Source organism: Marmota monax, unplaced genomic scaffold, assembly GCF_021218885.2.
Source record: "Marmota monax isolate L192 unplaced genomic scaffold, Marmota_monax_Labrador192_F-V1.1 WCK01_AAM20220418_F8-fsc00051, whole genome shotgun sequence".
Lineage (NCBI taxonomy): Eukaryota > Metazoa > Chordata > Mammalia > Rodentia > Sciuridae > Marmota > Marmota monax.
Window position 1 is genome coordinate 14,888,010 of NW_026695202.1, and position 244,356 is coordinate 15,132,365.

At 59.0% G+C, this 244,356-nt stretch overlaps 6 protein-coding genes, 3 long non-coding RNA genes and 1 pseudogene across 14 annotated transcripts; 5 read left to right on the top strand and 5 right to left on the bottom strand.

Moving 5' to 3' along the window:
- Positions 1 to 4,226: 4,226 nt before the first annotated feature.
- Positions 4,227 to 6,007, top strand: LOC124083163 (uncharacterized). The gene is made up of 3 exons (XR_006848664.2): positions 4,227 to 4,370; positions 5,179 to 5,318; positions 5,650 to 6,007. It is a non-coding gene; the product is annotated as an uncharacterized LOC124083163 (long non-coding RNA).
- Positions 5,072 to 14,230, bottom strand: Pnpla5 (patatin like phospholipase domain containing 5). The gene is made up of 8 exons (XM_046429754.2): positions 14,041 to 14,230; positions 13,432 to 13,664; positions 11,724 to 11,789; positions 11,324 to 11,533; positions 9,813 to 9,873; positions 8,960 to 9,121; positions 7,259 to 7,391; positions 5,072 to 5,212 (listed from the first exon to the last, which is right to left on the bottom strand). The coding sequence occupies exons 1-8, from the start codon at positions 14,228 to 14,230 to the stop codon at positions 5,092 to 5,094; spliced, it is 1,176 nt and encodes a 391-aa protein (XP_046285710.2). The 3' UTR covers positions 5,072 to 5,091.
- Positions 14,231 to 25,349: 11,119 nt separating this feature from the next.
- LOC124083045 (voltage-dependent anion-selective channel protein 1-like) lies at positions 25,350 to 47,216 on the bottom strand (annotated as a pseudogene).
- Pnpla3 (patatin like phospholipase domain containing 3) lies at positions 47,103 to 62,784 on the top strand. The gene is given in 9 exon segments (XM_046429154.2): positions 47,103 to 47,335; positions 47,338 to 47,400; positions 50,219 to 50,451; positions 51,344 to 51,409; positions 53,959 to 54,168; positions 56,174 to 56,234; positions 58,246 to 58,449; positions 59,589 to 59,721; positions 62,676 to 62,784. Coding segments are annotated over 9 exon segments (1,200 nt in total). The 5' UTR covers positions 47,103 to 47,214.
- Positions 62,785 to 70,218: 7,434 nt separating this feature from the next.
- Samm50 (SAMM50 sorting and assembly machinery component) lies at positions 70,219 to 96,180 on the top strand. The gene is made up of 15 exons (XM_046429155.2): positions 70,219 to 70,383; positions 72,190 to 72,300; positions 72,947 to 73,048; positions 75,548 to 75,635; positions 77,857 to 77,963; positions 78,445 to 78,575; positions 78,782 to 78,869; positions 81,082 to 81,210; positions 82,524 to 82,595; positions 83,306 to 83,392; positions 85,199 to 85,269; positions 87,686 to 87,753; positions 90,842 to 90,988; positions 91,594 to 91,735; positions 95,997 to 96,180. The coding sequence occupies exons 1-15, from the start codon at positions 70,363 to 70,365 to the stop codon at positions 96,040 to 96,042; spliced, it is 1,410 nt and encodes a 469-aa protein (XP_046285111.1). The 5' UTR covers positions 70,219 to 70,362; the 3' UTR covers positions 96,043 to 96,180.
- Positions 96,181 to 97,178: 998 nt separating this feature from the next.
- Positions 97,179 to 102,747, bottom strand: LOC131423624 (uncharacterized). Its single transcript, XR_009225416.1, has 2 exons — positions 102,618 to 102,747; positions 97,179 to 102,101 (listed from the first exon to the last, which is right to left on the bottom strand). It is a non-coding gene; the product is annotated as an uncharacterized LOC131423624 (long non-coding RNA).
- Positions 102,748 to 110,169: 7,422 nt separating this feature from the next.
- On the top strand, positions 110,170 to 189,369 carry Parvb (parvin beta). Of its 3 annotated transcripts, none has more exons than XM_046429160.1 (13): positions 110,170 to 110,327; positions 150,414 to 150,503; positions 154,063 to 154,133; positions 158,657 to 158,759; positions 164,412 to 164,552; positions 165,846 to 165,961; positions 168,465 to 168,523; positions 171,792 to 171,811; positions 176,106 to 176,167; positions 177,556 to 177,624; positions 180,286 to 180,387; positions 184,662 to 184,734; positions 186,671 to 189,369. In XM_046429160.1, the coding sequence occupies exons 1-13, from the start codon at positions 110,213 to 110,215 to the stop codon at positions 186,745 to 186,747; spliced, it is 1,098 nt and encodes a 365-aa protein (XP_046285116.1). In that variant the 5' UTR covers positions 110,170 to 110,212; the 3' UTR covers positions 186,748 to 189,369. The 3 variants fall into 3 exon arrangements, with proteins under 3 accessions (XP_046285116.1, XP_046285117.1, XP_058430254.1); XM_046429161.1 differs by lacking the exon at positions 110,170 to 110,327 and adding an exon at positions 134,781 to 134,803; XM_058574271.1 differs by lacking the exon at positions 110,170 to 110,327 and adding an exon at positions 139,217 to 139,238.
- Positions 166,142 to 169,922, bottom strand: LOC124082746 (uncharacterized). The gene is made up of 2 exons (XR_009225417.1): positions 169,333 to 169,922; positions 166,142 to 168,968 (listed from the first exon to the last, which is right to left on the bottom strand). It is a non-coding gene; the product is annotated as an uncharacterized LOC124082746 (long non-coding RNA).
- On the bottom strand, positions 186,349 to 198,943 carry LOC124083046 (uncharacterized). Its single transcript, XM_046429608.2, has 6 exons — positions 198,932 to 198,943; positions 198,254 to 198,328; positions 196,863 to 197,618; positions 194,203 to 194,312; positions 187,268 to 193,825; positions 186,349 to 187,140 (listed from the first exon to the last, which is right to left on the bottom strand). Exons 1-5 carry the CDS (start codon positions 198,941 to 198,943, stop codon positions 193,675 to 193,677), a joined length of 1,104 nt encoding a protein of 367 aa, XP_046285564.1. The 3' UTR covers positions 186,349 to 187,140; positions 187,268 to 193,674.
- Positions 197,423 to 220,892, top strand: Parvg (parvin gamma). Of its 4 annotated transcripts, XR_006848456.2 has the most exons (14): positions 197,423 to 197,554; positions 199,073 to 199,168; positions 201,465 to 201,529; positions 202,942 to 203,044; positions 203,805 to 203,945; positions 204,926 to 205,041; positions 205,911 to 205,969; positions 208,120 to 208,142; positions 209,018 to 209,076; positions 209,255 to 209,323; positions 210,957 to 211,073; positions 216,081 to 216,153; positions 216,565 to 216,821; positions 219,946 to 220,892. XR_006848456.2 is itself a non-coding variant. In XM_046429156.2 (13 exons), the coding sequence occupies exons 2-13, from the start codon at positions 199,090 to 199,092 to the stop codon at positions 216,672 to 216,674; spliced, it is 1,014 nt and encodes a 337-aa protein (XP_046285112.1). In that variant the 5' UTR covers positions 197,423 to 197,554; positions 199,073 to 199,089; the 3' UTR covers positions 216,675 to 218,382. The 4 variants fall into 4 exon arrangements, 3 of the variants coding, with proteins under 3 accessions (XP_046285112.1, XP_046285114.1, XP_046285115.1); XM_046429156.2 differs by lacking the exon at positions 219,946 to 220,892 and having other exon boundaries at positions 216,565 to 218,382; XM_046429158.2 differs by lacking the exon at positions 219,946 to 220,892 and having other exon boundaries at positions 210,957 to 211,058; positions 216,565 to 218,382.
- Positions 220,893 to 244,356: the final 23,464 nt, after the last annotated feature.

The following is a 244,356-nucleotide window of genomic DNA, read 5'->3' on the forward strand; positions in this document are numbered from 1 at the left end:
TGAATGCTCGCGGCCGCGGCTGATCTCCTGCCCTCCCATAGGCCCTGGGTAAACTCACTCTGGGGACCCTGGGTTTGCTTTGTCTACGTTCTGTCTTGAGGCACATTCTCCTGTTTGTGTGCACTGTTAGGTTTTTTAAGGTTAATTACTTGTTGGTTATGAAAATGTCAAACATACACAAAACCAGAATGGTGTCGTGACTCACCTGTCCCTATCACCCTATGTCCACAATCATCCAGCCCTGTTACATCCCCGACCACCACTAAACACACGCACAGTATCCTGAAACTAACCAGATGTGTCTTATCATGTAACTCATAAATGCCTGGTTGATGGGTCGCTAAGAGACAAGAACTCAAACCACATTCCCAGGGGTCAGCCACTGAAAGGCAGCGGAGCCCTTTAACCTGGCTGAACACCAGCTGCTGTCGCGATCCCATCTGCAGTTGGGATGCGAGTCCTGGGGGCTGAGACACTGCTGGGGGGCCTAATCCAGCCATGGTAGTGCGAGGACAGAGGTCACCCCAACTGCAGCTCTGTTGCTACAGAGGACATTGTGCAAGTCTGGAACCCAAGATGCTGACTCAGGTGGCCACACCCACGTGGTGGCCCCTGAAAACACTAGTGTCCAGGGACTACAGGATTCAGGCACACTCCCGCCAGGGCAGGTCTAGGTGAAGACTAATTGCTTCAGAATCTCTGTAGAAGAACCCGAGCGTGTTCCTGCCCAGCATTCTACTGTCCTGTCAGGGCACAGCCACAGCTGGCCTGGCTGGCTGTGTGGCCCACAGTTCTCTAACCCCAGGGGGTTACCCCAATCTACCGTGCACCTACAGTCCCCCCAGGAATGGTTTTCCTGCCAGCCCAGCCCTAGCGTCCATGAAGACCGAGGCCAGAGGCCAGCTCCTGAAGTCCTCTCTCCCCCTCTTGGCACAGGGACATGGATCAACTGTGTTGGGGCTCGGGTGTAGCTGGAGGTGCCTCAGAAAGCAGCTCATCTTAAAGACAAGAGGCTGATCAAGGAGGGACTTGCTCAGTGTCTCGGTCGGAGCAGGTCGCCGTGCAGCTGTGGTGGCCTGGGAGCTTCCTGCTGCCCGAGCACAGTCTTGGTGCTGCCAGCCTGCCGCCTTCCCTCCTGAGCGTGGTCTCCCTCCCCGGGAGAAGCAGTGCTGACGTCCCAGGCTTGCTCTGAGAATCAAGAGGCTGCTGGGCTCCACAGGCTTGAGGGGTGTCCCCTTGGGGTGAGGTTCCCTGTTGCCTCCACGGAGGTGGCAAAGGAGCAGGGGGTCCCTGGGGCAGGCGTCTGCCTTGGGTGTCAGGAGACATCCACCAGATGGCCCTCATCTTCAGCACTCAGCCTGGCGGGGAGGCTGGACGCCAGCCCGGGAGGTGGCCCAGGACTGGAAGCCACAGCTGCCTGCAGGCTGCAGAGGCCCCTGGTGGGCTAGTGGGGGAAGAGGGAGGCCATGACCTCTGCACACCTGCAGGAGGCCACGGCTCGGGGCCAGAGGGGGCTCCAGCACCCACAGACGGGTCCCTCACAGCTCCCTGCTCCTCATCCAGCACCCCCCCCAGGCTGCCGTGAGGCTGAGGGGAAGCCGGGGGCGGTGCCTCCATGTCCCCCAGGGCCTTTCTGGGCACTGACTCTATGTTTGACAGGGACTGTGAGGAGCATTCAATTGTTTCAAGTAAATACCCTGAGGAGCGTGGACACCGGTCCATTTACACAGGGCAATGGCTCTGAGAGGTGAGGGCTTCCCTGGTCACATCCATGCCAGTCGCAGAGATGGGACTCAAAGCCCAGTAGGACTGAATGCAGAGCCCAGGATGTGTCCTCTGCTCTGGAGCATCTCAGGGTCCCGTGTCGGGTGAGCACAGGTAACTCCGGGAGCACAGGGCAGGGGATGCTGACTCAGATCAGCTCTGGGGCTGTGAGTGCCGCCACCCCAGGCCAAGGAAGGCACAGCCATCTGATGCACCCGCTGCAGGGAGGCTTGGTCAAACTCATTCATCCTGAGGCTACATTAATAGAGACAGTGAGGGGAGGTGGGAGGTGAGAGTCAATTTAGATCCAGTGCTGGTCCTACCATCCTGGGTGCTGCTGGACCCCTTGTTCTCAGAGGGACGTGGACAAACCAGGACTGAGGGGCTGCAGGGGTGAGGGGCTGCAGGGGTGAGGGGCTGGGGCTGACTGAGCAGCATCCCAGGTCAGGGATGTCCCTGAAGAGTGGTCACAAGGCACAGCTGCTTGCCATGCAAAGCAGCCTGGGAGTGACCAAGGGACCTGCCAGAGAGTCCCCAGATGAGGGGAGCAGGCAGGGCGTGTGACAGAATACAGAGCAGGGATCCGTGTCCCAATACAGGACAGGAACCAGAAAAGCACTACAAGCTGTGGAGTGTGGCCCTGGGGGGCTTGGAAATGGCCTGTGCAGTTGTCAAGCTGCGGGCGCACGACCTCGGCCGAGCCTTGGGGGTAACAGAATCCCAGGGAGTCTGAGAGCAGAGGGTCACAGCAAGGGCAGCATTCCCACCTGAGAGCATGCTGCTCCGCACGTGGGGTGGACAGGGAGGAGGGTGGACAGGGGGGAGGGTGGTGCACCATCCATGGTGCAGAACAGCAATGGGGACAAAGAGGGCACTGAGTAAAGAGATGGTGGGGTGGGGTAACGAGGGAGGCCGGGTGCCGGTGGCCATGGCACTCCTGTCTATCTGTGACCAGGACAAAGGACCAGGAGCAAGAATGTCCTCCAAGGCCTCCTGGGATCTAGACCCTCAGCCTGGAGTCCCAGGTGGCCAAGCCCCCCCCCTGCTCTGGAGGACCCCACACCCAGCATCTGTGCAGGTCGAGGGCCATAGAGCTGGGGACCACATGCCCCAAGTGGGACAGCCCCCTCCTGCTGCAGGGGGTGGTGTCTGTGCCCCACCCAGGAGACCGCAATGGGGCAGAGGCCAGCTCAGCCTGGTGGTGCTGGAATGGGGTGTGCAGAGCCTCCCGCGGCCCGTCCCCTCGCCCTTTCTCACCCCGGCGCATCCCAGGCTCCCATGCCCAAGGCCCAGTCCTCCCTGACCTCATGGCTGGCAGTGCCACCTGCCCTCACCGCTCCAGGCCCGAGGAGCACCCCGGCCCTCTGTTCCTCTGCTTCCAACTCTTGGCCTTTCTGAGTGGCCTGGCTGCCCCCTGCCCTCCCCGCCCTTGGGGTACCCGCAGCTGCCACCCCACCGTCCCCCTTGCCCTCGCCCTCGCCCTCGCCAGGGAGTGGAAGTTCTGTTCGCAGCTGGTCCCAGAGCCCAGCACTCACTGGGCAGAAGCTGAACAGTGAGTGACTCCTTCTCTCTTTTGTTCTTGTTTATTCCTTGGTCCCTTCCCCCAGGCCTCATCTCCCGCCCTCCCCATACCCAGGGGGAGCTGCGCACCCCCTGCAGCCCCTGGCCGGGCGGGGTCTGCTGGGGCAAGAAGTGCAGGGACTCCCAGAAGAGCGCGGGCGCCTGAGGTCCAGCCTGTCTGCCCGCAGTGGATGGGAGGATGGAGGCCCTGGAGCCTTCCCAAGGAATAGGCTGTGGCGTGGCAGGGCCTTGGGGCCCAGCAGAAGCCCTGCAGCTGGGGTCCCGAAGACTCGGCCCGTGCTCCCTCCTTCATCTCCCCGGGGGGCCCCCCCACGGGCTGGACCAAGGGCCAGCAGAGAGGGAGGCTCCCTGGGTGAGGCAGGTCCCTGGGTCCCCCCCACACGCACAGCGCCCCAGCCAGCTCGGGTCAGAGAAGGGCAGACAGGATGTGAAGGGAGCCCCCCCGTCTTTCACTGTGCTCCCTGAGCTGGGCATTCGGTGGCCCCGACTTCTGGACAGCGTGCTGCCAACAGCTCCTGGCCGGGCACCCCACGTTCTGCTCGGCACAGGAGCCCTCCACGGCCCGGTGGACACTCCAGAGCTGGGCCGTGTGCTGGCCCCTGCCATCCTCTCACCCCTGATGGAGCGGGTGGCAAGGAGGACAGGGTGACCAAGAGGCAGGGCCTCTTCCAAACAGGAAGTTCCAGCGACAGGCTCCGAGGAGCAGGGCTGCTGAGGGGCAGGGGCCTTGGCCACCAGGAGACAACTGCCCACAGGTCGGCAGCAAGGCTCCAGGGTGGTGTACCTCCAGAGCACAAAGGAAAAGCAGGGGCGGCCTCATGAAAATGGGGGACCGGGGGGGGGGGAAGGGAGCACACGGGCCCCGGGGGCCAGATGATATTGCCACCTAGGTGCAGGACGGGTGTGTGACGTCGCGTCCCGCCACTGTGTACAGCCATAGAGCACCCACAAAAGTATATGGAAAAACCAAAGGCCCAGCAGTCCAGCGTCCTCCCTGGGCCAGCGGCGGGCTCCAGCTCCTGGAGGTGAGCCAAACCCAGGTCCACCCGCATGGCAGATCCTGGGGCGGACGAGGCAGGACACGTTGGGGGCGTCACAGGCTGACCCTGCCCTGCACTACAGACCTGAGGGTGGACCACAACTCTGTGGACAGGGCCATGGAAGGAGCTTCCCTGGGCTGGAGGGGGCCGTGTCCTTGACCACGGTGACAGGCAGACTGCGGAGGGAACCGGTGATGACTCTAAGTTTCAGGGCTTGTAGGTTGACGAAGGGCAGGGCCACTCGAACAGTGTGAAACCCCTGGGGCACCCTGTGGCACTGCGCCCAGGCTGACTTCTGGGTCCTGCCCAAGGCCCTCAGTGAACCAGGCTGGCCACTCCCGCTGGTCTCCAGGACAAGGAAATGACTGTGGAGAAGGACGGGGGAGGGCAGGGGTCTCTGCGGCAGGAGACAGGCTCAGGGAGGAGCCAGGCAGCTCCCTGGGGCACACGGGCCAACCTGGCACAAGGCCTCACGGGGACATTTGGAGCAACACAGGACTGGCAGAGATCGCAAAGCAGGGGATCCTCCTGTCCTCCATATAGGGCATAGTGGCTGCCCCTGCAGGTCACATGGACCCACCAGGGAATGGCCCCAGAGAAGTCAACACAGGTCCTCCTCACAGCACAGCAGGGCACAGGACAGCGGTGTGGACTGCCTGCCCAGGGTCCTAGGAAGCAGCTGGTGCCCCCCAGGCCCTCTGCCCACTCACCTGACCAGCCTGAGGAGCTGGGCCTTGGTCCTGGAGTGGATCTCCAGAGCCGTGCTCTTCACCAGGCCCCACATCCACCACAGGTCTGCGGGCGCGTCCGGCAGCCAGATCACCAGCCTGGACGGGGGACAGCATCAGCCTCGCCCAGCAGCCAGCCCAGAGGCCACCTACCCCTCAGACCCTGAGGGAGCTACCAGCCCACAGGAAGGGGCTACCCAGATGGGTACGAAGAGTCCAGAGGTGTGGGCCACCATTGCAGAGCAGAGCAGGGCCCCAGGGCACCCGCAGGGCACAACGATCCACCATGGGCTCTGAATGCGGCAGAGGTGGCGGGCCTTAGGTCACCAGCGAGGGCACAGGGCACAGCCCAAGGGTGGAAAGGGCGGGGCTTTAAGGCCAGGCAGGGCCCGCCCCCCTCTCCTGCTCATTAGCTACGTGACCTGAGAAGCTGGGGAACCTCTCTGGCCGCTTTACTCCCCTGTCACACGAGGACAGTCAGCCTGCCTGCAGCTCCTGACCTCCTCCTATCTCCCCTCGTCCACTCTCCTCTCGAGGTTCCTGAAATGTCACCTGACCAAGGCCCCCGGGCTCCTTGCTGCTGACGTGGCTCAGCCAGCACCAGATGCAGGGTGCGCAGAGCGCTGGACCCCACAGGACCAGCCAGCCCAGTCCTCTACCTGTCTCTGAAAAACACTGGCTGGACACCTCCGCCCACTCACCGGCTGCTGCAGGTCCTCACCTATTACCTCACCCCCTGGGAGGGCCTGAACAGGGGCTGGAGCGGGGCAGACGGTCAGAGGAGGCGAGGTAGCAAGCCAAACGGAAGCCGGACCGTCCCCTCCCTCATTCTGGGCCCTCTGCCCCTGTTAACGCAGACTAACTACGCGTGGAGCATGGGGTGATGGGAAAAACTACGGGTACAGGGCTGGGGATGTGGCTCAAGCGGTAGCGCGCTCTCCTGGCACCACATACAAACAAAGATGTTGTGTCCGCCAAAAACTGAAAAATAAATATTAAAATTCTCTCTCTTTAAAAAAAAGAAACGAAAAGGAAAAACTACGGGTGCATTTCCTGTGTTCTGGGAAGACCCCGTAGCGTCACATAATGGATCTTTTTTTTTTTAACTGAAAAGGTTAGATTTTACTTTTTTTTTTTTTAATTTCAACTTGTAGTTTCAGTAAACAGCTCAGCAGGAAGAGAATCTGAAGGTAGAAAGCGCTCTCCTGGCGTTGGGCTGACCCAGTCATCAGCTTAACGTGGAACAGGACAGAGGCTGTGACTCACTGTCATGGACCTTGCATGGGACACAGACCTCCCTATGTCACCTCCCTGCTTGAACCCCCGTCTAACACCAGGATGAAGAGCACTCGATCCGCTGCACAGCCCTGGGTGTGGCCCCTTGTCAGCTTCTCGCTCCAGCTGGCCTCCCTCTCTGCTCCTTGAATGTGCCCTACTCTCTTCTGCCCCAGGACCTTTGCAGATGCTGTCCCATATGCCTGGCATGCTTTTCCCTTCCCCTGTGCCTAGCAAACCCTTATCCATCCTTCAGATTAGCTCCAAAGTCATCTCCTCTGGGCAGCCTTCCAGGCCAAATAGCCACTAGTATGAGCTGTGCCAGCTCAGAGCCAGCGTAGACCTCTCCCAGGACTCTCCAGGAAGAGCTGAAGTTGCACAGCAATGATTAGTGGGTGGTGAGCTCCACAGGAGCTGCTGCCCCCTCGCCCCAGACCCTTAAGGGCTAGTGGCAGAGTGAATGGAGGAGTCACTCAGCACATCACCAGGACTGACGAGGGCCGAATCACAGCCAGACTGCCCTGGAAGGGTCTTGCTTTAGAGAAGAGTTAACGTGGCCCAGAGTAGTCAAGAGAGCTGGCCCAGGCCACACAGCTAATCTGAGCTGGACCAGCTCTGAGAGTCACCCAGGAACATCGTCTCTGAGACTCTAATGAGCAGAGCAGGGGCCAGAGGTCCCAGGCGCAGGGCAGGGCCAGGAGCTGACCTGGGCTCCCAATCCAGCCGCTACCCGCCTCCCACCTGTCCCCCCCTGTGGAGGAGCCCACCAAGGCCCTGGGCCACTTGCCAGCACCCAGCCCACCATGGACCCTGGTCTCCCCACAACCCTGCCTGAGAGACAGTCCCTCCCCGCACCCTGCTGCGCCTCACCTTCTGCCGCGGAAGTACACGTACTCAAAGGGCAGCGTGCAGGGCAGGAGCAGGTACGTGAGCACCTTCCCGGGCCCCGACCGGCGGAAACGGGCCCAGGCACTGGGGTCCCTCCTGACAGCCTTCCTCAGTGCTGCAAGAGAGTCACCTCGTGGCTGTGGCCGTTTGGAACCCATGGGCTGGCAAGCCCACCTCCAGCCAGCCCTCCCAGGCACCCTGAGAGCTGGCAGCCCAAGCCCCTCTCTATCTCGTGAGGGTCACCCCACCCCTTTCTGCACAGATGGACACAACACCATTGGAGCCCAGCCATGTGCCAGCAGGGTGCCAAGCCCTTCACACATGCCCTCTCACTGATGTCCTGGAGATGGACATGGTGTGCCTCTTTCATAGACGAGGAGAATGAGGTTCAGAGTAGAAAAGTGACTTAACGAAGGATCATCACCAGATGGTGCTTGTAAGCACCCCACACCTCTCCCGGCCCTCTGGGTAGTCTGTCGTGGCCCCTTGGGTCCCCACCACACCTCCCTCCAGAGCAGTAGCACATGGCATATTAACCTCGGCAACAGCTGTGAACACAGCAACCATTTCCTAAGTCCCGTATTCACTGACCAGAGCCTAGATCCCAGCCTCCAGACTGCAGCGTGGGCCTGGGGGCACCAGCAGCCTCCACGCCAGCTAGGGCCAGCCCGTGTCAACACAGCCCCAAGACCTGCTCCACCCAGGACGAGTCCTTTTCCTTCCCTGAGCCCAGATAAAACCAGGACATGGGCACGACCTTCCTCCCGGGGCAGGTGGGTGAGGATCGAGGGATGTGGACAGGGGCCTGTGCTGTCATTTCCCTCTCGACTGGCTGCCCTGTGTGGCTGCAGGGACACTGCGAGGCCTGCAGATCCCAGGCTTGGACCTCAGGAGCTCAGCACAGAACCAGCACCATCCGGAACCAGGAAGAGGCACCTCCTCCCCGGCATCCTGTCCCTGCCCAGCCCTGGACCACCACCTCTCCTCCCAGCTCCCAGCCCTCTCCTCCACAGCTGGGCAGCCGCCCACCTGGCCACCCGGCCCCTTATCTCAGCTGCCCCCCCAACCACTGTGCTGGTGCCCCGTGGGCCTCCCAGGCCTCCCTGACCCTCGGGATCTCCTGGGTATCTGCTGCTCGCACCTTTGGAATCCTGGACTCACCCTTACCATCTGTGCCTACTTTGGGCTTTGTCCCTTCCTGTTGCTGAGATCGAGACGCTTAGTTAAACCAAAGGTGGGACTAAAAGGCTCAGAGCAGAGCCTCCCTCTGCCAGGAGCTGGCTGTGTCACCCGACAGGTCCCCCCCCTCGCTGCCCACCGCCCCCAGGGTGGCCAGGAGAGGCTCGAAAGCCGACTTCCTCACGGGAGCCCAGTGTCTCTCATACCCGCTGCCCTGCCCTTTCTCAAGCACAGACCTGAATTCGAATTCCCCTGCAGGCTCTGTGACCTCGCCCGGTCCCTGTCCCTGAGCTTCAGTTTCCCCATCCGAGAAAGGGGGTAAGAATGACGTGGAAGCCGGGGCGGGGCGGGGGTTTGTGGAGGAATGAGTGACGCAGCCCGTAAAAGGCCCTCCGCACACTTGGCACTTAGTAGGTGCTCATTAAATAAGTGCTGGCCCCTGTAGATCGCGCTACTTCATGGCAGGGTCCCTGGCCCCAACCCCAGGGCAGGAAGGGGCAGTACCAGCCTCCAGTTCTGGCGAGAGCTGCTCCAAGCTGGGCACGTCCTTGACCAACACGGTGGGCACATGGCAGTTGAAAGACACCCCGTCATCTGGGGTCCTAGCAGGGGGTGCTGGGGGATCCCTAGAGACCAACGTCCACAGCACGGGCTCCTTGGTGAGTCCTGGCCAGGGGAGGAAAGAGGACAGACAAGTCGCCCCCGCCCACACCCAGCTTGGGGAGCAGTCCCCTCCGCTCCCCGCTGCTCCGCTGTTTGCCCTCTCCAGTGGCTCTCCAGAGCCCGGACCCTGAAGACATGACTCAGGGTCAAACTCTGGCTCCACCGCCTGCAAGCTGCGTGACCCAGCCCCTCCGTGCCTCAGTTTCCCTCTCTGTGACAGTGAAACGAAGATCGGTCGGATGATAGAGTGGTTCTGAGAACTAGGTGCCATCAGGACACGACGCAGGCTGTGCTCGGCCGACGTCCACCTCCCCTTCCCCTCCGTGTGGGGCGCAGCATGGGGCTCGAGGACCTGTGCTGGGGTGACACCCAAGCTCTCTAGCCCAGGAGACCTTTCCCCGCCTGCGGTCAGTCCGAGCGCACCACTCTCTCCATCCCAGGCTGAGTCCACGTCTCCCCTGGGTTCCCACAGTCTGGAGCTTCCCTCCCTCTGCCACCGCACCCCCTCCCTGGGGTGTCTCTGCACCCGTTACTGTCACCCTGCACCAGGGACCTGCGTGATTCCTCTCTGGTCCCCAGGTGTCTCTGAGAGAGGATGAGAGCGCCCAGGTCCCTAGTGGCTCACAGGCCTGGAAGGCAGGGTCTGCCTGGCACCTGTGGGACACGAGGCCCACCACCATCCCCTGCCGCTCACCACGTGCCTCCAGGAACCTCAGGGCGTCCAGGTACCCTTGTCTGCAGCTGTCGGCCACCACCTGGACACACAGGGCAGGGCAAGTGGGCCAGGCCTGGGCTCACACGGGACAGCCCATCCCAGACTGGAGCCTGGAGTTCAGTGGGTGGTCTCCGTCCTGCCTACCCTCCCCAAGCAAACCCTGGGCAGGGCACAGGGACCCTGGGGACCCTGAGGGACTGAGAGACGCTGAGGGACTGAGGGACCCTGGGGGACCCTGGTACCAGGTAGGGAGGCAGATAGGGCTGAAGGCAGAACAGGTCTGCTCAGTCCCCCTGCCCCTGGCCCCACATCCTGCTCTCCTTGGGGACTCTTAGCTGCCAGTCCTTGCCCCAGCCTGCCCCTGGGCCTCAGGGCCCTCCCCAGGAAGATGGGGGAGCGAGGCCTGACTCTCGTAGGTCAGCAGATAGCCCTTCCCTTCGGCCCTTTGATGTTCATTTCCAGACTAGTCTGAGTGGGCAGAGGAACCAGGGCCCACACTGGCCTGGTCAGAGTGCCACGGGCAGGGAGACCGACCTGCAGGCTGGGATGGAGGCCTGCCCCCTCCCCTGCTTGCTGTGTGACCTTGGACCATCGTGCCGTCTCTGTGAGAGCCTCTATTTCCTTGTCTATACTCGGGAGCCGAGAGTTTCTGCCCACTCAGTGGTGTGGAAAGGACCTCGTGAGTGAGTTTTGTTTACCTTTGCTTTTTGTTTTATTTGTTTGCTTAGTTCTGGGGATGGGACAGCTACCTCCCCAGATGTTTTTATTTTTTTGAGACAGGGTTTCACTAAGTTGTCTAGGCTGACCTTGAACTTGAACCTGTGGTCCTCCTGCCTCAGCCTCCCCAGTTGCTGGGAGTACAAATGTGCACCACGGCACCCAGCCAGAGGACACAGCAAATGGACATGACCTTGTTGCACAAATCATGGAGCATGTGCCGGGCGTGGTTCGGGGGAGGAGCTTGTTGCAACAATCAACTGTTTGTTGTCAAATTATTCATTTCCCAGAAAATGCAAGGGTAAAAAGCAGGAAATGTAGGTTGGTTGTCCACTTTGTTGTGCTTCCCTATAGGACAGATGGCCAATACGGGCACAGTCCAGGGCAGCCGTGGAGACATGAGTCCAGACTGGCTGAGAGTCTAAATCTTAGCTGTGTGACTTTGAGCAAGTGGCTTACGGTATCTGAGCATTTGTGTCCTCTGAGAAATGGAAACGATAGCAGCACCTGCTCACAGCACCTGGCCCCGGGGAACACAGGCCAAGGCCCCTCTGCAAACCAGCTCAGCAGCACTGTGTACTCACCCAACCTGGGCCCCGTCCTAACTCAACAGCCCCTTAGGGCGGGAAGGAAGGGTGCGAACCCTGGCTTTGGACGGGAGGCTTGGTGTGAGATGGGGCATGTGCTGCAACTGCCCTGAGTGGTGTGGAGGAGACGTGGCGCAGAATCTGAGGCACGGGGCCTTGGCCACCACCTTGGAGACCCAGACCTACCTCAGGTTTGGGGGGTATGAGTGATATGAACCCCAGGAAGAAGTTCTTGGTGGAGATTTGGAAGCTGGCATTGAAAGCATTCAGCTCGTGCAGGCTGGCCGAAGTGCTCCGGGGACAGATGTCCACTGTCCCATGGAAGGGGGACACGGTGATGGTGGAAGGGCAGTCCGCGAAGGGCAGATTGTTGCTCAGGGCCCCATCGATGTAGCGCTGCAGTTCGGGTGGGCAGGTGGCTGTGCTGCCCTCTCAGGACACCCACCCTCCTCCCACACCCAAGAACCTGCAGCAAGTGACCCTCCTGCTCCCGCGGGCCCAGCACACAGCAGGGGCTCAAGGAGAAAGAGCGGGGCGTGTACCCAGCTGCCCAGAGCTGTGGACACTAACCCTCAAGGGCACTCACCTGCCCTCTGAACTCGGGGGGGATTGTCCCACAGTAGAAGGGGAAGTACAAGGTGCAGACCAGGGCCTGGGGACAAGAGCCACGGGAATGTGACTTCTCGCTCCTGGGCAGGAACCTCCGGCACAGAGGAGGCGACTCCTGTCCTGTGTGCAGGTGCGGAGGGGCCACCAAGCCCTCAAGGGAAGAAGGGGTTTGAGTCCCCCTCCTTTCTGCTGGGGGACCTCTGCCCACCATGGTTGCTGCTGGGACCCCACCCCCAGCCTCAAAGACAAGCAGCGGCACCAAGGCCACGTCCTCACCGGCCCTGAAGGAATGCCCCCCTGGACAGTCCCACAGACTGTCCCCTGGGCATTGATCAACAGGTGCACCTGCACTCACCCACCCGGAAAACACCATCTACTCTCTCCTGGAAAGGAGGTGCCTACGGAAGACCAAACCCCTCTCGGCACAGACTGATACATTGTCACGGGGAGATGAAATGTCTGTGCACTGCAGGATGTGTGGAGACGGCGATAAGCTGGGCAAACCCACTCCTGGTTGGGCACTGCTGACTGGTGCTTCCACTCACGAGGAGCATAGACCCTGCCTGAGAGGGAACCCCCGACCCTCTCTGGGAGACGCAGAGCCTGTCCTGGCCTGACCAGCTGGAATGCAGGCGAGAGCCCCCTTTCTGTAGATTAACTATGGTGACAACAGTGACGTCTGCTGAGCACCTATGATGTGCCAAGTCTGTACTCTGCACCATCCAGGAGAGGAGGCTGGAACACACTATGGGGTCCCCAGCTGGCTTCCCCAGGAACCGAGGGACCTGAGCCTGCAGCAAGTGACTGGTCCCCCCCTCGGCTTGCTAATATCAGACACCTATGACTTGGCCATCTCAGAACTGAGATGGTCCCAGTGCTGGGGATGGGGAGCACCAAGATGAAGCACCCTGTATGGGGACCCAGGGTGGGTGGCAGACAAAGCCCATGATGGGAAAGATGGGCACAACTGCAGCAGGGGGGGGGACAGGACTCCCCACCTCAGCCGCTGCCTCACAGGAGACCTGTCCCCCTACCTGTCTGCACTCCCCCAGGGTCCAGCCGCACTCAGCCCTCCCTACCACCCCACAGCCATGCCTGAGGGCCTCTCCCTGCTGGTCTTCCCTGTGTCTTCCTCCTGCTCTGTCCCAATACTGGCTCCTTTCCTAACTTGTCCAATCCACATTAGCCTCAGGGGGACAAGGATTTTTTTCCCTAGTAATCACAATGCCAAGGGCTGGACCTGGTGCAGAACATATGCCCAATAAAGCCTTGCTCACTGACTCCAAAAGTGCCTGGGGCTCTAGCTCAGTGGCACAACACCTGTCTAGTGTGTGGGAAGCCCTGGTTCCATCCCCAGCACTGCGGCAGGGGAATGCACCTGGAGGACGGGTGGGTGGGGCTGGGCAGAAAGAGCAGCCCCTGTAGGTCCTGACTGAAGAAGCCTGACTCTGCCCCCTCCCCAGCCTGGTCCTCTGAGGGCAGCCCAGGGAGCCTCCCCAGCAAGCACACACCCCTGTCATCCACTCTGCCCCGACTCTGCATTTAGAAACAGACTTTGCAGCCTCCTTTTCCTCTCCCGGATACCCGCCAGGCTCCCACACCTGCCTCTGCCCCTGGGAAGCACCTCAGAGTCACTCTTGTTCTACCGGCCTGCCTCCAAGCCCTGGGTCCCTGGACCTGCCCACCTGAATGAGCTCATCTCTGGTGGCAAAGTCAGTGACTATGGAGTTGTGGCCATTGGGCCAGCGGGTCAGCGAGATGCCCAGCCGCTGGGAGGCCAGGATGTGGCTGTTCTCCGGCAGTTTGTCCTGCAGCTGCTGCTTGATGTGTTCGATGGGTGCGTAGGCAGGGTGGAAGATGCCCAGGCTCAGCCCCTCCACGTGCTTGACCAAGTCCAGGAGGTGGGAGCAGCAGAAGTCTTCAGGGAGGAGGGGAGAGGAGTCCTGAGCCCTGGGGAGGGGACAGCCACACTCTCCCTCGGCCAATCCCCCTGCTGGGGCTTGACCAGAGAGGAGGGCCTGCCCCTCTGCAGAATTCCTATGCCAAGCTCTGGATCCAAACGCTCCGTCTGCCTATTGCCCCCAAGTGACCTGGGGAAGTCTTCCTGTCTCTGAGCCCAGGATCCCCCCTCTGCAAATAGGGGCAAATGTAATCCCCAGATGGACATAGACCCAAGAAGGATCTCTCTGGACTCCCCCGCCCCCATCAAGAGTCCTCCCGCCTTGGGATGGATGGGGCTGGGGTTGCCGCCTTCCTCCCCACTCCCGGCCCTGGGCAGCCTGGGCCGCACGCACCGGTCGACTTGCCGCAGACAATGGCGAGGGCATTGAGCGCCCCGGACGAGGAGCCATAGAAGCGGCGGGCGCCCTGGAGGAGGCGCGGGGCGCGCTGGCTCAGGCACTGGGTCACGCCCACGTGGTAGAGACCCAGGAAGCCTGCGCCGGCGAAGGACAGGCTCCAGCTGCCCTCCTCCAAGAAGTCCATAGCCGGCGGGGCCCGGGACGCGACCGAAGTTGCGCCAGGAAGGGGCATCGGTTGCGAATCGGGACTGGATGCGGCGCGCGGCGGGGGAGGAGGGCTCGCTGGTCCGGGACGCGCGGGGTCCAAGCAGGGATGGGCGCTAGTCAGGGATGGAGCCCACAAGTGGCGCTCTGGCGGGAGCCCGCCCTCGGTGTGGACGTCCCCTGCCCTGCCCCTCCCCAGACTGAGTCAGCCGCAGTCCGGGCCAATGAGGTTCCCGGGCCGCGATCACTCCGCTAGGTGCCCCAGGTGCGCCCCAGGTGCGCCCCAGGTGCGCCCTAGAAGCGCCGGCAGGCTCTGCGCGCGGAGGTTCCGCCCCCGCTCGCCCACTCTGGGCCCAGATCTCAGTCACGGATATCTGAATGACACAGCAGGGAAGTGGTACCCAGTCCTCACCTGATGTGTCCGACCTCGTTTTCAAATGGGAGGAATCTGGGTGCGATCTGAGAGAGGGGCAGCCAGGAAGTGGCAGAGGAGGACCCACAAGCCCTGGTTCTGGGGGTCCAATGGGACTTAATTCTACAGCTGTGCTGCCTCAAGGACCGGGGAGAGGTGGGAGGCAGGAGGTCTGGGGTCCAGGCTCAGGCCCCACCAGCTCTAGGCTCCCCCGGACTCCTGGCTGCCTCAAGGTCGTTTTTTCACATAAGGTGTGGGCTTGGGTGTGAGATCCTACAGAGCCCTTTATGCTGATCCCTACACCCCAAACTCAGACCCACCTGAACTGCCCAGCACTCGGGGGAGGGGCTGACAGCAGGGGACACCAAGCTCTGGGTGGCCAAAAAGCAGATCCCCCATCAGCCTGCTAGGTGCTTCCTTTGCAGTCACCCTTACAAGCTGCGGGTGTGGGGACAATGGTGCCATGGTTAGAGAAGGCTGAGTCCTGGAGAGGCAAGGGGCTCACACAGCCAGTCACCCTTCCCTGGCGACCAGGGCAGAGACCCTCTGATAAGGCCACAGGCTGTGCAGAGGAGGAGGAGGCAGCCTCCTGGGGTTGCCTGGGCCCTGCACCCCCACAAGGGGATGGGCGAGTCAGTCACCAGGGGGCTTGAAAGTGGCAGCTGATGGCAGCTGTTCGTGCACAGGGTTTAAAACCCTCTCTAAACACGACTGTGGTTTTAAAGTACTCTAGGAAACTGGGAGGTCACTGGGGGCCAAGGAAGCCGAGAAGGGAAGCGAGGGGCAGGGAATAAAGTCATAAAATGAAACAGATGAAGTGCATGAGCTGGGCTAGACAGGAGGGGCGGGGACACGGCAGAGCTGGACATGGACCAGCCAGCTGATGGGAATGGGTGGACCCTCATGGACCACATGAGGTCAAGATCACAAAAGACAAAGAAAAGCAAAGGAGAGGAGAGCAGACTACTAAGCAGGGTACAGGTGTTCCTGTGACCTCCCCGAGACCCCTCAACATGGAAAACATCCTGAGTCAAAATGCCGTTAATGCACCTGACCTGCTGAACGCCACGGCCCAGCAACACAGCACGCCGCGGGGTGTCAGATCCTGCGGGGAGTGGGGGGCTGGCAAAGAGCTAAAGGACATTACCGGGACAGTTGGCAAAATTAAATATGAACCTGAGTTAAGTAACAGTGCCCTGTCAATGTGCCTTTTACCAAGTACATGTAAGAAAACGTCCTTGCTCTCAGGAACCCACAGTAGAATCCAGGAACAGATGCATGATTATCTTCGGACTAATCTCAAACGGCTCAGGAAAGAAATTCTGTGTCTGTGAGAGAGATGGGACAGGTGCAGGCCACAAGGAAAGGAAAACCAAGGCATGTCAGAGGGAACCCGCAAAGGGGTGGGGGCAGGAAGAGGACTGGACCTTCGTGAACCCAACAGGCCAGGCAGCCTGGCCATCAGCAGGTGGGGCGGTAATCTGGGAATCTCGGGGTCTAAGGAAAGTGTGTGGTTCCAACATATGAGGTCAGAGGTCAGTAAGCCACATGGCCCAGGCCATTGACAGAGAAGGAGGAGGAGGAGGCCAGCGCTTGCTTGGTCAGCCAGACCTCGGAGGACGTGGGACCCACTTTCTGATGACTCACACTTCCTGTCTGTCCTAACTGCTGCACCTGGCTGCTGATTGGCAGGGTTTCCCAAAGCATTTCTGCCCAGGACCCAAGATCCAGGGATTTGAGAACTAGATCCCAGGGGTTGTGGGTCTTCAACTTTATCACTGAGTCTTGGGCAAAGCTGCTGCCTCTCTGGGCCCCAGACCCTGCCCCCCAGCATCAAAAGATCCCAACCTTTCCAAAAATGGGGGTTCTGCTTAAAACACACAAAACTCCCCCCAGGGTGCCAAGGGACAGCAGTTGCTGTTTCAGCAGCCATTGGTTGAGAAAATACTGGATGACCAACAGCAGCTGTGACTTTGGGACACAGCTGTGACTTTGGAAAAAGTGGGCAGTTTGCACTCACAACAAGCATTGCCAAAATATTTGTGCACAAAGCATTCTCTCCACCAGCAGTAGGGACTCTCACCGTGTGGACACAGACCCCAGGGCACACTGGCCCCTCTGCAAGTCTGGTGCCCAGCACAGAACCTGGGTACCACAGGTGTGTGCCAAGGGACCACATTGTCCAGATGAACAGCAGGAGAAGCAGACAGGCCCTGGGCCCAGGTGGCATGTCCATCCACTGGCCCAATCCATGGGATGTGGGTGGGGGAAGCAGAGGGCAGGTCCAGGTTCCAGAGCAAGAAGCCCAGGAGTTGGTGGGGAATGCCGATGAGCACCGCCATGTTGGGAAACCGTATGGAGGGCCCTCAAAAAACTGAAAAGAGAACCACCCAGGACCCAGGGAGCGCACTCTGGGGCTTCTACCCAAGACTGAGATCAGAGTCTTGAGGAGACGTCTGCAGTCCTATGTCAACACCACATGACCACGACGGCCAGTGTAGGAACCAACCTCAGTGTCCCCTGCAGATGACTAGAGAGAGAAGTTGGGACACGGAGAAGACACAGTGGAACACCACTCAGCCTCGGAAGAAAGGTGTCACTCGTGACAACATAAACGGGACTGGAGAACACGGTGCTGCAGGAGAAAGGCCAGGCTCGGGGACAGCTGTTCTCGCTTCATTTTATTTTATTTGATGGAGCTGGGCATGGAACCCAGGGGCGCTCTCCCACTGAGCCGCATCTCCAGCCCTTTGTATTTTTTATTTTAAGATACGTTCTCAAAGTTGCCGAGCCTGGCCTTGAACTTGAGATCCTTCTGCCTCAGCCTTCACAGTCACTGGGAGCAAGTTCTCACTCAAACATGTGGAGGCTAAAACCATGGGATTCAACCAGCAGAGAGTGGAAGAGTGTTACCAGAGGCTACAGGAGGGAGAGCGATGGCCCAAGGCCATGAAGCCCAGTTAGAGGTGGGAAGGCGGGGACACAAGGCGGCTGGCTTTCTTTTTGGTACTGGGGATTGAACCTGGGGCTCTTATCCACTTACCCACATCCCCAGCCCTTTTTATATTTTATTTTGAGACAGGATCTCATTAAGCCTAGGAGTTGGCCTCAAACATGCCATCCTCCTGCCTCAGCCTCCCAAGCTGCTGGGATTACAGGGGTGCGCCACCGCACCCAGCTGGGTTTTTCTTTGAGATAATATTCCATGGTGTGGTGGGGTGAAGATAGTAAATAATCATGTACAGTGTTACACATTTCAAAATCGCTAAGAAAGCAAATTTAACATGCTTTCATGTAAAAAAGTAAGTATCTGAGGTGATGGATATTAACTAAATGTGTTAGCTAGCTTGATTCAATCATTCCTCATCATAACCATGGATCACATCACCTTGTACCCCTAAACCAAACAACTAGAATATGTCAATTTACAGTTAAGAATGTAAACTCAGTCAAGGAGAACGATTTCCCACGAGCCCTTACAGAAAGCTTTGGGGCGCCAGCTCAGAGCCTTTGCCCCGGGCAGCTGGCCGGGCTGAACTGGGCTGCAGCCTCCTCCGGGAATGGGGTAATAGTCCTGCTCACAGGTCAGGAGGGCAGGGCGAGGGGGAGCACCCTTGGTTCAGTCCCCCAGGGCAGGGAGGGTTCCTCACAGAGTCACCAAGACTCAGTGGCAGGAGGGAAGGTTCCTCCCAGGTGTCCCTGTTCACACGGCACTGAGTCCTCAGGCCTTGGCTTAGCCAGCTCCCTGGGGACACCGGGCAGTGCAGGTGATGGGGCTGAACACCAGCGTGACTGACCGTGGGGACTCAGGGGCACTGTCCTCACTCCTGTGCCCAGCCACCCTGCCCCTGGAACGTGCCGCAGCAGAGCCGGGGCACTGGGAGGACAGAAACCTTCCTGCCTTCTCTGTCTATGAGACCCACCTTGACCCAGGAGACACTGGAGGGGACCACAGAATCCGCCCTTCAGGCATTCTGTTTGGTATTTTTTTTTTCAAAAGAATAGAAGTGGGGGACAAGGGGAAGTACCCGCAGGAAAATAAGATCAGGCTGGGCGTGGCGGCCACCCCTGTAATCCCAGCCACTTGGGAGGCTGAGTCAGGACTGTTAGACATGGAAAATGACAAACCCCTAATGATGTAGCCTGGGAAGAGGGGACGGGAGCAGAGCAGCACATGGGTGGCCTCGATTCTCCCCCAGGGACAGGACAGTCTCTAGAGGGGAAGCCAACGCACTGATCCTTCCTCAAATAAACCTTTTCCCAGTGACCGTGCAATGGGACCCTGAAGGGATCCCTGCACGCTGACCCCAGACCCTCCATTCTTACCCAAGTAAAAACATTGCCCAGTAGAAACAAGCTTTCAGATTCTCGGCAACCTGTTTCCTGAGTGCCCCAAACTGACCACTGACCCTAGACCCCTCCCCATCTCACCCAGTAAGACCGACACCAAATTCCCAAGTCACCTCTCAGGATAACCTAGGTAAGCCCCGTCCCTTCCTTTGTCCAGGGGCTCATTTTCCACCAGGAAAATGGGTCCACCAGCATCTCCCTGTGCCTGCATGAAACTCGTCCCTGAATGAAAGCTGGCCTGTGAAGTTGGCCTCCATCGCAGTCGTTTTGTGCTAACAAGGAGTGTCACAAGTCTGAGGCCAATTTTTCTTTTTGTTGGTACTAGGGCTCGAGCCCAGAGGGTCTTTACCACTGACCAATGTCCCCAGCCCTTTTTATTTTTAATTTGAAGACAGGGTCCCACTAAGTTGCTTAGGGCTTTGCTAAATTGCTGAAAATGGCCTCAAACTTATGATCCTCCTGCCTCAGCCTCCTGATTACAGGCCACCATGCTCAGCCAGCCTCAGCAAGTTAGCCGAGCCAGTCCCAAAATTTTAAAAAATTAAAGACCTGGGGCTGTAGGTCTGTGTAGAGTGCCCCAGGCTGGATTCCCAGAGCAAAGGAAAGGAGGAAGAAGAGGAGATGAGGAAAGAAAAGAAAAAATGAAGTGGATGCACAGAAACTGTGGCACTGGACACGTGGCCAGGGGCTTCGGGAGGGAGCCTGGCCCGTGGTCTTGGCAGTCCTGGGAGAATCTGCCGCTGTGAACACTGAGCTTCGATTTAGGGAACTGCTGGTCTCTTGGGGGAGCCCAGGCTGACCCCAGAGCCAGCAAACTTTCCCCACATCACAGTGTCCCCAGAGGGGCTGAGCCCCTTTCCTTGAGGTGCTCAGTCCCCAGAGACACAGGATGTGGAGCTATGAGGTGAGGCCTCCAGAGAAGGTGGCCCGGAGGTGGAGCTGGGCAGGGCCCCAAAGAAAGGGAGGAACAGGAGGCGGAGCTGAGTCTCAGGGCAGCCCTGGGGTTAGAGGGAGGACGCTGGCCAGAGGAGAGGAAGTCCAGAGCCAGCTCGTTGGGTTGGCCAGGACCAGCAAGTCTGAGCAGGGTGCACAGGGTGGGCAGCTGGCCTGGGGCCACATGGGGCCCGGGTGCCCAGTCTATCAGCCCTGCCAGGTCTGCCCTCTGGGATGCAGGGCCAAACCTCAAGAAGGACGATAGGAGTCCCGCCCCCGCAGGGCAGAGCCCGGCCTCCTGGGTGTCCCCACCCTCGTCCCCACCAGGATGGCCTCGTGCGCCCCACAGTCAGCCATTTCTGTGGCTTCGAGGAGGAGCAGTAGTAGTGCTGCCTCCAAGGGCACGGGCTGGGGGGCTGGGCGACTGAGCTGCTGTCAATCACCACAGCCCTCCCCAGGTGTGAGCCCGGTGGTGAGCCGTCTTAAGAGGGCCCTGGATAAAGAGGTCTGAACTCGTGTCATGGGGTGTGGGTGAAGCGGCCTCCTCTGTGGGCCGAAGCTGCAGCTGGAGGGCAGGGGCACCCTTTCCTGGAAGGCCCACTGCGGAGTGTGGGACCCTCCATCGTACCCTGACTGGTCCCAGGCGGTGCCCACCAGGTTCCCTTGAAGGAACTCCAGGGGTGAGTGGCAGGTCTGGACACTGGGGCCACCATGGGGCCCAGGGGGTGAGGCTCCAGAGAGGCATGTCCTCCCCTGGCCCGGCTCTCTCAGCTGTCCCTCCCGCAGCCCCCCCGCCCTGACCCGCCTGCCCTGGCCCTCTCAGCCCTGAGGCCCAGCTGGAGGCCGCCAGCCCTACAGCAATATGGGCCTCTCACCTCCCAGCGCCTGCCCCCCAAGACCCGCCTGGAGCTCCGCCGCCACCTCAGCCCCGCTCACCCCATCTGCCACCCCGCTGCCTCCTGCCGTCCCATCCCACATGCAGCACGGTGGCTGTCATCCTGTCCACCCCAGCCCCCCCTCGTCATTGCGCTCTGCCACCTCATGGACACACCAACAAAACAGAATGCGGCCAGCCCTGGTCTCAGTAGTCCATCAGAGACGGCCTGGCTGGGGACAGAGGGCATCTGCACACGCTCACAAGGCCATTGTAGAGGGGGAAGCCCCAAGCAGCGCCTGCGTGAGCTCCAGCCCTGGGGGGTTGCGCTCTGTCTTGAGGATTATGCAGAGTCAAACACCTGGGCCTTCAGGACAGACCACCTCCAGGAGGTCCCCAGACGCCCGTGCCACTGGGACAAGGGGCGGCTGGAGCAAGACGCCCGTCCCCTCCGAGCCCCTTCATTCAGTCTCAGGTCGGGAGCTGCCTCTCCTTAAGGAATTCAAACGGACCCCGGAGCAGCACCCTTGACCCAGGGCCCCAGGGAGACAGGGAGACTGGGAGAAGACAGACCCGACCCCCACCCACCCACCCATAGCCCACACACCCTGAGGTGCCTCCCGAACTGTGAAGCCGCTGTGCCCTGGGGTTCCTGTCTGGGTTCTGAGCTGGTTCCAGCATGTCCTGAAGGTGACCTTGGGGACTCTAATTGACCCTGCCTCCGCGCTCACCTGAGCAGTGGGAGTGACAGCGTTCCCTCCACCCTCCCTGCCAGGGGTGGCAAGGGAGAAGAGCGTCACATGGGTGGGGTGTTGGGCAGCACTGGGCATGTGACAAGCACAGAATCGATGGTCACTACCATGTTACTGCTCTAGTGACGGGCACATGCCTTCCCACCTGAGCCCAGGGGTGGGGTGCACTCCTCCTCCTCCTGGGTGGACTGAATGCCCCACCCGCAGCCTGGGTGGGCTCTTTGCAGAGGAGGAGTGGGAGGTTCTACTCTTTTGGGTGACGCTCACCCTTCACCTGGCCCAGAAGCCAGGTCAGGTGCGTGCGCGTGGGCAGGGGAAGCTGAAGGCCCCAGGGGACAGGCTACCTGGCCTCCCTCCCACAGAGTGGGCGGCGCCGTCTTTCCTGGTCCTGCAGGAGACTGTGGACTGGAGCCCAGTGACTCACCAGGTGGCGGGAACCCTGGCCGCTGGGCTGGCTCCTCTGTGTCTCTCCAGTCCTCCCTCCAGGGGCAGGTGGCTGGCGGCTCTGGGGGCTTTCTGGCCACAGGACACACTCCCCAGCTAGACCTGACTGCACCTGACCGCCAGGGTCCACCCAGCTGAGCGTTCAGGGTCAGTGCTCTTCAGCAGTGTGTGTTGGAACAATTTTTAACAACTTAAAAAGTTGGCCTCTTAAGTTGGGACAGTGGCACACACCTGTAGTCCCAGCACTCAGGAGGCTGAGGCAGGAGGGTCACTTGAGCCCAGGGGATCAACACCAGCCTGGGCAACATAGCAGGACCCACCTCAAACAAGCATAAAAATCCTCTCAAAAGAAAGCCTATTTATAAATATAATTTTTAATTCTATAATTATAAATTATATATAATTTTGAGAGGATTTTTATTTGTAAAGATTTTAATACATAAACCCACAAAAAAATAAAGAAAAGGAATCCTCTCCCTGCAGTCACATGACCCTAGTTTATCCTCTAAGCCCCTGGGACCCCACCTCTCTCCCTTGTCACCTCTGTGCCCCTCTTATTTGCCTCATTACCGCCGCAGCAGGACCCTGGTCGGCTCCAGGGAGCCATCTGCACACAGCTACTCTGGGACCCGGCTTCACATTCCGACTCCACAGGCTGCTTGCTGGCCGCCCTGGCTGGACCCTGCACATCAAATTCCTCGGTTTCTTCCACCTATAAACGGGGACATGACAGGACATCCCTCCTAGGCTATGGCTGGGATTGGGGAGCACGACATTCGTAAAGCACTTCCTAGCAGATTTAGCCTTTAATCTCTCGGGGGTTCCTGCTGCAATGTGGAGGGGTTCTATGCCCTGCCCTGGCCGGAGGTGGGAACTGCAGGTGAACAGGATTCAGTCCCAGCCCTGGAAAGCCCCCTCACCCAATCTGGGAGACAGGTGATTGCAGGTAACTGGCTTGATCCCTGCTCCGAATCAGCCAGGCACCAGCACCTGACCTGACCTCTGGCCGAGCACCAGGGCGCTGGAGCCTCAGCCCCCACTCCAGTCCCCTGGCCCCTGAGAGCAGGTCTGGGCAGGTGGGAGCTGGGGCAGGGGGAGTAGGGCATCGTGATTCGGGGAAGGCTGAGGGGCAGGTGTGCCACCCTGCAGGAGGCCTGAGGACCGTGTGCGGCAAGGCCCGGCCAGCTTACAGGGCAGCAGAGGTCGAGGTTGGGGTGGGAGAGGGTGGCACTCAGGGTTCTGCGGCTGGGTGAGGGCGATGAAGGGCTGAGCGAGATGAGTCTCAAGGGACAGTGGTGGTTTTGGAGGGGCAGCAGGGGTGTGGCCATGAACCTTGGTGAGCCCTGAAGAAGCTTGGTGCTGGCACCTGTTAACCAAGACAGGTAAGGAGAAGGGTGGGGCCAGAGGTCCCCAAAGGCCCCCATCGGCCACCAGCTAACAGGTGGGGACACCGAGGCACAGAGGGGCACTGCCAGCCAAGGCCACGCCTCGACTTCCAGCTTCCCTCCTCCCCTCGTGGCTCCCACCTCACCAGAGCAAAGACCACCTCCTCGGTGCCCGGATTTGCCCTGACGCGCGAGGCCCAGGGCCGGGGGGCTGGGCCGGTGCTGGAGCAAACTCGCTGCTGTAAGCGGGACGGTGATGGTGGAGGCAGGGCAGCTGGAGTCCCAGGGCCCAGTCAGCTCCCTGTGACCGGTGGGGTGGGTCTCTCAGTCTACCAAACTGGCGTGGTCCCCACAGTCCCGTCCGTACTCACGCTGGGACCTGGGCACCTGATCCCTGCCCCCACGTCTAAGTCCATAGTGTCTCCTGACCCCTTTGATCCTGGGGCAGTCTCCTCCTCTGACCAGCCTGGATCTGCAGGTGGCCAGCTAGCTCCAGGATGGATGCCACCCAATCTGATGACAGCGCTTCAGGCCATGGTGCCATGCCAGGACGTGGGCCAGGAAGCCCAGAGCAGGGCATGCCCGGCCACGCTTGCCCCGAGAGGCTCGGAACTGACCTTGGGACTTCCTGGGACTTGCAGGCCCAGAGGGTTGGGGTGGAGCTGGTGTCTGTGCTGCTCACTCCCCCGTCTTCCCACCGGCTTGTACTCTTTGTGCTCTGGATCCACCTTTTTCAGATAAGACCTGGGCCCGGAGGTGGGCTGTGGACTCTAAACAGTGTTTTTCTCCTAGGGTCACAATGGTCCACTTTATGCTTTGAGTATCTCCCTTGTTTCTCTGTCACTGAAATTTATTTTTAAATGGGACTTGTTTCTTTCTGTTCCTTTCTCTCTCCCCTTTGCTAATCTCCCCCCTCCCTAAACTTTGGGGAAATAGGATTCCCTTCCTCCCCATCCTAGGCAGAGTTATCTGTCTTTGAGCACACACCCACCACAGGAGCAAAGCAATTCAGACTTTGGGGATGGCACCAGAGATCTAAGAAATGACCATCTCCCAAATTAACAACTGAATGCACAATTCCTTTGAATTGCCCCATTACCCACCCCCCGGCCCGTTTCCCTGGGTGGGGAAATCACAGCCTTTGGGACAGAAGCCTCCTGTGCTTCTCCTGTAACAGTGTCCACTTTATGCCTTGAATATAGCCCTCGCTGCTCGGCCACTGCAACTGATTTTTAAAATGGACACGTTTCTTTCTCTCCTCTCCCTGCTCCTCCCTAATCTCTCCCTCCCTCTCCTAATCTCAGGGGAAACAGGATTGCCCTTCTTCCTATCCCCCCACAACAGAAGTGAAGTCATTCAGACTTTGGGGACGGCACCAGAAGACCTCAGGAAAAACTGGGTCCCAAATGAACAAGTGAATGACAACTCCAGACAGAAGGTGTGGGATGGAGCCTTCGAGTGGCTTCTTTAATCGCTCCCCTTGATGGGCAGAATCACACCCTCTGGGACAGGAGTTCCCGGTGCTTCTCCTTTGTTATCAAAGCAATACAATTTATTTTTCTTTTTTCTCAAAAACCATGTCCTCCATATTGTATTGGCATCGGGGACAAGGACCGAGATTCCAGGAGCAAATTTGGCAACCCAGATGGGACATGGGAGAGCCCTGCTCCCGCTTTTCTGGGGAGCCCGGCTTTCCACAGAGCCCCACTTCCATGCTGAGGATGCAAGGTGCTGGTGAACTTGTTGAGAGCCAGCTTCCGGAGAGTCAGGGGACGGCGAGTGGGCCTCGGTCAGACCAGAGGAGCTCTTCCTGGAGTAAAGGAGGGGCGGAGGGACTGTCCCGGCACCTGCCAAATTCCTTTTGCCTCAGGAGACTCCTGCCTTCTCTCCCTGAATGGTCCGGGTTGCTCTCTCAGGCTCTGCTTTGAGAAAACGGAAACTGAGCTCAGTTATGCCGGGCCACCCTTGGCCTCGTGGTAAGTCCCCGTGTGCCCGCCGAGACCTTGCTCCACACATTCTGGTCCTCTGTGTCGGGAAACCTGTGGTGACACTGGCAGGATCATGGTTAGGTGGGACTAGAGAACGCAGAGATACCTGCTCTCTCTGGTCTGTTCTAGGTTCCCATCTGTTTGCTGGCTTGGGCTCGGGAATTCCCGCTGGCTGGCTGGCTGGGTTTTCATTGTATCTACGCTGCCGCTTTTTAGGACCTGGGCAATCCAGTCGTCTCCTGGGAAAGATCTTGGTGTTCTGTCTATTTTAAAGGTTCCCATGTGTTGGCCATGGTTCTGGGGATCCTTTCTGGTGGGGGATCTTCTCCTGTCCATCCCTGTCGTTGGTATCTGTTGCTGGCCCTTTAAGACATGGGCCACGCTGCCTTGATCTGACAGGTCGGTGGCCTTGGCTGAAGGGCCATCTTCAGGTGCCAGGCTGTCGGAGAGAAAGAGTGATTGGTTTTCTGAATTATGATACGATCTTGTCATTGAAATGGTCTGTCAGGGACAAAGTATAAGGAGGAGATCCTAGAGATACAGGCATTTATGCAGCTGCATGAGAAGGGGTCTGAGTGGTCAGGAACTGAGTTGGAGGTACCCAAAGGCACGGCCTCTGGTGTGAGGGACAGCAGGACACCAGACGAAAGGTTAAAAAGATCCCGATTCTTTAAACCCAGGGCTGGCCCTCCCAGCGCTGTTTCTCAGCCTGGCCCCGGGCAGCCACAGACCATCTTGTGTGGCCCTGGGCTAGGAAAAAGGATCCCAGGGAAGCTCTGGCTGTAGCCAAAGGGAACCTGCCTCTGCCCTGACTTCCAGCCCCTTTGCCCCTGGAGGGTGGAGGCTGCTGGCCACAAAGGAGCGGGCAGTAGGTTCCAGCACTGTTAGTCTAAGGCCTGGGGGCAGGAATAGTCTCCCCCTTTAAGATCTGACAGGACACCCCATTTGGCCAGGGGATACCCATCACTGGGGCAAGGTAATTCTGGCTATGACAGTATCCCATCCAACTAAGTGCTAAGGAATGAGGGTGGGCCTGTGTTTTAAAGGCTTTTAAGTAATTACTTTGTAACTAGCTAAATAAACAATCTTTTTTGTTTAAGGTTTCAATATTTTTTCAAGTTTTATTTTAAGCACTTGAAGGGAGGATCTGATTCCACCCAAAAAGTGTCCCCATTAAACTGTTAAAAAAAAAAAAATAAAGGGGCAAGAATAGAAGTGCCATTGAGATTCCTGGAAGCTGTTTCGTCTTCTGTACCTCTGAAAGGGTAACATTTTAAAGCGGAATCCTCTTAACCTGGAGGTCTAACGATTCTTGCATTCCAGACAACAACATTAAAAGGTACAGTAAATTCTGAAGGTAGCTATGCTGCAAAACAGTTTAAAATTAACAACTGTACAGTACTCAGATATGCTGGGACTTCCAGTCCTAGACCAAGCGTGGGGCCACCAGCACTGACACTCTTGCCATCCAGAAGAGCTGGCGGTGTCAGGTTGATTCCTAGGTCAGGTCTGAGTGCATCCTGAACCCATCAGGCTGCAGTTTTCCCTTTGGTGGAGAAGCAGGCATCAGGTTCCAAAGCCAGTGTCACTGTTTCCTGCTGTCCAGACAGATTGACAGCAGCCTGCAGTTTCTTGTCCACCTTCTGATGAGCCGCCCTCCTCTGTCCCGTCACTCACGTCAGTGTGAGGCTGGAATTCGTCCGTCTTATAGCCACTGCAAAGTTGCTCTGAGTCACTCATGACTTTGTGGTCTCGAAATTCATCAGCCAGCCAGCCAGCCCTCAAAACCCAGCACCAGAGCACCGGATGGAAGACCCAGCCATGTCAAAGTCCATGTCCCAGCCCTGGTTGATGAGCTCCCGCTTGTACCCCGTCTTGATTTCATCATTTCCCCCCAGTGTTAGGTGAGAAGGATGAATCCCATGTCAGCTTCAGTCCATGTGCAAGCTGATCCTCCACGGTGACCTCGCTGCCTGGTGTGCTGTCAGTAGGACTCAGTCTACCTGTACTTGGTTTCCAGGCCGCCTGTCACTTTGGTGGTCTCTGTGGTGGCTGTGCCTGAGCTCATAAATTCCAGTCCGTTCTCAGATTTTGTTTTCAAATCAAGTTTTATCAAGCCAAAGCCATAGCCCTTGGTGAAGATGTTGCGGGCAGATTTGCCAAGATGGGCCTTCGCGGGAAGCTCGGCCTTTTCTGCCCCTAGGCGGAGGCCGTGGGGGCTGTGGGACTCTGGGAGCTGTGGCGGCTGCGGCTCAGAGGAACCGAGCAGAGCCAGCACTGGGGCCAAGCAAATAACAAGTCTTACTTTAGGTTATAACAACAGAGTTGACACCCTAAATATATGTGACTAGTTCATGTGTGCATCCGAGAACTGTATCTGTCTAAGCCTTGTCAAAATGTTATGTGAACGTTTATAAAATGAAAGTTTATGTAAGTTTACCAGCAAGATAACCAAGTGTCCTCTTTGATACTGTATCTGACAGTGAAGGGCCACACTGTCCTTTGAAGACCTGTCCTATATCTGCTTGCTTTGACTAAGTCTATTTCTGATCCTTAATACTGTTTTTACTAAATGAATAGGAGATTTTAGACTATCCCTTGACTTTTCCCTAGTACTCCTAACCCTTGCAGACCCATGATCATTGTTACTATACACAATGGATTCTAAATTGCACTTTTTTAAAAAAGAAATTTTGTAATTGTAGATGGACAGAATGCCTTTATTTATTTATTTTTTTTTTTGTTTATTTATAAGTGGTGCTAAGGATTGAACCCAGTGCCTCACCCGTGCTAGGCAAGCGCTCTGCCACTGAGCTGCAGCCCCAGCCCTCTAAACTGTAGTTAAAAGTTAAACGTAGTTAAATGTAAAGCTTAGGGGAAACACTTTACCAAGTTGGTATTCTCCAAACTAATATTATCTGTAATAGTCTCCTTCAGATTTTTATAGAATAATATATTTTGTTGGTATTTATTTGTGTCATTTAATGTTTTATAACTGGATAAAGGTAACCTGTTGTCAATAAATTATATATACAATTTGTGTTCCTCTTTATACTGGAATAGGAATTTAAATGCATTTCCGGAATGTAACAAGGAAAGCTTGATTTGTTCAAAGGTTAACAATTGGAAAGAGGAAAATATTCTTCCATCTTTTTCATAAAAGGGAAGTTAAGCTCTCTTGGCCTCTCTGTATGATTATGTAATGTTGCATTATGTTACCTGATACTCAGAGGCTCAGTAAATAATACATGAACACTTTGTAGAATGATATTTTTTAAAGGAGCAAAGATCAGATTCAGAAATAAAATGCTTTTTAAGATTTATCAAGAGGCCAGCCTCACTGACTTAAGACTCTGCCTCTCAGGCTTCTCCATGTCAGGATGGCTCTGAAGTAGGCTAGACTTCCACTCATCCAAGTTGTGTTCAAAACAGATTTTTTGTTGTTATTGTTATAAGGATTATTGTGATCTCAAAGTAAACACAAGACATAATACAAAACTTAAATAAAGGTTTGGGTAAATTATAAAAGGTATTTAGATTTGTAAAAGAGTTCTTAAAAAGTAAAACTTGTATGTGATTGAGTTGATACATATATGGGTCTTTGTAGAGGCTAAATAGACATCAAGGATACGTTAGTGTTTATTTTATAAAACTTTATAACTATTGCCTATTGGTGTTTTGGAGAAGTATTACTTCTAACAGAATAACCTGAATTAATTTGCAATAAGCCATCACCTATAGGACAGATAGTATATAATGCTGACTTCTTATACTAATACTAACCCCAATTAAATGAAAAGGGGTATCTATAAAATTATAGATACTGAAGTTATAACCTGTTACTCCCTCTTTAAGACTAGTGAAACTGGCTTGATGGATGTTTAAAACCAAAAACCTGAAGACCAAAGTTAAGAAAGTAAAAGGGCCAAGAAAAAAGCAGCCAACATTTTGACCCTTGCTCTCTAAGGTCAGCCAGCATCCAGAGACCAACAAGACCCCTCTCTGAGTCCTGCCAACTCTGGTGAGTCACCCGGTCTGCTAATCAGGGAGATCAAGAGGACCCTAGAGAACAGGAAGCGAACCAGTGCACATTCTGCAAAGAGGAGGGTCATTGGAGATGGAAATGTCCCTGATGCTTCCAAGAGAAACCACATATGGTCAGCCAGACCTGGCCTATCCTGGAGAGTGGCACTAGTGGTAGAGGAAAGCTAAAGGAGCCAGAAGGCTTCACACATGTCCCCAAGAGTGATCTCTGAGAAATCTCAGCTGACTCTTAAGAATACACAGGAACAAGGTCAGTTTTGACCAGCTTGGTCTTAAACACCTGGCAGGAGAGTATAGCCTAAAAAAGCACAGTCATATGTGAGCATTAAAAGGAAAACCAATGTTTTTCAATGTAACTTAAGATGTACACTTGGGTCAGCCCTACCAATAGTAAGTAAAGCTGGAGGCTATAAAGGCAGGGTTCTTGTGTGAGAATGCCTACTAATAGTGATCACAAGAGTTGCAAATTTATCCTGAGTGAATTTGAGTCTGATTTCATAGACCTACAAATCTTCCTAACCTCTTATATTGAACTTGATCTGCTTTCATTGCTGTGATTAAGAGTTACTGTCTTCATGGTTTTCAGAGGCTGGCTGAAATACTAATTGCTTTTATGCTAATTGTTCACAAAAAAAGTAATGTTTTTCTGTCTTTATTGTTGTCTTAGCATGATTCCTGCCCTATATATACCTTGTATGGTCACCTGCCACCTGCCACTATGGACCTCTGGACTGCTCTGATGTTGAATGCCCTTAACTGTCCATGCCCCACCTGATAGAGAACAAGGACTTTGGTTACTTCCCCTAACTTTGCTCCCTTTCAGCAGGAAGTAGTTCGGAGATGTTGTCACCTACTTTCCTTAGAAATGGAAGCTAAAAATTGACAGTGGGGGACTGGAGCTGTGGCTCAGTGGCAGAGCCCTAGCCTGGCATGTGTGAGGCACTGGGTTTGATTCTCAGCACCACATATAAATAAATGAAATAAAGGTCCATTGACAAATAAAATATTTCAAAAAATTGACAATGGGGAAATGTAGCAGGGGTTCACCTGATGCTTTGACTGTGTCCCTTGTGGCTTTAACACTTACATGTTTCTTTTTTTCCCCCAAACTTCTTCTCCCTGCTCTTCTTTCCCTTGACCTTCTCTTTCCTGCTATCTCCTCCCTAATCTCATTTTCCCTGAATCTCCTCTATAAAAGCCCCGTTACTGCTGATGGGCAAACTCACAGCCTTTGGGACAGGGACAGGAGTCCCCTGTGTTTCTCCTTTGCTAGCAAAGCAATAAACTTACTTTTTCCTTTTTCTTAAAACTGTGTCCTTGTTACTGGATTGGCATCGGGGACAAGGACTGAGCTTTTGGTAACTCTAGTACCAGGGATTGAGCCCAGAGATACTCTACCACTAAGCTACATTCTCAGTCCTTTTTTTCTCATTAAGTCTCCCAGGCTTGTCTTGAACTTGATCTTTTGATCCTCCTGTCTCAGCCTCCCAGGATCTTGGATTAGAGGTGTGCACTGGAGTGTCACCAGCAGGAGTGGGGATTGGGTTTTTGTTCAGTGGTCTAAGAATGGACAGTGTGAATGCCAAGGAGGTGAGCGAGTGAGCAGGGATTTATTACAAAGGAAAGTGAGAGGAGGAATCAGCCCTCCCTGAGCAGGGCGCCTGGGAGGGACAAGAGTGCCCCCGTCCTTGCAGGCTTCACCTTTTAAAGGCACAGAAGAGGAAGTGGAGAAGCTCCCCTTGCTCGGTTCTGGTACTTCAGTTGTACTGTGGCGGGATCATGGAGGATGCAGTCGCTGTTGGCAAGATGGAGGCTGATGGCAGGAACTGTCTCTTAACGTGCCGGGTCTGTGGGATGGCTGTCCTTGAGCCTGCCCTCTTGTCGGCCTTGCTGTCCCTTCCCTTCTCTCCCCCTCAGTAGCGCCTGGCTGTGGGAGCTCTCCTCCCTGTGCCAAGCGGCCATCTATACACCAAGGAGTTGAGCAGGGGTCCCAAGAGAACAAGACTGGCCAGGGTCCCGGGCTCCTCTGAGTCCTGCCAGAACGTGGGCCTTAGGTGATTCCGTGGACAGTGAGAAGGCCCAGGGCTGACGTCTCTCTGCCTCCACATACGTAACCTGGGCAGTGTGCTTTCAACCTTTGGGGTCACCAACCCCTTTAAGACTTTGAAGGAAGACCTGGACCTTCTGCAGGAAAGAGCTCTAGTGCAGAGACTCAGCACTGGGACTGGGCCCCCGGGAAACCCTCAGGGCCCAGTCAGCCCTGAATCCTGGGTCTGGGGAAAGCTCTGGATCCCGGCATGGGAAACACCATCAGGGGCAGAGCACAAATGGCCATGTGACTCTGAATGTGCCCAAAGAATGTGGGTGAGTCCCCCACTGTTCCTCCCTGAGTCCTCTCTCCCTGCTGGTATCATGCCAATGCCCTTTAGTAGACACATGTCCAGAACGGCTGAATTGGGGGTGTCCCCTTCCCAAGGTGACCAGGCCTGCACTGGGTCCTGAGAGGAACACTTACCTACCAGATGCCAAGTCAGTCTCGGATCCCTAGCAAAACCCAGGCTGTCCTGACCCACCAACCCCTTCCTGCTGAATTCCACTCCAGGTGAGGCTCAGCTCCCCGCCCACCCAACTAGATAAACACCGAGTGCTGGATGCTGGGTGCTGGGTGCTGAGTGCTAAGCCCAGCCTTATTTTGCAGATGCAGAAACTGAGACCCAGTGAAGAGCACAGGGCTCACCAAGGCCACAGCTAGAATGTGCAGTTGGTCCCCACTGGGCTCTCTCTGGGTCCCTAGCTTGGCCAGGGGACTGATGGGGGCTGGGGACGTGCCTGGGAGAAATCTGGGGCCCGGAGGACTCTGGTTACCACTTGACCACAGTCCTGGGCAGCAGGCTGAGCCGTCTGCATTCTCTCCACATGTTCAGGATGGGGGTTAGCAGACCTTCTGGGCGGGATCGCCAGGCTCCATCTCCTCCTGATGGGGAGGGTATCAGGAAGGGAGGGGTGCCCTGTGGCTTTGTAAGCCCCTTCTCCTGCATCCTCTCCCCAGGGTGACACGGATATGCCGTGATACACCTATGTCCCCACCCAGCCCCTGACCTCAGCCCCTCCTTAGGAACAAGATGAAGAGGCTGCCAGTGGGACTCAGGTCCCTTGATCTGCTGGCACCTCTCACAAAGACAGAGTCTACCCCAGCCGTGGGCTGAGCTGCACCTAGAGACCTTCCAAGATCAGCCTATTTCAAAATAGTGCTGGCGTGAGCTTGGTAGGTGCCTCTAAGGAACCCCTTGAAAGACAGTGACCAGTGACCTCACCCGGACAGTCCCTTGTGCCCAGTGTGGACCCTCCACCCATGGCCATTCTATACCACCCCCCAATTCTCTGGCTGGAAAAGATGGGGTGCCCACTCTCACCAAAACCAGAATGCTCCCCAATACTGGACTGTGACCAGTGTGGCATCCTGTGGTGGTCCCCGGGCTCAGCCTCCCAAACTCAGCTTCGCTGCTCTGTTAAAAGAAGCTGAATCAGGTCCCCAGAACTTGCCACTCGTCCTGCAAACACTGGGGCACCCGCCTCAGGCCCACCCCTGAGCAGCTGCTCTCGGCCTCTTGGAGGGGAATGGACCCTGAGTCGGGGACCCCTCGGCTCTGCTCCCGTTGGCCTCAAGAAAACCTCGAGTCAGGTTAGCTGGTCCTGCCAGGGGAGCAGCGGTGCCCCCCGAGCCCCCATCCGCTGCAGGGCTCCCTGCAGCCGCCTCCCTCATGCTCATCAGCAGTGCCCTGCCCCAGCCTTGGCCCCCATCTCCCTGTGCCTAGGGAGGCTTCCCCACCAGGAGGCTGGCTGACCCCTAGTGTGTGCCCCTCCTCCGTGACTCACCCACCACTCACCACCTGCACCTGTCCCTGCCGTTGCCAGCTTGGGTGACCTCACCCCTGCTCCTTGCCCTCAGCTCTACCCGCTTCTTGTCCTCATTCATGGAGACTTCAGCATCCAAATGCCGGCCTCTCCCCTGTGACCTCCTGAAGATGACCTTGTCCTTCACCACACCCCCGCCCCGTGCCCCTTCGTCTTCATCTGGCCACCACCAAGAGCTGCTCCCAGGGTCCCAGATACAATCCTCCCATCCCAGAACCCCTACCTGTTTCTCTGCAAGTTAGAAAGAGCTTCCCCCTACCCTCTTAGGTCCAATGTTCAGGGGCCTGAAAATTAACTGCTCTCGGCAGGAGAAAAGATTCTACCCCAGGAGAAAAGACAAGGCCTGTTTATATCTGCACAGGGGAGTTAGTCCATAATTAACACCCAGAGGGAAGGGTTTATGTATACCAACTTAACAAAAAAGAGTTGGGGCAATAGGAAAATAAAATGAAAAGGAGGCGGAGGGAGGAAGTTTTGGGCCTCAATGGGTAAGGCTGTATGAACTCTGGAAGTTCAGATAAAATTTCAAAGTTTTCACTTTAAAATAATCTCTATTCTAAAATTATAATCCCTCCACTGGAGAGGCCCCAGCCCCTCTGGCACCCCAAACCACTGATTCCACTGCGACTGGAATCAACCCCTCAGATCTTCTATGCTCAGGAGCCAGTACTGGGGCGGTGAGTGCTGGGAGGAAGGAACCAGGTGCCTTTGAGCTTGGCCTTGAAGAGGAGGGACGGCTTAGGGAGGGGAGGAGGCAAGGAGGCCTTGGTGTTGGTGCCTGCATAGCCTCTGGGGCATTCCCACCCCCGCCGCAAGGGTGCTGCAAGAGCCTCTGGTTCTGTGGGTCTGAGGAAAGCTTCAGCAGCTAACAGGGGGGGCGGTTCCCTTCAGCCAGAGGATTGGTGGACTGGCGGGGTGGGGGAGGAGTGCAGGACTATTTCAGGGGAGCCTGCTATAGTTCCCCTCTTTTCTTTGTTTATTCCTCTGTCTTGAGGGACTTGGAAGATGACCAGCTGAGCTCTGGGTTAGAGGAACGACACTGTTGAGCGCCACTTGGTTCCTGGCTTGGTGGCAAGCCAGCGGCCAGATGCTTAGACCTAAAAGTAGAAGAACTATGTACACAGAGGGCAGCTGTCTCTGCTGGGAGCTCTGCCTTCCGCGGGGAGGTAGCGGTGGAGGCTTCTGCCCCAGATGGTCATGCATGAGAAGACGTCCCTCACAACCACCCGGCCTTATTTTCCTTTTGGTAGAGATGACGTAAATGAGTCCATTTTCATTTGGACGACCCCCCTTCTGTGTCTGCCTCCTTTTTTCTAAGGACATTGCTAATCAACCACACTGTGGTTTGGTTTCTGATTGTCCCTTGCTGCCGGGAAGGACCTGTCCCAGCTGTTGGTCTGATTGGGTCCCCTGTGGAAGGGGAAGTGACAGAAGACTAGGAGCCAGTGTCAGGCCCTTTTAGCCACACTGAGTGACATGGAAGTTAGGAGGAGTGGGCTTGGGCAGGGCTGACCTGGAGGCCACTGTGGGTTACCCTCTCTGACCTGTGAGTGACATCTAGCGTCTCACAAACACTGGGCCAGGTTAGTTTGTTAGAAGTTGTGCTTCTGCAGAATGTTACCAGACATGAGTTATAAAATCTTACAAGGAAAAAGAAAGCAAAACCCACAGGAGCAAAACAAATTTGCTTTGTGCAGCAAATGGAGAAATGCTATTTCAAATGGAGAAATACTATTTTCTTATAATAACACAATGTACCTTTGACATCTGTACAGCCTCTACCAATACCCATAATTTTTATCAACTTGATTATGCATAAAATCTTTTACATCTTCCATTTCCTTCCACCTCCCCTTTAAAACTTCTAAAATATATTTTGTATGACTTGCACAAAACCTTTCTTAATGATGAACCCAGCCTAATTCCATCTTAAGATTGGGAGCCATCTGGTCAAAAAGTTATAAAAAGTTCATTTCTGTTTTCTGTAAGATACTGGGATTTTATTTGGCCTGGCCATATTTTGATGTTTTAAACTTGCTTGGGATTCCTGCCCGTGCCTTGGACTCACCCAGGCTGGCTCTCCCTGACCAGATAACGACCCTCTCTAAAACCTTAGTGGCGCCTCATAAATCCTGGCTCCCCCCGACCAGATAATGACTCTCTCTGAAACCTCAGCGGTGCCTCATAAATTCTGATGTTGGGATCTGAATTTATTCCCTACCTTGAAATGTTAAGCCATGTGGTTCATTAACCTGCTCTCTGCCTTTGTATTATGCTTGTCAGAACCCTGTTGGCTGTAAGTTCCCAGACACTCTAACTTTGTAACTTTTTGTGTTATAAAACCTTTTTCCTGGAGAGCCGGGCTGCTGATCTCTGGCCTGGGTTTGGGACAGATAGCCGCTGCCCAGCTCTCTTTGTGTACACAATGCAAGCTTGCTTTAATTTGATTTAAAATGGGTGTCGGTGGCCTTTTCTCTGCCTCGTGGTTCAACCCTTAGTTCTGTGCTGTATTCTTTCCTATTTGGAATCACAGTTGCCTTTAGGAAAAAATTTTCCTTTGTGGACAGATTTCGAATGGGCTTAATTTTTGTCCGCTTTGGGGAGCCACTTTGTTACTGGAGATGGCGTTGCGTTCTTAGCACTTGTGTTCTTGCAAGAGAAATTTTCAAGCAATACATGAGGCACAGTAAAGCAGAGCAAAGTTTATAAGAGGAGAAAGAAGCGGGGCAGCACCCTCGAGGGAGAGAGTGGGTCATATCAGAAAGGAGATCGACAAATCCCTTTTTTGTGTCCCAGATTTTACGGGGCTTAATGGGCAGTTTTTGGAGAATCCCGCCCAAGCACCACTCTTAGCTTTTGATTGACAGTTGGACTGTCAGGTTTTGAAATCTTTACTGTGTATGTTTCTACCCATAAGTATCTAAATGAGACCCAGGGGAGGGGGGCATATAATAACAATAAGATCAAAATAACCATAAGATCAAAAAAGCGAAATTCAGTCATCTTGGCCTGCGCCTGGCTGATTTGATTTGGAACTCGTCAACAGACCAGTCTGGGTAATCTATCTTCCTCTTCTTTAAGGAGGAGCCTTGGGCAAACATTCCTTGGCCCTGAGAATACTACTTGGCTTGTTCCAGTTTATTATCTTCAGTCCCAGTGGGGCCAGGAGGACTGGTGTGAGCTGTTTCTTTTAAAAACATGCTGAGAGTCAGCAGTCAGTAGAACTAACCCCTTGTTTTCCACCTTCCCAGGCTCATACCTACTGAAAGAATTCCCCACGCAAAGACACTTCGCCGGGAGAATTCCAATTTTATTGCAAAAAGCTGTGTGCTTATATAGAACTAAGGGGGAGATGGTAGGGCTTAGATAAATGGCAGGCAACCCGTTTATTGGCAAGTTCTTTCAGATATCAGCTCCTGAGCCCAGGAATTAGTTCTCATTGGGGCTAAGGTTCCCCGCCAGCGAGATTTGAAATTGGCTCCCGTGGGAGAGTTCACACGGGCGGGGACTTTTCGCGCCACTGCAGAAAAGAAGAAGGTAGGAAGAAGAGGTGCTTAGGCGCCATGTTGGGGTTTTTTCTCTGGGGTGTGGCTGCTGTTTATACTTTTCCCAACACCTACTATTACCTCTGAGCCCTAACAGGAGTAGGGTAAAAGGCGGCTTCTAGACAAACCCTAGCTACAGTCTCTGCATTTGAAACTGCTCCCGCCTTCCTGAGCACGACTGTGGAGAGCAGGCTGTGCCCTGGTTTCTAGGCTGTGCCAAGCCCTGATTCACTCTGCTTTGCAAAGCTGCCGTCTGCCATCAGTGACTCCAGTTTGAAAGGTGCTGAGGTTAAACGGCTCTCCCCTGTTTGTACAAGTCAACAGCCACCATCTGCCTGGCACAGTGTCAGGCACAAGCTGGTGACTATACCAATGGCGTCATCAACCGTGGGCATCTGTGAAGCTACTGAATTACTCAGAAGCACAGGGATGAACTGGTATAGCAAACGCATGCCCAAAAAGCCAGGCCACCAAAGGAAGCAACCCCCTCTCTCGAGGCCCTTAAAAGGAGGAGCACCCCAGGGCTGGACACAGGAGCACACTGACTCTGTCACCTGGTCACTCATCACGAGCCTTGCCCAGGAAAATCACCACGGTGACAAACCTGAATCTCTGTCCTCTGGCTTCTCCTGCCGGTGACAACCACTCCAGCCTGGCACTGAAACTGCCATCCATCGGACTCTGGCCTAGCACAAGTGCTGCTCTTGGACAGCTCCAAGCAAGTGTCCGGGACAACTTCTTTGCTTGCAGGGACTTTGGATTCCTGTGTGTTCTCTCAGTTCAGCCTTCTGAGCTCCTGGGGCCATGACGTGGGACAGATGAGGCTGGATAGCCGAGGAATCTTCAGGAAGCAGTTTATTTAAGCTGCAGTGGTCCAGAGGGTCTAATGCCTAGAACTCTCTGGACTCGGGCCTGGAGATCGTTTGAGATTCATACCCAGTGTGTGTGTGTGGGGGGGGTGCCTAACAGTGGGTGGTTACAGGACAGGTACACTTTGTCCCATATTCTTAGGCTAGACTGAGGTTTCACAAGGTTTTAACAGGAAAGCAGGGACAGTAACTTTTGTACAGCAAACTCTTGAGACAGAGCCTTTTGTCGGCAAACCTGGCCTTTACAAGACAGAGGAAGCTTCAGACCACATTGAGCGTCTGCAGAACTCCTGGGAAGTCCTGCTGACATTATTTTTGAAGTCTTGCTAACAGGAAGCTTAATTATGGTGGGGGTCCCTGGAGAAGCTTATATGTTACGATCATGGTGGGGGTCTCTTTGGTGACTGTAGACTAATCCTTTCTTAGTTGTTCTGTAACACGCACACACACACGCACACACACACACACAAACTTGTGTGAAGTTCGACTTGACTGTTGCAGGTATCAGTAGGTAAGACTGGGATAAAGAACCTGTGATCACCCTGCTTGTGACTACTGAGTGGCCCTCAGGGGTTCACGAACTGCCACTGCTGAAAGGGTGTGGCCTTGAACTCATTGTATCCAGCATAGTCCAACGTGTGGAAGGGCACCAACGTGCAGGCGAAGGGTTTCCTGGTTCCACTTGACAGTGACCTCACATGGGAACACCAATCCAGCAGAAAGGCTGAGAGCTCTTGGCTTCCTTCCTTTGAAGAAAAAGAAACAAAATGCTTCCAGGTTTTTAAGTTCTCAATGTTTGGGTCAATCGGATTCTCCTCATTGCCTCTCCAAAAATACATTTAAATTCTCCTCTGAGAGCAAAGAATAACACAATCCTCTGTCTATAACATACAAAATATAAAATGACATAAATAAAGCTCTGTGTGTACACCTGCAATCCCAGCGACTCTGGAGGCTGAGGCAGGAGGATCAAAAGTTGGAGGCCAACCTATTGGCTATTCAACTCCCCAATGATGGAGATAGAAAATTTGCACTCTGCACCCCAATTTGATGCAGCCAGTAGGTCACCCAAATACCTCCCACCACCAAAGGCCTGTTAGGCTGATGCCATGAGTGGAGAAGAAGAGAGAACCCCTAACCAAGGTGGAGACTCACTGGTCGCTGCTCGGACTTCACTGCAGTCCTGGCTGGAGGTGGGCGCACTCTGAGCAGCTCCGTCACCACAGCACAGTGATCCGGGTTCTTCCCGGAGTTGGTCGTGGAGTGACCTGACCAGGACAATGACCCCGGCACAGAAGCAGAAGCACAGCCAGGTCATTAGCGGAAGGCGACGGCAAGGTGAGATATTCCCCAGAGAGGGCGGCGCCTGGGACAGGGGCTGAAGGGCGCCAAAATGCCTCTGTGCTTTCCTTAGGATGGGCGGTGGGAATTTGGGGTGGCAAGTAGCCACGCCCCTTTGGGCCTGGGGCACCTGAGGCCGCTGTCCCTGGGGAGGGGAGCTCGGGCGCCGGCGCTGTGGTAAGGCTGAGGACATGAACCAGTACAGTATTGGGCCACCTTGTCCTCTGTGGCCTAGTGCCGCTGGTGGGAGGTCTTACAACGGCACCTGACCCTTGCAGTAGCTTGTGGGTGCAGGTGTGACCTTGGGAACAGGACCGGGACCATGTATCTATGGAGCAGAGACGAGCCCCTTTGGTGGGTGCCGGGGAGCCTCGTGTTGCCCCCAGTGGCTCTGAGTCGCCGCCCACCCTCTGACGATGGATTTCTCCTGAAGCCCACTCACACACGGGGGAGCGGGCTATGTCCTTCTGGTGGGATGACAGGTATTAAGGCCTCTGAGCCGATTGCCGGCCGGGGGTCTTTCCCTGCTTCTCCCACCGCTGCGCATCTGTAGCTAACAGCGAGCGGGGACCCAGAGGGTCCCTGGGGCTCCTTTCTCCTGGAGGGGTTTGCTGGATTCCTCGACTCAGATGTCCGGGCTGCTGGCACCAGGAGGGCCAGTGCTGGGCAGTGTGTTGGAGGGAACATCAGGGTCGCTGAAGAAGGAGGAGGGCTCCTGGGAGGGGGAAGGCCGTGGGGCTGCAGGTGCCCTGTCTCCCGGAGCCTCTGGGGCATTCCCACCTCCTAGTTTCTAAGGGGGTGTTGCAAAGCCCGCTGGGTTCTGCGGGTCTCAAGAAGCCTCAGGCGCTAACATCTGAGGGGCTTCCCTTAAGCCGAAGGATTTGGGGGGCTGGCAGGTGGGGGAGGGAGTGAAGGCCAATCTCTGGGGGCCCATGCAGGCCCCCGTCTCCCCTTCCTCTGACTCTCCAGTTAGTCCGTCCTTTCTGACAACAGGTGGAATTTGCGGGAGAAGATAACACCATCCCGGGGGCTCACCTTCGTGTGACCCTGATCTGATGGGACTGGCAGTGCTGGAGGATGGCACTGTGACCCTTGGAGGATGAAGTGCCCCTCCCTCCTTTCACCCTCTGTACCTTCCTTAATCCCCAGCACCTGCTTTACGGAGAAAACAGATGGGATCCCCTCCTGTCTACAGCCACCTGGTCACACCACGTCTCTGCCTGTCTCCATCACAGTGGGTGTCACTTCCTGGCCTCCTCGTGGCAGGTCGGGTGAGCCCTGAGCAGCTTGCTCCTGCCGCCTTGTCCCCATCCCTGTCTACACTCTGGCTCTGGTGACACCCCTTCTCCTTTGTGCGGTCCATTTCTCCATCCTCCATGGTCAGTGTCCACCTGTCAGACCTCGCTCCTTTGGCCCCGCCTCTCCTCTTCATAACAGAGAGGGTGGATGGTAAATGGTTCCCTGTGGGATGGAAATAGAGGACAGAGGTGGTGACAAAGTCTGCCCTGGTGTGTGACAGACTCAGGTCTTCCTGCCCTCAACCTGAGTGTGCGTCTCTCCTCGCCGCGGGAAGACTGCTGCAGGTCGTGCCCCTCCTGGCGGGTCAGGTCAGGGGGGCGAGGGGACCTTGAAGAGAACCTGTGCCTTCATGGACAGAGGTCAGAGGGGCCTGGACCCTGCAGCAGGTCGAAGCACCAGTTCTGGGGTATCATGTTCTGAGCCCCAAGAGACCCGCCAAAAGCCCAAACGGAGTCGCTCCCGCTGAAGTCCACCTGCTGGAGCTAGGGGCTGCTTCCCTGCAGACTGTTCCTCTGACCTGGAAAGTCAGGAAAAGAGAGAGAGCCACCAAGTGTCCCCAACAGGCCAGTTCCAGTTGACATGAGCAGGAACTTCCTCCTGCCTTAAGCTTTTCACAAGGAAGTGACCTGAAACCACCTGATATTAAGCTTCAGTTGTTTTTCTGTTGCTCTGCCCCCTCCACCCCTGAGCAGGTAACTTGATCTGAGGGATCGCCTCCCTTCTCTGTGGGTGGGGGGATGGAGGCCAGGCAAGGCTGAACCGCGAACAACACCAGCCCGCTTTGGTTTTGTCAGCTCTCTTCCACCCTCTTTCTGTCTACAAACCCAACCTCTTCTGCTGGATTCGTAGCACACTGATTGCTCTGCTCTAGAACTGAAAATAAAGCCAACGAAAATTGCCAAACTGGGTAGCTGTAACGCGGTCCTTTGACGGTGGCAGAGAGACATCAGTGATTCCTGTTAGTGACGAAGCCATGGGCTCCGTTGGTGCTGCTGAAGGGTGCTCCCTATACTTTCATTTGGGTACTGGGATCGAACCCAGGGATTCCTCTGCAGCTTTTTATCTTGAGACAAGATCTGCCTAAGTTGCTGAGGCTGGCTTTGAACTTGCAATCCCCCTGCCTCGGCCTCCCGAGTCCCTGGGGTTGCAGGTGTGAGCCCCTGGGTCTGGCTTGTTCCCTACACTCGAGTTTGAAGGAGATGTTAAATTTCAATCAGAGGCAGTGAAAAATGAAGGTGTGATGCTTTCCCGCCCAAGGTTATGGGCTTGCTGAGTTCCACCCCTGGCTTTTGGATCCAGGTCTTCCTAAGTGTGAACAAGACGTGTTCCTCCCCTGTGGAAATCTCCCGCCCCTCCCCTGCAACCAGCAAGAGATCTGGGCCCTTGCCCGTCTGTCCCAAGCCCCGGGTCCCTCTTCCAGTCCTTTCCTGCAGGCTCCCTCCATCTTACAGCCCCAGGAGCTTTGTCCATACTTATCCTGCCCCTGTGCTGACCCCCTAGCCTCTAGGGGCGGTCACCTAGACTGCTGCCCCTTTAAATGACTGTTAATACTCCTCAAAGGTGTTTTGCTTCCCAAAAGGATTGCCAGAGAAAATTGCAAGGAACCAGCCAAGGAATCTCTGAGTCACTCTGACTGATCTTTCTGACGACCTCAGTAAACCTGCTCATTACGGTACAATATCCCCACAGAGGACAACCTGCCCACCGTTTTCCTGAACTTGTGATGCATGCCCTCAAACTGAGCATGCTCAGGAACATGCCGGCCCTGCAGGGATGAGGAACGTGGACAGGTTCCCACTGGAAGCCCTGGCGGTCTCTGCTGGGAGACTCTGCTTTCAGAATGGTTTCCAGGGCTTGCTCACGTCCTGTAAGAAACCTCGTCACTCTTATCTCCTGCTTGTCCTCAGCAAAGGACAAACCCTACAGCCCTACTGTGTGGTCACTGGCTGTAAGCATCTACCTCCTATCTCCTCCCCTAGGCTGTGGGCATCTTGAGGGAGGGCCCTCTCTGGCGGCCACGCCCAGCACCCAGAGACCACCACTGGCAGACACCATGGGAGGCCCACCCCTATCCCCGCAGCCCTCTCTGTCCCCTGCCCAAGGAAGGTTCCCTGCACAGGTTCCTGCCACTCCCAGCTCAGCCCACTCCCAGCAGGTCCTGAGAGCAGGAGGGGTGCTTCTGGCCGGTGGGACTTGGTGGGCCGTAGCAGGTTGCGTTGGCCAGAGGGCCGCAGTGAGCCAGAGTCCCATGTCCCCTGTCATAGCCTACACATACAACTTTCCTCTTTTCCACATCTCATTTTTCTTATTGCCTCCTGGGCTCATCTTGTACCACATCCATATTTCAGGGTCACCTTCTGAAGGTGCCCGGGCTCAGACCACGGTTGGAGACACTAAAGAACTATTGAAATGAAGTCTTAGGTCAAATATGGGTGCATGAGTTCAACCAAGGCTCTGGGAGACTGGGGATCTCTGAATCAGAAGAATCTCTGATGCAGGCCAGAAGGAGGACCAGGTCAGGGGACAAGCGTCCCCAAACTATGAGCAGCAAAGCTAGGTAGTGTGAGAAATAGAACGTCTGGTGGGCCGTTTCAGAATTCAGCACTTAGCCTTAAATGTAAAATCAGGATGTCAGAAGGGCGGAGGGAGGGGAGGACAAAATGAAAGTCAAAAGAAGTTAACACAGAGGGTGATGGAGTCACAGCCCTTGTCAAGCAAGAGGCGAGGGAGAAGGACCAATGGCAAGAAGGATCAATATGGGGAAGCGTTCAACCCAAGAGGCCTTTCCACCACCAGAGAGTAGAGGAGGCTCAACAACCCTGTAGGAAGGAGAAAGTGCAACCTAGGAAGACCCTGCCCCCATGGCGCTCAGCCCACGAGCAGCCAGGGAGGGACCTTGCGCTCTAGGGAGTAAAATGCCCATGCCCGTGGTGTTGGCTCTGGGTGAGCCTGCTCCCCGGACACCCACTCAGTGAAAGCCTTACTTTCTCTGTACCTTTGGTCTTTTAGTCCGTTCTTTGGATTTGGTCACAGGAGCATGTTTCTCGCAGTAGCATTTTTAAAATGCCACGTCAGGGGCTGAGATTGTGACTGAGGCTGGGGCTCAGTGGTCCCACGCCTGCCTAGCATGTATGAGGCCCTGGGTTCCATCCTCAGCACCACATTAAAGAAAGAAAGAAAGAAAGAAAGACCTTGGCGGTTGGAACTCAGTTCGAGGGCCTTGGACTCTACATGGAGAGGAAGGAGGAATGGGGCCGGAAGAGAGCAGGCGTGCGGGAGTGGCGGGCGCTCCTTCAGTCCTGTTGCCCAAACCTCTGTCCTGGACACCAGCCCAGTAATGAGGACATGGTTTTTGAAAGAGAAGTTGTATTGCTTTGCTAGCAAACAGGTAACACAGGGACTTCTGTCTCAGAGGCCGTGATTCTGCCCGTCCAGGGGAACAGGGAGCTTTTAAAGAGGTGATTGATTCAAAGGTGGCCCAGACAGGGCTCATGATTCACATGCTAATCCTTAGATTTCTTGGATCTTCTGGTGCCATCTCCTAAATCTGAATTACTTGGTTCCCGTGGTGGTACGTGCTCAAGACAGATAACTCTGCCTAGAGTGTGGAAGAAGTGTGATCCTGTTTTCCCTGAGATCAGGGAGGAAGAGGAGAAAAAACATGTCCCCTTTAAAAATAGGGCTATATTTGGTGCTGGGGTGGTGGCCCAGCGGCAGAGCGCTCACCTCACATGTGTGAAGCCCTGGGTTTGATCCTCAGCACCACATAAAAAAATAAATAAATAAAATGAAGGTATTGTGTCCAACTAAAAAGTAAATAGTTTTTAAAAATAGGGCTATATTCAAAGCCCATCTACCTCCTATCTCCTCCCCTAGGCTGTGGACATCTTGAGGGAGGGCCCTCTCTGGGGGCCACGCCCAGCACCCAGTGACCACCACTGGCAGACACCATGGGAGGCCCACCCATATCCCCGCAGCCCTCTCTGTCCCCTGCCCAAGGAAGGTTCCCTGCACAGGTTCCTGCCGCTGCATTTGAACTTACTGAATCGGGAGTCACCTGGGTGAAAGGTGCAGGGTTCTTGCACAGAGTCAGGGCACCTGGGCAGCAGGAAGCAGCGTTTCATTAGCGCTGGCCGAGAGCGCGCGGGTGATGTCTTCCTGTGCCCGCCCTTCCCTGCGAGCTTCTTGGTCTTCTGTCCGTGGATTTGGGTCAAGTGTCCTGTACTTCACAGTCGTAACAGGGTTGTGGAGTCGTGCAGGTTGACAGCAGAGTTGGGCCTGTGCCCTGAGTGTGCCACCCCACCTTTTCCTTGTGCTCCTGTAATTGACGGCGCGTGTCCCTTTCTCTGTTCCAGGAGAGCCCTTATCACGACATAGACACATGGGCTTGTTGGACCGCATCAGGGACACTAGGCACATGAACTTACCAAATTCACCAAACCAGGGAATGACTCGACCATCCCAGTCAGGATGTGTGAGAGGAGTTACCACTAAACTGCAGGATGGGACACTGACCTGTCACCTGGTCACAGGCTGCCTGGCATACTCGCTATAGCCTCTGCCCATGAGGTCGCCAGGCTCCCAGCTGCCCACTCTGCTGCTCATCTCAGTCCCTGACCACAGCACGTCAAGGCTGTCCTCAGGGCCTCTCACGTTGACACCCACACCAGGGTCCTCAGCTCTGCGCTGACCTGACCCCCACAGTGACCCTACATCTGAACTGACTCCTTGAATGACCTCCTTCAATCCTTGGCTTCTTCACCATTTGCTGTGTGACATGTGATCATTACGATTGGATGGGACAGAGGCCTGGCCATCACCGTGGTCAGGACTCTAGGTGAAACCAGGAGTCCTCAGTGAAGTCAGGCGGATGGGACACAGCTGTGAGGCCACCAGAGTCCACAGTGTGGAAAGACAAACTGCCAGTCCCTGTTACTGGCACAGCTGCTTGTGACACAGGGGAACGAGGGGGTGGTGTGACCACTCACGTGCAAAACAAAAGGACAATGGAGATGCCCGGCTTAGTGGACCCTGCTGACTGGACGACAATCCCCCTGCAGCCCAAGGGGCTCTTCCTCCCACAGAACTGAGTACCATAGTTGAGTACCACGTGCTTTTACAGCTGATAAAACAAGAAAAGCAAATCACTGTTCTTGACTGATTCCTATGGGATTTTTTGTGTGATTGAGTGACCCTACAATGACAGACTCCCTCCAACCCCCTTATTTGAGTTTTTTTCTCAGAAATTTTACCTTATAAAAATTAAAATATGAGGGCTGAGGTGGTGGCTCAGTGGTAGAGCGTTTGCCTGGCATGTGTGAGGCACTGGGTTCGAACCTCAGCACTGCATGTGAATAAATGAATAAAAGTCCACCAACAACTAAAAAAAAAATTAAATATGAAAGGAATTGATGTTTAACCCTGCCTTATTCTAGTAATGAGGGATGTTCGTATATGGAGAATATTTATGATGATAACTCAATCCAGAGGAAAAAATAGTTAAGCACATAGGGCCTTATGATCATGGAAAAAACTTAAATTTCCTATTTATTTCTGTGGCAAATAAAGATGGAATGGATAAAAGGCTTTGGAGAAGAATAAGATATATATTTACATGGGTATAAATTTTATAATAGAAGTGCTTATTTAACACACTGATTTCCTCTGTGATCCAGGCACATCACAGCCTTCCTGCACTTGGAAACCTTAGACAGCACTTCAGTACTATGCTTGGGGGCTACTTTGAACCGCAAATTCATCTCTCCCCCCACCAAAAAAAAAGCCCCATGTGAAAAACATAACACTACATTAAACATGAAAAGGACATGTGTTTGTAGTAGAGAGCCCAAAAGGCCCCACGTTCGGCAACATCCGGCCATTTGAATGTTTATGCTGCTCTGTGCATGTCCACTAATGTCTACAAGTGAGCCAAGCCTGAGGCAAATTTGCAAATACAGAATCCACAGATCATAAGGGCCAACAGAGTGCTTGCTTCCATCCCCCACAGGTCTCTTGTTCTGTGTTTTCTTGTTTCTGGGCCAGTGGCATGACCATCTCCTGCCCAATAGAGGGACAATAGCAAGGATTTACAGGGCACAGGGTCAGTCAGGTAGATCTTCCCCTGACATTTGCAGAGCTGAGAACAAGAGACGTAGGCTTAACCAACTGTCCCAGCTTGTCTAGGACTGAAAATTTTTCCTGATGCAGGACTTTCCAGGAAAGCCCCAGACAAATCAGGGTGAGTTGATCACCCTCCAAATAATGTGAAAAATACTGCAAAGTTTTATATATATATATATATATATATATATATATATATATATATATATATATATATATATATATATACATAACAAGCACACTAAATTCTATTCAAAGGTGGTGCCTACTTTAGGCTGGCTCTCCCTGTGATAAAGGCAAATGAGAAAGAGTCACAGGGATGTTAAGAACCCCAGTGGGCACCATCTGCGACTTTCTTCCGGACTCGAAAGAAAAGGAACTGGAAAGGTGGTCCCCTCTGTGCAGAGCGCTGGACGTGTTGGAGTTTTGGACCACTCCGGAGTTGGGCGCGCCCCGGCTCCGCCCCCGGCCGGGCTGGAGGGAGGGGCGGGCGTCCTGCCCGCCCACTGGGTCTGCGGCGGGCTCATTTGCATGGTCCGAGGGGGCAGGACTGGAGGGTGACGTCACGCAGGGAATGCCTAGGGGGTTGCACTCGCTCCGGGCTGGGAGCGCCGGCAGGTGCAGAGTGGAGTGGCCGCGGCCTCCTCCCGACCCGCACCCAGATCCTGCCCCGCACTGTGCCCCGCCGCCGCCATGTACGACCCCGAGCGCGGCTGGAGCCTGTCCTTCGGGGGCAGCGGCTTCCTGGGCTTGTACTACGTTGGGGTGACCTGCTGCCTGAGCGAGCGCGCCCCGTATCTCCTCCACAACGCGCGCAAATCTTCGGCTCCTCGGCCGGGGCGCTGCACGCCGCCACCTTCCTGTCCGGGATCCCGCTGGGTGCGTCCGGGGCGCCGCCAGCACTCCGCGCTGTGAGGGAGCGTCTGCTAGGCTCGGATGCCGGCATCCCCAGGGGCCCTCGGAGGAGCAGGGAAGGGTCACTGGACACTGCAAGTGCATCTTGTAGGTCCCTTACCCAGACCGATTGCCTCCTTCGCAGCGTCCTTTGGAGTATTGCAGTGTCGCTGGAGGTTGAGGGAGCTGTCACTGGACCCGGGAAGGGGGAGCACCCCCAGAGAGGCTTTTCGGGCCAGCGCGGAGGTTCCAAGAAACGTCCGCACCTTCGCACATGAGGCCCTGTGTGGCGCCCGGCCTTGAAGGGAGCTCCCCGCCCCGGGACTGAGAGTGAAGTATTTCGGAGGAGAGGGAGGGTGTGGGTGAGGCTGGTCCCTGAGGTCTGAGTGGCCTAGGGGCTGATTGGCCCTGGATGTGACCGAGTACAGATTTTGACTCCCAAGGTGGGCGTGGATTGGAGGGACTGGAGACATCCGGACCTCTGCCCAGCTCTCAGGGGCAACCTTTGGGTGGACTCCGAGGCAGACGAGCTGGTTTGGAGTCCTGATCACCCCAGGGGCAGAGGGTGGAATAGGAAAGTTGTGAACTCTCCCTCCTTCTCCAGTGTTTGGGACCCTTCCTGGAGGAGTTGGAATGGATTCTTGGATATTCCCCGTCCCATCCTCTTTCCAACCCCCCACCCCACCCCAGCTCACTGTCACTGTCAATGAAATCCCAGACATTTGGATTTTGGCTGAAACATTTATCCACGTGGTTGCTGTGGGAAGGGAGGAGCTGGGTTTGTTTCTCCCCAGCCCAAACTGCTGGGACTTGGCATCCTTCCCAGGACCCACATGCCATCGCTCAGGGATTTTGAGCCAATAGGCAGGGTGTGGGGCAAGTGGAAGCATGGAACTGATGATACCCAAAAGTGCCCAGGACAATAATGCCCCTTATCAGTTTATCTGGGCTCTTTAACAATTTACTCTTTGGGGAGTGACTTGGCTCATTGGGGAAGCCCATGCTGGTAAGCAAAGCTGTGCCATTGGGCAGGATTAGTGAGCAGACCCTGTGCTGACTGGGATTTGGGGATTAGAGAGAGGCTGCCCTGGCTGTCCACCTGCTGGCTGTCTCCCTTGTGAGGGAGAGGGGAGCAAAAGGCAGACAGTTTGGCCTCTAGGAGGATTAGACTGGCCATGTGACCATCTGCACACCTTGGGCTTTAGCAGTGATAAGAGCCAGCTCTTGTATTCTGGGGTGATCTCTGTGCCTCTGCTTGGACAGATGTTTGATTGGGACAGGTTTGTTTGATTAATTGTTCATTGGCACTGGGGATTGAACCCAGGGATACTCTACCACTGAGCTTCATCCCTAGCCCTATTTATTTATTTATTTATTTATTTTTATTTTGGGACAGGGTCTCCCTAAACTGTCCAGCCAGGCCTCCAACTTGTGATCATCCTGCCGTAACCTCCTGTGTAGCTAGAATTACATGCATGTGCCACCATACCCGGCTTTGGACGAAGTTTAAATGCACTGACCCAGGGGGCCTGAATGATACTAACTCCTTTACAGAGGGGGTTCCTAACTAGGCAGAGGATAGCGCAGCCTGGGGCTATGGCTGCCAGGGCACATGGAGGCGCAGGGGCCATCAAGTTCTGCAAAGTGGATCTCAGGTTTTGTCAGGAGCTACTCCCTGGGGACTCTGTTTCCTGTTCTAATCCCTTGTCCTACAGGAGGAAGCTGCTGAGAAGCTTTTCCCAGACCTGTCGCTTGGCACAGGTCCTCAGAGCATCTGAGTGGAGGCTGGGTTTGGCAGGAGAGAGAGACAGACTGCCAGCAGTGTGCGAATTCACGGCGCTGGTCAGGCTCAGAGCTCGTGGTCGGGAGAGGGGGTGGGTTGTGAGTCTGTGAGTTGAGGTCAGGGTTGGATCAGAACAGGCTGCCTGTCCTTGGGCAGCCCTGAATTTATGGCTGGCCAGGTCTGAGGCTGGATGAGATGGTCCTTGTACAGAACTGGGGGGGCCAGACCAGATAGAGCATGACCGTGCTCTACATCCGCATACGGTTTCTGGCTTTAGAAACTTAAGGTTGAGACTAATTATTCATTAGTGGTCTCTTCTGAGTGGAACATCTTGCCGATCATATTTTACCTAATCTCTGTCTCTAAAAGTTGGATAGATTTTGTCCTACATGGGGAAGGTGGTGTGACATTTGGGCAGGTGGTAAAGCACCTTGCTGAGGTCACTCCACTAGCAAGACCTGGAAGCGGGATTCCAACTTGTGTGTAAGGCTACATTCTTTCTCCTGCGTCCTCCAAAGTGGAGATCATCTGCGCGGAGGCTGAGATGCTGCTGTGTTCTGGCTCGGGCTTTGTGAGCATTGCGTTGGGGTGCTGTCAGACCCACAGGCTGCTGCCAGGGGGAGGCTTTTCCTGTGGCTGAAGCAGCACTGTCCAGTAGAAATGCACCATAAACCCCGTGAACCGTTTCATGTTTCCTGGTGGCCATGTTGACCAAAGTCAAAGACTCAGAGAAATGTCACTGAGTCCACTAAGCTCAACATATTATCATTTTCACATCTAGTCAGTATAAATCAATAAATCAATTCCTACTAAGCCTTTGAAATCCAGAGTATATTTTATGGGTCTTGATTCGGACTAGCCACGTTCAAGGGCTGAGTGGCCACATGGGGCTACCGTATGTGTAGGGTTGCAGCTTCTTTGTGAATGGTTTCTGAGTGGCAGACAGTCCTCTGGTCTTGACAAAAAGTCCCTATCTCCAGGGTGGTAATCTTTTTCTATGCATTTGTCTCCTGTCCCCAGACCGGGTCCTGCAGATCATCTTGGACCTCACCTGGAAGGCCAGGAGACGGAATCTTGGTGTCCTACACCCGTCCTTCAACATAGGCAAGTGCCTCCGAGATGGCCTGCAGGAGCACCTCCCAGACAACGTCCACCAGCTCATCTCGGGCAAGATCAGCATATCGCTCACCAGGGTGTCTGACGGGAAGAACGTGCTGGTGTCTGACTTCCAGTCCAAAGCTGAAGTGGTGGACGTGAGTGCTTTGCTTATCTGGGTGTCCTCACGTGAGAAAGCAACACCCAGGGCTGTCGTGGGCCCTGCACAGGGAGACATACATTCTGTGCACACTGGGTGATTTGGTCTGCCCTGGCCGCATGGCCACACCGTCTAGGAACCTCTCCTGGCTGTGTTCCAGAGCTCCGCTGGCTCTCTGCAGATTTTATAATGAGGAGGGCTTCTCAGGCCAAGCCCCCCAAGGTGGGAGTGGCTTCTTTGTCTCCACTCTCAGGGTCTAGCATAGACTAGATAATTTGCAATGAGACATTTGCTGATGTCTTTCCTAAGAGTTCCTTGAGGGAATGGCAGGGCGGTACAAGGGCACCCCCTGGCACGTACAGTCAGCACCCTGGCAGGCAAGTTCCTCCCGTTTCACTTTGCTTCTGGAAGCTTTATCTAAACAACCAGCACCTGCCAGTTCCTTCACGTATCCATCCTTGTCCCCCACTCTCCCCTGACCAGTGTGGCCTCCATCTCACACTGCAGCCCCAGGGTCTCCTGGAAGCTTGTCAGAACTACAGAATCTCGGGCCCTACCTGTGACCTGCTGCGGAACTACCTGGGGGCACAGAGCTGTGGTCCCACCAGCTTCCTGGGGACTCTCATGTGCATCAGCATTTGGGAAGCACTGTTCTAGCCACCCAGTCCACTACTGTGTCCCACCAGTGATGACCCAGTGTGGCTGTCCTGGAGGTCAAGCCCGGGAGGGTAAAGTGGGCAGCGTGGTTGAGAAGTGAGCCTTGGAGCATGTGATGGCCAATTGTTCATCCCCCATGTAGTAAGGCACCCACTCTGTGCAGAGAGCATTCAAGCTTGGCGCCATGTTTGGAGAAGGCTGGAGAGGCCGGGCTCTCACTCTTGTCTCTGCAGGCCCTGCTGTGTTCCTGCTTCATCCCCTTCTACTGTGGCCTGATCCCTCCTGCCTTCCGAGGAGTGGTAAGTGTGTGTGGGCGGCAGAGAGGGCTGCAACCTGGAGACCTCCTTTGAAATGCTCACTGCTCCCACCTTCAAGGTGCGAGGCCCAGGTGCCCCCGGACCGCGTCACCATGCGGGTCCCCGTGCCTCTCAGTCTTGCAGACAGAATCCTTAGCAGCACCAGCTTCCAGGCTGCTGGGCAGCAAAACCTCCTCCATGTGTAATTAATGACCTTGCTGTGGGTAAGGTACACTGCAGGCTCACCTAACCCGCTCGTGAGCAGCGCAGGTAGGTTCCCACTGGCCTAGTTAAGGCGTCAGAGGCTTAAGAATCGACTACTCCTAGGGTAGAGCTTTGTTCTCCCGAGAAGGCAGAACTGTCGCGTTTTCTAGCAGCAGCAACAAAAATCTGTACGTCTAGTCTGACACCCGTCTCTGCTCTGTTGTGTTTGCTCTTTTGTGAAGCACAGGAGAAAGTTGGGGCTGTGGAATGCTCCCTTTTAGGGTCATTTTTAAACTCATGAGGAAGTTGCAGAATGATAAGACCCTGCCAGCCCCTCAGGCAGAGTGAGCTGGAGGTGGTGGTGGATCAACCCTCCTGAGGCGGGAGGTGCATGGCCACTGTGTCAGGGCTCTGCTGTCCCCCACCACAGGCTTGTCTCCATTCACTGCAAGGCAACTCTTGTCCCCACAGGTCAGTACCCAGGACAGGTGTCCACAGGGTCACTTGGGGACCTGGCCATTGAGTGACCAAAGCACATTTTGGATTCTGATGTTGGCCCCTTGTCCTGTTAGTGGCTTCAATATGTATCTCATCTTCTCAGAACTAAGCAGGGGGCCCCTGGGGCGCTGTGGTGGTGACCCCAGATTCCCCAGTGCCCATCTCTGGCTTTTCCCCCTGGCAGGAAAAGCAGCCCAGAGCCCCCTTGGTGCATGCTTCCAGGTGGTGCCCCAGAGCCCTGCTCATCCCCCCACCTCAGGAGTTCCGTGCCAGACACATGTCCATCCTGATCTACAGATGAGATAACTGAAGCCCCGGCTACAGTGTGGTCACTCCAGGCTCTGTGTGGCAGACACCTGGAATCAAGTTCTCACTCTCCCTCAGCACAGCTGTGACACTTTGGACGTATTTCCGAACTGCTCTGAGACTGACACTGCAAAACGGGGTTCTTCACGCGGCATCAGGGTAGATGGAGAAGAGCTTGAGGTCAATAGTGCAGGTCCAGCTTAGACCAGAGCCTGCCAGGGGTGTGGCCAAGGTGGGCTATTTTATCATCATTGTCATCGTTCTCCTGCCCCGGGCCAGAGGCCGCACCTAGAGATTGTCCCGTCACTAGATCAGCTGGACACAGTGACCACCCAGTCAGCATGCTCAGGGGAGTCCTGCCAGAAACAGGGACAGACCTTCCTGAGAGTCAGCCAGAGCATTGCCCTGGCAGAGCGCTAAGCACCTGGAGAGGTTCCACATAGCAGAGGAATGTCCTTGAAGGAAAGATGGTCGCCCCTCGCAGCCTTCACCAAAGGTTCACATGCTAGGTCCATGCCCCTTCATGCCCACGAGGCTCCCGATGCCCGGTTCCATCTGCCACTAAAGCTGTGCAGCTGCACTGGGTGTGGGGCTGCTCAGTAGTACTGTACTCAAGGATGGAAGGAAGGAGGGACAGAAGGAAGGAAGGAGGGAAGGAAAGAGGGAAGGAAGGAGGGAAGGAAGGAAGGAGGGAAGGAAGGGGGAGGGAAGAAGGAGGGAAGGAAGGAAGGAGGGAAGGAGGGAGGGAAGGAAGGAAGGAAGGAGGGATGGAGGGAAGGAGGGAGGGAAGGAAGGAGGGAGGGAAGGAGGGAGGAAGGAGGGAGGGAAGGAGGGAGGAAGGAGGGAGGGAAAGAAGGCCGGGCAAACATATCTACAGTTGTGAACAAGTTGCAGGCTCACATCGGGTCAGTTTTGGACTCGAGGTGACAGTGTCCTGCTGGCCAATGTGTGACCAGCACTTCGATGCTTCGCTGGACCTGTTTTGGGCTGAGCTCTGCTCCCAGGGCTGGCTGGGAAGTCTTCTCTCTGTGGGCCCCGGTGGCTCTGCTGTGGTGGCTGTGACTGGGGATCATCCCAGACACTGATGCAGCTGTTCAAATGGTTGGAAAACCTCCCTATCTGTCTTAGCTATGGGCAATAAGGGTTTATGTCACACTGTGTCCCCAGTGCACAGAGCATCTCTAGTTTATGTGGCCCCTTTGTGTGTGTTCTTTGGAAACACCTGTGGGGATCCCTCCAGCCTTGGCCAGCACAACAGGGTCTGGACCCCACCCTCCGCCCGCCTCGTTGCCAGGTGCCATCAAGCAGTACACACACCCTGTACGACAGTATATAGCCACCCCGAGAGCCAGTGTAGAGCCTGGCCTTCCTACAAGGACCACAGAGGCGCCCAGTGAGCATGGTCAAGAGTGGCTCTCGAAGCCCGTCTCCTGCTCTGTCCACCTGCAGTGGCTCCCAGAACCCCCCCCCCCCAGTATCCTGAAGACACAGTAAAGGTAGCCGGAGCTGCAGACGGCTTCAGTCCCTTTCTCCTTCCTTAAAAGCGTTACATAGATGGCGGATTCAGTGACAACCTACCCCTTGCGGATGTCAAGACCACCATCACTGTGTGCCCCTTCTACGGGGAGTTTGACATCTGCCCTAAAATCAAGTCCACAAACTTCCTTCACGTGAACATCACCAACTTCAGCTTCCGCCTCTGCCTGAGGAACTTCTACCTCCTGTCCAGATTGCTTTTCCCTCCAGACTTCAAGGTGAGTGGTGCTCGGGTGCCGGTCTTCTCTACGATGGGGCGGCCGGCACCCTGGCAGAGCGAGAAGTGTGAAATAGACAGTAAGAAATAAGACAAAGCCAAGACTGGATTTGAAAGTGGGCTCCTGACGGGTCTTTCAGCCCTGATGGGAACCGGAACTGAGCAATTTTGAAAGGCCCAATTCTTTATTTAGGGGAAGTACATCAAAGTCAGGGGTAAGGTTTCAGTGTGGGAGGGGTCCTGCTCAGGTGCCTGTTTCTCAGTGTGGCAGGGGCTCTTTGACCCTCCGGTTGGGAGGTAAGACGGCACCAGCGGGATCTGGGCTTTCTTGAACTCGGGAGCTTCACCAGGCGTTCCCAGAGAAGCAGCTTCTCTGTCTTAACGGCTTGAACAAACCCATAATTCCTGTGGCCTACGACATCTTTCCCCTTCTTTTTAAATTCAAACGATGGTTAGTTACTTGGGGTTCTTGGATCTTGGACCTGAGGATACGGCAACCTATTAGCACGACACAAAAAAGAATTAGTAGCACACATATCATCCCAAGGATGAACCAGGTAGAGTGTTTCACATGTTTCCAGGGTTAAAGCCGTTTAATTTATGAAGTATTGTTCAGCTGGAAACGCGGGGTCTGTGAGCCCGATCTTGTTTTTCTGCATACCCTGGTGTGACCATGTGTCTCCACAGGTTCAAGCTATTATCATGGCTATGCCAAATGCCCCTCAGATGATTTTTAACCTTTCCCCCATCCCATTGGGAAGTGTGATATTTGGCTGTAGAAACACAGACACACTTAGAGTCAGCCTGGCATTTAAGCTTTTGTTCAAATTTGAGGGTAGAAAGCTGCTTACTGATATTTATGACAGTAGCTTTCAAAACACTGAATTTAGTCTCAATCTTTTCATCAATATTCACCTCATTGTATGGGCTTCGGAATTGTGTGGAGCCAAATTATTAAGAAAACGAGCTTTAGTTGGATTACATTTCTTAAAGTTACATGACATTTATCACCTTTTCTCCCTATTCTTACATCTCAGTAATTAAAGCATAAGGAGATTGAGCACAGGCGTGCTGGCCGGAGCAGGGATCCTCCCTGTGCTTCCTGTCCATAAGGTTAGGGGAGCTGCTCCTCTGCTTCAGTGGCTCAAACAAACCCATAGTTTATACACAGCCTCCAACACTTCTCTGCCTCCCTGATGGGATCATCCATCTCTCAAGCAAACAAGAACAGCTCCAGGAAAAGCTGCTTGTCTCAGGAGTCTGGTGATGGCCACCCTGACCATGGGCATCCCCAGGTCACATGGACATCCACATGGACAGAGCCGAGTGCTCCAAGTAGTGGGGGCTGTGGCTCAGGCATCAGGATTTCTTTTCCTTCTTTTTGCTCCGCTGGGTGGAACCCAGGGCCTTGCACGCACTGGGCGGTGGCCCTCTGCCAACACGCAGCCCGGGATTTTTAAAATATTTTTTTTACCACCTGCAGTGGCTTAGCCTGTGCCCAGATACCACCCTGGTTCTGACCTAGTCCCCCCAGGTGAGCAAGTGTGCCCTCTCCTGGTGGAGGTCTTAGAATCCTTGCACATTCACACAGTAAGGAAGGGTGTAGGGTGTGTGCACCAACAGTGGTGTCCCCAGAAGGAGCCACCTGGTACCGCCTGTGCTCACCCGCACCCGGGCTCCACGGGCAGGAGACTGTGCAGCTCGATGGACTCTCATGTCCTGTTGTCCCAGCGACAGCTAGGACGGACCCTGAAATTTGTTGGTGGAGGCTTGTCCTACAGCCAGCAGAGCCCAGAGACACAGCACCTGACAGCAAGGTCTCTGTGGAGAGGTGACATTCAAGCCAAGCCAGCAGGAAGTGGTCTCTTGGGAACACCAAGCCCTGTATCTGGGCACAGGCTAAGCAGCTCAGCCTGGAGGGTTCTGAGGGGATGTTGGTTTGGCTTTGAGATGATGTTTGAATAAGTGGTGCTCAGCACCCCCCACACTTGCTGGCTTCCTTGCAGGTGATGGGAGAGATATGCCTCCGGGGGTATTTGGATGCCTGCAGATTCTTGGAAGAGAATGGTACGTGTGGGCGGGGCTGAGGTGTGTCCTGTATACTGCTTCCTGGGAGCAGCCCGGGTCCTCAAGGTGCTTGACACCGGCCTTTGTTGCTCAACCCACTCATCAGCCCTGAGAGACAGGTGGTCCTTGCCCCATCTCTCAGATGGGGACACTGAGGCTCAGAGAGGGGTGGCATGAGCACACAGCCCTCAAAGGCAGGTGGAGCTGGGCTTTGCCTGGAGGTCCTGACCCAGGTTTCTCCTTCTCCAGGTCTGACCCTAAGGCACTCATACCCAGGGACCAGGAGATCTGACCCCAGGGCGCTCCCCTCCAGGTCCAGGAGATCTGACCCCAGGGCGCTCCCCTCCAGGTCCAGGAGATCTGACCCCAGGGCGCTCCCCTCCAGGTCCAGGAGGTCCTGCTCCAGGCGCCCCCCCCCCACTCCGGTCCTGTGCTGTCAGGGTGCCTCACTCCTCTTGGCTTGGTGCTCGTGACCCCCAGCTGACCAGTGGCTGAGGTGAAACAGGGTTTCTGGGACAGGCCCCAGATGAAGCATTCAGAACTGGCCCCAAGCCAGGTGTGGGTCACGTCCACTGCACTAGTGGGCTCTCCTTCCCAGGCAAGTGCCCTCTTCTAAGTTGTCCCAGTTCACCTGGGCAGAGGGTGACAGTCCCCACTGCCGTGTTGTAGTCTGCCACTGCAGAAATGGTGGTCCTGTAAGGTAGATTGCCTGGTGGCTTTGTGGCCATCTCAGCCTGTGGGTAGCAGGATGTTCACATGGTGATGCCCAGAATGTGTCCTTGTTGTTAAGCCACACGTGTCTGTATTAGGGTGGAACCCATATTACACGGTTCAGAACCCTTTGTCTTTAATGCTAAGAGTCAGTTGAGGGTTGGGGGTTTGGATTATCCTTCAGCTGAGGCCAAGGAGACAATATGAGGACCTCGGTGTATTTATCTACGCAGAAGGTCAGTGCTGGGCTATGTGCTTGGGACAGTGCTGTGAGCAAATGTGGCCTCTGCTGGGCTCAGGGAGAAGTGAGCAGATGGCCATGTGCTGTTGGGAGCCCTGGCTCCAGGGTCACGCAGGAGGGATCTGCAAGTAGGGCTGCCAGAGGCTGTGGCCCCCCGAGACCTCCTCTGAACAGGAGAGCTGGGTCTCAGAGGCTGCAGTGGGCCTGAGGCCTGCAGGCTGGGCTGCCAGGGGCAGGCGAGGGAGAAGGACCTGGAAATGACCGACGAGAGAGTCGGGAAGGGGATAAAGTCCTGGCTCAGCTTCCACTCTGGGGCAGGGGAGAAGGGTCTGCTTGCTGCTCGGGGCCCTTGGCAGGGCCCGGTTTGGCTGGAAGCTGGGAGCGTGTTCTAGGGCCCCAATTCCTTGGTGCAGACTTCAGAGCGGGGCATGCGCGCGAGAGAGGTGTCCCTGTGCGCGCACCTTGACAAGTGGCACCTTGGGCCTTCTGACCTGACCGGGAGCCCAAGGACACTGCCACTGCCTGTGACCTGCCCAGCCCAGCACATGAGTCCTCTAAGAGCAGAGGCCACTTGTTGGGGTCAGTGGCCAAGTCCAGGCCCAGGGAAGGGCATGCACAGGGGCATGATACTACCTTGCCTGCTGCTGTCTTTCAGAGCCAACCCTGGCTCTGCCATGCATTAGCTGTGTGACTTTGGACAAATCCCTTGACCTCTCTGCTTCTGATTCCTTGGCAGGAAGATGGAGTCAGGAAAGCGGTGGGCTGCCCTGGAGCCTGACGGGCAGGGTCCAGCTCAAAGCCTGACCGTGCAGGCTCCACCCATGGGATTGTGATTAGAAATGAGCTATAATCCTTGTCTTTCAACCTTAAGAATCCAGGTGTAAAGCGGGGGTTGGCAGGCCACCAAGGCAGGAGCCAGTCACATCTGTCCACTCGAAAGCTTCTTCCTCCCTGGCACCTAGCTGATCCTGGGCCTGTGGTCCACGCTGGCCCCCTGGTAGCGCTGTGCTGGGTGGTCCCTGCTGCCCACCTCCTCTCGGGCCTTCTCTGCCCTCCTAGGCATCTGTGACTGGCCCCAGCTGTGCCCGAGTTTGTCCTCAGAAGAGGAAGAGCCAGAGGCCATCTTGCCCTGCTGGGAGGACCAGAGGCAGCAGCTGTCCCTGACCCTGGGGCTGGCCGAGGGGGAGGAGCTGCTGGAGCGCCTCAGCACCCTGCCCTGGGACGAGCACATCCTGGACACCTTGTCACCCAGGCTGGCCGCAGGTGCGGGTTCGTTTGGGGCGGTCGGAAGGTGAACACGAGAGAGCAAAAGAGCTTCTCTCCCGTGTTGTGGGGGCTACAGGGCAGAGTGACGGGGACAGGCCGGTGAGCGACACCAGCGCTCAGCTGCACGCAGAGCCTCCTTTCCTCCCACGGGGTCACGACCAGGAGGAAGATGGACCCCAGCTGAGCCCGGTCCTGGTTGCCGGGCCCTGGGCTCAGCTTCCCGAGTGTCCCCCGGCCCAGCTAGGCTGGTGTTTGTGGAGCCGGGGCCAGGTCCCTGGGACTGGGCACAGTCCTTCAGAATGCAGTTCAGGTCCCTGCTCCCTGCCTGTCCCCCGTCCCTGGTCCCTTTCTCCAGATCCCCTCCTGGTTTCCCTCAAGTTAGACCTCTGTGGCATGGGTGCTGAATGGACAGTGCTGGGGTCTGAGGGGTTTTGTCCCTCGAATCACAGGTTGAAGCCCTCTCCCCTCCCCAGGTTGTGGCATGAGGGGTGGGGGCTTGGGGGTGAACAGGTCAGTGGGCAGGGTCCTCGCAAGCGGATGAGTGCTCCTATGAAGGAGGTCTGAGTGGGCCTCCACCCCTCCCCACGGGAGGACACGGAGGTGCCTCCTGGGCAGGAGGGCCCTGGCCACACACCCAGACACCAGGACTCTGCAGGAGCCCTGGACGTGGGCCTCCCGGCCTCCGAACTGTGAGGACTAAAGGTGGACGTATGAGCCGTCTGTCCCACAGCAGTTGTGGCGGCAGCCTGAGCAGGCCGGTCAGGTGGAGGAGGCCACAGGCCAGCTTCTGAGGCTGCATTTGGGGCCACCCAGAGCAGATGCAGTTCCTGGGCTTCACGTCACTGGTGTCCTCGGAGCCGGAGACCCAGCTGCCTTGGCGACTCCAGATCCCCCTGTTGATTCAATCTTTTGTCACCTGCCACGGGGATGCCTGCCCCCTACCACCTCCACAAGGGCTGCTCTCCCCATTGATCTTCTGTGGCTCCCGCTCTGAAGGAGCCACCTGGCAGAGCCCGCCCCACGGCCAGCCTGACGCTCCTGGGCTCCAGGCTGAGGGTACTGCCGACCCGAGCTCCGCCTGGGTGAGTGGCCGCCTCTTCTCTTGGTGAAGACAGATCTCTCCTTGTCTCCCCCAGGGCTGGCAGAAGCCATGAGGGACAGGCGTGGCTACCTGAGCAGGCTGTCCAGCCTCCTGCCTGTGCGGGTCATGTCCTACGTCATGCTGCCCTGCACGCTGCCCGTGGAGTCGGCCATCGCCCTCCTGCACAGGTGAGCTTTCCGGCTGCCTCGCGTCTCCTGCGAGGGCTCCGTGTGAGGGTTAAATGAGGTGACAGGTGAAGGCCCCGGCCCAGCCCGGCTCACAGTCTGCATGCGGTGCCCAGAGTTGCCCAGCTGGCCCGGGGGCCCGGGCAAGTCACCGCCAACTGTGCAGCTGGCTGCGGCCTCTCGTGGCATCAGGCTCAGCAGCTTGTGACCTCATGGGGAAACTGAGGCCTGGAGACGCTGGGTCACAGCTGAGGTCTCAGAGCTGGCTGGTGGACCTGGTGGGGCCTAGCGTTGTATCTTGCCCTTAGGTCTATTCATTTATTTAGTGGTGCTCAAGAAATGAACCCTCACACATGCTAGGCAAGTGCTGGATCACTGAGCTGTACCCCTGCACCCCTGTCCCTTTAAATCACGTGAAGATACTAGAAAGCAGGGAATCTCATCTTCTGTTTGTTAAAGTGGTTCAGAGTCAGCAATTAGATCAGAGCGAGATGTTCCTGGAACTTATTGATTGGTGCCCTCTGAAACGGGTTAGAGCTGGCAGCAGCTTGGCTGTGTAATCACACTGAGTTCAAATCCCAGCTGACCCTCTTACCACAGCTGTGTGACCCTGGAAAACTGAATTTGCCTCTCTGTGCTTCCCATCTAGAAAATGGGGATGGTAAGAGATCACCTTGTCCAGAAGGTGGTCAGAAGACTCAATGAGGGACTAAGTGTGAGGTGCTGATCACACAGGAGCATCCAGTTAGTGATGCTCTTGATTCTATTTTTAGATCCAGGTTGAGTATCTCTTACTCAAAATGCTTGGGACTAAATGAATATTTCAGGTTTGGGAATTTTTTTATTTTGGAATATTTGCATAGACTTTCCCAGTTGAGCATCCCTAATTCAAAAATCAAAAATCCAAATTGCTATTCAGCTGAGCTCAGTGGTATACACCTATATACCCAGCTCCCAACTTAGGGAGACTCAGTGGGTTCAGGTTGGGTGTGTTTCACCTGTGATAATAACGAGAGCAACCATTAGATGGGGCGGAGGATGTAGCTCAATGGTAGAGAGCTTACCTAGCATGCATGAGGCCCTGTAAGGAAATAAAATCAGACAAAAGACATCCCAGCCCTTTTATTTATTCATTTTAAATTTTGACACAGGGTCTTGCTAAGTTGCCTAGGTTGGCCTTGAACTTGTGACCTCTGGCCTCCACCTTCTGAGTGGCTAGTATTACAGAGGTGGGCTGCCTTGCTGGGCTTGGATTGTCCTCCTACCCCTCCTGGTCTGCAACGTCCCGAAGCCATGTCTGGGACACTCACTGTCCCATGCTCAGTCAAAGCCGCCTGTCTCTCCCTCCAGCTCTGGGAAATGACCTCTTGCTCCCCAGCAAGCCTTTCTCCTCCATTCCTTTTCCCCTCTTCATTTGGCTTCCTGTCTACTGACTCCTTCTCTTTCCCATGTTTTTCATCTTTGTCTGTTAGTCTCTGACCTGGAATTTCCTCAGATCTTCTCTTCCAGTCCTGTTCTGTAGTTTTGAGCTCAACAAGCATAAATTCTTTCTTTTGAACACAACTCTAAATGAGCTGAGTCTAGACTATTTTGGAGCCACTCCAACAGGGAGTAAGGTGGGAGGCAGGGCCTTATCTCAGGCAGATAACACGATAGGACATTACATATGACACATGGATCAAAGGCTAAGAGAGCTGTTAACTTTTTGGTAGAAAAGGTTTCAGAATGCTTCCGTGTTTTACGTCACCTTTAAACAGATCAGGCTCTCCTTTTTACCTTCCAAAAAAACATTTGAATTCCAATTTCAGTGTGAAGAGTAACACAAAATTGCATATAACTTATTGACAGTAGGTTACTTTATCCAGCTACAAAACATCAAAGGAGGGCTGGGGTTGTGGCTCAGCAGTAGAGCGCTGGCCTAGCACGTGTGGGGTGCTGGTTCGATCCTCAGCACCACCTAAATAGAAAATAAAGGTATTGTGTCCAACTACAACTAAAAAAAAAAAAAAGGACATGAATAAACACCAACCAAATTTGTTATTTCCATACAAATCCAAGACTACTGCCTCAGAAGACTTGCGTTTGGAGAACACCCTGTTCTTGTTTTATGGGTGTAATATTCTCTTGGAATATTTGCTGTCCTCTGAATTGTCCCTCTCTCTCTCTTCCTGGACCAGTTCTTCTGTTTGTCTCCTCTTTCTCTCTCATACCTTTGTCCTGGGCATTGTCTGGGAATCCGCTGCTCCAGTGTAGGCACCACGTCTGCGCGGCTGGGTTCAGGCACTGTGCTGAGACTGTGTGGCTCCCCTCGGGGTCTCCTCCTGGGAGGGGTGTGCTTGTCGCCCGGCAGAGCTCCCGGGCAGTGACTGACGCCCGGGCTCCCTGTCTTCCTACTGCATCCTGTTTTCTTGGGCCGAGGCTCAGCTCAGTGCTCACCTTCTTCCTGGCCAGCTAGCCCGCAGGTCCTGCAGCCATCTTCTGAAGTCCAGTCCCTCCCTCCCTGCCACTGCCCTCCAGAATCGACCACCCCGACCCTCATGGCCCTTGTCCTGGGTTGTGGTCTGTGTTTGGGTGTCTATCACAGCCCTGGGGGGTCCTCTTTGTGTCTGTGGGGCCCCCCATGGGCACCCCTGGTGCTGCCTCCCGTGGAGCCCTGGGGACCCTGGACAGCCGAGGCTTTTCCTTTTCATCTCCACAAAGTCCCCCGACTCTCCAGGACCCAAAGTGGCCTGGCTTTGCTTTAGATTTTAGGTAGGCCTGTCTTTGCCACCTAATCCCGAATCCACCTCTGGGACGCGTCAGCAGCCTGCCTGGCCCGAGGGGGCCATTGAGGAGAAACTGCTTTGGGTTGCTTTCATTCTGGCTTCGCACCTTAAGGCTGAGCAGTTCTGTGTGTCACGCGTGTGCACACCTGTGTGTGTGTGTGTGTGTGTGTGGTCTTGGCTTCGTTCCTACAGGCTGCTGATCTGGCTTCCCAATATCCCAGATGACATCCAGTGGCTGCAGTGGGCCACCTCCCAGGTGTGTGCCCGCATGATGACGTGCCTGCTCCCCTCTTCCAGGTAAGTGGCTTGGCTGGGGCTTGGGGGCCAGATGGCCTTCCAGAAATGCCGATTAGATGCCAGATTGGTAGCAAGGAGCTCACCCTGGGTGTGGGGCCGTGTCCCGTGGGATGCCCTGAGTCCAGCAGCAGTCCCCGTGCCCAGGCCCGCCTGCTCGGCCTTCTCACCGGGTGAGTGCATTGGAGCCCAGTGTTGATGGTGAGCAGAGAGCCCGATAAAGCAGACGAGGGCACCTGGGTGGAGGGGACAGGGAGAAGGTCGGGGCAGCGGGCGGCACTGGGTGGTGTAGGGAAGGCGCTCTGGGGGCCTCAGGGCAGAGAGGGGTGCAGCAGGGAGAGGAGGGCGGAGGGCTGAGGAGGGGCAGGGCAGCAGGGCCTCTTGAGGGCAGAGCCTATTGAGGCAGAGACCCTGTCCTCCCCTTCCCCAGCCAGTCTCGGGGGGTGGAGCCCAGAAGACTGGGGAGGTCTCGCTTCCAGGATCCTGCAAACTGACCCGGAGCCAGAGGACCTTGTGCCAGGGGCCGGGCCTCATCCCGAGATCAGGGGCCTTGGTTCCCCCCGCTCAGGGGGCGCTTCCTGGGCCCTCTCTGCTCTCCATGAGACTGAGCACTTGGCATAGGGCTTGGCCGCAGGGGACACTCTGCAGCCATCATGGTTGTCAGCAGCAGACATGGCAGAACTGAGAAGCAGGACCCTCAGTTCTTGGAAGGTGACCCTGGGCTGTGAGGATAGCCCATGGGCCGGGCTGGCAGCAGACTTCCCAAAGAGAGGGCTGTGGCCACGGCCAGGGGAGGCCTGGGGAGGCCCGGGCACAACAGTCGGTGTGAGTGGCAGGATTCCCACTGCTCCTGGGGACAAGGGAGTGTCATTTTGGGCAGGGCCCTGCTCTGTGGTGCTAGGTGGTGGCGGTAGAGCACCCTGGCAGGTGAGCAGGTGTGTAGGAACCAGTGGCCCATCTGGGACTGGGGAGGGAGGGTGGCGGGTGTCAGCGGGAGGTGTCCAGGTAGCTCAGGGACCATGGACTTGGAGGAGCCGGCTGGTGACCGCAGCCCTGCACTGAGGCAGGAGGAAGTTTTCTCTGGGCCGGGCTACCGCAGTGTGCAGGTGTGTGGGCAGCGTCGAGCATCCTGCTGGAGCCCGGGAAGGATGGCCAAGTCAGCCCTCCTCACTCTTTTCAGATTCCAAAGACCAGCGAGTGGCCAGCCTGTGCCCTCACACCCTGCAGGATGCAGCTCTGCTGACCTGTAGGCGACCCAGCCGCCCACCTCGTGGACAGGCCAGGAGGGGCCGCCTGCAGCGCCTGGTGCTCGATCCTCACCGCCAGCCTGGCCTCCGGCCTGACATCATGGCGTGGGCGGGTGGGGGTCGCTCTGCCTTCCTTACTTTCCTGGGAAAGGAGTTTCTGAGACTCCTGAGGGGGCATCTAGGAACCTTCCCCAGGTGCCAGGACTTCTCTCCTTTGGACAGTCGCCCCGAGCTGCTGATTAGTGACCTGTGCCTGTGACCTCAGCATCCTGGCCTCTGCTCAGTGGTAGTTCATGGGATCAGAGGCAGTGGCTTTGGTGTAATGGAAGCCAGCAAGCTACTTAGGTACAGGGGCCATCCAGCCCCTGAGGAGACCTACCTTAAGTGTCAAGTGGCTCCATTGATTGGGGGATGGTCCCAGGAAGTCCGGCGCAGGAGCCATGGCAGGATGGCTCACATCTGCTGGTGGCTGGACAGTGCCCAGAGTGGCCAAGGTTCCTAAGGTGGCCAGAGTTTAGACACGGGCTGGGCTGGGCCATCTTGTGCGATCTTGGAAGGAAGAGAGCCACAGAATCCCACAGACACATGCAGGAAGCAGTCAGTGCCGCCTGGGCTGGGCAACTGTCCCCCGAGGCCCCGCAGGGGCGCCTGCCTTCCATGTCTCCCTACAGAAGGACTGGCCAGGTCCTCAGCAGACACAGCCAAGCCCCAGCAGTGCCCGACAGTGGCCAACACACTTGCACACGATGGGTGTCTACACTGGGTCTGTGATCCTTATGAGGAGCTGTGTCAAGGCTGAGGGGATCACGTGGGACTTGTTTCCTTTCTGCTTTTGAAAAGTTCCCAATTTCCTTTCAGTTATATCAATTATTTTACTTAAATTTCAAGAAAATACGGCTAAATATTAAGATTGGTGCCGTCTAGGTGGTGGCTGGTGGGTGTTAGCTGTAGTTTGCTGAATGTTTTACGTACTTGAAATTCTGTCTTTTCTACTTGGCAAAAAGTTTTTTCCAACTTCCTTACAATGAGCACATATTGTATCATTTTAAAAAAGTGTATTAGGCCGAGGAAGCGACGAGGTCAGTCAAACTTGAGAGACGGCGAGGCTTCCCCTCCCTGTGCCTTTCGTGCTGCCTGTCCTGCCCGGAAGTTCCTCAGCAGCTCAGGGGCAGGTCCCTCGTTCTTCCCACCCTCTCAGGTCCACCCTGGGGAACAATCACAGTAGCACACTTAATGTCAGGGAGCGAGTCTTGATTTGGTAAAGAGATGGCAAAACTGGGTGCAGAGTATGAGCCCAATTTTGCTCAAAAAGAGATGCGTGTGGGCGTGGACGTGTGCTTCGTGAGGACGGCGGGCAGACACCGTGTCTCCGCCCCGTCGTGCTGTTACTCAGGAGGGCATTTGACTCGTTGGCTATTATGCGTTTTCCACATTTCCACGGTGAACATGTATTTCCTTCAGCGTCACAAAATGATTCCTATTAAATGTGATTTTTAAATGTGCTCCCTGTCCCTGTCTATCTGCAGGCCTCCTTTCCCCTCCCACGGCCAGGTCCCTTTACAGCCACTGTCCCCGCAGGCTCACACGCTGACACCCCAGGCTGCCCTGCCCTGCCTGGCCGTGTGGCCAGCCCTGCCAGGCTGCTCGCCCCCCCGGAGCTCCCAGGGGGTCCTAGCACTGGGCCCCTCCTGAGCAGAGAAGCTTTGCTGGGTGTGATGGCCACTCCTCTAAGGCCCCGCTTACCCCCAGGAACCCCCGTCTCTGGCTCTGATGGGGGTCAGGCCCACCCAAGTCCCCTGAGCCAGGAACTGGGGACCATGGCAGGGCCCCCTTGCCCCACTCCAGCTGGTTCCACCCTCAGAGCCCTGCTGCCCCGGTCAGGCTGGGCCCTTTCCACCTGGCCTGCCGTAGCAGCTTCCCCCTGGGGTCCTGTGGCACCGTGAGCCTCGACCCATCTCCCCTGCATGTTGCTGTCCATAGGCCTGGACCTGCGGCCAGCACCCTGCAGCTGCCTTCCTGTGCAGCCTCCAGCCTCTTGCCTCCTCGTGCAGTCCTGCCAGCAGCTCAGAGCCTCCCTGCCTCCTACTTCCTACTGCGGGCCTCTGCCTTGAGGGCTGCTCTCCCCATGCTCTTCCGTCTTCCTGACTCACTTTCAGTCCTCAGGTGTCATGTGGGAAGGGGACAACAAGGGCGCAGGGGCCGTGTCCTAATAGGCAGGTGACTCCAGTAGCAAGAGCCAGCCTGCCTCCAGTCCCCAGGTCAGTGAGACCTGGGGTCAGATTTCATGAGGAGAACCACCTGGTCACTAAGCTGCATCTCTACAGTGGACAGGCCAGCATTTGCCTAATAAATCATCCGGAAGGGGGTCCCCTGGCTTGTAGCTGCCACTGGAGAGTCAGTCAGGATGGGCTGGTTATACTGCATTAACAAAAAGCCCCAGAGGTCTCCTTACAAGACATGGCTTACTGACTTGGCTGTGTTTCAAGTTGTCCTCACTCCCAGACCTGCCTGAGCCTACCCACCATCTGATGACCGCTGATTGACACGCAGGGTGAAAGGCAGTGGTCTCGAAGGTTTCCGCCGGGGGGAGGTTTCCTATTCCCTCTGTTCCCCATTTATTGACCAGATGAGTCAAGTGGATGGGGACGGGGAAACGCCATTCTATCCTTGCACAAGGTGACCTCAACAACCTCAAGTACAACAACAAAACAACAAACCCAGGAAACACAGGCTGCAGCGGCCACTGGCACTGCAGGGCTTCCACAGCCTGGGTGTTGCTACATGTTCTGACCGCGAGGGCCCAGCAGCTTGGGGTAAGGCGGGGACTTCGGGCTCCTCACCTGCCCTCTGCTATCCTGCCACCGCCCTTCTCACAGTCTCTCCGATATCCGGCTCATGGCTCCCGTTGTACTGCAGAGTGACCTTGTGGGTGGCCCCAAGAATAGCTATGAGAGGCACATGCAAGAAAAGGCAGGAGAAAGAGAATCCCACTCCTCCAGTGCCTGCAGGGGCCCGCCCAGCTTGCGCTCTCCAAACCCTCCACCTTGCACCTTAGAATTCACTTTCATCCCACTTGAAAGATGAGAAACGGGCAGAATGAACTTCAAATGCGTGTCCAGCTCGTGTGGCTTGTGCGTAAGATGCGTCCCGTCTCCCAGATTGTCTTCACTCCCAACATGGGCTTTTGAGTGGACTGGGATCAGCAGGACACCAAAGCCTCCCTCTGATGGCAGGAGCAGGTCTCCCGTGCCCTGGAACCTGGCCCACTGGCACTGAGCCCACAGCACTGGGTGGCCTCCAGAGCTTGGGCTTATGAACCTGGTTATGAACCGACCTGGAGCCCTGGGGATGTGGCCTAGCGGAGGAGGGCTTGCCAGGCACGCCTGAGGTGTTGGGTTCAATCCCCAGCAGAAAGGAGAGAGGGAGAGGCAGAAAAGAGGGCGGGAGGGAGGAAGAGGGAAGGGAGGCAGCCCTGCGGGGAGAGGTGCGCCAGGGGCCCAGAGAGCGCGGGTGGAGATCTGGTGTTCACACAGATGCCTGGGGGGTGCAGCCTGTCATGTGTACTGCTCCCCACTCTACTCCTATAAAAATCGCTTGAAGAGGGTAATCCAGGGAGGGGGGTCATCTGTGCCATCATCTACTTTAGCCCTCTGCCCAGTCCCTGCAGCATGTGGGCATCACTCAAAGGTGGTTAACAGCTTGGGGGCTGTTTTAGGGTCAGATGGGTCATATCAGACTTGCAAGCTGTGGGGCTGAAGGCAAGTTACGTGCTGTCCTGAGCTTCAGTTGCATCCTTTCCTAAAACTGCCCACCTTACTGTGATGGTTAAGTGACGCCATTCTTGCTGAGCCTGGTGGTTACAGGGATGGCTCATTTTCCCCTCAAAGCAATCCTAGGAAGTAAATGTTGTGACCAGCCTCATTGTACAAAAGAGGAGATTCACCCAGAGAGGTACAGATCTTGCCCAAGGACACACAGCTTGGCAATGGTAGAATTATAACCTGATGGCAGTGGGACTGTCCATGAAGCCTGCTCTCAGAACTGCTAAACAGGAGCTGTGTGGTGTCCATTGAGACCCTGGCACGTGGAGATCCAACATAAGTTTTTCTTCTTTTTTTTTCTTGGTACCGGGAATTGAACTCAGGGGCATTTAACCACTGAGCCACATCCCCAGCCCTATTTTTTATTTTATTTAGAGACAGGGTCTCACTGAGTTGCCTAGCACCTCTCCTTTGCTGAGGCTGGCTCTGAACTCCTGATCCTCCTGTCTCAGCCTCCCAAGCCACTGGGATTACAAGCCAATATAGGTTTAAAAGCCTGCAAATGCCCAGGATCTATGATTTTCTAAATCTAAATTTAAATCAGTTTAGAATTAATCTGAAATCTAAACAGGTTTTTTAGATATTTTGTAGAACTGGCAGAGGCCTTAGCAATCTCACTGCCTTTGGCAACTACTGGTGGACAGAGAGGGAACCGATTTTTTTTTTTTTTTTTAAATGAGAGGTTTTCCAACCTAGAGGGCCAAAGAACAAACTGGCCCACTTCTTCAAAATCCACACATCCAGTTTCTACTTTCTGGAGATTCTGTGTCAGTAAGTCCTGAGGTCCAGAAATGTCATGTTTCTTTTCTTTTGTTCCTTTCTTCCTTCCTTCCTTCCACCCCCAGCCCTGGTCTGCCATGGTCTCCAGGACACAATGAGAGAAACCTTGCTGGGGACACTGGTGATGGAGGAGGGCTGGGGCAGGGTGTGACTCTGGGGCAGTGTGCGTGGGTGTGGACCAGGCTTGGAAGGCGGTGGGCACTCCTGGCTGTATGGCTAAGGGGCATCTGGGGCAGAAGGAACAGTGTGAGCAAAAGCACGGGCTTGGACAGGGGTGCAGAGGGATGTGCCCCCTCCACTTCCCTCCAATATAATGAGGATGGTGCAGATTGTTTACTGAGCCAAGCTCTGCTTTCAGCACCAAGACTGAAAAGGGGGACTGGTATGCGGGTGATGGGATCACAAGACACTCCTGTCCTCCCTCCTGGGTCCCCTCTCAGCTTTGGAGAGGGGTAACTTATGCTTGGAGCTGAGGCTGAGCGCTGCCTCTGTCTGCCCTGCTCTGGGGTAGAAGGGCAGTACCCAGTCAATATCTACGAGTCTCTGCATGGTACGTGGCCCTGTGCTAGGAGCCGGGTTCAGCGAAAATCAGACAGAACTTCATGGAGCTGATGGTGTAGCTGGGAGGATAAATAAATGGACAGGTGAACCTGCAAGGAGTGCAGTGAGGGAAGGGCCGGGGTCTGGCTGGCACTGGGATGTGTCTCCTTCCAGGCAAGAAGGGAAATGTGGATGCGAACATCCAGGCATGCCGAGGCCTGCAGAGCTGCTATTTAAATGGAAAGGGTGTCAGGGCCTTTGGAAAGGAGAAAGGAAAAGAAGAAAAGGAAGGGATTCTGCTGTTACTGAGGGAGTGTGGCCCGTCCTTACCGACGATTCCTCTTTTCTCGTTCTCTACCTGTCTTGGTCCTTTCATTGCTTTTATCAGAACGTATGGTTTTTGTCAAACACACATACTTTTTTTTCTTTTTTTTTTCAAGCGGGGTCGCTGTTTCCATAACAGAAGTCCCAGTCTTCTTGTCACCGCTGTGACGGTCTCTGTCCAAACACCTGGGCGGTCCGGCTCGATCCCTCTTACCGACTGCGGGGCGGAGCTGAAGGGCCAGGGCCAGTTACGCTGGGCTCCCCAGGAGCCACGCCTTGGCCCAGGAGTGCATATTTCCTCCCTCATCCCAAGCCCTTCGGATCCAACCCTGCGAAGCAGATAATGGCCACCTGCGCGCTGACCAGGGCGACACTGGCCCTGGGATTCCAGGGGCTGGAAGAGTGCCTCGTAACCAGGAGCGGACCTGGGCCCTGGGTGGTCCAGCTCCAGATGTCGGTGAGGCCTCGGGCCTTCCCTGGTGCGAGCCCCCGGGGGAAACCCAGCCAGCACTCGGAGCAGCCCCACGCGGGCTCCATCTCCCGCGGACGCCCACGCCCCACGCCCGGCTCCCGCGGAGCCACGCGCAGCCCCGCCCCCCACACCCCTGCGGCCTGCAGCTTCGACCGCTGGGCCTCCCGGCGTCCGTGTGGGCATCCGGGTCACGGCTCACATGGACCAATGAGCGAAGGCATATGAGCCGGGGGCGGGGCGTAGCCGGGGCATCATGGCCGCCCCCAGCGCGCCGCTTCCGGGGGCTTGAGGGAACTGCGCTGACGGGCAGCTCGGCCACCGCGGACGCGTCCCGTGCACTCACCAGCCGAGAGTTGGTCTGGCCCGGGCAGGTCCGCAAGGCGGCGGCTGGAGAGGGAGCCATGGGGACGGTGCACGCCCGGGTAAGTGGCCCGCGCCCGAGGGGACCGGGCGGGCACCGCGAGGGGACGCTGCCGGGGCTGCCCGGGGTCCCCGGAGAGCGCGCGCCCAGGGCGGGGGCCGGGCGCGGGCAGGTCACCTCGGACAGCGGGTCCCGCGGACGTCGCAGCGGGAGGCCGACGCTGGGGGAGGGTCGTGATTTGCTCAAGGTCACTCAGCGGGACTCTGGCACTTGCCGCGGTGACCTCAGCGCCCCGCGCTCCGGGCCGTCGTGGCCACGGGGACAGCGCGTGAAGTCCGCGGGAAGGCGGCCCGCCCGCTCCGTCGCTGCCGTCAGCGGTTCTTGGTCCGCCGAGCAGAGGAGGTTGGCCTCAGAGACGGAAGGGCGGAGGGGGCGCAAATGGACGGAGGAGAGAACGTGGCCGGCGACTCCGAGTGACTCTGCTCACGAAGGCCAAAGCAGGGGAGGCTTCCCTCCCGAGCCAGTCACGGCCTTCCGTCCGTCCGGGGACCCCGTGGTGGTGTCCTCTGTTCGGCTGGTGCAGGAGCTCAGCCCAAGCCACTGGCCTCCCCGGTTTTAGTGGACAGTTACTTATCGGGTGCTTGGAGCATGATAACTGCTGGCCAAACTACTCTCCTTTTAAAATCTTAACCGAGGACCGAGGGCCCGATAATGAGTAATTTGTCCAAGGTCACGCGGAGCTGCAAAATGTCCCAAAACTCAAGACTTCTGGAGTCTGGGCCCGACACTAGTTTTCTGCTACAATATGGATTGTTTCATGCACCTAACTCAGAAGTTTTCAATGGTTCCCAGTTAACATCCAAAAGAATTTAGTATGGACGCTCAGCCTGGCTTCCAGAATTGGAGTTAACTCCCTTCACATGTTTTTCTCTCAAACCAAATAGCATTGCCTCTGTCATGTTCTTTGGACTGTGGTCCTCCATTTATTCCCCCTTCTGCCAATCACTTCCGAACCCAGCTTTACCTAGCAAACTATCTCCATCTTTAGACCTCAGTTCAAGCTGACTCTTTTCTCCCCCTCATTTGGCTGTACTACCACCTCCTTGCCTTTCCTTCTCGAGGGCCATTTGCTTTTGCCTTAGTTTAGCCCCATTTGCCTTTTGTCTTATTAGATTCTAGGAATAGGAACGGCAGCATATTTGGCTTGGGTCATAGCATCTTGAGCCGTGTAAGCCTTCATTCATTTATTCAACTAGTATTTACCAATGGCCTATTATGTCCTTGGCCAAAAACAAACTCGGCTTTTAAGGAGCTGTTTTGATGTGAAAATTGCTGCTCGGTTGATTAATTTATTGACAAAAAGTGTCTTCAGTTCTTTTAATTCAGTATTTTTCTTATATTTGAACAGGACTCAGAAAACATTTGGCATAGTATTTGCATGCTTATTGAAGCAAAAGCTTTGCAAAACAACAATTATCACTAATATCTGCTATGGTACAGGCTTTTCCATTTGATACTAGTCTGTGCCACTTTCAAGATGCTTCCTAAGTCATTGCATTTATTTTATATCCTTTCACCACTGCCTTGCCTAGTGTCTGGCATTTGGGGCTCATGAAAAAATGGGTTGGCTGATAGCTCGCTTGACTTAAAGGCTGGAGACCAGATCCCAACGTTTATTTAAATTCATTTTAGCAAACATTTATACTCCATGCCTTTTCTTCCAGACCCTGCAATGGAAATACTGTGAGGGTGAGGGTCTTAGAAGTGCCTGTCACATAGCAGGATCGTGAGAATCCTATTGATGAATGTATGGATCTCCATTAGTGAAACAGGTCATTGATTATTTGTGGTTCCTCCCCACCTTCAGAGTTTAGAGCCTCTTCCGTCAAATGGGCCTGATTTTGGAGCATTAGGTGAAGAAGCCGAATTTGTTGAAGTTGAACCTGAAGCTAAACAGGAAATATTGGAAAACAAAGACGTGAGTTTATAGTTAGATCTCAATGTGATTATTACTGGAGTGTTCACTTCCGTACACTGCTGGGGGGAGGTGGGCAGAGTTAACCTGCAACCTACTACAACAAGAAAGACTGCTGACTCCAGGAAAATAGTTGCCAGTTGTAGAAGAGTCGTTTTCTTTTGCTGTTGTTTATGTGGGCGGTCTAGGCAAACACGTTTTTGTGTTCTATTAAAGAAACCAAAAGTATTTAGAAGCTTGAGCCTGCCTTTCTGGCTCCTCCTAGAGAGGGTGGGAAGGGCCTTCTGGTCATGCCGTGTGAGGTCTGAACATGACCCACACAGTTTTTAAGTCGGGGTCCCAGTGCTCAGGAGTGTGCTGGGGAGGGCTGGGGCCTCGGGCCTGCCTGGGCCTGCCTGTGCCTACCTGTGCATAGGCTGAGGGGGTCCTGGGTCCTTGGGCTGAAGACACCAGATCTCTGCAGGAAGTCCAGACCTGGCAGAGGTTAAGCCTGAGTAGGAGGATCTTTGACAAGGTGTCAGAAATAAGATTAAAATCCAGGAGTAAGAAATGGGGGTTGCTGACCTTGAGGAACACCTTGAATTGGTTTCTGATGCTTGTCTTTAGCCTTGATGAGTAGTCACTTGTCTTCTGTCCTTGTCATGTTTAGGTGGTAGTTCAGCATGTTCACTTTGATGGCCTTGGAAGGACTAGGGATGACATCATCATGTGTGAAATTGGAGATGTTTTTAAGGCTAGAAACCTTATTGAGGTGAGTGGCATCTTTCCTTGGCATTCTTTTGGGTCCTGTCTGAGGAACTTGTGATTCCCTGGCACCTCACAGCTTGGAGCACCCCACCACAGCCCCCTCCTGAAAGCTGCCACCCACCCAGAGGGGCCTGGGTTCGGGTGCCCCCCACAACTCCCCATGTCTGCACATGTCCTACCTCCTCTCATTCTGGAGAAGGTATCTGTCTGTCTGTGGCCATCTGTCTGTGTTTCGTGACTTTCCCACCTGAGGAGCCTGTGGAATTGGAGCCACCCCTCCCAGCTCTGGGCTGAGTGCTCTGGTGCCAGCTGCGCATCCTGGCCAGCCATTCCCTGGGTCCTGGGAAGTTCTCTGTGGAGCCGTCTCTCTCCTGCACTGCATCCTCTTTCTGCTCACCTGTGGCTTCCTCCTGTGAGTCTGTGCGTGGGACCGCACTGAACAGGCCTGAGCAGAGGTCACCTGTCCTCGTGGTCTGATCCAGCTGGCTCCTTCCTGTCCCCTTCTTGTCAACTTTTGAGTGGCATTTGACACTGTGGAACATTTCCACTCCCAAAAATTGAAGTTTACATTTTTAACAGACTAAGGTAACACGATGTATAAACCCAGTTAAATTTAAAAGGTGTGAAGAATGGACAGCGCAGAGGCACTGGAGTGAACATGCCCTTCCCTGCCGCTCCCAGCTGGTTCTCAAAGGTGATGTGGCTGAGGCTCCCGTGTCCTCCCAGCCTGTGTGTGGATTAGACTAGCTCCATTCTCTAGTTTCCTGCACTGTCCTTGTCATCAGCAACTATGACCAGCTTGTGCCAGGCTGTGGGTGCCGTGGTGCCTCATTGAAGGGACTTGTATCCCCACTGATGGCCGTTTAGATGAGTGGTTCTGCTCTCGCGGCACCTGTGTTGAGCATCTCGTTCCTGTCTTGCAAGCGAGGATGCATCTGCAGGTTAGAGTTCTCAAAACCCGGTGCTGCCAGGTCCAAGGGCGCGTGCGCTGCCACTTAGCACCGCCACGAATGCCTGGCCATCCGCACTCCCGCAGCACAGGAGGGTGGGCGTCCGCCACTGAGTGTTGTCTCACCTAAGTTCTCGTCAGTCTGTTAGGTGAAAAATGCCTTGTCATCGTTCTGATTTGCTTTTTTTTTAATGAGGCGTGAGGTCACTTTGCCCTGCTGTTGGCCCGGTTTCTGCTGGGAGCTGCCTGCAGGTCTTCCTTCTCCGCGGGCTCTGGGGCTGTGTTGGTTTAGGAGGGCCTTCCTGTATTACATGTCCCTGTCGCTTTGTGGCATGCACTTCCTGCTTCCCTCCTGAACACATCTCCCCCTTATCTCTGCTCTCTTCCCTGGGCGTCCCTTCCTGGGTGCCTGCCATCTTGTCATGGTCACTGTGAGGTCTCTGTCAGCCTCTTTCCCTGCCACTACCCTTCAGCCTGGTGTCACCTCTGAGCGCATCCACAGCCCTGTTTCCAGCCTGGTGTCACCTCTGAGTGCATCCACGGCCCTGGTTCCAGCAACATCCACAGCCCTGCACCGAGGTGGTCAGCTGAGCTCAGTCTGGCTGTGTACCAGCCTCCTGGACCCTGCCTGTGGCTGGCCACAGACATCCCGCTGCAGGGCACATCCGGAGTCATAGTCTTGCCAGCCCCACCCTGCTGCTCCTCGTCTCTGTGACTTCTCCTAGGGCGCTGATCTCTAGCCAGGTGCTAAGCCTGAGCTGGAAATCTCAGTTTCCTCCATTCAGTCAGTGCCCGTGGCCTCAGCCTCACCTGTGAGATGACTGCCCCCTGCCGACCTGCCCGCTGCCTGGGCTGGGTCAGTCCCGCCCAGCTCCCGGTCTGCTGCAGGGGCCTCCTGCTGCCCCGTTGCCGCCATCCTCCTGCTCGCAGGACTCCAGGCGCCCCGGCCCAGCTCCTCTTGCAGGACCCTGATCCCCCTGCAGGGGAGAGCCACATCTGCCTGTCACACAATCCTGTCCTGGCTGCCCCTTGCTTGTCCTCCAGTCAGCATGGCCCCTGACATGGGGGGGACTGCTGTTGACAGCGAGGAGAAGAGGCATTGGGCAGTGGCTAGAGACGGTTTCCACCTGAAACCCCCAGACAGGCCTGCACACACATGGGCAACAGATGTTCCTGTCACCAGGCGTCCCCACAGTGCACACTCGCATGCCGTCCCCTCTGGGAAGACTCGTGAGGCCTGTGCTGCCTGTGGGCCTCCATTCTCCCACCCGAGGCTTTCTCCTGTGTGAGCCATGCCCCCGTCGTGGCCTGCGCTTTTTAACTTATTTTTCATTTATTTTCGGCACAGTTAGGGATTGCACTTAGGGCCTGTGTGTGTGTCCCCTGGAGCCATGTCCCCCACTTGGCTGGCACTGTGAACAGGGTTTGTCCCCATAGCGCTGCTTCCCTTCTTCGTGTCTGGCCTTGGTGATTCTCTGCTCTCGCTGCCCAGGGGTAGTGCAGCCTGCTCTGGGGCCACATGTGTTCCTGTACCTGCTGTTTTCCCTCTCACAGGTGATGAGGAAGTCTCACGAAGCCCGCGAGAAGTTGCTTCGTCTGGGGATCTTTAGACAAGTGGACGTCTTGATCGACACCTGTCAAGGTGCGCACTGTGGGTGTGTCTTTGTGAGTCCCTTCCATCCATCCTCCAGGGTCAAGGGGCAGCTGTGTGGCTGTGTACAGGGCGGTCTGAAGGCTTCTGAGCTAGGTCTTGGGCATCTGCAGCCTAGGGAAGAAGCTGTTTTTTGTGTCTAGGCTGGGAGGAGTAGTGAGCTCAGAGGACATTGTTGTCTTAGCCCTGGCTGCTCAGGCTCTGGGGAGGGTGCTGGAGGCGGGAGCCAGGCCCCTCTCGACACGGGCAGCTCAGAGCTGCTGAAGGAGCTCTCGGTGGAGCCCCGCTGAGAGGGTGCTCTGAACAGGGGGAGTCTGGTCTGTGCTTTGGCTTTGCTCATCTCTGGCGTGCTCTGAGGCCGTGGACAGATCTCAGCTGAGTCAGTATTAACTCTTGTACCAGGAGCTCTGCTGTGAACCAGGCCCGTGAAGGTGTGGGGGTGGCGGGCTGGGGTTCCTTACGCCTGTAATTCCAGCAGCCTGAGGCAGGAGGATCCCTAGTTCAAGCCCAGCCTGGGCAACCTCGAGGGAACCTGTCTCAGAGTAAAAATAGAGGGATAGAGCACTTAGCATAAGTGAGGCCTTGGGCCTGATCCCTGGTACCACAACACACACACACACACACACACACAGAGCGTGCACGTGTAGATGCATACCCGTCCCAGGTGCTGGGCTCTGCACTCTCCTCACATGTCACTGGCCAGGGCTGAGTCCCACGTGCCCATATGTGAGGGGGCAGGGAGGTGAAAGGTGAGGCTTCGCTGTGATTGCAACAGTGGCTCTCTGCGTGGCCCAGACCAGCAGTGGCGCTGTCACCTGGGAGCTCCGTGGAAATGCAGGTGGATGGCGGCAGAAGCTGCGCGGGGGCCGGGGGCTGCTTTCTGTGACGTGTTGCACTGAGGCCTGGTAAAGTTGGGGAGCCCTGGACCAGTCAGGGCAAAGAGAGCTCCACGCACCTGGGTGTTGCCAGAGGGTGGTGCCCAGAAGACCCTGCGGCAGGTGTTCTCATGCTCCATCCAGTTCAGGGGTCAAGAGCCTGTGAGGTGTCGTGCTGCTGCTGTTGTAAGCACTTGAGCTGGTGAAGCCAGGGCTCTGAGCAGCTCAGGTGGCTTGCCCAGGTCCACCAGGCAAGTCATGGAACTCCGGCACCCAAGGCCTGGGCCCACCTGGAGGTGCTCTTCTCGGTGGCAGGGACTTTGGCCTTTGGTTGTGGCTCTCACCCCTCCCTGGTCTGGGCCTGGCCTTGTGCCTGGCTGTGGCCCTCCTGTTGTCGGTTCTGGCCCTGGCTGCATACTGGGGTCACTTGGTAATTGAGAATGGCTTAGGGCAGCAGAACCACTATGTGTGATACTGTGCAGACATGTCCTTGTCCCTTTGTCCAGACCCATGGTGTCCAACACCAGGGGTGACCCTAGACTGGCTTGATAATGACAATGACTGGTTGTCGGTGGTGGCAGATGCACCATGTGAACGTGATGGAGAAGTGTAAGGGACAGGGCAGGGCGCGTGGGAAGCTGTGCTTTCTAACACCCAACAGTGCTCTAAAAATAAAGTCTGTTAACAAAAACCAAAATGACCACAAGGCTCCACCCTGGACCTGCTGACCTCTGGGCATCTGGATGTCTCCATGGCAGCCAGGTGTCCAGGAGAGTGAACACGTGCTCTGTGCAGAGCAGGAGAGGACACGCCCCCCCTCTGCACATGCCACCGGTTCTTGGTGGGCCAGGAGGTGTTTGCCCAGAGGTTACGGGCAGCTCATACCCTGTTGGATGGAGGACAGAACTACCCCTGTCGTTTAATAATCTGATAAACAATATCTTGTTTCTTTTTGTGTATACTAAAAGTCCTTATTGTTACGTGAATTGTTGTTGTCACATGTTTTAATGTCATTTGAATTGGGACTCCATATTTGATTTTCAAGGACCTCCCTGATAGGGGAACATATTTTGTTACAAATATGGTTGGTTGAGCAGGTAGAACTACTTACAGTGATGCCTCCTCGCAGCAGACGTTGCTATTTGGGGTGCCCTGCCACGGATGGCTTTTTGGCGTGGGGTGTCCTGGCTCTGGGTGGGCTTACTGCAGGTGGGCGGCATGTTTTCCGGAGGAGATTATTTATAAATGAGCCACGGATCCCGGTTTGTTCAGCAGTAAGACCCAAAATGAAAGCACAGCTTCCAACTGTCTCTTGCTTAATGTCTTGGCTTCCTTAGGTGATGATGCGCTGCCCAATGGGTTAGACGTCACCTTTGAAGTGACTGAGCTGAGGAGGTTGACGGGCAGCTACAACACCATGGTGGGGAACAACGAGGGCAGCATGGTACGTGGGCCACGCGCCCCTTTCCCTTCTCGCCCTGGGATTTTGAGGTAGGAGCTTTTTACCTGTGGCCGCCTCTGGCAGCTGATGGCAGCTTCCCACCCACTTCTCGTGTCTTGTACCTCAGTCTGTTTATCCCTAGCTTGGCTTCAACCTCCTGGTCCATGAGATGGTGTTCTGAGTGGCTGGGTGACAGTGTTACCGCCAGTGATTAGGAATGCTGTGGAGAGGGTTCAGATTCCGAGTTCCTAGTTCAGCATCAAGGCTCTAGATCTGTAGCGTTTGTGTCCTTGAGTTGCGCAGTGGGCGGGTCCGCTTGTGCCTCACAAGGCGTGCCCAGCAGGGCTGTGTCGTGAAGCGTGCGGTGACCACCAGTGCAGGCCCTGTGCGGCAGACTCTGGTTGTGTTCTCGGGACCGTCCTGCAGCCGTCTTGGTCTTTGGGAACAGTGACATTCTTGCTGCTTTTTTTTCTTTTCCTTCTAGGTGCTCGGCCTCAAACTCCCTAATCTCCTAGGACGAGCAGAAAAAGTGACTTTTCAGTTTTCTTATGGAACAAAGGAAACTTCCTACGGCCTGTCCTTCTTCAAACCACAGCCTGGAAACTTTGAGAGAAAGTAGGAAGCCAACCTGTTCCCTGACTGCGGTGGCCTGGTGTGAGATTAGAGTAGAGGGCTGTGTATGCGGAGCAGCTGACAAGTTCAGCTCCTGCTTCTGCAGTGGAGTTGCTGGGGACAGCCGCAGGGTAGCCAAGCCTGTTGAGTGAGATGTGCGCCGCAGGCCGCTGGCTCGGCAGCTAAAGCTCTATCCCATTGCCTCCTAGTTTCTCTGTAAACTTATATAAAGTTACCGGGCAGTTCCCGTGGAGCTCACTTCGGGAGACAGACAGAGGAGTGTCCACAGAGTACAGTGTAAGTACCCCCAGGTGTCACGTGTATGTGTGCATTTGAAATGCGGTGCCAGCCATTTCCACTGATTGCCAAGGATAGCCAGAGCTGGGCAGGAGGGCATAGACTCCGCCCACCCAGCTGCTTCTTGGCTGGGCGCCTCTGCCCCAGCTGGTGCAGGCGGCCAGGGAACACAGGGTGGCCCTTGTCCACCTGATCAATTGCCTTCTGTGTGCCCTGCTGCCTGTGGCCCTGGTTGTCCTTTCCTGTGCTTGTTGGGAGCAGCGGTGTCTGATAGCAGAGTCACTGTGCTTCACTGCAAGGTTCTGTTACTGTTTCACACTTACAATGTGTCTAAAACGATGCTACTAGGCGACAGATGGAACTGGTGTCACGGCCCGTGTGTTGGCTTTAAGAGGAACTGCTCTTTCCCCTGCATCCTCCACTTCTCCTTGCGCGTCTCCTCCTTTCCAGGCCCTAGTTAGGGAGAAAAGCCTTGAGCACTAGCAGTTTTCCTAGAGTAGGTCTCTGCTCTGCACCCTCGTCCTCACCTGGGGGCTCCTTGGAAACGCACACTCCCAGGCCCCCGGGAACTGCCCTACCGGAATCTCTGGGAATGGGCCAGGAAGTTTTTGGCTTGGACTCTCCAAAACTGCTGAAACTGGGGAGGCAGACATCATGGGCTTGACTTCCTCTGTCCCTGATGGTGGTTTGTCCTTGAACAGAGTTTCTGTCTATGACGAGTATCAGGGTAGTGCAGTCCCTCAGTGCTGCTGTGAGGGTCACAGGGCCAGCAGGTGCAGCTCCTAATAGCGTGACAGTAGCGGGCCCTGAGGTGCTGGGCGCCGCGCCTCTAAGTGTAGCAGGCGGAGGTCATGCAAGCCCAGAGTCGCAGCTTGCAGCAGGTGCGCGCAGGTGCAGGGTGTAGACGGCGCCCGAGAGCATCGTGCTGCTGCTCCCTCTTCTGGTGTGGAAAGGAGCAGCGCTCAGGATCCTGCTCTGATGCAGTCCCGGCGTGCCCTAATGTGGGCTCTCATGGGGACGCCCTGGGGCATATGCTCTTCTCTGCAGCCCTGGTCCCCCATCAGGTCACCTGAGGGAGCCAGCAGCGGTTAGGTACCTGGAGCTTCCTCATCTTCTCCTGGCCTCCCTCCTTCAACTCTTTCCTGAGCCTTGTTGGAGAACCGATGCTAGGAAAGCCAGGGCGCTGTTCTGAGTAGGAGGAGGCCTGAGGCTGGAGCTGGTGGCTCTGAAGTCAGAGTAGCTGAGCTCCTGGAGGGAAGGACTGGGTCATGCCCACTGTGGTGTCCTTGGGCCACATGGAGTGGGGCTTGCTGCTGGCCCCGTGAGCTCTGACAGTGCATGAGGGGCATCAAGTGGGTCTCTGAGTGACAGTGTCTTTCTTCTCAAGAGCTCTCTTACGAGGAACAAGGGGGCGATTTAGGTAGCTCCCACAGGCATCTGGGAAGGCACCCGTCCCAGGGCCCCAGGGGCTGCTCCTCCCGTCAGCCCCTGACTCCCTAGTCTGCACGGTGCCTCGTGGGTGCCCCACCCCTGCAAGCTGGAGGGGTGTTCTGGGCTTGCGCTGTTGTGCCCCACCCTGGGTGCCCTTGGGTTCTCCTGCAGGGAAGGGCTTCAGGGAATGCCCTCTGGGAAGCTTGGGTTACATGGCTTCCTTGCAAGAGTTATGTCACCATCAAACTTCCCAAAGCCACCGGGCAACATTGGTCACTGTTCAGAGAGCTGGGCATTTCTGACACAGATATCTGGGACGGCATTCTTCCATGGCTTTGGGGACGGTGTCGGGCTGAGAGGCAGGTGTCCTTTGCCTGGAGCCCAGGGTTCACGGGCTTCAGGCCTCTGGCTGCAGGAAGGATGCTCTCAGCTCGTTCTGACTTGGTCTCCTGTTCCTCTGTGGGTTGATACTGGATGCGTGGTCACCAGGGTTGGGTGGGTCAAGTGGGGTACATGTCACGTACCTGTGTTGTTCCCTCTGCAAAGAGTTGGGGAAACTGCTGCACCTGCCGATTCAAAGACTAGACCGCGGCCCTGTCCCGCACCTGGTCCTTCCGTTCAGATCCGAGCTCCGCGCCCGCCTCCTCTTTTCCCTTTCTCCCTCCTTCCCTTTGAAGTTGATTTTTAGTGACTTGTAGATGCCCCATTGCAGAAGTTGGTTTGCACCACTTTCCTGTGTGCGAGCCGCGTAGAAGGACGAGTCCTCTCCCCTGTGTTGCAGTTTCCCATATGGAAGACCAGCCACACTGTCAAGTGGGAGGGCGTGTGGCGGGAGCTCGGCTGCCTCTCCAGGACGGCGTCTTTCGCGGTGCGGAAAGAAAGTGGGCATTCGCTGAAGTCGTCCCTTTCAGTAAGGACTTTTCTCTTGGAGTGTGTGATGTGTTGACAGCTGTACCTTGAGAATCAGTGTTGGGGCCCACAGAGAAGTGCTGCGGAGGTCTGGAGGCTGAGAGGTGGGTCTTGGCTTCCTTTGAGCTGGAGATCCCCTCCTCCTGTTGTTTCTCCATAAGTGGAGAAGGTGTGACTAAGAGCTAGGTGTGGCCACGGCCACGCCTGTAACCCTAGCAACTTGAGGGGCTGAGGCAGGAGGATGGGAGTTCAAAGCCAGCCTGGGATACTTAGCAAGGCCCTGAACAACTTGGTGAGACCCTATCTCAGATTAAAAATACAAAGGACTGGGGATGTGGCTCATTACTAAAGCACCCCTAGGTTCAAACACCAATACAAAAAAATTAAAATAAGCTGGTTCCAGTGGTGCATGCCTGCAATCCCAGCGACTTAGGAGGTTGAGGCAGGAGGACCACAAGTTCAAAGCCAGCCTCAGCAACTTAGTGAGGTCCTAAGCAACTTAGTGTGACCCTGTCTCAAAAATTTTTTTAAAAGGTGAGGAGGCTCTGGGGATGTGGCTCAGTAATTGTAATACTGGTACCCAATCCCTGGTACCAATAATTAAATGAATAAAAACAGCTTACTATGGATTATTTATTTATTTATTTATTTATTTATTTATTTTGGTACTAGGGATTGATTCCAGGGTGCTCTACCACTTAGCTACCAGCCCTTTTTAGTTTTTTTTTTTTTAAAAATTAGTTGTTAATGGACCTTTACTTTATTTATTTGTATGTGTATGTGGTGCTGAGAATCGAACCCAGTGCTTCACTCATGCTAGGCAAGTTCTCTACCACCGAGCCACAACCCCAGCCCCAGCCCTTTTTAGTTTTTATGTTGAGAAAGCCTCTTACTGAGGTGGTAAGGTTGATCTTGAACTTGCGGTCCTCCTGTCTCAGTTTCCCGCTTCACTGGGATTACAGGTGTGTGCCACACGCCTGGCTGGAATGTTAGCTTTTAGAAAGAATGAGAAAGCTGGCTGAGTTCACTTGGCCAGGGCTCTGGACTCCTTGAGAGAGTGGGGCGACCACGTGGGTTGGAGACTCCACAGGAAGCAGAGGAGCTTCCGTGTTACTGTGACTCAGTTGAGCTCAGTGTGCTGCTGGGCTCCCTGGTGTGGAGGCCGGTGGCCCTGCTGCCCCGTCCTGGGGCCCTGGGAGGGTGGGCGGGTCAGCAGTGCAGGGCTCGGCTCCGCCAGTGCAGGTCAGCGCTCTGGGCTCCTTGCTCCTGGAGAACAGATCGAGGCGAAAGTGCCCTGGTGCAAATTTCTTCCAGCACGCCATGGTCATCGACTCTCGGAATTCCTCCATCTTGCCCAGAAGAGGCGCCCTGCTGAAGGTGAACCAGGTAGTGTCCTTTCGTTGTGGCCTCTCAGGGCTGGCACCCGTGGGAAGTGGGTCACAGTGGTCATTCTGATATCCAGCTTCTGCTTTTATGGTGCACTTGAGTCTAACGGCTGAAGTGTGGGGCTGTGGTGGGGCTCGGTGCCACCAGCACTGCAGAAACAAAATGGCCTGCAGGGTGACAGCCCTGCCCACAGGGCCCTGGCCCCGGTGCTGCTCTCTCCACAGTCCATTCCTCTGTCTTCACAGCAGCCAGGGTGGGGACAGGGCCACGGGGACTTTGATGTGCTACATGATAGGCCAGAGGGGAAGAAAAGCCGGGGCAGGGCTCCGTCCTGCGTTAGAGGCCTCCAGGCTGGGCCGGCAGCGGCTGCAGGCCTGGGGGTTGTGCAGGGCGGGAGGCTGGAGGACGCGGAGGACAGCTGCAGACAGAGTCTCAGGTACAGTGGTCCCACTGCAAAGGTGCAGGCGTTCCCCAGTGCGTTCCCTGGCGCTGGGCCACCTCAGGCCCTGTTCTCTGCCAGCTCTGCAGCGTGTGCTGGACAGTGCGTCTGCCTCCCACGTGTTCAGTGTCGTGTCACCCTGTGCAGCCATGAGGACACAGCTTCCAGGAGACAGTCTTCTTTTGCCTTCTAAAAAGTACAAACAGCAGTTAGGTTCTCGCAGAGTCCTGTCCTGGGGGCCTCTGCGTGAGCCTGCGGGTTCTCCCCACAGGAACTGGCTGGCTATACTGGCGGGGACGTGAGCTTCCTCAAAGAAGACTTCGAGCTTCAGTTGAATAAGCAGCTCGTGTTGGATTCGGTGAGTGTCCAGCTAGGACGCGGCCACCTGGGTTGTTCCTGCGGTTTGGAATCCTGGCAGATCTCAGTCCCTGCGTCACTAAGCACGTGGGAGGAGACCTGGAGCCTGGTCTTTTGCACTTAGCCAGCATCACGGGCACCTGAGGAGCAATGACAGCCACTTCCTTAGAAAACAGTCTACTCATTTTGATCTAGAGGACTTTGAGAGAGCCTGTCCTTGTCATCTCAGGCCGCAGAGGCAGTGGGACCTGACATGGAAGTGTCTCCTTTCCCTTACAAGGTCACTTCCATGAAAATGCTCTACTGTGTTTTCCGGGTCACAGGGTTCTGGGTGCTTCCAGAATCTTTTTTTCTTTTCTCTTTATTCCAGTTTGGTAGTTTACCCTGATTGCTCAGGAAGTGAGGAGTCTGAATGTTTTTTTTTTTTTTTTGGGGGGGGGGTGCTGGGATTGAACCCAGGGCCTTGGGCATGCGGGGCAGGCACTACCCACTGAGCTACATCCCCAGCCCGAGGAGTCTGTATTCTGATGCAGCCAGTGGAGCCCCAGGTCTGCAGCGCGGGCTGATCTGTGGCGTCCACCCCCTGCCCTAAGCCTCTCCTGCCCTAAGCCTCCATGGCCAGGGTGAGCTCACGAAATGGCCAAGCCGCTGCCTCCAGGTGGTCTGTGACCTCCTGCTACTGCTACTGTTCAGGTCCAGTGCGTTTCCCCTGCTGTGGCCATCCTGGCTAAGTGCCACAGAGGCCGCTGCTCATCTCTGTGGCCCAGTTCACCGAGCTCTTTGCTGCTGTCCTTGACTTCATTATTGTGGTTTTCTTTTCTACCCTTCATCTTCTTTTGGGTGGCTCTGCCTCATGGGTGTGCTGTCCCCTGGGTTCCATGGCTCTTCCCCCTCTGCCCAGTCTCCTAGGGCCTCCTGGGCTACCTCACGTGTGCCCAGAACATTTGACACTAGCTGCCACCGGGCAGAGTCATGGAACACAAAGCCTGATTTGCGCTGAGGTGTGGCGTAGGTCAGGTGATTTGCTGATAGCAGGTGGAAGGGGTTGTACACACACCCCCGCCTTCGCACCACTGCATTCCCTGCGGCCTGCTCTGCCCACACTGCCCAGTCCTCATCTCTAGGTCTTTCCACTGAAGCTTCTGAAAAAGAAATACCTGTACAACTTTGAAGGACTTAAGAATTGGCAGGGCAGAGAGGACAGGAGATGAGCGGGTGTGTGGGGCCCGAGGGTGTGGCATGGAGGAGCAGAGCCCAGTGGGTCTGATGGGGGATTGTGTGCTGTGAGGACTGGGTCTCTGAGCGAAGGCAGGTGACTGCCTCCTGACCTGTGAGCTCTGGGGCTCTGTCCTTGAGGGCGGCTTGGAGGGGTGCATCTCTCTGCCTTGTGACTATGGGAATATCATAGCCTGGACTTGCTGCTACGTTCTGGGTGCTCACAGGGTTCTGGGTGATCCTCCTGCATTTCCAGGCCAGGACAAAGGCCTGCCAGGTGCCAGGTTGCTTGTCCAGGGTGCTGGTCTCCCTCACCTGTGAGGCCAGGGCTTGTCCTGCCAGGCCTTGCTTCTCATCCTAGAGTAGGGGGTGGTCAGTGGAAGGAGCCGCTGGGCTTCAGTGTGGCTTTATTTGCCATTCGAGATTGTCTTAAATGAGTTCTGCAACCCCGCAGCTTGGCAGTCTCCCTCTGCCACCCTGGAACCTGAGGGCAGAGCCCTTGTGCCACAATTGGGGTGGGGCCCGCCTGCCGTCTGCTGATGCCTGCGGGATGAAGGAGACACTGGGGATGTAACTGTCTGTGTTGCCACAGGTGTTCTCAGCCTCTCTCTGGGGTGGAATGTTGGTGCCTGTTGGTGAGAAGCCATCGAGCATTGCCGACAGGTAAGTATCGGGGAGGGGAGTTTGCGGGAGTTTCCCTTGGGTCTTTTGCTTGGTTTCTTGGGGGTTTTTATTTGCCTGCTTGTTTTGTTGAGATGGGGTCTATCTAAGGTGGGAGGCAACTCCTGATCCTCCTGCTGAGCCTCCCAAGTTGCTGGAGTTATAGTCTGTGCCATGGTGCCCAACTGGTTGATTTCTGACAAGATATTTTAGAAGAGTTTTATCATTAGAAGAGCAAAATTCCAAATTCTACTTTGCTTTTCTTACTTAAGCTAATTTTGAAATACACACTATACCTGGTACTTTTTTTTTTTTTTTTTCCCGCTTTGTGTTATTCATTGTATCAAAATTTTTGCAATGTTCCTTTTAATTGTGAAAGAATATGGTTCAGGCTTGTTGCAGAAATATAACATTCAAGGGAGTAAGAATCTCAGGCCTACTCAGAGGGAGTGGAATCGACCTTGGGGACTGATTCCTTTTGTCTGCTTTGTTGTGTGTGTGCATGCATGACGTATATCAAGTTGCTAATATACTGTATTTTACATAAATTTTGTGTCAGTGCTTTTCAAAAAATTTTGAGGAAATTATAGGGTCGTTCTTCACTAGGTCACGAAGAGTGTCTTCATTAGCTGCATTTTAATGGCAAACAGTGTTTTGTTATTCAGATATACTGTAACATTGTAGTCTGCGTTATATCATTGGCTATTTCAGTTGTTTCTAATTTTGTGATTTTTCTGGAAAACACTGTGACAAGTAACTTTGTAAACAAGTTGTTCATCTTACTTTCTGAGAAGAGCTTCCTGGAGGTGGGCCTGAAGGCGGACCTGCAGGCGTGTTAAGAATATTGCCAGGTTCTGCCATTTAGAGAGCAGTGGGCAGTTTCCACCTCTGCCGGCAGGGCCTGAGATTGTTCTTAATGCTTAGAAATTGTCATTGGGGGCATGGAACGGTCTTCCACCTGTATTAGTTAATATGTGCTTTAATGTACGGTGGCTCAGCCTTTTTGGATGGTAATTTGGGAGCATAGAAATCCTAAATTTATAAACTCTGGGACCTAACAGTCTCCACATCATGGATCTAGTTTTAAAAAACATAAGAAGGGCTGGGGACGTGGCTCAGTGGCAGGACACCGAGCCCTGAGGCCCTGGGTCTCATCCCCACCACTGCCAAAAACCAAAAAAACTTTGGTAAGTGTGCAGAGGTTTATGTGCAAAGATGGTCACCCCAGCATTGCTGTAGCCAGACGGTCACAGCCGCCTCAGGGAGGCCGCAGCAGGGCAGTGGCGGGAGGCCAGCACGGCCACCTAAGGGAAGGCGGCTGGTTACTAAAATCGGGAGGTAGACGTCCCCGATTTTAAATTGGGGTATGTTGAGCTGGTCCCCTTCTGAGTAGGGTGGAACTCCAGGGTGCACAGGTGGTGACGGGTGTAGTGCCCAGGGCCTGGGAGTCGGCCCCAACCTGGACAGTGGCCACCTGGAGATGGGGATGCCATGGGCAGGGGCACGGGGCTTTCACGTGTGCTCTGCGCTCCCTGGATCGCCTGAGTGCTTTCAGAAGAGGGGGTGTGGGGCGCCCGTGGGCCCGCCGCTTGTTTCTGGGATTGATGTTTGTGGGTCTCAGAGGAGGTTTGCTTGGGGCAGTAGCTGCAGTGGCCCTGTCAGGAGGAATACCTGCCGCTGCTCTTATCTGGAGTCGCTTTTAGTTGTTACCATGATCTAAAGTTAGGTTTTGAAAGGTTTGGTCTTAGAGAATGGATAGGATTTCTGAGAAACTTTTTATTTTCAGTTGTAGTTGGACACAATACCTTTATTTTATTTATTTATTTTTATGTGGTGCTGAGAATCGAACCCAGTGTCCCCTGCCTTGGAACTTCCTGGGCTCCCACATGCTAGGCAAGCACTTTGCCACTGAGCCACAACCCCAGCCCCTGGGTAATTTTTAATTCATCATTTACTTTTATTCAGATTTTATAAGAAAGAAGATTATCCAGTCAATTTGAAACACAGACGGAATTAACTTAAAAATTATAAGCCCTTTTTTCTAATTAAAAGTCATTGTAGAAAATGTGAAGAGCACAGTCTGTTTCCTTTCAGTGCTGTTTCTGAGATACGGGGCTGGACTCTCCTGCTTTTTACCTTCCTGCTCCACTGCGAGGGCATCACTTGGGTGGAGAGGACCTGGGGCCAGCGCCCTGTGGCTCTCCCCCAAGGCCCTGGGTGTCTCCTGCGCATCTCCAGCAGCTGTTGAGGCTTCAGCCTGGGGCGGGAGGTTAGAGTTGTTGGAGTTCCTGGGTCTTGTGAGTGCCTTCTCCAGCTCTGGGTGTGGTGCTGGCTTGGAGCATCCCCAACCAGACGCCTGCTCCGCGCTTTCAGCCCATCTTGGTTTCGCCTCTGACACGTGCTGTCTCGCTCGCCCTAGGTTCTACCTCGGAGGACCCACCAGTGTCCGTGGATTCAGCATGCACAGCATCGGGCCCCAGAGCGAAGGTCTGTCTTGCCCCAGAGCAGTGCACCGTTGAGGAAGCAGTCACCGCTTGTCCTTGAAGGCACCCGGTGTGCGTGTGCGTGTGCTCACGTGTGAGAGTCAGACAGTGATGGGTGTCCTGCTCCTCAACGGTACAGTTAGTGCCTGACCCAGAGTTCGCCAGGCAGCAGGCGTGGAGAGTGGAGTGGATTACAGACGGATGGGAAAATGTGTCGAGCAAAAAGCATCGGGAAGTGGCCCGCGTTTCACACCTGGCGAGAACCTGAGCGCTTGTTGGTGTATCTTTTTAGGTTCAGATCTGTGTGTCTTTGTATTGTGCTTTTTGTTTTGTTCACACACTGATTTTTAACTTGTCTTGCTCACACCCCACATAATAAATAACACAACAGTATTTTTTATGGGAATAAATACAATTTTTAAAAATTTTGAGACAGGCCTCGCTAAGTTGTTGAGGCTGGCCTTGAACTTGTGAACCTTCTGCCTCAAATTTCACAGTAGCTGGGTTTACAGGTGTGGCCACTGCGCTGAGTTACTTTATCATTTTTAGTGAATGTCTATTTCAACTTTTTTTAATATTTATTTTTTATTTTTAGATGGGCACAATATCTTTATATTTTTATGTGGTGCTGAGAATCAAACCCAGTGCTTCATGCATGCTAGGCAAGCGCTCTGCAGCTCAGCCCCAGCCCCGATTTCATTTTATTAACGTACTATAATTGTTTTTAACTAGGAGAATTTATTCTTTGTTTCCTGGGCTGTTGGGTTTGGAACCCAGGCTTTATTTTTCAGTCTTAAGACAGAAAAATGGAGCTGAAAGAGCAGAGGGCCCCTCCGTGACAGCACTTTGTATCTGGTCATTTGTTACAGTCCAGGAACAGTGTTGGCGTGACCAGCACAGTGCCCGGTCAGGGTCACTGTTGGCAAGGCACATTCTTTGGTTTTGATAAATGCAAACTGTCCAGTGCCCAGCTCTCTGGTGTCAGAGTGTCCCTGCCCTGGAACTCCCTGGGCTCCCTGCACCCCGTCTCCCCACGAGCCCAGGCCTCTGCAGTGCTGGGCTGCAGTCGGGCATCACCATGAGTCGTTAGGACTTGGCATCCCCCCAATGAACTTTCTGCCCCATTGTGAAATGTTCTGCTGACCTTAGTTTTACAACGCCTGCTCCACCTTCACCCATCACAAGCACTGACTGCGCAAGAGAGATTTTTTTAAAGGGTAGAGTGTCTCTTTTTGCTTGTTTTTAGAGGGCTTTATTAGAGTGTCATTTTTAGAACAGTTGGAAGATTCATTTTATTCTTTTTCTAAGCAAGTGTGACCTGCTGATTCTGGGGAAGTTTAGTGGGCTCCACTTGGCATTGAAAGTAACGCACAAGCTCTTCCACTGCCGCGTGAGGGATTGCAGGATTCTGGGGCGAGGGTGTCAGCACCTTGGTGTTTCTCTAAAGCACTTTGATGTATCATGAGCCTTAAAGTTTTTATTTTTGGAGACTATCAGTGATATCCCCAAACTGGAAACTAGATAGCCAGATGCCCATCAGCACTGGGATAGGCAGTCGGTGATGCCTTCACAGCAAGATGCGGGGAACGGATTGCAGCCACCAGCCAAGGGATGGTGTGCGGACCCCAGGAACCTGCAGAAAGCAGGCAGACTACACCTATGGGTGCTCCACGTAGGCCAAGCCTGCTGGTAGAGGAGCTGCGTTGGTGTGGGTGGTGGGTGCCATCAGAAGGGAGAAGGTCTTTAATGAAAGCCCGAAGTGTCCACTGTGAAGGAATTAGAACCCCATCTGACGCTAGGAGAGAAATGAAAGTTTTGGTCCATTTATGTTGTAATTCAGGCATAAAAGCCGTATCTTCAAAGAACATCAAGCATTAGGAGAAAGAACATTAAACTGGGGAACAAACTACACTAAGAACTGTGTGTGTGTGTGTGTGTGTGTGTGTGTGTGTGTGTGTATGGGTTATGTAAAGCTACATTTAATCACACGCTATTATTTGCTGGAGGAAAGAACAATAGGCTACTAGCTGGTTGTATGTATGGGATGAGAAGATCTCCATTTTTCCTACTCTTCTATGGTCATGAGATTTTCTACAGAGTGTATTTCTTTTCTCTTTTCCTTTCCCTTTTCCTGTGATGCTGCGGGAGCCGGGCCTGTGCACAAGGCCAATGCTCTGCTGCAGCTGCACCCAGCCCCGGGGTTGCTTCTCATCAGGAAAAGCTTCCTGAGAACAGCGGGAGGCAGCTCGTGGGAGGGAGGGGTGGCTGCTGCCGCCTGAGTCCTGTTTCCCTTCTGGTTTCAGTGCTGAAAGGGCCAGAGTGATGCAGGGCTCTTCAGCGAGTAAGCAGTGCTGTCCTTGGGTTGACCTTTTCATGGTCCCTCATTTGAGGGACTAAGATACTTTAAGTGGTGTTTTGTAACAAGTATACAGGGCTGGGGTTGTGGCTCAGCGGTAAAGTGCTCACCTAGCACGTGTGAGGCCCTGGGTTCGATCCTTAGCACCACATGAAAAAAATAAAATAAAAGGTATTGTGTCCAACTACAACTAAAAAATAATTTTTTAAAAAAAGAGCATAGACAACAAGGTCGGAGGGATTTTGATGGCTTTAATGTTAAATGTAATGGGTAGGAGCATTTTTTAGAAATAAGGAAAAAGTTGAGTAGTCAGGTTTAGGGAAAAGTAACCTTCGTCCAAAAAAAAATGAAAGTGCAGGCAATCTGAACCGCTGATTAGCAGCCTGTCCTCTGGGGCGGGCTCCGTGCCTTTGGACAGACTCTGCAGCTGTTTCCAGAAACGGCAGGAAGGTTGGCGAGCAGTGTTTGGATTGCCGGGAGGAGGTGTGTGTGCAGTGAGGTCCCCAGGCCCTCTCTGGTCCCTTACATTCACAGATGGTGAACATGACTCAGTGCTTTCCTTCTTGAACTCTACTGCTCCCCCTCCCCCCAGTTAAATCAAATTGTAAAACCAGGAGAAAAGAGGCCTCAGCAGGAGTGGGGGCCAGTGGCCAGGAACCCGAGTGTGAACGGCACCGGCCCGTGACGTGGCAGGGCAGTGTTGGGTTGTCAGCTGCTCCTGTTCTGCCCTTCGCAGGGGACTACCTGGGAGGAGAGGCCTACTGGGCTGGTGGCCTGCACCTGTACACCCCGTTGCCCTTCCGGCCAGGCCAGGGCGGCTTCGGAGAACTTTTCAGAACCCACTTCTTCCTGAACGCGGGAAACCTCTGCAACCTCAACTATGGTAAGGGACCGCAGTTTCGGTGTTCAAGACCCCAGCACACAAATAGGTGGCTGTCTTTTTAGATTATATGGTATTTAAGTTTAGGAACCCAGCTTTTCTTAGTAAAAATCCAACTACACCTAATACAGTGCCCAGAAAAAAGTTGTTGATCAAATGAACAAATCATTCGAGAAATACAGTCATCCTGTCTAACAAAGGAATAAGCTCTGTTCTCGATTATTCAACACACACGTCCGGAGCATGGGTGAGCACAGACGTCAGGGCCCCAGAGCTGCACAGGGACCGTCCTGTTCCTGGGGAGTACAGTCCAGGACAGGCTCACAGCAGACACATATGTCCAGGGGACCTACCTGGAAAGCCCTGTGGAGACGTGGCTCTCAGCCGGGGCCTGGAGTAGGGCTTCCTGGGTGGCCAGGGGCTGGGGCTGGGAAGCTGAGTGAGAAGCCTGGCTTCTGGGTCTGAGGGCAGCTGTGGCCCAGGCTCTCACGGCTGGCTTTGAAATGACCACAGGGCAGAGGAGGAGGATAGCGAGCAGCAAGACTTGTCTGTGGACAGTTCTGACATGACCCCTTACAGGCTGTTGTCACACATCCTCTCTCTTTCAGGGGACGGTCCCAGAGCCCACATTCGCCAGCTGGCGGAGCGCATCCGCTGGTCGTACGGAGCGGGCCTCGTCCTCAGGCTCGGCAACATCGCTCGCCTAGAGCTCAACTACTGCATCCCCATGGGAGTGCAGCGGGGTGACAGGTGCGTGCAGGGCGCCCACGGCCGTGTGCCTCTCTGGGGTCCGTATTTTTGGGTGTGGTTAATCATATCAGTATCTTTTGAGAGCAAAGATTTTTGGAGAAATCAAATACTTAGCCAAAGAATAAAAGAAGTCACGGATTTTCCTCCCGTTGGTCTCCTCCAGTCTGGAGGTGCTCAGCCCCACTTAGGTGCTCAGTGCCTGTTGGCCCAGGGCCGTGGGAGCCCCTCCTCTGGCCGGGCATTGCTGGTTGTGCTGCTGAACACAAGGTGGCCTTGCTGGTCTGGCTTCGCAGGCGGGGCTTGAGGCCTCTGGAGGAGGACAGTCCTGGGGCCTTCTTCTGGTCCAGGGACCTGCCATCTGGCCTTTCTCTGGTGCTTCTTTTCTGTAGGAAAGATTGCCAAGTAGTTATCCCTTGGTTTCTGCCGTAAATTGGTTCCAGGGCCCCGTGGAGACAAACCCCACATGTGCCAGGCCTGTGTGCACTGTGCGGTGTTAGGGCAGCGTGTGCACATGCCCTCGGGGCCCCAGCCCTCCCGGGTGATGTAGCACCCAGTCCAGTGCTCGTAGGGAGTTCAGCATAGGACTCGGCCGTGGGAAATTCATGTTCTGCTTTCTAAGAACTTTTTTTCATGTCATTCGGCTGAGGATGGCAGGGTCTGTGGATGCAGCGTCCACTGACGTAGAGGCGGTTACGTGGACGGATGTGCTCGAAGGTCATGCGCAGTTGTGGAGGTCAGGTCCACGTCTGGCATTACTGGAGTTTCAGGAAATGCAGAGTTATTGGCACAGTGGTGTGCATTGGGCGGCTCAGGCTGCCACTGCCACACCGTAGGCAGGGTGGCTTCGACAGCAGACATGTCACGGCTGCAGAGCCGAGGTCCAAGATCGGGTGCTGGCAGAGTGGGTTCCTGGCGAGGGCTCTCTTCTTGGCTTGCAGAGGGCTGCCTTCCCATCACGTCCTCATCAGGAGGGAGCGAGCCAGAGCGCTGGTGTCATGAATGGGCTTGAGGCCCACCAGGGGACCCTCCTCCAATCACGGTCACACTGTGGGCCAGGACCTCAGTATAGGACCTGGGGACACGTGCTCTGTCAGCGTCTGGGCGTGTTCCTGTTATTTTGGGTGTGGCCGTGCAGTGCTCTGGCTTCATTTTTTTTTTTCTCTTCATTTTGGTCTTGCTTATGCTGCCCTTGAGCGGCGGTGTCATCTCAGTGCCACCGCCTGACGCAGGGACATGCGGCACTGTTTACTCCTGTGCTGTTCCTGCAGGGTCGTGGGGATGGTGCTGTGGGGACCTCCCACTAGCAGCTCTTCCCCAGCCTTGATGCTCGGGCGCAGTTGAGCACCTGCCACCCACATTCCTGATAGTTCCTACTGCGTGGGAGAGGGCGAGCACCTCCCCTCGCTGGAGGGCTGGCTCGGCCTCTGCGCTGTGTCCGGGGTGCTGCCAGCACCTGCAGACTGCCTTGGCTGCTCCATGGACCCCCAGTCTCTCTGCTCCCCACCTCCCTGTTCCAGCACAAGCTAAAGCTGCAAAGGGTTTAATCGCATAGGCTGTGCCCGTGTGTGCTCTGCAACTGGGCCGGGCTCCTTGGTATGGCTGTGTGACCTGAGGTGAGTGACTTAACCTCTCTGTCTCTCCTGGAGAGTGGACAGTAACGATTGTAGACCCTTGTAGAGTGCGTGCGTGCAGAGGACCCTGGACTGAGGCTGTGGCTGGAGAAGGTGGTGGTTCTTCCTGTGGCTGCTGCTGCTGCTGCTGCTGCTGCTGGTGTGCTCACCACGCCAGGTCTTCCCTGTGTCCTTAAGGAGGTGCTTCCCCTTCCTCCCATGTCACCCCGGGTTCCGCTGCCTGCTGTTTGTGACGTGCCACTCGGTGCAGAGTGAGGGAAGGGCTGGAGCCTGGCGGAGCCCCGGCAGCGGTGAGCAGGTTCCCCATGCCTGTCCACGCTGCTTTCCAGAGACTGTTCCCACTGCAGATGGGGACCTCAGCCCCCCTGCACTAGCAGCCCCTGTGTGTGACACTCTGCAGGTGGTGCTGGAAGTGCTGTGACAGGGCACTGGAGTCAAGAGGCTGGAGTGTGGCCAGCACACACGGCCCGGTTCCTTCCCTGGTGCTGCAAAGGCCATCAGAATAGGGTTATGGGGGAGCGCATTTCAGGTGATGTGCCCTGGCACCGCCTGGAGGTCCCCCAGGAGCCTGGGGACAGCAGGGTCTGGGAGCTCCGGCAGCCACCACCCTGCAGTACCGACGGAGGCCACTGGGTGTCAGCGTGCCCCAGCCGCCGTGGCTCTGGGAGCACACCATCCGCCCTGCTGGGCTTGGCCTCCGGCCCTGCAGCCCTCAGTCCCCTTGCCCTGGAGTGACCTGAGAAAGACGTTTCAGAGACTGATTCCAAATGTGGGCTCCCAGGAGACGGCAGCGCCGGTATCCATAGGCCAGTGCAGGGGAGCCTTGACCCGGGTGGGTGGTGGCTGTTGCCACACGGTGGTGGCGGCTGTGTCTGTCATGGGCCGCGAGTGCCGTCCAGCATTCTTGAATGTGCAGTCACCTTCCCCACTGTCCCCTCTGTGGCTCAGGGTGAAGTTGTCCATCCGAATTGGAATGCTGTGAGGTTGGGCAGGTGCTGCCCGCGGGAGGTCATTCTAAACCTGGGCAGCTGGCAGATGGGAACAGTGTGCGTGGTGGCCTGCGGGTACCCGTAGTTTCCAGAGCTGCCTGGGGCACTGCAGACTCTGGGTGACTTCGGAGCACAGTCTCTGGAGCTGAGTGACACACAGGTGCCCACTTGGGAGAGCGATCATGGCTAGCCGTGGGGAGACCATCTCAGGGTGTGTGGAGGGGCAGGCAGTAAGAGGCCCTGTGCAGTGGGAGCTTATCCGGACCTTCCTGAGGGACAGTGGGCCAGGGAGGGCTCTGGCTGGAGAGCAGGGCCAAGATGTGCCAGTGTGTGGCGTGGCTGGACATGGGCACTTGTGCAGTAAGGGCCGGGGCCACACCAAGGAGCCTGAGCTTGATGTCCCTCTGCCTCCTAGCCACGTGGCGTGTCCCTGGGGGACACAAGGTCTCCAAGTCTGGACCTCAACTTCGTTTCCATTGCTGAATTTCTGGAGCCTAGAGCAGCGCCTGGGGTTTGAGTGGCAGCCATTGAAGATGCCCTGGCACATGGCGGGACTTGGACACAAGCCACCAGTGGTTGGAGCAGGCGGGCACCTTCAGTGTGACTTTGCCGAGGCCGGAGTGCTGGTGCTGTGTGCGGGGCGGAGGCAGGAGAGGCCGTGGGGGCTGCACAGGACAGTGGTGGTGGCAGTGGGGAGAGGTAGAGGCGGCCACACCTGGCCCTGGAGCAGGAGGAGCAGGCTCAGGAGGCCATCCTGAGGGTGCCGCAGCTGGGCATGGCCTGGTGTGACCTTCAGGTGTTTTTTTGGTGACTGGGTGGTCTGTGCACTGCCCCTGCGCAGTGGTCTGTGGCTGGAGTGAGCCCGTGCTGGACGCCGCTCTCTCCCGGGTTAGGAGGCCAGGCTTGGCTCGTGCCCGCTAGTTGTGTGCGACTCTCTTTGCAGTGGCCTTGGCGACGGCTGCATCTACACTGGTGGCGTGGAGCCCGGTGCAGCTCTGGGGCCCGCACGCGGCCAGGCGGTCCAGGGCCGCTCAGGTTTCGGCTGTGCTCTTTGCCTTTCCGGCCCGTGGGTGGGGTTGGCTGTTGCTCACTCAAGGACTTCTGGGTAGTGGCTGCTGCTGGTGGTGGGCAGCACCCTCGCCCTGTCAGGAGGGTGGTGCTCCTAATGCCAGCAGCGCAAGCATCACCTGCAGAGTGCCAGCTTGTGGCCGGCGTGACAGACATGGCACATGATGTGACCCTTTGCATCCGTCCCATCCTGGGTTGGAGCAGGTCCAGGAGGAGGCCCAGCTCCACCTGTGAGGCTGTGACCCTAGGACCTGGTCTTGTGGTCTGGGCCTTTCCTGGGTCCTGTGCCCTGTCTCCCCTCCCACCCCACCTCACCCTGTTCTTACCCCTGGGGAAGGTCGGAAGGCAAGGAGGGAACGGTGGAGGGTTCCTGTCCTCTTCCCCTTCGTCCTCCAGAGGCTGATTCTGGATCTGGCCAGGGAGGAAGCAGGGCCTGGCGGGGTTGGGGGAGGGGGGCCTGGCTGGCGGGCAGGGAGGAGGCCTGTGGAAAGCAGGGTGCCCGGGTGCTGCTGAGAGCCACGCCTAGGGTCAGGCCTAGCAGGGCTGCTGCGATGACCGCTTCCTCTTTTGCAGGATATGTGACGGTGTGCAGTTTGGAGCTGGGATACGGTTCCTGTAGCTGGCGCACCCTCCAGAGTACCTTGGGGACACAGGCCACTGGAGTCACCCGTGCCACACGCCTTCTCAGGGGGACAGTCAAGGGTCTTGGGCCACGGCTCTGCTGGAAAACCATGCCAATAAATTTTAAAGACAAACAGCTGCATGGTGACTCTGGTTTGTTTTCACCACCTCGTGACCTGCGCCGCCCCTTCCTAAGGATGCCCTGTGTCCTTCCACCTGGGTCCCCTAGACCTGGGCTCCCCCACCTCTGTCCTCCTCCGCCCAGGGCCACTATTGGACCCTGCGTATAGATGCATCAGCAGAGCTAGAGAGCGGGGAGGACCCTTGGCCCCGGGGGACGTCCAGCACTCCATGAGAGAGAGCGTGCAGCTAGGTGAGGCCAGAGGCGGCCACGTTAGTGGGTATGTGGTGCATAGTGCTGGCGGGTGACATGGGAGACAGTCATACTGCCTGACGTTGGGGCCGTGAGGTGGAGGGAGGATGTGCTGTCTGTAGACAGAGGGCAGCAGCCTGGGTATCGAGTTGTTTCCTGTGGCTGCTCCCGTGGGTCTTCACACACCTATGGTCAACAACACAGCGCCTCGTCCTGCAGGGAGGTCAGGGCCCGAGGGCTCCCCTGGGCTCAGGTCAAGGCCGCAGCAGCCTCCCACCTCCCACACACTCGGGACCCATTGTCTGGCCTCCTCCCGTTTCCAGGGCCTGCCCCTTCCTCGGCTGGTGGCCCTGCCTGCGCCCCCAGCCGGCAGCTCCCTGTCTCTGCCCCTCCTGCCTCTCTGCCCCCTTCCCTGGGCCCTTGTGATGCCTCTGGCCACTGGACAACTGGGTGATCTTGCTGAAGGTCAGCTGGTTAATGCCTTTGACTCTGCCACCGGGCTTCTCCCTGGCCACATCACACAACATGCTGTCTTTGTTCCTCATGTCCACTGGGGATTGGCTCCTGGGCTCCTCATGGACATCAGAGTCCCTTGTAACCCAGTGTAGTGTTTGCAAGGACCCGTGCATGTCCTTCATCCTTCATGTGCCCTGCCTCATCTCTGGGTGACCCAGAATGCCTAACCAGGCACACGCTCTGTCAACAGTTGTCACACAGAATTATTTAAGGAATGACGACGAGAAAAGAAAAGTCTCTACGTATTCAGGACAGATGCAACTTTTGCCCTGTTTCCCATCACAGTCGGTTGAACCGGTGCCCAGCCAGGAGGGCTGGCTGTCACGTGTTCCAAGGACCAGGACGCGGCAGCTTCTGGGGCGCTGTTCTGCTTAGCACAATTGGTGTCTCTCGAGGTAATGTTTGGGGGAAATCCCTGGTGATGTGGAGAAAGATGTGTGGTTTTGTGTTATAAGTCAGACCTCCTTCAAAGTCTCCAGTAAAGGGTGCAGGTGATGCCCTGCATAGTCCCCGTCACTTCTCTCCTCCCTGTGACCTCTTATTTATGCTTCTGCCAGGTGACCTAGGGATTTTAGAAGCAGCCTGAGCCTAGGGACCTGCATCATCTGTGGGCCAAGCTTGTGGACCCCTGATGGCCCGGGACTGCCCATCCTCACCTTGTGTATGACTGACAAGGGTCTTGACCAGAATAAAAACGTCACCTTTCTTTTGACAGTTGGGGGCGTGGGGCAGGCGGCCTTCTTCCACAAACAGCTTATTGTTTCATTTCACATTCACGCCTTTAGCGAAACGGGAAAGCCACGTGTCAAGAGCAGCAAGAGCTGCGCAGCACATACTGTGGACACTGACCTTTGAGGGTCCACCTCCCGTGTCAGTGGAGGACCAAGCAGCAGCCAGCCGTGAAGGCCTGGGTGTAGACAGGCAGGGACGGCGCCCTGGGGCTGAAACCGGCTTCTTAATTAAGCGCCTGGGCCCCTGCTGTCACCAGCAGGGCCACAGCATTCAACTTGCAGGCTGACTCCACAGGCCACGCCTTTAGGAGGTGAGGTGACAGCTAGGACCCTGGGTAGAGAGGTGTGTCCTCGTCATTCTCAGGTGGGATCAGGCGGCAGAGCGGAGCATCCAGCCAGGGGCAGCTCAGGAAGCGCATCCACCAAGAGACCAAAACCAGGCGAGTTCCTGGGGAAAGAGATGCTCTGCCGTTGCTTTAGGAGCTGGCAGAGAAGACAAATGACGGGTAGGAGAGTGTCCTCCTCTGCGTCTCCTCTAAAGACCTGAAAGTTCTGCACCGGATCAGAGTTTGACGTTGGTTCAGTTAACCTTTTGCCTACTCTGCTCAGGGCAGACCACGAGGCCAGCTGCAGGTTCTGATGGAGAAGGCTGCGTTTCTTGTTGGGGACCAGCTGGGTCAGCCCTTTTCCCCCGTCACCAGGAGACTGATTTTCACCCCCATCTTCATGACGCCTGGGAGCCAGGTGGTGTCCTCGACATCACCAGCTGGGGGTGTCCTGCAGTGGTGCCAGGCACCTCCCGTGTCCCACCTGCTGTCTGCAGCCCGCCATCCCACCTGGGGGCACACTGTTGTGCCCAGTGCTGTGGTTACCAGGACACAGGACAACTCCCTCGGCCACCACAAAGCTGGTAAGGTGCGGCCAACCCCCAGCGCTTCCCTCAGGACCCTCCCTCCGCGCCACTCTCCTCAGGCCAGCAGCTCCCCAGCCGAAGAACCCCAATTTCCAGTTTCTGTTTTTAAACACCAGATAAGCTTCCTTTGAGACAGGTGCCTGCCTCCAGATGCCACAGAGCACAGGGGAAGAGGCCCCCAGGGACGAGCGCCGCTGACTGTGTTAATGAGAGACGGTGGGGCCGCCTCACACTCGGACACCCAGCGAAACACGGCTCCGACAGACAAGGGCCCGGTTCCTACCGGGGTGGGCTGGACTGGGCGCGGGCGTTCCTGCTGCTGTGGCCGAGCTCCCAGGAGCTCCTGGCCTCACGGCCGCCGGTCAGCTTCCTGTTGCTCTAACAGATGGCTGAGGTGTCCGACCTGGGGAGAGCAGGCTTGCCTGGCTCACGGTTGGACAGGTTTCCACCCATGCTCCGTTGGCTGCATTGCTTTGGGCCCGTGGCAGCACCTCGGGGCTGGTGTGTGTGGCAGGCAGACCGCTCTCTCCCCTCGTGGCCAGGAAGCGGAGAGGAGGGGGAGGCTGGGGCTGCCGTGCCCTTGAGGGCACACTCCAGTGGCCTAAAGACCTCCTACTAGGCCTACCTTACAGCTCCCACCACCCCTCAGCAGTGCCATGGTAGGGCCCAAGCCTAAGGCCCCGTCTTCGGGGGACATACAAACCACAGTGTGGCCTTTGGCTCGTCCACCCAGACGGAGGGGAGGCCTCTGAGCACGTTCCTGGGGCCAGGTCGGATCCTGGCTCTTCCCCCAGAGGCAGTTGACCAGGTCCAGTCTCTTCAGCTCTGTGAGTCCACCCTCCAGGGGATACTACCCAGGGCCTTCTGGGGCTTGCTGGGGACATCCACCCAGGGAGGCAGCTGCAGGCACTCGTCTGTGGTCTGGACTGGACTCGGAGCCCAGCCTGTCACTCAGCAGCTGTGACTCGAGCGGGCGCTCTGTGCTCCATGGCCAGGCGGCAGAGAGGGCGCCGCTCTGCTCCTCGTTGTTCCCTGGCGTCCACAGCGTTCTGTGGTTCTGTTGGAGCCTCTGAGCACAGGTCAGTGGCAGGTGCTCCAGGGCGGGTCTGGGGTGCGGCGAGGCCTGGGCCCAGGTTGGCTCTCCCACGCCGTCAGCCCCACTCACAAAACATAAAGGTGGCCAGTGGCCCCCAGCGCTACCGCGCACGGGTGGCTCCTTAAAGCGCAGTTACAGCACCCAGATCTGGACCCCAGGGACAATGACAATGCGGACGTTTCTTTGTGTCCCTTTTTTTCCGCTGATTTCATCAGATGATGGTGAGTACCAGCGTTTCTCAAGCTCACAGCGCAGGACCCCATTAGCACTGTCCAGCATTATTGAAGTCCCCAAAGAGCTTCTGTCTATGGGTTGATGTTAGAAATTAAAACTGAGACATCTCAAAAATATTAAAATACTAATTCATTTAAAAATAACAGACTCTCACATACATAGTAATTGAAAGAGGAGGGTTTTTGTTGTTGTTGTTGGAACCAGGGATTGAACCCAGGGCCCTAAGCACTGAGCCACATTCCCAGCCCTTTTATTTTTTTAGTTGTAGTTGGACACAATACCTTTATTTTATTTATTTTCACATGGTGCTGAGGCTCAAACCCAGGGCTCGAACCCAGCGAGTGCTCTACCACTGAGCCACGGCCACGGCCCCGGCCCCGGCCCCGGCCCCACCCAGCCCTTTTTATATCTTGTTTAGAGACAGGGTCTCGCTAAGTTGCTGAGGGTGGCTTTGAACTCATGATCCTCTTGCCTCGTCCTCCCGAGCCACTGGGATCACAGGCGTGTGCCCCTGCACCTGGCAAGGAGGATGTCTTAATAGCCTTTGTAGAAAACTGAATATTCTTGGAGTTCATGAAACTCAGGCAGGGATACTATTCCCCCTCCTCTCTTCTTTAATCCCGTTTCCCCGAAGTGCCGGGTGGATCCCAGGGTCTCCACACGCCAGGCAAGTGCTTTCCACAGGGCCACCCCCGGCCTCCACAGTGACACTTTTTTAAAGTTAATTGCAAAGTGGCATCTGCAGCCCCACCCAGGACCTCTCCACGTCCACTCGTGTGAGCCTCGGGGCCATCTGGCACTGCCAGGAGCTGACACTCAGGCATGGCTTTGTGACATCACACCGTGGTCCTTTGGGAAGTACTGGTTCCCTGAATTATTCAAACCTCCCAAATGCTGACATATGTCACGATTATGCAAATACAAAGATCACGTTCATTAGTCTCGACACTGATTACATCAGAGTCGGTGGACACCGCCAGGCTCTCGGAGGTAGACACGAATTTCCTCAAATACCGATTTTTGCTGAAGGCTCTTTTCATCATGGGCATCAAATGCAGCGTGGCTTTCCTTGAAGTTCCCTTAACTTGTTCCTAAGGAAACATCTGCCAGATGCCCACGTCTGGATACCCGCGTGCCAGGAGCCCTTCCAGGCAAAAATGGGCTCTGCCTGGGAGCCCCAGGGCTTTCCTAGAGGCCAAGGGGCCTGGGGCACAGGGGTATGGAGGAGAGGGGTGCAGGGACTTGGTCCTCCCTACTGCTTCATTGTTACGTAATCTGGCTCTCTGTGTCACTTCGTGGGGTCGAGGCAGGTGGTGTCCAACAGTTGCTTGGGGCCTCTGGCTGCTGTGTGCTAGGGCACATGCTTCTGCGTCCCGAGGGGCTTGTCCACCCAGTGAGCTCTGGGGAGTGCTGGCCCAGCACGCCTCGCCCTGAGATCAGTCTGCACTACAAACAGTGCTGGCCTTATGAACCTCTTGGAAGAGGTCAGGGTCCCCGGGGTCTGCATGACTCTCTGGGACTCACTGATCTATCATTGTCCAAAGCAAATTCTCGGAGGCTTTGGGGTCCTCCCCATGTGGTCTCTGCTATTTGCGATAGTCATTCCGAGAGCACCGGTAACAGGTGGTGTGGACCTGAGTGAGGAGGACGCCCCTGGGCAGGGGGCGGAGCTGGGAAGTAGCCCTCCTTTCGTGGTCAGGTACAGATCGGGTTCTGTGAAAGGGGTAGCAGGAGGCCTGGCAGAGTGCCTGGCACCCGGGGGCTAGCTCAGAGCCGGAGTGCCTGGTCGGAGGGGGCAGGTGATGGGCAGGGAGACAATCCAGATAATGGCTGTAGTCTGAAGGAGAAAGGTTTGTAAACCCCTGAGAGACTGAAGAGCAGCATTAGACTTGGATTAAATGGCAAGGCGGTTTTCCCACTTACAGCGTAGATTTCTGATTGAGAAGGGAACCCGGGGTGGCCACCTCAAGGCTACTTTCCTGGGTCACACCAACCGACCGTGTTTCAGCCTGAGCAGCGCCTTGCCTGGGAACAAGCTGGCCGGTGATGTCACGGCACCTTGTCTCATGCCAGGGCTGTGGCCTTATTTGTGGCATTTCACTGACAAGTAAATGACTGGATTCCTCTGCCAAGTCATTAGGTAACTTTTAAGAACAAAGGATGCTCATGCCAAAGGAGATGCAGCATTATCTTCCTAGAAAAATAAATAGTAATCATTTTTGAAAAGAAAGTACATTCTATGAATTTGACCAACTGAGAAAATTACAGCCTCGCATCCCTGCCCCCTCCAAGCAATCAATCTTGTCAGATGGAGGAAGCCGTCCCTAGCTGATCACTACATGGATGTGCCGGTCAATTAAAACACTCCGCTTTCGTCTGGTTGAGATAATAGCAGGCCTGGAACCATCCGTCACTGGAAAATAGAAGGTGACCTCCTCATATTGAGTCAGAGACCCAAATACAATTGCTTCGATCTTATTATCATACCCAGAAATTACCGATCCTCCTAATGTAATTTCCCTGAAATACTAAGTGGGCTGAGCTGCGGCTGGACACATTAGAACATAATAAAGAGACGTTGCTGTGGCCTTGATGTTGGACTTGGGCGTGAAAATTGACACACTGCCCTACCAGGAGAAGCACTGAGGTCAAACAGGACAGCATCCCCCTGAAATGCTGCTGGGCTGCGTAAGGGTCAAGTGTGACTCACCACCAAGTTCAAACCAGCGAGATGAGCTGGGCCTTGTCGGGAGCCAGCTGCGCAGACCCCCAGGACTGGGCTCCCTGAGCCTGACCCTGGAGCCTCCGATGGCTTCCACGGCCCCAGACCAGGGCCTCAGAGTTTCCTGCTGTTGGAAAACAGCCCCCTCCCTGCTCTTCCGGGCTGGGAACAGGAAACCTTATCTTGGGGCGGGAGGAGCATGCGCCCAGGAGTCCCCTGCGGGTCCTTTGTTCATTCATTCTTTCCACAGCACTGGGCTGGGCACAGGGCCCCACGCAGCTGGCTCCCTCCTGATTCCAGAGGAAATTTGGCTCCTATTTAGCCCTAAAGACCCCTCAGTACCCTGTCTGCAGGTCCTTTCAGTGCACCCCCTCCCCCTAAGGTCCCTTCCCCACAGTCTCTCCAATGTCCGCCGTTTCTGTGGCTTCGTCTTCTCCCCTCCTGTGGGTCGGTGGTCCTCCCCTGCCCTCAGGGTCTGTGTGCCTAGGAAAGGGCCATCCCTGCATAGCTCTCCCAACAACATTCCAGCTGTGTGAGTGCCAAGGAGAAGAAGGTGACCCTAAAGAGCAGAGCAAGGACACCTAGTGGTGCTCGTGCCGGAGGCGCTTAGGGTCTCGGCATCCGGGACCCCCGGCAGCACTCTCTGGGGCTCCCCTCAGCTTCTGTCTTCCAGGCCAGGCCAGCACTGGCAAGGGGTCAGTGCTGGCCATGACTCCCAAGGGAAATGAGGAGCCATTGGTCCAAAACAGTCTGAAAATGGAGGCCTGGTTGGAAAGGGCTCCTCGGGCCTGCTGGGCTCCAGCATGTCCCCACTGTCCTTCTAATGAGCCTCAAAGACGCTGAAATCTTTATTTGTGAAATAAAAACGGGAAAGGAACGAGAGCTCTTTAAAAATCAATGAGGTGACTTCTCTAATCCACGTTTTTGGTGTGCTGTTAGAGTTGCTTTTGTTGTTGGTGGTTTTTTTTTTTTTTTTTTGCAGTGTTGGGGTGAAACCCGGGGCCTCTTGCTACGAGGTCAGTCTCTACCCCAGCCCAGGGGATGCGGGACTACAACGCGGGGACCCCCGCGCCCCACTCTCTTCTGTTAACACTCTATGTCCCTGGGAAGGGCTGGGCTGCGGCTGAGGTGGCAGAGCACCTGCCTGCAGGCCGGGTCCTGGCTCAGTCCCCTGTGCCACAGAACAGACTGTCCCTAGGCACGTGTGCAGGTCCAGTCACCACAGTTCAGGGGCCAGTTTCGGTGCACAGCCACTGACCAGAGCCCAGCTTCCGATTCCCTTAGTTGTCCTTTCCTGTCCCAGGATCCCCCGACACTCAGTCATCACATCTCCTGGGGCTCTGCTGGACTGCGGCTGCCTCTCTCTAGTTTCTATTCTTGATGGCACTGACCATTTTGAGGAATGCTGTCAGGGGCCTTGTAGATGTCCCTGTGTTCGGCTGGCATTCTGATAGGGTGGGGGCCCTGTTCTGTCCCCAGAAGCACAGGGAAATGCAGGGGGAGGAAGGAAGGGGGGAGGGAAAGCCTCCAGGGCACCATTGTGACCCAGTGTATATTGTCGAGTCCATTCACACCATTCCCCTCCCCCACCATCACCCTCCATCCTGCTCACTGGGGATCTGACTTCTCTAGGACCTCACATAAGCAGCATCAAACCACGTGGGTCCTTTGGGTGGGTCTTCAAGTGCATCCACGTTGTGACCCGGGTCAGGGCTGCATGGATGCCCACACCCCGTCATCCCTGGTCTGTCGGGGACGTTGTTCTGCCTTAGAGACAGGCGTCTGTGGCTCCTCAGACCCGCCTTAGACGGGGCCTGGAGTTACATTCTCCATATCACAGGGAACAATTCTGGTGCAGAGAAGGGTGTGTGTTTGTGGCTTGTCCTGGCTGACCTTGATGACACTTCCCAGCACGTTCTCCGTCACCGGAGGCCCATCTGCCGGGGTGTTGCTTGAAAAAAATTGAGCTCTGTATTTTAATAGCTCTTTATAATAAATATTTAAGCATCACTGATGTCTGAGCAGCCTTTCCAAGCTGTGCGTCTCACCGGTTTCCTGCAAATTTGGAGGTTGGCAGCCTTAGGACGATTCCCTATAGGGAGTCGAGCTGCCCGACTCGACTGTTGGTTCCTGATTTAAGAGCAGGATTTGCTGCCCCTCCCCCATCTATGTGGGTAATCAGAGGGGTGGCTCCGTGGGGAGCAGATTGTACCCTGAGTCGTGACCCTGCCCGGATGCAAATGCGCCAGTTGAATGGCTGATCACCTGTGCCTGTCTGAGCCATCATTTTCTCAATCAAGATGATTCTAATTGGTTTCGAAATCAGTCTTCTTGGCTCTACATAAACATCCACGTGTTGTTTTTTGGTACTGGCAGTGAAAAAGCAGAATCCAAGCCAGCCGTGTTCCCTGGACAGGGTATCTGAAGGCCAAGAGTGGCTTCCAGGAAGGGGTGTGTGTCCACGGGCACGGGGGAGGGACATGTGGCCGGGGAGGGTTTTCAGCTTCCTGGGAGCCGTGGAGCAGGTCTTGGCAGGTGGTTCCCAGGTGTCCCCAAGGCCCAGCGTCCCTGGCACACGGAGGCTGCTCTGGTGCGTGGTGAGTGAGGAGTGAGTGTGTAAGCTGTGGGTGGAGGCTCGGCTCGCCTCTGCTGCACACCTGTCCTGGGTGGATCCCTGCCGGTCAGCGCCACCTGCTCTCTGCCCAGGTGTCCTGCAGCGCCCCTCGGTGGTTTCCGTAATCAAAGGTGCATGCTTGGTGGCTCCTGTCCCCAGGTGTGGCAGGCAGGGCCCCTCGGGGCTCCCCCCCCCAATGCAGCTGTTCAGGAGCTTCCTGCGTAAGTTACAAGAGGAGGCCCAGCTGCCGCCCTGCGGTGGGGAGTTCCCGAGGGCCTTCAGTCCAGGGGCCACACTGCTGGGGAAGGACCCAGGCAAGTACTCTACCGTGAGTCACACCCCAGCACCCGCCTTTTTAAATTCAATTTTGAGACAGGGTCTCACCTAGTTGTGAGTTGCTGAGGTTTGCGACCTTCCTGCCTCAGCCTCCCGGGTCACTGGGGTGACCACCGCAGGCGTGGCCCCCGCACGGCTTCCCTTTCGTCTTTCACACACTGGGTTGGGTGGTACCGTCCTTTGCCTCACTATGGGGACCTTCAGGCATTAATGTGCCGTAAACGAAATCCGCAATCCGCTGTGTTCTCTGCTCCAGATCCACCACGCCTAGCTCCCTGTGGCCTGTGAGTGAAGAAGTGTTTGCATTCTTAATTTTGGGACCAAAAACATCCAGACTTTTCATGACAAATGGAACTGGGGTTCTGTGGTCATCAGTGAACTCTTCCTGGCACGCACCACGCCACCTGCTTCTGGGTATTGTCCACAGTCGCTTTCAGGCCCAGTGGCAAAGCTGTTGTTAGGACAGACTGACCCCTTGCAGGCCCCTGCCCTGGGCCACCATCCCTCCCAGGCCTCAGGGCCATCCTCATGGTGCACTTCAGGGGCCAGAGGTCTGGCTTCAGAATGGGGAGCAGCTCACTCCCTGCCAGGAAGGCCCACTTCTGTTCTTTCCCCAGAGCCTCTTCATTCTTTCCTTCCTCCGCAGTGTTGCTGTCAAATTGGGGGGTAGGGAGAAAAGCCTTGTGATTTGCAGGCAGCTGATACACACTTGGCAAATGAATGGTGGAAAATTCAGACTAAGGTGTGAGCGTCTGATAAGCCTGGCCCTTGTTCTCCCAGCCATGAGGCACTTACCGCTTCTCCCCTTCTCCAGCAGCTGGGGGTGTCATTGTTGAAGGGGGATCATTTAAGGGGCCCTACCAGTTCTACGCCATGGAATACTAGGGATCCATAATTTGCACCAGGCTGTTCATTCATTCCCCATCTATAAAATATTCAAGGACACAAAGTGCATATGTTTTGTAATTTGCCTCGAAGGCAGAAAGAAAGCCCCGAGGACCTACTGATCAATAAAAATTCGACTTCCCTGGTCCCATGGTTTGCTGATGTCTCTGAAGTCGTCTGAGGAGGAAAGGCTGGTGGCCGGCCTGTGAGGGTCTGGGTGGGTGTGGCCTCTCACCAGCTCACTAGGTCAGCAACTGTTAAGTGACACCGTGCACCGTGCACCGTGCTGGTTTAGATACTGTGATGAGAGAGGCTTGGGAACGCTTCCCCAAGTGCAGCCAGAGTGCCAGAGAGTGTCACCTGGGGAAACGGAGCACTTTCTCCACCAGCAAATCAGTTCCACTTTGTCCCTTCTCCCCACACTTCCAGCTCCGCTAAAATGGCCTGAGGCTTGGGAGTGAGCACCACCGGGGACATTTCAGGGGATGAAGGCTGAGTGTGCATGTGGGCTTGTGTGCATGTGTGTGCGTGCGTGCGCGCGCGTGTGTGTGTGTTGTGCGTGTGCGTGTCTTTTAAAGTCCTCAACCTCCTTTGTTGCATGAAAGGAGGTGAGAACAAGTTGGCAGCTTTTAAGGCTCTTTGTCAGCACAGAGCTGCTGGGGCACGTGGGGCACAGATGCAGACCGAGCTCAAACGCAGGTGAAGCGAGGTAGAGGGCTCGGCTGGGCTGGTGGCAGCTCGGTGGCAGAACGCTTGCCCGGCACGTGCCAGATGAGGCCTTGGGACCAATGGCCCTCCGGTGAGCCTGCCTGGGGGTGTTACTGACTGGCTGTCTTTCCCCAGAACTCGGTTGAGGTCTGATTCGCAGACGGCGAATGCTTGGATTTCAGCGAACTGTGTGTCAGCTTCTCCCTGCATCAGGATATGGAACCAGTTTGCTGGTGCCCACATCCTGGTAACACCCTCTGTCCCCAGGGTGGCCACTCTCAACCCAGAGCAGAGGTGGCCTGGTCTTGAGCCTTGTGTCTGCCTGGCTTCTCTCATTGGCCCTGATGCTCGTCACACATCGAGTTCGAGTCCCTCCCCGTACACAGCCACCACCTACCCAGGCCCTTCCCTCTTCCCTGGGCGCAGGCTGTGCCTTGCCCGTGCCCGACACCTTGCTGACAGGCAGGATCGGGGTGAAGGTTCTTGATGCCCACCTGCCATACGGCATTTCCTGTTTGAGTAGAGTTGCTCCCTTTGGGCACCAGGTCTAGAAAATGCCGTGGCACTGCCTCTTCCTTTACAGGGAAGATGGCAAGGGGGGAGACTGAGGTTGGTTGGGACCACACGGCAGGGTACATGTGGCACAGGGCTCATGAGGTGTTCGCTCCTGTCTTTAAGGACGTTTATGAGGAACCAGCCTCTTTGGAAGACACAGTTCAAAGCAAAGCAAGTCACGTGGTCTTCTTTAGTAGGGGCAGCTGTGTGTGATCTCATTTTCATATTTTTTTCTCCCAATGTCAACTGTATGTGGAGGACGGTGTGGGGTGTGCTCAACACACCCCAGGGGAAGACCGGGGTTGGTGGGGACAGAGTGAGGCGCACATTTCTGCATCTTATTATTTTTATTAAGACCCAGCACTTTCCAGCTGGGCGCTGTGGCACATACTTGTGGACCCAGCAACTTGGGAGGCTGAGGCAGGAGGATTGCACGTTCAAGGTCAGCCTTACAACTCTGTGAGACCTTGTTTCAAAATAAAAATAATAATTTTTAATAATAAAAAATAAAAACATCTGGGGATGTGGCTCAGTGGTTAAGCACCCCTGGGTTCAATCACCAAAGACCAGAGAAAACCACCACAAGTTCAGAGAGAGGCATGGGACAGATTCTTTCTCAGAGCCTCCAAAAAGGACTCAACGCTGCCGACACCATGATGTGTACTTCTAGGCTCCAAACCAGGGGTAAAAAAAGTTCTGTTCTAAACCACTCAGTTTGTGACACGTTGTTATGGCAGCCAGAGGATACTAATACTGGACAGTAAGCCCCCCACCCCCGGCATGTTCATGGTTTCATGATCCCCAGTTTCGGTTATCTTAAGTCAACTGTGGTCCAAAAACACTAAATGGAAAATTCCAGAAATAGACAATTTGTAAGTTTAAATTGTGTCTGGGATGAGATCTGGCACTGTCCTGCTCCTTCCTGGCAGAGCTGCGAATCATCTCTTTGTCCAGTGTATCCACGCTCTATATGCTACCTGCCTGTTGGCAACCATCTCAGCAGACTGTCATGTCGCATTGACCATCATGGTAACACAGTGCTGGTGTCCAGGTGGCCCTTATTTTACTTAATTGTGGCTCCTAAGCACAATAGTAGTGCTGCAAAGGGGGCACCCAGGACGGCAGATGAATTCTGGTCCTCTGTGGCAAAGCTGCAGAAAACAAGATAATATACAGAGGTGCATTCAGGCATGCAGAGGGGGTCTTGGAGGCTCCCCGAAGTTAAGGGGGCTGGCTGGCTGTTCTCTCTCCCCTTGGCCTGGTGGCCTTCTCTTCCTCTACTGAGTACAGGGAAAAGGTCACTTCATCCTGGTCCCAGACCAAATGTCCCTTCCCTAACAATCCTTCTATCTCCAAGCCCTGGATGTCCTGTACCAGCCCTCTCTTCCTCCTCCTGGGATCCGTGCCCACTGGCCCACTGGCCCCTGGCCACCGTTCCACCCTTGTCTCACACCATGGGCATGCTGGGCATCTGTGTTACTGTGGGTGGTACCATTTTCCTCCTCTACAGACTCCAGGAGGCCAGGATCTGCTCATTCCCAGGAGGGGGTTGGGGCCGGGTGAATGCTCACTGCATGGAATTGAAGGGGCAGACTGTGTGGCCAGGCCCTGAGCGGGCACAAAGGGAGACAGCAACCTCCACCCACAAACCCAGACGGTTTAGGTGGAGACAGCTTCGCCCCTGTCCTGCCCCTGATATCCCCTATCTCTGGGTGAGGGGCCTCCCGTCATCCTCTCGGCTGGGCAGGATGTGGCCTTACCTCCTCCTCCTCCCTCAGCTCTGCGCTGCTCCACCCATGAGCATCTCGGGGCAATTCCCTTCTCTCCTCCTCACCTGTGGCCTTGCATCGGTTCCCATGCCCATGGGCAGCCAGCCAGTCAGCTGTGCCCACCCAACGGGTGGAGATGTCACAGGTGGAATCTTTCCTGGCTCCTCTGGGGGTAGAGTCCCTTTTCCTGGGCCTCGGTGATGACTCCCTCTTCCCTCCTGGCGCCCCACACCAGGGTGGCCCAGGTTTCACCCTGGGGGAGCACCCCGGGCTCCCACCACACCTGTCCCCCCACCACACCTGTCCCAGCAACACAGGTTGACTAGGAGGTCACAGTGTGTGCCTGGCAGCCCTGGCCCGCCAAGTTCTTGACCGCAAAGGTCCCCCGCCACGCGCCCGGTTTCTGGAGGTTCCTTGGCCGAAATGACACGCGTGTGCAGCCGCGTGCTGCGCCTGGGCTTCCCGGCGGCTTCCAGGAGGCCGGCCGCACAAAGGGGCAGCACAAAGGGGCGGCTGTGCCGGGCGCGGGCGCTGGGTCCCGGGCCACCCTCCACCCCGCCACGCCAGCTGTGGCTCTTATCAGCTGGACTTGGTGACACCGTGCGGCGCGGGGCGGGGACGCCCGCCGGGGACAGCGCGGGCGGGGACGGCGGTGGCCGCGCCCTCCCGGCCCCTCCCGGCGAGCGAGCGGCGACCTGGCGGCTCGCACTGGGCCCATGTCCTCCGCGCCGCCGCGCCCGCCCGCCCCGCGCGCCCCCAGGATGAAGAAGGACGAGTCGTTCCTGGGCAAGCTGGGCGGCACGCTGGCGAGGAAGAAGAAGGCCAAGGAGGGTGAGTGCGCCGCAGGTCCCCAGGTCCCCAGGTCCCCAGACCCGCGCCCGCGCCTCCGCCCGGTTCGCTGCCCGCCGCGACCTCTGGGACAGGCCCTTCGTCGTCCTGAGACCTTTGAGGCCGCTGGGAGAGCCCCGTGGGTTCGGGCGGACTCAGCAAGCGTGGGTCCCCGCGTCCACCCTGGTCGAGCGGCCATGTGGTGCGACCAGCTTGCCCGTGAGCGCGCCTTGGACGCCTCCGTGCGCAGAGCCGGCGGACACCAGCTGGGGCCGCAGTGATTTTTTTGCGCGATGCCTGTGACCCGGTTGGAGCAGGCGGGAGAGGGGCGCGGGGCTCGCAGACCACAGGCCCTGAGGCCCCCCGATTTTATGCTGTGCACCCAAGAAAATAATTTGGAAAACTCCCTCCCGCCAACATTTTAAACTTTTTTAGAGTTGGGAGGACTATAACTTCTGGCGTCTGTCCTGTGCTTTGAGCGAACTGCCGCCCCAGGGCCTCTCCACAGCTGCATTCCTGAGTTTCCCATTGTTTGGGGCCTGAGATTCCTGCTTGGGGCATCGCCTTAGAGTGTGATTCCAGGTGGGTGGGAGGTGGGAGGTGCCTGCCCAGGACAGGAGGGGGCTGCTGCGGTAGGGCAGGGGGCCCAGGGCTGGCTTCTGGGAAGGAACCGTCCATGGGGGTGCAGAGCGACTTCCCTCAGCCACCCTAGCCTGACTTCTCCCCTGAAAGCTCTTCCCGGGCCTCCCTGGTAGTGGACCCCTTGGGATGCCTGTGGCCCCATTACTCTCTCCTGGAACACCCGTATTCCTAGTGATGTGCCCCGGGCATACAGGTGACATATTTACTCCCAGGGGAGGTGTGTCCCCCAAACATTCCTCCTCCCGGGGTTTGCTATACTTGTGTCCCATATTTAGCTCCAAAGCTCAGAGGTGGTGACGCAGAGGAGGCCCAGGGCATAAAATGCGCAGGTCAGCCCTGGTACTGGGTGGCCACGCTGCAGAGCACAGAGAAGGCACACCGCACACCACCGTCTGGTACCACCTTGCAGTCTGAGGTGTCCACTGAAGGTCCCTGTGACCCACCCCAGGGGGCATGTCCCCCATGCACTTTGCCCTCCCCCAAGCTTCTCACCAAGCCAGACTCTCCTAGTGTCCTGAGGGCAGCCCCTGTCACCTCCACTGGGTCTCCTGAGTGCTCCCAAGTAAGCTGCGGTGGCCACTCCCCCAGGCTGTGCACTGGAGGACCTAACCCTGCCTGTGTTCATCCCGGGGTCAAGTCTCCTATGAGTCTCTAAGTGGCAGCCGCCCTTCTCTGCCATCCCTTCCTCCTGTGATCGTCATGGTCCCCACCAGAAGTCATTTCAGTTCCCTTTTGTCCCTTTCAACAATTATGGCGTCCTCTCCAAATTCATTCCAGTCTGTTGTTGTTTTTGAAACAGGGTCTCTGGGGCCTCAGACTGTCCCGGAGTTCCCGGGCTCAGGCACCCTCCTGCCTCAGCCTCCTGAGTGGCCGGACTCGGGCGCGAGCACCCCAGCCTCCTGAGTGGCTGGACTCGGGCACGCGCCTGCCTGCGGGCTGCAGTCTCTGGGGCACCTGCTGTGTGGGGGTCCTGTCTGCATCCCTGGGGGTTAGGATGCCTACAGAGTGCCCCAGAGGCCTGTGAGGGGCTGATATTGGCTTGAGACCCCAAAGAACCAGATAAAGAAGACTTTCTCGAGGTAGCAAGGACGTGGAATTTTCTGGACGGCTGTGGTTTTCATAGGTGACTCATGTTCTTGTGATGTGAGGCACACAGGCCTGCAGTAGCGGACGGCCTCAGGTCCCCAGCATGAAGTGCTTCTCCCCTGGCTTTTATGAACCAATGTGTGCTGTGAGAGCCGGGGCAGTCCGGCTGCGTCTGGATGCCCCACGGATCCCAGAAGTCAGAGCGTCCAGTGATGACCAGAGCGGGCAGGAAGGCAGCAGTGGGGCCAGCTGCTGGGCCTGCCTCTGTTCTCCAGAGTGGGGTGCCTGGTGCCCGCTGCACACAGAGGGTCGCAAACCCTAATTGGTCTCAGAAGCATGTGCTGAGGAAGGATTGGATTTGGAAAGTCCTCCTGTCTTCCGTGTGGTCCTCTGGGAAGAGAAGGAGGGGAAGGCTGGGTGCACAGACTGAGTAATGAAGTTGAATAATAGAGAGTTGAGAGTTGCCAGTGCTTCTGCAGGCCCGTTGCCGGGGCAACGCGCCCTCCTGGCCCTGACTCTGGATGGTCAGAGTTTCTGCTCATTTGCCTACGGGGAGTAACCAGGGACGGACATTGGCCTGCCCGGCCACCAGCTGCACGGTCATCGCCACTTCCTTCTTTGTTAGAAAGAAGAGGCGGATTCAGGGGAGGATGTGACTCTGTTTCCTGAGTTGAGGACCCTGGAGGGGAGGGGGAGGTGTGGGGGGGATGGGATTGTGGGGGGGATGGGATGGCCCATGAAGTTCAAGGTCCAGGAGCCTGTGGGCATTTGACTCCACCCCAACTGGCAGGGTGGGATCTGTTGGGACAAAGGTCCTGCCCTGAGCAGGGAGGTGGCGCCGGGAGCTGGGCGTGCTGGGGCCGGTGCAGGAAGTGTCTGAGAGTGAACCCAGCGGTTCAGGCCAGGGTTCCCCACTGCAGTGGTCATGTGCCGCCAGGCTTAGAAAAGGGAACCGTGACTAGTTGTGGGCATTCGGAAAAAAGGAGGGGACGCTTCAAGTCCCCAGAGCTCCCCACAGATGCTCTGGGATCAGAGGCCAGTGCTCGGCAACCCAGCTCAGCTTCCGGGAGGTCAGAGGACCTGGTGCAGAGGGACAACCCCTAAACCCTCCTCACAAGGTCCTGTGACCTGGGGCCGAGGCCCACAGGTCCTGCCGGTCAGGGGCGGGGCCAGGCCCAGACAGTGGCTGTTTAAAAGTCCCCAGAGGCAGAAACCCGCTCTCTGTGGGGGGCCCTGGATGAGAAGGGCCCGGACAGTCAGCTCCAGCCACCTGCCCTGCAAGTCCCTTCTGCTTCCTGGAGGCCCCGGCCCAGGCCTGCGTCCCCGTGCCTGGACATCAGACACCCAGACTGATGACCTGGTCAGGGTTTTCCGGAGAGCTCAGAGTAGCAGGGCCAGAGGGCTGACCCGCAGGTTCTGGCCCTCCCTGGAGAAGAGCAGGGAGGAATTCCTCTTCCTAGTCCTTAACAGCCTACCCACGCGCAGATATAAACAGTGTGCAAGAAAATGTGGTCAGAAACTCAGTGGGCTGTGGTTTCAGAGCAGTCCTCGGTTGCAGCACCCTAAGTCGTGAGTGGACACTGAGGCGACCTCACATCAGAGCCCCAGGTTGTTTGGGTGACGGCCACGGGGTGCCTCGGCTGGGTCGTGTGGCCGGACCACACTTAGGTGCAGGAAGCTGCGGAGAGCCGCGGGGCTGCCTTGCCACACACTGTCCTCTCTGTCCTTCCCCAGCGGCGCCCTCTGTCCTGGTGGGCACCCGAGGTGGCAGCGCTGTGGGCCGTGGCCATCCTGCTTGGCGTGTGGAGGCCCCTGTTGTTTCTGTCTCTGTGTCCCCGTGATGTGGACATGGAGCCTCTTTGGTGTCCCCGGTCCATGGGCTCTGGAGAGGTGTCTTTTGCCGACTGGGGTTTGTTCTCCGATTATCGGTTGGGAGGGTGCTAAGTCCTTTACCAGGTGTGTGTTTTGCAGATATTTTCCCCCGGCCCCTGGCCTCTCTGCTCCGTTCTGATGCCTTTGAGTGTTGGAGGAGCAGCTGTTGCATCTCCTGCTCAGATCTAAAGCCATCCCGGGTCACCGCCTGGTTGGACTGAAGGGTGGAAGCACACCTGCGTTTTTCCCTGGAGGCTAAGTACCTTCCAGAGGAGAAGTCACAGCCCTGGGGTGCACACTGTGGGTGGACGCCCAGGACACCGCTGGGTGGCAGGCACACCTACCTGCAAGGTGGGAAGTTCTACCTCCCTGCAAGTTCCCTGCAGGAGAATCTCCCCTCCCCCAGTGTTAAGCTGAGGAAACACAAGCTTCCAGGGAGTTTAAGCTGGTGGTTCTCGGGTTCTCTCTGGGCCATGGTGTCCCCAGGGGCTTTGGCAGTGTCATCGGGCTCTGACTGTCACTGCTGAGCTGGTGCTTCTGGTGTCTGGTGGGACGGAGGCCAGGGGTGCTGGTACACATGCTGCAGCGTCCCCACCACCCAGCTGTCTGGCCCAAACGCAGGTCACCTGGCCCGGGTGCAGGAGCCCTGAGGTCTCCTGTCCAAGGTTTGAAGCCAGAGAAGGTTGAGTGGCCAGGGGTGGGCGGGGGGCCAGGGCCACTGGAGCCTCCCCGAGAGTCTGGACGAGCCACCAGAGCCCCACTGTGACCGCCCAGCCTGGGGGCTCAGCTCAGGTCCTGGAGAGGGAGGAGGACCCAGGTGGCCCACCAGGGGCCACAGTTACAGGGAGGCGTGTCACAGACACGGGAGCCACCTGGAGGGTATGGTCCTGGTGCCCGGGAGTTCCCAGATGTGGGAGGCGGCTGTGGCCTGGGCCCTCTCCCCGTCCCAAGCTGGAGAGCTGCGTGGGAGAGGAAACAGAACTTCTAGAATTCAGTGAGTTTTGTGAAAGCTAAAAGGAAATACGACCCGATCTTCCAGAACCACAGTGGGACCTGGATAGGAGGGGGAGGGAAGGCGACTCGTCCCCTGGCCTCAGGCCCCGGGGGACAGGTCCTCCTGGGGCTGGGGGTGGCAGGAAACAGGTAAAAGGGGATGTGGCTGGCTGGGGCTGTGGTGGGGCTAGGGCCCTGAGCCCAGGACGGTGCGGTCAGGACAGAGGGGCAGGTGGGGCCTGAGACCCATGGGGGACACAACCAGGCGTTGGGGCTTGGGGCTCCCACTGGAGGAGGTGGTCCTGTGGAGAGTAAGGGGTGCTGTGGGTAATGCAGAGGAGGGGTGCGCTGGAGGAGCCCCGGCAGGGCCCTCCTGGGAGGCTCAGTGGCACGGAGTGGGCTCTGGTACAGCCTGCAGTGTGGCGTGGACAGGCCCTGGTGACAGGTGTGGAAGGGGGGCATGGACGTGACCCAGCTGGAAGTCCCCTTGGCCAAGGCAGCACCAGCCGAGGGTGGTGCTGTCCACTAGGCCACGCACGTGGTGTCTTTCCACGGAGGCAGAATGTACCCAACGACAGATTCACAAGCCACGCCACTTTCAGAGGTTGCGACTCCCCGAGTCCTCGTGGCCCCCTGGTAGTCGCTGGCCAGAGAGTCGCAGGCACTCTAATCCATTCCTTCCTGGTTTCTAATCTGGTCATACTCCAGCCACGCGTCACACTGCACATATTGATTTGTCTGAGTTACAGAAAGGCTAAGAGAGGGTTGAAGTGGCCACAGGGTCCAGGAGGCTGCCCTGAGGGCAAAGGCGGAGAGCAAGAGTGGCTGCAGTGCTCAGGTGGACGAGGGGCCGGCTGAAGGCTGGTCGGGTGCAGCGCTGGCAGAGCACAGGGCTCCCTCTCGGCCGGGGTCCAGGGGCAGGCAGGCGGTTGCAAGGTGGGCCTTGTCGAGCAGGAGGTGGGGCCGAGCTGAAGCTGGGGACAGAGTTGGAGGGTCACGGTGACCTCCTGTGGACCTCATGACACCTTCACAAGATGGTCCGATGATGGTGGGTGCGTGCCCACACAATGGGTCTTGGGGCGCTCCTCCTCCGTGCTCTCGGGCGAGGGGCTTGCTGCCGTCGGAGCTCCGGCTGTTTGGTCGGCTCATGGGCCTGGTTTTTCTGAAGCGGGTTGATGTGCCCGTGCTGTGTATCGGATGGAGTTCAGGAAATTCACAGGTGGTCACCTTTATGAGCACAATTAATTTATCATTTTGTGCGAGGGTCGTGCAGGCAGATGGTGGTTGGTGACTTGTACAAACAGGCGGAGCTCGTCCTGTACCCCGTGGGGGAACTCAGAGCCAGGCGCAGCCTGCTGTCCACAGCCGGAGAGAAGCAGAGGTGCAGGGGCCGTGTCCACTGGTTTCTAGAGTGTCTGTTAGAGGAGCTGGGAGGCTCCCCGTGAAGGAAGAAGGAATTCCGCACCCTTTCTCCCTTTCTCTCGGTGCTGGGCATGAAGCCAAGGCCCGGGCATGCCACGCACGTGCTCTGCCACCGAGCTACACCCTGTGTCCCCCTTGTCCCCAGGCCTTCTTGGAGCGAAGGCTGCCTGTGTCTGGGGAGGGGCAGCTCTTGGTCCACCTCGGCCACGTGGCCCCCAGCCTGGGGTGGGACTCCCTGAAGTCATCCTCTCCTCCTTCTCGGGGCTGAGAGGAAGTGAGTGGCTTTCAAAGGGGGCTTGGTGTGGCTTGTCGCGTTTCCTGTGATTATTATTGAGTACAATCTTCGAGTCCAGCGTGTCTCCTCGCAGGGCCTGCCAGTGCGGTCTGCCGGGGCGGGGAGCCGCTCGTCCTGCATTGAGTTTTTTTTTTTTTTTTTTCTTGGCTTCATATTAAAATCTCCTGGAAACTTCATTACAGTGGAACAGGAACAGGGACAGGGAGTGACTTGGCCCCGCCAGGCCCTTGGGAGACGTGGCCAGCTCCCAGCCCCCACCTCACAGACCTCCCCGGGCCTCGCCTGGCCTCCACCCCACGCTCATTAGAGGCTCTCTGCTCTGAATTCCCGTCTCACCTGGTAGAATGAACATTTATCACACACCTGAAGTTGCTCACCGTGCTGCTCCTGTCCAAGCATCAGAATAATTAGGGGTGTGTGTGCGCCGTGAGTGGCCCAGGCCAGCTGAGTGGCTGGAAATGCTGCTTTGATTGCTTCCCCCGGCCACAGCTGGCAGAGAGCAGGTACCTGCCCGGCTCCGGTGTCTCCCTCCTAATATGTGGTCTCATTGCATCACGTCGTGCCCTTTAAGGAAGGCTTCGTTCCTCTGTGCATTAGCTGGACCTCACAGCTCAGGTTCCCAGTGAAGGCCGGTTCACCTCCCGGGGAGTATTTGCCCTCTCCTTGTTGCCTGGAGGCTGGGGACATCTCAGCAGCCCCAGGCGGGCGTGGCTGGGGGTATGGAGCTGTTTATCTGTCCTGCCTGCCGTGGGCTAAGAACGCACAGCCGCGCGGCTTCTAGGTCTATCTGTGGCTTTTGCATTGTTGAGGGTCCTCTCAGGGACACCTGTTCCCTGAGTTAGGGTTCCTCCTGGTGCAAAGGAAAAGTGGGACCAGCAGGAGTTCCTAGCGTCCCCTGGCTCTTGGGCACCCGGCACCCCGGGAATGACTGATGGGCTGTGGCAAGCAGCTCCACAGAGGCCATCTGTCTGGGCTGCAGGACGGCCCACACCCAGGCTGTGGGGCTCCTGTCCTCCTTGGTGACATGGGCAAACATGGGGCAGGTGTCAGCTCTGCCTTTCTGACCGATTCACATGCACAAGCGAGGGTGTCCAGGGCTGGCTAGTGAAGAGCTGAAGTGGTCAGCTGGTTCCAGGCTGAGAGCAAACCCATCTCCATTTATACAATGACCTCCCAACCCTGGGTTGAGAGGGTTCTGAGGCTCTGTCTGGGCCCAGGGGAGAAGGATGCTGGGACCGGGGGACAGGGCACCAGAGAGTGGGGAGGGCCGATTGCTGTGTGCTTGGCATCTGGAGCAGACGCTCTTCCATGCCGCCCTGGGGTCATTTCGGCTGCCTCCTCCCACTGGGGACCCTGCGGTAGCTGGTCAGCGCTTGGTAGCCATTTTAAAGTATTTGCTTTGAGGAATGTCGGCATCCTAACTCCTCACAGGTCCTCCTGATGGCCCCGGATTCTGAAGTGAGTGCTGTGGAGCCATCGCAAAGCCGCAGGTGTGGCTGAGCCTGGTGCTGCGTGTCTGAGATGTGGCCACCGGAGGAGGAGGGCAGCGGGAGGCCCTGCCGTCCGTCCGTCCCCTGGTGTCTGCCGGCTTCCCAGCCAGCGTAAGGTCTGAGATCCTCAGGAACCTGAGCAGTTTCTTGGCTTGAGTGTTGGGGGTCGGCCATGTGCTTCTCTGAGCTTCTGAGCACGGCCGGCAGCTGGCAGAGAGCGCCGGGGCACTTGATCTTGGGGTCTGACCCTGACTTGCCGTCGCCCAGAATCTCTCAGTAAGGGGGGGCTCCCCGGGGAGCATCGTCTAGAGCTGATTCTTTTGAGAAGTAAGCCTGTTCTTTTGACAGGTTGTGCATTTGAAAATTTGTGATTCCAAAGACTTAAAGGTGAAGTCAAGAAAAAGTTCAAGAAAGGCGGGGGCCTCCGCTGCTGCTGAGCCCGAGCTCCCGGACGCAGCCGCCTTTCTGAGCAGCCAAATCCCTGGGTTGGTCCTGCTTCCCAGGTTACTGCAGGGAGCTGACAGCCCCAGGCCACTGCCTTGGCTCTGAGGGTAGAGTGTCCCCCGGCAGGAGGAGGCCTGGGTCCTGCCTCCCACGATAGGGCATTTGTGACTTATTTTTGATATCAAAGGACGTGAGGGACATCTTTCCCAAAGTGTAACTGAAGTGTCTTCATCTCCCTCTTGTAAAAGCAACGTTGACCTCCAGGCGAGTCCTGCGTGGTCCGTCCTCCCTGCAAGCCCCCTGAGAAGCGAGGGGAGCCGAGAAGTGGGACTGGGCCAGGGCAGTCCACTCTGAGCTCTGACTGGCGCTCCTGAGGCTCTGTCCTCTGAGCTCTCCATGACTGTGACCTCGTTTCCTTCACGGCTGGGGAGTTTCCCATCTTCTAGGGGAGCTGAGAGCGCCCGCAGTGGGCTTCCGTCCAGGGCCGCTCTCCATTGCATGGGAAGAGACATTCAGCTGGAACCCCCGGTCCCCGCTGGCACCTGCTGAAGCCACCGTGTTCCTGGCTTTGGAGGCACTCTCTGTCCCAGAGCAGGACACCCTGGAGAAGCCCATGAGATCCTGTCTGTGCTGACCGGACTCCTGGGCGCTGATAGACCCAAGACTCCACCCTGTGGCTTTACGCTGTCCTGGGACCCCGCCTGGATGCCCCTTGGCCGTCTGTCCAGTGCCTGTCCAGCCCCAGCCCTGGGCTCTGCTCTCCCTTCCTTCACTTCCTGTGGGATCTGTGGTCTCAGTGGCTGGGAGGTCTCACCTCACTGACCTTTTGCAGCACCTTTCTGCTGGCCCAGGGTGGACGTGCCCAGCCTCCGTGGGCAGGGCCTCTGCCCACCTGCAGGTCACGTCTGTGAGCTTCTCTGTGAGTCCGTTGGCCTGTGCCTGTCTCCTGCCAGCCCGTCCCCAGGTCTGCTCTGTTCCTGTTTCTCTGGGAGACTGTGATAAGGACCATCCCGGCCACTTGATTGGCCTTTGGGTGTCTGTGCAGATATGTGGTCTGCATGGTGGCCAGGAGCACCCATCCTGGGTCAGGCTGCGGGGTGTGAGCCCTGGGCTCTGACCCTGCCCTGTGCCTCAGTTTCCTCTTCTGAAAAGAGCACTTGTTTCTTGTGGTCATTAGGGAAGAATTAAGTTATTCAGCGGAACGACGTAGGTACTTCTGAGCCTATTCAGGCCCTGAATGAGGGCCCTGGCCAGACACCTACCTGGTCAGAATTCGGCCTGGTGAGGTGCCTGCTCAGGGGAATGGGGACCAGGGCCTGTGACCTTGAGATGCATCAGCAAAACGGTGGCACGGCAGACCCCAGGAGTCTACACCCACGCCTGGAATTGGAACTCGTGTCACCCTACGTGGTCAAGGGACCTCGCAGGTGTGACGAGGCTGAGGGTCTGGAGATGGGGGATCAGCCTGGCTGTCTGGGTGGGCCCATGTCCTCACCAGGTGGCGTTTGATTTGCAGTGCTGGGGACGGCCCTCGGGGCCTCCTGTGTGTCTGGAGAAGGCTCCACTCGAGCTGCACCCCCGGCTGTGGGGGGGCCCCTATTAGAGGGAGTCGGGGGGCCACGGTCACAGAGAGGATGATGAAAGCAGACGTTGGGGTGACGTGGGCCTGGAGCGAGGGATGTGCGCTGTGGGAGCCGGAGACACAGGAAGTGCATCCCCACCCGGAGCTTCCGGAAGGAACTGGCCCTGCTGACGTTTGAGTCTCGCCCTTGAGTCCCGATTTGGGCTTGGGACACCTAGAACTACAAGAGAAGGAACCTGTGGTGTCCTGCGTCCCTGCGTTGGTGAGGACTTGCCGTTGGTCGCAGTCACTGGAGACTGGCCACCTGCCTTCTTGTCAGCCGGTCAGAACCAGAGTGGGAGCGGGCGAGGTGTGCCCACTCTCGCGTCCTCATTTCTAATGGCGCAGCCTGAGGTGCGCTGGGCGAGGAGTGGGAGAGCGTGTGGCCCCCGTTCTCGTGGACCGTCTACGGCTCGCACGTGAATGCTCAGGGTGGGCAGATCCGAAGAGACAGAAAGCAGATCCACGGTGGCCGGGGGCTGGGGGGCTGGGGAAGGGCTGCAGGGTGGGGACAGGGTTTCATTTGGGGTAGTGGAGATGTCCTAGATAGATCGTAGTAAAGGCTGCCCGCCTCTTATAAGTGCACCAGACTCACTGAACCGTGCACTTTCAAGGGCAAAACTGCACGGACTGCGAATTCTTTCTCAGTGAAGCTGGGGGGGGTGTGTGTGCAGCCAGCCTGGGTGCTCTGAGGTCTGGCTCGGAGCGCCTCGTTTTCTTAGCCTGGGGTGAGACGGGATGGAGACTCACGTGACCCTGTGCAGCTTTCTTTCTTCTCTCCATCTTCACTTGACTGTCCCTGCAGTGGGGACGGCTGGGCGCTGTTCACGGAGAGTCACAGCAGCAACAACGACCCCCCCCACTTCATGAACACCCGCTCACCCACCGGCGTGTGGATCTCCAGCTTCCCGCAGTGACATCTCACCGCCAGGGAAGGACGCTGGGTCGCTGCCACTGTCCCTTTGCATTAAAGAAACGTGCGGCCACAGCTTCCTAAACCCGTCTTGTGACCCCCTGGGTCAAGACGATGGTTTTAAGTGTTGCTTGGAGCATTGTGAAGAGGACACCTGAGCTGGTCCTGGAGGGGCCCTGTGAGCTCGGGGACACTCCTGCTGGGCCTGGGTCTCAGTGCCACGTCTGGTCACGCAGTCGCTGCAGTAACCAGTCCTCCAGGCCTGGGGCCACTCAGTCAGCTTCTTTACTGGGCCTCCCTGAGAGCAGGTGCCAGTCGGAGAGTGGGCACCACGGAGTGGGCCTGCTGGAGCCGGGCCCTGCCCTGGGACTGGTGGGCTGCGGCCCTTCCTGGACTCCTGCCCGGTCCTGCTGGCCACTGTGCGGTCCCCTTGAGTGCCCTTGGCACCTCTGCTGTGTGGGTTGTTTCTGGACTCTGAATTCTCTCCCACTGGTCTGTGTGTCTCTCTACACCAGCGCCCACTGTCCTGGTCACCATGATTGTTTTGGCTTTTTATGATCCTGTGGGTTCCCTAGGAATTTTAGGGTGAGTGTTTCCATCTGTAAAAACTACCATTGGGATGTCGTAGTTTGTGCTGAACTTGAAGGTTGGGTTGTCCTCTCACAACGCACAATGCCAGGCCTCCTGGTCCATGCGCGTGGGCTGTCTGCACTGTTTAGCCTTCTCTGATTCCCTTCAGCCATGTGTACAGGTTTGGGGGTGAGGGTTTGCCTGCCTGGGTGGGCTCATCCCCGGTGGTTACGTCTCGATGCTGTTGTGAAGGAATTGTTGCCTATGTCATTGTCACTGGGCTGGGCCGTGGCCGCGTTCTGCCCTGCAGGGTCGTGTGCTGCCCACCTCTCCAAGAGACCAGGAGCCCGCCACCTGGGGCAGGACCCTCAGCACATCAGAGCTGCGGCCCGGTGCTAGGAGACCTGGTGTGGGGCTGGCCATTCGCCTCGCCCGCCGTGGGATGTCACTGAGACCCCGGGGACGTGCCCCTGCTGGGCATGCTGCCTGCAGTAAATCCTGAGGTGGGCCACAGTCGGTCCAAGCAGCCACCAGCTCATCTGATAGAGGTCCAGAGCGGGGCAGTGGGGTGCCGATGCAGCCATCAGGCTGGTCTTGATTGCCGTGTCTCCCTGCATGGCCCAGGGGCCTGGTTACAAGGGGCGCTGTGGGCACCTTTTCTGTGGTGGTAGCGGGTGGTGTGCCCACTGGGGAAGGTTCCTGAGGACTTGCTGGGGGCCCTGGGGGCTCCTCGCCAGCTTATCTCTGCTGATTTGGGAAGAGTGGGCGGGGGCTGGAGACTTGGAGCCTGGGGCCAGGTCTGCTTGTGGGAGCCTCGGGGTCCTTTTCCTTCCCCCCTCTATGGTTGACATGTGCCGAGTGCGTCCTCGGAGCCGGCACCGTCCTCAGTGCCCCCCGACAGCCCCGTGGGGGGCGCCATCATGACCCCGTTCCCAGATGCCGCACAGAAGCCAGGCTGTTTTGCCCAGCACCCCCGCTTCTCACAGTGGACTGGGTGACACCTGATGTGCCCCGGCCTCAGGCTGCACTCGACACCTGTCACCCGCCTGGGCCCCGTTGCCTTTCCCATCTGTCAAATGTGCACTCAGGGCCTCCCCCGCCTCTCTCGCGGGGAGCCGCTCAGGACAACACCCGAAGCCCTGGGAAGCGTTCAGGGACCCCCAAGGCGGCTCTAGAACTCAAGTTGAAGGACGTTTGGGGCGGTAACCATGGGAACCTGACACGTGACTGTAACAAAATGGAAATGGGTCAAGTGTAGCGCCGGGCCTTCCGATCCTGCCTTCGTGGCCCAGCAGACACGGAGCCGAGCGGCCCTCCCGGGAAGTCCTGCAGGGCACACCTCTGCCCTTGGACCCCTTAGGGACAAGCGGCCGCTGATGGAGCATGTGGTGGGCCAGACCACCTGGTCGGTCCAGCCTGGGCTTGAGCTCAGACTGACGCTGCCCCACGTGTGCTCCGGGCCCTGCCTTCCCAGATGCAGGCCTCGGTCTTGGAGCCAAACAGCCCCCTGCGCATCAGCCCTGGTTACAGATCTCACTGCCAAGGGCCTGGGGGTGAATGTTTTCATCTCTGTGAGACAGAGTCCCTGCCCCTGAGTAGCCAGAAAATACAGAATGGAAGGGCGCCGCCGTGTCCCCAGGAAGCTCTGTCCACACGCAGACCGGAGCAGGCTTGGCCCAGGCATTTCTGACCCTAAACTGTCGTCATACAGAAATCCCAGCAACCGACGCCCACTCTGGGCTGCGCTCACTGCTGAGCGACTCCGTCTAGGGACAGGACTGGAGTCACTTGTGTCCCATTGCGTGGTGACCTGGGGCTGGGCTCGGCCTCTCCTAACTCTGGACCTCCCTTACCTACCTCAGGATGGTTGGAAGGATTAAATTGGGCCACGTGGGAGGAAGTGTAGGCGTCAGGTAAAGCCTAGCCGTGTCCCCGGACTGCAGGTGGGAGGAGACAGAGGTGTGACAGTGGGGGCCAGGCTGGGCTGGCCTGGGCCGACTTCCTCCTGTGCCCCACACACCCCCCTTCCAGGGGCCGGCCTCTGGCTCACGTTGTCTGATCGCGTCGTGAGGTCCCGGGAGCTCTGCTGGCTTCCAAGCTCCCTCTGCGCTGGGTCAGAGCACAGATCTGCTGTGACGGCCATCAGAATCCCTCTGCCTCTCGGTGGGAAGGCCCCATCCTCCAGGTAGCCAGCGCCCTGTGCCTGGAGCCCTGCTGCCAAGTCCAGGGGCAGGGAGCACCCAGTCTGTGTACAGGCGCCGGGGGGGTTAATAATGAAGTGAGGAAGCCGCAGCCGTTGACAGCCCGTGACGCCAGGGCGAAGCCCTTCAGGCCCAGCCTCCACAGTACCTGTGAGTGACCAGCAGGGGGCTGCGCCGAGGGGGTGAGGCTGTGGAGGGCTCAATTCCCCCGCAGGGGAAGGGACCTCATCAACCCCCTGTCCCTGCCTCCTGGAAGGAGTACTGTGTGCAGCACTGAACGCGTGGTGCTTGTGCCAGGAAGCGCTTGCTCACGTTGGCCAGGAGAGTGTCGTGCCACAGCTCAAGAGGGCAGTGGAGGGCCCCTCCGGGGGTTGAGCTGTGTTCAAGATGCATGTCCTGACCCCGGCCTGTGGGTGTGACCTTGTGTGAATAGGGTCTCTCAGATGTGGCTAAGGTGTGACTGAGGTGGGCACCTGGAGGGGAGCGGGCCTCCCCACGCAACGTGAGGGCGTCCTCAGAGAATGGAGGGCTCTGGGACCAGGCGCCTCGAAAAGACGGAGACAGAGATGATGTGCCAGGACCCAGAGCGTCCAGGGGCTCGGCCCTGCTCACAGCTGACCTCAGCTCCACCTTCAGGACTGCCGGAGGACGCCGCCGCCACCACGGCCCAGTCCAGGGGCTTAGGCAGCCCCCGGGCCTTGTCCTCTGCACGGCCCTGGCTCTGCTGGTCACCTGGGGGCTTCTCCGACCAGTGAGGCTGAGAGTGACATTTGAAGGTCGCAGGTGGAGATGAAGCAGCCTCCGCGGGCTCCGCCAGCCCCGGGGCGGGGGTTGGATTGAATGCTGGACCGAAGTGGACGGAGCTGGGCGGCCATGGCCTGTCGCTCTGCGGGCCCAGGAGGCACAGGAAGCCCCTGTTCTCACCTGACCCTGAGCGGCTGCGAGTTTGCGCTGCCGTCGGCCCTGCTCCTAGGAAACCCCGAGAAGCCATATCATGGGTTCTGTTCCTTGTTGAAAGTTGGTGGCCGTTTCCTGTTCGGGTCCAAAGAGTCAGTACTTGAAACTTTGCAAGCCACCAGCCTCTGTCAAAAGGAGCCAGTGCCCTGGTGGCTCAAAGCGGCCACGGCCAGTCGTGAGCCAGCCACTGTGTCCCAGGAAAACTTTGTTTAGAAAACCAGGGGGTTTGGGGCACGGGGCACAGCCCACCATCCCAGACCCTCAGTCAGAGGACGGCAAGTTCAGAGGCCAGCCACGGCCATTTGGCGAGACTCTATTTCAAAATAAAAAATACTAAAAGGGCCGGGATCGTGGCTGGATGGCCAGGCACCCCTGGTTCCCCAAATCAGATAAACTGGTGCTGAGGCCCGGGCGACGCTGAATGTGGCGCCTGCGTGGTGCCTGTGGGCCCCGGGCTCGAGCCCAGCACTGGGAGGGAGGAGGAGTGGTGGCCGGCTCTGCCGCTGCCCGCCTGAAACCCACAGTGAACCCCCACGCTGTGTGGCAAGGTGACTTTCCGTGACTTTCCCAGAGAGGTGACCTTAAAGCTTTCTGCCGACGTTCCTGTGCCTCTGCCATGTCCCCTTGCAGGGGCTCAGCCGGGGTGGCCATCTGGGCTCCTCCTTGGGAACCTTGGGAATGCTTGATTGAACCTGGTCCTGGGTCCCACCCCCAGTACCGCCAAGTCACACAGGGAGGGAAGGAGGAACGGGGGTGGAGGAGGGGGTGGGAGTTACTATTGGACAGGTGAAGTTTCTGTTTCACAAGAGGAACAGGGTCCTGTGGATAAGGATGTCACTGGCTGTGCAGTAATGCAAATGTAGCCGCCATTGCCACCACTGCGCGCGTCAACACAGTTAGGGTGGCTGAGGGGGGCTACGCTTGCAACCCCAGCCACTTGGGAGGCTGAGGCCAGAGGATCGAAAGGTGGAGGCCAGCCTGAGCCACTTAGTGAGACCGTCTCAAGATAAAATAATAAATAAATAGAATCAGGGAGGCAGCTCAGTGGTAGAGCATCCCAGGGTTCAATCCCCAGGAACACAAAAGCAGATAAATAAACAAAAAATAAAAATCTTGGAGCGGCAAATTTTATGTTTAATGTATTTTACTACAATTTTTAGCAAAATGAATAGATATTGTGAAGTATTTGCACATTCCAAGGAGTGTACGTAGTATGTAGTGCTGTTTAAAGAATGATTTTGCAGAGTACCCTGGTCCCGTGCCCAGCCAAAGAAATAGCCTGCCTGCTCCTGAGTCCCTTGTCCCTACGTCCCCCAACCCTCTGTACCCTACCAGAGGTGGTAGAGCCACTGAGAGGAAGCTGGGTCACCAGGGGTGCCCTTGAGGGGAACAGTGGGACCCAGGTGTGTCCCCTCTCTTTGCTTCTTGGTCGTCATTAGGTGGACAGGTCTCCTTGGTCAGATGGCTCCCGTTATGACCGGCTCCTATGTCACAGGCTCAAACAGCGAGGCCACGCCACCGAGGATGGAAACCTCTGAAGCCGTGAGCCAGGGTCAACCTTCCCTCTTTTTAAGTGTTTGGCCTTGGGTGTTTGTCACAGTGACGGAGAGATGAGCGATGCATTGTCTGCAAGAAGACCATTGTCATGGGAATTGCCCACGTGGTCATGGACCCTGAGACGCTCCCGTCTGCAGGTGGGAGCCTCAGGGGAACCTGTGACTTCAGGGTCGTTCCCAGGGCAGGAGAAGACAGGAGTCTACTGGTTGCACCCAATGAAGTCAGTTAGGCCGTGGGGGACTGTCCCACCCTCTGTCTCCGAGAGATCCAGCCCGCCTGCCCACAGTGGCTCTCATCCTGCCGCTGAAGTGCTGGTCTCATCTGGAAACCATGTCCCAGGCACACCCCGAGGGTGCTGGCCAAACTCAGGTGACTTTCCCCTGTGCCGGGAACGAGCCTGGGGTCTCCACCCGATCTCCACCCCACACCGATTACCTTCCTGGCAGTGTTCTGCCCACGCATGTGCCCTGCTCTGGGGCCCATGGTGTGGGTTGTCCTGAGACCTCTGTGTTTGTGGGCAGCTCAGTTTGGGGCTAGATGTCACCGGGTTGCCTGAAGGTTTGGATCTGCCTCGTCATCTCCTGTCTGCTGAACCTAACTGGGCAAGTTACTGTACCTCTCTGTGCCCCTGTTTTCCCAGTCAAGCAGTGGAGGTAGCTGTCCGTGGGGAGGTCACTGAATCCACTGCCCAGAAATGGCGCCTGCAGAGTGGAGTTCTCAGAAGGCGGCTCCTGCCCTCTTTGCGTTGGTCCAGGGTTTGAGTGAGAACCGGGGCTGGACCTGGCCTGAGGGGCTTGGGCGCTGGATTCCCATCTCTCTTCCTTGTTCATCTGAACCTGGCACAGATGCTTGGCTTGCAAGTGTGTGGTTCCATTTGTGGGAAAATTAAACACATTTAAGAGTAAATTAAATTAGAGGATTTGTGATCATTAACTAAATATATTATTTTTTTTAAGTAACGTACCGGGCAGGATCCCGCACACAGCGGCGTGCTCAGTAAATATTTGTAGCATGAATGATAATTTCATGAGCTGATCGAGTCGTATATAATGGGATTATTTGATTCTAAAACTAATGAAGTGACTGTGGAGCCGGAACAGCTGCTAAAAATAACCCGTGTGTTTGCAAAACCCCGGAGACAGAAGAGAAGGCTCCACGCTGGATTCCGGCCCAGGGAGAGCTGGTGCTCCATGTGTTGGGAGTTGTCCCAGACCTTGGTGACCTTGGTGGGACTGTCCTGCAGCCGTCAGGCCCTGCAGCCTGCACTGGGCGGCACTGGGAGCAGACCGGCCCGGGTGGCCCGCCTCGCGCAGCTCAGAGGCGCGTGGATAAGTCAGAAGCGCAGGCCGAGTAGCTGGGTCCTGGGTCAGCCTTGGCCCTGGTGAGGGAGCGGGAGGGGTCCATCCAGCCCAGAGGCCTGCAGGCGGGGGACAGAGTCCAGAGAGACCGAGGGAGTCTCAGCCCTGACCCCAGAGGCTTGGGTCCTGGGGAGCCATGAGGGGTGGTGCTGCTGGCGTGGGGGGATCAGAGGAGGGACAGAACTGGGGCAGGGATCCAGCCCCTGTGTTGGCGGGAGCTTTGCCATTAACCTGATGAGGCCAGGCCCACCTCGCCAGCCTGCTGGCCGCCTGCCTGGCTTGCACCCTGAGCGGGGGACACGACCTCCTGAGCCTCCACGCGGGGACATGAACCCTCCCGCCTGACTGGGCTGCTGCAGTAGTGACTCTGCGCACTCTTGTGCCTCCCAGGGCTGTGGGGATAGGGTCCCCAGATCACTGGCTGCAGTGGGAATGTCTACGGCTGGGGGTCCACGTCCCGGCGTCCACAGGCCACTCTCGCTGAGGGCCCCGGGAGCCTTCCAGCAGCCCTCCTGCTGCAAAGCTTGTCCCTGCCTCCCCTGTCACCTGGCGTCCCCAGGTGCCCCCCGTCTCCCCGTGGCCTCTTCCCTCTGTGTTGGCACCCCAGCCCCCTCTCCTGGGAAGGACCGGCTGGGCCCTCCCTGGTCCAGGACCATCTCATCCGAGCTCACGTGCAAAGACCCTGTTTCCAAACAGGGGGACGTGGATTCTGGGGGACACGGGTTGACCCATCGCTGTTCTCGTCTTCATGGGGGGGGGACCCGCAGTGGGAGCAGAGCTCATGGCGTGTCATCTGGACGCCGCGCGCCCCGCGGTTCATTCTGAAGACGGCTCGGAGCGTGTGGGGGGTCGGGGGGAGGGGGGGAGTGGAGGCCCTGTCCTCCTTTGGTGGGAGAAGGCCGCGAGGCTGCTGTGTGGGGGGTGCCCTCAGTTCCCGCCCCAACAAGCCCTTTCCGGTTCCTTCCGCAGTATCTTTTATTCAACATCATTTTTCAGCCATAAGGTAAATAGCAATTTTTGTGACATGTTCTCCCTTAAAATAAGGCCTCTCCCCGTCACCCGGGAGGTTGAATGAGCAGCGTGGGATCCCGTCTTGTTCTTAGGGGAGAAGAGATGCCCGTTGCCACAGGATGTGGGTATCGGGGACTCGCTGTCGACAGACTCAGAAAAGGAGTCGGGAACATGTCTCCCTCCCGGCGCCTGGGGGACCTGTTTGACAGGTGTGGGAGGTGTGTCATCAAACAGGCACCGTCTGCTGGCGTCTGGCTTTAAATAGTGCTTGTCATTCTGCCGGAGCGTTTGCCTAGCATGACGGAGGGGCGGATGTGACATGCCCAAGTCTCTTTCTCTGCTTGTCATCTGAAGAAATGGCCTCGCCTATTTTGGGAAGGGGGAAGGACACTCAGAAATCAATGGGGCGTCTTGTATTAGGATTTCATGGCATGTGTCGTAGGAGCGTCCTCTAGTCCCCAGATCAGGGTGACAGGACCCGCTTCCCGTGGGGAACCTTTGAGCGCCTGGGCAGGAGCAGCGGTGGTAAAAGCTGGAGTTTGTATGAGTGGCACCTGGTGGGCTTGGCTGGGCCCTGGTCATCTGGTCACTTGGCTGGTAGGCCCTGGTGCCCAGGCTGCTTGGAACACACCTGAGTTCTTGGGGCTCTCCAGTCTGACTGTGGCCAAGTGGGGGCGACAGGAGAGGCGTGCGGGGTAGGCCCAGTGGGCTGAGCGGTCCAGCCCTTTCCCCTCGGCCCTGCGGGGTCTCCCCATCCTGTGCCTGTTTCTGTGACGTCACGGCCACTGCCAAGCGAGTCCACACCACGCCACGGCTCTGGGAGCTGGGAGCAGCCGGGGCCTCTGCCTGTGCTCTCAACAGCAGACCCATCAAGACCCTGCTCTACGCGCCTCCATCACACACTTCATAATAGACACCGCTGGTTTACGGGTCTCCAGCTCCTGGCCTGCAGCCGTAGCAGCCCCATAAGCCCCCAGAGGCCTCTGACCTGCCCCAGGGCTCCCCTCGGCCTCCCCTTGGCCTCCCCTCGGCCTCTCCTCTGGCCTCCTGGGCCTGGGAGCCGTCAGTATGTCATCGCACCGCAGCCGTCTTGACGAATAAGGTCACAGTGAACAGCACAGAAGCCTGGAAATGAGGCTCTGCTCAGGCTGTGGGGGGCACTTGCTCATAGAGGAGCCGGCCGGTGCCAGGACGCTCGGACCCTGGCCTCGCCGAGCCTGCCCGCGAGTGACCACCTCCTGGTGTCACCTTTGGGGGGTCACACACTGGGGCTGGTGGGCGGATCAGCAAACGCTGACTCTGACAGGCGGGTCGACTGCTCCTGGTTGAGCCCTGGGGGAAGGAACCCCCCCTCACACCACGCCCTGTGACACCAGGTGTCCCCTACGCACCAAGCGGCTCTCACACCCGACACCGCTGCAGCCCGCGTCGGATGGCACCCGGGAGGCAGGGGCTCGGCCCACCCTGCTGCCCAGTGGCAGGATCCAGCTGGTGCCTCCCACCGACTGCTGTGGGTGGGGTCCCCAGCCCCTGGGGGCAGTGAGTTTGCGGGACGGTCAGGGAGATGCTGAGGCTCCTGGCCCTTTCACAGAGGATGTGGGCACGCGGAGCGGCCGGCGGGAGAGGTGCACAGGGAGGTCCCACACAGGAGCTCTGTCCTGGCAGTGAGGGTGGGTCACCTTGACCACAGGAAGCTCTCTGAACACCACCATTCAGGGGTTTTTAAGGAGGCTTGTCCTGTGGCGTGATCAGTTACTAACCCCGTCTCCAGCCCCTCTGGTCCGGGAGAGCAGAGAGCGCTGTGTAGGGGCGGCCGGCTCCTGGCTTCGCTCAGGCCTTGGTTTATCCGTTTGGCGGTGCTGGGAATCGAACTCAGGGCAGGTCTGAGCTGCCTCCCTGGCCAGACCTTTGTTTATTTTGAGACAGGGCCTCATGAAGTTGCTGAGGCTGGCCTTGAACTTGCGATCCTCCTGCCTCAGCCTCCTGAGTAGCTGGATGACAGGCGTGGCCACTGTGCCCGGCTACAGTTGGTCTTTCTGTCTCGCCTCCCTCCAGGAGCCCCCTGAGGGTCACCTTATCAGAACTGAGACACTTGTATCTCCCAGGAATTCCAAGGGAGTAGGAGCTCTGGGCCAGGAACCAGGGTCAAAGACCAGACATTAGCACAAAGCCTGTCCTCGCTCTTTACTGCCCAGAGATGACCGTGGTGTCAGGCGCTCCGGGCAGGAGCCGGGCGAGACCAACACGTGTGCTTCTCCTTGTTTTCAGGCCTCGGCTGCGTCTGTGCCGGTGCCTGGTTAAGGGTGGTGACAGGGTGGTGGCAGGGTGATGTGGTGGTCAGGCTCCCACCTACAGGCATGTGTGGTGGTCACAGCTGGCCTGTGGGCCATTCGGTGGCCTGCTTGGTAAGGTGGGGTACACCTGTTCAGGTCGGGGGCCACTGGCTCAAGGTCATGTGAACAGCAGCCGTTGGCCAGCAGCTCAGGCCCATTCCGAGGCGATGTGCTCCGGACACATTCCAGGTCGCATCCCAGGCTGTCCCCTGCTTCCTGGGCCTGGTCAGGGTAGGGGTGGGGTTTGAGGCCTTAGGTGGACCAGAGTGGCCTCCAGAGGCCCAGAGGCGAGGCGCCCTCTTCCGCAGAGTTCGTGTGGGGTCAGGGGGCCTTCTCACTGCCCCTGCTGGACCTCGTGTGGAGGGGCCGGGGGCCAGTGGAGGGGCAGCTCCAGCGCCCAGGGCAGAACGTCCCTCTGTTCAGCCACCTGGGGACAGAGGTGAGGCCAGGCACATCACGGTCTCCTTCCTGCCCACCAGCCCGTGCCACTGTCCTGCCGGAGCCCAGGCCTTCGTCCGCAGGGTGATGTTCTTGGTGGCCTCCTTCCCAGCCACTGTCCCGGGTTCCTTTTCCTGTGACACCTTCTGTGGGGAGTTTGCGTGACCTGGGGCAGCAGCGCCCGGGTGGGCTCCACGTGAGAGGGCAGGAGGGAGCCCAGGCAGGGAGGCGGGAGCTGCCCGTGGACTTGCCTCTGAACGGCCCGCGGTTTCCTGGAGGCTGCATGGGTGTTCCGGAACATTCTGAAGCCTCAGATGGGAGCCCGCAGACGCACGACCCTGAGGAAGGAGCAGGTCACACTCCAGGTCACCGCAGAGCTGGGTGCTCCGAGTGGGGCCTCGCGGCTTGTCCTTCCCACCCATTTCCTGGGTTTGATTGGCCGCATGACACTGGGGTTTGTGGACAGGAAATGGCATTTGCTGGAGTCACTGGGTGGCGCAGGCCAGGCCCGTGGAGCGCATGTGGGGTCCACCCGGCTGCGGGGCCTGAGGAAGCCCCGGAACCCGGCCCTCTCCCCCTGGGTCCCTGCTAATTGTGGTGCCTTGTGGGAGATTTAATCCTCTGCCACGTCTCCCCGGGCCCAAGAGGGAAAGTCCCAGAGGACATCCAGGTCCCCACTCTGTGGGCAGCCCAGGGGGTCATTCTCAGAAGTCTGTCTGGGAAGACCGTATGTGTTATTTCCTCCCGTCCTTTTACAAGGGACCCTTGATCTTTCTTAAAAGCTGCTGAAGAGAAATGAAAATAGCTAGACAGCGAGCACTTATTGAGTACCTACTGTGTGCCGGGCAGGCAGCTACTGTAGAGTCTACTCCTTCTTAAGAGTCCCCACCCCAGCGACCCTCTCTCTGGAGTCTTCAGAAGGCAGCTTGTCTGTGACAGCTGGTGAAGAGCCCAGGGTGGACGGAGGGTCCCCTCGGGGCTCAGGCAGAAACACCGAGTGGGAAGGCAGAATTCACATTTCTCTGGTTTTTAGCAGGTTCTGTGACAAGGATGGGCCTCCATCAGAGGCCCCCCGACCCCCCTGGTAGTCAGCGCGCCGACCCTGACACAAGATCCTCGAGGGGGGACCTTGTCCTCACCTCGTATCCGGGCTCCAGCGACGCCGGTGCGTAGTGGGGCACCGTGCACTCTGGGCGAGGCCTGCCATGGTCTCTGTGTGCCCTGGGCAGCCGGGGGACGCCCCACGGCCTCAGCTCTCTCCTGCTGGGGGGGTGAGACTGAGACTTGGTCCTGGCCTGCGCACATGGTCGGGTGACGCGGTGGGTGACAGCCCGACTCCCTCTGAGGCCCCTCTAGGGCTGCATCGGGAGCCGGCCCTGCTCCTGCCCTCCTGAGGAACCTCAGCCAGGCGGGGGGGGGGACGGAGAGGCGTCCGGGTTCGGGGCCACGTCAATGCCCTAGATCAGATGGCTGGGCCCAGGTGTCCCAGAGGCCACCCGGCCTGCTGTTGTCCAGGCTGGTGCTCGCCACCCCTCCCCTCTGAAGCCTGCGTGGGTCCTGCTGTGCCAGACCCTCTGTGCCGGAGAGTCGGGTCCCCCTGGCCCTGGCCTCTGCTTGGCTGACGTCGCAGATGCAGAGCCGCTGAGCTGTCCTGCCCTGTCCTTGGTGGTGTCCCTGGGAGCAGCGCTGGGGGCCGAGAATGTCCCCTCTGTGAGCCCACTCAGGCTGTTCAGCTCCGCAGGCCTCGGGGCCCTGGTGGCCCTTCCCAGTGGAGCGGTTCCGGGGCCTGGGTCAGCTGGGGGTGCCAGAGCTGCCAGGCCTCACCTCCGCCTGGGTGACCCTGGCGTTGCCTCCTGGGCGTGGAGTAGAGTGGCTGCCAGGTGACTGGGGGCGCCTCCCTGCTGGCCCTGGCCTGGTGTGGCCTGGGCTTCCTGCCTGAAGCCCCTGCCCAGAGCCTCTGCCGCAGGACGGGGCCTCCGTGGGCAGCTGGCTCGCTCCCCGCTGAAGCAAACCTGGGCCTTGGCGGGTAGCACAGCAGCACCACAGATGGCTGCCAGGGACAGGGCCCCGGGGCCTGGGGATGGCGCAGGCCTGTGCCCTGGGGAGGTTCTGGGCCTCGCCCGACTGCCCTCTGTGGGCGTTGGCCTCCTCACCTCACGATGGGGCTGAGACGCTGCCGTGGCCCCCGACCCCCTGCGCAGGGCGAGCTCAGGGCTGCTGCGATGCTGGCGCGAACACCCGCTGCACCGCGGGCTGGAGACGCCGTGCGGCCGCAGTGCTGAGCCCAGGAACGTGTGTGTCCCTGGTTGCTGTGCTCACACGCTGGACTCTCCTCGGCTGAGCGTCGCCCTCCTCCTCGTTGACACCCTGGGCGAGGCTCTGTGCAGGGTTGGTGCTCGGCGCGGGTGAGGTGCCCCGTTCAGACTCGGCACCAAGAGTCCCGTGCTCCCGGGAGGCCGGGTGGGGAGGCTGGCCACGTCTGGGTGTCACTGCACAGGTGGCTGCAGGGCGCAGCCGAGGACCTGGCCTGTGGCTCAGGGACCCCTGCCGTGGGGATCACAGTCAGCGAGACCCGGTGTCCTCCTGGGTGCCTGGCCTGGTCTCCTCGTCAGCTGCTCTGCAGGCGCAGGTCTGTCTGGCCAGTGGTGGCTGTGAAGCCCAGGTGCCCAGTGCCCAGGACAGGAGGCTCGGGTGCACGCCTGGCTGACGGTGCTGCCCCCGCCCCCGCCTGCTCCCCTTTCCAGAAGCTTCTTTTGGTGAATGAGCCCTGGGACTGCTCCGCTTGGCTCCGTGTCTGTTTCTGGTGTTTGGTTTCTGTCGTCATGGAAACCGGGTGACAGTATTCAGCCGAGTGTTGGCTGTTCCCTGTGCTTGACAACCTGGGGGCGAGGCCCGACCCCTGCCAGCCGGGCTCCTTCTGCTCGGCTGCCCCGTCCGGCCCTGGAGGGCGGCTGGAGTCCAGCTCAGCTCAGGTGCCCCCCAGCCAGGTGGGTCTCCGGTGGCTCGAGGTGGCCCTGCCTGCCTTCCCCTGGGCTGTGGGTCCTCCCGGGAGCATCCTGCCGCCTGCTGGGAGCAGGTGGGAGAGCCGCGCTGTGGTCAGCAGGGCCTATCGCTGGCCGCCTTCCTCTCAGCCCCCCGGGGCCTCCTTGGGTTGCAAGTCATGGTGGTCGGTCCATATATGGCCATGTGTGCCCGCCTGCCCTGCCGACTCCCGCTGCCACCCGCCTGTCCCCAGAGCCCTGCAGCGTCCCTGACACCCTGCAGCTGCGCCCGCCAGTGAGTTGCGTGTTTTTCTTCTGGTTTTCAGCTGAGGTGACCCGGGCCAGCCTCGGTCCCCTCTGTGTGCGGGGGTGGGGTGGTGGGGTGGTGGTGGTGGTGGTGGTGTGATTTAATTTTAATTTTTGCAAGAAGGGACCCCGGACTGACCCTTTCCCAGGAAGGTGCGGGATGCTAGTGGGAGCACGATGTGGTCTTGTGCAGCCCAGGCCCAGGGGCAAGGGTCCTGCGTGCCTGGTGTGACATATCCCTGGTCCCGTCCTGCCCTTTAGCTGGCCGTCTTGGCCGGCGTCTGGCTTTTCTTCGCTGCTGTCTTGTTCTGTGGAAGCTGCAGTCAGTGGGAGGCGCTGTGACTTGGGAAGGCCTAGGGCGAGTCCCGCTCTGTCACTTTCAGTGTCCGTTGTGCGCACTGCCCCCTGGTCCTGGTGCCCCGTTGTGCCTGTGAGATGGGGACATGGGTGTGGCTGATGTGAGCCAAGTTTTCTGCATCCTCCTAACAACTGTTACAGTTGAGGAAACTGAAGCCCAGAGAGATTAACTAACCTGCCTGAGGTCACACAGCAAACGGGTATGGTAGTCAGGAGTTCCCAGGATCACGGTTCTCTGGTCAGTGTCTTGATGTCCCAGGCTGCCCCCTGGGCCTTGCTGAGGACCAGGTGAGATGAGGGTGATTCAGTTCCTCCTGTGCTCTGGCAGGGACCAGGTGCGTGACAGAGGCCCCTTCCTTCTCCTGAGCTCTGCTGCTGGACCTTAGGGAAAGGGTTCTGTGGGGAGCAGGACCGGAGCCCGTCCGTCCATCCGGGAGCTCGCTCACGGGCCGACTTTGCCCTTGGAGCTTCCTTGCGGGCTCCTTGTAGGTGTCTGGGCCTCCCTCGAGGGGCTCCCTCGCACCCGAGCGGCCAGGAGATTGCACGTGGGGCCCAAGAGCGCCTCCTCCCGAGCCTCTTCAGGGACAAGTCCATCGGTAACAGGCGTGAGGAGGTGACCCAGGCTCGGGCTCTTCCTGGGGCGGGAGGGACGCTCATGGGCCAGGCAGGACTTGCTGCCCTCTGGGCGCTCGGGGCCCTGAGGCCGTGGCGGTGTCTCCTGAAGGACTTGGCTGGTGCAGGAGCCGTGACGTCCCTGGGTTTAGGGGGACGCCCCAGCTTTGCTGCAGCCTCCGAGCTCGCTGCCCTGACCTGGGCAGAGGTGTCCTGGGCTCTGTCCTGGTCACCTCTTCCTAGGCCTCACCTCCTGACCCTGGCATTGGGGGTGACGTTTCTGATACGTGAACTTCAGGGACGCCCTGTGGCCCCTCTGGGAGAGACAGGGAGGTCCTGCGGCTCTCAGCCCCCGGGTGCTGCCCAGGGCCGGGACTCTGACTCTGGCTGGTGTTTTCTGACTTCGGTGCATGGACGCCATCCTCAGGGAAGAGCCGGTGGCCTGCGCACATATTTGAAAACGCCCGGCGGCTCCCGGGAACCCAGGGGGTCGTGGGGTGGAGGAGACGTCTGTGCTGGCTGGTCAGTGGGTCAGGGAGGTGCTCCTGAGAACAGAGACACAAAGGTCCAGGGCACGGGGCGGCTCATGGCGCGGCTCGTGGGGCACAGGTGTGGCTGGAAAGATGAGCAGTGAGCCCCCTGGCTGCTCTCTGAGAGCCCACGCACGGCCGGCCGGGGGACAGCCGGCCGCCTCCGCCTCAGGCAGCCTCCACCTGTGGTGCTAAGCCACCCTGGGAAGCCCTGGGGGACACGTGGCTTCCCATCCTGCCCGGGGGACACTGTGCTGTTGATGCTGCACATAAAAAAGATGCATTTCTGCCGATTTGCTCAGACGTCCATCTCCTGGCTCTGTGTCACGGGGCTGTGACCTGCAGCAGCCATGGGGACACCGTGTGGTTCTCCACTGTGTAGGTCAGCCCTGTCTTTCCTGCCATCAAGGTCCCTTCTGCCTGTGTGGCCCGGTCACGTCTGTTTCAATAACTGCTGTAGCCAGAGAGCTGGGCCCTTGGGAAGGCGGGCAGGGGGCAGGGGGCAGGGGGCAGGGGGCAGGGGGGCTCCCCTCCCCTCCCCTAAGGAAGCAGGTCCCCGTGGAGCCCGAGGGTTGAAACTGGCACCTCTTCTCCTCCGGTGCTGGAGGGCAGAGGTCCCGGCTGGGTGACCGCAGCCCCTCCCTGGAGGCTCTGGGGGGCTCTGTGTCCCTGACCCTCCCTGCTCCCCGAGGTCCCTTCCGTGGGGCCAGGGCCCACCCTTCCGTCTCCCTCTGCTTCTGTCCTGCTCCTGCGTCTCCGAGCCCTGCGTCCGCCCACCGCCCGGCCCACGGGCCACCCGCCTCCCGGCCACCCCGGGCCCTTCTTAACCACCGTGCTGGGCCCCTTGTGCCATGGAAGGGCTCCTGGGATCAGGACATGGACATCTTTGCAGGGGGGACACTGTCCAGGCTGCCACAGAGGCAAAAAAAGATGGAGAAGAAGTTCAGGGAGTTCCCGAGAGAGGCCCAGGAAGGGAGATCTGGGGGTTCAGGATCTCGCCAGGAGCCCTGGGCACGGGGCTGGGGGCCACGCGTCGCCCACACAGAGTGAGAGGAAGGGACCCTCCAGCAGCAGGGCAAGATGGCCTCCACCTGGGGGGTGCCGGGGAGTGGGGGTGGGTGGCCACCCTGGTCAGGGCAGGGAGGGGCCTTGGCAGCCCTCTCCCCGTCCCTACCCTGGGGTTCCCTGCAGAGGTCCTGTGTCCATTTGGGATGGGTGGAGCTGTCCGTGCCGGGCAGGGCCGGATGGAATGTCCTGTGGTCTCTGTGCGTGTCTGAGTGGGGACAGAGCGGCCAGCACCTGGGCCGTGGCGGGGTCTCGCAGGCGGCTCTCCCCTGGCGGAGGGTTTGCTGTCCGCCCTGCTTGGCCGCCGCAGGCGCAGACCGGCCACTAGAGGGCGCCGTCCTCCGGCCTTTCCGACTCCTGCTCAGAGGCCCTTCCCAGGCAGGGGCTCCTCGGAGTCCATTTTTTTTAATTTACAGTTTTTTCCGATCTAATGACTTAATCTCCTTATTTTCTCAGCAGAGCAGGCTCTGGACTTCCCTGGGCACCTGAGGACATGGCTGATCCGATTAATTAACAGGAGTCCCGCAGCTCCGGCCCCAGCACGGGCTCCTGCCCACGTCTCCCCACTGGCGCCGGCCTCTCCCGCTCCCGCAGTGGCTCAGAGGGGCCGTGACGGTGACCTTGGCCTTTGGATGACCAGGCTCCCACCCTGACCCCCTCCTCCTCCCACACCCTTTCCCCTTCCTGTAACCTCGTGGCCGATTTCCGGGACCAGTGATTGAAATCGCTTTGAAGTCTCCCCACAGCGTGGCAGGGACGTGCCCGGGGTGGCCTCCCCTGGCCAAGGGAGCAGAGGGCTGCGCTGGAGGACCCTGGGCACAAAGATGCTCATGGCCAGATGAGGCTTCCTGGGCCTGGAGCCTGCGGTCAGGGGGGAATGGGAGGCGGACGTGGGCTGTTGAGGGTGTGTCCAGTCACTGCTCCGAGGTGGGAGTGGACCACATGGCGCTCAGCCCCAGGAAGCCGCGCCTCCCCCAGGCGGTCACACTGCTGCCCGCGTCGTCTCCCCTCTGGGGTCTGAGGGACCGAGAGCCTCGAGGCCTCTGTGGCTCCCCAGGCCCTGGTTTCCCTCTCCTGGACAGCCACGGGTGCGTCTGCTGGGGACTTGGGACGCCCTGCTCTTTCTGGAATTGGTGCCAGGTGTGCTGTGCCGCTTGGCTGTCCAGGGCCATGCGGGGCTCTCTGTAGAGTTGCTGTTCTGTTGGGATCTGGCCCCGGGGCCTCCGGGGCCTTGGAGTCTGTGGTGGTGGCCAGTGGCAAACCCAGGTGACCCAGGCTTGGCCACGCCCACCTTGTGAGAAGCTTACACCCTGGGAGAGTGGGTGACGTTGGGCACAGCCCTGGGAGAGCGGGTGACATTGGGCACAGCTCTGGGAGAGCAGGTGACCTTGGGCACGGCCCTGGAGAGTGGGTGACGTTGGGCACAGCCCTGGGAGAGCGGGTGACGTTGGGCACGGCCCTGGAGAGTGGGTGACGTTGGGCACGGCCCTGGAGAGTGGGTGACGTTGGGCACAGCCCTGGGAGAGCGGGTGACATTGGGCACAGCTCTGGGAGAGCAGGTGACCTTGGGCACGGCCCTGGAGAGTGGGTGACGTTGGGCACAGCCCTGGGAGAGCGGGTGACGTTGGGCACGGCCCTGGAGAGTGGGTGACGTTGGGCACGGCCCTGGGAGAGCGGGTGACGTTGGGCACGGCCCTGGAGAGTGGGTGACGTTGGGCACGGCCCTGGGAGAGCAGTGTTGGATGGGGCCACTCTGCACACGGCTGAGCTTTGGGACCTGGGACCAGCTTGGTTCCTCTCGGGGGAGCCCAGGTTGAGTGGGTGACCTTAATCACCTGCCCAGGACTCACTGTGACACAGGTGGGAGCCCATGACAGGACAGCAGGGGCCGAGAGACCAGCCACTGGCTTCTTCTGCGCAGATGCCTTCCTATGCGTCCAGGTGGCCACTGAGTGATCCTTATTGGAGGGGGCGGAGGAGATGAGGCACCCCTGGTCTTTCCTGAGGACCGGTGCCACCCTGGACTGGGGTGGGGCATGTGGCACAAGTCACAGTGAACTTGTGCCTGTGGGGTCCTTGCAGCAGTTGCAGGACATGGTGCCCCTGGAGGGCCCAGGTTGAGCTGGTGGACGGTGGCCACGCTCTGTGGTGGGGTCGGCAGGTTCAGTCATCGTGAGCAGAAGGTGCTAGAAAGGTCGGCAGGGCCAGGTGGTGGGCAGTGCGTGAGGCTGTGGGGGTGGGTCGATTTGGGAGGCGGCAGGGGCCTGGAAGGGGCTGTTGGTAGAGGGGCGACTCCTTGGGCCTGTGGGCTGGACAGGCGAGCCAGGAGGCCGCACCTGCCCTCCCTCAGGTGTGACCACAGCTCAGCCCCTGAGGACCTTCCTGGCTTTCTGTCTGAATGACCACGTGACTGTCTGATCCCTAAAGCCCCAGCCCTGTTCAGTAACGTCAGCCTCGCACCCCGGCCTCCACCTGCCATCTCACCAGCACCCGGAGCCTCTCTTCTCATTCTTCCCACAGACGATTCATTTTTCTGTGGTTCTGACATTTTTTCGGATCCCCCAGGGGACAGAGGGGGGAGAAAAAGACTGTCTTTCGGGTCTGACCGCGGCCTCGGAGCCTCAGCTGCCTGTTTATCTTTGTACTGAAGCAACTCGTGGTGTTCAGACCGAGTTTCCGGGTTTGGGTGGCCTCTCTGTCCTGGTCGTCTTTCGGACGCCCCCAGGGCCGAGGGCTGCCTGTGCCCTTCAGTCCTCGTCACGGAGCAGACCCTCCCCTTGAGTCTGGAGGCCACCATGCGTGGCCGCGTCACAGTAACTGGGCTCTTGGTGACCCACGACAGCCAGCTAATGGGGTCTTAATGGGGCCTCCTTCCACCGGGTCAGTGGCTGCGGTGGAGGCGCGAGGACAGAGCGTCAGCCCTGCCCGGCCCTGCCCACTGAGGCTCCCCGCCCAGCGCCATCTCCCCGGGGTCACGTGCCCTTCACTCCTGAGTGTGTCCTGGAATCGCACCCTGGGCGCTTCTGTGGGGGGACGGGGACGGGGACGTGGAGGGCACCTGGCCCAGGGCAGGGAGGCGGGGCCCCTCGCTGCCCAGCGGGGGAGGAGTTTGTGATGGTCACATGCACAGGGGGGGGGTGGGCCTCCAGAGCTGGCCCGAGTCCCCCTGGGGGTATGAAGGGGGTTGAGCTTTCTGTCACCACGACAAAAACCCGAGGAAGTCCCCGGGAAGGAGGGAAGATTCACTCTGGGGAGCTGGCCGCAGGCTCCTTCATGGGGAGGCCCCACTCGGCCTGTCCAGCTGTGACCGGAGTGGAAGAATCCGCCCTGAGGTCAGCAGCCGCATGACTGGCCTCTTCCCCAGGCCCCGCCTCAGGGCACGGCTGCCGGGGGACGGAGCCTCCGACACCTGAGCCAGGTGGACCTTCCAGGTCCAGTCCATGACGTGGGCGTGTGGAGAAGGTTTCCCAGACAAGTCTGGGGGTGGGCTGGGGGTGGAGGGCCCAGGTTGAGCTGGGGGCTGATGCAAGGTCAAGGGCAGCTCAGTGGGTGGGGCGGCCGGGCACAGGTGTGGAGGAGTGGCCTGCAGGAAGGCCTGGGTCAGCTGTGTGGCAGGAGGATGTGGAGGTGCTGGACAGATGAGGGGCGGGGCTGCTCGTTAAGAGTCTCTGGGGACCACTGAGAAGGATGGGGTTTTATTATGGAGCTGGTGGGCTCGAGGGGGTGCCCTGTACCAGGGAGTGGCATGGCCAGCCTTGAGGGTTGGAAAGACTCCTTCCATTTGCAAATGACAGTAAATCCAGCTCTAAGTGACTTAAGAACAGAGTACCCTGTGCACTTGACTGAAAGGCCCAGGTGGCGGGCCTCAGGTAAGGCTGGATCCAGCCCACGGGTTGTGTCACTGCACTCTGCTCTCTTCTTCTCTCGGCTCCTTTGACCTGGTGACTTTCATTCCAGGTTCTGTGAGGTGGTAAGATGGGGGACAACTGGACCCTGTATCCTTTCTGGGTGAAGGCCAGTGGGAAAGAAGCCTGGCCCATCCCAATCTCCAGTGACATCTCCTTGCTGTAGCCAGGCCGTGCCCGTCCTGGGAGCATACCCTGTGGCTCCTGGGGCCTGGACCCGCGGCAGGAGGGGCTGGTTCTCCTCAAGGGGAAGTCGGTTCTTGTTTGGTGGGAAGGCGAAGGGTTGCTGGGGGGGAGACCAGTGGTGTCCAGGACAGTCCCCTGCAGAGGGGTGAGGCAGGGGGAGCCGGCGAGGGTGGGACAGGCTTGTGGGGCAGTGGCCATCCTGGTAGAGTGCTCCCACTGTCCCCAGGTAGGACTCGAGGTGTGGGGCCTCCTGAGCCCGTGGGTCCTTCTGTGTTCTGGGCTCTGACACTGTGTTGAGACCTGGGTTGTCACACGGGTCCTGGAGTCACATGTGACCAGAACCTGCAGTCACACGTGGTGAGCTGAGCCAGAGGCCTCCCGCTGGGTCCTCCCTCCCCTGGTGGCTCTCTGTGTCCCCGGAGCCTGACTGCGCAGGGGAGGCCCGGCCTCCTTCTGGGCACCAGGTCGTTTCTGTGGCTAACCCACTCTGGGTCCTCCCCCAGGGAACAGGCCGCTGACTCCCTGGGCCCTGGCTGCACCCTGCGGGCGCCTGCGGAGCGTCCCTTTCCCCTCCTCCAGTTCACTTCTGTTTCTCAAGGGACGCGAGCGGCCCTGCCTGCCCCCACCTGCCACGCCTTCCCTGGGGTGCTCCTCCTTTCCTCTTTCTACGTTTAGGCGCCTCCACGGAGAGAGGCAGCGTCGAGTTTGCTGGTTGGATCTTTAACATAAACACCGTCGGCTGCCACCTCAGTGGGTTCCGCACCCGCGACTTGACCAATTGTGGATCTAAACTATCCAGCTGGCACGGTGGCCACGCCTGTGGGGGGCCTAAGCAGCTCAGTGAGGCCCTGTCTCTAAGTAAACACAAAACAGGGCTCGGGGTGGGCTCCATGGTCGAGAGTCCCTGAGTTCCATCCCCAGAACCAAAAAAAAAAAAGAAAAAAAGAAATTGACAGGAAAACCGCACCTGCACTTTTTGGTGACCATTCTATAAATACTACAGCAGAACGACTATTCACGTGGCCTTTACATTGTGTTAGTTTCTTTTCTTTTTTGTGAACCAGGGATTGAACCCAGGTGCACTGAGCCACTGAGCCCCAGCCCCAGCCCCTTTTGTATTTTATTTAGAGACAGGGTCTCGCTGAGTTGCTTTTGGCCTTGCTAAGTGCTGAGGCTGGCTTTGAACTTGCCATCCTCCTGCCTCAGCCTCCGAGCTGCTGGGATCACAGGCGTGGCCACTGCACCCTGCTTGTGAGCTGTAAATGGTGTGGAGATGAATTAAAGCCCAGGAGGGGACGGGCCCAGGGTCTCTGCAGACGTTCCACTCCTCCGCCTGTGGGTCCTGAGCATCCAGATTCCGGTGTCCACGGGGGGGGGGGGCCTAGACCAACGCCCCCAGGGACTGCTGTGTCAGGCCTTCCTCACGGTGGCGCAGACCGCACTTGGCTCCCTGCTGATTCTGCACAGGCCTCTCTGGGGGGTGGAGGCAGGCTGTGGGGTGGAGGCCACTAGAGCAGCCTTCATTTGTGGGCCTTCGCAGTGCCTGTGCCGGGTGAGGCCGGGCCCGCCTTTGGCCAGGCTTCTGTGAGATCTGAAGGTCACGCTGCCCGAAGCTTGCTGGCCCCCGATGAGGACGGTCTCTAGTGGGGTCAGTAGCGCCTGCTGCCTGGCTCGGGTGGCGCCCTGTTGAATCTCATTTTCTTTTTAGCCTCTAGACTTACTTTGTCCTGAGAAGTGGGAAGGGGAGGCCGTGTCCTGTAGAAAAGCCCACAAACCAGACGCTGGGCCGAGCCGCCCCTCCGGCCTGGGACAGGAACGGCGCATTGTGTGGCCTCGTAGCGCAGTCACAAACTGAGATCACAGAGGGCTGAGGGCACACGGGGGCACCAAGCTCACCACGGGGACACCCGAGTGACGAGGCCGGAATGCACGGAGAGTGAAGAGGCTCTGCCATGGCGTCCTGCCACGGGGAATGTCTTCTCGCTCTTCTCCCCTGTCCGTGTCGAGGACAGCGGCTCCTCTGGCGGCTCTTGGCCCGTGGCCGTCCACCTGGCTGGTGCACGTCATGGTCTGCTCTGTGGTCCTGGGAACCTGGAGATGAGCTTGGAGCTCCTGACCTCCCAGGAAGGCCCGGCGTCACAGACCAAGGCCCTGGGCTGCATGAGGGGCTAGAAGTGGACCCCACAGCCTCCTCCCGTCACTCCTCCTTGGATGTCAGAAAAGATGGCCAGCAGTGTCCTGCCAGCCCTGAGTCTGCCGAGGGTTTCACTCTCATTTAGATTTTATTGGGTCTTATTTTAACTCCGCTGAGCAGCGAGATCTTTGCGTGAAGCACAGTGGGTTTATTTTTAGAACGGCTGTTAAGAAGACCTCCGCGGCTGATGAGTTTAATTATTCTGATAAATTATAACTTCTGAGCGCCCATGGAAGTGGAGAGTTCATAGAAAGCCCTTGTCCCCGGCAGAGGCCCGGCCAGCCCCCCAGCAGCAGTGCCCTGGGGTTCCTGCCTCTGCATGGGAACCAGAGGGGGGACTGGAGTGGGGACCGGAGGGGGGACCAGAGGGGGGACTGGAGGGGGCTCTTCATCCCCGGCAGCTCCGAAGCCCGTTCCCTCTGAGGAGGGTCAGAGCGGCTGTTTGGAGAGGGCTGCCCGAGCGTCCCTCGGTCCCCGTCGAGGTGGCTCTCTGCTCTTGCTCTTCAAGGTCGCCTTGTGATGGGGGGAAGGTGGGGAGCTGCAGGTTTTCCTCTTTGATCCTGGCTCAGCCGGGGCCCCCTGAAGTCTCTGCCCATGATCTTTTGTTCTCTGTGAAGCCAAGGAGGGTATATATGGCACAGAAGGTCCCCGTAGGTGGCAGAGCGTGACACAGTTACAAAGATGCCGGAGACGGAGTCATCGCTGCTCTGGCCCCCGCGGGCCTGCGGCCACCCCGCCCAGCACCACCTCCGGGCCCCGAGACCCTCGCACCCATCTCTGCAGGGCCAGGTCGTGGTCCCCGCCCGCCTGGTCCCCACTCCTCCAGCCAGCCCAGCCGCGGCCGGGGTCCTGATAACGTTGAAAGGAGGAAATAAAAGGAAAGAAGCCGCGGAAGCCTTTTTTGGGAAGAGCCTGGGTATAAATATATAAATAAAAGGGACCAAGGAGAGGAGCCAAAGAGATCAAAGTCGGACCCTGCGGGGGCCCGAGTGTCCATGGGGCTGTCCACCGGCCTCCAGGGGCCGCTCCAGGGCTCGACCCCTTCCTCTTTATGCCCCTGTGACTCCGATAGGCAGGGGGTTGGCGGGGGGGTGGCAGGGGGCTTCCTGCCATCTGTCCAGTCTGGGTGGAGCCTCGGGGCTCTAGAGGCAGGCGCCCGCCCTGGCGCAGGCCGAGGGGAGGGCTGGTGGGGAGCAGGAGGCCCGCGCTCCCCTCCTTCCATCTGTGACCTCTCTCAGGTACCTCAGGTCCCATCCACCGTGGAAACGGGGCTCACTCAGGGTGACAGCTCCCCCAGCCTGGCTTCCATCTTCTGTGCCTGTTATTCTGCAACTTCTCCAAAATATGCTGACCTACTGTGTGCAGGAGCTGAGCCAGCACTGGCCGGGGAGGGTCCAGGAAAGAGGTGGCTACAGCTCTGGGTGGCACGAGCTGGGCAGAAGTGGCCTGGGGTAGGAGGGGCGCCCAGGAGGGCTCCCTGTGGGAGGTGGCTGTGAGCCGAGGCCTGACGCAGGGTAGGCTCAAGGACTGGGGGGGGGGTGAGGGCACCATCAGCTAGGGGTGGGCGGGCCCTGGCTCCGGGCTCACGTGTAGCAGAGGGCGTCGGCTGGGCACCAGGCACCCCCACACACCTGTCGGGAGGTGAGGCGGATGGACGGCATGGGAGGTGCACGTAGTAGGTGCTCAGGAGCACCAGCGGTCCTCCGTCCACTCCCACTGCTGGACAGGTGCTGTCACCTGAGACTGCAGCTGACCCTGGTGTCCCTGGGTCTGAGTTACTTGTTGGTGCTGTGCGTTGGGAGATTCCACACCAAACCCACCGTCCGGCTTTGCCTGGAGACTCGAAGACCTGGGGTGGAGCCCGGTCGTCCCACCTGCAATCCTTGGCTGGACCAGGGAGGTGGACTCCAAGGTGACGGTGACGTGCAGATGGGGCTCTTGTCCCAGTAGAGCTTCCGGCCCCTGGCTCTCCTTCTGTCCTCTCTCCTTCTTCCCTGTCCCCTCTCCCTCCTCCCTGTCCCCTCTCCCTCCTCCCTCCTCCCTCCTCCCTCTCCCTCCTCCCTCTCCCTCCTCCCTGTCCCTCTCCCTCCTCCCTGTCCCCTCTCCCTCCTCCCTCTCCCTCTCCCTCCTCCCTGTACTTCTCCCTCCTCCCTGTCCTCCCTTGTCCCTGTCCCCTCTCCCTCCTCCCTCTCCCTCTCCCTCCTCCCTCTCCCTCTCCCTCCTCCCTCTCCCTTCTCCCTGTCCCTTCTCCCTCCTCCCTCTCCCTCTCCCTCCTCCCTGTCCCCTCTCCCTCCTCCCTCTCCCTCTCCCTCCTCCCTGTACTTCTCCCTCCTCCCTGTCCTCCCTTGTCCCTGTCCCCTCTCCCTCCTCCCTCTCCCTCCTCCCTCTCCCTCCTCCCTCTCCCTCTCCCTCCTCCCTGTCCTTCTCCCTCCTCCCTGTCCCCTCCCTCCTCCCTGTCCCCTCTCCCTCCTCCCTGTCCTCCCTCCTCCTTCTCCCTCTCCCTCCTCCCTCCCCCTCTCCCTCCTCCCTGTCCCTCTCCCTCTCCCTCCTCCCTGTCCCTCTCCCTCCTCCCTGTCCCTCTCCCTCCTTCTTGTCCCCTCTCCCTCCTCTCTCCCCCTCTCTCTCCTCCATGTCCCTCTCCCTCCTCCCTGTTCTCTCTCCCTCTCCCTCCTCCTCTCCCTCCTCCCTGTCCCCTCTCCCTCCTCCTTGTCCTCTTTCCCTCCTCCCTCTCCCTCTCCCTCCTCCTCTCCCTCCTCCCTGTCCCCTCTCCCTCCTCCTTGTCCTCTTTCCCTCCTCCCTCTCCCTCTCCCTCCTCCTCTCCCTCCTCCCTGTCCCATCTCCCTCCTCCCTCTCCCTCCTCCCTGTCCTTCTCCCTCCTCCCTGTCCCCTCCCTCCTCCCTCTCCCTCTCCCTCCTCCCTCCCCCTCTCCCTCCTCCCTGTGCCCTCTCCCTCCTTTCTCCCCCTCTCCCTCCTCTCTCCCCTCTCCCTCCTCTCTCCCTCCTCCCTCCCCCTCTCCCTCCTCCCTCCCCCTCTCCCTCCTCCCTGTGCCCTCTCTCTCCTCCCTCCCCTCTCTCTCCTCCCTCCCCCTCTCCCTCCTCCCTGTGCCCTCTCTCTCCTCCATGTCCCTCTCTCTCCTCCATGTGCCCTCTCCCTCCTCCCTCCCCCTCTCCCCCCTGTCCTGGTGCCTCTCCACCGTCCCTCCCTGGCTGCCCACTGACCCCAGCGTTGCCTCTGCAGGGAGCCCTGGTGCAGCGGAGCCTCTGGGGCCTCTGTCCTGGCTGGTGTGGGGTTTCCGTGGACACTCAGGAGGACAGGCCAGAGGACGGACTTGGCCATTCCCCCTTAATCAGGGCCTCATGAAGTCGCGTCCATCCCTGACACCGGCTGCGGGCTCGGCTGGGCGGGGACTGTGCCCGCTCCCTGGCTGCGCCCGTCCTTCTCTGTGACCCAGGACAGCTGGCACCCCTCTGTGGGGTACTGTCTTTCTGACAAATGGACCATTACTTTAAGTCCCAACCACTCCTGGGCTCACGGGGAAGCCGGACGGGCAGGGCCAGCCCTCGGCCGGGGGAGCCTCCTTCCAAAGGTTGGCTGGGTCCTTGGAAGGCCGTTCGGAGGGACGCTGCGTCAGTGATGGGGCCTGTCCCCTGGAAATCCCAGGCGTGGCGGGGCGGCAGGCTGGAGGACCCTCCGGGAGCGGCTCTGCGTTGTGACCCTGGTGCTCCACAGAGGTCCCGCTTCGGCAGTTGCTGCCTCCTCCAGGAAGCCTCCCTGGCTCTCCCACGAAGTCACCTCCTCGCCTCCCTGTCCCTGTCTGTGGTGTCCTGGGGCCACGCCAGGGAGCCCTGTCCACAGCTGTGCCTGCCACCGTGGACTGTGTTTCCAGCCGTGTGCGGGGACCGTCCTGTTCCTCACACCTCTGTGGGTGGTACTCCTGCCACCCGCGCCTGTCGGGACCTGGGGCTTGGCCAGGTGCGGGGACTCTTCTGGGGCGGCCAGTGCAGGCTGGCGCATGCCGTGGGCCCGGGGTCTGCGCTGTCCTCCCCCCACCCTTTCCCTCAGGGCGTCCTGCAGACCAGGCCCCGGGCGTGCGGCTGACCAGGGTGGGAGTGCATTTCTCCTCCAGAAGGTCACGGGCGCCCTGGTTCAAGGACAGCGTGGCCCTGGTTCAAGGTCGGCGTGGAGACGTCTCTGCCCTCACCTGGCCTGCTCCTGTGCTGCAGAAGCCGACTCCCTCCTCCCTGTGTGTGGAGCTGGGGACCGACGGCCTGCAGCAAGCCCTGGGGACCGAGAGGACCTGTGGCCCCTCCTGGCGGCTCTCGCGGCTCCCTTGTGCCCAAGGGCCCACCTCCAAGACCTTATTCTAAGGAAACCTTGGTCTTTTGTTCTTCCCGTCGGCATGACCATTACACTGGCCTCGGATGGAGGGGACCTTCCTGGCCTCCTCTGTCCCCTTCTGTGACACCAGCTGGGGATCTGGGTCCGAGGAGCCCATGGTCCCTGCAGACCCTCGTTCACCTCGCTGCAAACATGGGGGTCTCTGCCGTCTGAGACCCTGAGAGTCACACGTCCTTTGTAACTAATCCTGTAGTGGAAACAGGGATAAACTGGTGTCTTTCCCACTGGCCTGGGGCCGTGGGGGCTCGCGGCATCTCTAGGAAGGGGCGGCGGGGACACTGCAGACCCCGGATATTCGCCCCGTGGCTACCCGGGACTCACCACGGCAGCTTCCTGCTCAGAGCTCTGGCGAGGACTTGGGGGTCCAAGGGGCCAGCGCCCGGGTCTGCTCAGGATGCCGCGGGGTCTGTGCTCGCGGGGCCGGGCACAGGTCGCCTCCAGACTGCAGCGTCGGCAACCCCGGGAGCGGCCCCTTTAGGTACTTGATAAAATACGTGACGCCTGCCTTCCCGACTCTGATGGGTGCTGGGGACAGAGCGTGGGGGGCCTTGGCCTGGAGCCAGAGGTGCCACTGAGCCGTCCAGCCCCGAGCGTTCCGAATGCCCCGTGCGGGGCGTCAAGTTGCGCCCATCCTGGTGCCGTCACCGCCATCCTCCTCCAGGACTGTTCCGTCTTCCCAAACTGAGATTCTGTGCCGTCCAAGAGGAGCCCGTGTGGGCACCTGCCCCAGCCCCTGGCAGCACCCTTCTGTGCCATCTTGGGTCTCCTCGTGGCCTCACGTGGGGGGACTCCGGCCACAGCATCTGTCTTGTGCCTGGGTTATGTTCCACTGGGCATCGTGTCCTCGAGGCACACCCTGTAGTGGCCGGTGTCGGGATCCCCTCCTTTTCAAGGCTTAATAGTACTCCTGTGTGGGGATCCCCTGCACCTTGCTCACTTGCGTCTGTCTGCACCCTTGGGCCATCCTCACATGCTGTTGTGAATCGTGCTGCTGGGGACGGGGGTGTAGGATGGGCACTTCCCAAAAGCCAAGTGTCCGGGCCTGTGCTGACGTTAGAGGGGTGTGGGGTTCCGCTGCTGTCATCCCTGTGAGGGGCAGAGGGTGGGTCCCCAGGGCTGATGTTCAACCCCAGGGCTGCAAACCCCCCAGGTATCCCGTTTCCCAATCCCAAAGAAAGACCCGGAGAGCGCCTCAGGGAGATCTGGGGGCTCCCCTCCCCGCACACTCCTGGGCGGACACCGGGAGGCCAGCAGCCCGCGAGGTGTGCTGGTGCCTTCCTCCCCTCACAGCTGGGGCTCTGCTGTGGTCCTCACCTGGACGCTGGGCCCCGGGCAGTGGCGGCCTCTCTGGTTCCCCCCGTGGCACGTCTTCAGAGGCCCCTCCCTGCTGCCGGCTTTCCCAGGCCGGAGCCGTGTCTGCCCCACGGGGGGCCCACAGGGGGCCTGCAGCCTGGCGCGGCCGGGCCCTTGGCTGGGACTTGACGCCCACCATGTCCTGCAGCCCAGGAGGGTTGGGGGCTGGGAATTTTGACAGTTTTATCTGAAAGTGCTGGTGGGACTGGCTTGGGGTCCTGTGGTGGCCAGGGCGGGGCCCCAGAGCCATCATCCCAGGGCCACCTGTCACCGGTTGCTGGGAGGCGGGGAGCTCAGTCTCCAGGTCTGAGAGGCTCGAGGTCTGAGGCAGGGGCTCTTACTCTGGCTACGCTCCTTCAAGGAGCAGGGGCCTTGGGCAGAGTGGCCGGCGCTGTCCCTGGAGGCGGTCAGTGGAGAAGACCAGCTTGTGATGTGAGATGAGGGACTACAGGATCCCAGAGGTTCTCTGCTGTAAAGATGGCGGGTGCCCAGACTGCACCCCACGCCCCCCGATTCCGGGTCTTGGGCTTGAGTCTGCCATCCAAAGTGCAGCTGGGGTGACGGCCATGGTTGGACCGTGGAAGAACGTGCTGTCATCTGGCGGCACAGCACAGGGCCCTCCAAGTGGGGACGGGGACGGCTCTGCCTCCAGGAGCCCTGATGCCGCTGTCCAAGTGCTGCCCCAGCAGCTCCGGGCAGGTCCAGAAGCCCCTGGAAACATCTGGAAGCATCCAGAAGCTTCTGTGCTTTAGTCACGGGCTCCAGGGAGCAGCCAACACAGACTGGCCGGGCTCGGTGGCAGCTGGGAGCTGACCGGTGTGGGGGGAGTGCTGGACGTGTCTGGGTTGGGACGTTCTCCCTCGGACACCGTGGGCCCCGTGGGAGCACTGGCTGATGTTGGTGGCGGGTCGGCCAGCTCCCCTCCCCTCCACGGTCGGTGCCGGGGCCGTGCTGGTCCATTCCTGCTGACAGGCCTTTCTTTCCGTTTTCCCTCAACAGTGAGTGACCTGCAGGAAGAAGGCAAAAGTGCCATCAACTCTCCGATGCACCCAGCCTCGGTGGATATTCACCCTGAAGACACGCAGCTAGGTACGGGGGTCTCCGCTGCGGGCGGGGGTGTCCTGGCCTGGAAGCGGCCTGGGTGGGTAGCTCTGGCCTCGGTCAGACTCCCCGAGGGCTGTGGCTGTCCTTGCCACAGGCTGGTGCGTTTGTCTTTCCACACTCGGGAGGGATTCGGGGACTGCGTGGCCTCAGCTGCGTCCTCCCGCCTGACCTCACCGAGGACCTCTGGTTTCACCTGGAGCCCTGACCGGGGCAGCCCTGTGCCCATCTTAATTGCTGGCATCTAACCAGTGGCTCTCTTGACGCTCAGGTCCCACCTCACACAGCAGACGATAGAGAAGCCCTGGGTTTAAAGGGGCCATCAAGGAGTCGGTTCAAGTGCAGGGGCACTGGGTGGTCAGCTCCGTGCTGGGCTGGGCCCCGAGTGTGGGTGTCGGAGCAAAGGCCCTGAGGAGAGCCGCGGAGAGGAGGCGCTGTGGCAGGGGGTCTCTGGGCCGAGTCAGGACACGTTCCCTGGGTGGGAGCTCCCTTGGCAAGGTCCTGGGCAGAGGCTGTGACGTGTACCCAGGTGGCCCAGGACAAGGTGACACGGTGTCCCAGGTGCAGTTTGAGGTGTCCCTCCTTTCCTGTGTCTTGGGTCAGGTGGCTGCATCTGACGTGTGGTAGACTCACGCCTGGTGTCTCCGATGGGCCCTGGGAGTCCACCTGTCCCCGTGTCCCTGGGGTAAGCACAGAGAGGTCACTTTCCTCCTGTGCCGTGGCGCTGCGGCTGGCTGGGCAGCATGTACGCGGGGACCCCTCGTCCTCAGCATTTGTACCCACGAGGGAAGGACCCAGGTGGGCTGCAGCTGGAGCCCCCTCTCTGTGTGGAGTCCAGGTCGGAGTCGAGGTGGGGGTCGGGGGTCCACAGGGAAGAGCAAGCCCCCAGCTTTCTGCCCCCTCTTCCCATTAGGTTTATTCACTTTCAGGGGTGGGGAAGCCCTGCAGGGCCACCGGGCAGGGCCACTGGGCAGTGCCAGGCCTCACAGAAGGGGGGGAGCGAGGGGAGAGCCTTGGTGGCTTTCTGAGCATTGCTGGGTGGGGCAGGCCGGTGGCTGGGCTGTTGGAATCATTCCGTGGGCCCTGGGGCTGCAGGTGTCTTGAGTTCTCTGCCGCCAGCCGGGGTGGCCTGGAGGGGACCTGGAGGGGGGCCTGGAGGGGGGCCTGGAAGGTGGCCTGGAGGGGGGCCTGGAAGGTGGCCTGGAGGGTAACCTGGAGGGGGGCCTGGAAGGTGGCCTGGAGGGGGGCCTGGAAGGTGGACTGTAGGGGGGCCTGGAGGGTAACCTGGAGGGGGGCCTGGAGGGGGACCTGGAGGGGAGCCTGGAGGGGGGCCTGGAGGGTGGCCTGGAGGGGGACCTGGAGGGGGGCCTGGAAGGTGGCCTGGAGGGGGGCCTGGAGGGTAACCTGGAGGGGTGGCCTGGAGGGGTCCTGGAGGGGAGCCTGGAGGGGTCCTGGAGGGGGACCTGGAGGGGTCCTGGAGGGGGTCCTGGAGGGGGACCTGGAGGGGGGCCTGGAGGGGGGACCTGGAGGGGGCCTGGAGGGGGACCTGGAGGGGTCCTGGAGGGGGGCCTGGAGGGGGTCCTGGAGGGTTGGCCTGGAGGGGGGACCTGGAGGGGGGCCTGGAGGGGGTCCTGGAGGGGGGCCTGGAGGGGGTCCTGGAGGGTTGGCCTGGAGGGGGGCCTGGAGGGGGGCCTGGAGGGGGACCTGGAGGGGTCCTGGAGGGGGTCCTGGAGGGGGACCTGGAGGGGGGCCTGGAGGGGGACCTGGAGGGGGGCCTGGAGGGGGGCCTGGAGGGGGGCCTGGAGGGGGGCCTGGAGGGGGACCTGGAGGGGGGCCTGGAGGGGGCCTGGAGGGGGACCTGGAGGGGGACCTGGAGGGGGCCTGGAGGGGGGCCTGGAGGGGGACCTGGAGGGGGTCCTGGAGGGGGACCTGGAGGGGGGACCTGGAGGGGGGCCTGGAGGGTGGTCACTAGCAGTGACCTTGTCCCCTGGGGACGGAGGGCTGGAGCCGAGGCTGGGTCTGGGCCTGGGTGGGGTGACGCCTGCTCTCCAGGCATGGCCAGCCCTGGGCTGTGAGGCTGGCTGGGGAGAGAGGGAGGCTGGAGGAGACAGCTGGGAATGAGCTGGGGAAGGGGATCCGGAAGGTGCCGACCTTGATCCCAGGACAGAGGGGGCTGCTGCAGCCTGGGCAGGGCCCTGAGTGTCCCTCCCAGTCGCTGGTCGGCGGGTTCCAACAGCTTTCCCAGTCTGTGAGTTGGACATTTATTGCTGTGAAGTCTGCATCGCGTCTGGGTGAGGGCGAGCTTCACTGATGGACGTGGACAGCTCCTCTGCCCCGTGGGACCTGGTCTGGCCCTGGATCCTGGTCTCAGTGGCTTCCTGGCCGTCCGCCTGTGCCTTGAGGGCACCTGGTCCTGCCTGAGCCTCTGCTCACCTTCTTTCCCTCTCCTTAAGGGGGAGGCTGCTGTGGCCTCTCCCAGCTCTGGACCCTGGGCCTCTGGCCACACCCTCTGCCCAGGTCCCCCAGCTGGACAGGGCTGCCTGAGGCTCCTCTCCTGCCCGGTCAGCGTCCTCCTGTCCTGGCTAGGTCTGTGGGTCTCCCTCCAGGGTCCTGCTTCCTCCCGCTGCCCCGCCTACTCCCCCTGGCTTGGCGGGGTCCAGGCGGAGTCCAGGGGGAGGAGCCAGAACACAGGGAGCCGGTCAGGACGGGTCAGGATGGGTCAGGACAGGTCAGGACGGGTCAGGATGGGTCAGGACAGGTCAGGACGGGTCTGGATGTGTCAGGATGGTCAGGACGGGTCAGGACGGTCAGGACGGGTCAGGACGGTCAGGACGGGTCAGGATGGGTCAGGACAGGTCAGGACGGGTCTGGATGTGTCAGGACAGTCAGGACGGGTCAGGACGGTCAGGACGGGTCAGGACGGTCAGGATGGGTCAGGATGGGTCAGGACGGGTCAGGACGGGTCAGATGGGTCGGATGGGTCAGGACGGGTCAGGACAGTCAGGACGGGTCAGGATGGTCAGGACGGGTCAGGACGGTCAGGACGGGTCAGGACGGGTCAGATGGGTCAGGACGGTCAGGACGGGTCAGGACGGTCAGGATGGGTCAGGACTGTCAGGATGGGGCCGGGGCGTCGCTGTCCGGCGTCATTTTTTGTCGTTATTTCTGACATTTCTCGTTTGGGCTGTTTTACATCCGAAGTTGCAGGATAATTTTTTTCCCAACTAACACCTCAAACCTCTCCCTGTGTTCCTGCCACCGGCCCTCGGTGACCGTCCCAGCGGCCGCAGGAGCTCTCTAGGGCAGGGCCCTTTCTGCTGTGCCAGGCCCCAGTGGACGCACCGGCCTCCTTCTCCCCGTGGTGGTGGCCTGGGCTGGTGGGGGCAGAACGGTGCATGTGACCCTGTCCCCTGGGCGAGGCCCCTCCCCACGCTCTGTGGTCTGGTTTTGACTTAGAAGGGTGGTCCCCGGCTGTGGGCCTTATGTGTGGGAGTTGGCCGCCCCGTCCCTGCCAGCTCACAGACATGTGGCCTTTTGTCCCCGGCAGAGGAGAATGAGGAGCGCACGATGATCGACCCCACCTCCAGGGAGGACCTCAAGTTCAAGGAGCTGGTCAAGGTGAGGCCTGACGGTGGGCGCTCCTGTGGACAGGGCTGCTGAAGACGGGCAGCCACCGGGTGCTCAGCCAGGGGTCTTCCGAAGCCCCAGGTGGCTGGCTGCCCCCTGGCTCCCAAAGTGTGCTGGGGACACCTGCCTCAGCGTCCAAGTCCCCAGTCCCCAGCTCTGGCCCCGTTCTCCTGGAACTCTTCCCCAAGACACAGACGCCATGGCTCTGACGGAGCAGAGAACCCGTATTGTGTGTGAGCCTCGCGCCCACACGGTCCCCCTGACCCTCCCCCGGGGCTGCGGATAGAGACCCCTCAGGTGTTCGCTCCTGGCCCACCTCGCCTGAATGAGCGCCTCCCTGGCCGGGAGCTGGGTGGAAAATACTAGAAACAATGTTGCACTGTTGCTGAAGTGTGCCACCTGGTCAGGCCAAGAGGGCGACGTCTGTGCTGAACAGATACAAATGCCTTTTTTCTTAAAATTATTCCCTGAAGAGTCCAGTGTCACCATATGGAACTAGCAGTGACACCGGCGAGGTCTTGTAAGTCTTCTAGAGGCCCTTCCAGGCGTACGGGAGGGTTTCGTAGGTTCCACGCAAATAAATACAGTATTTAAAAGAAGGCGCTTCAGCCAGGCACAGGGCACACGCCTGTAATCCCAGGGACCAGGAGGCTGAGGCAGGAGGATGGCAGTTCAAAACCAGCCTCAGCAACTTAGCGAGGCTCTATGCCACTCAGGGAGGCCCTGTCTCTAAATAAAAAATAAAGGGGCTAAGGATGTGGTTAGTGGTAAAGAGCTCCGGGGTTCAGTTCGTGGTACCAAAAAAACAAAGGACTTCAACAGCTTAGGGTATCCACAGGGGTCCTGGGACAGTCCCAAGACTGCTGGGGGACACCCCCTGGGATGTGGTGCCAAGGGGTGACGGTGGCTCTGGGGTCAGCTCCCAGGTCCAGATCCTGACTCGGGTGCAGGTGGAGCTGGGCAGGTGCTGGGCACCCTCACGCTCCTGAGGCCACCGGGCGCCAGGAGCAGGGCAGGCAGGAGCGGAGGGACGCTGCTGGCCCGGCTGCCTGTTGAGAAACGGGACTGGCGTGGGCTCCGGGGTACAGACCACCTGGACGTCTTCCCCGTCCTGGCCGCTGCTGCCCCGTCGATGAGTCTGGCTTCTTCCACAGCTCAACTCCTTCTGGGTGGACGGCAAGGGCTGCCCGGGCAGGAGGTGGCCTCACGAATGAGGCACTTTGTATTTTTAACGATTCTCCAAAGAGGACAGTGGTCCGAGCCCTCCAGCCGAGGAAGACTCTCACGCCGGGGGAAGATGGAGAGCCGCGTTGGCCTTCGTCCTTGATGGCCGGCGCAGGGCTCCTCCATGCTTGGGTTTCTCTAGGGCAGAGGGTCTCCCGGGACTCCCGCAGGGCCCTTAGGACCACCCCTGATTGCTGCTGGGGCCAGCTTCAGGATGGGGGCTGGTCTTGGAGGGCTGACCAGTCATGATGCTGGGAGCCATTAGCCAAGTAGGTATGACAATTTCCTTGCCAGCGTACCCCATGTTGCAGTGACATTGAATGTAGGTGACCTTGCTCAAGGACCAAGGCAGATTAGGGTGTCCCGGTTTTAAGATAATGGGAGGTTGACACTGGACCTCTGGGGAGGCGCGAGGAGCCCGATTCCCGGTGGCCCTGTGGCTGCCTAACGAGCGCAGCTCTGGACAAGTGGGAATGGGGGTCAGTGAGGCCCCAGGAGGGGTGTGAGGAGGGGGCTGGACTCTGTGCCCACCCCGCGCCCTCCATCCCTCCCTAATGGACGTTATGATGCTTTCAATGTTGCGTGCCCTGCAATCGCCAGCCCTGTAAAGCTCTGCTGAATTCCGGAGGCCAGTCTCTGAAATGACCCGACCCAGGGTGGGGAGGCCCCGCCGGCCGTCTGAGGGGCAGAGGGGCAGGTGTTCTAGGGAGTGGGGCCAGCCTGGGGGGACGGTGCTCTTAACCTGTGGAACCCCAGTTTGGGTGATTAGGGTCACTGTCAAGTTGGGGGACAGAGAGTCAGAGAAGTGCTGGGAACAGTGTGTGTTTGGAGTTGAAGAAAAACCACGTGAAACTTCCGCGTGCTGGACAGAAGCCGCCCCTCTGGACCCCGGAGCGTGTCCCCCAGCCCACTGGACGGTCTTCCTCCCCTTGGCGTCTGGGGAGAAACCACCTGGGGCTGAGGCTGGGGCTGCGGGGCCTCACGGAGGCGCCTGCCGTGCCCCCAGCTGCCAGCCCAGGTGGCCTCCTGCCCGGCACCGTGAGCGGGCGTCCTCGGTGGGCGCAGCGGCCAGGACCGCGTCTGGAAGGGGTGAGAAGATGACAGTCCCAACCCCCGGAGGCCGACTGCAGACCCGATGGCGGTTCAGGAGGAACGAAGGAGGAAGAAATTTTTTACTCGAGTTAAAGCAAGTTCATAAAACCAAGGTGACCGCGAGGACATGATTGATCCATGTCCTGGACACTCACCCGCGGGACCCGGGTGTGCAAATGAGCACGTCCCTAAAAATAACGCCCTGTGCTACCTTTAAAAGGTCTTGTGCAGAGCAGAAGACAAGACGGATGGTCCGGGAGCTCCCGGGCGCGGTGACTCTGAGCTGGCGCTGGCTGGCTCTCCCCGGAGCTGACCGCTGGGTCTGCGGCACGGGTCTGGTTCTGGTCTCTGTTGTTTTCTGTCTGGGCTTGGCCCAGGGCAGGATCCAGATGTGATTTATATCGTTTTTAGGTTTTAGCTTCTTCCTGCAGAAACATCCTCTCGGGGGACGGTGCCCTGGGCCAGGCCTGGGAACCAAAGGTCTGTGGGCCCAGGAGGCCTCCCCAGAGTGTGGTCAGCGGTCCTGCTGTCTGTTTGGGCCCCCCCTGTGCTCCGTTCCTGCCCCTTTCCACAAATAAATAAATAAAACACAAGTTGAAAGAAGAGAAGGAAGGAGGAGGAGAGCAGTAGCCCTCATGCAGGGCCCAGATCGGGCCGGGGTCCTGGGTGCAGGTCTCAGGGCTGTGGCTGCGGGAGTCGGTTCTGGGGCCCAGGCTCGTGGGACTCCTGGGTGCTGGTCCTGTATCTGTCCTGGAAAAGGAGCCCCTTCAGGGGTTGACTTGGAGGGGCCCCCGGATCCCGAGGCAGGAGGGTGTGTGTGTTTAGAGGCGTCTGGGTTAGGTACAGCGTTGGAGGTCATGGAGGGCACAGAGAGGGCCGAGGCCAGGTGGTCCCCAAGGAGAATCCCCTCGAGGAGACCACAGCCGTGGACAGAGTGGAGGACAGAAGCCAGGAGCCAGAGGTTGCTGTGATGGAGAGGAGAGACCCGGAGGGCAGTGGGCAGCCACGGGGCCCAGGAGGGCAGGGTGGTGTGGCCGGCTCTGTCCTCCTGCCTGTTGGGAGGTCCTGGACTGGACTGTGCCCTGTGTCATCTCTGGGAGGGGCCGGCCACTGCCGTTCAGAGAGGTTACTGGGGCCAGTTAGATGGCTCTGTCCATTTCGCTCGCCCGGGGGACGTGTGGACGACCAAGGCCGCTCAGGCTGCGCCTCCCGTCCTGGGAGCAGGGCTGCTGCAGGCAGGGCTGGCCGGGGAGCGCTGCTCCGGGACCCGCCAATCAGCAGAAGCAGCCCCAAAGCACCACCCGGAGCCCAGTGGGGGAGTCTGTTGAGAAAAGGCCTGAGAGGAAGAGGCTGCCTGGAAAGAGGGAAGTTCACCTCCACAGGCAGACGGGAACGTGGGGGCCTCAGCCGCACTCTTCACAGCACCAAAGGGCAGCAGCAGTGACCCAAACGCACAGCGACGGATGAGAGGGTCCACAGCACGTGCGTGCAGTGGAATAGTATGCAGCCATAAAGAAGGAACAGGGTGGACCCATGCTGCAACGTGGGCAGAGCTGGACAACAGGAGGAAGAAGGAAGAGAAGCCCGTCCCAGAAGGCCAGGAGCCTGAGGCCACAGGACAGAAGACAGGTCCTGGTTGGGAGGGGCCGAGAGGGACAGATGGGGCAACTCTGAGTGCGAACGGGGCTTCTGTTTGGGGCGGTGGCGAGGTCCTGAAGTGGACGGGGCTTTTGCCCGACTTTGAGGTCGTACCACACCCACTGACGGTGTGGCAGTGGATCGTCTCTCACTAAAGCTGTTTTATAAAGTGCTGCAGGAAGCAGGGGCTGCGAGCTGGCCAGAGGCCAGACTGACCCTCCTGCCACAGCCTGGGGCTCCCGCAGCCCTGGGGGGGGCCAGGGAGGGTGTCTGACGGCCGCTTCCTGCCTGGGGGCCGGGGGTGGCAGTACCAGCACTCACTCCGTGCCCCCGCCTCCCTGCCACCGTCTCTCCTGCTGAGGGAGGGCACTGTCACCTCACCTCATGCTCCGGCAGGAAGGGGGCACGTCCTCACCCGGCGCTGGAAGCTCCCTGGGCAGCCCCGGCCTCCAGGGCAGGTGCGCGGGCTGCGTGGGCTGGGAGAGGCCTGTCCGGTGGCCATCGTGGTGTGGGCTGCGCGGGTGGCCGTCCCTTCCTTGGCTCACGGCCTGCTCCCCCAGGTCCTCCTGGACTGGGTCAATGACGTGCTGGTGGAGGACAGGATCATCGTGAAGCAGCTGGAGGAGGACCTCTACGACGGCCAGGTGCTGCAGAAGCTGCTGGGTGAGTGGCAGAGCCCGGGCTGGGCCACCGTCCCCACAGGGCCACCCCGGCCGATGTCCTGACAGGAAGGGGTCCAGGGACAGTGGCCTCACGCTTGGGGTGTGGTTCAGGAGGGAGGCGGGAGTGGAGGCCGCAGTGCCCCAGCTCCTTCCTGTGTCACTGGGGACAGAGCGCCACCCTGAACAGCGCACGTGGCACTCAGCGTGGCCGGCGCCCTGTCTGCGGTCACTGGGAGGACTTAAAATGAGAAAGACCACAGAGCAGCTGGCCAGGGTGGCTGCCGTCTGGCTCCCTGGGGTCCCCGGGTGACTGGAGCCTGGCACATTTGTGGGTGGGGCGGGGAAGGGTCCTGCAGATTGGTGACCACGTGGACGGGGCCACTTCAGTGGGAAAGAGGGGGGGAGGGTGACGTGCGTGGGGCCTGCTGGCCTCGGTGCCCTGGACCCCGGCCCGCTGACTGCGGCATGGCTTCCTGTCCTCAGGACGCTCTGGGGTGTCTTCAGGGCCAACACCTGGGAGAACCTGTTAATGTGCCTCTTCAGTGTCACCCCGAGACCCCAGGCCCCCGCGTCGGGTGGGGTCGGCAGACCGGCATCAGGGCCTCCTTCCTCCCAGCACCCCCCTGTGCTGGACCCCAGGGCAAGCCTCGTCCTCCTGCAGAGGCCACTCCCTGGGGACGGGGGCGGGGCAGAGGTGGGGCGGGGGCTGCAGGACCCTGGGGGGCGGCGGGGACCACCGAGTGGAGAGAGAGCGGCTGGGGGCGCAGACGAGATGGGCTGCCTGGAGGAGTTGCCCTGGGGCTGGAGTAGGAGGGGGGCCTCTGCCCAGGGAGGGAGGCCGGACACCCAGGGCGGCCTCTGCAGCATGAGGGTGTGGGGAGGCTGAGTCCTTCACTCTGGGCGGGGTCTGCACACGCGATATAAATGGCCCTGCCACCGTCTCACCTGCTGAGGGAAGGCGCTGGGTCACATCACCTCCTGGACGGCCGGGGAGTGTGCGGAGCCACACTGAGTGACCACGCCCTCCAGTCCTGCTGCCCACGGGCATCTGAGAGATCGCTGAGTCTGGCACAGTGGTGCTGTGACTCGGAACTTGGTCTTGTCCCCCCCCACTCCGGTCTCAAGGCCAGTCTTCTGAGGAGGCGTGTCACCCTGGGCTGAGCCACGTCACCTGTTCTGCTGCAATCCCACCCCTTGCCCTGTTTGGGATAGAATGTTCCATGGAAGTGCCCTGGTGTGTCCCCTTCTCTGCTCTGCCTTTGGCTGTGGCTTCCTAGATGTCACTCAACCTGCTGACAGTGGGCATCACTAAGCTAGACTCAGCCCCCCAAACCTGACCCCTGGCCTCATTTGAATGGCTTCTCCCCCATAAAAGAGGTCAGCAGTGCTCGCTCTTTTCACTGACCCCCACGGTCAGAGCAGCCGTCACGGGACCCAAAGAAGAAGGCGCCTCTGTCTCTGTGGGTTGTTTCGTGCAGCCCAGTCCCTGGGGTGACCCTGGTGTTGTAGTCGTGAGGAACGTGACAGGAGGGGTCCCCTGTCCTCCAGACTGCTCTTGAAGGGAAGCTGTGGTCACGGTGAGGTCACCCGCTCCTTTGATCAGGGGCTGGCAGTGCCAGGGCGGGTCTAGGCGGCCTAGGCTCCGGAGACACGGGGTGAGCACGAGGGCCACCAGGTGTGTGTTCCAGCCGAGGGTGGACAGAGGACGAGGTGCATGTGGGCGGTTCCACCTGAAGCATAAGGAGCCGCTGTGAGGGGCAGGGAGCCCGGGGGAGAGCAGCCTGTGGGTGCGGGGGCCGTTGTGGTGCTGGACAGCCAGGGACCCCGCCCAGGAGCCGTCCTGCGCACAGGACAGGGAAGGACATCCAGGCCAAGGCTCTGACGCAAGGAGGAGCCTGTTGTGTAGACGGACAGGGTGGGGGGGGCAGCCGTGCAGACGCAGTCGTGAGACGAGGCTGGGAGGACAGATGGGGCCAGATGGCGTCCAGCCTGGGAAGCAGCGCTTCTCTCCCACATGACAGGAGGCCACTAGAGGCCCTGAGCAGGGTCCTGACATGGTCTCAGTGGAGATTTAAAAGGCCACGTGGGCTTCTGGGTGCAGAGTAGATGGGAAGGAGGGTCAGGAGTTGGCACTGGGACGTTGACCAGGTTGTCTTGCAGCTCTGACCAGGGCAGGAGTGTGACAGGGACAGTGTTCTGGAGGTGACAGCTGCCCGGGGAGGAGCTCTGCATCCTGAAGTCCACTGCTGGGCAGGAGTCTGGAGTCCAGCCGCAGCGTCCGTGTGCGCTCAGTGTCCTGGATTGGATGGCGTCACCTGGAAGAGGGGGCTCCAAATTCCTTATTTGACTGAACTTCAGGTGGCCAAGAAGGGACATCAGTTTGGCTGGGGCAGGATCCGTCTTAGGATGATTCTGGGGTTCCAGGATGAATCTGAAATGTCCCTCAGACCGTTTCATAGTTATCGTGACTTTGTGGTGAAGGGTTAGTGGGTGGGTGCCAACGTCATGCTGTCCAGTGGAGCTGACTTCCTCGGGTGCTGGTGCACAGTCATTCCCAGCAGCCGGGTGCTGGTCACTCTTTTCACACTGGACATGTGAGCTGGTGGAGACTGTCAACTGAGGAGTCCAGAGCAGCACACTGACCTTATCTGTCACTGTCCTCAAGGTACAACGGGTGGTGAAGCAGCCTGGGCTCTCAGCTTCCCTCAGAAGGACTGGTGGCCGTGAAGACTTAGCTCCTCGTTGACTCCGGGCCTCGGGGATCTGGCTGCTGGGGGGATGTTTGATTGAAGCAGATGCTCAAGTTGGTCTTTTCTCCCTACCTGGAACAGACACTTCCTAGTGTCTTCATGAGCAAACTTGAGTGCTCTTCTGAAATTTTTTTTTGTCTTTTTAAATGTTGATTTACTTCTTTGTTTTTGCTTTTAATTCTTCTGCATGCGCATGTGGCCCCACCTATCTCATCTCAAGAAAAAAAAAATGTCCCCAGGCCTTGCAGAGTGGCTGTGAGGTTCAATGACCGGATCTCAGGATCACAGGACAGGCTTGAATTTGTGTCACATCAGCCGCGGTGGGGTATGAACAATGCCGTCCCCCACCCGCGTCAGGGCCATCCTTTGGAGCAGGCGTCCTTGTCCTCTGGCTGCACTTCACGTCCTTTTGGTTCCCTCTTCAGTTGGCCCCGCGAATGCAGCACTTCCTCGAGCTGCGGTGGCCGCGAGTCTTGCTGCGTGCCTTTGTCTTGTGCCCAGCGTGGCGGAGGCTCCCTTGGCTCCGCAGCCTGGTCACGGTGGCCAGGCTGCTGGTCCTCCTTGTTTGAGGGTCCCCAATAAGTACTCGAAAGGCCACTTTAAAGTCTCTTGTTTGTCAGTGGGTCAGTGCCCCACGTTGAAGACAAGGACAACGTTCAGGGATAGTCAGCTGTCGACAGAACACCCCGACGTCGTGCCAGGTGTGGGACCTGTTGTGACCCTGACGAGACGTGTTGGTAGCCCACGTGACTCTTGAGCGAGGCCCGGGATTCCAGGAGAGATCTTGCTGCAGGCATTTCACTCCTTGGCTACCAAAGGCAAAATCTAAAACCAAATAAGGGATTTTGGCCGAGTACCAAGGCCAGAGTTGCCGCCTGTGCGTCTGAGGAGTGGGCTGTGGTGGTCAGCACGAGTGGTCAGGAAGAGGAGGGGCCAGCAAAGCAGCTGGGCAGGATCGGCCACCAGGAGTGTGGAGTCGAGGACAGAGAGGGCCTCTGGGCTTGGCCACGTGGAGATTGCCGCGGGTGAGGACCCGGTGGGCGGTCCCAGAGGAGCTGCCAGTCTCTGCGGCAGGCGGGTTTCTGGGGCACATCTCTGCTGCGTTGGCTCTTTATGGGCAGAGGGTGCTGTGCCGACGGCCGTGGGGGCTCCCGGGCCGGCTACTGCCTCTGCTAGCCCACCCCCCCACTGCCTCTGAGTTTGCAGCCCCCGTTGCGTCACCATGGCCTCCTGACTCCCTGAGGTCCGGCGGTTTTTCTCTGTCTCTTTCTGAGCTGGGAAGAGAGTCTCAGCAGTGGGCAGGGTGATGTCTGGTGGCCCGGCAGCCACGTCCCTTGTTCTCCGCCACATGGAGTGCCACCCAGGACCCAGCCCAGGCCGCCCCAGGCACCGCCAGCTTCCCTGGTCTCCGTTACGGCTGGGTGTGTCCCCCCAAAACTCACACGCTAAAGCCCATCCACCCCACGGGGTGAGACTGTTTGGAGAAGTCGATTGAGGCCTCGTGGTGGGGGCTGGGCCACTGTGACTGGTGTCCTTATAAGGAGAAGAGATTGGGACCCAGACACACAGCGGGGCCATGTGAGGGCAGGGAGAAGGTGGAGTAGGAGCCGGAGGAGAGGCTCAGGAGAAACCAGCCCAGCCGCCCGGCCTCAGGCGGGTAGCCCTGGACACGAGGACCCCTCTCGGCTGTCCCCTCCTCTGGTGCTTTGTCATGCTGCCCGGGCTGATGGGTGCAGTTTCCTTCTCTGTCTCTCCACCTCCGCTTCCACCCCAGGTGACGTGGCTGACAGGGGACAGGAGGGGTGTACCAGGTCCCTGTCTGTCCTACTGGGCTGGGCTCCTGGACCCCGGCTCTGCCCTGTGCTAGGTCCTGGGACACCCGGGCACCCGGCTTGCTGGGTTTCCAGGGTGTTTCTGGGACACTGGAGTCTTCGGCTGATTGGATCAGGTGGAGAGACCCGTGTGCCAGGCGTCACCGTCCCCGGCCGGCGTGGGGGGCTCTTGTTTCCCTTCCTTCTTGCCCTCGGCCAGCTGGATGGTGCGCAGTCGGTGTGTCCAGGAGCCCCTCGGTCACCTCCCACCCAGCCTGTCTCTGCACTAGGGAGGGACCCCTTGTCCCTGCCTGCTGAGCTCCAGGACTGAGCCTGTCACCTAGCGAATGGGGTTTTAAACGCTCTCCTGGATCATCCCGTGACACTAGCCCCGACACCTGAGCCTGGAATCTACGAGTGGCAGGGAACCGGGTCCCCCGCCACACTGCCCTCACCAGGGCGGCTGGAGCGCCGGTGCCCGCGTCTGCTGTCCCCTGCCCTCACCTGCCGCTGTGCTCGCTCCTCAGGGAAACTGAAGGAACGCAGGCCACGGCCGGGTCTGTGGCTCAGTAATTGAATCTTGAGCGAAGGTGACAGTCCCTGTGCTGGCCAGGCCCCTCCGGGTTGCTGCTCCCTCTAGGGGACAACATGGCGCCAGCCCCGTGAAGCTCTAGCAAACTTCTCTGTGTGTCAGAATGTCAGCAGGGCGAGTGGGAGGGGCACGCAGGAGGGAGGTGGCCCCAGAGCCTTCCTGGCCCCGCTAAGCTCATGTCCCCAGGACGGGCTCCTCACTGAGCTGCCCGCTCCTCCAGGTGCCCCTCGCCCTCAGCGGGGTCTTCGGTGACTCTTCCATTTTGTGTTCGTAGAATGATCTGGGGGGGGGGCTCCACGTTTCACCCCTGCCCTGTCCTGCTCTTCCTTCTGGTGCGGAACGACCTTGGACTTGGGGTTCTTACTTCGGCATCTCAAAACTCCCCGTGTCTTGCGGTCACCTGCTCCACCTCGGGGGCCTCAGTCGGCAGGTGGCCGGGCCACCCTGGCCCCTCCTGCCTCCTCTGACGCGCAGCCTCCAGTCTCGTCCTTCTCTTGCAGAGAAGCTGGCGGATCGCAAGCTGAACGTGGCTGAGGTGACCCAGTCTGAGATCGGGCAGAAGCAGAAGCTGCAGACAGTTCTGGACGCCGTGTTGGACCTGCTGCGGCCGCACGGCTGGGCGCTGCGGTGGAGTGTGGACTGTGAGTGGCACAGGGAGGGCGTGTCTTTTGGGGATTTGGGGGGTACCAGAGATTGAACCCAGGGGCACTCGACCGCTGAGCCACATCCCAGCCCTATTTTGTGTTGTATTTAGAGACAGGGCCTCACTGAGTTGCTTAGTGCCTCCCTGTTGCCGAGGCTGGCTTTGAACTCACCATCCTCCTCTCTCAGCCTCCTGGGCTGCTGGGATCACAGGCGTGTGCCACCACGCCTGGCAGGGAGGGCGTGTTTGGACGGACCCTTTGCCTCTGCCCATTGCCCCCCACCAAGGCACCTGGCCCTGGAGGTCACAGACCTGCTCGCCCTCCTGCCCCTCGGGAGGGCAGTGCAGAGGGGAGGGGCCAGGGCCACAAAGCGGGGCCACTGGGCACACCCTGAGAGCCTCTGTGTGCCCAGCGCAGAGCAGAGGAGTGGCCCCAGCTGGGCGGGTCAGGGAGACTTCAGGGGCAGAGCCGTCCCCAGGGGCTCTTGTGGGGACTCGACTCCAAACCCCCGGGACCTTCATACTAAGAGAGCTGTTTTACTGAAGGCCCCCAAAGCAAGTCCCCAGGAACTTGGGCCAGCCTCAGGAAAGTGCCACAAGGTGAGCTGGTTGTAGGAGGGTGTGACGTCACAGTGTCCCCAGCCCAGGCACTCAGCGAGAGGGGAGAGCTGACCAACAGAAGCTGGACCATTCTGGTCCATTGCCCCACCCCCTGCAGGGCAGTTGGGGTGCAGAGCTCTCCATGCTGGCCCCTGGCCCTGGGGCCTGGGGAGCTGGGCCCAGGCTGCGGAAAGGGCACCTGCCCTGGCCTGGCCTCTTGGTCTGAGAACTTGGAGAGACCCAGCCTCATGGGCGCAGGGGCCGTGGGTGGGAATGGGCAGAGGTGGCAGCTGCCCGGCCTCGGCCTGCACTCGGGGGGCTGGGGAGAGTGGGCGGCCACAGAGACTGGCCGGGGCCAGGCGGGAGTCCGCATCCAGCATCCCAGAGACTGTCTGCCCTCGAGGGAGAAGTCACTGGGAGCCAAAGATGATGGCGTCATTACTGTGGTGGCCCGTGGCCGTGACCCGTCCTCCTCCCCATTCACTGCTTTAAAAGCCAGGCTGCTTTAGAAAGTGGTTGTACAGGTCACCTAGGGCAGAGGAAGGAAAGAACTAGAAAGGAGAGAGGAGCTCACGCTGGAGCCCCGGCGCTCTGCTGTCCACGGCTGTCCTGTCCTTGCCTCTGAGGTCCGTGGGGACGCCGCCCTGTGGATGGCCGGGTTCCCTGAGCCTCGCTTTCCTCCCTGCCACAGCGATCCACGGGAAGAACCTGGTGGCCATCCTGCACCTCCTCATCGCCCTGGCCACCCACTTCCGGGCCCCCATCCGCCTCCCCGAGCACGTGTCCGTGCAGGTGGTAGTCGTCCGGGTGAGTAGCCAGCGGGTGCGTCCTGCGCGGGGAAGGCAACGTGACGTCCCCTCCCACAGCCTTCCATCTGCAGATTTTCCCTCTCAAGCACCTACCTCTGTGTCTGGCCCTGGCTCCGAGGTGGACGGCGGGGGGGGGGGGGGGGCGGACAATGGCGCTGATTGGAGCAGAGGCAGAGGCTGCAGGGTGTTGAGGTTTAATTTTCCAGATTTTTGAAAAGAACATTCATTTCTCTCCAAAGCCAACTCGTCGGAATTCAATCCCTTGAATGTGCTTATTACTGGAGGAGGCTGGGCCGGCGGGAGGAAATAGATCCCCAAATTAAAGGCTCCGCACATTTGCCGTGGAGCACGTCCCACATCCCCATCATCTCTTTTTTGGGATTCATTTCTCTTGATTCACTGGGAGAAGGACTGGGACCCCCCGGGCCTGCCCCGCCCTCGCTGCTTCCCCCGGTGCTGGGTGCGGGGCCCCGGGGGGTGCAGGCACAGTTTTGTTGGTGAATGTACTGAGCACCTCGCAGGCACCAGGCGCTCGCTGGGCTGCTGGGGACTCGAGATGAGGAGACCCCACTGGGGCCTGAAGGAGCAGCTGCCTCTTCTGTGTCCCTGGAGACGTCCGGCCACGCGTTCTGATTTTTGGACTCACCAGTCCTGTGGCGTCTGTGGTCCGCGAGAACCTGGCTGAGACGCTGTTTTCTGAAGCCGTCTGACCGCCCCGTCACCCCGGGTGCTGGCTTGGCCTGGCTGGAAGGCCCCTCTCTGGCATTCAGCAAAGGTCACCTGCCTGCTCTGCCCGCTTCCTGCCTAAGGAGGATGTCTGTGGCCAGCACAGTGACGTGGGCCCCAGGAGGCCATCCTGCGGTCCCTATCTTGGATGCCTGGTCGCAGGCAGCCGGCCGGGAAAGGCTTCCCGAGGACACGGGGAGCCTGGTTTCCGAGCCCACCTACGTCAGAGTCGGCCGGGCTGGCGCAGGCTCAGCGTCCCGGGTGTCCCCTTTCAGGCTTGCGCTGGGTCCAAGGCAATCTTGGGTTTGCGGAATGTTTGACCCAAGCAAGTATTCGTGGTGCCTTCCGCACTGACCGGGGTTCGAAGGGCCACACCCAGCATGGAGGAAGCGGGGGGGGGGGGGCTCCGAGCTGGCCGCACCGTTGCTCAGAGGCTGGCCTCCTGGCCTCGTTCGAGCCGCCCTGCCTGCCCTGCCATCCCCCCTGGCCTGTCCCTGCACGTCTGGACTTGCTCAGGCGTCTAGTTCGCTAGTCCCAGGAGGGGCCATGCAAGGCCCGTGGGATTTCAAGGATGGAAGAAACAGAGGCCAGGGCCACGTCCACCTCCTACCACAGGGCCTGGATTGTGCCACAGGGTCACTGACCTGCAGCGACTTCCCCACCAGAGTCCACTACCTTTACACTATTCGTCTTTAAGTCTCCAATACTTGGCCCGGGCCCAGCACCCGGTAGGCACCTAGTGCGAGTTTGGTGTGTGAACAAGTGAACAGGATGTCTCTGGCCTCTCCGGGAAAACTCTTCTGAGACTCAATCAGCCTGAGGCCCCGAGCAGGCTGCTGGCCAGGGACAGCCGTTCCTCATTAACAGGGACCAGCCCCAGAGGCTCTGGAGGCCGCGCTCAGGAAGGAGGGAGGCTCAGATCTCGGGTGGGCCCATGGGGGCCGCCGCCTCAGGAAGCGATCCCCCATCCTGCGAGGGGTCTGGGCAGGGGCCTGTGGTGGTGGTGGCATTGAGTGGTCACCCGGGTTCCCCCAGAGCGCCTGCAGCTGTCACCCACAGCCCCCCTCCATGGCCTGTGTACCCGCCCAGCCCCGAGGAGCGGCCGGTGCCCTTGGGTAGCCCCCCGGCTGCTGGGTCAGAGCAGCTGTAAGAGGGGAGGAGGGGCAGGTGGATCAGAGAGCCAGAAGTCTGAGGTCAGGGGTCAGCAGGGCCACCAGACCTCAGAGGGCTCAGGGAGGACCCTGGCCCTCCAGCCTCTGGGGAGCGGGTGCTGTCCCGAGGCTTCCGTCTCACTCTCTCTGCTTTGGTGGACGCGTGGCCTCCCCCGCTCTGCCTCCTCTGTCCTTACGAGGACCCCAGCCGGGCAGGACTCAGGCTCACTGCAGTCCAGCGTGACCTGGTCTTAACTCGCGTCCACAAGGACGGTTTTCAAGGAAAGTCACATTGGAGGCTCTGGGTGGACGTACTTGGGGGACCTGTTCAGCCTGGGAGCTATTTCACTGGGTGTTTCCGGCTGTCACTCCCCATCCTTCAGACACCCTCCGCCCTCCTGGTGGCACACTGAGTCCCTCTGGGGACTCTGAGCCGGGGCGCTTCCTCCAAGACCCCCTCTGAGGCCCGCTGTCAGGCCACACGGGGGACGGTTGCCGTAGGTTCTCCCCGGCGGCCACCTGAAGAGCCCCTGAGCCGTGGGGAGGGAGCTCCTGCCCGGGGACCCTGTGCGTGGGCGAGTCCTCTCACCTCCTCTCTCTGCTTGGCTTCCCGGGGACGAGCAGAAGTGGGAAGGCCTGCTGCACTCCAGCCACGTGTCGGAGGAGCTGACCTCGACCACAGAGTAAGTGGACCGTCCGGCCCTCCAGGCCCTGCGCCCGAGCCAGAGACACCCGTGCCCGAGGGCTGTCCCTGTGTCCCTTGCCCTCCGGGAGCCTTTACCTGCAGGCCATCCTGGCCTCCCCTGCCACACACGCTCCAGCTTCGCCCCCGGAGTCCATGTTCCTTCCTGTAGAGGGCTTTAGGGATGTTGGGTGGGGCTGAAGGTGCAGGAAGGCCCTGGAGACCAGCCCCCCCGGGGACCCATCTGCAGCTCCCTCAGAGGGACGCCACGGGTCCAGGCCCCGCTTGTCTTGGACGAGCGAGGCTCTCTGGGAAGTCCAGAGGGCAACTTCAACTGTCCGAAAGGCTTCAAACCCCTCGGAAGTAGCAGATCCAATAGTCGGTTCTGGGTGGCCGTCAGGACGCCCGCCGAGGACCTCAGAGTTCTCTGCCTCCGCACTGACCTGCTGCAGGTGAGGCAGGAGGTTCAAAGGATCCGTCGTCGGCAGACCCACCAGCTCCGTGCACAGGGAGGGACCGGGGCTGTGGGTTCACGGACAGCCTTTCAAAGCTGGGCCAAGGGGAAACCAGTCCCTCGCTCGCAGCCCGTGAGCTGTCGGGGAAGCTGTCAAGGTGGCTGCGTGGGTGTGGCCTGCCACGCGGCCCCCGGGTGCTCCAAGCCCTCGAGAGGGAACGAGGGGAGCTGGGGGAGGGAGACGTGCTGTGCCCGGCACCGAGGTCCCTGCGCAGCCGGGTGTCCAGCAGTAGAAGCTGCTTGGGAGGAACTGGGATTGGGGTGGCGTCCGGCCACCGACTGTCACCTAGACCCACCTTGGAGCCTGTTCATTTGCTGGCAGTCCGTGGTCAGCGGCTCGGGCTGGGCTCAGCTGGGCGGTTCTCTGGCCAGTCTTGCCAGGGTTGCTGTGTGACTGTGGACATCCGAGGGCCACCATGGGGCTGGGCAGGCCTAAGTGAGTCCAGTAGAGTATTCCCCAGGTCCCCTCAGCACTCAGAGCAAGTGACAGGTCTCCCTGGGCCAGGGGTGGAGACAGACCCCACCCTCGGATCAGGAGAGGCCCAGCCCATTGCTCAGGCAGACGTGCAGCCCTGGACCACGCCATGGCCACCTTTCCCCGCCCCCTACCCCCGAGGATAAAAGGACCAGAGAGGGGGGTCGTGAGCCCTGCAGCCAGCCTGGGTGAAGCCCAGAGGGGAGTAGGGTGGGAAGGTGGCCTCGACATCCACCAGCCATGATCAGCACATGGGGGCCTGATGCCCACCAGCCCCAGCTGGGCACAGAGAGGCTGTTGGACTTGGCTCCTCTCCTGAGAGCTGTGGACCAGGGTGCAGGCAGAGGGCATGTCAGCAGAACGCAGGATCCTGCCCGGGGCAGGTGGCGGGCAGGTGGAGGGGGCAGGTGGAGGGGGCAGGTGGAGGAGCGCGTCCCTGAGGGAGTCTTTAGGGGGATTTGCCTACAGGCCGGCTGAGAGCCAGGGAGCCAGCCGGGCTTTCCCGGGTCTTGGGCTCTTCCGGGAGGGCAGTGCAGGAAGTGGCGAGGTTGTGGTCCCTTCCCAGGCCACGCCGGCCCCATCCCACCAACCTTCTCCTCACCTGCCCACTCCGGGTTGCTCCCTCCGCCCCTCCTCTCCCATGGCCACCGAGGATCTGGGGATCGTCCTGCTGTGGCTGCCTGTCCTCTGGTACCTCTCTCCTCCGTCCTCCTGCGACAACAGAGACCCACGTTTAGGTTGCTGAAGGCATCATGGCCACCGCATCCCGTCTCTGTCCCTTCTGGTCTCTCTTAGCGGCAGCCCTGAGGTCACCCTCTCCAGAAAGCTCCCCTGGGAGGCTCAGGTGTCTGTCTCACCTTTGGAGTCCCGGGCCGGGCCCTCGGTGTTGTCCCTGCAGTGTTTAGTTCTGTGTCTCCCTGCCTGCGCATAGTAGGTGCTTACATCAGCGTCTGTTAAACAAGATGGAACCCGAGCACCGGTGCTACAGGGATCTGGGGAAGAAACAGCTCCACCGCAGCCCCTCAGGACGGTCGCGTGGGGCAGGGCTGTGCCCCGGGCACCGGCGCTTTCCAAACTAGTCGTCCTGGTCCTTCACGGGCTGGCCTCCTCACAGCATGTCCTCAATGACATAGGGCTTGGGGCCATTGCAGCCCTGGACCCTGAGGTCTGTGGCCAAGGCTGCTGGGAGACCTGCAGGAACTGGGTCCCTCCTGTGACTTGTACGCAGCCCCTACAGAGGGCGACTCAGGTGGCTGGCATGCCCACCGAGGGGGTGACCTGCTGCCCGTCTTGTGCAGTGTCAGCCCCTGCACCAGCCCCCTGCGTGTGTCCACAGAGTGGGACAGAAGGGAGCCAGGTGGGATTCGGGTCCCATCAGGGACACTTGAACTGGTCAGCCCTGCCCTGTCATGTTGCTTACTGAACCGCTGATGACCGTCTGACAGCTCTCTCCCCCGCCCCTCTCCGTCTCTCTCCCTCTCTCTGTCTCTCTCTGTCCCTCTCTCTCTCTCTCTGTCCCTCTCTCTCTCTCTCTGTCCCTCTCTCTCTCTCTCTGTCCTCTCTCTCTCTCTCTCTGTCCCTCTCTCTCTCTCTCTGTCCCTCTCTCTCTCTGTCCCTCTATCTCTCTCTCTGTCCCTCTCTCTCTCTGTCTCTGTCCCTCTCTCTCTCTCTCTGTCCCTCTCTCTCTCTCTGTCCCTCTCTCTCTCTCTGTCCCTCTCTCTCTCTCTCTGTCCCTCTCTCTCTCTCTGTCCCTCTCTCTCTCTCTCTGTCCCTCTCTCTCTCTGTCCCTCTCTCTCTGTCTCTCTCTCTCTCTGTCCCTCTCTCTGTCTCTCTCTCTGTCCCTCTCTCTGTCCCTCTCTCTCTCTCCCTCTCTCTCTGTCTCTGTCCCCCTCTCTCTGTCCCTCTCTCTCTCTCTCTCTCTTTCTCTCTCTCTGTCCCTCTCTCTCTCTCTGTATCTTTCTCTGTCTCTTTCTGTCTCTCTCTCTCTCTCTCTCTCTCTCTCTCTGTCCCTCTCTCTCTCTCTCTCTCTCTCTCTGTCCCTCTCTCTCTGTATCTTTCTCTGTCTCTCTCTGTCCCTCTCTCTCTCTCTCTGTCCCTCTCTGTCTCTCTCTCTGTCCCCCTCTCTCCCTGTCCCCCTCTCTCCCTGTCCCCCTCTCTCCCTGTCCCTCCCTGTCCCCCTCCCTCCCTGTCCCCCTCCCTCCCTGTCCCCCTCTCTCCCTGTCCCCCTCCCTCCCTGTCCCCCTCTCTCCCTGTCCCCCTCTCTCCCTCTTCTTGTTGCAGGCAGATGATGGGCCGGTTTGGTGAGTACTGGGGCGCCCTGGGGCTCATGGGTCATCCGGGGAGTGGAGCCAGGGCCATGGGGCACCAGGGCAGGAGGGGCAGGGTGGAGGGAGGGAGGGGACTGCCTGTGTGACCGCGGGTGACTGGGTGGCTCTGGGAGGGAGGGAGGGGCCCTTTGTGGGGTGGGCTTCTCACAGTCTCTGGTTTAACAGCCCTCCCTGGGGTCAGGCCACCGAGGCTCTGGTTCCAGCGGGTGACCTTTCGCTGCCCCTTCATCTCTGTCCCTCACCAGCAATGGGGGAGTAAGGGACAGAGGACCGAGTGACATGAGTGAGGGCCCTGCTCCCCTGCAGCTGGTTTTTCCTGCAAGTTTTCAGGGGTGTCCCAAAGAGGGTCCTGACCACTGGCCCACCCCCCACTCAAGCCTGGGACCCCATCACCAACGAGGGGTGGCAGCACAGGGACCAGCCATGTGTGTCGGTGTTTGAACCCCCGAGGTGGGCAGCCCAGCTGGCCTCCTGGACAGAGCCTCCTGTGGGGGACTTTTCAAACCAGGAGCACTGGCCCCCCAGGGCCTGTTCTCCAGCGGGTGGGGAGGGGCCGGCACTGTCACAAGGAGCAAGGCCCCGGCCCGGCTGGCACAGGTGCGGTCACTGGGGTCCTCGGGTAGGGATGCCCCTGAAGCCCAGCCTTGAGGCTGTTCTGGGGACCAGCCAGCGCCGCGCCCTATGACTTCCCCAAGGCCTGGGGTTCCAGAGAAGGCAGCATACTGTCCCCTGGGCTTCCTCCGGAGACCTCAGGCTGTGCCGGGACTCACTGCCACACGGGATTGTATTCCACCCTTTTTAGTGAAGGAGGAGGGGGAAGGCTGGTCACGGTCACCGAGGGAGACGCTGCAGGAGGGCAGCCCAGGGCCGGCGTGGGGCGCCCGAGAGTGCCCGCCGGGCACCCTGCCCCTTCCTGCTCAGAGCAGCTCAACCCTGGGGTGACACCGGCAGAGGGGCCCAGGCCCTCGCGTCCTCTGCAGCCCGTAGACGCGGCTGTGGGAGGTCACGGAGCATCAGCTTGGTGGGGGCCTCAGGGGGGGGCGGGCCGGGGAGCAGGGGTGGCCGTGGCGCACCTCCCGCGGCCCCCTTCAGCCCGCTGCCCGGGTCTGACCACACACACCGCGGCCTCCGGTGCCGTGGCCTCCCTGCTTGCCCCTTGCAGCTGCCGGGTTCTTTGCACCAACCATTTTTGGGGGTCCTCAGTCTCCCTAATACGTCCCTGCCTGCCTGAGGCCCTCTCAGTGGCCCCGAGGGGTCTCTCTGAGCACCCTTTGCACACCTCCCCTCTGGCCTCCAGGCCCTGCTCCCTTGGGGAGGCTCCACCTGCAGCCCCAGGCCTCCTGCCCAGGCCTCCTGCCCCCTCAGGATTGCTCCATGCTCGTCCCGTCAGCTCCTGGCTCTGATGTCACTTACCCCAGTGACCGCAGGTGCTCCCACCCGCCTCACCTATTGGCCGAGTGCTCTGTGCCCAGGGAGTGTGTAGCTCTTGCCCGTGTCAGTGTCTACACCCGCAGGCCTCCGCGTGCCTGGCAGACGGGGTGGACCTGTGGGCTCCTGCCCCTCCTCCCTGCTCAGGGCTCCTTGAACTGCAAGCGTCCTGCGGGCTGGACGGCACCAGGGCAGCACCCCAGCCCCCACCTAGTGCCCGTGGGCCCGCAGCAGCTCCTAGACACTCTGGGAGCTCCCAGGGCACCAGGTGGCCCCTGGTGACGCTGCTGCTGGGCTTTGCCAGGAGCCCGCTCCTGCCTCTCTGTCCCCAGGGTCCTGCAGAGGTGGGGAGCAGGCTTTTCTCTGGGTGGAAGCGCTCTCCAGGGAGCCGAGGTTGTAGTCTGGTCTCCATGGCGACGGCTGGCTGTGCCTCTTCTCGCTGGCAGCCGCCCCCGCCCCAGCACTGGGCCCTTCCCAGGCTGCAAGAGGACAGGGATGCCGTGTGCTCCCTTCACCTCTCCTCCTCCCTACAGCCTGACCTCGCCCCTCCTGGCCTCCCCGTTTCTGCCAGCAGAGCTGGTCCGAAACTGCAGCCTGACGCTACGGCACTGCCCCACGGCGCCCGCTGCCCCACGGCGCCTGCTGCCCCCGCCGGCTTGCTCACGCCCCCCCACTCTTGGCCTGACTCTGGGCTTCCTCGCCCTCTGTTCCACGTGCTGTCCCCTCCACCCAGAGCGCCGTCCTCCCTCCTCCTCTTGCCCAGAAACCCCCCTCAAACTGCAGGACTCCTTCGTCCTCAGGGAGCACCAAGGGACAGAGGCCAGCCCTGACCTCCTGGACTGGGCTTTCCTGCACTCCCGCCTCCTCTTCCTGGACGGCAGTGGGCAGGGACTGTGCCCAAGGCTTTCATAGCAGGAAGTGGGCTTGGGGAGGAGGAGGCCGTTCACCTCGAAGCCTGTGCACCTTGAAGCCGTGCCTCTGGGATCCGAGCCTGGACCCACCTTTATCCCCACCAGGCACACAGATGTGTGCTGGGTCCTGTGGCTAGTCCCCACTGTCCCCCTTCAGAGCCCTGCAGCCCCTGGTGCAGGTGAGCGGCAGCCAGTGTGGGCGTCCCCTCCTGCCCGGCGGCCTCCCGTGTGGCCTGGCTAAATATACCCGCTGACGTCAAGCGCTCTGCTCCCGGGGCCTCCGTAAGCAGCGTCTAAAGCTGGGTCTTGCCTGGTGAAGTTGAGCCCTTTTTGTGCCCTTAACAGATTGTCTCATGGGGGACAACCTGACTTTGATGACGGTAGAGTCGTTCACATCTGCTGCGGTGGAGGCTGAGGCTGGGAGGCCGGCGGGAGGGCCGTCCAGGCTCTGGGCGGAGGAGGCTTCTGCCCCCGCCCAGGCGCATGTGCAGGCTCCTGGGCCCCAGGAGCTCTGGGCTGGGCGGGCCAGCTGCAGCGTCCACCACCTCCTGTCCCTGGCCCTTGGGTGTCCAGCTCCTTCCCTTAGGGCCTGGCGGATCCTCCCTCCTTCATTGTCCTGTGACAGGTTGGGGGTGACACAGATGCTGGCCTGGCCACCCCCGGGAGGGCAGGGGAGGCCTCCATGCAGGGTTCAGGCCCAAGCCCTGGCTGGAGACAGAGGTGTCTCTGCTGTCCTCGTCCTGAGCACCACCTGCCCCAGGGATCCCGAGGGCAGAAGCCGGAGGCCCCAGGTCCCTTCCACGCGCTGTCTGCCTGCCCTTCTGCCAGCGGCCGTCCCCGCAGCTCTGTGCTCCTGTCCACGTGCCCCCCTCAGGGGTCGCCCAGTCAGCCCCGTGCCCTCCCACGTCCTCAGCCGTCGGGGGCCACCCAGGTGGAGGTCGGAGCAGCCAGGGGCCCTCCCGGGAGGAGGAGGGTGGACGGGCACTGCAGGGGCGTGAGCCACCCGTCCCCGTCCCTGAAGTTGACCCTGCGGACGCAGACTCCCTGGGGATGCTGTCGGGAGCCGCAGGGTCTCAGTTCCTTTGCTCTCTGCACGCTGGGGCCCACCCTTCCCCGAGCAGGAGCCAGACAGTGCAGGAGACAGGCATCCGCGGTCCCAGGTGTGGGGAGTGGATGGTCCAGCAGAAAAGTGCCTCTCAGTGAAAGGACAGCTGGTGGAGGCTGGGAGCCCCTCAGAGGTGCCTAGGGGCGCAAGGCAGTGAGGCAGCCATAGGGCAGGTGCAAAGGCCCCGGGGCAGGCTGTGCCTGTAGCTCGTTGCAGGAGCAGTCAGAGGCCGGTGGGTGGAATGAAGTCAGGGCCTGAGTGTGGAGGGTGCCTGATCCACCCCTTGGCCTACTGGAGGGAGAAGGGCCTCTACTCTAAGCATGGTGAGGAGCTGGGCTCGGTGGTTTGGGCGGGAGGATAAGGAAGGATTCAGGAGCGCTTTAAAGGGGAGGATGGGGAAAAGCCAGAGGCCCGCTGAGCAGGAGGCTGCAGGCGCCCCAGGGTGGGGGCAGCCTGTGTGTGGGCGCAGCTGCTTTGGGGAGGCAGAGGTGACTGGATCGCAGGTAGACAAAAGACGTGGAGGGGGAGAGTTGGGGACGGCTTGAGTGACAGGAGTGGCCGGGCAGCTGTCCCAGTGCCGTCCTGTGGCCCGTGGAGAGCTTCCCGCCCTGTTGAACGGCACCTTGGAGGCGTCCTGTGCGCGCGCCTGGTGTCAGGGCTCCGGGCTCGCCCAGCCTCCTCGAGGGCGCCCCCTTCAGTTCTGGCAGGAATTAGACTCCGGGCGGGCGGGAGCGTCAGGCAGAGCTTCCCGGGGGGGACAGGCCATCAGGGCACGAGTGCCTCCATCAGCCCCTCTCCCGTCCCCTCCTGGCCTGTCTTGCAGAGCGAGACGCCTTCGACACGCTCTTCGATCACGCGCCGGACAAGCTCAACTTGGTGAAGAAGGTGAGCCGGTCCCCCCGCCTCCCCGGCCTCTGTCTCGACGCCTGCTGGGCAGAGCGTGCGTTTGAAACCTGGCCGCGGGACTGGAGCAGAATCAGTCAAAACTGGCCACAGTGCGCAAAGCCAGCACCCCTCAACTCCGCGGTCCGCTCCCTGCGGGGGCAGCTCCCACCCTCCCGCCAGCCTGCGGGCAGTTCCTGGAGACTCCCCCCCAGGGCTTTTCTCAGTGTGGAGTGCTGTCAAGCAGTCACGGCAGTGTCACTGGCCTCCTTACTGCGAAGCCACATTCACAGCCATCAGCCTCTTTGTCTCCAGGCGGGAGCTGGAAGGCCGGGCCTCCCCACCCAGGCATCCTGTTGGCCAGGCCGTGGATGGGAAAGTCCAGCGAGGCTGTGGAGATCTGCTAGGGCGCTGCGCCTCCAGAAGGGATTGGGGCCACCTGGCCGAGGGCCTGGGGACGCCCCACTGGGGAGGCAGCTGTGGGCGGTGAGCCAGGGAGGGAGCTCTCAGGTCAGGACAGCTTCCCCGGATGGATTTCTCAGTGCAGGACTTGTCAGAGCCTTTAATGTGCCACCTGGCATTGCAACTCTCCAAGAAGGAATGGGGTGGACGTGCTTCCCAAGTGGGTTTGGATGGTGAGATTTATGCATCTTCATTTGGGGGCAGGACGTCTTACAGTCCTGTGGAACCCACTTTTGGGAAGTGCCAGCCCAGGCTCAGTGACATCTTTATGTCCTGGAAACGTGACAACAGGCTGTGGGAATCCCCCATGGTCCTCCCAGACGGAGCCTTCCTAGTTTCCTCAGGTCCCAAGTACCGGACCTGGGAGTCCCCGCCCTGCCCCACCCCCCAGCCACTACTGGCCCAGGGACAGAGCAGATGGGTGGACAGTGAGGTAGGAAGGTTCAACCAGAGTCCTCGCCTCCAGGCTGTGTCCTGAGGCAGGTTATGTGGACCCAGCCTCAGTTTCCCACCTGCCTGGTGGGGCCAGGGGCATTGCCCCCTCTCAGGGGCACCGTGACGGTAACCTGGGCCACCTCCGTGTGACTCACGGTGGTCCCTGTGTGGAACGAGTGTGGCCCATGGTTACCTTGCTCCTTTCAGTAGGTGGGGTCAGCGGGGCCACCAGCCAGGGACCAGCGCGATCTGGTGGTCTCCCCCTGACCCCTGCTTCCAAGTGTCCTTCTCAGGCCCACAGTGGGAGTGGCCTGGAGGGAACCGGGGACCCTGCCCCCTGCCGGGCTCCTCCCCAGGCCACCAGCCACAGCGGGCCGCACGTGCCCCGTGTCTGGCACGGGACTTTCTCACTGAGCCCTGGTGGCAGTAGGTACCGGTGGACACCCCACGGGGCCGGTGCTGTCCCCGACGTCCCCTCTTGCTCTGCCTTGCAGTCGCTCATCACTTTTGTGAACAAGCAGCTGAACAAGCTGAACCTGGAGGTGACGGAGCTGGAGACCCAGGTAGGCGGGGTTCGGCCCCCCGGGTCTCTGTCCTGTGCGTCCAGCAGCCCTGAGCCCGGGTGGGGCGGGGACGAGCAGGCGGGAGCCCCTGGGTGCTCCTGGGCTGTGGACACAGGGCCGATCTGCGTCCATGGCCTTCTCTGGGCCTGAACTTGCCCTTTCATAAGGACGCAGCCATGTTGCACTGGCGCCCACCCTGGTGACTTCACGTCAACCTCGTGACCCCTGCAGGGACCCTGTTTCCAAATAAGGTCACGTTCACAGGTCCTGGGGACGAGAACTCCGACATGTCTGTTCTGGGAGAGGGTCCAACTCTCCACACCCTCCGAGGCTGCACCCCACGCTGTCACGCGCCTTTGCACGTGCACGTCCCTCGGGTCTGATGTCCTGCGGTGGAGGCCACTGTTGTCACCTGTGGCCCTGTGACCTGCACCTGGCAAATGCTGAATAATTCCCCTCCAGTGAATGTGGATAAAATATTTCTTCTGCAATAGAATGCACACCTCCCGCCCCAAGATAAAGTGGCGCCGTGAAAATAGGTCCTCAGCCTTGGCAGACAGGACGCAGGCTCCCCGGATTAGTCTGGGGCCTTGGGAGCTGTTGGCACTGACGCCTCTAATGCACAGCTGATCCTTCTTAAGCCCCTGGGCAATTTCTCTCACCCCTTTCTCCTCCTTAGACTTCTCTCATTTGCTTTTCTAATTAAAAAAGTAATTCAGGTTCATTGTAGAAATGCCTGAAAGTGCAGATAAGCAAAACAAATGAAAACCATCCCTAATCCCTTCACCCAGGGCTGCGCCCTGGGCTCTGTGGCGCCCTCCCCCTATCCGCGGGGGCTGAGCGGCAGCCCAGTCTGCACCGGGAAGTCCCCTGGTCCCTTTTCTAAAGCATATATTTGCGCATCAATTGAAAATGCATCCATTATTTCTGGCAATTTGCTAATGCGGCCCCTGCCTGGCAATCTGCAGACCGCGCCTGTCTAGGTGCTGAGTTCAAAGGCGCATTTTCTCAGGTGACGGGGTCCCGCATCAGCTGCTCTGTCGTGTGTTTTGGTCCCTAAATACATCAGCTGCGTCCTCCTTATAAGACAGAGGAGCGCGTCTCTGCCTGGCCTTTCCTCTTGTCCCGTCCACCTGGGGATCTACATTTTCTTGCTCTGAGTTGTCCCCCACTCAGCCAGCCCCTGGTGACACTGGTCTCCCTGGTCTTGCTCCTGGGACCCGAGTACCTCTGTCCAGCCATTTGTACCCTCCTCCATTTCCCGGATTGACTCAGAGAAAGGCAGGCGCCAGGGTCAAGTGGCGGTGTGGGGGCTGCCCCCGCGTCCTGACCGGCGTTCTCAGATGGGCCAGCACCTAGCACCAGAAGCCAGGGTGCCTCAGGCTTGGACTCTGCGCTTCAGTGCACATCCGTCCTCCTTCCCGCAGCGTCCACCCCTGTTTCCAACGTCACGTTGTCTGTAAAGGAGGCGGCGTGTCACCCACCGAGCAGCCGACAGGCTGAGTCCAGGGCCCGGCCAGTGCCGCGACCCCAAAGGACTGTCCCCTGTAAACAGCAGCTTCACACTTTCCGTTTCTTAGTGGCATGTCCCCTGCCGTGGGCCAGGGCAGGCCACCACTGGGTGTCTGTCTGTGGGGGGCTGCGGCAGCCTCAGGCAGGCCTTGGCTCCTCAGAGGTCATTTTCAAAAGATGGCGGGTCCTGCTGCCCCTTGTCCCATCCTCCCACGCCCAGCATCACCTGTACTGAGGGTGGGTGCAGGACGTTTCGGGCCCAGTGGGAAGGGACTCTGGATGCCGGGTGCCACAAAGGCTGGCATCTCCAGGGGCCCCCGGGGGGGATTATCCCAGCCATGGGTGCAGCTGGTACTTAGTGGTGGCCGGAGGGAGAGCCAGCGCACCAGGTGGCCAGTCTGCCCTGCACCTGCACCTGCAGACGCTGATGGGGGGCTTGCTCTTACTGGGGGTCCTGCCCATCCTTGCTGGCCCTCCCCTGAGACCTAGTGTCAGTAACAGGGACAGTTTCAGACTCATAGCCTCAGCCAGGCTGCTGCCCCTGACCCCAGACACTAGCCTCCAGGCACCTGGTCCTACCGGTGCCTTGCCCAGACGTGTGTGTGCATGTGTGTCTGTGCACGCACGTGTGTGTGTCTATGTATGTATGTGTGTCTCTGTGTGTGTCTGTGTCTGTGTCTCTCTGTGTGTGTATGTCTGTGTCTCTGTGTGTGTGTCTGTGTCTCTGTGTGTGTGTCTGTGTCTCTGTGTGTGTGTCTATGTGTGTGAATGTCTGTGTCTGTGTGTGTGTGTTTGTGTGTGAATGTCTGTGTGTGTGTGTGTGTGTTTGTGTGTGTCTGTATCTGTGTCTCTGTGTGAGTGTCTGTATCTGTGTCTCTGTGTGTGTGTGTCTGTGTGTGTATGCGTGTATGTCTGTGTCTGTGTCTGCGTGTGTCTGTCTCCCACCCCCCGTCTCTTTCTCCCCGTCTCTCCCCACTCTGGGGGTCAGGACCTGGGGTGGGAGCTTTGTCCCATCTTTGCCTTGGTTCCAAACCTGCTGCCCGGGTGAGGTGAGGGCTGGATGATTTGGATCATTTCACTGTAAACATTTCTCCTCCCTTGAGTTTGTTAAAGTGTTTGCTGGGAATGTCACCAAGGTGTCCCCTGCAGTTTGCAGATGGCGTTTACCTGGTCCTGCTCATGGGTCTTCTCGAGGACTACTTTGTCCCCCTCCACAACTTCTACCTGACCCCGGAGAGCTTCGACCAGAAGGTACGTGTGCGGTCCCCTCCCGGGTGGCCCAGGACCTGCTGACTGGAACCCTAAGCACTCTCCGCAGCCTCGGGGCGTCTTGAGCAAATGGAAGCCGGGGTTGGGGGGGACGCAGCTCCTGGCAGAAGGACTGAGAAGCCATCGTAGCCTGAGAGGCACCAGAGTTTGTCCTCCACCTTCCCTTTGGGGTCCTTTGCGTGGCCTTCTGTGGCTCTGGTACTTGTGATCCCGGGTCAGATCCTGCCACACATCCCTCGGGTTTTCCTGCTCTTTGTGAGTGTCCCCAGTGCCCTTTGGGCAGCTCTGTGGCCAGCGTTTCCCTTCCCCATTCTTGGGCAGCAACATATTCCCAATGTTTTTCCTACTAAACGATCGGGCAGCTTCTTGAAGAGATGCCGACATCCCTCTGTCCTTAGGAGGTGGGGGCCAGGACCCACGGGGACACCAGTGTCCACCACGCTTTTGTCCTTTATGTAAATGGCGTAGGATTTGCACAGAACCCACCCACAGCCTGTGGTGTGCTCAGATCACCCCTCACACCGCCCCACCCGCTGCCAAGTGAGCGCCAGGGAGACAGAGGCCCTTCGGTGCCCAGGGGGACGTCACTCTGCCCAGAGGTCCCGGTCAGTACTTGGTTTAGCTGCAGGTGCAGAACCTGTGCATCTGTATTTACTCTGTGGATGTTGGCTTAAGAAAACATTCCCAGTAGGATTCTTGGGGCTGTCCTGGGTGGGGGTGCCCATGCCCCCCGCTGGCTTGTCCTTGTGGGCTCCCCCAGCCCAGCCCGCCACGGCAGCCCGAGTGCCTTGCCGTAAACACTTGGCCACGGATGGGCTGGGGTGCCGTGGCTCACGGCATCTGTCACTTTATTTTCTCAAAAGTGCCAGACCCGTGAGTCAGGGAGGCAGACTGTGTGAGCTGGCGGTGGCAGCCTGAGAAGCGGCGGGAACCAGGGCCAGTGTAGACCATCCGCCTGCTCTGGCCCTGCGCGGGCGGCTGCCAAGCGCCCCCAGGTCCTGCCTGCGGAGGTGCAGTCAGAGCAGAGGAGCGGGCTCGGCACGGGGCGTCCTGTCCCACCCGGGGTGGGGGTGGACAGGCACAGGCCGCGGGCGAGCCTGGGAAGTTGAGGCCGCGAGGTTGTGAGGAGGCTGCGCTCAGCCTTGTTCCTGAGAGGTCCCTTCTGTGCTGAGACTCATCAGCTGGCCACACTCTGGTTCAGCGGGATCTGCAGCCGGGTCTCTTGCCAAGACGAGGCTTTATACAAATGTCAGAGGCGCCACCCCTGGCCCCAGCCTTCCTCCCCTGGAATCCAGATGAAAGTCTGCGTCGGTCGCTGCCCTGGCCCGGGAGGCTCCGAGCCTGACTCACCTGTGAATCGGGGAGTGGAGGGGGGCTGGGGGGGCTCTCTGGGCAGCTGCTTGTCCCCTGGAGGAGGGGCCTGCGGCTCTGGGTCCCCAGGGCTGGCTCCTCAGTGGGAGCTCTGGGGTTCTGGTCTTTCCTCACGTCCCTGCCTCCCGTCGTCCTCCTCCTGGGCGAAGGTCCCGAAGCGCTGCTGGCATGTCCCCCGACGATCTGTCTCCTGGTCTGACAGCTGTCTGTGGCCTGGCAGCTTTTCCCATGGGGACTGAGCCACCAGAGGCAGGCTGGTTCTGCCACCTGTGTGCTAGGCACTGCTCCGGTGACAGTGGTGACATGGTTTCCAGTGTCCTGTGCCCCGAGACCACAAGGCACCTTTGGTGTGGCTCTGGGGACCTCGGTAGCAGCTCCACCTTTTCTGGAGGAGGGGCCGAGAGGGTCAGAGAGCAGCGCAGGGGAGGCACCAAGCGCTGCCCCCCCCAGGACGGGGCAGCTCAGCCCAGCAGGGCCCTGCCCCACGGTGGGCGGCGCCCCGTGAGGCCTGGGGACGGTTTGCGGCCTTTGGCTCTACACACTCCAAGCCCCTCGGGCCCTTCGGCCATCTGTGGGGGAGGTTCCACAGAACCTCCCGTCCGTGCAGCGCGGCGTCTGGAGACGTGGAATTTATTCCCCGGAGATCCCAGGGAGGGCCTTGCGGTTCCAGAGTGCGTCCCCCTGTGCCTGGCTGATGAGTCCGCTCTACTAGAGGCGCCGGTCTCAGGGCGACCCCCAGCCAAGGTCGCGGAGTCCCCAGGGGGAGCTGGAAGGGCCGGCTGCACTCGGGAGGTTTTCTAAGACCCTCTGAAGTACGGAGAGAAAGGCCGCGCCTCCAGCCGGACGTGGCCACATGTGGCGGGTCCCACAGCAGCCTCCGTCAAGGGGGCTCTCCGGGCCTCCCAGGAGCTGCCTGCTGGCCTGCGCGTCCACCCAGAGGACAGGGGTGACAGGCCTGGCACGGTGGCCCCTCCTTTCTGCATTGTCTCGGCCGAGGAGGACGCAGAAGCAAATCCCCCCTCAGAACCCACCACCCTCGAGCTGAGGGGCTGCGGGCAGGGTCCTGGGGGGTCTTCCCCGTGGACTCTGCCCTCCGAGGGGTGGGGTGGCCAGGTGTGCCCACTGGGCTTTCCACTGTGACTGCTGCTGGCGTGCGTGCGTACACATGGTGGGGACGTGCGTGGAGCCCTGGTGGTGGCTAGAGGCAGAGGCCCCCGGAGGACAGGTGTGAGCGCTGGACCCGGATGGCCATGCTCGGTGCAGGCTCCATCTCTTCAAGCCTGCACCTCTCTTGGCATGGACGTCCCGCCCCGCCTCAGCCCCGTCTCTGTTCCCAGGGCTCACCCCACCCTTGGGCCCAGAGGCGCAGCCCCCATCCCCAGGTCCTGCCCTTGTCCGTGGGCCTGTCCTGTTTCCATCGGCTGATTCCAGTCTGCCTCCAGGATGGCCAGGGAGCCTCCCAGGGCAGCGCCTCCGGTCATCCCGCCCAGCAAGCCTGTGCACATGGCCCGAATCTCTCGGGGCCACACCCCCGTGCCTGGCCGGGGCTGGCGTGCAGCGGGTGCTTTGCTTCTCTGGGCACCCCAAGCTGGGTGCCACTCCCTGAGGGTGATTTTGCCAAACACCTTTTCCCTGGTTAGTCCTTGATTTTTTTTTGGCACCAGGGATTGAACCCAGCGGTGCTTAACCACTGAGCCACGTCCCCAGCCCTTTTGGTGTTTTATTTTTTTTGAGACAGGGTCTTCCTAAGCTCTTTCAGGGCCTCATTAAGTTGCTGAGGCTGACTTTGAACTCGTAATCCTCCTGCCTCAGCCTCCCAAGTTGCTGGGATAACAGGCGTGTGCCATGCGCCTGACCCCAGTTAATTAGTAACTGGTGCTGGCAGTAAAATCATTATCTGGGGCTGGGGCGGTGGCTCAGTGGTAGAGCACTTGCCTAGCATGTGAGGCTCTGGGTTCAATTCTCAGCATCACATTAAAAAAAAAATGAAGATATTGTGTCCATCTACTGCTAAAAATATATTTTTCTAAACTATCACCTGTTTCTGCTGCACTTACACTGAAATCAGGGGGACATTACTGCTCACGGGGAGTTCGTGGCGCAGGGCCCCCGAGTCCTTCCCAGCTGAGTCCTGTGTGGAGCCTGTGGGTTTGGCGGCAGGTGGGTGCTGGGTGTGGTGTGGCTGACCCCGGACGTTGAGCACAGCCCAGCGGCCCCTGGTCTGCTAGTGACTCTCCAGCAGTCACTAGCAGAAGGAGTGCCTCAAGCCCCTTGGAGCGAGTAGCACTAGACCCTGTGGTCACAGGGAGGAGCCACGCAGGGTAGGACAGCTGCATCGGGCAGCGCTGGGCCAGGCCGACTCTGCAGCCACCCTCCAGCTGACTTCAGTTCCAACAGGGTCCACGGTGCCTGTTCAGGGTTGAGCCCCTGCCGCCTGCAGAGCACCGTGTCCTGCAGTTGACCAGGCCACCCTGTGTGTGCCCACTCCTCACAGCCGCTGCGGCAGTTAGCAGGGGCTGCTTTGTGCAGGGCAGTGCCCAGGACTGGCTGCTCTGCAAGGATCTTGTCCTCCTTGAGCCTCAGTTTCCTCGTCTGTAAAATGGGATCCCTGCCGCTTCTCCTTGTGGGTCTGGGTCTGGGGCAGAGCAGGCACCTGGTCACGAGGCCTCGAGAGCAGGCCCGTGCCTCCCTCCTCCCGTCCCCCAGCCCCAGATGCCTGGTGTGAGGAGGAGTGTACCTTCTCTCTGCTCCCTCCCGGGCTCTGCCACAGGCTCCCTGGGTCCTTGCTCCCTCATGCCCACCCTTGTTCCCGTCACCTCATCAGCGGGTCACGGGCAGGCCCAGTGCAGGTGGCCACAGGTCCTGAACTGATTCTTCCTTGGCAGGTCCACAACGTGTCATTCGCCTTTGAGCTGATGCTGGACGGCGGACTGAGGAGGCCCAAGGCTCGCCCTGAAGGTAATGCCCGGCCCTTGGCAGGAGGCCCTTGGCAGGCTCCCATGTGGCAGGGACGGAAACCAGGACTTAGAAGTGGCTGGACCCTGGACGTCCGTGTCTCCGGCTCATTTCCCCTGTTCGGGGTCCAGGCTGAGCGTGTGGGCAGGGTCAGCAGGGCCAGTTCTGTAAGAGCCTCTTGGTTTTGAAGGACGCGGCCTCTACCTGCAGACCTCAGGGCTGAAGACCTCTGGCCTTGGCCGCTCGGCTGGAAAAGCAGTTTCGTGCCCTGAGAGGACATTAAAGGCTCCCAGATTTAATGGGGCCTCCCGACGGCGGGCAGAGGGCGAGGCTCCTGAGCGGGACGGCACCTTCACATCCCGGCGGGTCTCGGAGGGACGGCCCAGGCAGCCTGAGGGCTCACCCAGCACCCCGCCTGGCTGGAGGTCGTCACCTGTCCCAGAGACCTGAGCCAGCACCTGAGTGGGGGTGGGGGCGCTTCTTAGGGTGCCGACTGAGGTCAGGGTGAGGGTGGACCCAGCAGTTTCCCTTGATATCAAGTTTCCTGGCCTCTGATGCTCCTGGTCTGGGGACCCCAGAACCTGGCACGGCCATGGCATTGGCCGCCTAGTGTCCTGGTCAGTGCAGGAGCTGGGCAGGGGCCCTGGGGGATTCAGGCTGAGCAGCACCCCGTGGCCCTCTTGGGAAGTCGCGGGGTGGGGGGTGCTGAACACCCGAGGCACTGACGGGTCCTGCGTGAAAAAAACCGTGACCTCCATCCCCCCGGGCCCCACAGGAGGACGCCGCAGGGCCAGGAGCTGTGGTCCCGCCTGCACACAGGAGGGCCCTTGGCTGGGAAGACCTCGCCTTATCTGGCGGTTCACAGGGGCCTGGGAGCCCACAGGGACACCCAGCGCATCTGGGGAGAGGCTGGGTTCGTGGGGCCCCAGGAGGGACTCCCGTCCTGCTGTGGGAGCCACATGGTCCTGTGGGTACCAGGGTCTGGTGGGGCACCCCAATGTGGCTTTTGAAGCCTTTTGATGTCAGATCTGGGGCAGCTGAGGGGGTGTAAGTCCTGTGACCCCGTGAGGGTGGGTTCTGTCAGGACAGGGAGCAGGGTGCTGGCTTACACCTGCACGTGTCCCCATGTTGGCCGCCTGATCTCTGTGGCCTCTGCCCTCCCCACTGCACCTACCCTGGCTTTTGGGGGCTGGGGTGACCCAGGGGGCCAGGGGCTCTGGGCCCCCCACAGAGTACTGGAGCTCCCTCAGGTAGGCAAGCCATTCCCGGCCGCCATCTTGGTCTTCTCATCTGCAAACGGGGGAGGGCAGGAGGCCGTGCCAGTGACCCACCTGGACAAGCTGGGACCCCAGGTCCCGGGAAGGTGGTAGGCCAGAGCCGACTGCGCCTGCCGTGTGTGGCTCTCAGGACTAGTTACCCACAGGGCTGGTGCAGGGTGGCCCTCGACATAGGGGGCTGAGCTGAGGGCCTTCAGCATCACTGGGTCAAGAGGAGAGGAGGCGGGAGCCCAGACCATCCAAGTCACGCATGCGAGGCCACAGAGCATGTGAGAAGAGCCAGGTGCCCAACTCCCAACAAGGTCCCCTCCCCACCGAAGACAGCAGCCCACACTTAGAGTCCATGGGTCCGTGCGTGTTATTGGAGTTGGCCTTCCATCCGGGAAGTGCCCTTGGCCACCTGCCCACCCATCCTTGAACATGTCCTGATACAGATCCCAGGAGGCCTGTGTGCTTGTCTCCACAAAAGGTGGTGGCCCTGGTGGGGGCTCTCCACGCAGCCTGTGTGTCCGGGGATGATCACGCCGGGGTCTCCTGCATGCGCCGGCCAGTAGCCTCATGCCGAAGCGCTCAGCTGTGCCCATGGTGGCTGAGAGCCCGTGGTGACCCCAGGCAGGGCACATTCTCTCCTCTGCCAACGGTGTCTCTGTGTCCTTCTGCAGATGTGGTGAACCTTGACCTCAAGTCCACCCTGCGGGTGCTGTACAACCTGTTCACCAAGTACAAGAACGTGGAGTGACAGGGACCCCAGACGGCGCGGGACGGTCGGGGCAAGAGAAGCGGGGCCCATGCCCCAGGCCCAGGCCCTTCTCAGGGAGACGCCCTGCTCCGCCCCGGCTGTGTGGCCCCTCCCATCCCTGCCTGCTTTGGTGGCCATTCACCTGCTTTCCTTGCAACCCTCCAGTGGCCAAGACCTCGGAAAATGCAGCCTCTAGACACGGCTGGGCTCCGGGTCTCCCTCCCTCCCTCCCTCCGGGCAGGCCGAGGGGTTGACTGTGTTGTCAAAAGATGACACGGAGGAGCTCGGGCCCAACCTCCGCTGGCCGCGCTGCCGCTCCCACTGGTGGCCTGGTCTCTCCGTCCACCCTGGCTGTGCGGGGCTCGGGCATTTCCCTGCCCTTGGACGAGGGGCCTTTTTGACAAAAGAGTTTTGCAATTAAAAAACTCAACTCTCACGTCCCCGGAACCCTGGGTGTGACACAGTGTCCTCCCTCCCTCTGGTTCCCGTGACTTCTTGGCCACTCTGTGTTCTTACTGACCTTTAGCGTGAGCTCCCAGGACCTGTGCCCTGCCACAGGCAGAGGGAGGATTGGCTGGGGGCGTTCCTTGGCTTCCTGCAGCGGCCCAGGGCTGGTCAGGAGTTGGCTGGAGGCGGCTTGATCCCGAGGCCCGTCTGGGATGGCCCTTCGGGGATGGCCCGTCGGGGATGGCGACCTGTTCCTTTGCTAGGCCCGCAGGGCGGGAGGCTCAGAGTACAGAGGATCCACGTCCCGTAGCTTGGAAGCCAAGGTCGAGGGGCCAGGTGGCCTCGTCCTTGGCCGCGTCTCCCTGGTCTTCATAGGTCCCCCTCTGCCAGCGTCTCTGTTAAGGACACAAGTCACACGAGGCAGGGCCTGCCCACATGACCTCATTTCCTTGTTACCTCTTTAAGGCCCATGTCCAGATGTGGTCACACTACAGCCCTGGGCTTTGGGGCTGAATTTAGGGGACACGATACAGCCCATGAGGGGGGCATGCAGTGTCCATCTCTGTCCTCACGGTGCTCCCGTGGCATCTCCCTCTCTGTGTCACCTAGTTAAGCTCTTCGCCCTGGTCACCTCGGCTTGGAGAGGAATGGCGTCCCCTCAGCTGTGTTCTCTGGCCGGGCCCTGGCCGCAGGGCGTCCTGCTCTGTGGCATGCCCTGGCCCTTCCCCTGCTGTCTCCTCCTGGCCCCTGCCCGGCCAGCCCCCTCTCCAAGCTCTGTGTGCTCATTAGCGACAGGAGGACAGGCCTCTCCACCTCTTAGACCCCCGCCCCCTGCAGACCGGGGCTGGGGGTCAGGGTTGATGTTGATTGAAGGTCGGGCTGAAGGCTGAGAATGCTCTGAATGTCCTCCCTGGCTCAGTTGCTAGGCTGGGATGGGTTGAGAAGAGCATTTTGATGGAGGTGGTTTCCCAGCAGGAGAAAGAAATAATTAAAACGGCGTTACGGCGTCTCCTGCGGGATGCAGTGACATTAAAGACCTCCTTGACAAAATATCCGGGGCCGGAACGTTCCGCGCTGCCTTCATGACTCGCACAGAGTCCTAGCCGCCAGGGCCGGTGGCCTGGACCCGCCCGGCCTTGCTCTCAGGCGGGCCTGGGGGGGCGTTGCTCATCCCCAGGGTTTTCGGGGGCGAGGGGGACGGAGATGAGGATCTGGAGAGCGCACCTGTGGCCTCTTAGCCAACTCGGGCAGCTTCAGCCTGATCCACGTCATCCAGGGGGAGGACGTGGTCAGCGGGAGAGGCTTCAGCTTCTGAAGCAGCCCCTAAAGCCCTGCTGGACACTCGCCTAGCCTCAGGTCAGGCCACTCCCCACTCTTCCCTTTCAAGAAGGACACTTTGAGGGGCCGCGGATGTGCGGGAGCCGGGCAGGCGGCTGGCTCACAGCAGGACCGGTAAAGGCTGAGGTTTAGGAGGCAGGGTCTCTCCTGGGGCTGTGGGTGCAGACGACCTGCAGGGTCCCTTCAGGTCTCCTTGTTCTTGATCCCTGCCCGGCCTGGGTGGGAGAGGGAGGGCCGGCTCTGAGGGCCCCTGTGCCGGGAAGTTCTGGAAGTTCTGGAAGGTTCTTCCTCCTTCCAGGCCACATCCTCATGATGATTTTTCTCTGAAGAGGGGCCTGGCCCATGGCAGCGAGGTGAAGGCAAGGCCATTTGTGTCCACCCGTGGGGGCAAAGGCGTGGACAGCCCCTGCACAAGGAGTCCCGGGTTCCCAGGCTCCTGGGCGGGGGCTGGTCCGGCCCCTGGCCTGGCCACCTGCAGCTGTGGCCCCTTCCCACGTGGCCTTGTGCAAGCCTGACCCCCCCCCCCCCCCCCCCGTGTCCTGCGGCTGTGGTGGAGGGCGGTTTTATTTTGGAATAGCTGAATCCTCTGTTCCTTTGTGTGCCGCTGTGTTATTGTCTTTTTAATTGTTCAAAGGACGTTTCCTTTGGATTTCTGGATATTAAATAAAAAAGCCCTGGCTGTGCTTTGATCAGACCCGCCTGGCTGACAGCAGGAAGCCATGCTGCTTGCGACATGAAGGCCCAGCGCCTCCGAGCGGGAGCTGTGGCTGGGGAAGTGCCCGAGGCGCCTCGCGTGCTGTTATTTATTCCAATAAAGGGCCGCTCGGCCGCCTGCTCTTTTGGCTGCTATTTTTCTCTTCCGTGCACTTAGAAGTTGCTGCCCGGCTGCCCAGTGCTGGGCCCACGTGACTCCACAGCCCCGCCTGCTGGGCCCTCTGGCCAGAACTGGACCACTGCTGGCCCTGGGCACAGGCTGGATAAATCGGCCACTGCTGTGGAGGGGACAGGAAGTCACGAAGCCTCGTGTGCTAACTAGTGAGTGACCACCCTTGACTCTGGGGCAGGGGACCCAGGTAACCGGCAGCGGTGGCCTAAACTTGGTGATCTACACCAGCCCCACCTCCAACCCTCCTGGGCAGAAGTCCTGGGACACCGCAGGAGCCTAGGACTGCTACAGCTGTGGCCAGCCCTGGGTGGGCAGCAGGACGGCCAGGTAGCAGTGCTATTTAAGAAACAGAAAATGACAGATGGGGGCTGTGAGAAGATGGTCCGAGACGCACACAGGGTGGAGTCCAAGTTTGTCCCTGGGTGGCCGCCGGTAGGTCAGCTCACCCGGGCCTTCCAGCGCAGGGCTCTGAGGGATAGTTCAGCCTCCCGCCCTCAAAACCAGCCGTCCCCACCTGTGCTGCCCTCAGGGATGTGTAGCAGGGTCTGGGGACAGTGCTGGTCGTCACAATTCAGGAAAGGTGTGCTGCTGGCCTGCTCTGATGAGGCCAGCAAAGAGCCATCCTGCCCAGATGCCCGTGGTGCTGCGGCTTGGAAGCCCTGAGCCAGCCCGTGTCCACTGCCTGTGTGTGTGGGGGGTTCCCTGTTAATATGGAGGAGGACGGAACCGTTCCCCTCCGTGCTGGTTCTTTGAGGCCAGCAGTGGTGAGCGGCTCTCCAGAGAGCTTGCTGGCCCTGTTCAGAGGGCATTTTGCTCAGGGTCTGGTTCGTGCAGACCTGGGCAAGCGGACAGACCTTGCCCCTGGACTGAGCCCTGCAGGTGAGCCGCAGTGACGAAGGACACCTCAGGGAGTCCAAGGAGGCCAGCCGAGGAGCCCAGGGCCCCAGGCCGGCTCCAGACCTGCGCTGAGCCTTTCTCTTAAAAGTCGTTCTGTCGCCTTCTGGGTGGACACCTTTGCTCTCAGGGCCCTTAGGAGCCCCCAGTCCAGCCGTCCTCTCGCTGTGGGAGGGTCTTTGCAGGAGGGGTCCCCTCCTTGCCTTGCAGCCCAGGGAGCAGGCCTCAGAGTGGAGAGGAGGCAGAGACCTCAGAGTGGAGAGGAGGCTCAGCACTACGGCTGGCCCCACCTCGGCCGCTGCAGGGTGGACACTCGCTGCTCTTCCAGGACCTGGACTTGTGGGGAAGCTCGGCTCTAAGTGGAAACTCCGTCCTTGGAGTTTTAATTGATCCCATGAGTTGTCACTGCTGGGGGGGCAGGCTCTCCCCGGGCCACAGAGCGGGGGACCCGGAGCCTCACCCCTCAGGACCCCAGCACGCGCTGGGTATTTACCAAGTGCCTGCTTCATGCCAAGCCCCAGGCTAGGCGCCCCAGGGTGCAGCAGGGGACAGGGCCTGGAGACTCTGGAGACAGGAGGCGGAGGACAAGCAGGGTGCCTGCCGGGTGGAGTGGAGCCGATGGCTCTGGGACGGGCGAGTGAGAGGCCTGAGGGCAGAGCAGGGCACCAGGTCGCCTCCAAGGCCCACGTCACTTTCAAGGCCACATGGCCTTTGCTGATCCGGTGATCTGGTGGACTGGCTCTAGATTCTCTTCCCCACACCAACTTTTTAAAACGAATCGACTAGTGGAACAGGAGGCAAGCCCCCGGGAGGAAGGCCGGGTCACCCAGGGGCAGGCTCCAGGGCAGGCTCTGGCGGCTGTGACGCCATGACAGTGGTGGTGTGGTGAGGAACAGTGTGTGACGGTGAGCCGAGCACATCCCTGCATCCCTAATGACGGGGTGAGAATAAGGACTTTTTTCTCTTAATGGTTTTTTTTTTTAAATTTATTTAATTTTTAGAAAGTTTGGTGGGGGGGATACTGGGGATTGAACCCAGGGGTGCTCCAACACTGAGCCACATCCCCAGCCCCTTTTACTTTTTTAAGTAATTTTTTAGTTGTTGATGGACCTTTATTTCATTTGCTTATTTTTATGTGGTGCTGGAAATTGAACCAGGGCCTCACAAGTACGAGGCAAGCGCTCTATGGCTGAGCTACAACTCCCAGCCTTTTAAAAAATTTTTTATTTGGAGACAGGGTCTCACTAAGTTGCTGAGTCTAGCCTTGAATTTAGGATCCTCCTGCCTCAGCCTCCCAAGCAGCTGGGATCCCGGGTGCAGGATCACCAGCGCGCTCCGCCCCACCTGGCCCTCGTGGCTTATTTTTATACAGTATCAAAGGAGAGCTGGAGGCAGAGACCAGGGGTGGTACCTAGAGCCTGTGAATGTTGCCATCGCTCCACGTCGCTCCACGCGGGGCTTCACCCTCTTCTCCTTGTATCTCTGTGCCCCTCTCTTGAAATAATAACCATGTGTGTCTTTCCACCCACGTTGCCTTGTTTACCCGAGTGCGCCATCTCCCCCACGTTACTCAGAGTGTTACACACCACCTCCCTCTGCGCCTGGGTCTGTTTCCTAGCAGCACTCTCACGTGACACAGCACAGGTGTCCTGATCAGCAGATGGGGCGGCATGAGCTAACTGCCACCTGGGCTGTATTCAGCCGTCTCCATCACGTCCTTCATCCCCAGGGCAGAGACGGGTCGTGCATTACCATCGGACCTTGGGCTGTTGGAGGCTTCATGCACCTTGGGGCAGAGGTGTTCTCAGCGCATCACTGGGGGACATGCCGTGTTGCTTTGTCCTTTAGGAGGCTCATTTCGATGACTTTGTTAAGATCGGGTCATCAGTTTGAACTTGGACTATATACCCCTCTTTTTGATGGACAGGTACTTATGGGAAAAGAGTTTTTGGCTATGGAGTTACGTTTCCTCCAGAAAGAACCAGAAAACTAAAGACAGGAAGCCGTGGTTTGAGGCATTAGATGAGAAGCAGACCAGGCCTGAGAGCCCTAGGAACAGAGAGGGAGCAAGGTGACCCAGGTGCTGCACAGTCCAGCTCTCCACATAAAACTGTGCTGTCCAACCTTCAATACAAACGCCTAGACATGTAGGGACCAAGAAACAACAACAAGAGGGTGACTTAGAGCCAGCGGGGGAATAGTCAATAAGAGGAACCAAAGAGTGACAGATGGTGGGTTCCACAGCCCGCTGACCAGGACGCTTTAAAAGTGTTAATGTCTTGAAAGACTGTTCTATATCCAAGGGCTCTACAAGTCACGAGTCACCAAAAATCACAGCAGCATGTGGTCTCTGATTGGACCCTTGAGTAATAAACACATGTGCACATGTGTGCACAAACATGCGTGTGCACACACACGCGGTGATAAAAGGCATTTTGAGCACTTGGCAAATCCGTATATGAGTGAAATGTTAAGAAAACATGTCATGGTAGATTTCTTGGGTGTCCTAATGTTCAGTGTCGTGTAGGAGAGGGTCCTTGTTCTCAGGTTCTGAGGTAGGTGGAGATGAGTGAGAAGACCTCTGCAATTTATTTACTTCAAGACGTTTTAGTTGGGAAAAACCCACAACATAAAAAGTTGCCATTTCTTCCACCTTTCGATGTGCAGCGCGGTGGGGTGGGGTGGGGCAGGCTTAAAACAGGAACTGGGTCGTGGCGGGGCCCCAGCTGTGCCCCAGCTCACAGAAATAACCAGGGGCTGTGAGGCCCCCCTCAGCCCCTGGTCTGCCTCTCATGTTTGCAGCGGGGTCACCAGGGCCAGGTGGAGGACTCTGGGCACTTCCTCCAGAGCTGGGACCACTGGGCAGCCCCGCAGGTTACTCTGAGCAAGGGCTGGAGGGTCCCAAGTGAGCTGCCTTTGAGATCCGAAGGGTCTCTGTCATCAAGCGCTGAGCCTCTCCTTTGGGTGGTGCTGGGGTCAACCGCAGGCCCTGTGCCCGCTAGGCAGCCACTGTGCCCCGGGCCACACCCCAGCCCCACACCTTTGCTGGTTGTCAGAGATGCAAGGTGAGGCTCCTGAAACTTCACTGGGGAGGGCTCAGCCCTGTTGCCAGACAAGTAGGTCCCCAGAGAGTTTCCAGGTGGCTAGATTAGCATGTCCCCACCAGGCATCCAGAACAGTGCCTCCCACTCTTTGTCACCTCATGGAACATGTGCAGAGTGACAGAGTTTGCACGGCATACTGATGGACAGATGAAGTGGCTCTGGGCTGTGGATGAGTAGCCAGCTGGGAGCTCTGACTGCCCCAGGGCCAGGGGAGCCCCACGCTGGGACCCCTGCACACGCGAGGCTGGCTGGATGGCGTCAGCTGACCACAGGTGGCCCCAGGAGGGCTGACGTGGTCTCTCCACAATGAGATCTCAGCGCCCACAGTTTACGTAGCTCCGGGCAGGAAAGCGCCTGCTCTCCCTGCCGACTCCGCGCGCCTGTGTGTACTTCGATGGAGCAAAATGTGCTTGTGAAGCCAGAATTAAGGACAGGCAGTCAGTGTAGACGGGATCAGGTGATCCGGTCGTAGACAGGGGAGAAGAAAGCTGATTTGGCCTGGGAGTCGGAGCCAGCCTCTGGGAACGCTGCTGCCTCAGAGCCCTTCCCCCACCCGTTACCAAGGTTACCTGCCTGAACCTCCCAAAAGGCGTTCAGGAAGCACCTCCTGGGCTCCCTTCCTGCGGCAATCAGCCCACCACTCGGCCCTTCCCATGGCTCATTTGCTTCCCACCTTTCAGCGCGTCCCCAGGAGGGTTCTCGCAGGGTGGAGAGAGGTCAAGGAGAAGAGGACAAAGAGAATCTAAAACTGATAAAGGCACAGGACACGCCCACTTCTTTGGATACCAACTCTGGGTCCCCTTCCCTGCCGAGAAGTCTGTGTCACTAGTCTTTAAATAAAACTTGCTGTCTTTGCTTGCCCCAGCGTTTCTCTTCTGATGTTCAAACTTCAACACCTGCAGAAACAGAACTCGTCATCACCATCACGGGCATCGCTCGCTAGCTGAGCGCTGCACACAGGGCCCAGGGCTGCTGTGGACGTGCTGTGCTGACTGTGTCTGTAGGTGACTGTGTCCTTCACTCCCCGGGGAGACAACTCGAGGTACCTCTTTGAATAACCCAGTAGGAGACAGTCAAACCTCGGCAAGGTACTCAGCCAGTGAGGATCTGGGGGGGATCTTGCGCCCCAGGAAATAGTCACTGCCCTGGGCGTGCCTGCTCCCCAGATGCCCCATCTTGCAAGATCATCAGTAAAAGCCTGGCTCTGGTCACACCTCCTGCCTCCTAGTCGTCCCCTGGGTGTGGTCAGCCACTGCTCCTCGGCCTCTGCATTTTGGAATGACCCCAACCCCCTGAGCTCAGGGAGCCCAGGCACATCTCACAGTCACTGCGGCACTTCCCAGGGCGACCTCTGGACCCTCCTCCAGGAATCGCCACCGTCCCGTCACTCACTCAGCACTGACCAGGCTGAGCCCACTTTCAGCCACCAACTGTCAAGCAGTGGAGCCCCTGGTGGCTCCTGCCAGCGCCCAGCGCCCAGTCCCTCCTGCGAGAGCGCTGCGGCAGCAGCTCCTTCAACGCCCACTCCCGACCCCCCTGAAACCCAGTCCTGCACCTTTCCCACCTCCTCTGCGGACATAAATTAGCAAACGCTGGCAATTTTTTTAAAAAGCACTCTACTTTTAGGCGAGGCCTGTTGCTGGTCCAGCCAGGACAGTGTGAACTGACCGCAGGAATACACATGTCCGAGGTTGTGGGAGTGATGGGGTGGGGGAGGGGAGGAAGGGACATCTCCAGGCTGGGGGCACTGGGAGGCATCACGGTGGTTCTCCCCCAGGGAAGGGCTGCTTCTGCTGAGAAGAGTTCCCCCTGGCGCTCGAGCCTGGCTCCTCGCAGCCGCTGTTCTGTCTTCCCAATGCCCCTTCTTTCCTTCTGCCCTTCGCACCGAAGGCTCAGCGGCTGCGGGTTTAGCCGTGTCCTAATTCCACATCACACAGGATTAGATCCCACGTCTGATTTTCAGCTCCGTCCTCCCGGCCGCTCCAAGAGATAAGAGTTCCTTCTGAGCCATCACAAAAGTCCCTGGTGCTCTAAACATGCCCGAGCTGAACTGAGAATTTAAAGCCCCGGAACGGCTCTTTTCTTGTGTTAAACCTTTGGTTTACAATCAAAAGCCAGCTCGCCCTGCTGTCCTCCAATTCCCGTCCTCCCCTTGGAAGCCGCAGCTCCCCTGCGCAGCTGGGACCTCACCACCACTCAGAGCCGAGCAGTCACAGGGGAGCATGTTGGCCCCCAAGGGCCGCCATCTGCAGAGCTCCTCTCTCCATAACTGGAGGACACAGTACCTGCTGCTGTGTCTGGTGACCTGTCCTGTCTCAGCTGGATTCCTGCCCACCAGGGAGTAGCTGGCCCTGGTGGAGGTCAGGCTCTCTCCAGCGGCTCCCAGAGCAGTTTCTGAAATGGCCTTCCTGGGCCCTCTGACCCTGGGCCCCACACACGGCTGAGCTGGGGCTCCGCCTTCTCCCACCTTCCTCACTGGGTTCAGGGACCCCGATCCAGGCCCTTCAGTTCCTGCATTTGAAAGCAGGTGGGTGAAGCCCTCTGATGTGCTGCTGGGGCCGGGATCCAGGTTCAGAGGCTGCCACCAGGACCATGGGACCCGGAGCCAGGCTGAGCCTTCTCCCAACCCCCGTGACACAGGTCCCAATGGGGCTTTCTCTCTCCCTGGGTCCTTGTGAGCCCCAGTCCTGCCCGGGGACCTTGGAATGGCACAGACTGTTGGGGAGCCCTGGTTTCTTCCTTGGTGTGGGCTGATGGTGGACCCTGCTCCACGGCAGGTTCCGGGCACTCAGCGCGCTCACCACCGCGTCGGTCTCCTCCTCAGCAGTCGGGGGAATGAGCGGGGATCCTGCGTGTCATCACCCTCATGCCCACCGCCCTGCTCTTCCGCCTGCCTGATCTGGCCACTTCTCTGATCTCTTGGCCAAGACAGGGTGGCTTGTCTCCTGGTCCCCAGCATGGTTGCTGGTCACTGTGGAAACTCACAGTCCATCTGGTCATGAAGATTTAAGCTCAGAGACCAGCCCAGGTCTCAGGTGTTCTCCGGCAAACCCGCTGTGCTGGGGTCTCTCCCGAACCCCCCGAGGCTCTGTGTGTGCTGCTTCCAGGGCCTCCGGGGTCCCTCCGGGGTCTCTAACCTGCAGACTCCTGTTCAGCCACCGAGGCCCTGTCCCCTCTAGGAAGTTGCCCTCATCCCCTCAGCAATAATAGTCACCAGTTTATCCCTTGAGCCCACCTTGTGCGTGGGTTGTTCTGGGCTTTGGCACCACCGGGCAAAAGAGAGCCGCCCTGCCCTTGCAGAACCCCCGCCCCCAGGTGGAGACCTGTCTCAAACACCAGCCTGCGGCCCCCGCTGAGCGACGGTGTGGTCACAGGCCAAGAGCTGGGAGAGAGGGGCTGACGAGGAGCCTTCAGGGGCCCTGGTAAGAATCCCAGGGAGGACCTACCTGAGAGAGCAGGAGGCTTCCTGGAGGAGGGGGCACCGAGGTCCAAGTGCAGAGCCGGGCAGGGCTTCCAGGCAGGGAAGAGTCAGAGCTGCCAAGTAGGGCACCGAGGGAACAGGAGGGGGTCAGCAGGGCTGAAGGGTGGAGGGCAGAGAGGTCAGGGGAGAGGATGAGAGCTGTGGCCAGCAGGGTTGGAGGACCCTGGGACTTGCAGGTGCAGGGGAGGGGAGGAGGCCTGGGGTCAGAGGTGGAGCAGAGGGACAGTCTGCTGGTGGCTGGGGTGTGGGATGCCGACCCCCACCCCCCGCAGGTCCTGGCCTCAAAAGCTGCCCCTGGGAGGTGGGGAGAGGGGAGGGAGTGGCTTGGTTTGGGCGCAGGAGGGGAGGAGGTCAGGTCGGAAATGCCCCGTTGGAGGTGCCTGCGAGGCCGGGGCTGGGAGCCAGGCTGGTGGTGGGGCCCGGGCTCCCGTGGGCTCCTGCAGCCTGGTCCTCCCAGCGCCCTCCTGGCCCGCAGCACAGAGGAGGAAGCTCCCCACGGCCACCGCCACCAGCAGAGCAGGCCCCAGAGGAAGTGCGCAGGGCCCCTGCCGCCCCCGCAGGGCCCCGCCACCCACCCGCCCAGGAAGCGGAACCTGCCTCTCCCAGCAGCAGAGGACCCTCGGGGAGGCCTGATCTCCCGTGTACAGGAGGCGCCAGGTGAGTCCCTGCATCTGGGCCTGGGGAAGGCCTCGGCCGCTGGAACCCCTGCCTGTCCACGTGCCTGGGAGCCAGATCAGGGCCACTTGGGAAGGAGCCCGCCTGGCTGAGGCTGCCCGGGCTGGGAGGGCAGAGGTCAACACCGAGGCCCTCCCACCATCGCGCCTAGAGGCTGCCTCACCCCCTCCCCATCTCACGGAGGACCTGCTGAGACTCCAGGGACCCTGCTGTGCCTCTCCCTGTACCAGGGAGACGTTCCCTGACCCCCCTGGCCTCTCTCAGCTTCATGCAGTCCTGGGGGAGAAAGGCGACCCCCCTTCTGGGAAGCCACTGAGGCTGGGGCAGAAGAGAGCCTTGCCCAGGGCTGCTGGCCACTAGAGACAGTCCACGTCTGTGTCCCCTCAGTCACCTTGGTCCAGCATTGAGTCCAGCCCCTCCTTGTCAAGATGAATGAGGACCAGAGAGGGGAGGGGATTTGTCTGAGGTCACACAGCCAGCGTGAGGAGGAGCCTGCCTGGAACCCAGGCCTCCCGAGCCCAGGCCAGGGCTTTTTCCCCTCTTGCAGCTGTGGCCCAGGCTGCATCTGAGTGTCCCCTGGACATGGGAATTGTGGGGCCAGTGTAGTGCCCCCTGCCCCACTTCAGAGCAGGGCCACTGTGAGCCCAAAGAGGGGGGTTCCAGGGCCCTCAAGTCCCCTACCTCCCCAGGGCGCAGGTGGGGGCTCCCTGCCTGGACCCCCGTGGGTGCCCTGCCCACCCGGCTGTCTGAGAGAGTCTGGAAAGGGGGGGAGCAGGGGCTGGAGAGAGAGGGGGGAGGCTGCTGGCCCTCAGCAACTGGAATCAGAGACAGGAAGAGGGTTGGGGAACCGGAAGGGCCCGTAGCAGTGACAACAAGGAGTCTGGCCCTCCCCGAAGAGCATCTGCCTGGAGTCCTGAGACCTCGCTCCCTGAGAGGCCCAGGGTGCTGGGGAGAGTCCTGCTGGTCCACCCAAGCTGCAGGGTGGGGACGGCCTGGGGGCTTGGGCTGGGCCCCTCCCTCCAGCCCCCTCTGCTCAGCCTGCCCTGGGCCCAGAAGCCCCGTTGGCATGCTCCACCGCAGGAGCTAACATCTGGGATGTCATCCATCAGTGCCATCTGCCAGCCCACACGCAGGCCGGCCCCCTGCTGAGCCGGGGGTGGGGGTTCTGAGCTCTGAGGAACTGGCTGAGCTGGCTCTGCCGGCTGCTGGGGAGGGGGAGCCCACCGGGCCCTGCCGGCCTGGGAGGGCTGCTCGGCACCCACAGTGGGGGGCGGGGAGGACCCACTCCACAAACCTTTCCTGGTGTGTCCTCGATCCTGTGCTTAGGCCTCCTGCCCACCTGGGACCCCATCCCTTCACCTGGGCCCGCATGGTGACCTGTCCACCTGGAGCTGAACTCCACCCCCCCCCCAGCCTCCTGGGCAGGAGCAAATGATAGATAAGCACAGAGTGAGTTTAGGGCTCTGGGACTTGACACCCTCTGTCCCCTGCGTCCTCCAGGGCAAGCCAGAGAGAAGATGGAGCCAGAGTCCCTGTACAACCTGCTGCAGCTCCCCAGCGAGGTGGCCCTGCCCACGGAGGAGCAGCTCCCACAAGGTGCGCCCAAGTGGCTGAGGGCTGGGGCCGGGGCCGAGGGTGAGGGTCTGTGTCACAAGGGATTGCTTCCTGGGGTGTCATCCGGGCTCCCAAGCTGCTGCCCTGCCTCTGCCTCACTTAGGCTGGACCCAGCTCTGCTTCTGGAACCTTCCACAGCCCGCTGCACCCACCGCAGGGCCTCCTGTGCCGCTAAAGCTGGCGCCAGCCCAACGAGCACGGCTGGCGCTGAGAGCTTCTGCCCAGAGCTTTGTTCCCAAGAGTGGGTGCCATTGCCACCTTTTACAGAAGAGGACCCTGAGGCCCGGGGAGCCATGTCCTGTAACTCAGCTAGTGAGGATGGAGCTGGCCCCCAGACAAGGAGGGGCCGCAGGACCCAGGGTCCACCCTCCACGCCGTGCCGCCTCCCCAGGGTCCCGTGGCCTGGAGGGTGAGGGGCTGTAGGTCTGCCCCTTCACACAGTGGGTCTCTTCCAAAGGTGGGTGGGCACAGGACCCCAGCGATCCCAACCGCGGGGCTGAGCATGGCCCCTGAAGTCTCCCTCCTAGAAGTCGCCCCAAACAGCACACTGCCAGGCACACAGCGCTGCGCACGCCCGTGTGCCCAAACGGAAAGTCCCACACCGCCACACGCCAGGCGGCAGGCCTGGCCTGGGGGGGAGGGCCCTCGGTGAGCCCAGGACGGAGCCGGTCCCCACAGCAGAAGCACTGGGCAAGGCCAGGCCAGGCCAGCGGGGACAGCAGGAGAAGACAGCAGAGCGCTGACCCTGTGAACACAGCTGGCAACGTGGGCGCCACGGGGACAGAACCCCCGTGCCAAGAGGGTCCCGGGGGTGGGTGGGCCAGGCCCCAAGGAAGGACGGCTCTGTTCCCAGTCAGCTGGCCAACTTCCTGTCTGTCTGCTGTCCCTCCTGGTTTATGAGCCCCGGAGCCTGGAAAGCATCACAAGGAAGACGGCTGAGTTGGGTGGTAGGGCTTAGAAACTTGAAATAAATATTTACTTTCTGTTTTACAGTTGACTTAGAGACACCTACAGTTCCACAACACAGAGCTAGGACTCGAGATGATCAGGAATCCTGGGAACCCGCTCCAGGAGGGCGGTCCCACATCCACCCATCACCCACCCACCCACCCATCTACCCACCTATCCACCCACCCACTCAACCATTCACCCTCCTATCCACCCACCCACCCACCCATCCACCTTCCCATCCACCCACCCATCCACCCATCCATCCATCTACCCAATCACCCATTCATCACCCATCTACCCACACATCACCCATCCACCTACCCATCCACCCACTCATCCGTGTACCCACCCATCCATCCATCACCCATCTACCCACACATCCACCCACCCACCCATCTATCCATCTACCCATCTACCCATCCATCCATCCACTCAATCACCCATCCATCTACCCATCCACCCACCCATCTATCCATCCATCCACCCACCCATTCATCCATCACCCATCTACCCATCCACCCACCTACCCATCTATCTACCATCTACCCATCCACCCACCCATCCACCTACCCACCCATCTATCTATCCATCCACCCACCCATTCATCCATCACCCATCTACCCATCCACCCACCTACCCATCTATCTACCATCCACCCACCCACCCACCACCCATCCATCTTTCCTTCCTTCCTTCCATCTACTCTCCCACCCACCCTTCCCTCACTTGCTCACCCAGGAGATCCTCGGGGTTGGGAAGGGTGGGGGGTTTGGGGTTTCTAGCCAGTCCCCGGGGGCCAGGCTGCACTGTGAGCTGAGGCGCGGCGGCCGTGTGCTGACTCCGTGTCCCCCACATGTCGGGGCCAGCTGACCTTGGAGGTCCGCAGGCCTCACATCTTGTGGGCCCTGGGGTCTAAAATGCCGGGGAGCTGCTGATGGAGGCCTCAGAGGAGGGAGCCATGGGGCCTCAGAGGGCGTGGGCTGGTCTCAGTGCCCGACGCGGCAGGGCAGCCAGGGCAGTGTCCACCGTGGCCCTTGGAGCTGGTGAGGCCACGGGTGAGCTGAGGTTTCACCAGAGTGAAGGGCAGGGCTGCCAGATGAGGCGCAGGACACCCGGTTACGTTTGAACTTCACGTAAACAGGCAATAAACTCTGAATTTAGGCAGGACCCAAAACACAAAGCTCGCCGCCTCTGGGGCTGAGCTGGTGCTCGCGGGGGACCTGAGCAGAGGGCGTTCGAGGTGAGGTGCAGGACAAGTCCCCCGGGGCCCAGGCCCCAGCTCTGCGGTGACCATCAGGGAGACCATCATGCCCACCTCTGTTTCCAGGAGCAAAGAAGAAATACCTGACCCCCAGTTCCCGGAAGGACCCCAAGTTTGAAGAACTGCAAAAGGTAGGGCAGCCCTCAGCACCGGCGCTCGGGGGTCCGTCCCCTGCCTGGCACTTGCCTCCACCTGGGGACAGCGGGCTGCCCTCTCCCTTCCTTGGCCTCTGACTGACAGGGGGGACCCGTAGGCCCTGGAGACCTGCTGAAGGCCGAGCGCCAACCTGTGCCTGGCACACCCCATCCACCTCATGACTGTCGATGGGGACTTCTGTCACCTGTGTCCCAGGGAGAGGTAGCAGACTGGGTGGGCCACCCAGCTCGCCGTGACACAGCTAGGGTCTGATTCAGGCCCTCAGCCTTGGTCCTATTTCCCACTTGGCCACCCAAGGCAGAGGGGAGCTGGTGGCCGGTGGGTGTGGGCCTGGGCCACCCATTCTCGTTCTCGGCTTGGCCATGGGTCCTGCTGCTGGCCCGGCTGGCGTTGGTGGGCTGGGCCTCCCCTTCCCCAGTCTCTGCGCAGCCATCTGTCGCCTTCTCCAGGGCGGCCTCCCGGGCCTCCACCTTCTGTGCCCTGCGGCTCCGTGGACCTTCCCCCCCCCTCCACCCCTTCCCGCCTGCCACCGCGCACAGCCCGCTGGCCCTGGGTCCTAGAGAAGAGCCCCCCTGGCCCACAGCCTTCTGGGTTTGGGTCCCCGGAAGCTGGTCGTGAGCTGTGGATTTGGGTTGGGGGTCATCCCAGATGTGGAAGGAAGGGGCCAGCGCAGAGAGGGACGGATGGTCATGGCCATGGGGACTCAAGCCTGTGTCCCAAGAGTCAGCTCAGTGCAGAGGCCCCAGTGTCCCACCTGGTGCCTCGTATCATCACCTGCTGTGACCTGTCCCCACAGGGTTGGGCCTCCAGGGACAGCCCCAGGCAGAGCTGTGGGGGCAGCTGGCCAGTGACACCTCCATGGTGAAGCTTGGGGTGGGGCTGGAGGAGGACATCAGCAGCCCTGTGCCCGCCCTGTGCCAGCCGTGACATGTCACCCCCAACCAGGCGGCCTAGAGCGGGGGGAACGCAACCAGAAGTCCCACTTGCAGTCTCACAGGAGTCTGGGGGACAGCCCGTGCCTGTGTCAGGATGCAGGCCCTCCCTGGCTGTGGAGTGGGCTCCAGTCAGTGCTGACCCCACACTGCCCCGTGTTCCAGCAGACATCCCCCCTTCCCAGAAGCACCTGAGAGCCCTGCCCCAGCTCCACAGGCATGTCCTCATCCGCCCACAGGTGACTGTTACTGTCACTCGTGAAGATACCCACAGTGCTCTCGTGTGGTGGAGAGATCCGGGGTCTGTGGAGCCCAGAGTGACCCTGGCGTGTGGGGTCAGGGGCTGCAGAGGAGGTGACTTGGCCAGACCTTGGAGGGTGGCCCACTGGCAGGTGGGGGGAGCCACCAGGCTGAGGTTGCGGCCAGCGGGTGACCCGGGCGTCCCCTGCCCTCAGGTGCTGGTGGAGTGGATCAACGCCGCCCTCCTCCCCGAGCACGTGGTGGTGCGCAGCCTGGAGGAGGACATGTTCGACGGGCTCATCCTGCACCACCTGTTCCGTGAGTGGCTCCCCAACCAGCGGGCCCCCACACCGTCCTTCCCTGACATTGTACCCACGGTGGCCTCCAGGGAAGGAACGCCAGGGCCCTACCTAGAAGGGCCCCAGCTGGGAGGAGGAGGCCTGCCCCCCAGGGCAGCCCAGGGGCAGAGCTGGGGACCGGGCCTCCCTGGGCTGAACTCCCTCAGCACCACCCGCCTCGCCAGCATTTACTGAGCACCAGCTGGTTTTTAGGGGCCGGGAGCTAATGAGGAAGCCCACCGCACCTGCCCTCGGGCTGTCCTGAGGGCTGGAGAGAGGACAGGCCGCCCTGGGCGAGGTGCCCAGCTGTCGGAGGGGTGCCTAGGTCAGGGCCATCTCCCTAGGCTCCCAGGGGCCTGGTGACTTGTCCAAAACCTCACAGTTAGAAGAGCAGTGTGGGGGAGGGGTCAGGGACGAGCCTCGAGCGTAGGCTTTAACCATCAGGCCACACTGCCCTGCGGAAATGAAGCGTCTGCTGTGGGAGGCTGGGGGGCCAGCGCCCGGGTGAGGTGGGCAGCGGGCTGGGAGGGCTGTGCTCTGCTCATGCCACGTGGCGTGAGTGCCCCTTTAGACGGTGGCCCATGTGGACAGGGCTCTCCCAGGAGGCTGAGGAGCACAGCCTGCGGAGGCTCTGGTGAGGTCCCGGGATCTGCGCCCCCAGTGTGCCCAGGCCTGTGCTGTCCCAGCTCAGCCATGGCCCTGCCACCGTCCCGGGCCCTCACCACCCTCTCCTGCCTCAGAGAAGCTGGCGGGACTCAGGCTGCAGGTGGAGGAGATCGCCCTGACCGCCGCGAGTCAGAGGCGCAAGCTGGAGGTCGTCCTGGGGGCCGTGAACCGGGCTCTGCAGGTGGAGGAGCCGCAGGCCAAGTGGAGCGTGGAGGGTGAGCGAGGCCTCAGCCAGGCCCGGGCGCGGGAGGGCAGGGCAGCCTGGTGCCCTCTGCATGGAGACTTGGCATCTACCCAGAGGCCGCGCAGCCTCCTGCCCAGGAGGGAGGGAGCAGAGGCCTGGAGCAGCCTGGGCAGCAGGCATGAAGGGTGCCCAGAGGAGGAGGGGCAGGCCAGAGCCCCAAGGGCGTCACTGCCCCAGAAGCCCAAGGTCGAGTCTCGGGACAGTGACGCAGCAGCAGAGTCCAGGGGCCCCTCCACCTGGCCTCGCCAGTCATAGATTTATTTAAGCTCCACCCGCACAGCCTGCCGCGTCCCCTTGGCGCCGGGTTCTCCCCGTATTTCCAGATGAGAACACTGAGGCCAGGGGGAGACCGGCAGCCTCTCCAGGGTTGGGTGGTGACGACGTGACTCACCCCTGGACCCAGGCCTGTCGGGTGGCAGGCCCTGCACTCACCACGGGGTCTGGAGTCTCACTCCCAGTGACCAACACTGACAATGTTGTCAGTCGGCCTAAATCTGAGGGTGACTGTCCCAGGAGGCCTGGCCGTGGGCAGTCGCTGTTTTCAAGGAAGACACCAGTGAGCCACTGTCCAAGGCCCCGGCCTCAGGGCGCCGTCACTGCTGAAGTGGGTGCTGGGAGCTTGGGACTACTCTAGGTTCTGAATGTGCACCTCCCATCTCTCTCTGGCCCGTGGGTGGCTGCGTCACCCTGGACCCTCGGGGTGCACGGTGGGTGGGGTTGGTGCTCCTCGGGCTGTGACAACTGGCAGAATCCAAAGAGTCACTATGTCAAGCCCCCAACAAAAACTTAAAAGAACTGGAAGCTCAGAGGTGGCCGTGTCCTGGGCACACACCTGCCCACGGCGCCTGGCCCAGGCTCCTCGCTCTGCCACGGGCCCTGGTGTCGAGGAAGCGTCCGCGAGGCTGCAGGCTCTGGTGGCCCCCAGCATGACCCACACTCCTCTCCCCCCAGCCATCTTCAACAAGGACCTGGTGGCCACCTTGCACCTGCTCGTGGCCCTGGCCAAGCACTTCCAACCCAGCGTGCCCCTCCCAAGCAATGTCCAGGTGGAGGTGGTCACCATCGAGGTAACTGGCCCTGCCCCAGGCGTTCGGACACAGGGTGGAGCACCTTGATGCTCTCGGCACCCTGAGCTGCGTGCTGCCTACGGCAGGGTGGGCTGGGCTGGGTTCCAGGGTGTTGTGAGAAATATCACATCTCACGGGACAGCAGGCAGGTGCCACTGCAGAGGCCGGGCTGGGCAGGAGGAGGGCCCTGGGCTGGCCAGTCTGGTCCATCTTAGCAGATGGTCCTGCCCAGAGGCTGAGGCCAGCAGCTGTCTGGAAGATCCAGCTGATGGCCACTCACAGCACATGGGACATTGGCGCCGTCACATCTCGGAGGCAGGGTGCTGCCCTGGGTGACACCTCTCATGGGCCAGTCCTGGCCATGCCCATGCCCCGCTCTCCTTGGGGAAGGTCTCCTCTCGTCACCCACTCCAGCTGGGCCAGGGTGCCTTCCAGGTGTCCGTGGCTTCTCTCCCCAGCAGGCTCTGAGCACCCCCATGATTCCTGCCCCCACCCCGGGGCCCCAGGGTGAGCAAGGCCTGCCTTTGTGGCCCCGGAACAGATGACCCAGTTGGGCCCAATCCAGCCAGGCTCAGCCCTGCTTTTTCCAAGTCCATTGATTAAAACCCCCTGGTGGGCAGCCCGAGGCTCTGTGCACCCACAACCATCCATGGCCCCTGAGACCGGGAATCTCGGGGAATGAGGCAGTGCCAGTCCCCAGCCTCCTGGGCTCAGGGACCATGGGGAAGGACAGTTCCACTGGGCCCCGTGGGAGGGCTGCTCAGGAGCCACCCTGAGAGGGGGCCAGGCAGAGCCAGCTGGGTCCCCAGGGCTGCGTGGGCCGAGGCCAGAGTTCCCTGGGGTCTCTCCACACTTCCTTTCTTCCCTAGAGCACGAAGAGTGGCCTGAAGTCAGGGAAGTCCCTGGAGCAGCTCACCACCCAACACAGGTGAGGGAGGAGGGGGTGGTGAGGGGGGAGGGGCAGGTGAGGGGCAGGGGCAGGGGCAGGGGCAGGTGAGGGGGGATGGGCAGGTGAGGGGGAGGGGCAGGTGAGGGGGGATGGGCAGGTGAGGGGGAGGGGCAGGTGAGGGGGGATGGGCAGGTGAGGGGGAGGGGTGGTGAGGGGGAGGGGTAGGTGAGGGGGAGGGCAGGTGAGGGGCAGGGGTAGGTGAGGGGGGATGGGCAGGTGAGGGGGAGGGGTGGTGAGGGGGAGGGGTAGGTGAGGGGCAGGGGCAGGTGAGGGGGATGGGCAGGTGAGGGGGGAGGGGCAGGTGAGGGGGGATGGGCAGGTGAGGGGGAGGGGCAGGTGAGGGGGGATGGGCAGGTGAGGGGGGAGGGGTAGGTGAGGGGGAGGGGCTGGTGAGGGGGAGGGGCAGGTGAGGGGGGAGGGGCAGGTGAGGGGGAGGGGTGGTGAGGGGGAGGGGTAGGTGAGGGGGAGGGCAGGTGAGGGGCAGGGGCAGGTGAGGGTGAGGGGTAGGGGCGGGTGAGGAGGGAGGAGGTTGTGAGGGGGGAGGGGCAGGTGAGGGAGGAGGAGGTGGTGAGGAAGGAGGGGCAGGTGAGAGGAGGTGCAGATGAGGGGGAGGGACAGTTGAGAGGGGAGGGACAGGTGAGGGGGGAGGGACAGGTGAGGGGGGAGGGGCAGGTGAGGGGGGAGGGGCAGGTGAGGGGGGAGGGGCAGGTGGGTGGAGGGGACTACAGGACCCATGGAGGGTCCCTCTCTGCGGGGGCTCCCTCTCACTCGCACCAGGGGCCCTCAGTCCTGCTGTGGCTCCCAGAGCTGGCCTGAGCTCTCCTGGCCGCCCTGCCCTGCTCCTGGTGGGCAGCCTCCAGGTTTGGGACATGGATTCTGCCCAGGGAATCGCAGTCCCTTGCTGGTCTGAGCAGAGCCTCTTCTGTCTAGGGCCCAGGTGTGGCCAGAGGGCTGGACCTGGCCGGCCTGCAGCCCACAGGCCAGTAGGAGGCTGCCCGGTGTCTCGGCTTCCAGCCTTCTCCCGGGGTCTGGGAGGAGTGACCACGGGAAGCCGGTCCTCGTCTCTGCTAACATCATGGCTCTGCCGCGTGTCGTCCTGGGTCTGGCCTCTGTCACTCCACTTTATTGGTTTGGGATGATTTTTCTTAGATTCTATGGTTAGATTTCCAGCCCTGTCCCCTTCCCTGTCCCCGCCCCAGGGAAGCAAGGTCCCCTGCACCCAGGCCAGGCAACTCCCTGACCACGGCCCCCAGAAGGGAGCAAAGGGAGCGGCCACGGGCGTGGGGCCAGCAGGGAGCAGGCAGACCCCCGTCTCACGGCTGGTGGAGGGTCCTCCTCAGAGCTTCTGCACGAGGCTGGCTCGGACCTAGGCCGCGTCGGGTGAACAGCGGTTGGTGTCCCGCTGGTGACACGGCAGCTGCCGGGAGATGGCGAGGGTTTCCGGCCTCTTGGTTTTGGCTGATGGACGGCTGTGTAACGAGTTTGCCTGAAACTTAGCAGCTGAAACCCACCGCAGATGAGCCTTCCCCTCCAGCACTGAGAACTCGGGAGGCCTGGCCAGGGGCCCTGGCTCCTGGGCTCCACCGAAGCTGCTGGCAGGCTGTGGCTGAGCTGGAATCTGTGAACAGCAGCTGGGCATCTGTCCCTCCTGGCCGCAGTGGGTCCTGGCTGCTGGTCCCACCCTTGTGGCGGGGCTTGATGTGGCCAGAGGGCTTTGGCCTGGCCTGGACGCAGACACTCTCCCTTCTTGGGGCCAGGGCAGGGCTGGAAATTCAACAGGATCAGAGAAAAGCCCAAACCAACAAACGGGAGAGAGAGAAGCCAGACACAAAAGAGGGGCCTGCTGGGCCTCGCTTAGCTCTGGGGAGAAGTGGGACAGCCGGAGCTCTGGGGGCTGGGCTTGGGGGTGCTCCCTCCCCACCCCCACACGTGGGGGCCTCGCCTTGTGCTCCTTGCTCTGTGACAGTGTGTCCCCGCGACAGAACGGAACCACAAAACAATAAAATCTCAGCGTTTCCGGGTGTGGAAAATGGGCCTGGGCCTTCCTGTCCCAGCCCCGACGGGGAGAGGGCAGGTCTGCAGACTTTCTTTTTAACTCTTTTTTTTTCCTCTGACAATTTCCCCTTCAGCACAGGCAAGGACCAGCCTTCGGGTGAGTAGGTCCCCACACAGCAGCCCTTTCCCATCTGATGTGAATCAGCTCCTCCCCATGAGCTTCAGAGCGCTCAGCAGCGAGGGCTCGGCATGTGGCTGTGCCTTGTGACGGGCAGGTCACCGAGGGGTCCTTCGACCCCCTTCACTCCTCCACCCCTTGGATGGTTGCTCTGGGTAACTGCCCCCCACCCACCCATCGTTCATCCTCCTTCCATCCATCCATCCACCCACCCATCACCCACCCACCCACGTATCCACCACTCACCGACCCACCAAGCACAAAGGACATGAGTCTGAGGACAGGGGACACCTGAACTGGAGCCAGGGTCTGAGCCCTCTGGTGCCCAGACCCCAAAGAAAGCATTGGGCTGCCGAGGGCGCTGGCCTCCCCACAGGCGCAGACACTCGGGAGGAGGTGACATCCTCTCTCTGCCAGGGAGGAGACTCGTGTGCCTGGTGCCAGCACCCATGGCTGCCTTAGGGACCTGTAGGGTGGGACACAGGAGCAGGGTCCAGGTTGCAGTCAGGTGGTCAAGGAGCCCACTGTGGAGGACCCCATTCACTGAGTCCTGCAGCTGTCCCCAGGCCAGGTGCACACCTGCCACCCCCTTTACCTTCTGCCACCCCTTCTGCAGTGACCCCACCTCGTAGGCCTCACCGGCCAGCCGTAGGGCACAGACAGGGAAACTGAGACGCAGGGGTGGGGCCGCTCTCTGGGGACAACAGCCAGGGAGCCGTGGCCCAGACCCGGGTTTTGCATTTAAGAACTCTAAGATCAATCTGCCACTCGGTCTGGGCTGGTTTCTGGGAAAACATGCGCGGCTTCTTGGAAGATGGCCGCGTGGTAACGAGCTGTCTGTCGTCCGTCTGCAGAGGACGTCCTTGATGAACTCCTTAAGATGGCTCCAGAGAAGGTGCGCGCTGTGGAGGAGGTAGGAGCCACCAAGGCCGCGGCCCTGCCCCCGCTGGCCTACCACCCGCGGAATCTCGGGGCGGAGGGTGGACGCAGGCCTGGGCTCCATTCCTGCTGGGCGCTAGGCGCTGGGGGGCTTTCTGTCACCCCAGCGGGAAGGTGGCAAACCCGGGTGTGGCCCTTGCTGTTCCTCGCAGGCCATCGTGAGCTTCGTCAACCACTCGCTGCGGAGCCTGGGCCTGGCCGTGCAGAGCCTCAATTCCCAGGTGGGCACCCGGAGCGCCCCGAGCAGGGAAGGCCGGGGTCGGGTGGGCTCCTCAGGCCCAGGAGCTCACTGTGTCCTCAGTGTTCCTGGAGCACAGGGGACAGAGGAGCAGAAAAGCTGGTCCCCAGCCCCTGGCCTTCAGGATGGCCCTGGAGCCTGCTGGACTCCAGTGGCAACGGGCCCCGGTGTGTGGGCTTGGGCCACCTGGGCTCTGCTGGTGACAGAGGCAGGTGGAGAGAGGTCTGGTCTTCGGTGCACCACACCTGTGAGGACTGTAGCCAGAGCACGAGGGTCACAGGTGCACTCTGGTGGACATTAGCCAGGGAGGGGAGGGGCCCCAGCCCAGGACACCCGCCACGTGCCCGCCTGAGTCAGGCGCCCTCAGCATGAACTGTGCGAGCCCCCGGGACCTCTCAGCTGGGAACTGATGACACCTCACCCTGCAGAGGACCCTTGAGGCACAGTGAGGCTACGTGACTCCTCCAAGGCCACACGGGTTAAGTAGCCTGGGGACCTGACACGGCAGCTCAGTGCTCAGGTTGGGCTCAGGGCCACGCCACATGGTGGCCACATGAGGTTTGCGCATGGCGTGGTGATGTATAGGGTGGAAATACCAGGCTTCGAAGCCGGAAGGACCTGTATTCCCAAACTGCCTGCCACCCATGCTCCTCGGGCCCCGAGCACACCTCCACGTTAGCTGTGTGACCTTGAGTTAGTTACTGGACCGCTCTGAACCTGAGGCTCCTCTTCTTATAAAGGTGCAGGACACTGACCTCATAGACGCCACATGTGAGCTGGTGAGCTTCGGTGCTTAGCAGGTTTCCTGGTGCACTGTGGATAAATGAGTCCTGTGAGGATTTATCATATCTATGGGTGTGAGCAGGATGATCTCTTAGGTTTACATTTTACCTGTTCCATCCCTATTTCTTCCTTGGTAAAACAGTGGTGTTTGGAAAATTACGGCCTGTACAGGTGGCCTCGAGAGACTGCTGCATACAGTGGGTGCCAAGTCCCGGCATTCCCCCTGCACAGCCAGGGGCAGTCATAGGAATGATTCAGGCCCAGTTAATGACATCAGAACAGACTTGATGGGAGGAAATTCCATTACTGACGGGAGCGGGAGCGGAGGTTTTTCCTCCAGGATCTGATCTAGCGTTCTGTGTCTTTGAAGAGATTTGTGGGTTGTATTAGCATATGACAAGCTGGTGGCAGCAAGGACAGCTTTATCTCTGAACGTACAGAGGGAATGAACAGGGATACACGTGTGGCAGCCAGCAAGCGGGGCCCAGTGTGCCCTTCCTGACTTTCCTACTGGAATAATTCTACCCTCCACTGTTCTCCCTGGTGATTCTGAAGTTCCTGAATCTGTTATTTAAAAACTGACCTGAGGCTATTTCATAGCCAATTTAAAAGTTGTTCCTTTTATTGAGCATGTACTATGTACCAGGCAGCCCAGAACGACTTTATACAGCTTTAACCCTGCGCAGTTGGGAATGTCTTCCCCATCTCTCAAGAAGATCTTGAGGCTCAGAGAGGTTGGGCAAATTCCTCAGGGCCACACAGCCTATTAAAGACACGGGGGCTTCCCCCTGACGTCATGTGTCCCACACAGGCCTCCAGCTCTTCCTTTATAGTTTGCAGACGGAGTCATCCTGCTCCTGCTGATTGGACAACTGGAAGGCTTCTTCCTGCACCTAAAGGAGTTCTACCTCACCCCGAGCTCTCCTGCAGAAATGGTGAGCCTTCCAGAGGTTCGTCAGGGGTCAGCCTCTGGATGGACAGGTCTGCCGCACTGGCCTGCCAGCCTGTGCCTGTCCACCTCCAGGAGAAGCAAAGGACGAAGGGGAATTCTGTCCATAGGTCAGCCTGGCCACCCCCCACCCATCTACCCACCCACCCACTGTCCACTCACCCACCCACCATCCATCTACCCACCTACCCACTGTCCACTCACCCACCCTCCCACCATCGTTTCCCACCACCCATCAGCCCACCTACCCCTCTGTCCACCCACCATCCACCCACCCATCACCCCCGTCTGCCTGTCTTGCCGCCTGTCCATTCAGCTATCCCCCAGCCCCCCACCCTGTGCTTCTGTCCACTCCTGCCCACCCACGCAGCCTCTCCTCTCAGCCCCACTCGGCCCCTCCTGCCCCGGGGCCCTGCGCTGGGGGAAGGACACAGCCCAACACGGCCCCGGCCCTCAAGGACCCACATAGTCCACACCCAGGGTGTCCCCCAGGATCACGGTCCCCAGGGCCACCATGGAGTGTGGGGTTGGTGGCACCGGCAGCAGCGAGGGCCTGAAGGGGGGTCAGCGTGGTGTGTCGGGGCGGGGGAGGCGGGGTCCAGGGGCGCAGGAAGCTCCTTAGGGCCGGCTTGCTGCAGCCCAGGCTGGGGTGACAGGAGGGGGACATTCCAGTTCCCTCCGGGAGGGCTGTGTGCGGGGCCCAGGTGGCCTGGGAGGGACTCTGTCTTAGTCCTTAGTCCAGGTTGGGGGGCAGCCCAGGGCCTGTGCTCTGCAGCCGCCGGCCGCGGGCCCCGTGGGCGCCTAAGCTCCTTTCCGGTGGCCAGGGGCCGTGCTTTCCTCTGCAAAGGCAGAGACGAGGCCAGCTGAGCCAGCCTTTGGCCTCAGGGGACGCGGGCTCCCTGCAGGTGTGTCCCACGCAGGCTCTGCGGTGGGCTCGCTGCGGTGGGCACCCTCTCCACGGTGGACTCTGGTTAGGGACGATTCCCACCTCTGCCCCAGGGGAGGAAACCAGGGTCAGGGAGGGGCAGTGGCCTGGCCAAGGCACCCAGCCCTTGGGAACGGAGGCTGCGCTGCCATCTGGGTTGCCGTCTCCAGAGCCCAAGCTGCTTCTCCGGGTCTTTCCTGGGGACCAGGCGAGCCCCACCGCAGGCAGAGGGGACAGGGACTCGGAGGGCCCAGGGGGTTGCCGGTCCCCCGTCTGGAAGACAGGACGTTGAAGTGTGGACAAGGAGGGCACAGCTGAGGGGGAGAGGGCGGGACTCCTGCAGCTGAGGAGCCCTCGGGAAGGGACTCTGGACAGCACTGGCTCCTGTCCTGTTCCTGGGGCTGAGGTTCTGGGGACGGCAGGTGCCCTGTGCCAGGGTGTTGCAGGCCCCAAACCCCAGTTACCCAGGAGGGCCACGTCCAGCCTCCCGTGCACAGCCACCTGGCCAGACCCCCGGCCTCAGAACCAGCCTGGACGTGGGGACATGTGGCAGCCTCTTAGCCCAGACCCCAGGGACGATTCCTCCAGGCACAGCCAGGAAGCCTCAGCTGCAGGACCGAGTGCCCCAAAGGCCAGAGTCCCCATCTGGAGACATGGTGACAGCGTCCCTTCTGGAATGTGGGACACCTGGGGGATTGTGATCTCAGCCGAGTGGCCCTCAAGATTGGAGTTTTCATTATCACAACCTTCGTGCCCACGGTGTCTGTGAGATCGTCACTCAGTGCAGGAATAGAAGCTGGGGACGGAGGGACAGAGGTGACCATTTGCTCTATAGAAATCAAGGCCCTGGAGCCAGGAGTCTGGGGCCCCTCCCAATTATCTCTCCCTGGGAGACCCCCCTGTCCCGAAGGCCCTCGGCCCGTGGGACAGCAGGGTTCTACCGTCTCCATCTCAAACTGTGCACAGAGGAGAGGGTGGGCTGGGGGGGCCTGGGGGCCATTCCGGGGCCCGGGTCATCTCCTCCAGGAGACGCGTTTTGCTTCAGAATGAGCATTATGGAGGGAGAATGTGACCAGGAAGCAAATGTGATCCTTTTTAATGTCACCACTACTGAAGGGGTGGTCAGCGGGGTGTGAAGGGGCGGGAGAGGCCGTGTCCTCCCAAGCCTAAGCCCCAGGAGGATCAGGAGCTGGCCTGTTTCCAGCCCCAGTTGCACGGCCAGCTCATAGTAGATGCTCAACAAATATTTTTAAAATAAGTGAATCGAGCAAAGTTTCCAAACCGTGAATCCCACGATGTGCTTGTGACGAGTGCGTTCTATGATCGGGTAACCTGGGGACGTAATCTTGAAGCTTCATGATACACTTTAGCCTTCAAGGCTCTGAGAAGTCCTGCAGGAAGGACTTCGTTTTTTTTAAACTCGGGGGCACTCTACCACTGAGCTACCCCAGCCCTTTTTAAAAATTTACTCTCTTTAGTCCACATGACATAGAGTGTATTTTGACATACCTTACGCACATGGAGTCTAACTTCCCGTTCTTGTGGTAGAACATGATGTGGAGTTTCTCTGGTCGTGTGTTCACATACGAACATAGAACTAAGTTATGTCCTGTTCATTCTACTGTCTCTCCTATCGCCCTCCTCCCTCCCTTGCATTCATTCCTCTTTGTCTAATCCAGTGAATTTCTATCCCTGCCCCCTTGTTGTGAGTCAGCATCTGCATATCAGAGAGAACATTTGCCTTTAGTTTTTTGGGACTGGCTTATTTCACTTAGCATGGTAGTCTCCAGTTCCGTCCACTCACCAGCAAGTGCCACAAGTTCATTCTCCTTTACGGCTGAGTACTATTCCATTGTGTATATGGACAATTTATCCCTCCACTCATCTGTTGAAGGGCACCTAGGTTGGTTCCATAGCTTGGCTATTAGGAATCTAGCTGCTATAAACATCCATGTGGCTGCGTCCCTGTACCATGCTGATTTTAAGTATAGACCAAGGAGTGGGATAGCTCCTTGGTACATGCCAAGTTTTCCGAGGACTCTCCATCCTGCTTTCCATAGTGGCTGCACCAATTTGCAGTCCCACCAGCAAAGTGTGAGTGTCCCTTTTCCCCTACATCCCCGCCAACACTTACTGTTACCTGTGTTCTTGATGGTTTTGCCCTTCTCAGTCGAGTGAGATGGAATCTCAGTGTGGTTTTGATCTCGTTTCTCTAATTGCTAGAGGAGTTGGACATTTCCACGGACTTGTTGAGCGATTGTACCTCTTCTTCTGGGCGGTGTCTGTTCCTTCCTTAGCCCGTTTATTGATGGGGTTATTTGGTGTTGGGTTTCTTGAGTTCCTTGTGTACCCTGGGAACAGTGCGCTCTCTGAGGTGCGCGTGGCCAGGCTTTTCTCCCGTCCTGGGGGCTCTCTCCTTGACCTTGGCGGCTCCCTTGGCCGTGAAGAAGCCTGGAACCCATCCCATTTGTTGATTCTCGATTTTACTTCTTGCACTTTAGGGGTCTTGTTGAGGAGCTCAGATCCTAAGCTGCCGTGGTGAGGACTCGGGCGCAGGGTCTCTGTTCTAGTGCCTGGGTCCTTGATCCACTTTGTGTTGAGTTTTGTGCAGGAGGAGAGGGGTTTGATTTCATTTGGGTACATATGGATTTCCAGTTTTCCCAGCACCATTTGAAGAGGCCATCTTTTCTCCAACGTCTGTTTATGGCGCCTTTGTCTAGCTCGAGGAAACTGTCTGTCCTTATCGCAGCCCTTTTTGTTTTGAGGCAGGATCTTGGTAAGTTCTGAGGCTGGCCTCAGACTTGAGACCTCCTTTCTCAGCCTCCTGAGTCTCTGGCGTTACAGCCATGTGCCACTGAACATCATTTTGTTCAACCCAATAATTTCCAAAACAATTTGGCTGCAGATACATCGTGAATCCTGTTTCCGGGAGATGCCGGCTCATCAGGTGGATCAGAGGCAGGACTTCCGGGGGGAGAGCAGGTCCTTTACTCTCTGTGCAGCCTGTGAATAAGGTTCAGGGGCAGAGTGGACAAGAGGGACCGTGGAAGCCTCGCTTCCTAGAGTGCTCCAGCCTAGGGGAGACCTGGGCCAGTGACCAGGACAAGTGACAGAGCTCGGGGGGACACTCAGAACTCTGCTCTGTGCCCTGCCTGGGGCCCTGCTCTGTGGGATGGCCTCGTGTCCTCTTGACCAGCCGAGGAGAGGACAGCCTGTCCACCTGGCCACGCTCCTGTCACGTCCTGGACTCGCCCGTCTCAGGTGCTCGGCCCCTTTGCTGCTTGACGGTGGCCCTCCCGGGCGGAGCAGGGCTGGCTGGCGCTCCTGCCGCGGGGCTGTCACCCGCCTCCAGCCTGGCTGTGCCCGTTCTGCCTCTATCTCCCTCCATCCCCACAGCCACCTGGACAGACAGACGCGCTACCCCCACCGCAAGGAACCCAAGGCCCCCCCAGGACGTGGGACTTGTCCTAGGCCACACACTTGGGAGGGGGACAAACATCTAAGCCAGGTCCCAGCTGTCCACCAGGGGGTGACCGGGAGCGGCCTGGGCAGGCTGGTGCCCCGGGTGAGCCTCGTGGGGCCTTGTTCACCTGGGACTCGGCCACCCTGGCCTCCTGGCCTCCTGGCCCCCACGGGATTGCCACAGGAACTGGCTGGTCTGGGGCTGTGGTGGGGCAGGATGGGCCCGGTCAGTGGGAAGGGGATGGCACCAGGCCCGGCTGGGCAGAAACAGGATGTCCAGCCCCCGCAGTGGACCTGCAGGCAGCAGCGCCCTTCTCCTTTCCCTGGCCGGGTCCCCTCACCCGGCCGACTCACCTGCAGGAGTCACCTCCACCCGAAGCCGCCCAACCCCCACGGCTGCTCGGGGTCCTCCTGCCCTGGAGGCCTTGCTCGCGGGTGTGGTGTGGCACCCGCCCCCAGCTGGCCTGCGGGGGGCTGGGGACTGAGCTCTGGGCCTGCGGGAGCACCCTTGACCCCAGTTCTCAGGGACTCGGCCCTGGGGTGGACGAGAAGGACGCTGGGTAACGGCGGGCCTGGAGCTGCCCCAGGGCAGCTGACGTCTGAGGGGCCTTCTTGTCCTAGGTGCACAATGTCACCCTGGCCCTGGAGCTGCTGAGGGACGCGGGCCTGCTCAGCCACCCCGTCAGCCCTGAAGGTGAGCATGCTGGGCCCCCTTCCCCAGGGTCCAGCCTTAGGGAGCAGCCCCAGAGGGGACACAGGACGGGGGACGAGCCGTGCTGGGTGAGGGATCCTGCAGGGTTTCCCAGGAGGTCTCTGTGGCCACCGCTTCTGTCCGTCCTGGTGGAGGGGTCCCGGGCGGGCAGGGGCCTCTGTCCCTGGGGACAGGCTGTCCTGGAGAAGCCAGATCTCGAGGGTGCTATGCTGGAGGGACAAGGGGGGAGAAGGGAGGCCTGGGCAGCAGGAGGACCCGTGTCACAGGATGGGACCTGGCACTCAGGCCTCCTGGTTTCTGCAGCCTTAGTGCTGACGACTGGGCCCCTAGGAGCCCAGGTCGGGGTCACCCTGCCCCCTGGGCTGACCAGCTGCCTGCCCCTGTGGCCTGCAGACATTGTGAACAAGGACCCCAAGAGCACACTGCGGGTGCTCTACAGCCTGTTCTGCAAGCACAAGCTCAAGGCCAGCGCAGACGGGACCCCCTGTGGCACCCTGCACTAGCCGTCACCTGGCCCCAGCGCGGTTCTTGACAACCCGCCATCTGGACTCTGCTGGAGGGTCCGGCCGAGGGACCCCCCCAGCCCAGCAAGTTCCTGTCTGAGCCACCCCACTGCTGTCTGCGCCACATGAACAGCCTGAGCCCACCAGGTGGGGTCCCTTGAGGCCAACCCCTGCCTGGCTCAGGGATTCTAGCTACAGTGTTCCTGGGGCTTCAGAGCCTGGGGGTCTTGGGCAGCAGGAGCCCAGCAATGCCCGTTTCTCCCAGGCTCTCTGCTCTCGGGGGTCAGGACTGACAGCCGAGGTCCTAGGCTCTGCACATTCTGCTGCCCGTCTTCCCCCACTCAGGGTGACAGCCCAGGACACCCCCCGCCAGGGGCAGGAGTTGTGGCTCCAAAGACAACGAGCCTGTTGCTCCGGAAGCTGCCTCGGTGCATGCCCAAGAATCCAGGCCGCGACACCCCTACAGCCGCGGCTGTGGTTTTGCCCAAAAGTCATGCAGCAGACATTTCCATGGTTCAGCTCCCGTCTGTCCCCAGGGAGCGTCCTCCTCAAAGGGTAAGAAACTCAGAGGAGAGCTGGGCACAGCTGTCCCCTCCAGGACCGGCTTTAGAGGCCCCGGAGCTGCCCTCGGGTGGGAGCAGCTGGCTCCTCCCCACGCTCCCCGCCCCGGCAGAGCCCCCCTGGAGAGAGAAGCTTCCAGGACACAGGTGAATGGCGTTGCTCTGGGGAGGGCTGTGGAGCAGGGGCTGGCTGGGCCAGGCCCCCCACCCATCAGCTGGGGGCTCAGGAGGACGTCCTGCAGGAGGTGACGTGGGAGCTGGGAATGGGGAGGGGGCCCGGGGGCTCAGAGCCCCGTCCGATGACCCCTCTTCATCTCTCCACATCCTGCTGCCTCTGGAACATGTCCCTCTCCCATTCCAGGAGTGTCCCCCTCTGAGGAGCCAGGCTAGGTCCCCTCCATGAGAGGCTCCCCTCCTGGAACCCCTGATGCCTCTCACCCCGTCTACACCAGGCTTCATGGGTGAATGCCCCAAATCCATGCCCCATCCTGGGTCCAGGCCTCATGTCCAGCAGGCTGGCTCCACGTGGCCACTCCAAGTCTTCGCCTGACTCTGCTGGACAGCAGATTTTTAAGATAATTATTAAAAATTGATTTTTTCAGCCAGGCCTGATGATGTACGCCTGTAATCCCAGCTCCTCAGGAGGCTGAGGCAGAAGGATCCAAAGTTGAAGGCCAGCTGTGGCCATGCAGTGAGACCCTGCCTCAGAACCTGGTGGAAAGGGAGGAGCGTTGGCCTGGCACGTGCCGAGCCCTGGGTTCCATCCCCAGCACCACACACACACGAAAATCAAGTCTTTGTAGCTTCACTAAGGGACCCACAGTTGGTAAAATCTCCCAATGGAACCACCCAGTCTGATGAGTCTCCACGAAAGCATAGAGTCACGTAACCCCAGGAAGATGGAGGCAGGGAACAGTCCCACCACCCACAAGAGCCCTCGAGCCAGCCCCTTCCCCGAGTCCTGGCCCTGGAAACTGCCAATCTGCCTTCTGTCCCCATCGATTTACCTTTTCTAGAATTTAAATATAAATGCACCAGAGAGGGTGTAGGCTTTTGTGGATGGTTTCTTTTCCTTTGCACAAATCTGCTGGTTTTTTATGCAAAGTTTCTTTTATCAATAAACGCATCGCCTTTTCTTGCTGAAAACACTGCCGTGTGGATATGTTATCTATTTCATGATATATTATTTTTGCTTTAAAAAGTCAATGTCTTTAAAAGAGATTTTTAAAAACTGAGAAGGAAGCCTGGCATTTACCCACGTAGTTACCATGACTGTGGCCTTTTGTTTGTCTCTGCATCTGATAAAATTTTCCTCCTGCTGAGGATTTCTGCCTTAGTTCATTTTCTGTCACTGTAACAGAAGACCCGGGACTGGGTGATTGGTAAAGAGGAGAGACCTATTTCTTGTGGTCTGGAGTTTGGGAAGCCCAAGGTGAAGGGGATTCTGTCTGGCAAGGGGGCTTTTTGTTGCTTCATGACATGGTGAAAGGCAGAAGGGAAAAGTACCCGGGTACGAGAAAGACAGGGAATTCGCAGCCTCAAGCCCCTTTACCCTCTGGGAGGATAATCCAGAGGATAAATCCCTTATGAGGGTGGGGCACTTGTGACCTGGACCCCACCCCACAGTGTTTCATAGGAATTTAGGGGCCCCACCTCCCTTTGCCACTTCCTGTAGTGCGTCTGCTGTTCCTGAACTCTGGTTCCTGCAGAAGTAGATTCAGTTGTGACAGATAATATCTCTGGGTATAAAATTCTAGGTGGGCACTTTTTCCTTTCGACACCTTGACAATGTGGACGCTGCTCCTGTGTCGTCCGACTGGCATAGTTTTCAGGAAGAAGTCGGCCGTCACTCTCCTCTGTCTTTTTTCTGTGGCTGCTTTTGTGATTTTCTTTTTGTCGCTGGTTTTCAGCAGTGTGGTCGTGTGTCTGGGGTGAGGTTGTTTGTGTTCCTTATGTTCTGGGTTTGCCCTGGAGTCAGTGAGTTTATGGCTTTTCCTAAAATTTGAGAAGACACTGGCCACTACTTCTCCTGTCTCTATCTTCTCCTCCTTGGGCTCCAAGTACAGATTTGTTAGTTAGCTTGATACTGTCCCACAAATCATGAACGCTGCCTCCTTCTCCTCCTCTTCCTCCTCCTCCTCCTTCTCTTTGTGGTGCTGGGGATCAATCCTGGAGCCTCACACTTGCTAGGCACGCTCCCCACCACACCCCAGGCCTGTCTTCTTTTTACTTCCGTCTTTTCTCTCTCTGGGTTTTATTTTGGGTGGTCTCTATTGCTGTGTTTCCTTTTTTTTTTTTTTTTTTTGGTTTTTTGTTTTTCTTTTCTTTCTTTCTTTTCTTTTTTTGTGGCACGTACTCTGATTTAATTCCATCCATTATATTTTTCATTTCAGAAATTGTGTTTTGTCCTCTTGAGAAATAAAATTGGGGTCCTTAAAACGCCTTCCACTCCTCATCCCTCTCATAAGTCCGTCCACCTCTGAGCACATGTGAGGTCTATTTATAATCACGGTTAAAATCCTTGTCTACTAATTCTGTCATCTGTGTTGTTTCTGGATTTCTTTCCCCTGATTGATTCTTCTCCTGGCCATGATTCATCTTTCCCTAATGCTTTGCATGTCTGGTAATTTTTAGCTGGATGCTGGACATTGGGAAAGTTTACACGTCGAGCCTTGGATTTCTTTTTAAATATTTCTCTCCATGTGTTCTAGGTGCAGTTAGGTCGTCTGGAATCAGTCAGATCCTCTTGAGGCTGGCCTTTACGCTGCGTCAGGGTGAATGCAGAACAGACCTGAGTCTAGGACTTCTTTGGTCCCAGAGGCAATACTTACCTGCACCTCTTCCAAGTCCCATGTGCTAGAAGGTCTCTTCCCTCTGGTGGTGGAATCACACGTAAGCGCTGCCTGAGCTCGGGGATCATTTTGCTCACTCACTCCTTTCCTGTGAGTACCACATGCTGGGAAAGTTTTCCATGTGCAGATGGCACCTGGCCAAAGACTCAGGGGAACTTCTGCCGGTCTGTGGGCTTCTCTCTCCAGAGCCTGGTCTCTAATCTCTGCCCCTTGGACAGAGTTCCTTGGCTCCCACACTCCAGTTCACCTCGACTCTGGGCTGCTCGGCTCCGTGCAGCAACTGGGCTTCTCCCAGGCAGTGAGTGGACGGGGCAGCTCATTCCTTCACCTATTGGGGGTGGCCCTCCTGCTCTGCCTATTGTCCAGCACCTGAGACCCCTGCTCAGGGACATTCTGACTCCCAGTGGGGAGGTGGATCCAGCCCTGCTGTTCCATCTTGGCTGGAAGACAGCCCTTGTGTCACCAGGGCCAGGCTCACCCAGCTGCCCCCGCCAGGCCCCATGGACGGGACCCCTTGCTTCTCCTCGCTTTCTCCCCTGACCTCCTCTAGGCTCCTTTCCTCTGCCTTCCTGGAGCATGTATGTGGCCCTTCCCAGGCCACCTGCCTTTCCTCATGTCATTTGTGCCTACAATCCTGTCTCTCATCCTGCTGCTCACTCCCTGTCTCCACCCCATCTCCACCCCATCTCCACCCCTGCTCCAGCCCCATCTCCAGCCCCTCTCCAGCCCCATCTCCAGCCCTGCTCCAGCCCCATCTCCAGCCCCATTTCCAGCCCCTCTCCACCCCATCTCCACCCCATCTCCAGCCCCTCTCCACCCCATCTCCAGCCCCATCTCCACCCCATCTCCAGCCCATCTCCAGCCCCATCTCCACCCCATCTCCACCCCATCTCCAGCCCATCTCCACCCCATCTCCACCCCATCTCCACCCCATCTCCAGCCCATCTCCAGCCCCATCTCCAGCCCCATCTCCAGCCTCATCTCCACCCCATCTCCAGCCCCATCTCCAGCCCCTCTCCACCCCATCTCCACCCCATCTCCAGCCCCATCTCCACCCCATCTCCACCCCATCTCCACCCCTGCTCCAGCCCCATCTCCACCCCATCTCCACCCCATCTCCACCCCCGTCTCCAGCCCCATCTCCACCCCATCTCCAACCCCATCTCCACCCCATCTCCACCCCATCTCCAGCCCCGTCTCCAGCCCCATCTCCACCCCATCTCCAGCCCCATCTTCAGCCCTGTCCCCAGCCCCATCTCCAGCCCCAGCTCCAGCCCCATGTTTCTTCATCTTCCATTTTTTAAAATGATAAAATACACACAACACAAAACACACCACTCTGCTGTCTAGTTCATCAGTACTAAGCGCCTTCCTATCATCCTGTAGCTGTCCCCACTGCGGTCCCCACCGCCGTCTCCACCGCCATCCCCATGAGGCTTTCCGTCCTGCAACACTGAAGCTGGTCTCCACGAGGAGCCACCTCCCCCTCCCTCCCTCCCGCCCAGCCCAGGAAGCCCCCGTTCTGCTTCTGAAGCCCCCATTGCCCAGAGCACCCCTCGGGCCCCCCAACCCTCACGTTCAGCTCTGAGCTCACCTTGGCCCTCCCCTCGCGGCTCTGTCCCTGCCTCTGGCCACCCTGCCCCCAGGATCCTGTCCCCACTCCTCCCTACCTGGGCACCTGATCCCGTCCTTTCTGTCCCAGTCACCTCTGCAGCTCTGTGCCCTCCTCCTGCCCCTGGAAGTGCAGGCTGCTGTTCCCTCTGCCTTGTCCCCTCTGACTCCAGGGCAGCTCCAGGGGCTAGGGCAATTCTGTCTTGGGGACCTCACCTCACGGCCACCCTGCTCTAAGCCTCCTGGCTCCTGGCTCCTGCCCTCCAGGCCCAGCCTCTGCTGCTGGCTTTGGGGCCTTCCTGCCACTGTGCTGTCGCCCTCTCGGCCCCAAACTTTCCAAACTGCTTTTAGTTGCCTCGAAAACCCCATGTTGCCTGATGTTGTCATCTGTGCCCAAGGTGCCCCCACGTCACCCACCAGGGACTTATTCACAAAAGGAGTGGGGAGAGGGTGGCCAGGGGAAGATGGACTCCTAGGGGGATCCAGTCCTTGGGGGAGATGAGGCAGCTCTGCAAAGGAGCCCGAGGAGGGGGAGGAAGCCCCATCCACCATCCACCGCTGTGGCCCTCGCTCTCGCCTCGCTCTCCCCGCTGCCCGGGAAGCCCAGCTCCAGTTGGGAATCTCGGGGAGTCGGGAGCAGCCTGGTTCCAGTGGGCTGCGCTGGAAGGCGTCCAGGGCCAGAGGAGCTGGCAGCCTGGCTGCTGTGCCAACAGCTGAGTGTCGGGAAATGCCTCGAAGGCCGGCGCCTGCGAGCTGAGGCGCTTCCCAAAATAGCCCAGGGGCAGCTGTCGGTTCTGAAAGTGGGGCTGGCCGCGAGCTGCCGGCAGCCTGGCCCAGCAGCCCCGCTCTGGGGACAGATGGTGCTGAGCATTTTTCTTTCTTCTGCCCGAGTCGGCTGGTGAGCGGCAGCTTCTCTGGAGAAGGTGCGCCTGCCCCCTTCTCTTGGCAGCGGGCCAAGGCCACCCCTGCCGTCCTGCCTCCTCGGCCTTCTTTCCTTGTGAGGCTGGGAGTGGGTGGCGGGGGCTGCAGGCCCCCTCACCTCTCAGCCCCGGGCGCAGGTGGTCCAGGGGACTCGGGGCCCCTCCATCAGTGGGGCCTGGGCTGAGATGGGCAGCAGATCCGGAAGGGCCGGCTGGTTGGAAAGCAGACGACAGAAGACCACCATCTGGTCAACTGGACATGTGCGGCCAGGAAGCCCACGCTGTCTTCTGCTGGTCCACGTGTTGATCGGCCCCTGATTCCTGAAAGAGGGGGGCGGAGACCCCCAGGAGGCTCTGACGTCGTCCCAACTGTGGAGCACGGACCACCCCAGCAGACCTTCCCCGGGCACCTACGTGCCCAGCCAGGGGTGCTGGGCTCGTTGTCTCTGTTCAGCAAGGAGTCGAAGAGCAGGTTCACTGCAAAAGCCACCAAGAGCGGCTCCCCTGAGGGGACGGGCCGGGAGCCGGTGGGTTTGCCTGTCCGTCTCACGGTCTCTGGAAGACCCTCCTTCCCTCATCTCCTCTCTAGTGTCCATTGGTGCCCCTCTGTCCACGCATCTGTCTAGATTTTCTGTTGGATCCCCCACTTAGGAGCACGCATAGGGACGTGGCTACTCAGGTCCCTGCTTGTGTCCACGAGCACTTTCATCACCCAGGAGGACGACCTCATCTGAAGACCCTCGCCTGCTCCTTTGTTCTGGCCCCGCCCCGCCCCCCTCCCTCGCCACCCTGCCCTGGCTGCCGAGGCCCTTCTGCATCTCCCTCACCTACGTGGGCAGGCCCAGGGCTCAGCGCTGGGGACAAGAAAGAGGTCAGAGGTTGTGTTTTAGGGGCGTCTAAGCCCAGGGTGGAGGGTGGTGCGGTTGTTAGAGAGCGGTGCTGGACTCAGTCTTGGGACGGAGCAGCCTCCCTGGTGCTGGGCCCTGCACAAGTACTTACCTCCCGAGTCTCAGTACCGCGTCTGTCAAGCGGAAGTCGTAAGAGTCCATTCTTCATAGGGTTGAAAGTTAAAAAGGAAAATCCATCTGCAGAGCTGGAAGTGTTTCTGACATAAGATTCAATAAAATGCTCTGATATCATTGCTACAGTCACGGCCTTCATCACCATCACCACCATCACCACCATCACCACCACCATCACCATCACAGTGTCACCAACACCAGTGTCACCAACAGCACTGCCACCGTGATCATCACTGTTCTCATATAAACTGTGCTGAACCTGCTCCCCTCCCTGGGAGCAGGGGAGGGTCGGTGACGAGATATGTGAGGTCAGGGCCTGGCAGGCTATTGGCACTGGGTTGGGCACTGAGAAGCTGCCTATCGGGGATCCCCGCCTGCATTCCCAGGCTCTGCCTGGGGAAACCCAGTGGAGCACCCAGCATGTCGGACGTGTTGGGCAAATACTTGGGGACCAACCCACTGGCAGTGACCTCTTACCTCTCCTGGGTGAGGCAGGTCCAACTTGCAGCCCCTGTGGCCACTCCAGAACCCCAGGCCACCAGCGCTGAGGTTAACTCCATCCCAGGCTCCCTGCTCTGACCTCCTGCCCACTTCCTTGGGCTGGACCCTGAGCTGGGCCCTGAGCAGGACCCATCCGCCCTTTCTAGCCACTCACAGAGCCCTGGTCCGGGGCAGGCTTGTGTTGGCTGTTGGTTTTGTGGGGCTGGGCGTCGAAACCAGGCCTCACACGTGCTAGGCAAGCGCTCTACCACGTGGCCACACCCGGCCTCCTGAGCAGTGTCCATCTTTGGGTGACTTTCTGTGACCAATGACCAGGGATCCAGTGGCTTTGCACAACAGAAGGGGATCTCTCAGTTCTGGAGGCCACCCTGGGGGCAACGTGGGGCGGGCAGGGCTGCTCCGGAGGCCCCCCAGCTCGGTTCCAGGCCTCTGCTAGGGCTTGGGGGTCCCTGGCCAGCCGGGGCACTGGGGCTGGTGGCTATGTCACTTGTTCTGTGGCTCTGCTGTCCCCTCTGGCCTCCTCCACATTTGAGCGCCTCGGACCTTCCTCTCCCCCCAAAACCAACTCATTTTACTGACTTAAAAAACAACACAAAAATCTGCTGCAGAGGGTCCTGGGCCACTTTGACTTGAAACAGAAAAAACAAAAGGAGCTAGCATACAGCCCTGTGACGCGACCTCGCGGAGGGAGAGGAGGAAAGTGACATTTCATGGCAGTCTATGACGCCACAGGCTGTCAGAAAGGCCAAGCTGGATCCCCACAGGTCAGGCAGACCGCCAGCCTCCTGGGACGCCTAGGTCTCCAGCCTCCGTCCCCAGCCTCTCCCGCACACAGGGCTCCACCTGAGAGCCGCGGTCCCCTCCTCCCGGCCGCGGGTCCGCCGTTCCTCCTCAGGCGGTTTCGTTCTATTATAAGACACGCACATCTTTCTGCTGGTACATTTTGATCAACATCTTACACAAAGAAGAGTCTTGATTTTGGAGCGAACCTTTTCATGGGTTTAATTGGCAGTGGAAGCACAATCCCGTGACCGCGTGGTACCTGGGAACTCGTTCCCAGCTGCAAGAAAATGTCCGGTTTTTAAAGGCAGCCCAGATGAGACTGCGTGGATCTGCACAGTGAAACACAGGAAGCAGGGAGCGAGTAAAGCGGATGATTTCTCATCAGTGGGCATTTGTTATTTTGCTTTTGGGAAATTGGAAGAAATTGTTTTCTTTGTGTTCCAAATGTTGTGGTAACTTGAGTCATTTCTTAGCTTTCTCCACGCCACCTTGAATCGCTGAAATGAGTGATTAAAGTATCAACTTTTTTTTTTTGGTGCTGAGGTTTGAGCCCAGGGACACTTTGTCACTGAGCTACATGTCCACCCCTTTTTATTGAATCAAGGTTCCCTAAACTACTGAGGCTGGCCTCCAACTTGTGATCCTCCTGCCTCAGCCTCCCAAGCTGCAGGGATTACAGGTGTGTGCCACCGCACCAGGCAAGATCAAAGCTCTTTCTGGCCCGAGGTGGCTGAGGATGGTCACCTGAGGCTTGCCTTCCTGCTGAAGTGCTGTGGGCTGGGTGGCATGGCCACACACCCAGGTGGATGCCTTACGGGGCTGGTCCAGCAGAAGCTGCCAGTGACTGAGGTACTGTCCCTCTCCTTTCTCTCAAGAGGCCTGTGGTCATTGGATTTAGGGTGGATCTCATCTTGGTCACATCTTCAAAGACCCTGTAGCCCAATCAGGTCACATTCATGTCACGTTCCTCACGACTACAACACTCAGGGTCACTCCAGGGGAACGGGGTGCACAAAGTAACCCCACAGAGACAGAGAGACACCTTCTTCTTTGGGTCCTGTGACGGCTGCTCTGACCTTAGGGTCCATGGGAAGAGAGAGAGCGAGAGAGAGCGAGAGAGGGCGAGAGCGAGCACTGCTGAACCCTTTTATTGGGGAGAAGCCATTCAGACGAGGCCAGGGGTCGGTCAGGTGTCAGGGGGCTGAGTCTAGCTTCGTGATGTCTGCTGTCAGCAGGTTGAGTGACATCTAGGAAGGCCACACCCCAGGGCACAGTAAGAGAAGGGGACACACAAGGGGGTTTCCACGGATGACTCTATCCCAAACAGGGCAGGGGGTGGGATGACAGCCAACAGGTGACGTGGCTCAGCCCCAGGGTGACACACCTACATCTGAAGACACGCCCTCAACGTCCTGAACCAGGACAACGTCCAGGTCACTGTGAGATGCAGTGACCAGTCAAAGCCTCTTGTTTCAGGATGGAAGGCGCGGGTCATCCAGAGCGGGTCCCCACAGTTCCCAGCTTCTGGAAGTTGGGGCATGGGCGTGTCTTTGGGGACGCTGCAGCCCACGGCAGCCTCGGCAGAGGCCAGGGAAGCCCAGGAGTTCACTTCTGCTGCTCTCCACGGGCTGCCTCGGGGCAGCACAGGGAGGTGCCAGGGGCCTGAGGCCGGGCTGGGCCAGGGTGGGGCCGGGAGCTGTCTGGCCTTGGTGCAGGAAGAGCTGGCGCCCAGAGCAGCAAGCCTGGTGAGCTGGGGACCTTCAAGGCCACAGGTGGGACAGCCAGCCCGGTGTCCCACTCTGCCCCTTCTCCGAGGGTCTCCATGGCCCCACGAGCCTCCTCGACGCACCTGCCCAGTGTGAGCAGTGACTCACCTGCTGGGTGACCTCCGTGAGCACAGCTCCTCTTGTCACCCAGTGCCCAGCTGTCCTGGCTCCTGGTCCCCGACACGGGAGCCCTGTCACTCTCCCCACCACCCTGCCTTCTCTGCACTGCAGGGCACCGGCCTCGGTCTCCCCCCTGCTCTGGTGGCTTCCTGCAGCCTCTCCACGGGGTGAGGTCCTACGGGTCCCGGCCACGGCCCCCGTGTGCAGCCGGCCCCTGGCACAGCGCAGGAGCTCAGGACAGGAGCTGGTCAGGGACAGCACTTCCCGCCGTTTGGAACCGTCCAGCAATGGGAGGGCCTGGCAGCAGCGCGTCCCGCCACTGCTGGTACTTAAGAGGCCCCTGGGGGCACTCACAGTGGGCATCGAGGGACAAGGGCAGGCAGAAGCTCAGGGCAACCACAGACCCTTCCCAGGGACTCTGACCGTCCAGCCCACCCTGTCCTGCCATCTCCAGGTGACCCCGGCCCCTCCCTCGGCCCCGTCGCTACAGATCTGGAAACCGGGAGGGGGCCGCATCCATTTGTCTGTGCCACCCACACGGAACGGCTGCAGGAGGGAAGACCAATATTTATTCATTATCATATTCAGAAATTAGACTGGGGAGCCACAAATAGACACTTCCAACCAGAGCCCGTCTGTCCCTCCTCTCGGGCTCCTGCGGCGGATTCCGTGTGCGTGTCACGTCTTGCCGCCTCCCGCGCTGGGGACCGCTTGAGTATTTGCCAGGCGCTTGGTTATTTTCTGAGTCGATTAACGAAGGCGGGCGGCCTGGCCCTGGCCCCCGGGGTTCTTTTAAAAGCAGGCGCTGTGCTGACGGCCGTCTGCAAGAGGAGCCCTGCTCTGGGGTGCGCCATGGGGGCGGAGGCAGGTGCCAGCAGCCGCGGGACAGCCCACAGGACCGGGGCTTCACCTGGGCCTGGGCTGCCCATGTGCTCCTCTCGTGGCCAGCGGCGTCTGGACAGGACCTGGGCTGGTGACTCCTCGCCATCCACCGGAGGGTCTGCGCCCGCGTCCAGCTGTGCTGACCACCTCACTAGGGTCTCGGGCCCACGTCTGTCTCCCCTGCCCTGCGTCCCCTCTGGATGGCCATCTCCTTGCGAGAGCAAAGCAGCTGCTTCTCAGCACACAGATGCCTGGACACTGCATGCCAAGGGTCAGCAGGTCCCCACCCAGCACCGGCCTGCCAGCAGCGTCTGCCACCGCTCTTGGGTCCCTCCCTTCCTTGCTGCCCTCTCCGCCCCAACTGCCAGGCCCCTGCACGTCCTGGTTTCCCTCCTGCCTGTCACCTGGGCCTTCCCCACCCTCCTGCCGCTCCTCTGTCTCCTTGACCGTGAGCACGCCGGACAGCCCCAGCTCCGTTCCCGGGGTGTCTCCTAGGACTACCAGCCCACACCTGATCTTGTTCTGACCCTTGGCTTTCAATGCCACCGAGGTACAGAGGACGCCCATGGCAGGCCTCAGCCTGGACCTTGGCCTCATCCGCAGCACCTTTTCAACCACCTCTGGGATGTTCCACCTGGTGTCCAAGCCACCGCAACACGTCACAGCGGCCTCTCCCTCATCTTATGGGGCAGCCCCGCCTGTCCAGCTGCTCAGGGGCGCGTTCCCCGGGCGCCTCTTCTTCTCACCCCACACCCAGCCTGTCGGGAAATCACACGGCCCACCCCCAACCTGCCCCCGGAGCTGACCGCTCTCCCCACCCCTTGCTCCCCGCCTGGTGCCCTGCAGCCTGCAGGAGGAAAGACCAGTATTTATTCCCGCAGCAGCTGAAATCGAAGCCAAATCATTTCAGGGGTCTACAGAGCCCCAGGCCATCGGACGGGCTCCCTGTGTCTTCTCTAGAATCACCTCCTGCTGCCCCCCGCCCTCCCACCCCTGCTCCCACACGGGAGGCCCACTCCTGCCCCAGGACCTTGCACCTAGCCTCTGCCTCGGTGCCCTCCTCCCACACACTCACTGGCTCACACCTTCCCTTTAAACTTTGTGAGCCCTCATTAGCACCTTACTGAATACACAACTCCTCTCCCCACTCTCCCGTCTTCTCCGAGGGCCCAGGGCCTTCCGACGTCCTGCTGCGTCCAGTTATACACGAGGTATACTGTTGTCGCCGTCTCCTCCTGTTAGGCTGCAAGCTCCTTCAGGGGTATATATTGGGTGCTCAATAAATACTGTTGACTGAATGCATGCGTGTTAAGAGCACCGTGCCCGGGTGTCATATGGTAAGTTTTGGCACTTCTAGTTACCATGGGCTTGGGAGCCACCGAGAGGTGACGCCTTCATGCTTCTTGCAGATTGTGAATCTCCTGGAGCCTCAGCATCGGCCCCTGCTGCAGGGGAATGGGGCTAGTCCACCCCTGTGGTCAGTATGAGGGTTGGTGGGGCAGCACCGGAGCCTGCTGGGGAACTGGCCTTGGCTACATTGTATCACAACCACCCTGGACATCCCTGACTGGGTGAAAACTCTACACGGAAATGGTTGACCAGCTGCAGAGCAGAAGGGCTCCGTGGGTTGTGAGCCCCTTCCTCTGCCTGGGGGACGGTCCCCACTCCTGTCTATCAAGCTTTGAGGCTGTGACATGATTTCCCACAGACAGCTCAGTCAGCCTGGGCAAGGTCACAGGCTGGCCTCCTGGGGGTTGTCCCTGAAGGTTTGGTTGGGACTTACCCTGGAAGAAGTAAAGATTGAGGGCAAGGGACTGAGGGGGACCAGGCAATGGACACGGGATGGAGGACAGCTAGTGTCTGGAGTGTGGGTGGGTGGATGTGTAGATGGTGGGTGGGTGGGTGGACAGACGGAAGGATGGAAGGATGGGTGTGTAGATAGGTGGGTGGATGTGTGGGTGGGTGGGTGGCTGGACAGATGGATGGACGGATGGATGGACCGATGGCAGGGAGTAGGTGGGGTGTGGGCGAGGGCAGGCAGGCTGCTTTGGCTGATCAAGCGTTATAGGAGAAGTGAGTTATAGGCCGACTGTCTGGGCCTGGTCCCTGTGACTGAGGGTTTTGGGTATTTCACGCTCCCCTCTGGGCCTTCCCACAGGTGGACTAGAGGCTCACTGGTGTCCCCTCCAGCTCTGGGTCTCAAGGAGCCTGAGTCTGTGGGTTGGGGCCAGGTTGGGCCACAATGTTGCCACCGAGTGCAATGTTACAATACGCTCTTGATACTTCCTCATCAAAAGCCGAAGTTTATTTCCCTCCCCTTGAATCCAAGCTGGACCTGTGCTGGTTCTGACCAACAGAATGTGGCCAAATGACCCAGCTCCAGCCTTTGTCTCTTGGAATAGACACGGGATGGGGGACAGCCAGTGTGTGGAGTGAGGACGGATGGATGTGTAGACGATGGGTGGGTGGATGGATGGATGGATAGATGGATAGATGGAAGGATGGATGGATGGCTTCATGGTGCGAGGAAGCTCAAGCAGCGATGTGGAGTCCCTCCTGGCAGCCCCAGGGGAGCCGGGCTCTCGGAGGGAGGACTGTCAAACCCTCAGTCATCCCAGCGTCCAGGCAAAGCCACGTGAAGCATCAAAACCAGCCACTCACCCCACAGAATGGTCATGGTAAGTGTTACTAACTGTGTCCGTCTGTTTGGTGCTGGTGTAGCAGAGCACTGTATGCCACCGCAGAATATGCCACACTCTGTAGTTTATCATGAATGGAGATTTATTTTTCACCGTTCCGGGGACTGGAGGTCCAATATCCAGACCAGCATCTGGCAGAGCCTTCTTTCTACATCAGCACATGGTGGGAAGCCGAGGGCAGAGAGCAAACTCACTCCTAGGAGCCTTAATCTGTGCCCGAGGGTGCTGTCCTCGTGACCTAAACACCTCCCTCTAGGCCCCACCCCCCTCAGTGTCAAGCTGGGACTGAGCTTCCGACTTGTGAACGCTGGGGTGCATTCACACCAAAGCAGCCGTCTGAGTCTTAGGTGGTGTGTTACACAGCAATCGACAACCTACACAACTGTCCAACTGAGAACTTGGCTTACAATGCATTTTAATGACATGAACAAATACATACATCACACGTAAATGCCCAAACGTGTTAACATATGCACAATTCGTCTCCCTGGCAGACTCTCTGGTTCTGTTTTCCTGTTTTCCTTGGCTCCCTCTTCTTCTTCCCACTCAGCTCACCCTGTGGCCCCCACCAAGCTGATCTGTTCTTCTGAACCCTGCAGGACCGAGTGTTAATGTCCATAGACACACACAGAGGTGAGACTGGGGGACGCCATTGTGTCATGAAAACGTGATCCGCAGACCGTCGGCATTCTGCATCTCTCATTTGGCAATTCTTTGTGAAAATCCCTCTAAATCCCTGCAGAGTCCAATTCATTCCTTTAAATAGTCGCATGAAATTCCGCAGCCGGCTCTTCCTCGTCAGCCGACTCTCCCTGGGGGCTGCTGCAGCCAGCGCACAGCTCGTGAGAGGATGGTTAATTTTTCAGTAATTTTTTGAGTCAGTTGTTAAATACAGGCAGTGAGAAGATTAATCATATGAACTTCCAATTAAACGCATTATGTTAAAAACAAAGGTGATGAATATTGAGAACAGTGTGTTGGCTGAGTGTCATCGTGCTGGAGGTGGGCCGTCCCTGCAGAGTTGGGCTCTGGTGCCTGACGCGTCTCCTCGCAGGGCTGCGTGGGGCGGGTGCACCCGTAGTTGTGGTTGGCCACGGTGAAGCGCCCTCGCCAGGGGACGTGGCAAATGCTGCGCGCCAGGCCTTGACCTGCTGCCCTGTTGATTCTCTGGACCTGAGGAGGCTGGGGGAAATGTGAGCGCTGGTGGACCTCGACCCACGTGGCCTCTGTGGAGACTGCGTTGAGACCCGCGCTGAGGACGCACCAGAATGTCCCACCAGGATCTGAAAACTCGCCCACTCAGAAGGAGTCGCTCCTGAGCCGGGAGCAAGAGTGGTGTCCGACGTCTCCTTGTTTCACTTTTATTTTAGCTACAAAAACTAAAATGTCGGTGGATTTCCTGGTGGCACCTGCGTTCCCCGTTAGCGGCCACAGCCGCAGGTTGGCTGTGGGTCTAAGACTCTGGCAAAAAGCAAGCAAAGCCACCTGTGAGAGTCGACAGACCCCACGAGTGTCACCGCAAAGAGCGTTGCGTCTTATTATTTATAAAGTCACTGCCACTCACCTCTTAATAAATGTTATAGTAAAAGTACACACACACACACTCACACTCACACACACACACACTCACCCCTATTTTCTGGGGAGAAAATTGTGTGTTACCTACTGACTCGCCCTGGCGCCTGGCCCCTGCCCGTGGCTTTCACTCACATATTATTATGACTTTGTTTCCCTCCCAACACGGGATCCCACCACACTGGCCCAAGGGGACGTGGACCTCTAATTTTAATGGATATTTTCAGATTGCATTCAGCGGGGTCGTGGCAGCACATGGCTGCTGACAGGGGCCCCACAGAGCTGCTCTGGCCATCCTGACAGGTGCTCGGTGGCTCGGTCACTTCCGCCTGCTCCCTCCCCGCCTGCTCGGTGGTCTGCTGCCCTCTCACAAGGTCATTGCCTTCGGCTTGGGCTTGTCCCCTCTCTGTCCTCCTGTGACTCCACATAGTAACACGCAAGCCCTGCACGTGGCCCTGTGCTCCCATCTCTCGGGAACTATTCCTCGTGTCCTCTGTGTCACACAGACATCCGTTCTCGCATAGCCCGAGGGTTGTCATCCAAGCTCCAGCGTGTCAGGTCTGGGCTGGGGACATTTCCCTGTGTCCACAGGTCTGGATGCTTTAGCCTTTCTCATTGGGATTTCTACTGTTTAATACTTTAAGCTTATTACTTCTATTTGGCAAAAACAGGGATCAGTTTTATTTTCTCCTGGGTGGACAGGCAGATATGCCCTTGCCATCTGTTGAAATGTGTAGTCTGGGGGCCGGGCCGGGGCTCAGAGGTAGAGCGCTCTCCTGGCATGCACAAGGCACTGGGTTCCATCCTCAGCACCACGCAAATGTAAAATAAAGACATTGTGTCCACCCAAAACTTAAGAAAAATCTTTTTTAAAAAATGTAGTCTGGTTTAAAAAAACGTGCTTTGATTAGTAATTTCCCATGGTGGCTGGGTTGGTGGCTCACGCTTGTAATGCCAGTGGCTCAGGAGTGTGAAGCAGCAGGTTCCGAGTTCAAGGTCAGCCTCAGCTAGCGAGGCCTAAGGAGCTTAGTGAGACCCTGACTCAAAATAAAATAAAGGCTGGGGATGTGGCTCAGTGGTCAAGCATTCCTAGGTCCAATTCCTGGTACCAGAATGATAATAACAACAACAATGATAATAATAATAACTGTTATTATCATTTATATGTCCCACTGTATTAAAATACGATCACCACATATATCCACACACGTCTCTCTATTCCAGTCTATTCCTCTGTAACCGCCTATTGAACTGAGCATACTTTTTTCTAGTGTGTTTGAATTTGGGGTGTTTGGGGAAGGTGTTATGTGCCCCCTTTTTGGGCTAAGCTGATTTAGATATAATTTAGGTGTGAGGCGTCCCCCAAAAGCTCATGCAGGGGACAATGTGAGCAAGTTTCGAGGCGGAGTGATCGGGTTCCGAGGGCCTTAACAATCAGCGTGCCCAGGCACTCGCGTGGACAACCGGGGGTGGCTGTGGGCGTGGGGTTGGCTGGAGGAGCGGGTCACTGAGGCTGCCCTTGGGCTCATGCTTTGGCCCTGGAGAGGGGAGCTCTGGTCATTGCCTCCTCCACATTCTTCCACTGTGACACTCTGCTCACCTGGGCCCAGAGCAACAGGGTGGGCCGTCCAGGGACTGAGGCCCCTGAACCGTGAGCCAGATGGACTGTCCCCTCTGATTGTTCTGGTCAGGTCCTCCGCTCACAGCGTGACAAGGCTAGGACACCTCCTCTCTCTCTGTTCCTGTTTCGAAGTCCTCCCCTCAGGGCTCCATGTTGAGATGGGGACACAACATGGAAGCAGCCAGTCCCTGAGTCACCTTGTGGAGGGGACCTTGCTTGGAACATCGCCCAGTTCTATCATCTTTGCATGAACAACTCCAGGGTTCAAGGGAGCTTCCCGCCTCAGCCTCCCCGGAGCAGGGACTGCAGGCACGCGCCACCACACCCAGCTAACCCTGGATCCCACCGGGGCATCGCCAAGCCGCCCTCACCGCGCTGCTGCTGTATCAAAGAGCTGAACCACAGGGCGCGGACTCAGCGGCTGGCGGGGTGCGGAGACGGTGGCCACCGAGGCCTGAACCCAGCCCCCTGCGTCAGGGGGCCTCTGCGCGGATCTGTAGCCACGGAACCCAGAGCACCTGGCAGACTTGGGAAGCCACTAAGCACCCAAGGCCAGCCCCCCGCCCTGAAACTCCCTGAGCCCTGGAAGGTGAATGCAAAGGAGCCAGAGCGTGGGCTGAAGTGGGGCTCTGACTCTGCACTTCTCACAGCCTCCGTCCCCCTTCCCCAGGGGCCAGCGTGGAGGGTCACGGCCCTGTCCACCAGGGAGGTGGCAGGGGAGGATGGGGAGACAGCCAGGAGCAGGCAGCCCAGTGACCCAGGACTCCTCCCAGGGGAGATCCATCAGTGACCTCCCAACCCGGAACCCAGAAGGGTTCTCCTGGATCCTGAGGCTCCCTCCTGAAGACTGCGTGGACGGAGGCAGACCGTCTGTCCCTTGTCCTTGAGGACTCTCCAAACCAAGAGGAGGCGGGGGCAGCCCTGATGGGGACTGTGCAGAGGCTCTGAGACCCTAGGACTCTGCTCGTGGGAGTCAGGCTGACTCTCAGGGGGAGAGTGTGGAGCAGACGTGGGAATGGTGACCAGTGGGGCGTTGGGGGAGGCTGTGCCTCCTTCTTCCTGAGAGTTAGGTGGGGCCACCTGATTCGTTCTAACAGATGGCATGTGGGCAGATGTGCTGCAGGACTTCCAGCTAGCGCTGAGGAGCGGCTTCCCTTGTACCGTCTCCCTCTGTGGTGACCACGGAGGGTGCTTGGTGATGTGCCAGTGGGTGTTGCTCCCCACGATGCACGGAATAGGCTTCTCACCAACCCACGGTAGGACTTTGCAACACAATTTCCTTGAAAACTTAATAAGCTTGTGATTTGTTTCCAGAAAGTTCTGCAGGCCCTCAGTCCACCCACACTTTTTATTTTGCCATACACATTCACCTGTTTGCACCCAAGCCTTGTGCCTCCCTTTCCCTTGAGGACACACACACACACACACAGAGACTTTTTTCTTAGCCACTGGGCTTCATTTGCATCTGACTATTTTGGGTTCCTACCTACACAGGCGTAGACCGGGAGGTGACAGCTCAGTTCTGCCTTTCAGTCCTGCAGCGTGGCTCCAGGTCTTCGCGGTGCTGCAGTCCGGGGTTCACCTGCGCGACGCGGCACAGGTGAAGGTGGTGTCGCCGGCTTGCTTCTGGCGGAGGGAGCGTCCTCCGGTCCGGGCTCCTAAGTGAGGCCCTCGAATACCCTTCCGCTCCTCGGTGTCCCTCTGCCACGCGGCCCGTGTCGGGTGGCGGCGTCTCTCCCTCCGTGTTCGCCTGGATTCGAAGACTCGGGATCGTCTTAGTGGGAGATACTTGGTTACAAATTTAACTTATTTCATTTTCATAAGAATCTTCGAAATCCTCTTTTCCCAGGATCAGTTTTGACAATTTGTGGTTTTAAGGAAATTATCTCGTTTTTCAATTTCCACGTTTTAGATACAGTCCCCCCCCCCCCCCGCCGCGCCCCACAGTCCTGTTCAGGTTGCGCTGACCGCCGCCTCGGACTGGGGGGTTCACAGGCCGCAGGGATCCGCTCCTCCCAGTCCGGAGGCTGCGGCCCCAGGTCAAGGTGCAGCAGGCTCAGTGGCCGGTGGCCAGTGGGGGCTGTCTCTGCCTCCAAGGTGGCACCAGGTGCTGCGTCCTCGGGGGTGACCGTGTTCACGTAGGGAACTTTTTAAAGTCTGCTTTTAGTTTAGGTGGGCAAAGGACAAGGGCTGAGTCCCCAGGTGACAGAAGAGAGGGAGGGACAGGGGCCCGGCTGGATCACGCCTGCTCTCATGGGGTCGCTGATCCCATTCAGGAGGGCTCCTCGCTCATGACCGGTCCCCTCCTGTGTCCCCTCGGCACACTGTGTACTGGGACTTGGGTTCCAAGGTGGGAGCCCCGAGCCTGGTCTCTCTTGGGTTGGCTGGAGGTGGAGACGCTCTTCTTTTAACTTCTGATACTGGACACTTTTTAAAGGCGGCTTTTAGTTGTAGCTGGACTCAGCACCTTTGTTTTTTATTTTCATGTGGCACCGAGGACAAGCCTCCCACGTACCCGGGAGCGCTCTGCCGCCGCCGCCCAGCCCGAGACCGGGCGCTTTGTGTTCTGTTTCCATCTTCATGAGTTGTGGAGGGTCTATCAGCCGCATTAATTCCCTCCGCTTACCTCCTCTGCTTGGGTTTGCATTCCTCATTGTTCTCTCCCGCCCGCCGGGTGCTGTGTGTTCCGCGTCTATTTTTAATCTGCGAGAAGCAGGGCTTGCTCATTAGCTCGCAGTCAGTTCCACTGTGTCACTCTGGGGAGGACCCACGTCCGCGCCCACACTCCCCAACCCCGGCGCAGGCCCTGTCCCCTCTCCAGGCCTCGGAGTCCCTGGTCACCGCTGTCCCCTCTAGCTCGAGGGACCACATCACAGGAGCCTCGTCTGCATGATTTCCTTATGCTCAAACGCTTCCTAATTTCCATTATGATCTCTTCTTGGACTTTAGGCTATTTATATTTCTTATATTCCAAACCAGTGGGAATTTTCTTGTTGCATCTATTTTATTCTTCAAAGATTTCTATCTTATGGTCAAATAATGTCCTGTCAAGTTTTGTCTTTTATGAATAACACATAGTTCTTCTTAAAATATGTATTCTTCTCCTTCACCTCCTTCTTCTTTAGTACCAGGGACAGAACCCAGAGGTGCTTGACCACGGAGCCACATCCCCAGGCCTTTTCATTTTCTATCGTGAGACTGGGTCTCACTAAGTCGCTAAGGACCTCACTGAGTTGCTGAGCCTGGCCTTGAACTTGCGATCCTCCTGCCTTGGCCTCCGGAGTCACTGGGATTACCCCACCCACCCCGCTTACCTTCATTCTTGGAATATGTCTTTTCAGGGTTTAGGATTTCAGGTTGACAGTTACCTCCTCACGACGGATGCGCCACATCCTCCCTGTGTGCGCTGCGTCGAGGGCAGTGGGTGGGCCGTCCAGCTGTGCTCCCCTGGAGGCCGTCCACAGCCCCTTCCCTTTTCTGGATGCTTTACTACTTTCTCTTTGCTTCTGCCTCAGCTTGGTGGGACTTGTTGCATCTGTGGCTTGATGTCTTTCATGCCTTGTAGAAACTTCTAGGCCTTTCAGGTCTTCAGGGTCACGTCCGGTTCCCCTCACCACTGTCCTGGTACGACGGTCACCCTCAGGTCCGCCTCTCCTCTGCCTGGTGCTCTGTGGTGTTTCCCACCGTTTTCTCTCTCTGTTCTGCATTCGGATCATGATCTCTTCCTGGACTTTAGCTATTCATATTTCTTCTATTCCAAACCAGTTGTGGTTTGATTTTATTTCAATTACATTCTTCAGACGTGTCTTCAGGTTCATTGATTCTCCCTTCAACTGTTTCTAATCTACTTTTAAAAGTGACACCTCTTCCCTTTGTGGTAATTGAATATCACATGCAGCTGTAAGCAGCAATGCAGAGGAATTTCCTTGTTCAGTTTCCCCGTGAAAACACCCTGCAAAATTATGTTGCACTACAATTAAGACACAGAATATTTCTTTTACCGCAAAAATCCCCCATTTCCCTTTGAATTGTCGACTTGATTGGATTAAGAGACAGTGTGGATTAAGAGGATTGTGGGTGTGTCTGTGAGGGTGTGTCCAGGAAGGATTGGCATGTGGGACAGCCAACTGGAATGGAGACCCTCCCCAGGAGTGGGCCGCACCACCCAATAGGATGATGCCTTGGGTGGGATAAAAGCTGGAAGAATGGGAGGTGCAGAAGCGAGCTGGATTCTTCTTGAGCCGGTTCTTGGATGCTGCTGTGATCCTCTGAGGATTTCGGATTCTCATTTCTTCACTCTTCCAAAGCAGACAGTGACAGTGATTCTCCAGAAGACTTTGGTCTCAGACTGGGGTAGCCCCCCTGATCCCTCTTATCCTGGGGCTTCAGCCTCTTGCACGGTGCAGCTACTGGGTTCTTCCAGCTCTCCACCTGCGGACAGCCTTGGTGGACTATCCAACTTCTGGTCACATGAGCCAACCTAACAAATCCCTCTTTTATAATTATACTTCCCGTGGATTCTGTTCCTCTAGAGAACCCGACTAATACAGAGTCAAATCCACTTTCCTCCTGCTCCACCCCTCCTCAGCCCTGACAGTCATTAATATGCCAGTCGTTTGTAATATTGCATCATTTCAGGCATGGTGTATAAATGAATCACAGTGTGTAATCTTGGGGGTTGACTTTTTCACTAAGCGTAATTATCAGATGGTTGCATGTACCAATAGTTCATTTTTATTGCTGCATACTATTCCCTTGTGTGTATGTACCCCCTAGTTTTATTAGTCAGTTACCTGTAGAAGGGCATCTGGGTTATTTCCAGTTTAGGGTGCTTTTGGAATAAAGCTCCTGTGAGTAGTCATGCAGGTTTTTGTATGATACTAGGTTTAAATTTGTCTGTGGTAAATGCCTAGGAGTGTTATTTCTGGGTTAAATGGTAGTTGCACATTCTGTTTCTAAAGAAAACGTAAAATCATTTTCTGTAGTGGATAGACCATTTTACATTCCCACCAGCAATATATGCGTAATCCAGTTTCTCTGAATTCTTACCATTTATCATCATTATTTTAGAATTTCTGCTGCTCTGGTAGGTAGGCATCGACACTGTGGTTTTAATCTGGACTTGCCCCGTGGGCATGATGTTAATTATATTTCAAGTGCTTATCTGTGGTCTGTCTTTACAAAAGAAGTGTCAGGCATCTGCTCTGAAAGACACCGCTGAGGGACATGAAGCAAGGCCCGACACCTGGAAGGATACCCGTGTTCATGGACGGGAAGACAGTGGGCGGAGGGAACGTCCTCCCCAGGCTGGTCTGCGATTCAACAGCATCCCTACCCTACCAAAAGCCCCGCTGGTTCTTTGCAGAAATTGACAAGTTAATCCTAAAATCCACGTAGACGTGCACGCGGCCCAGGGTACCAAGACAATCTAGAAAAAGAACAAATCTAGAGGATTCATAGGTGGCCCTGCCGTGTGCGCAGAGGATGGTCCACCCGTTCACGTTGAAGTCCTCGCCTTTCCTGCCCCTCCTGCTCCCCACTGGCTAGCGCTTCCGGCCCTGCCCTGATAAGAGGGCGAGGGTGACGTCCTGGCCTTGTATCTGGTGTGACCTGCTCTGTATTTTTTAAGGGCTGTCTCTTGGAGCCGCTGGTGGACAGCCGCGTAGCCGTCGGCGTGTCTCCCCTGAGATGCCTGCGAGGGTCCTTGGCCCATGTGGAATCCCGTCGTTCGGGTCCTTTCTGTGGAGCTGGGGGTTCTGTGTGTTCTGAGCCGGTGTCCCCCCTCCGCTGTGCGTTTTCGCAGTGTGACTTCCGCCCCGGGCCTGTCCGCCGTTCTGCTGGCGGGGTCTTACAGGAGGACTTCTTACTGTAAGGAGCTCAGCTTATCAGTCCTCCTTTCAGGGGCACGTCCGACGTACCCCCGGGGTCCTCAGCAGCCCACGTCCACCGGGGTGTGCTGCGTCTCCCGGGAGCCTGGCGGCTTGGTGCTTCTGTCGAGGCCTGTGCCCACCTGGAGTGACTTTCGTGCTGGGAGTCGGCTCTGCCTCCGACCTTGCTCTTTGCTGTGGGCTGTCCCCTGCTGCAGACGCTCTTCCTCTCTGCTCCGGGCGCTGGGCTCCAGCCGGCGGATCCCCTCTTCTCGCCCACGCCCTGCTGGCCGTGCTCTGCTGTGACTCCCACAGAGGAGACTTTGGTCCTTCTCTTTCTTCATTTCCCGGTTTCTAATGGCTTCTTTAAGGACTTCCCACACCTTTGTTTGCAGCTCTCCGTTTTCCGACATGGTTTTACGTACGTTGTGCATCTCGAGCAGGAAGACTTGGTGGCTTGCCCCACGGGGGCCGCAGACCCCGGTCACCCACGTGTCTCCCTCACTGACGCCCTGGTGGCCTGCCGGGGGGACTGTGGTGACAAACTGTGGACATTTCCGGAGGCCTTGATGGTCAGGCCTCTCTGGAGGGGGATAGCGTTGGCGGTGCCCGCTGCCCGGGTGCTGGCAACCTGCCGGAGTTCCAGGCCTCTGGCCCCACGAGGGCTGCCAGGGCCTGTGTGCCCTAACTCTCATGCAGCCTTCAGGGTCCCGCCCTCTAACCGCCCTGGACACCTGCTCCCAGGCTGGAAATCTGTGTCCCGTCTTCTCGGCGTCCTCCCCCAGAATCAGCCGAGACCCCGGGAGAGGCAGCCCAGAGCAGCTCATGTCCCTCTGTCCCTTGCCTTCAGGTAGGGTCAGGAGCACTCCGTCCAGTGGCCCCTGCTGCTCTCCTGGGGGGCAGCTGCCCTGGCCAGGCGTGGGTGGATGCTCACTGGTGGGACCCCTCCTGTGGGTGAACGCTGGAGATGGTGGCCCCACGGGGGACGGTGAGGGACAGTTCTCCAGGTAGGAAGCAGCAGTGCCAGGGAGGGGGGGTCCCAGGGAGGGGGGGGCCAGGGAGGGGGGTCCTAGGGAGAAGGGTCCCAGGGAAAGGGGGTCCCAGGGAGGGGGGGCCCATGGAGGGGGTGCCAGGGAGGAGGGGCCAGGGAGAGGGGGTCCCAGGGAGGGGGGCCCAAGGAGAGGGGGGTCTCCGAGAAGACGGAGTGTCAGGGAGAGGGGGTCCCAGGGAAAGGGGGGTGTCAGGGAGATGGGTGCCAGGGAGAGGGGGGCCCAAGGAGAGGGGGGTCCTAGGGAGAGGGGGTCCCAGGGAGGGGGTCCCAGGGAGGGGGTCCCAGGGAGAGGGGGGCCACAGAGGGCGGGAGCAGTGGTCAGCAGCCATGGACGGGTTGCTTTCCTGGGTGGGTTGAAGAAATGATCGCAGCAGGATCTCTTGGCCTGGTCAGTATGGGGTGGCCCCTGGCCCCTGCCTTCTGCAGGACTGCAGGACACGTGTCCTTGGGGAGCCGTGCGGGGCCTGTGCTGCAGGCGGTCTCCCTCATTCGGGGAGCCCCTGTCAGGTCCACTTGGCTCAGCAGTGACAGTGGGGAGGGACGAGGACAGTGACAGGCCACCTTAGGTCCTCAGACCAAGGGGCAGCCAGGGTCTCAGGGAATCCAACACCACCGTAAGGTCACCAGGTGACCAAGCCTGGCCCCCTTTCCATGCCCGAAGCCCCCTGTTGCAGAGACGGATCCCGTGATGTCTCCCTGCCCCCTGCCCTCTGCCCACACGGTCAAGTTCCGTCACTTAGGTGGACACGCAGGCCTGAGGCCCCCAAAGCCAAGGCCCCTACTAGGTCCTCACTCTTGATAGCAGGGGGCCAGAATCGACACTGTCCCCAGTATGAGGGCCACTGGGGAGGACCTCAACCTTAGGAGCATAGTGTTCCCTGAGGAAGGCGGCTCTGCTGGGGAGCGGTGTGCGTGAGTGTGTGCGCGGGTACGTATGTGCAGGTGCACGTGTGTGTATGTGTGTGAGTGTGTGCGCGTGTGTGTATACGTGTGCACGTGTGTGAGTGTGCGTGTGGGTACGTATGTGCGTGTGCATGTGTGTGTATGTGTGTGCACATGTGAGTGCCGTGTCCTGGTCTGGGCTCTGCCAAGGGCTGGGGCATGAGAAGACCCTTGGGCTCATGGAGGAAGCTCGCTGTGCCCCAGGAAGTGCTCCTCCCGCCTGCCCTCCTCCCCCTGCCCTCCTGCCGCCTGCCCTCCTCCCCCTGCCCTCCTCCCCCCTGCCCTCCTCCCCCTGCCCTCCTCCCCCTGCCATCCTCCCCCTGCCATCCTCCCCCCTGCCCTCCTCCCCCTGCCATCCTCCCCCCTGCCATCCTCCCCCTGCCCTCCTCCCCCCTGCCCTCCTCCCCCTGCCCTCCTCCCCCCTGCCCTCCTCCCCCCTGCCCTCCTCCCCCTGCCCTCCTCCCCCCTGCCCTCCTCCCCCCTGCCCTCCTCCCCCCTGCCCTCCTCCCCCCTGCCCTCCTCCCCCTGCCCTCCTCCCCCCTGCCCTCCTCCCCCTGCCCTCCTCCGCCTGCCCTCCTCCCGCCTGCCCTCCTCCCCCCTGCCCTCCTCCCCCCTGCCCTCCTCCCCCCTGCCCTCCTCCGCCTGCCCTCCTCCCGCCTGCCCTCCTCCCCCTGCCCTCCTCCCCCCTGCCCTCCTCCCCCTGCCCTCCTCCCCCCTGCCCTCCTCCCCCCTGCCCTCCTCCCCCTGCCCCCCTCCCCCCTGCCCTCCTCCCCCTGCCCTCCTCCCCCCTGCCCTCCTCCCCCTGCCCTCCTCCCCCTGCCCCCCTCCTGCCTGCCCTCTTCCCCCCTGCCCTCCTCCCCCTGCCCTCCTCCCCCCTGCCCTCCTCCACCCTGCCCTCTCGCCCTCCTGCTTTGCTCCGGCCCTAAAGCTGGGGGTCAGGGGGGAGGCGGCTGCTGAGGGGCGGGACCCCGAGGGCCCAGAGAGCAGACTCAAGTTCCTTGGGGAGGGCAGGGAGGTGGGGGGGCAGGACCTGGTCCTGCACTTGGGAGCGGCCCTGCCCTGGCCAGAGAGGGTCCAGAGTGACCCATGGGCACCACTAAGGGAGGCACGGGACTCCAGGGCTCGCAGCCCGTGGGGACGCCCAGTCAGGCGTAGGTGGCCTCCGTGTGCCAAGTCTGGGGTCAGGGCTGATGGTTCAGAACCGTCTTCTGGGTCAGGTTCAGAACTGCACCCCCAGGAGGGGCCTGGCTGGGTCTGTTTTCTGTGAAGACCCCAGAGCGGGTGGCTCTTCAGGAGTGGGGTCTGGAGGCTGGGGCCTCGAGAGCGTGCCACGGCACCTGGCAGGGGACTTGTGGTGACAGAGCAGGTGGCCGGCTGGGGTTCCTCTTCCTTTGAAGGCCCTGATGCCAGCCCAGGGTTTGCCCTCAACATGCCCTCCCATCTCCTCCGCAGGGCCCCGCCAGCAGGTGTCATCACATGACGTCATCGTGTGAACCTGGGGGTGGTGTGCCTGACGTGGACTTTGGCGTGTGCATTCAGACCACGGCAGAGGTCCCCGCACAGGGGGCCAGCTGGTCAGGTGGATTAACCAGGGCCACTGACCACGAGGCCATCCACGGCAATCGTCCCTGACCTGCCCTCGCGTGCTCCGTCCACCGAAGGCCTGGGCCCGCTGCGGCCTGTGTTCTGCCCTGAGCCGAGGTGGCCCCACCTGGCCGCTCTACCTGCCCTGACCCAGAGACCCCTGAGGTCTGCAGGGTGGATGGACTCGGTGACTGGTCCCCATTCCTCTCCGTCTGTTGCAGGCCCTGGCCCTAGTCCTCTGACCTGCCCACAGAGGGCGAGTGACCAGCCACACAGGTGTGGGCTCCCGAGAGCACCTGGAAACGTGACAGCAGAGTTGAGCTCCGGTGCAGCCGGCGCGACTCTGCAGTCCTAGAACCGACGGGCAGCACTGCGGTCAGGGAAGAGGAAAGCACGGGGTGGTCGGTGCCAAGCAGGGTCTCGTGGCATCGGGTTGGGGTGACTAGGAATACCACTGGACTTCGGTTTTCTGGGCTCTCAGCTCTTGGAACCTCACTCCTGCTCCGTGAGGTCAGCGTCCACAGGACAGAGAGGACCTTCCCGTCCCTCCTGCAGCCACGTGCCCTGGAGTTTCCTGCTGTGTGCAGTGGACCCGGCCCCTCAGCCTCATGCCCCGTCCCCCCGATGGCCCTGGTGGGTCTGTGACATCTCCCACCACCTTGAACGGTTCCCAGGTGGGCACCGTTTAGAGGCCCAGGCACGTGGCCAGCGCTCTGTGGATGTCTGTGGAGTAGGTGGGTGGGTGGCTGCCCGCCTGAGCTGGGATTTCCCAGGACGGTCCTGGTCCCTTCAGCTGCTCGACGTTGGCACTCGAGTTTCAGGCCACCAGCCTGAGTTGTGCGTGTCCACCCGAGTGCCACTGCACACACCCATGTGGCGGGTGGGCCGAGGCCTGGGTGGCGCCTGACTTGCAGGTGGGCTTCCTGCGGGGGATGCTGCCCACTCTCGGCCCCTGACCGTCCGATGGTGCCTGGGGGCCAGGAAGACCCTGGCACTAGGCAGGTGTGTCCCCCGCCTCTCCTGGCCTTCCTGGGTGGGGTGCCCTGCAGAGGCCGCTGTCCCTCCACTTTGACAGGACGTGCCCGCACCCACCAAGGGCCGCTGGGCCCCCTTGGGCTTGGGAGCTGCAGATTTGCTCCCACAGCCTCCTCCTTGGTGGGGACCCATGGGCCAGGTTGAAAAATTAAAATGAGCCTCCAAAACGTCTCCGCCTGCCGCTCTGGGCGCCTGGTCCCTGGGTCTGGCGTGAGCTCCAGCAGGGCCCCGCGTGGGGACTCAGCCCAGCCCGGGAAAGGACGGGCGGGGCAGTGGGATGAGGGTCGTCGG

Bases quoted from the DNA above. Each gene is read 5' to 3' on its own strand.
- LOC124083046 (XM_046429608.2), bottom strand. The intron at 194,313-196,862 runs GTAGGTCCTCCC...CTGTTTCTGCAG, and splicing joins GAAGCCTCCTGCTCTCTCAG to GTGTTGAAGTTTGAACATCA. The intron at 193,826-194,202 runs GTATCCAAAGAA...TGGCTTCACAAG, and splicing joins GGGAAGGGGACCCAGAGTTG to CACATTTTGCTCCATCGAAG.
- Pnpla5 (XM_046429754.2), bottom strand. From the start codon at position 14,230: ATGGACTTCTTGGAGGAGGGCAGCTGGAGCCTGTCCTTCGCCGGCGCA. The intron at 13,665-14,040 runs GTGCGTGCGGCC...TCCTCCCTGAAG, and splicing joins TGTCTGCGGCAAGTCGACCG to ACTTCTGCTGCTCCCACCTC. The intron at 11,534-11,723 runs GTGAGTGCCCTT...CCCGAACTGCAG, and splicing joins CCCCCGAGTTCAGAGGGCAG to CGCTACATCGATGGGGCCCT.
- Parvg (XM_046429156.2), top strand. From the start codon at position 199,090: ATGGAGCCAGAGTCCCTGTACAACCTGCTGCAGCTCCCCAGCGAGGTG. The intron at 208,143-209,017 runs GTGAGTAGGTCC...GTCCGTCTGCAG, and splicing joins AGGCAAGGACCAGCCTTCGG to AGGACGTCCTTGATGAACTC. The intron at 209,077-209,254 runs GTAGGAGCCACC...TGTTCCTCGCAG, and splicing joins AGGTGCGCGCTGTGGAGGAG to GCCATCGTGAGCTTCGTCAA.
- Parvb (XM_046429160.1), top strand. From the start codon at position 110,213: ATGTCCTCCGCGCCGCCGCGCCCGCCCGCCCCGCGCGCCCCCAGGATG. The intron at 164,553-165,845 runs GTGAGTGGCACA...TCCCTGCCACAG, and splicing joins GCTGCGGTGGAGTGTGGACT to CGATCCACGGGAAGAACCTG. The intron at 176,168-177,555 runs GTGAGCCGGTCC...TCTGCCTTGCAG, and splicing joins AGCTCAACTTGGTGAAGAAG to TCGCTCATCACTTTTGTGAA.
- Samm50 (XM_046429155.2), top strand. From the start codon at position 70,363: ATGGGGACGGTGCACGCCCGG. The intron at 77,964-78,444 runs GTACGTGGGCCA...TTTTCCTTCTAG, and splicing joins GGAACAACGAGGGCAGCATG to GTGCTCGGCCTCAAACTCCC. The intron at 82,596-83,305 runs GTAGTGTCCTTT...TTCTCCCCACAG, and splicing joins CCCTGCTGAAGGTGAACCAG to GAACTGGCTGGCTATACTGG.